The sequence below is a fragment of the Rhopilema esculentum genome, chromosome 11 (assembly GCF_057945365.1).
Source record: "Rhopilema esculentum isolate cy_ngs chromosome 11, ASM5794536v1, whole genome shotgun sequence".
Lineage (NCBI taxonomy): Eukaryota > Metazoa > Cnidaria > Scyphozoa > Rhizostomeae > Rhizostomatidae > Rhopilema > Rhopilema esculentum.
In genome coordinates this window covers 2288409-2548416 of record NC_142825.1, presented here as the reverse complement: position 1 = coordinate 2548416, position 260008 = coordinate 2288409, and the positions used below count along the sequence as shown (strand labels likewise).

The 260008-nt window shown below is 36.1% G+C and overlaps 18 protein-coding genes and 1 long non-coding RNA gene across 25 annotated transcripts; 13 read left to right on the top strand and 6 right to left on the bottom strand.

Annotated features, from left to right (window-relative positions):
• Window positions 1-39152: 39152 nt before the first annotated feature.
• On the bottom strand, window positions 39153-58569 carry LOC135693418 (ras-specific guanine nucleotide-releasing factor RalGPS2-like). 3 transcript variants are annotated; one of them, XM_089111293.1, is made up of 27 exons: window positions 58443-58568; window positions 56186-56273; window positions 55773-55856; window positions 55276-55344; window positions 54411-54461; window positions 53178-53261; window positions 52568-52657; window positions 51787-51879; window positions 51241-51308; window positions 50933-50988; window positions 50502-50581; window positions 49794-49842; window positions 49279-49372; window positions 49003-49091; window positions 48204-48360; window positions 47616-47654; window positions 47332-47373; window positions 47003-47082; window positions 46540-46603; window positions 45672-45736; window positions 44914-44960; window positions 43835-43933; window positions 43347-43452; window positions 42616-42713; window positions 41621-41686; window positions 41063-41077; window positions 39153-40535 (listed from the first exon to the last, which is right to left on the bottom strand). In XM_089111293.1, exons 2-25 carry the CDS (start codon window positions 56192-56194, stop codon window positions 41624-41626), a joined length of 1776 nt encoding a protein of 591 aa, XP_088967419.1. In that variant the 5' UTR covers window positions 56195-56273; window positions 58443-58568; the 3' UTR covers window positions 39153-40535; window positions 41063-41077; window positions 41621-41623. The 3 variants fall into 3 exon arrangements, with proteins under 3 accessions (XP_088967419.1, XP_088967418.1, XP_088967420.1); XM_089111292.1 differs by having other exon boundaries at window positions 39153-41077; XM_089111294.1 differs by lacking the exon at window positions 47332-47373 and having other exon boundaries at window positions 39153-41077; window positions 58443-58569.
• Window positions 58570-61086: 2517 nt separating this feature from the next.
• LOC148958924 (uncharacterized) lies at window positions 61087-62214 on the top strand. Its single transcript, XR_016144230.1, has 3 exons — window positions 61087-61220; window positions 61344-61592; window positions 62028-62214. It is a non-coding gene; the product is annotated as an uncharacterized LOC148958924 (long non-coding RNA).
• Window positions 62215-66143: 3929 nt separating this feature from the next.
• LOC148958923 (protein yippee-like 5) lies at window positions 66144-72418 on the top strand. Its single transcript, XM_089111260.1, has 6 exons — window positions 66144-66357; window positions 66890-66933; window positions 67739-67778; window positions 68113-68181; window positions 69999-70031; window positions 70444-72418. The coding sequence occupies exons 1-6, from the start codon at window positions 66259-66261 to the stop codon at window positions 70510-70512; spliced, it is 354 nt and encodes a 117-aa protein (XP_088967386.1). The 5' UTR covers window positions 66144-66258; the 3' UTR covers window positions 70513-72418.
• Window positions 72419-72730: 312 nt separating this feature from the next.
• On the bottom strand, window positions 72731-74021 carry LOC148958922 (hsp70-binding protein 1-like). Its single transcript, XM_089111259.1, has one exon. The coding sequence runs from the start codon at window positions 73877-73879 to the stop codon at window positions 72926-72928; it is 954 nt and encodes a 317-aa protein (XP_088967385.1). The 5' UTR covers window positions 73880-74021; the 3' UTR covers window positions 72731-72925.
• A 2069-nt stretch (window positions 74022-76090) lies between these two features.
• On the bottom strand, window positions 76091-94605 carry LOC135693298 (uncharacterized). The gene is made up of 33 exons (XM_065211736.2): window positions 93698-94605; window positions 92503-92590; window positions 91762-91836; window positions 91014-91144; window positions 90607-90639; window positions 90347-90421; window positions 89911-89970; window positions 89135-89223; window positions 88860-88971; window positions 88577-88672; window positions 87978-88051; window positions 87639-87693; window positions 87057-87152; window positions 86333-86428; window positions 86096-86191; window positions 84767-84859; window positions 84375-84470; window positions 83919-83966; window positions 83368-83463; window positions 82780-82869; window positions 82166-82237; window positions 80968-81042; window positions 80569-80606; window positions 80216-80288; window positions 80030-80099; window positions 79526-79596; window positions 78970-79023; window positions 78804-78863; window positions 78251-78310; window positions 77908-78005; window positions 77088-77136; window positions 76662-76748; window positions 76091-76302 (listed from the first exon to the last, which is right to left on the bottom strand). The coding sequence occupies exons 1-33, from the start codon at window positions 93971-93973 to the stop codon at window positions 76282-76284; spliced, it is 2703 nt and encodes a 900-aa protein (XP_065067808.2). The 5' UTR covers window positions 93974-94605; the 3' UTR covers window positions 76091-76281.
• A 1274-nt stretch (window positions 94606-95879) lies between these two features.
• On the bottom strand, window positions 95880-98640 carry LOC135693304 (mediator of RNA polymerase II transcription subunit 22). 2 transcript variants are annotated; one of them, XM_065211742.2, is made up of 3 exons: window positions 98459-98640; window positions 96867-96929; window positions 95880-96631 (listed from the first exon to the last, which is right to left on the bottom strand). In XM_065211742.2, the coding sequence occupies exons 1-3, from the start codon at window positions 98579-98581 to the stop codon at window positions 96407-96409; spliced, it is 411 nt and encodes a 136-aa protein (XP_065067814.1). In that variant the 5' UTR covers window positions 98582-98640; the 3' UTR covers window positions 95880-96406. The 2 variants fall into 2 exon arrangements, with proteins under 2 accessions (XP_065067814.1, XP_065067813.1); XM_065211741.2 differs by having other exon boundaries at window positions 96849-96929; window positions 98459-98635.
• Window positions 98641-99107: 467 nt separating this feature from the next.
• LOC135693300 (uncharacterized) lies at window positions 99108-103253 on the top strand. The gene has a single exon (XM_065211738.2). The coding sequence runs from the start codon at window positions 99395-99397 to the stop codon at window positions 100319-100321; it is 927 nt and encodes a 308-aa protein (XP_065067810.2). The 5' UTR covers window positions 99108-99394; the 3' UTR covers window positions 100322-103253.
• Window positions 103254-104410: 1157 nt separating this feature from the next.
• Window positions 104411-126234, top strand: LOC135693297 (uncharacterized). The gene is made up of 19 exons (XM_089111310.1): window positions 104411-106206; window positions 107170-107848; window positions 109055-109342; window positions 110217-110704; window positions 111751-112043; window positions 112475-112878; window positions 113404-113470; window positions 113846-114042; window positions 115019-115157; window positions 116293-116548; window positions 116800-117019; window positions 118072-118297; window positions 118990-119189; window positions 119887-120103; window positions 121187-121263; window positions 122050-122118; window positions 122586-122684; window positions 122994-123198; window positions 123746-126234. The coding sequence occupies exons 2-19, from the start codon at window positions 107264-107266 to the stop codon at window positions 124324-124326; spliced, it is 4611 nt and encodes a 1536-aa protein (XP_088967436.1). The 5' UTR covers window positions 104411-106206; window positions 107170-107263; the 3' UTR covers window positions 124327-126234.
• A 2361-nt stretch (window positions 126235-128595) lies between these two features.
• On the top strand, window positions 128596-131313 carry LOC135693417 (guanine nucleotide-binding protein G(olf) subunit alpha). Its single transcript, XM_065211898.2, has one exon. The coding sequence runs from the start codon at window positions 128863-128865 to the stop codon at window positions 130003-130005; it is 1143 nt and encodes a 380-aa protein (XP_065067970.1). The 5' UTR covers window positions 128596-128862; the 3' UTR covers window positions 130006-131313.
• A 4692-nt stretch (window positions 131314-136005) lies between these two features.
• LOC135693416 (RING-type E3 ubiquitin-protein ligase PPIL2) lies at window positions 136006-138678 on the bottom strand. The gene is made up of 2 exons (XM_065211897.2): window positions 138306-138678; window positions 136006-137308 (listed from the first exon to the last, which is right to left on the bottom strand). Exons 1-2 carry the CDS (start codon window positions 138676-138678, stop codon window positions 136134-136136), a joined length of 1548 nt encoding a protein of 515 aa, XP_065067969.2. The 3' UTR covers window positions 136006-136133.
• A 74-nt stretch (window positions 138679-138752) lies between these two features.
• On the top strand, window positions 138753-156039 carry LOC135693415 (uncharacterized). 2 transcript variants are annotated; one of them, XM_065211896.2, is made up of 18 exons: window positions 138753-138982; window positions 139199-139285; window positions 140526-140622; window positions 141680-141794; window positions 142599-142897; window positions 143389-143640; window positions 144038-144098; window positions 144911-145035; window positions 145643-145795; window positions 147989-148420; window positions 148889-149010; window positions 149838-149967; window positions 150884-151000; window positions 151560-151703; window positions 152381-152467; window positions 152967-153209; window positions 153654-153896; window positions 155842-156039. In XM_065211896.2, the coding sequence occupies exons 1-18, from the start codon at window positions 138753-138755 to the stop codon at window positions 155926-155928; spliced, it is 3024 nt and encodes a 1007-aa protein (XP_065067968.2). In that variant the 3' UTR covers window positions 155929-156039. The 2 variants fall into 2 exon arrangements, with proteins under 2 accessions (XP_065067968.2, XP_065067967.2); XM_065211895.2 differs by having other exon boundaries at window positions 138753-138988.
• A 5168-nt stretch (window positions 156040-161207) lies between these two features.
• LOC135693311 (E3 ubiquitin-protein ligase pellino homolog 2) lies at window positions 161208-173236 on the top strand. The gene is made up of 9 exons (XM_065211752.2): window positions 161208-161491; window positions 165072-165125; window positions 166056-166185; window positions 166680-166970; window positions 167188-167379; window positions 168018-168113; window positions 169264-169371; window positions 170658-170792; window positions 171334-173236. Exons 1-9 carry the CDS (start codon window positions 161397-161399, stop codon window positions 171568-171570), a joined length of 1338 nt encoding a protein of 445 aa, XP_065067824.1. The 5' UTR covers window positions 161208-161396; the 3' UTR covers window positions 171571-173236.
• Window positions 173237-173437: 201 nt separating this feature from the next.
• LOC135693312 (meiosis-specific protein MEI4) lies at window positions 173438-182322 on the bottom strand. Its single transcript, XM_065211753.2, has 10 exons — window positions 182109-182322; window positions 181400-181504; window positions 180650-180758; window positions 180218-180301; window positions 180001-180084; window positions 179591-179671; window positions 178255-178358; window positions 177931-178051; window positions 176017-176133; window positions 173438-173826 (listed from the first exon to the last, which is right to left on the bottom strand). Exons 1-10 carry the CDS (start codon window positions 182253-182255, stop codon window positions 173675-173677), a joined length of 1104 nt encoding a protein of 367 aa, XP_065067825.2. The 5' UTR covers window positions 182256-182322; the 3' UTR covers window positions 173438-173674.
• On the top strand, window positions 182319-199656 carry LOC135693309 (contactin-2). Of its 2 annotated transcripts, XM_065211750.2 has the most exons (19): window positions 182319-182657; window positions 183171-183464; window positions 185054-185359; window positions 186169-186453; window positions 187012-187299; window positions 187764-188009; window positions 188302-188586; window positions 188915-189181; window positions 189574-189846; window positions 191732-192028; window positions 192995-193303; window positions 193568-193855; window positions 194166-194264; window positions 194692-194868; window positions 195790-196041; window positions 196408-196446; window positions 196557-196611; window positions 197160-197411; window positions 198690-199656. In XM_065211750.2, the coding sequence occupies exons 1-19, from the start codon at window positions 182564-182566 to the stop codon at window positions 199108-199110; spliced, it is 4527 nt and encodes a 1508-aa protein (XP_065067822.2). In that variant the 5' UTR covers window positions 182319-182563; the 3' UTR covers window positions 199111-199656. The 2 variants fall into 2 exon arrangements, with proteins under 2 accessions (XP_065067822.2, XP_065067823.2); XM_065211751.2 differs by lacking the exon at window positions 189574-189846.
• A 1223-nt stretch (window positions 199657-200879) lies between these two features.
• Window positions 200880-210104, top strand: LOC135693313 (allograft inflammatory factor 1). The gene is made up of 7 exons (XM_065211755.2): window positions 200880-201062; window positions 203784-203845; window positions 205455-205524; window positions 205977-206018; window positions 206198-206296; window positions 209051-209114; window positions 209786-210104. Exons 1-7 carry the CDS (start codon window positions 201038-201040, stop codon window positions 209868-209870), a joined length of 447 nt encoding a protein of 148 aa, XP_065067827.1. The 5' UTR covers window positions 200880-201037; the 3' UTR covers window positions 209871-210104.
• Window positions 210105-213571: 3467 nt separating this feature from the next.
• On the top strand, window positions 213572-219352 carry LOC135693450 (calcium load-activated calcium channel). The gene is made up of 7 exons (XM_065211947.2): window positions 213572-213741; window positions 214713-214790; window positions 215695-215757; window positions 216382-216428; window positions 216911-216978; window positions 217706-217850; window positions 218134-219352. The coding sequence occupies exons 1-7, from the start codon at window positions 213681-213683 to the stop codon at window positions 218221-218223; spliced, it is 552 nt and encodes a 183-aa protein (XP_065068019.1). The 5' UTR covers window positions 213572-213680; the 3' UTR covers window positions 218224-219352.
• Window positions 219353-221363: 2011 nt separating this feature from the next.
• LOC135693451 (U6 snRNA-associated Sm-like protein LSm2) lies at window positions 221364-228344 on the top strand. Its single transcript, XM_065211948.2, has 5 exons — window positions 221364-221520; window positions 225619-225686; window positions 225881-225911; window positions 227323-227382; window positions 227958-228344. Exons 1-5 carry the CDS (start codon window positions 221518-221520, stop codon window positions 228087-228089), a joined length of 294 nt encoding a protein of 97 aa, XP_065068020.1. The 5' UTR covers window positions 221364-221517; the 3' UTR covers window positions 228090-228344.
• A 3171-nt stretch (window positions 228345-231515) lies between these two features.
• Window positions 231516-245177, top strand: LOC135693448 (uncharacterized). The gene is made up of 10 exons (XM_065211944.2): window positions 231516-231676; window positions 233423-233565; window positions 234138-234209; window positions 234546-234638; window positions 235007-235068; window positions 238681-238786; window positions 239479-239611; window positions 242183-242331; window positions 243351-243536; window positions 244009-245177. The coding sequence occupies exons 2-10, from the start codon at window positions 233431-233433 to the stop codon at window positions 244831-244833; spliced, it is 1761 nt and encodes a 586-aa protein (XP_065068016.1). The 5' UTR covers window positions 231516-231676; window positions 233423-233430; the 3' UTR covers window positions 244834-245177.
• A 170-nt stretch (window positions 245178-245347) lies between these two features.
• Window positions 245348-254921, top strand: LOC135693449 (acetylcholine receptor subunit beta). Of its 2 annotated transcripts, none has more exons than XM_065211946.2 (7): window positions 245348-247009; window positions 247111-247175; window positions 248346-248503; window positions 248900-248944; window positions 249792-249901; window positions 251438-251682; window positions 252660-254921. In XM_065211946.2, exons 2-7 carry the CDS (start codon window positions 247133-247135, stop codon window positions 253175-253177), a joined length of 1119 nt encoding a protein of 372 aa, XP_065068018.2. In that variant the 5' UTR covers window positions 245348-247009; window positions 247111-247132; the 3' UTR covers window positions 253178-254921. The 2 variants fall into 2 exon arrangements, with proteins under 2 accessions (XP_065068018.2, XP_065068017.2); XM_065211945.2 differs by having other exon boundaries at window positions 252624-254921.
• Window positions 254922-260008: the final 5087 nt, after the last annotated feature.

Here is a 260008-nt window from a genome sequence, read left to right as displayed (position 1 = left end):
CATCAAAAGTGAAGAAGAACCATCGAAATTTTATCAGCAGCATCCATAACACAATAGCAGTATAAAAACAGAAGCATTGAGAATAGGGAAGAAGCATCAAAAGTGAAGAAGAAGCATCGAAATTTTATCAGCAGCATCCATAACACAACAGCAGTATAAAAACAGAAGCACTAAGAATAGGGAAGAAGCATCAAAAGTGAAGAAGAAGCATCAATATTTTATCAGCAGTTTCCATAACACAACAGCAGTATAAAAACAGAAGCATTGAGAATAGGGAAGAAGCATCAAAAGTGAAGAAGAAGCATCGAAATTTTATCAGCAGCATCCATAACACAACAGCAGTATAAAAACAGAAGCACTAAGAATAGGGAAGAAGCATCAAAAGTGAAGAAGAAGCATCAATATTTTATCAGCAGTTTCCATAACACAACAGCAGTATAAAAACAGAAGCATTAAGAAAAGGGAAGAAGCATCAAAAGCGAAGAAGAAGCATCGAAATTTATCAGCAGTTTCCATAACACAACAGCGGTATAAAAACAGAACCATTAAGAATAGAGAGGAAGCATGAAAAGTGAAGAAGAAGCATCGAAATTTATCAGCAGCATCCATAACACAACAGCGGTATAAAAGCAGAAGCATTAAGAACAGGGAAGAAGCATCAAAAGCGAGGAAGAAGCATCGAAATTTTATCAGCAGCATCCATAACACAACAGCAGTATAAAAACAGAAGCACTAAGAATAGGGAAGAAGCATCAAAAGTGAAGAAGAAGCATCAAGATTTTATCAGCAGCATCCATAACACAACAGCGGTATAAAAACAGAAGTATTAAGAATAGGGAAGAAGCATCAAAAGCGAAGAAGAAGCATCGAAACTCATCAGCAGTTTCCATAACACAACAGCGGTATAAAAACAGAAGCATTAAGAGTAGGGAAGAAGCATAAAAAGTGAAGAAGAAGCATCGAGATTTTATCAGCAGCATCCATATTACAACAGCGGTATAAAAACAGAAGCATTAAGAATAGGGAAGAAGCATCAAAAGTGAAGAAGAAGCGTCAATATTTTATCAGCAGCATCCATAACACAACAGCAGTATAAAAACAGAAGCATTAAGAACAGGGAAGAAGCATCGAAAGCAAAGAAGAAGCATCGAAATTTTATCAGCAGTTTCCATAACACAACAGCAGTATAAAAACAGAAGCATTGAGAATAGGGAAGAAGCATCAAAAGTGAAGAAGAACCATCGAAATTTTATCAGCAGCATCCATAACACAATAGCAGTATAAAAACAGAAGCACTAAGAATAGGGAAGAAGCATCAAAAGTGAAGAAGAAGCATCGAATTTTATCAGCAGTTTCCATAACACAACAGCAGTATAAAAACAGAAGTATTAAGATTAGGGAAGAAGCATCAAAAGCGAAGAAGAAGCATCAATATTTTATCAGCAGTTTTTATAACCCAACAGCAGTATAAAAACAGAAGCATTAAGAATAGGGAAGAAGCATCAAAAGCAAAGAAGAAGCATCAATATTTTATTAGCAGTTTCCAAAACACAAAAACAGTATGAAAACAGAAGCATTAAGAATAGGGAAGAAGCATCAAAAGCGAAGAAGAAGCATCAATATTTTATCAGCAGTTTGCATAACACAACAGCAGTATAAAAATAGAAGCACTAAAAATAGTGAAGAAGCATCAAAAGCAAAGAAGAAGCATCAATATTTTATCAGCAGTTTCCATAACACAACAGCAGTATAAAAACAGAAGCATTAAGAATAGGGAAGAAGCATCAAAAGTGAAGAATAAGCATCAATATTTTATCAGCAGCATCCATAACACAACAGCAGTATAAAAATAGAAGCACTAAAAATAGGGGAGAAGCATCAAAAGCGAAGAAGAAGCATCAATATTTTATCAGCAGTTTCCATAACACAACAGCAGTATAAAAACAGAAGAATTAAGATTAGGGAAGAAGCATCAAAAGCGAAGAAAAAGCATCAAAATATTATCAGCAGTTTCTATAACACAACAGCAGTATAAAAACAGAAGCATTAAGAATTGGGAAGAAGCATCAAAAGCAAAGAAGAAGCATCAATATTTTATCAGCAGTTTCCATAACACAACAGCAGTATAAAAACAGAAGAATTAAGAATAGGGAAGAGGCATCAAAAGCGAAGAAGAAGTATCAATATTTTATCAGCAGTTTCCATTACACAACAGCAGTATAAAAACAGAAGCATTAAGAACAGGGAAGAAGCATCAAAAGCGAAGAAGAAGCATCAATATTTTATCAGCAGTTTTTATAACCCAACAGCAGTATAAAAACAGAAGCATTAAGAATAGGGAAGAAGCATCAAAAGCAAAGAAGAAGCATCAATATTTTATCAGCAGTTTCCATAACACAACAGCAGTATAAAAACAGAAGCATTAAGAACAGGGAAGAAGCATCAAAAGCGAAGAAGAAGCATCGAAATTTATCAGCAGTTTCCATAACACAACAGCGGTATAAAAACAGAACCATTAAGAATAGAGAGGAAGCATGAAAAGTGAAGAAGAAGCATCGAAATTTATCAGCAGTTTCCATAACACAACAGCGGTATAAAAACAGAAGCATTAAGAATAGGGAAGAGGCATCAAAAGCGAGGAAGAAGCATCGAAATTTTATCAGTAGCATCCATAACACAACAGCAGTATAAAAACAGAAGCACTAAGAATAGGGAAGAAGCATCAAAAGTAAAGAAGAAGCATCAATATTTTATCAGCAGCATCCATAACACAACAGCAGTATAAAAATAGAAGCACTAAAAATAGTGAAGAAGCATCAAAACCAAAGAAGAAGCATCAATATTTTATCAGCAGTTTCCATAACACAACAGCAGTATAAAAACAGAAGCATTAAGAATTGGGAAGAAGCATCAAAAGCAAAGAAGAAGCATCAATATTTTATCAGCAGTTTCCATAACACAACAGCAGTATAAAAACAGAAGAATTAAGAATAGGGAAGAAGCATCAAAAGCGAAGAAGAAGCATCAATATTTTATCAGCAGTTTTTATAACCCAACAGCAGTATAAAAACAGAAGCATTAAGAATAGGGAAGAAGCATCAAAAGCAAAGAAGAAGCATCAATATTTTATCAGCAGTTTCCATAACACAACAGCAGTATAAAAACAGAAGCATTAAGAACAGGGAAGAAGCATCAAAAGCGAAGAAGAAGCATCGAAATTTATCAGCAGTTTCCATAACACAACAGCGGTATAAAAACAGAACCATTAAGAATAGAGAGGAAGCATGAAAAGTGAAGAAGAAGCATCGAAATTTATCAGCAGTTTCCATAACACAACAGCGGTATAAAAACAGAAGCATTAAGAATAGGGAAGAGGCATCAAAAGCGAGGAAGAAGCATCGAAATTTTATCAGTAGCATCCATAACACAACAGCAGTATAAAAACAGAAGCACTAAGAATAGGGAAGAAGCATCAAAAGTAAAGAAGAAGCATCAATATTTTATCAGCAGCATCCATAACACAACAGCAGTATAAAAATAGAAGCACTAAAAATAGTGAAGAAGCATCAAAACCAAAGAAGAAGCATCAATATTTTATCAGCAGTTTCCATAACACAACAGCAGTATAAAAACAGAAGCATTAAGAATAGGGAAGAAGCATCAAAAGTGAAGAAGAACCATCGAAATTTTATCAGCAGCATCCATAACACAATAGCAGTATAAAAACAGAAGCACTAAGAATAGGGAAGAAGCATCAAAAGTGAAGAAGAAGCATCGAAATTTTATCAGCAGCATCCATAACACAACAGCAGTATAAAAACAGAAGCACTAAGAATAGGAAAGAAGCATCAAAAGTGAAGAAGAAGCATCAATATTTTATCAGCAGTTTCCATAACACAACAGCAGTATAAAAACAGAAGCATTAAGAAAAGGGAAGAAGCATCAAAAGCGAAGAAGAAGCATCGAAATTTATCAGCAGTTTCCATAACACAACAGCGGTATAAAAACAGAACCATTAAGAATAGAGAGGAAGCATGAAAAGTGAAGAAGAAGCATCGAAATTTATCAGCAGCATCCATAACACAACAGCGGTATAAAAGCAGAAGCATTAAGAACAGGGAAGAAGCATCAAAAGCGAGGAAGAAGCATCGAAATTTTATCAGCAGCATCCATAACACAACAGCAGTATAAAAACAGAAGCACTAAGAATAGGGAAGAAGCATCAAAAGTGAAGAAGAAGCATCAATATTTTATCAGCAGCATCCATAACACAACAGCAGTATAAAAACAGAAGCATTAAGAACAGGAAAGAAGCATCGAAAGCAAAGAAGAAGCATCGAAATTTTATCAGCAGTTTCCATAACACAACAGCAGTATAAAAACAGAAGCATTAAGAATAGGGAAGAAGCATCAAAAGTGAAGAAGAACCATCGAAATTTTATCAGCAGCATCCATAACACAATAGCAGTATAAAAACAGAAGCACTAAGAATAGGGAAGAAGCATCAAAAGTGAAGAAGAAGCATCGAATTTTATCAGCAGTTTCCATAACACAACAGCAGTATAAAAACAGAAGTATTAAGATTAGGGAAGAAGCATCAAAAGCGAAGAAGAAGCATCAATATTTTATCAGCAGTTTTTATAACCCAACAGCAGTATAAAAACAGAAGAATTAAGATTAGGGAAGAAGCATCAAAAGCGAAGAAAAAGCATCAAAATATTATCAGCAGTTTCTATAACACAACAGCAGTATAAAAACAGAAGCATTAAGAATAGGGAAGAAGCATCAAAAGCAAAGAAGAAGCATCAATATTTTATTAGCAGTTTCCAAAACACAAAAACAGTATGAAAACAGAAGCATTAAGAATAGGGAAGAAGCATCAAAAGCGAAGAAGAAGCATCAATATTTTATCAGCAGTTTGCATAACACAACAGCAGTATAAAAATAGAAGCACTAAAAATAGTGAAGAAGCATCAAAAGCAAAGAAGAAGCATCAATATTTTATCAGCAGTTTCCATAACACAACAGCAGTATAAAAACAGAAGCATTAAGAATAGGGAAGAAGCATCAAAAGTGAAGAAGAAGCATCAATATTTTATCAGCAGCATCCATAACACAACAGCAGTATAAAAATAGAAGCACTAAAAATAGGGGAGAAGCATCAAAAGCGAAGAAGAAGCATCAATATTTTATCAGCAGTTTCCATAACACAACAGCAGTATAAAAACAGAAGAATTAAGATTAGGGAAGAAGCATCAAAAGCGAAGAAAAAGCATCAAAATATTATCAGCAGTTTCTATAACACAACAGCAGTATAAAAACAGAAGCATTAAGAATAGGGAAGAAGCATCAAAAGCAAAGAAGAAGCATCAATATTTTATCAGCAGTTTCCATAACACAACAGCAGTATAAAAACAGAAGAATTAAGAATAGGGAAGAGGCATCAAAAGCGAAGAAGAAGTATCAATATTTTATCAGCAGTTTCCATTACACAACAGCAGTATAAAAACAGAAGCATTAAGAACAGGGAAGAAGCATCAAAAGCGAAGAAGAAGCATCAATATTTTATCAGCAGTTTTTATAACCCAACAGCAGTATAAAAACAGAAGCATTAAGAATAGGGAAGAAGCATCAAAAGCAAAGAAGAAGCATCAATATTTTATCAGCAGTTTCCATAACACAACAGCAGTATAAAAACAGAAGAATTAAGAATAGGGAAGAGGCATCAAAAGCGAAGAAGAAGTATCAATATTTTATCAGCAGTTTCCATTACACAACAGCAGTATAAAAACAGAAGCATTAAGAACAGGGAAGAAGCATCAAAAGTGAAGAAGAAGCATCGAAATTTTATCAGCAGCATCCATAACACAACAGCAGTATAAAAACAGAAGCACTAAGAATGGGGAAGAAGCATCGAGAGTAAAGATTAAGCATCGAGATTTTATCAGCAGCATCCATAACACAACAGCAATATAAAAACAAAAGCACTAAGAATAGGGAAGAAGCATCAAAAGTGAAGAAGAAGCATCAATATTTTATCAGCAGTTTCCATAACACAACAGCAGTATAAAAACAGAAGCTTTAAGAACAGGGAAGAAGCATCAAAAGCGAAGGAGAAGCATCGAAATTTATCAGCAGTTTCCATAACACAACAGCAGTCTAAAAACAGAAGCATTAAGAATAGGGAAGAAGCATCAAAAGTGAAGAAGAAGCATCAATATTTTATCAGCAGCATCCATAACACAACAGCAGTATAAAAACAGAAGCACTAAGAATAGGGAAGAAGCATCAAAAGCGAAGAAGAAGCATCAATATTTTATCAGCAGCATCCACAACACAACAGCAGTATAAAAACAGAACAGCAGTATAAAAACAGAAGCACTAAGAATAGGGAAGAAGCATCAAAAGTGAAGAAGAAGCATCAATATTTTATCAGCAGCATCCATAACACAACAGCAGTATAAAAACAGAAGCACTAAGAATAGGGAAGAAGCATCAAAAGTGAAGAAGAAGCATCGAAATTTTATCAGCAGCATCCCTAACACAACAGCAGTATAAAAACAGAAGCACTAAGAATAGGGAAGAAGCATCAAAAGTGAAGAAGAAGCATCAATATTTTATCAGCAGCATCCATAACACAACAGCGGTATAAAAACAGAAGTATTAAGAATAGGGAAGAAGCATCAAAAGCGAAGAAGAAGCATCGAAACTCATCAGCAGTTTCCATAACACAACAGCGGTATAAAAACAGAAGCATTAAGAGTAGGGAAGAAGCATAAAAAGTGAAGAAGAAGCATCGAGATTTTATCAGCAGCATCCATATTACAACAGCGGTATAAAAACAGAAGCATTAAGAATAGGGAGGAAGCATCAAAAGCAAAGAAGAAGCATCAATATTTTATCAGCAGTTTCCATAACACAACAGCAGTATAAAAACAGAAGAATTAAGAATAGGGAAGAGGCATCAAAAGCGAAGAAGAAGTATCAATATTTTATCAGCAGTTTCCATTACACAACAGCAGTATAAAAACAGAAGCATTAAGAACAGGGAAGAAGCATCAAAAGTGAAGAAGAAGCATCGAAATTTTATCAGCAGCATCCATAACACAACAGCAGTATAAAAACAGAAGCACTAAGAATGGGGAAGAAGCATCGAGAGTAAAGATTAAGCATCGAGATTTTATCAGCAGCATCCATAACACAACAGCAGTATAAAAACAGAACAGCAGTATAAAAACAGAAGCACTAAGAATAGGGAAGAAGCATCAAAAGTGAAGAAGAAGCATCAATATTTTATCAGCAGCATCCATAACACAACAGCAGTATAAAAACAGAAGCACTAAGAATAGGGAAGAAGCATCAAAAGTGAAGAAGAAGCATCGAAATTTTATCAGCAGCATCCATAACACAACAGCAGTATAAAAACAGAAGCACTAAGAATAGGGAAGAAGCATCAAAAGTGAAGAAGAAGCATCAATATTTTATCAGCAGCATCCATAACACAACAGCGGTATAAAAACAGAAGTATTAAGAATAGGGAAGAAGCATCAAAAGCGAAGAAGAAGCATCGAAACTCATCAGCAGTTTCCATAACACAACAGCGGTATAAAAACAGAAGCATTAAGAGTAGGGAAGAAGCATAAAAAGTGAAGAAGAAGCATCGAGATTTTATCAGCAGCATCCATATTACAACAGCGGTATAAAAACAGAAGCATTAAGAATAGGGAGGAAGCATCAAAAGCAAAGAAGAAGCATCAATATTTTATCAGCAGTTTCCATAACACAACAGCAGTATAAAAACAGAAGAATTAAGAATAGGGAAGAGGCATCAAAAGCGAAGAAGAAGTATCAATATTTTATCAGCAGTTTCCATTACACAACAGCAGTATAAAAACAGAAGCATTAAGAACAGGGAAGAAGCATCAAAAGTGAAGAAGAAGCATCGAAATTTTATCAGCAGCATCCATAACACAACAGCAGTATAAAAACAGAAGCACTAAGAATGGGGAAGAAGCATCGAGAGTAAATATTAAGCATCGAGATTTTATCAGCAGCATCCATAACACAACAGCAATATAAAAACAAAAGCACTAAGAATAGGGAAGAAGCATCAAAAGTGAAGAAGAAGCATCAATATTTTATCAGCAGTTTCCATAACACAACAGCAGTATAAAAACAGAAGCTTTAAGAACAGGGAAGAAGCATCAAAAGCGAAGGAGAAGCATCGAAATTTATCAGCAGTTTCCATAACACAACAGCAGTCTAAAAACAGAAGCATTAAGAATAGGGAAGAAGCATCAAAAGTGAAGAAGAAGCATCAATATTTTATCAGCAGCATCCATAACACAACAGCAGTATAAAAACAGAAGCACTAAGAATAGGGAAGAAGCATCAAAAGCGAAAAATAAGCATCAATATTTATCAGCAGCATCCGTAACACAACAGCAGTATAAAAACAGAACAGCAGTATAAAAGCAGAAGCACTAAGAATAGGGAAGAAGCATCAAAAGTGAAGAAGAAGCATCAATATTTTATCAGCAGTTTCCATAACACAACAGCAGTATAAAAACAGAACAGCAGTATAAAAGCAGAAGCACTAAGAATAGGGAAGAAGCATCAAAAGTGAAGAAGAAGCATCAATATTTTATCAGCAGTTTCCATAACACAACAGCAGTATAAAAACAGAAGCTTTAAGAGCAGGGAAGAAGCATCAAAAGCGAAGGAGAAGCATCTAAATTTATCAGCAGTTTCCGTAACACAACAGCGGTATAAAAACAGAAGCATTAAGAACAGGGAAGAAGCATCAAAAGCGAGGAAGAAGCATCGAAATTTTATCAGCAGCATCCATAACACAACAGCAGTATAAAAACAGAAGCACTAAGAATAGGGAAGAAGCATCAAAAGCGAAGAAGAAGCATCAATATTTTATCAGCAGCATCCACAACACAACAGCAGTATAAAAACAGAACAGCAGTATAAAAACAGAAGCACTAAGAATAGGGAAGAAGCATCAAAAGTGAAGAAGAAGCATCAATATTTTATCAGCAGCATCCATAACACAACAGCAGTATAAAAACAGAAGCACTAAGAATAGGGAAGAAGCATCAAAAGTGAAGAAGAAGCATCGAAATTTTATCAGCAGCATCCCTAACACAACAGCAGTATAAAAACAGAAGCACTAAGAATAGGGAAGAAGCATCAAAAGTGAAGAAGAAGCATCAATATTTTATCAGCAGCATCCATAACACAACAGCGGTATAAAAACAGAAGTATTAAGAATAGGGAAGAAGCATCAAAAGCGAAGAAGAAGCATCGAAACTCATCAGCAGTTTCCATAACACAACAGCGGTATAAAAACAGAAGCATTAAGAGTAGGGAAGAAGCATAAAAAGTGAAGAAGAAGCATCGAGATTTTATCAGCAGCATCCATATTACAACAGCGGTATAAAAACAGAAGCATTAAGAATAGGGAGGAAGCATCAAAAGCAAAGAAGAAGCATCAATATTTTATCAGCAGTTTCCATAACACAACAGCAGTATAAAAACAGAAGAATTAAGAATAGGGAAGAGGCATCAAAAGCGAAGAAGAAGTATCAATATTTTATCAGCAGTTTCCATTACACAACAGCAGTATAAAAACAGAAGCATTAAGAACGGGGAAGAAGCATCAAAAGTGAAGAAGAAGCATCGAAATTTTATCAGCAGCATCCATAACACAACAGCAGTATAAAAACAGAAGCACTAAGAATGGGGAAGAAGCATCGAGAGTAAAGATTAAGCATCGAGATTTTATCAGCAGCATCCATAACACAACAGCAATATAAAAACAAAAGCACTAAAAATAGGGAAGAAGCATCAAAAGTGAAGAAGAAGTATCAATAATTTATCAGCAGTTTCCATAACACAACAGCAGTATAAAAACAGAAGCTTTAAGAACAGGGAAGAAGCATCAAAAGCGAAGGAGAAGCATCGAAATTTATCAGCAGTTTCCATAACACAACAGCAGTCTAAAAACAGAAGCATTAAGAATAGGGAAGAAGCATCAAAAGTGAAGAAGAAGCATCAATATTTTATCAGCAGCATCCATAACACAACAGCAGTATAAAAACAGAAGCACTAAGAATAGGGAAGAAGCATCAAAAGCGAAGAAGAAGCATCAATATTTTATCAGCAGCATCCACAACACAACAGCAGTATAAAAACAGAACAGCAGTATAAAAGCAGAAGCACTAAGAATAGGGAAGAAGCATCAAAAGTGAAGAAGAAGCATCAATATTTTATCAGCAGCATCCATAACACAACAGCAGTATAAAAACAGAAGCACTAAGAATAGGGAAGAAGCATCAAAAGTGAAGAAGAAGCATCGAAATTTTATCAGCAGCATCCATAACACAACAGCAGTATAAAAACAGAAGCACTAAGAATAGGGAAGAAGCATCAAAAGTGAAGAAGAAGCATCAATATTTTATCAGCAGCATCCATAACACAACAGCGGTATAAAAACAGAAGTATTAAGAATAGGGAAGAAGCATCAAAAGCGAAGAAGAAGCATCGAAACTCATCAGCAGTTTCCATAACACAACAGCGGTATAAAAACAGAAGCATTAAGAGTAGGGAAGAAGCATAAAAAGTGAAGAAGAAGCATCGAGATTTTATCAGCAGCATCCATATTACAACAGCGGTATAAAAACAGAAGCATTAAGAATAGGGAGGAAGCATCAAAAGCAAAGAAGAAGCATCAATATTTTATCAGCAGTTTCCATAACACAACAGCAGTATAAAAACAGAAGAATTAAGAATAGGGAAGAGGCATCAAAAGCGAAGAAGAAGTATCAATATTTTATCAGCAGTTTCCATTACACAACAGCAGTATAAAAACAGAAGCATTAAGAACAGGGAAGAAGCATCAAAAGTGAAGAAGAAGCATCGAAATTTTATCAGCAGCATCCATAACACAACAGCAGTATAAAAACAGAAGCACTAAGAATGGGGAAGAAGCATCGAGAGTAAATATTAAGCATCGAGATTTTATCAGCAGCATCCATAACACAACAGCAATATAAAAACAAAAGCACTAAGAATAGGGAAGAAGCATCAAAAGTGAAGAAGAAGCATCAATATTTTATCAGCAGTTTCCATAACACAACAGCAGTATAAAAAGAGAAGCTTTAAGAACAGGGAAGAAGCATCAAAAGCGAAGGAGAAGCATCGAAATTTATCAGCAGTTTGCATAACACAACAGCAGTATAAAAACAGAAGAATTAAGAATAGGGAAGAGGCATCAAAAGCGAAGAAGAAGTATCAATATTTTATCAGCAGTTTCCATTACACAACAGCAGTATAAAAACAGAAGCATTAAGAACAGGGAAGAAGCATCAAAAGTGAAGAACAAGCATCGAAATTTTATCAGCAGCATCCATAACACAACAGCAGTATAAAAACAGAAGCACTAAGAATGGGGAAGAAGCATCGAGAGTAAAGATTAAGCATCGAGATTTTATCAGCAGCATCCATAACACAACAGCAATATAAAAACAAAAGCACTAAGAATAGGGAAGAAGCATCAAAAGTGAAGAAGAACCATCAATATTTTATCAGCAGTTTCCATAACACAACAGCGGTATAAAAGCAGAAGCATTAAGAACAGGGAAGAAGCATCAAAAGCGAGGAAGAAGCATCGAAATTTTATCAGCAGCATCCATAACACAACAGCAGTATAAAAACAGAAGCACTAAGAATAGGGAAGAAGCATCAAAAGTGAAGAAGAAGCATCAATATTTTATCAGCAGCATCCATAACACAACAGCAGTATAAAAACAGAAGCATTAAGAACAGGGAAGAAGCATCAAAAGCAAAGAAGAAGCATCGAAATTTTATCAGCAGTTTCCATAACACAACAGCAGTATAAAAACAGAAGCATTAAGAATAGGGAAGAAGCATCAAAAAGGAAGAAGAACCATCGAAATTTTATCAGCAGCATCCATAACACAAAAGCAGTATAAAAACAGAAGCACTAAGAATAGGGAAGAAGCATCAAAAGTGAAGAAGAAGCATCGAAACTTTATCAGCAGCATCCATAACACAACAGCAGTATAAAAACAGAAGCACTAAGAATAGGGAAGAAGCATCAAAAATGAAGAAGAAGCATCAATATTTTATCAGCAGTTTCCATAACACAACAGCAGTATAAAAACAGAAGCATTAAGAACAGGGAAGAAGCATCAAAAGCGAAGCAGAAGCATCGAAATTTATCAGCAGTTTCCATAACACAACAGCGGTATAAAAACAGAACCATTAAGAATAGAGAGGAAGCATGAAAAGTGAAGAAGAAGCATCAATATTTTATCAGCAGCATCCATAACACAACAGCAGTATAAAAACAGAACAGCAGTATAAAAACAGAAGCACTAAGAATAGGGAAGAAGCATCAAAAGTGAAGAAGAAGCATCAATATTTTATCAGCAGCATCCATAACACAACAGCAGTATAAAAACAGAAGCACTAAGAATAGGGAAGAAGCATCAAAAGTGAAGAAGAAGCATCAATATTTTATCAGCAGCATCCATAACACAACAGCAGTATAAAAACAGAAGCACTAAGAATAGGGAAGAAGCATCAAAAGTGAAGAAGAAGCATCAATATTTTATCAGCAGTTTCCATTACACAACAGCAGTATAAAAACAGAAGCATTAAGAACAGGGAAGAAGCATCAAAAGTGAAGAAGAAGCATCGAAATTTTATCAGCAGCATCCATAACACAACAGCAGTATAAAAACAGAAGCACTAAGAATGGGGAAGAAGCATCGAGAGTAAATATTAAGCATCGAGATTTTATCAGCAGCATCCATAACACAACAGCAATATAAAAACAAAAGCACTAAGAATAGGGAAGAAGCATCAAAAGTGAAGAAGAAGCATCAATATTTTATCAGCAGTTTCCATAACACAACAGCAGTATAAAAAGAGAAGCTTTAAGAACAGGGAAGAAGCATCAAAAGCGAAGGAGAAGCATCGAAATTTATCAGCAGTTTGCATAACACAACAGCAGTATAAAAACAGAAGAATTAAGAATAGGGAAGAGGCATCAAAAGCGAAGAAGAAGTATCAATATTTTATCAGCAGTTTCCATTACACAACAGCAGTATAAAAACAGAAGCATTAAGAACAGGGAAGAAGCATCAAAAGTGAAGAAGAAGCATCGAAATTTTATCAGCAGCATCCATAACACAACAGCAGTATAAAAACAGAAGCACTAAGAATGGGGAAGAAGCATCGAGAGTAAAGATTAAGCATCGAGATTTTATCAGCAGCATCCATAACACAACAGCAATATAAAAACAAAAGCACTAAGAATAGGGAAGAAGCATCAAAAGTGAAGAAGAACCATCAATATTTTATCAGCAGTTTCCATAACACAACAGCGGTATAAAAGCAGAAGCATTAAGAACAGGGAAGAAGCATCAAAAGCGAGGAAGAAGCATCGAAATTTTATCAGCAGCATCCATAACACAACAGCAGTATAAAAACAGAAGCACTAAGAATAGGGAAGAAGCATCAAAAGTGAAGAAGAAGCATCAATATTTTATCAGCAGCATCCATGACACAACAGCAGTATAAAAACAGAAGCATTAAGAACAGGGAAGAAGCATCAAAAGCAAAGAAGAAGCATCGAAATTTTATCAGCAGTTTCCATAACACAACAGCAGTATAAAAACAGAAGCATTAAGAATAGGGAAGAAGCATCAAAAAGGAAGAAGAACCATCGAAATTTTATCAGCAGCATCCATAACACAAAAGCAGTATAAAAACAGAAGCACTAAGAATAGGGAAGAAGCATCAAAAGTGAAGAAGAAGCATCGAAACTTTATCAGCAGCATCCATAACACAACAGCAGTATAAAAACAGAAGCACTAAGAATAGGGAAGAAGCATCAAAAATGAAGAAGAAGCATCAATATTTTATCAGCAGTTTCCATAACACAACAGCAGTATAAAAACAGAAGCATTAAGAACAGGGAAGAAGCATCAAAAGCGAAGCAGAAGCATCGAAATTTATCAGCAGTTTCCATAACACAACAGCGGTATAAAAACAGAACCATTAAGAATAGAGAGGAAGCATGAAAAGTGAAGAAGAAGCATCAATATTTTATCAGCAGCATCCATAACACAACAGCAGTATAAAAACAGAACAGCAGTATAAAAACAGAAGCACTAAGAATAGGGAAGAAGCATCAAAAGTGAAGAAGAAGCATCAATATTTTATCAGCAGCATCCATAACACAACAGCAGTATAAAAACAGAAGCACTAAGAATAGGGAAGAAGCATCAAAAGTGAAGAAGAAGCATCAATATTTTATCAGCAGCATCCATAACACAACAGCAGTATAAAAACAGAAGCACTAAGAATAGGGAAGAAGCATCAAAAGTGAAGAAGAAGCATCAATATTTTATCAGCAGTTTCCATAACACAACAGCAGTAGAAAAACAGAAGCTTTAAGAACAGGGAAGAAGCATCAAAAGCGAAGGAGAAGCATCTAAATTTATCAGCAGTTTCCATAACACAACAGCGGTATAAAAACAGAGGAAGAAGCATCGAAATTTTATCAGCAGCATCCATAACACAACAGCAGTATAAAAACAGAAGCACTAAGAATAGGGAAGAAGCATCAAAAGTGAAGAAGCAGCATCAAGATTTTTTCAGCAGTTTCCATAACACAACAGCGGTATAAAAACAGAAGCATTAAGAATAGGGAAGAAGCATCAAAAGTGAAGAAGAACCATCGAAATTTTATCAGCAGTTTCCATAACACAATAGCAGTATAAAAACAGAAGCACTAAGAATAGGGAAGAAGCATCAAAAGTGAAGAAGAAGCATCGAAACTTTATCAGCAGCATCCATAACACAACAGCAGTATAAAAACAGAAGCACTAAGAATAGGGAAGAAGCATCAAAAATGAAGAAGAAGCATCAATATTTTATCAGCAGTTTCCATAACACAACAGCAGTATAAAAACAGAAGCATTAAGAACAGGGAAGAAGCATCAAAAGCGAAGCAGAAGCATCGAAATTTATCAGCAGTTTCCATAACACAACAGCGGTATAAAAACAGAACCATTAAGAATAGAGAGGAAGCATGAAAAGTGAAGAAGAAGCATCAATATTTTATCAGCAGCATCCATAACACAACAGCAGTATAAAAACAGAACAGCAGTATAAAAACAGAAGCACTAAGAATAGGGAAGAAGCATCAAAAGTGAAGAAGAAGCATCAATATTTTATCAGCAGTTTCCATAACACAACAGCAGTATAAAAACAGAAGCTTTAAGAACAGGGAAGAAGCATCAAAAGCGAAGGAGAAGCATCGAAATTTATCAGCAGTTTCCATAACACAACAGCAGTCTAAAAACAGAAGCATTAAGAATAGGGAAGAAGCATCAAAAGTGAAGAAGAAGCATCAATATTTTATCAGCAGTATCCATAACACAACAGCAGTATAAAAACAGAAGCACTAAGAATAGGGAAGAAGCATCAAAAGCGAAGAAGAAGCATCAATATTTTATCAGCAGTTTCCATAACACAACAGCAGTATAAAAACAGAAGCATTAAGAACAGGGAAGAAGCATCAAAAGCGAAGCAGAAGCATCGAAATTTATCAGCAGTTTCCATAACACAACAGCGGTATAAAAACAGAACCATTAAGAATAGAGAGGAAGCATGAAAAGTGAAGAAGAAGCATCAATATTTTATCAGCAGCATCCATAACACAACAGCAGTATAAAAACAGAACAGCAGTATAAAAACAGAAGCACTAAGAATAGGGAAGAAGCATCAAAAGTGAAGAAGAAGCATCAATATTTTATCAGCAGCATCCATAACACAACAGCAGTATAAAAACAGAAGCACTAAGAATAGGGAAGAAGCATCAAAAGTGAAGAAGAAGCATCAATATTTTATCAGCAGCATCCATAACACAACAGCAGTATAAAAACAGAAGCACTAAGAATAGGGAAGAAGCATCAAAAGTGAAGAAGAAGCATCAATATTTTATCAGCAGTTTCCATAACACAACAGCAGTAGAAAAACAGAAGCTTTAAGAACAGGGAAGAAGCATCAAAAGCGAAGGAGAAGCATCTAAATTTATCAGCAGTTTCCATAACACAACAGCGGTATAAAAACAGAGGAAGAAGCATCGAAGTTTTATCAGCAGCATCCATAACACAACAGCAGTATAAAAACAGAAGCACTAAGAATAGGGAAGAAGCATCAAAAGTGAAGAACAAGCATCAAGATTTTTTCAGCAGTTTCCATAACACAACAGCGGTATAAAAACAGAAGCATTAAGAATAGGGAAGAAGCATCAAAAGTGAAGAAGAACCATCGAAATTTTATCAGCAGCATCCATAACACAATAGCAGTATAAAACCAGAAGCACTAAGAATAGGGAAGAAGCATCAAAAGTGAAGAAGAAGCATCGAAACTTTATCAGCAGCATCCATAACACAACAGCAGTATAAAAACAGAAGCACTAAGAATAGGGAAGAAGCATCAAAAATGAAGAAGAAGCATCAATATTTTATCAGCAGTTTCCATAACACAACAGCAGTATAAAAACAGAAGCATTAAGAACAGGGAAGAAGCATCAAAAGCGAAGCAGAAGCATCGAAATTTATCAGCAGTTTCCATAACACAACAGCGGTATAAAAACAGAACCATTAAGAATAGAGAGGAAGCATGAAAAGTGAAGAAGAAGCATCAATATTTTATCAGCAGCATCCATAACACAACAGCAGTATAAAAACAGAACAGCAGTATAAAAACAGAAGCACTAAGAATAGGGAAGAAGCATCAAAAGTGAAGAAGAAGCATCAATATTTTATCAGCAGCATCCATAACACAACAGCAGTATAAAAACAGAAGCACTAAGAATAGGGAAGAAGCATCAAAAGTGAAGAAGAAGCATCAATATTTTATCAGCAGCATCCATAACACAACAGCAGTATAAAAACAGAAGCACTAAGAATAGGGAAGAAGCATCAAAAGTGAAGAAGAAGCATCAATATTTTATCAGCAGTTTCCATAACACAACAGCAGTAGAAAAACAGAAGCTTTAAGAACAGGGAAGAAGCATCAAAAGCGAAGGAGAAGCATCTAAATTTATCAGCAGTTTCCATAACACAACAGCGGTATAAAAACAGAGGAAGAAGCATCGAAATTTTATCAGCAGCATCCATAACACAACAGCAGTATAAAAACAGAAGCACTAAGAATAGGGAAGAAGCATCAAAAGTGAAGAAGAAGCATCAATATTTTATCAGCAGCATCCATATCACAACAGCGGTATAAAAACAGAAGTATTAAGAATAGGGAAGAAGCATCAAAAGCGAAGAAGAAGCATCGAAACTCATAAGCAGTTTCCATAACACAACAGCAGTAGAAAAACAGAAGCTTTAAGAACAGGGAAGAAGCATCAAAAGCGAAGGAGAAGCATCTAAATTTATCAGCAGTTTCCATAACACAACAGCGGTATAAAAACAGAGGAAGAAGCATCGAAATTTTATCAGCAGCATCCATAACACAACAGCAGTATAAAAACAGAAGCACTAAGAATAGGGAAGAAGCATCAAAAGTGAAGAAGAAGCATCAAGATTTTTTCAGCAGTTTCCATAACACAACAGCGGTATAAAAACAGAAGCATTAAGAATAGGGAAGAAGCATCAAAAGTGAAGAAGAACCATCGAAATTTTATCAGCAGCATCCATAACACAATAGCAGTATAAAACCAGAAGCACTAAGAATAGGGAAGAAGCATCAAAAGTGAAGAAGAAGCATCGAAACTTTATCAGCAGCATCCATAACACAACAGCAGTATAAAAACAGAAGCACTAAGAATAGGGAAGAAGCATCAAAAATGAAGAAGAAGCATCAATATTTTATCAGCAGTTTCCATAACACAACAGCAGTATAAAAACAGAAGCATTAAGAACAGGGAAGAAGCATCAAAAGCGAAGCAGAAGCATCGAAATTTATCAGCAGTTTCCATAACACAACAGCGGTATAAAAACAGAACCATTAAGAATAGAGAGGAAGCATGAAAAGTGAAGAAGAAGCATCAATATTTTATCAGCAGCATCCATAACACAACAGCAGTATAAAAACAGAACAGCAGTATAAAAACAGAAGCACTAAGAATAGGGAAGAAGCATCAAAAGTGAAGAAGAAGCATCAATATTTTATCAGCAGCATCCATAACACAACAGCAGTATAAAAACAGAAGCACTAAGAATAGGGAAGAAGCATCAAAAGTGAAGAAGAAGCATCAATATTTTATCAGCAGCATCCATAACACAACAGCAGTATAAAAACAGAAGCACTAAGAATAGGGAAGAAGCATCAAAAGTGAAGAAGAAGCATCAATATTTTATCAGCAGTTTCCATAACACAACAGCAGTAGAAAAACAGAAGCTTTAAGAACAGGGAAGAAGCATCAAAAGCGAAGGAGAAGCATCTAAATTTATCAGCAGTTTCCATAACACAACAGCGGTATAAAAACAGAGGAAGAAGCATCGAAATTTTATCAGCAGCATCCATAACACAACAGCAGTATAAAAACAGAAGCACTAAGAATAGGGAAGAAGCATCAAAAGTGAAGAAGAAGCATCAAGATTTTTTCAGCAGTTTCCATAACACAACAGCGGTATAAAAGCAGAAGCATTAAAAACAGGGAAGAAGCATCAAAAGCGAAGAAGAAGCATCGAAATTTTATCAGCAGCATCCATAACACAACAGCAGTATAAAAACAGAAGCACTAAGAATAGGGAAGAAGCATCAAAAGTGAAGAAGAAGCATCAATATTTTATCAGCAGCATCCATATCACAACAGCGGTATAAAAACAGAAGTATTAAGAATAGGGAAGAAGCATCAAAAGCGAAGAAGAAGCATCGAAACTCATCAGCAGTTTCCATAACACAACAGCGGTAAAAAAACAGAAGCATTAAGAGTAGGGAAGAAGCATAAAAAGTGAAGAAGAAGCATCGAGATTTTATCAGCAGCATCCATAACACAACAGCAGTATAAAAACAGAAGCACTAAGAATAGGGAAGAAGCATCAAAAGCGAAGAATAAGCATCAATATTTTATCAGCAGCATCCATAACACAACAGCAGTATAAAAACAGAACAGCAGTATAAAAGCAGAAGCACTAAGAATAGGGAAGAAGCATCAAAAGTGAAGAAGAAGCATCAATATTTTATCAGCAGCATCCATAACACAACAGCAGTATAAAAACAGAAGCATTAAGAACAGGGAAGAAGCATCAAAAGCAAAGAAGAAGCATCGAAATTTTATCAGCAGTTTCCATAACACAACAGCAGTATAAAAACAGAAGCATTAAGAATAGGGAAGAAGCATCAAAAGCAAAGAAGAAGCATCGAAATTTTATCAGCAGCATCCATAACACAATAGCAGTATAAAAACAGAAGCACTAAGAATAGGGAAGAAGCATCAAAAGTGAAGAAGAAGCATCGAAACTTTATCAGCAGCATCCATAACACAACAGCAGTATAAAAACAGAAGCACTAAGAATAGGGAAGAAGCATCAAAAATGAAGAAGAAGCATCAATATTTTATCAGCAGTTTCCATAACACAACAGCAGTATAAAAACAGAAGCATTAAGAACAGGGAAGAAGCATCAAAAGCGAAGCAGAAGCATCGAAATTTATCAGCAGTTTCCATAACACAACAGCGGCATAAAAACAGAACCATTAAGAATAGAGAGGAAGCATGAAAAGTGAAGAAGAAGCATCAATATTTTATCAGCAGCATCCATAACACAACAGCAGTATAAAAACAGAACAGCAGTATAAAAACAGAAGCACTAAGAATAGGGAAGAAGCATCAAAAGTGAAGAAGAAGCATCAATATTTTATCAGCAGCATCCATAACACAACAGCAGTATAAAAACAGAAGCACTAAGAATAGGGAAGAAGCATCAAAAGTGAAGAAGAAGCATCAATATTTTATCAGCAGCATCCATAACACAACAGCAGTATAAAAACAGAAGCACTAAGAATAGGGAAGAAGCATCAAAAGTGAAGAAGAAGCATCAATATTTTATCAGCAGTTTCCATAACACAACAGCAGTAGAAAAACAGAAGCTTTAAGAACAGGGAAGAAGCATCAAAAGCGAAGGAGAAGCATCTAAATTTATCAGCAGTTTCCATAACACAACAGCGGTATAAAAACAGAGGAAGAAGCATCGAAATTTTATCAGCAGCATCCATAACACAACAGCAGTATAAAAACAGAAGCACTAAGAATAGGGAAGAAGCATCAAAAGTGAAGAAGAAGCATCAAGATTTTTTCAGCAGTTTCCGTAACACAACAGCGGTATAAAAACAGAAACATTAAGAACAGGGAAGAAGCATCAAAAGTGAAGAAGAACCATCGAAATTTTATCAGCAGCATCCATAACACAATAGCAGTATAAAAACAGAAGCACTAAGAATAGGGAAGAAGCATCAAAAGTGAAGAAGAAGCATCGAAACTCATCAGCAGTTTCCATAACACAACAGCGGTATAAAAACAGAAGCACTAAGAATAGGGAAGAAGCATAAAAAGTGAAGAAGAAGCATCGAAATTTTATCAGCAGCATCCATAACACAACAGCAGTATAAAAACAGAAGCACTAAGAATAGGGAAGAAGCATCAAAAATGAAGAAGAAGCATCAATATTTTATCAGCAGTTTCCATAACACAACAGCAGTATAAAAACAGAAGCATTAAGAACAGGGAAGAAGCATCAAAAGCGAAGCAGAAGCATCGAAATTTATCAGCAGTTTCCATAACACAACAGCGGTATAAAAACAGAACCATTAAGAATAGAGAGGAAGCATGAAAAGTGAAGAAGAAGCATCAATATTTTATCAGCAGCATCCATAACACAACAGCAGTATAAAAACAGAACAGCAGTATAAAAACAGAAGCACTAAGAATAGGGAAGAAGCATCAAAAGTGAAGAAGAAGCATCAATATTTTATCAGCAGCATCCATAACACAACAGCAGTATAAAAACAGAAGCACTAAGAATAGGGAAGAAGCATCAAAAGTGAAGAAGAAGCATCAATATTTTATCAGCAGCATCCATAACACAACAGCAGTATAAAAACAGAAGCACTAAGAATAGGGAAGAAGCATCAAAAGTGAAGAAGAAGCATCAATATTTTATCAGCAGTTTCCATAACACAACAGCAGTAGAAAAACAGAAGCTTTAAGAACAGGGAAGAAGCATCAAAAGCGAAGGAGAAGCATCTAAATTTATCAGCAGTTTCCATAACACAACAGCGGTATAAAAACAGAGGAAGAAGCATCGAAATTTTATCAGCAGCATCCATAACACAACAGCAGTATAAAAACAGAAGCATTAAGAATAGGGAAGAAGCATCAAAAGTGAAGAAGAAGCATCAAGATTTTTTCAGCAGTTTCCATAACACAACAGCGGTATAAAAACAGAAGCATTAAAAACAGGGAAGAAGCATCAAAAGCGAAGAAGAAGCATCGAAATTTTATCAGCAGCATCCATAACACAACAGCAGTATAAAAACAGAAGCACTAAGAATAGGGAAGAAGCATCAAAAGTGAAGAAGAAGCATCAATATTTTATCAGCAGCATCCATAAAACAACAGCGGTATAAAAACAGAAGTATTAAGAATAGGGAAGAAGCATCAAAAGCGAAGAAGAAGCATCGAAACTCATCAGCAGTTTCCATAACACAACAGCGGTAAAAAAACAGAAGCATTAAGAGTAGGGAAGAAGCATAAAAAGTGAAGAAGAAGCATCGAGATTTTATCAGCAGCATCCATAACACAACAGCAGTATAAAAACAGAAGCACTAAGAATAGGGAAGAAGCATCAAAAGCGAAGAATAAGCATCAATATTTTATCAGCAGCATCCATAACACAACAGCAGTATAAAAACAGAACAGCAGTATAAAAGCAGAAGCACTAAGAATAGGGAAGAAGCATCAAAAGTGAAGAAGAAGCATCAATATTTTATCAGCAGTTTCCATAACACAACAGCAGTATAAAAACAGAAGCTTTAAGAACAGGGAAGAAGCATCAAAAGCGAAGGAGAAGCATCTAAATTTATCAGCAGTTTCCGTAACACAACAGCGGTATAAAAACAGAAGCATTAAGAACAGGAAAGAAGCATCAAAAGCGAGGAAGAAGCATCGAAATTTTATCAGCAGCATCCATAACACAACAGCAGTATAAAAAAAAAGCACTAAGAATAGGGAAGAAGCATCAAAAGTAAAGAAGAAGCATCAAGATTTTTTCAGCAGTTTCCATAACACAACAGCGGTATAAAAACAGAAGCATTAAAAACAGGGAAGAAGCATCAAAAGTGAAGAAGAAGCATCAATATTTTATCAGCAGCATCCATAACACAACAGCGGTATAAAAACAGAAGTATTAAGAATAGGGAAGAAGCATCAAAAGCGAAGAAGAAGCATCGAAACTCATCAGCAGTTTCCATAACACAACAGCGGTATAAAAACAGAAGCATTAAGAGTAGGGAAGAAGCATAAAAAGTGAAGAAGAAGCATCGAGATATTATCAGCAGCATCCATATTACAACAGCGGTATAAAAACAGAAGCATTAAGAATAGGGAGGAAGCATCAAAAGCAAAGAAGAAGCATCAATATTTTATTAGCAGTTTCCATAACACAACAGCAGTATAAAAACAGAAGAATTAAGAATAGGGAAGAGGCATCAAAAGCGAAGAAGAAGTATCAATATTTTATCAGCAGTTTCCATTACACAACAGCAGTATAAAAACAGAAGCATTAAGAACAGGGAAGAAGCATCAAAAGTGAAGAAGAAGCATCGAAATTTTATCAGCAGCATCCATAACACAACAGCAGTATAAAAACAGAAGCACTAAGAATGGGGAAGAAGCATCGAGAGTAAAGATTAAGCATCGAGATTTTATCAGCAGCATCCATAACACAACAGCAATATAAAAACAAAAGCACTAAGAATAGGGAAGAAGCATCAAAAGTGAAGAAGAAGCATCAATATTTTATCAGCAGTTTCCATAACACAACAGCGGTATAAAAGCAGAAGCATTAAGAACAGGGAAGAAGCATCAAAAGCGAGGAAGAAGCATCGAAATTTTATCAGCAGCATCCATAACACAACAGCAGTATAAAAACAGAAGCACTAAGAATAGGGAAGAAGCATCAAAAGTGAAGAAGAAGCATCAATATTTTATCAGCAGCATCCATAACACAACAGCAGTATAAAAACAGAAGCATTAAGAACAGGGAAGAAGCATCAAAAGCAAAGAAGAAGCATCGAAATTTTATCAGCAGTTTCCATAACACAACAGCAGTATAAAAACAGAAGCATTAAGAATAGGGAAGAAGCATCAAAAGTGAAGAAGAACCATCGAAATTTTATCAGCAGCATCCATAACACAACAGCAGTATAAAAACAGAAGTATTAAGATTAGGGAAGAAGCATCAAAAGCGAAGAAGAAGCATCAATATTTTATCAGCAGTTTTTATAACCCAACAGCAGTATAAAAACAGAAGCATTAAGAATAGGGAAGAAGCACCAAAAGCAAAGAAGAAGCATCAATATTTTATTAGCAGTTTCCAAAACACAAAAACAGTATGAAAACAGAAGCATTAAGAATAGGGAAGAAGCATCAAAAGCGAAGAAGAAGCATCAATATTTTATCAGCAGTTTGCATAACACAACAGCAGTATAAAAATAGAAGCACTAAAAATAGTGAAGAAGCATCAAAAGCAAAGAAGAAGCATCAATATTTTATCAGCAGTTTCCATAACACAACAGCAGTATAAAAACAGTAGCATTAAGAATAGGGAAGAAGCATCAAAAGTGAAGAAGAAGCATCAATATTTTATCAGCAGCATCCATAACACAACAGCAGTATAAAAATAGAAGCACTAAAAATAGGGAAGAAGCATCAAAAGCGAAGAAGAAGCATCGAAATTTTATCAGCAGTTTCCATAAAACAACAGCAGTATAACATCTGAAGCATTAAGAACAGGGAAGAAGCATCAAAAGCGAAGAAGAAGCATCAATAATTTATCAGCAGTTTCCATAACACAACAGCAGTATAAAAACAGAAGCTTTAAGAACAGGGAAGAAGCATCAAAAGCGAAGGAGAAGCATCGAAATTTATCAGCAGTTTCCATAACACAACAGCAGTCTAAAAACAGAAGCATTAAGAATAGGGAAGAAGCATCAAAAGTGAAGAAGAAGCATCAATATTTTATCAGCAGCATCCATAACACAACAGCAGTATAAAAACAGAACAGCAGTATAAAAACAGAAGCACTAAGAATAGGGAAGAAGCATCAAAAGTGAAGAAGAAGCATCAATATTTTATCAGCAGCATCCATAACACAACAGCAGTATAAAAACAGAAGCACTAAGAATAGGGAAGAAGCATCAAAAGTGAAGAAGAAGCATCAATATTTTATCAGCAGCATCCATAACACAACAGCAGTATAAAAACAGAAGCACTAAGAATAGGGAAGAAGCATCAAAAGTGAAGAAGAAGCATCAATATTTTATCAGCAGTTTCCATAACACAACAGCAGTAGAAAAACAGAAGCTTTAAGAACAGGGAAGAAGCATCAAAAGCGAAGGAGAAGCATCTAAATTTATCAGCAGTTTCCATAACACAACAGCGGTATAAAAACAGAAGCATTAAGAACAGGGAAGAAGCATCAAAAGCGAGGAAGAAGCATCGAAATTTTATCAGCAGCATCCATAACACAACAGCAGTATAAAAACAGAAGCATTAAGAATAGGGAAGAAGCATCAAAAGTGAAGAAGAAGCATCAAGATTTTTTCAGCAGTTTCCATAACACAACAGCGGTATAAAAACAGAAGCATTAAAAACAGGGAAGAAGCATCAAAAGCGAAGAAGAAGCATCGAAATTTTATCAGCAGCATCCATAACACAACAGCAGTATAAAAACAGAAGCACTAAGAATAGGGAAGAAGCATCAAAAGTGAAGAAGAAGCATCAATATTTTATCAGCAGCATCCATAACACAACAGCGGTATAAAAACAGAAGTATTAAGAATAGGGAAGAAGCATCAAAAGCGAAGAAGAAGCATCGAAACTCATCAGCAGTTTCCATAACACAACAGCGGTAAAAAAACAGAAGCATTAAGAGTAGGGAAGAAGCATAAAAAGTGAAGAAGAAGCATCGAGATTTTATCAGCAGCATCCATATTACAACAGCGGTATAAAAACAGAAGCATTAAGAATAGGGAAGAAGCATCAAAAGTGAAGAAGAAGCATCAATATTTTATCAGCAGCATCCATAACACAACAGCAGTATAAAAACAGAAGCACTAAGAATAGGGAAGAAGCATCAAAAGTGAAGAAGAAGCATCAATATTTTATCAGCAGCATCCATAACACAACAGCAGTATAAAAACAGAAGCATTAAGAACAGGGAAGAAGCATCAAAAGCGAGGAAGAAGCATCGAAATTTTATCAGCAGCATCCATAACACAACAGCAGTATAAAAACAGAAGCATTAAGAATAGGGAAGAAGCATCAAAAGTGAAGAAGAAGCATCAAGACTTTTTCAGCAGTTTCCATAACACAACAGCGGTATAAAAACAGAAGCATTAAAAACAGGGAAGAAGCATCAAAAGCGAAGAAGAAGCATCGAAATTTTATCAGCAGCATCCATAAAACAACAGCAGTATAAGAACAGAAGCACTAAGAATAGGGAAGAAGCATCAAAAGTGAAGAAGAAGCATCAATATTTTATCAGCAGCATCCATAACACAACAGCGGTATAAAAACAGAAGTATTAAGAATAGGGAAGAAGCATCAAAAGCGAAGAAGAAGCATCGAAACTCATCAGCAGTTTCCATAACACAACAGCGGTAAAAAAACAGAAGCATTAAGAGTAGGGAAGAAGCATAAAAAGTGAAGAAGAAGCATCGAGATTTTATCAGCAGCATCCATAACACAACAGCAGTATAAAAACAGAAGCACTAAGAATAGGGAAGAAGCATCAAAAGCGAAGAATAAGCATCAATATTTTATCAGCAGCATCCATAACACAACAGCAGTATAAAAACAGAACAGCAGTATAAAAGCAGAAGCACTAAGAATAGGGAAGAAGCATCAAAAGTGAAAAAGAAGCATCAATATTTTATCAGCAGTTTCCATAACACAACAGCAGTATAAAAACAGAAGCTTTAAGAACAGGGAAGAAGCATCAAAAGCGAAGGAGAAGCATCTAAATTTATCAGCAGTTTCCGTAACACAACAGCGGTATAAAAACAGAAGCATTAAGAACAGGAAAGAAGCATCAAAAGCGAGGAAGAAGCATCGAAATTTTATCAGCAGCATCCATAACACAACAGCAGTATAAAAACAGAAGCACTAAGAATAGGGAAGAAGCATCAAAAGTAAAGAAGAAGCATCAAGATTTTTTCAGCAGCATCCATAACACAATAGCAGTATAAAAACAGAAGCACTAAGAATAGGGAAGAAGCATCAAAAATGAAGAAGAAGCATCAATATTTTATCAGCAGTTTCCATAACACAACAGCGGTATAAAAGCAGAAGCATTAAGAACAGGGAAGAAGCATCAAAAGCGAGGAAGAAGCATCGAAATTTTATCAGCAGCATCCATAACACAACAGCAGTATAAAAACAGAAGCACTAAGAATAGGGAAGAAGCATCAAAAGTGAAGAAGAAGCATCAATATTTTATCAGCAGCATCCATAACACAACAGCAGTATAAAAACAGAAGCATTAAGAACAGGGAAGAAGCATCAAAAGCAAAGAAGAAGCATCGAAATTTTATCAGCAGTTTCCATAACACAACAGCAGTATAAAAACAGAAGCATTAAGAATAGGGAATAAGCATCAAAAGTGAAGAAGAACCATCGAAATTTTATCAGCAGCATCCATAACACAACAGCAGTATAAAAACAGAAGTATTAAGATTAGGGAAGAAGCATCAAAAGCGAAGAAGAAGCATCAATATTTTATCAGCAGTTTTTATAACCCAACAGCAGTATAAAAACAGAAGCATTAAGAATAGGGAAGAAGCACCAAAAGCAAAGAAGAAGCATCAATATTTTATTAGCAGTTTCCAAAACACAAAAACAGTATGAAAACAGAAGCATTAAGAATAGGGAAGAAGCATCAAAAGCGAAGAAGAAGCATCAATATTTTATCAGCAGTTTGCATAACACAACAGCAGTATAAAAATAGAAGCACTAAAAATAGTGAAGAAGCATCAAAAGCAAAGAAGAAGCATCAATATTTTATCAGCAGTTTCCATAACACAACAGCAGTATAAAAACAGTAGCATTAAGAATAGGGAAGAAGCATCAAAAGTGAAGAAGAAGCATCAATATTTTATCAGCAGCATCCATAACACAACAGCAGTATAAAAATAGAAGCACTAAAAATAGGGAAGAAGCATCAAAAGCGAAGAAGAAGCATCGAAATTTTATCAGCAGTTTCCATAAAACAACAGCAGTATAACATCTGAAGCATTAAGAACAGGGAAGAAGCATCAAAAGCGAAGAAGAAGCATCAATAATTTATCAGCAGTTTCCATAACACAACAGCAGTATAAAAACAGTAGCATTAAGAATAGGGAAGAAGGATCAAAAGTGAAGAAGAAGCATCAATATTTTATCAGCAGCATCCATAACACAACAGCAGTATAAAAATAGAAGCACTAAAAATAGGGAAGAAGCATCAAAAGCGAAGAAGAAGCATCGAAATTTTATCAGCAGTTTCCATAAAACAACAGCAGTATAACATCTGAAGCATTAAGAACAGGGAAGAAGCATCAAAAGCGAAGAAGAAGCATCAATATTTTATCAGCAGTTTCCATAACACAACAGCAGTATAAAAACAGAAGCTTTAAGAACAGGGAAGAAGCATCAAAAGCGAAGGAGAAGCATCGAAATTTATCAGCAGTTTCCATAACACAACAGCAGTCTAAAAACAGAAGCATTAAGAATAGGGAAGAAGCATCAAAAGTGAAGAAGAAGCATCAATATTTTATCAGCAGCATCCATAACACAACAGCAGTATAAAAACAGAAGCACTAAGAATAGGGAAGAAGCATCAAAAGCAAAGAAGAAGCATCAATATTTTATCAGCAGCATCCATAACACAACAGCAGTATAAAAACAGAACAGCAGTATAAAAACAGAAGCACTAAGAATAGGGAAGAAGCATCAAAAGTGAAGAAGAAGCATCAATATTTTATCAGCAGCATCCATAACACAACAGCAGTATAAAAACAGAAGCACTAAGAATAGGGAAGAAGCATCAAAAGTGAAGAAGAAGCATCAATATTTTATCAGCAGCATCCATAACACAACAGCAGTATAAAAACAGAAGCACTAAGAATAGGGAAGAAGCATCAAAAGTGAAGAAGAAGCATCAATATTTTATCAGCAGCATCCATAACACAACAGCAGTATAAAAATAGAAGCACTAAAAATAGGGAAGAAGCATCAAAAGCGAAGAAGAAGCATCGAAATTTTATCAGCAGTTTCCATAAAACAACAGCAGTATAACATCTGAAGCATTAAGAACAGGGAAGAAGCATCAAAAGCGAAGAAGAAGCATCAATAATTTATCAGCAGTTTCCATAACACAACAGCAGTATAAAAACAGTAGCATTAAGAATAGGGAAGAAGGATCAAAAGTGAAGAAGAAGCATCAATATTTTATCAGCAGCATCCATAACACAACAGCAGTATAAAAATAGAAGCACTAAAAATAGGGAAGAAGCATCAAAAGCGAAGAAGAAGCATCGAAATTTTATCAGCAGTTTCCATAAAACAACAGCAGTATAACATCTGAAGCATTAAGAACAGGGAAGAAGCATCAAAAGCGAAGAAGAAGCATCAATATTTTATCAGCAGTTTCCATAACACAACAGCAGTATAAAAACAGAAGCTTTAAGAACAGGGAAGAAGCATCAAAAGCGAAGGAGAAGCATCGAAATTTATCAGCAGTTTCCATAACACAACAGCAGTCTAAAAACAGAAGCATTAAGAATAGGGAAGAAGCATCAAAAGTGAAGAAGAAGCATCAATATTTTATCAGCAGCATCCATAACACAACAGCAGTATAAAAACAGAAGCACTAAGAATAGGGAAGAAGCATCAAAAGCAAAGAAGAAGCATCAATATTTTATCAGCAGCATCCATAACACAACAGCAGTATAAAAACAGAACAGCAGTATAAAAACAGAAGCACTAAGAATAGGGAAGAAGCATCAAAAGTGAAGAAGAAGCATCAATATTTTATCAGCAGCATCCATAACACAACAGCAGTATAAAAACAGAAGCACTAAGAATAGGGAAGAAGCATCAAAAGTGAAGAAGAAGCATCAATATTTTATCAGCAGCATCCATAACACAACAGCAGTATAAAAACAGAAGCACTAAGAATAGGGAAGAAGCATCAAAAGTGAAGAAGAAGCATCAATATTTTATCAGCAGTTTCCATAACACAACAGCAGTAGAAAAACAGAAGCTTTAAGAACAGGGAAGGAGCATCAAAAGCGAAGGAGAAGCATCTAAATTTATCAGCAGTTTCCATAACACAACAGCGGTATAAAAACAGAAGCATTAAGAACAGGGAAGAAGCATCAAAAGCGAGGAAGAAGCATCGACATTTTATCAGCAGCATCCATAACACAACAGCAGTATAAAAACAGAAGCACTAAGAATAGGGAAGAAGCATCAAAAGTGAAGAAGAAGCATCAAGATTTTTTCAGCAGTTTCCATAACACAACAGCGGTATAAAAACAGAAGCATTAAAAACAGGGAAGAAGCATCAAAAGCGAAGAAGAAGCATCGAAATTTTATCAGCAGCATCCATAACACAATAGCAGTATAAAAACAGAAGCACTAAGAATAGGGAAGAAGCATCAAAAGTGAAGAAGAAGCATCAATATTTTATCAGCAGCATCCATAACACAACAGCGGTATAAAAACAGAAGTATTAAGAATAGGGAAGAAGCATCAAAAGCGAAGAAGAAGCATCGAAACTCATCAGCAGTTTCCATAACACAAAAGCGGTAAAAAAACAGAAGCATTAAGAGTAGGGAAGAAGCATAAAAAGTGAAGAAGAAGCATCGAGATTTTATCAGCAGCATCCATATTACAACAGCGGTATAAAAACAGAAGCATTAAGAATAGGGAGGAAGCATCAAAAGCAAAGAAGAAGCATCAATATTTTATCAGCAGTTTCCATAACACAACAGCAGTATAAAAACAGAAGAATTAAGAATAGGGAAGAGGCATCAAAAGCGAAGAAGAAGTATCAATATTTTATCCGCAGTTTCCATTACACAACAGCAGTATAAAAACAGAAGCATTAAGAACAGGGAAGAAGCATCAAAAGTGAAGAAGAAGCATCGAAATTTTATCAGCAGCATCCATAACACAACAGCAGTATAAAAACAGAAGCACTAAGAATGGGGAAGAAGCATCGAGAGTAAAGATTAAGCATCGAGATTTTATCAGCAGCATCCATAACACAACAGCAATATAAAAACAAAAGCACTAAGAATAGGGAAGAAGCATCAAAAGTGAAGAAGAAGCATCAATATTTTATCAGCAGTTTCCATAACACAACAGCAGTCTACAAACAGAAGCATTAAGAATAGGGAAGAAGCATCAAAAGTGAAGAAGAAGCATCAATATTTTATCAGCAGCATCCATAACACAACAGCAGTATAAAAACAGAAGCACTAAGAATAGGGAAGAAGCATCAAAAGCGAAGAATAAGCATCAATATTTTATCAGCAGCATCCATAACACAACAGCAGTATAAAAACAGAACAGCAGTATAAAAGCAGAAGCACTAAGAATAGGGAAGAAGCATCAAAAGTGAAGAAGAAGCATCAATATTTTATCAGCAGTTTCCATAACACAACAGCAGTATAAAAACAGAAGCTTTAAGAACAGGGAAGAAGCATCAAAAGCGAAGGAGAAGCATCTAAATTTATCAGCAGTTTCCGTAACACAACAGCGGTATAAAAACAGAAGCATTAAGAACAGGGAAGAAGCATCAAAAGCGAGGAAGAAGCATCGAAATTTTATCAGCAGCATCCATAACACAACAGCAGTATAAAAACAGAAGCACTAAGAATAGGGAAGAAGCATCAAAAGTGAAGAAGAAGCATCAAGATTTTTTCAGCAGTTTCCATAACACAACAGCGGTATAAAAACAGAAGCATTAAAAACAGGGAAGAAGCATCAAAAGTGAAGAAGAAGCATCAATATTTTATCAGCAGCATCCATAACACAACAGCGGTATAAAAACAGAAGTATTAAGAATAAGGAATAAGCATCAAAAGCGAAGAAGAAGCATCGAAACTCATCAGCAGTTTCCATAACACAACAGCGGTATAAAAACAGAAACATTAAGAGTAGGGAAGAAGCATTAAAAGTGAAGAAGAAGCATCGAGATTTTATCAGCAGCATCCATATTACAACAGCGGTATAAAAACAGAAGCATTAGGAATAGGGAGGAAGCATCAAAAGCAAAGAAGAAGCATCAATATTTTATCAGCAGTTTCCATAACACAACAGCAGTATAAAAACAGAAGAATTAAGAATAGGGAAGAGGCATCAAAAGCGAAGAAGAAGTATCAATATTTTATCAGCAGTTTCCATTACACAACAGCAGTATAAAAACAGAAGCATTAAGAACAGGGAAGAAGCATCAAAAGTGAAGAGGAAGCATCGAAATTTTATCAGCAGCATCCATAACACAACAGCAGTATAAAAACAGAAGCACTAAGAATGGGGAAGAAGCATCGAGAGTGAAGAAGAAGCATCAATATTTTATCAGCAGTTTCCATAACACAACAGCAGTAGAAAAACAGAAGCTTTAAGAACAGGGAAGAAGCATCAAAAGCGAAGGAGAAGCATCTAAATTTATCAGCAGTTTCCATAACACAACAGCGGTATAAAAACAGAAGCATTAAGAACAGGGAAGAAGCATCAAAAGCGAGGAAGAAGCATCGAAATTTTATCAGCAGCATCCATAACACAACAGCAGTATAAAAACAGAAGCACTAAGAATAGGGAAGAAGCATCAAAAGTGAAGAAGAAGCATCAAGATTTTTTCAGCAGTTTCCATAACACAACAGCGGTATAAAACCAGAAGCATTAAAAACAGGGAAGAAGCATCAAAAGCGAAGAAGAAGCATCGAAATTTTATCAGCAGCATCCATAACACAACAGCAGTATAAAAACAGAAGCACTAAGAATAGGGAAGAAGCATCAAAAGTGAAGAAGAAGCATCAATATTTTATCAGCAGTTTCCATAACACAACAGCAGTATAAAAACAGAAGCTTTAAGAACAGGGAAGAAGCATCAAAAGCGAAGGAGAAGCATCTAAATTTATCAGCAGTTTCCGTAACACAACAGCGGTATAAAAACAGAAGCATTAAGAACAGGGAAGAAGCATCAAAAGCGAGGAAGAAGCATCGAAATTTTATCAGCAGCATCCATAACACAACAGCAGTATAAAAACAGAAGCACTAAGAATAGGGAAGAAGCATCAAAAGTGAAGAAGAAGCATCAAGATTTTTTCAGCAGTTTCCATAACACAACAGCGGTATAAAAACAGAAGCATTAAAAACAGGGAAGAAGCATCAAAAGTGAAGAAGAAGCATCAATATTTTATCAGCAGCATCCATAACACAACAGCGGTATAAAAACAGAAGTATTAAGAATAAGGAAGAAGCATCAAAAGCGAAGAAGAAGCATCGAAACTCATCAGCAGTTTCCATAACACAACAGCGGTATAAAAACAGAAGCATTAAGAGTAGGGAAGAAGCATAAAAAGTGAAGAAGAAGCATCGAGATTTTATCAGCAGCATCCATATTACAACAGCGGTATAAAAACAGAAGCATTAAGAATAGGGAGGAAGCATCAAAAGCAAAGAAGAAGCATCAATATTTTATCAGCAGTTTCCATAACACAACAGCAGTATAAAAACAGAAGAATTAAGAATAGGGAAGAGGCATCAAAAGCGAAGAAGAAGTATCAATATTTTATCAGCAGTTTCCATAACACAACAGCAGTATAAAAACAGAAGCTTTAAGAACAAGGAAGAAGCATCAAAAGCGAAGGAGAAGCATCGAAATTTATCAGCAGTTTCCATAACACAACAGCAGTCTAAAAACAGAAGCATTAAGAATAGGGAAGAAGCATCAAAAGTGAAGAAGAAGCATCAATATTTTATCAGCAGCATCCATAACACAACAGCAGTATAAAAACAGAAGCATTAAGAATAGGGAAGAAGCATCAAAAGCAAAGAAGAAGCATCAATATTTTATCAGCAGTTTCCATAACACAACAGCAGTATAAAAACAGAAGAATTAAGAATAGGGAAGAGGCATCAAAAGCGAAGAAGAAGTATCAATATTTTCTCAGCAGTTTCCATTACACAACAGCAGTATCAAAACAGAAGCATTAAGAACAGGGAAGAAGCATCAAAAGTGAAGAAGAAGCATCGAAATTTTATCAGCAGCATCCATAACACAACAGCAGTATAAAAACAGAAGCACTAAGAATGGGGAAGAAGCATCGAGAGTAAAGATTAAGCATCGAGATTTTATCAGCAGCATCCATAACACAACAGCAATATAAAAACAAAAGCACTAAGAATAAGGAAGAAGCATCAAAAGTGAAGAAGAAGCATCAATATTTTATCAGCAGTTTCCATAACACAACAGCAGTATAAAAACAGAAGCTTTAAGAACAGGGAAGAAGCATCAAAAGCGAAGGAGAAGCATCGAAATTTATCAGCAGTTTCCATAACACAACAGCAGTCTAAAAACAGAAGCATTAAGAATAGGGAAGAAGCATCAAAAGTGAAGAAGAAGCATCAATATTTTATCAGCAGCATCCATAACACAACAGCAGTATAAAAACAGAAGCACTAAGAATAGGGAAGAAGCATCAAAAGTGAAGAAGAAGCATCAATATTTTATCAGCAGTTTCCATAACACAACAGCAGTATAAAAACAAAACAGCAGTATAAAAACAGAAGCACTAAGAATAGCGAAGAAGCATCAAAAGTGAAGAAGAAGCATCAATATTTTATCAGCAGTTTCCATAACACAACAGCAGTATAAAAACAGAAGCTTTAAGAACAGGGAAGAAGCATCAAAAGCGAAGGAGAAGCATCTAAATTTATCAGCAGTTTCCATAACACAACAGCGGTATAAAAACAGAAGCATCAAGAACAGGGAAGAAGCATCAAAAGCGAGGAAGAAGCATCGAAATTTTATCAGCAGCATCCATAACACAACAGCAGTATAAAAACAGAATAACTAAGAATAGGGAAGAAGCATCAAAAGTGAAGAAGAAGCATCAAGATTTTTTCAGCAGTTTCCATAACACATCAGCGGTATAAAAACAGAAGCATTAAAAACAGGGAAGAAGCATCAAAAGCGAAGAAGAAGCATCAATATTTTATCAGCAGTTTCCATAACACAGCAGCGGTATAAAAACAGAAGCATTAAGAACAGGGAAGAAGCATCAAAAGCGAAGAAGAAGCATCGAAATTTTATCAGCAGCATCCATAACACAACAGCAGTATAAAAACAGAAGCACCAAGAATAGGGAAGAAGCATCAAAAGTGAAGAAGAAGCATCGAAATTTTATCAGCATTATCCATAACACAACAGCAGTATAAAAACAGAAGCACTAAGAATAGGGAAGAAACATCAAAAGTGAAGAAGAAACATCAATATTTTATCAGCAGCATCCATAACACAACAGCGGTATAAAAACAGAAGTATTGAGAATAGGGAAGAAGCATCAAAAGCGAAGAAGAAGCATCGAAACACATCAGCAGCATCCATAACGCAACAGCAGTATAAAAACAAAAGCACTAAGAATAGGGAAGAAGCATCAAAAGTGAAGAAGAAGCATCAATATTTTATCAGCAGTTTCCATAACACAACAGCAGTATAAAAACAGAAGCTTTAAGAACAGGGAAGAAGCATCAAAAGCGAAGGAGAAGCATCTAAATTTATCAGCAGTTTCCATAACACAACAGCGGTATAAAAACAGAAGCATTAAGAACAGGGAAGAAGCATCAAAAGCGAGGAAGAAGCATCGAAATTTTATCAGCAGCATCCATAACACAACAGCAGTATAAAAACAGAATAACTAAGAATAGGGAAGAAGCATCAAAAGTGAAGAAGAAGCATCAAGATTTTTTCAGCAGTTTCCATAACACATCAGCGGTATAAAAACAGAAGCATTAAAAACAGGGAAGAAGCATCAAAAGCGAAGAAGAAGCATCAATATTTTATCAGCAGTTTCCATAACACAGCAGCGGTATAAAAACAGAAGCATTAAGAACAGGGAAGAAGCATCAAAAGCGAAGAAGAAGCATCGAAATTTTATCAGCAGCATCCATAACACAACAGCAGTATAAAAACAGAAGCACCAAGAATAGGGAAGAAGCATCAAAAGTGAAGAAGAAGCATCGAAATTTTATCAGCATTGTCCATAACACAACAGCAGTATAAAAACAGAAGCACTAAGAATAGGGAAGAAGCATCAAAAGTGAAGAAGAAACATCAATATTTTATCAGCAGCATCCATAACACAACAGCGGTATAAAAACAGAAGTATTAAGAATAGGGAAGAAGCATAAAAAGCGAAGAAGAAGCATCGAAACTCATCAGCAGCATCCATAACGCAACAGCAGTATAAAAACAGAAGCACTAAGAATAGGGAAGAAGCATCAAAAGTGAAGAAGAAGCATCGAAATTTTATCAGCATTATCCATAACACAACAGCAGTATAAAAACAGAAGCACTAAGAATAGGGAAGAAGCATCAAAAGTGAAGAAGAAACATCAATACTTTATCAGCAGCATCCATAACACAACAGCGGTATAAAAACAGAAGTATTAAGAATAGGGAAGAAGCATCAAAAGCGAAGAAGAAGCATCGAAACTCATCAGCAGTTTTCATAACACAACAGCGGTATAAAAACAGAAGCATTAAGAGTAGGGAAGAAGCATAAACAGTGAAGAAGAAGCATCGAGATTTCATCAGCAGCATCCATATTACAACAGCGGGTATAAAAACATAAGCATTAAGAATAGGGAGGAAGCATGAAAAGTGAAGAAGAAGCATCGAGATTTTATCAGCAGCATCCATATTACAACAGCGGGTATAAAAACAGAAGCATTAAGAATAGGGAAGAAACATCAAAAGTGAAGAAGAAACATCAATATTTTATCAGCAGCATCCATAACACAACAGCGGTATAAAAACAGAAGTATTGAGAATAGGGAAGAAGCATCAAAAGCGAAGAAGAAGCATCGAAACACATCAGCAGCATCCATAACGCAACAGCAGTATAAAAACAAAAGCACTAAGAATAGGGAAGAAGCATCAAAAGTGAAGAAGAAGCATCAATATTTTATCAGCAGTTTCCATAACACAACAGCAGTATAAAAACAGAAGCTTTAAGAACAGGGAAGAAGCATCAAAAGCGAAGGAGAAGCATCTAAATTTATCAGCAGTTTCCATAACACAACAGCGGTATAAAAACAGAAGCATTAAGAACAGGGAAGAAGCATCAAAAGCGAGGAAGAAGCATCGAAATTTTATCAGCAGCATCCATAACACAACAGCAGTATAAAAACAGAATAACTAAGAATAGGGAAGAAGCATCAAAAGTGAAGAAGAAGCATCAAGATTTTTTCAGCAGTTTCCATAACACATCAGCGGTATAAAAACAGAAGCATTAAAAACAGGGAAGAAGCATCAAAAGCGAAGAAGAAGCATCAATATTTTATCAGCAGTTTCCATAACACAGCAGCGGTATAAAAACAGAAGCATTAAGAACAGGGAAGAAGCATCAAAAGCGAAGAAGAAGCATCGAAATTTTATCAGCAGCATCCATAACACAACAGCAGTATAAAAACAGAAGCACCAAGAATAGGGAAGAAGCATCAAAAGTGAAGAAGAAGCATCGAAATTTTATCAGCATTGTCCATAACACAACAGCAGTATAAAAACAGAAGCACTAAGAATAGGGAAGAAGCATCAAAAGTGAAGAAGAAACATCAATATTTTATCAGCAGCATCCATAACACAACAGCGGTATAAAAACAGAAGTATTAAGAATAGGGAAGAAGCATAAAAAGCGAAGAAGAAGCATCGAAACTCATCAGCAGCATCCATAACGCAACAGCAGTATAAAAACAGAAGCACTAAGAATAGGGAAGAAGCATCAAAAGTGAAGAAGAAGCATCGAAATTTTATCAGCATTATCCATAACACAACAGCAGTATAAAAACAGAAGCACTAAGAATAGGGAAGAAGCATCAAAAGTGAAGAAGAAACATCAATACTTTATCAGCAGCATCCATAACACAACAGCGGTATAAAAACAGAAGTATTAAGAATAGGGAAGAAGCATCAAAAGCGAAGAAGAAGCATCGAAACTCATCAGCAGTTTTCATAACACAACAGCGGTATAAAAACAGAAGCATTAAGAGTAGGGAAGAAGCATAAACAGTGAAGAAGAAGCATCGAGATTTCATCAGCAGCATCCATATTACAACAGCGGGTATAAAAACATAAGCATTAAGAATAGGGAGGAAGCATGAAAAGTGAAGAAGAAGCATCGAGATTTTATCAGCAGCATCCATATTACAACAGCGGGTATAAAAACAGAAGCATTAAGAATAGGGAAGAAGCATAAAAAGTGAAGAAGAAGCATCGAGATTTTATCAGCAGCATCCATAACACAACAGCTGTATCGAAGAAAACAGAATCATAAAGAATGCAGCAAAAGTATTGAGGTTATGGCAGGAGCATCATGAATACAAAAGCTGGTCAAGAATAGATAAGAAACATCAAGAATATAACTGCAGTATAAAGATTGCAAAAGAAGCATCAAGAAGACAACACCAGCATCTGCAATGCAAAGCAGCATCCAGCTTCATCGGTGGCATCAAGAGTTCAGCAGCAACATGAGAAATATAACAGCATCGTTAGGAATACAGCACCAGCATCAAGTAAACAAAGCAAAATCAAGAAAAAGCGTCACCAATGAAGATTTATCATCAAGAATATAAGAGGAGCATAAAGGACAGGATCAGAAAACAACAGCAGCATCATGGATGTAGACGTAGAATCAAAAATAGTCATGAAGATAACTGCATTATCTGCAATTCAACAGCGGCATCAAAAAACAACAGCAGCATCAAGAATATGATAGAGGCATCAATCATACGACAACAGCATCAAGGAAACAACTGCAGCATAAAGAGAACAGGATAAGCTGCTACGAATACAACAGCAACATTGAGGAAACAACAGAAGAATCAGAAATGCAGTGGCATTATCATAAAAAGCAGGAGCATAAAAAAACGGCAGCAACTAAAATACAACAGCAGCACCAAGAACGTAGCAGAAGCTTAAATAATACCGAGGTAGCATCAAGCAAGCAACAGTAGCATGAACTTGTTTTCTTAGTACTAAAAAATCTAGAGCTAATCAATTCTCTGCTGGATATAAAAACTTGGTAAAATTTGCAAGAACAATTTTAAATGCTATTTTCGGTTACAGAAATGAAACAGTTGTGATTGATGGGAAGAATATTCTTCTTGTGAAGAACTTTGAAGTTCCACAGGAAACAGTTCTCGGACGACTTTTATTTTTAATATTCACTTTTGGCTTCAAATAATAGTTGAATCGATGTTATGGTTCACACATCATTATATGGTCGGCATATGTATGATCAAGCTACAAGAGGACAGCAATATTTTGCGCAATGATTAAAACTTGTTTTTAATTGCCCTGACTCCTCCCTGGAAGTAGGTGTGTTAATGAAAAAGCCATTGGCTAAATTCTCAGACATTGTCTCCTACTTTAGACTTAGAGTATTTCCACCAAAGGGTGTGAATTTTTCAGCTTTTAATCCTATGATCAAGATTTGGAATTGCGGTTTTCTAGCTTCTACCCTGGGAGTGGATAAGTCATTCTTCATATCAGAACAAATGACAGAGATAACACAAAGCTTAGAAATAAAGCAATCGTAGAGTTTTCATTTTATCAATACGAAGATTTTGCTATTAACATATGTTCAATTCGAAAGAGTAAAAGAAACTTATTGACAATGATATATATCTATACATTTATATGTATATACAATACTTTGATAAGTAACAACATTAGTAAAAACAAAGACAGTAGCATTGGCTGCAGGGAAAAAATCAATGCAGTGAGGATCAGGACACTCTTTGAAGAAGATGAAGGTCAGTGGAATTATAATAGAAACATTAAACAGCGGGGGAAGGAAATTTAATATCAGCACAAAATATAGATGGGATAAAAATTAACAACTAAGTAATCAGAGGAGTAGGAACAGACGGAGGAGAGTTAGAGATTCTAAAGCTACTAGAAAATGTAATGTTAACAGAGCTTTTAGGACGACTAGAGAATTGAGAACATAGAACAATCAAAAGTACATTCAATTAAATAGGTTTTTTAGAGGGCTGGTGATGATACAATCAAAATTCACAACAACACTGACACAAAATGATTTTAAACAATGACAACGTAACAAAGTAACCGTTCAGTCTTCTTGATCAAAATCTCACTTTCTGTTTTATTTCAGATAAAAACTAAAACATTAGACGAAGAAAAAAAAACGAAAACTCGGTATTAAGAACTTAAGGTAAAGAAACGGTTTCCCGAATTGAGCTTCTTTACTGAAAATTCCTGGCAAATTCTGTTCCTGGACAAGTTCTGATGGAAACCCGACTGTCTCATGTGAGCGCAAAAGGAGGCTTATTTCTAAAAATGTTAGGAAATAGCATTTTTGTGAAGGGATTTTAGGATGTTCAGGTCTATTAAAGACAAAATGGGGGTTTCTGAACAGGAGACAATCATGATGACAAAACAGCGTTATGTGTCGTCATGGTGTTTGGCAAGAGCATATTAACAAAATCGATAAGTTTACAGAAAAATGACGAGGTGGGAACTGATAAATGAATCATGCAAGTTGCAAAAAGCTGTACTATTTTAAAAGTTCAGTGACAATTATTAAAAGCGTCGAATCTTGTTAAATAGGCCTTCCCTATATATAGGATGTCAATCGTATTGGGAGTGATGACTGTAGTTCCATGTGATATTGAAAGCCGGTTGTACTCAGACTGCTAGAGACAGAACCTGTTTTTAAATCGGTACTAGGTGAGTTCATGTGCTCAGTCCCAGGCCAACCAACACATTGCAGCACGAAAATCAAGACTCAGCATATATAGTGGTACTCTCTACTTTTCAACACGACTCGAAGTCTTACGGCTTAATATCTTTCGCTCATCAACAAAAGTTAAAAAGACTGTCTGAAATAATTGTAAAGAAAATCAACCCATGAACTTTTACGAAATCTGAGGAAAACTGCTTCTAAAATTGAAGGCCTAAAGAAGAATTTGATAAAGATCAGTATAAACCACACTAAGTATAATAAACCAGTACAAAACAACCTTAAATTTTGCCAAGAAACATACTTATTTCAACACTCTTCCAAGTCAAAATAAACACCAGTAAACCGCATGCTTGAAGAACATTGGGGTCAGCACGACTGACAATAAAAAATTTTACTGTCTTTGTAAAGATTATATGATGATGTGACACAATATTTAGAAAATTTCCGCATTGGTGTTTAGTTGCTATGAATCATTTGTCTCTGTTCTTTTTCGCGCATGGAATACTAGCATTTACAATTACAAAACTTCACATATCAAATAATAGTTCATTTAAAATCTTTACTGGAGTTCAAAGCCGTGTTGAATACCGAGAAGGAATCAAGAGGATTTTTGATCTACATGCAAAATAAAACTATTTAAATATGATTTTACTTTGAATTAAATTACAAAGAATATCGGCACAAATATCTCGTGTGGCGAATCATGAAAATGTCCAAACTCACAAAAGATTTGTTTACCTCGTGGAAGCACATCTGTGAAATAAGAGAGTTGCTAGCTAATACCATTAAGACATGCCATTCCATAAACTACAAATCATTTTAAAAAATTTCAGAAACAAACTTCAAATTTTCTTTTCCTGTCAGTAAAATTAAAATAGATCCCTTTCAACATTGAACAATGAAATATACTTGTTACATTTTTGCATCTCGCACTGTAAAATTTATCTTCTTTCAAATGGAATGATTAATGTGTTTTGTAAATAAAAAAACATACTGAAAATTAAAGTTTCTTGTAGTATGATGTCACACTGCGAATGAAAAGTCAGAAATTTCACAGCTGTGATCAATTAACACGTTAAATTGTAGAATAGCTTACAAAACATCTCAGTTTTTCCTTTATAGCTGCATTTCCAAAGGGCCTGTTTTCTTGATGGCAAACATTCTAATATCGTGATAATAGCCGAATTTCTTCTATCTGGATAAAGCAATACTGAATAACCCACAGATTCTTACAAAGCTTTCAAAAAAGATGGATAAATACTTAGGAACTAGAAATAAAACTTTGTGAATACATACAGATCATAAATGAGTATCATCAGAGCACTCATCGTCGGAATCTCCGAATGAAATTAAGTTTTTAGGCTAAAAGGAAAGCATGGAGAAGAATGCTGTTATAATGTTAAGCACAAAAACCGCGTTAATGTTTAATTGAAATAGAAATTAGCTAATCAATAGCTAAAGTTACATGAAGGACTCTCCGACAACATTATTTCCCCCTCATTATTCATTAAAGGTATGTTATTATATGATAAATATAAGGTAACGATAAACTAAGAAAAGTAAAGAATAAGGCTAAACAAAAAATAGTTTTGACTTTGCCTACAAATAAAGGTAAAAGAGATAAAAGGACAATTGAGATAAAAACGTGATGACGTCATAAGAACTTTGAAATATGTCCATACCATCTGGACGAACATCATTGTATAGTCCTATATATGATACAACAGTCGCATCTAAATTACATAACCGATAGTGCCAGAAACACACACCGACTTTACCAATCATATAACTGTAATTTGATCTTGAAATTCAACTCTGATAACCACGTAAAAACTACAGTAATCCTAAAAGAAGACTTCGGTCCTGAAAAGAGTCAGATCTCAGCCAATTTGGGGAACACTTACAATTGAATTTGCATATAAAAAGGTATTCTACAATGCTCGGTCCAATAGTATGGTCCAGATTTATTTATTGTGAAAACGTATTCTTATGTTGTCATCACATTTTAGCACTACATTTTAACGCTATAAGAAAGTAAACATAAAAGCTTAAATATACGTGACGATTCATTGAAGAACATGAGCAGGTGAAGAGAATCTAGATAAATACACTGTTTACTTAATTGGTTTTTATTATAAAATTTAGATGAAAACAATGACCAACTGCCCCGATTGATGTAGATCACAAAAACATTGAAATTGATTTTTCTTGTACTTTTTAAACCCTAAAAAATTAGCATCTGCTGAGGTGAATATTAAATTAACTGTACAAAGTAATAGATAAGCACTCACGTGACTCGGTTTAAGACCTTTCTGAATGGCCTCTGAAATATTTCTACACCACAGTGCAGAATTCGACGCCGACCCAGCGACAAACCTGTATACATTAACTGCAAGAGAGAAAAGTAACTTTTAAAGTGCTCATTATAAAAGAACAGAGGATTTAGTGAGCAAAAGGACACAAAAGCAGATTGCATGTGGGTACACTTGTCATGGGCCAAAATAAGCTGCGGTATTTCCTAATCTCAAAACGGTGATGCGCCATCATATTGGGAAACATGTTCACAAGAGTAAATGAAAACTACCCCTGGAACCCCATTTTACCCCTAAAAAGTTTCCCTAAGCTAAGAATTTTAAGAACGAGTAGAGCAATGTCAAATAACATCATAAACAATAATTTCTAAAAATCCTATAATATATTTTTCGTAATCACAATGATAACATCTGAAAGAACACTTCGGGAGACGTCTAAATACGCAAATTAGCTGAGTCATGGCCAACCATGAGGCTCTTGAAAAGGTTAAGCCTATCTTGGCTCTGTCCATTAGCTTTTGAACCAAGAACATGGAGGTGACAGTGTTCAAAAGGTTTTATTTTAGCCTATCTCAGATAGACCCAACTATCTTTTTAGCATTTAAACAAATTTATACTTTCTTTCAGATGACTTGTTTCAAGTTAGAAAGCGTTTCAAGTATCAAGTTTAAGGCGAAAAAAGGCAGCAAACTGCATTTTTAAGACATTACATCCATTATCATCCACCAATTGGAACACCCCAGGGGTTGAGCTTCCATTGAATGAAACTACACTCCAGCCGTAAAGTGACATCACTTTGTGCGGATCGACTCGGAACTAAAAGAAAAAGATTGATGAATTGCTACTGGATGATGTCATCAAGGACTATTCTATTACACGCGTATGCTCCTGAAACAGCGTTTAGGTATTTAAAATGCAGTGAATCGTCAGAAAAGGAGAGCCTATACCAAAAGATAAGATTTTCGTTAATGAAGCGACTTTTCATTCTGCTAAAGGTATTGAACCATGACAAAATGAGAAGAGAGGTGTACCAAAACACACCGGAAATAGATAACCCAATACAGAGAATGCTTTTTCAAGGTGCTTTCCAGAAAGTCTTCCACGTCTCAGAAAATAGTCAATAAAATCTTGACCCAATTACCGAAAGCAAAAGAAAGAAACAAATCAAAACATTTTGCATAAAACATCCGCTACTCACGTTTTCCCGGTCATGCCCTCCGAAGGTACGGTATTTTGGTAGAAAATATACCAAGCAGGACCCAGTGAGTCCCACCCAATATCGATTCCAACGCGCTACCTGTATGGGGACAATGTTTTGTTATGATAAGCAGGCAGGCATGCCTTTTGGATAATCCTATAACATTTGCTATTAGTTTCAAATAGTGAGCCAAACGAAAATATTCTACCTTGTCGATCAACAGAAAATCCAAACTCAAAAGACGGTAAGTAAACAAAGAATCTGTCACATGAGAAACTTATTTGACTAGATATATAAGACAAGATATCGTTGAGAGGGTCGTTAATTCTCTAATTCCTTTCAGCTTTAACAAGGATTGTGAAGTCCAATACGGTACCACTTGGCAATATATTCACTTTAAATTGTAACTACAGAAACCCACTAAGTGATCCTTTTGAAGAAGCTCGCACCGATGTCACACTGAGACTAGCATTTGAATTTTCAAATAAAAGTCGGATTAGCAAATAATCTAGTCGACTTGGCAAAAAGGCTTTTTACTTAACATGGATAAACTGTTTTCAGTAAGAAGTCTTTTGGTATTTTCTAAAGAAAGGTTTTGCATAAAACTATTGCGATGATTTCTTGCTAATAGTTTATAGTCTGGAAGTGCTAATGAATTTCTAAAGCGTATCTATAGATAGATTTTCCCTGAAATTATTTATCCCGAGGCAAACGGATGGTTTATTTCTAACATGAAATTGAAAATGGAATCCGGAAATACAAGTAAAACAACAATTTAGCAACAATGTTACGAGTAAAACATTTCAGTTGAGCCAAAAAATTGTGCATACTGTTTCTAAAAATTATGCCAAGAAAGTTTTACGTGCTCAGATGAATTTCTTACGCTTTAGGTTAAATTGATAAATTTATTGTCGTGCAAATCTAAATATCTTGTACTTCAATACCAACTTTGAAGGAAAAGACGAACCAGATTTTATTCTCTTTAAGAGATTTTCACTGACAATTCTCACAAAAGAAATTCTGACAAAGAGAGGCTTTAGAAAAACTATTTTAAACCACGACGCAACGGAAATACATACCCGCGGTTTTTGGCCATGTTTCAGATACGTTTTCCGTTTTAGAAATCCTGAAATTAATTAAACGTTACATGCACAACGATATAGTGATGAAATAAAGCTTAAGAATATTAGCTTGGCTGTTCTGGTGCAAAATAACATACAGTCAAGCAAGCATAAAGATTTAGCTTGACATCGAGTTGATAGAGTTTCTTAAATCTTTCTTAAGATTTGCTGTCAAATCATCCCCACACAGTTTCTTGGTAATTGAAACGTTTAAGCAAATTATTTGGCAGCCAAATTGACAATGCCTTTTTGCACCGCCCCTAGAAAACCTCATTTTTTAAAAAAACGCTAGAAATGCCATGTGATTCTTTTTGTTTTCTTACTGATTGGGAACAAGGAATAAACCATACCAAATAAACATTGTGATGTTTTTGGTAATTAAACTGATGAGCATAGCTAAACTGCCTTTGACCCAAAACATTGCTTCCAGTATGGGGTAGAGGGGGAGGGAGGGGAGATAAATCTTACTGATGAAGAGTCAGCAAAGAATCTTTTATTTCAGTTTCTTTCTTTGTCCCCGCTACCTTTGCCTGACTTGTGTTGTACCCTTCATAGACAGGCGTATTTGGATCAGAAAATCACCATTATAGTAGAATATATAAAGAATATAAAATGGGGGTAGATGTGACATTTGTTTAACAGAACCGAAGCATACATAGGGATGGACTTAACATTGTACATTGTATACATAGGGAGAAAAAAAAAAGAAAACTGACCTTGTAGTTTAAAGTAAGTATCTGGTATATGTGGAGTTAATTCGTCACCACTTCCACATTCGAAACTAAAATTGCAAATAATTTGATTAGAATAGAAACCAAGTAAAAAAATTACATTTAACAACTTTAAGCAAACACAAACGTCACTGATATAGATGCAAAATGACTGTTCTTGCTGCACATTTTCTGCATCAAGAGATACAACTTATTACCTTAAATGAAGTCAAGTAAGAAGATCTCCTAGCAGAAGAGAAAGAAGATCGATTTTTAGCGAATTTGAAATTCAATACAACTTTCTAGCAATACAACTAATAATGTAGCCATTCAAACAACCTCCCTCCTTGCTACATTCTGATATTCATTTCCAAACTCCAAAATTTCTTTCTTCCTCTTTCTTTCCTCTTTCATTATACCAATCTGTCGTTCAATCTCTTATTCTTATTAACTTTCAACAACATTCAATTCTTTATATCTTAATCTGTTTCTACTTAACACCTTACCTTTTCATTTTTCTTCAGTTTAAATTCATCATAGAAAAAAATACTACTTTCTGTGCTTTCATAATTATATAAGTAATCTAAGCTTTTCGTCTGACACTTTTCATTCCGTTTCGATCCACAACTGGGTATATATATTTCCTAGCGTAGAGTTTTCCATCTATGTTCTAACGTTTTAAACTTTGAAGAGTGTTAGACGAAATACTTAAGTTTACTCAAATGTTTGCCTTTTTAAAAGCCATTTTCAAGTTTTGTACCACCAAAAGATTGTTTTTATAATCATCCTCTTAGAAAAAGTTAGCAACAAACTCTAGGTATGTAGACTGCATGTAGCCACACAATAAAGATTCGATAAAAGACGTCAAGCACACCTTTGCTTGACAGGGTGGGTCTCGTGTTCTTCATGATCAAGGCCTGAATCGAAACTCATCGTTGCTGAAATAAGATCAGTTAGTTGCATTAATACGTGGAACTCTAGTTATGATATCAAGATTACAAACTCTTTAAAAAATAACAGGATTTTAAACATTATGTTTTAAGTTAAGTCAAAGAACTGCCTAGATAAATTCTAAGTTTTGCTGTTGTTACCTGAAGTATACTATCAAACAGTTCTACAGCTGAGAAAGTGGTCGAATTGAACAAAAATTTGCTGACAACTGTTTTAGGGGGAGGCCTATTCGAAAGGGTGCTAAATCTAATGGTTTTACGATTCTTTCATATTTAATGATACAAATTTAAACGTTTTAAAAATATGATTTTGTGACGTCATCTATTCAACAATATATCATGTGTTGCGGGTGGCGTCACAAAATGCTGCCAAAAATAGAAACTCACAATGTAGTTCACCACTGCTGTCGTCAATAAGACTGTCGTCAAGGAGATGGCGGGAAGTGAAACTCGCCGGTGAAACCGACCTAGAGGAAAACCCAAATAAATCGAGATTTATCATACAAACGGAAGTATAGGAACTAATTAGGTAATTTAACTTAGCATAAAAAAAAACAATGAATTCAATATAGCCTAAAAATTGCGCGGTTTTCAATTGTGCAGTGGGTTTGAAACTTTATTCATTCAGGGGAAACAGAAAAAAAACTAGAAACCATACAACCGGTTATCGAAAATTCTCAAAATAGCTAGCAATGCCAATATAAAAAAGAAATTACCTCGGATGAAGAGGATCTGAAGGAATGCGTACGGGAACGTTCCTGCAAAGTACGTCAGAGGCATCATTTGACGGGGGGATTCAAGGAATATTTGCCTGTACCTCAAATATTTGTTGTCTGTATAATTCTTATACTTCAAGCATGAAGACACTTTATCTAACGACTTAATAATTTCATTGCAATCAGCAATCATACAGATGAAATTAATCAACTTTGTCAGTTTTGCAAGAAAAGCTAAGAGAAAATAAAGTTACAAAGAAGTAGAGTTGTGTTGAGATATCTACCTGTGGTTGAATGCATTGAAGGATGTTGAAAAGAACGCACTGCAAAGAAACATTGTCACGTGATGAAAACCTTCTTTTGATTAAGGGAGAATATGGCATTTTGGATCGAGTCTAATGTGGCAAAAAAGGTGCGTCCAGCCTCAGCCGTACCTGATAAAACACACACCTGGGGCTTGGAATCATTAGTTTCAAGAAGGAGAGAAATTGAACCATAACATTGAGAAATTCCATTTCTTGTTAGGGCTTGGTTCATTGGAAGAAATGAAAAAATAACTCTTGAAAGTGTTTTCTATCTGAAAAAACTTTGGGTGGCAAACAAAACAGTGATAATCCAACTCGTATCATTAACAAGAAAGCAATATGCCATTTATCCGAGACAAAAGACAAATAGGATAAAGCATTTGCAATTCCCCCCCCCCCCCCCATGCCCTCAGGAGCCCCCTTCCACCTTCCACGAATAAACAGAGGCGAAAAAGCAACAAAACAATCAGTAGCCATTGCAGTCAAACAAAATACAGTTAAGGTAGGTTACTGTCAACAAGGAAACGCGTTAAAAAAGATGAAAGAACATAACGAAAGCATGCAAACCTGTTCCCTAAGCTTCGAGTCTTTCTATGGCTTGGTGCGAAATTCCTCCCTAGGGATGCAGTACTCTGCATTGGCACTGGAAGCATCCTGCTTGCCTTCAGTGATACCGATGGTGAAATGCCGGGCTGTGCGCTACCAACATCGCCAGCTAATGATGCTGTAAACAAAAAGAGAGGATACGATGACGCTGCAGTCAGCAAAATAGAGTCATAATTGCATTGTTAAAGCACTCTTTTTTCTCTGTATTCACTATTTGCACCGGCCACTTGCCCTAGCGAATCTCACAGCAATTGGCTTTGCTTACCCCCAAACTATGATGTCCAGTAGTTCGGGATTAGAAAAAGCTTTATTTCGTAAATCGAAGGTTTGAGTTTTGTTGCCACAATCAAAAACAGCAACTTTAAGGGAAGCAAGATTGATAGGTATTGCGAATAATTTTCACTGGGGCAGATAACAAGTTAACTTTGTTTTGCTACAAAGCCTATAAAAAACGACGAAATTCGGCCTCACTGAAATTTGTTATCCATAATGGTGTCTTTTCTTGCCTCCAAACATGGGGCATAAACATTGCCTCGGTTGCATTAACACTTCATCCTGCTGTCTCGTTGTGAATCAGTAACAACGACATTCTGAACGGAAAAGTGATGGGAAAAAGAGGTACAAAGAGAAGGCCTCAGCGGGTGGGTGATATTTGAGAAACCTTTTGCACATTAATAAAAGCACAAGCCAAAATAATTGAAATGTCAACTTTAGGTTAAGATTCAAAATTTTACAATGGCTGTAATGAAGAAAAAAATACCACTATCGGGTGATGCAAACTTGCTCCGGCGTTCACTGCGACGAGTCGGCTCTGGGGTGACTGCGTTGGGTTCTATTTTTAAAGATAATCTACAAATAAAAAAAATGTTAAACAGGGCTGCGAAAATAAAGAGTAACAGATTTGTGTATCTAAAAAGTATGTAGTTGAAGTTTCTAATTGAATATATACATAGATACCTAACTATTCTTAATCTTGGGCAGATTATTTGAAACTTTAAAAAGATTATTACTAGCATAATAATATTATTTCTCTTACTTGTAATTGTCATCTTCCATAAACTTCTGAAGTTCTTCTATGTATTTAACAGACATCAAGTATTTTTGTATATGAGGCTTTTCCGGTAGAAAATCTGAAAAGTGTAGCATTGCATCAGATTTCTGTATGATTTTTATGACATTAATTTTATAGATGATACGAAAGATTTATGCCAAATAATTAGCAACAAAAGCATTCCGAGATGGCATCAAAAGCAGAAACAGCGCAGTTTTACATTGCTTTACGCACTTAGCAAGACTTACATCTAGCTGCATATAGTAAACAATCGAGAGGAAAAACGACGTGCTTGACTGGCCAACGGTTACCTCCTCAGTTAAAACCCACCTAAAAATTTAGCGGTTCAAAAGACATTTTACGCTTTTAGATTGTCAACAACCTCTAAAAAGATTGTTTGATTCTTGGATTCTTAAAGATCCGAGTTGTTATCATAAATGACATATTGAGTTAAAAAGCACATTATATCGTTAAAAACCTATTTGATTCTCGGCACTCACCATAACTAGATTGTTGAAAATCTGCTAAAATTCGTATGATTGCGTTCATCTGCAATGTGAAACAACTTTTAAAATATTCTCGCAGAGACAACGTCATGGGATGATATGCAACATAAATATTTGCTAATTTTGTTCAGTCAGCACCATGAAATACCTCTAAATGTGCAAAATCAGGCAAGTGTATTACGAAATGGCAGAGACATGGTCAAATGTGTATTGGCTCTTTCCCCATCAAACCTGTCTGTTTTTTGGTCTCTGTTCATAACTTTATGAGCAGAGCCAAAATAACAGTGATTCGTTAGCAAACTTCAAATCTTTCATTAGCCATATCTCAACCGATTTTAGACATATTTGGCCAATTTCGCGTTTTTGAAAGTATTTCATGGTGATCTTTTACGCTATATGGTTAAAATTCAAAAATTCGAAAAATAGATTTTTGATGACGTCACACTTTAGAACTCTATAACGAAAATGTATCTGACACTCCTCAGGGCATTAAAAGCCAAATAATGTTTTTACTAATCTGTGACAGTCAACCTTTTAAGAGCCAAATACAGAAAGGGAACCTTATGCTTTGATATCTTACAGATACAAAAAGACTCGAATGAAAAGACGACCTTGCTTCGCCAATTAACTTCGTCAATTAACTTGGCGTTATTCTAACAATATATGATCAAATAATATTGGCATGAAACGAAATAGGTTTACCTTGTTACTTCGTGTTGTGTCTAGGCCACCCGTTGATGGGTGAATAGTGTTTATGTACGTCAGGTCGGTGAGGTACATTCCTGAAACAATAAAATATCAGCCGTGCCTATATAAGATCAAAGGCAATCTAGCCTATAAAAAGCAAAGGCACAAAGGGAATACCATTCCCAGGCTCGATTTACTAACAGGCACATTTAAAGGCTTCCGTCACTTCCATCGCTTAAGAGATTATCGTAAAGACAGTATTGAAAAGTAATCGCAAAAATATTAGAGGCAGACTGAAGAAGATAGTGGTCACTGACAACATTAAACGCTCAATGCGATTATTTTCCAGCTAAGATTAACTAACACTGAATAACTTTCTAATAAAGCGTGCTTTCATCAAAAAAGACCAAAATAAGACATAGCAATAATTGGACAAAAGTACATACCAAGATAAGGAATACATGGTAATCTAGCAGTCTCCAGAAAAGATCGGAGTTTGAACCTGAATATAAAGGGGACAGTCAGCTCCAAAAAAAATTGGGAAAATGAAGAACCAGGGAACGATGTGTGACATATATGCATACATACAAGCATTTAAAACGTGACATCAAAAATCAAAAGCTTGATTGTTCAGAAGAGCAAGAAAATCCTATATCATTAACAGCAGTTTTCAATATGAAAAGGAATCAAAACATCAAAGAATTTTATCAAAGACAAAATAGAAATAATTCATGCAAATAAATTGACACTAAACCTGTTTTCTTCTTCGGAAACTAAGTCGTTCAGCTTGTCGAGTTTGTCTTTATCTTTTCTTGGAACAAGCTTAAAGGAGGCCAAGCCAGAAATGAGAACCCAAACTTCAAATTTAACATAATATAACACAGAATGCAGGTCTGTCGGGCCACGTTTACACTCCAGTCCTTTGGCAACGTTATCTTTTCAATTAGCTTTAGAGAATGTTCCCTGTCGCAAAAGTCCGTACTCAATTAAAAACTTGGCAGAAATGAAAAGTTGCTCACATTACTGAAACGATGTTACGCGACATTCTTCTGCTTGCGTTATCAACATATGCGAGTTCGACCCACGTATATTATCGCAAACATATGCGAGTTCGACCCACGTATACTCATACACATTTTGATCGTTTTGAACAAACGATCAAATTAGTGTCAACCACGGATTTTCAAGTTCAACTTGCAAAAGCAAAAATCTAGTAATGCGTAGAAATGTGCTCAGCATAAAAGAAAAAAGCAGACTGAGCAAAGGATAAGGTAGAACTTATAATGAAAACTTGACTCACATTCCATGTCCGAATGAGGCGGTAAATAGGAGCACTCTGAAGGCCAGAGACAACGGCTTTCAAAGAGTGGAGGTTGCTCAATTCGAGTAGCCTCTGGAAAAAAAGAGATCAAGATGTCACTTAATTGAAACAAGAATATAGCTGAGAAATACTGAAAATCACTCAATGGCCTTAGTAAGAGCATCACCAATAAATTTCATAATCTCTTACGTCATAAAACATAACGTCACATGTAGAAATTCTATGGCATAACTGTGTTACCAAGATAACAACACCGTTTCTAAAAAGAACTCCTTTACTGTAAGTCTTTGGATAAGACCCTGGGCGCTTATTTCTTTGCAAAAAATACTTTCAGCTGGGGGCTTATTTGAGAGAAGGGTTTATTAAAAATAGGAGACATATTTAGCAGCAACCTGGTCAGTATGCTTATAAGTGCAGATATGTTTGGATATACCTATTGCTGTCAAGACATATCTCAGCCAATAGAAGTTTAATCGAGGGTGGAGACTTATTTCACGAAAATTATTGGGGCTTATTTGAGGAGGGGGCGTATTTGAGGTGGGGGGGCATATTCAAAGGCAGGGGCTTATTTGAGAATTTGGGGTATTAAAGTTGATGCTTAGCAACAAACTTGAATCGCAAACAATATGATGAATTCTACAGAGTTCAAAGGTCTTTTCAGCAAACAAAGCATTTCACATGGAAGTAGCTGGAACTGAGAGTTTTCTTTAAATTTTTCCAGTAAATGCAGTCAAAGTAATCTAGTAGACCAATGACTTACTCTTGATACTCTAATAAAATAAGAAATTATTTCAGCTCTTTGTTTTGTTGTATTAGCATTTAGAATTTCCCTTGTCACCCAGAAGCTAACCTACAATAAGAAATTGATCCTTCAATAAAAATGTAAATATGCATACTTTTCTGGGCTTTCAGCTATCTGAAAATTGGCAAAAAGACTAGCACTTGAGAAACAGAAACAGAAATAGAAATAGGAAAAGAAACCAGAAAAAGAAACTGAAAATAGAAAAAGAAACAGAAACCACAAGTAGAAACCAGAAACAGAAACCAGAAAGAGAAACCAGAAAGAGAAACCAACCAACCTTGCACAAAACAACCTTGAAATCAACAAACAGGAACATCCTCACAGCAGAATTAAACATTTCATAAAATTTATTTGATAAAAACTCACACAAATATTTAAAAATTTAAGGTGTTGGATGTTTAAGACTACAGGGCAGTTACGCCAGATATGTGTTCGTTCAGAACCACATAAGTCTACTGCTAAAAAAAGAGAACAGGCTTTAGCTTTTAAAAAATTTTGATAATGCTTCAATTTTAAAATGTTTATGTATGGTTATTGGAAACCTTTTTTTAAATACCAGGATACTTACATGGTTGAATCTTCTTGTAAAGTTGACAACATTTGGAGTTATTTCAAATTTTTTCTTTGTGTTCCAAGAGCAACACGAGAGTTCCTGGTGGATGGAAAAAGAAAAAATTAAGAACCCCAAACGGTTTACCAAAAACATTAGCCAAACAAATATACTTTCAAAACAAAATGATCCATATTTTGAAAACCAAGGAGGGTGTAATGAAGTGACAGTAAAAAACGTTGCAAGCAAAGATCAATCCAAAATTAATACTAGCAGATTATTTTGAAAAAGTTGCCCCACATAAAATCCATGCAAACTGCCAAAATTTGTCGATCCTCTTAATTAAATTGTCAATGTCACCTTTCAAAACCCAGTACCAAAACTGCAACTTGTCCCAAAGGCATTTGTGAGGTTTGAAGCGGACATTTGAGAATAAATTTTGCTTGCATGTAAAACAAATATAACTTTGCATGCAGTTCATGAAGGAATAAAATCCTACATTAACTTTGTTGGCTTCAACCAACACAGCTATCCTATTCCTAGCTTCTAGGTTCTATTGTCCTACCTTGATAAATATTTCTGAAGAGAAATCTTTAAATTAACCTTTTCACGCAATCATAACTTGTAGATTACTCAAATCAAAGCCTGGGATGATAATCCTCTTTTACGGCGGTTTTTCAGAATTTTTTAATGGAAAGAGCAAAACATTTCAAGATTACAAATGGCAATCTAAATTGTGGCAGGGTGTTACAGAATCTTTGATTTAATCTTGTTACAACAAGCATTGAAATACTTTTGAGCTAAGTTGAAAGAGCTTTCTCAATTCAATAGGAATCTAGTTGGAATTCAGGCTCTAGACTTCTGTAAATTAAAGTCAGATTTGTGCATATGGTTACTTTAATCCTTTAAATGGAATTCAAATTTACATTTATTGAGCTTTGTCGCAGGTTTCAATTGGAATTTTCACATTACTTGCCCTTAGACTCACTTTCAATACATTGAAGCAAATTTTTAAGCCAACTAAGGTTCTTAGGATAAGAGCTTTAAGTGGTACAATCTAATAGATTTAGAAACCTTTACAAATTGAGCCAACAGGAAAAGTTAAATTGAATTTTAATTCTTAATGAATTAAACACAGTACAAAATGAACAGTTTGAGTTTGATGCAATCAAAAGTCTTTATGCCTACAAACTTTGGGAAAAACGACAACAAATCAACATTTTATACAAAAAAGGCAGAATAAATGGATACCTCTGCTTCAATTGCTTTAAACAGAGGGGCATCTATGAGTGTCAGTTGGTTCTGAAATTAAGATAACAAAACATATTTCAAATGAAACATTGAAAAATATTGTTGTTCAATTTAACAAAAAACTTTCGAGTGATTCACAGCTCAACTTCTACCATATATGATATCTCAGGGCCATTGAAGAAAATTTCAAAAGTTTCAAAAGTCTTCAATTACATGTTTGATCGCAATAAAGATTTTTAACTGAAAACTATCTTCATCTTTATTGATCTGTTTTTAGAAAGGCTTATATTCAAAAACAAATACGAAAACAAAGCCTTTAATTCTTGACATATTAATTTAACACTTAAGAAATTTAACACTTAACCTTTTGTGTAATTGGCTCTGACAGATAAGATACTTTATTAGAAAATTTCAGAAATACAAGGAAGTCAAAGGTACAAATCATTATTGCTGTCTACAAAACATGCATGATAAGAAAAGATGTTATGGAGTAAGATCAATGGATCATGCCTGGCTTTAGGTTTAATGTTTTGTGCACATTGCCAAGGCCTTGTAAGGAGAGGCACTTGAGCTCGATCAAGCCGCAGCAAATGCCTAGAAAGTTCTAGGAGCTTGAGTGATGGAACACCTATCAGATAGTTCCTATCTGTTCATGCTGTCTAAAAACTAAATATGAAAACCAAATTTTGTTATTGATGATATTTTTGATGATAGTTTTGTCAAGTGTATGAATTTTGCTCCTCGCAAGGCCTGATTGTCAGTTACCAAATGGTATCTAGATGCCGTTGGGACATGAAGAAGATATTAATCTGCCAAAATAAGTTTTCATATCACAGTAAAAAAATTAACAAGCTTCCTGACATACAGCTATTTCTTCAGGGTTAACTTTCAAGACATCAAACACGATAGCATCATAGTCTTTTGTTGGCTGATCCTGAAGGATGAAAACAACAAGGGGCTAATTGAAGGGCTTTAAATATTAATATTCTTATGTTTTTACAGAACAGAGATCCTAAAAAGATTATGAAACTCAGATTCGTTTCTGAATTCACTGTGCAAGCTGCATCTAATTTGCAAAGATAAATTTCTGATAAAACAGAAATTAATCACACACAAAATTAAGGAAACATTTTGTCGGTAAAGAGATTAAGATTTTTTGAAATAGTGTAAAAAAGAACATAGGGATTTGCCTGCAATGCTCCTCCATGTTTCTTTTAAAACAAAAATTCACACAAAATATTTTGCATTGATACTTTGATAAGCACAAAAATCTTGCATTTCATTATTATATCAATAACAGCAAACCAGCTTTTAATGCCAATAAGAGAGAGATGAGAATTAAAACTGCAATTATGAACAGACCTCTCCATCTTGATCAAATTCAGCAGTCACAGCTTTATTAGTAGATACAATTGTGCTGCTGTACAAGGACATGCCACATTCAACCTGAAAAATACGGGAAAACAACTTACCATCTACTAAAAGAAGGCAATAAGAAATGTAGTAATTGACTACTTAATGAAAAAGCATGCATTAGCAAGACAGAGCAGGATCAATTAAAGATGATGAAGCAAAAAATTATCATGATAAGCATACCCTGCATATTAACAGTCTTTGCATATGAAATAGTTGCTACTTTTTTTTAAATCTAGAGACTTTAACTTCATTGAAATTTCAACATGTTAATCAAAAAAGGAATTACAGAATAACTCAGCCAGATGAAGAGAAAAGAACAAATAATTTTGCATTTTAAATCACAAATGACACTAAATTACCTTCTTCATTAGCTGTAGACAAATGTAACATCCTTTAAATGCATTTTATGAGCCAAGCCCAAATTGCATCATTTAAATTGTCTGGAATCTAAAGTACAATAATAAAAATGTAAATTTATCTACAGAATGATTGTTAATCAATTTTTGATCAGCCAAACAAGTCTAATGTTTTTGTAGAAGACATGATAATTTTTCCCTCAATGCTTGCATAATATTTATGAAATCCTATCTGTTAAATATATACTGTGGATTTACTCTGTAGTCATGCTTTAGAATTACTGTGGCATCACTAGATATCATTGTGGACAAAAATATTAAGGCAATAAAAGTTTATATATCCCCATTCAATTCGAAAATAATTTCTCCTCCTCCTCTTTTCAATGTTGAATGCATTTTTTGAAGCACAAATGACAGAACTACAATTTTGTCCAGGACTGTAGTTAAGCCCGGCACCACACACCATTCTAAAAGTGGGTGGGCTGAAAAGGGCGTGGCCAAGAACTTTTGAGGTTACGCCCTTTAGAACGCCGGAAAACACCCCTTTTAGAAAATAATTGCTTCTTTCCACTTATTTTTTATAAACAGTCTATTTCAGAGAAGATAACAATTACTATAAAGAAAGATTTAACAAGATGGGACACCAAGAAAATGAACAAAAATGGGTTCCTAGTCAAGACAAACTGCTACTACTACTTGGGATCCAAAAGCGTAAGCTTTCCAAGGTTGTGTTAGAGTAAACTTTCTGAAAATTTCTAACTTATTATTGCAAAAAAGTGGGGGGGCTATAGCCCATGCTAGCCCAATGGCTGTGTGATAGAACTACAATTTTGTCCAGGACTGTAGTAAGATGTTGGCAAACCATCAGACCATCCACAACTGGTATTGGTGAGGTTGCAACTAGCAATAAAAGCAAACAGAAAAAGTGTGTCAAAACCTTTTGAGGCCACTGCATGTTTCATAAGAAAATTAAAAAAAAATTTCTTTGTAACTTATTGCATATTTTTCATATTGAAATTACAAAAATTAGGTTACTCTATTTGTTGAGTTGTTGTTGACAGTGGTGTATTTTTTCTAACATGGGCTATTTCCCCAAAAATTTACCTTTATCTTTGCTTAAAACAGAAAATAGTAACCCTGCCATGACAATAGCATTCTTTTAATATCAGATCCTCTGAGGAGTGTCTTTCTTCATAGAAACAAAACAATTAGATAGTTATGTTTTAACCACAATTTATTTTCAAAAAGAACATGAAACCACCTTTCTTTGTAGCTACACAGTATGTATAATAAATTCTTCCTTTTCCAGAGTAATTATCCATTGTTTAAATTCACTTACAAGCCATATGAAATAATATGAGAGGCACTCCTCAAAAAGGCAATAACACCATGTGAGAAACTCAAAGTTCAGAATTGAGCAATAAGTAAAGTTTTTGCTTAGGTTGAGAAACAACCCACTGTCTACATTGAGCAAACTAATTTCGAAAGTTTTTTGAATATATAAACTGCTATGTAAGTAAGTCAAAACCAGCCCTAGTATAACGAATTTAAAAGTAGAGTGTAAATTATATCATATTTTTCAAGTGATAAGTACTGCCATTCGAAAATATTTTTCTTTTGCACTATGAATTATTTTAAGAAAAAAGGAATTTCGTTTTAAATCTTCGATATTTTGTAAAGGTTTAAGCCATGAGAAAATTTAATTTTGCATAATTCTTTGCCAAACTTAATTCACGGGTAATATTTACAGAAATAAATTATTCAGGACTTGCAGCTTCTTTTTTAGTCCTGTTAAAGAAATGCGTTAACTTTGGAGTAAATCGCTATTTAAAAACTTATTATGTTGGAAGCGTGAACAAATTACAAATCGACCCTGATTTAGCAAATTCTGCTTTGCAGGGTGCGTGTTTAAGATGAATGCAATATATTAAGAGAACAGTTTAACAGAGAGGCTTTATTGCTAATATGAGCCTAATGGCGATAAATTAATTGTACAGGGGCCAAACATGGCTGAAACTGCCTGAACACGCGCCTTATCGTATGATTTTGATTGAATGAAGGCTAAGGGGCAAACTTTCTCTGTGGAATAATAAAAACAGACAGTCGCCGCTGGCAGCCCTGTTCCTACGGTAATCTGAGCTCATTCTCAGTGAAAAAAATGTACAATAGTGGCGGTGAACGACAATGTATGGTTACAAAACAAAGCTTCGATGCTCATTCAAACTATAGCAATATAACTGAAGAGCTTAAATTAACTTACCATTTAGAGAAAGCAAAGTAAACTACGAGGTTGTCGTTCCACCTCCTCTTTCCACCTGATGAGTAAGCCCTGAACCACTACAACAACGTTCTTCCGCCAGCGGCCTCCTTTGTGCAGAGGGAAGATGACTGTTATAAGCGGGTTGTCTCATTTCTCGAGTCTGTACTAAATGGGGTGGGTAGAAATCTCAAAAATTATAAGACAGGCACCGCAGAGCAGGGAAGCCAGAGACAGGCACCCCACTTTTTGCAAAAAATGCCAAATATTAAATATCAAACTACCATAAAAGCCTCTTTTTATACGGTTTTAGCCCCCCACCTTTTTTAGACCCCCCACTTTTCTCAACGCTCCGCGAAACCTGTAAGAAGTTGGGTGCATGGCAAACAGACGATTAAACTTGGAAATATAGGTGATAGAAACAAGACGTTGATTGCTAAAAATAGCCAAAAAACATATTCATAAGAAAATAAAAACAATTTTGGAATTCAATTGTCATCATTTTTCATTCTTTCTCGGTTTTTCTTTGTTATTGTTGCTCTTTACGCTACGATGAGCTTCGTTGCATACGCCTTGGAGTTTCTAAACATAACAGGGTTTGAAATAATTAACGGGGAATTTGGAATAAGGATTTCATGGACGGACTTTTGCAAATGATTTAGTGGAGGGCGTTTATTCGGGACTCGAGGATGGCAGGATATAAAATTTAGGATGTAAACTAGCCGAATAGGTTAGGCCTGGGGAGGTACATGACTACCTAAAGTTATATGGAGATTCAATAAATAAATGAATGATAACAAATATAGACGAATATTTACCGAATGAACACTTTGACAATTACAACTTTGCTGTTTCATTTTATCTATTTTTCATATGCATGTTTGAAGTTGATTTATCTGTGAGGGTTGCCTTTCGTCAGCATAAGCTGAGTTTAAAGGGCTCCCTCCGATAAAGAATAATTAAAACTTTTTTTATAATATGTTTAACATAATTTACAATATCTAATTCGTTTAAAGTAAGTTAAAAGCTATTCATTGAATTTAAAAACCCTATAAACAATGTTTAACGGTTATGCACAGCTAACTGATCGCAGATTTTACAATTAAAAGAAAGATAATGTCGTCTTAAACCATACAGAAAGAATGCCTCCTTTGGAAGAACACGTCAATGGTCACCTGTCAACAAGACGTTCTAGCAAAGGGGCATTGATATTTAGCCCAAAAGGGACAATTTCTCCCAGAATATCTCGCCTGGTCCTACGTATCTTGCCGTACAGGCATTGAGAAGCCAGCTCAATTGATGACCTGAATCTCCCAAAAGTTACAATTCTCCTAGGCTTCCATCCTAACCCGTCTGAGGTGTGACTGGGATATCGAAGCTGCTATTCGTCGTTATTCTAGCGGTACGGTTTCGATATTTTTCCAATTGCTTGATTTCACTTAAGCCACAACAGCCCCAGACAGCACAATAGTTACCTGTGTACAGAGCTTGCAATGTTTCTTTAGGCAGAAAAATTTGCTTTCAGAAAACCGATTACGATGGAACTAAAAACCCAGCAGTCAAATCTACGTTCATTTATTCTTCTTAATCCAACGAGCACTCAATTTGCTTCGAGCTATTTTTTTGCGTTTTTCAGTTTCAAGTAATCCTTTTGACGTTTGAAATGAAGGCTCGTTGCTTTTTAGACAGCTGCCTTCTTATAGGATAGTTATTTAGCGTTATATTTAGCCGATTCAGATCACATGGACACGCATGATACCAAGTCATGTGAAGAAGGCCAAGTCATGTGCTCTACACCCTTTTTAAATCGAAAGGAAAATGAAAGTGAAAGAAATTGAAAAAAATAAGAGAAGGGTTGTACATAAGAAACAAGGGAAAGACATTTCCAATGAAGATGAAAAAAAACTTATTTTTCAACGTTATTGATACATGAATTTTATGAATTTCGAAACTCTTATTAAACATGCTTTTTCAAGTTTTGTCACAAATGTTTAAAGATTCTTATGTGTCTCGGTCTATGTCAAATCAAAAGCTTACTGTAAATTCGCCCATGTCAAGAAAGACTTTTGTAGTGTAGTACATGTTCCATTACAAACCCTATTTTCGTATCAATATAAAAAGACGATATTTGTGGAATTTCCAAGCATTAGAAAATGGTACTATCAAGGACTTTGAAAGAAAAATTTCTTCAAACTTAAATCCAGTCTTTGCAACTTCCTACATGCATTTCACGGGTATCACGTTTGTTTTTAAGTTTTTGTATTAATGTGACAATATCTACCGTTTAAAATGGAATAAATGTTCAATTTCGATAAACAGTTCAAACAAAAGGTAATTGCAAAGCTTGAGTTGGTGTTACAATGTACGTGCCTCATATTGAATGGGGCGCATGGAAATGACACTTTGCTGCGGAAAACAGTACCCAAGGACTTAAAAGTTGCAACCTAGGAGCTGTGCAATGTAGACCCCAAGAGGGCGCTGTTGGCAAAACAAAAATTGTATTGAAAAATTATGTTGTTATATTCCCAATAGATGGAATATTGGCTGTTGGACCTTTGGCACTTGAAAATTACTGCGTAAAGGTTCCACAATGAATTTTGCGAAAGGGGGTGTTTTTGAAGATTGTTGTTCATTTAAACTGTCAACCTTCGAATCAAAAGCGTGGCCAAAACTCCCGTTGGATTTTCAGTAGCACCTAAATATGACGAACCTTGCACGAAATCAGTTTGTATCTCAGCATTCGAGAGAGAAAGGAACTCTTCAAGAGTCAACAAATATAAAGTAAGCTACTCATTATCTTTTAATAAAACTAATTCGCCTTCCTTGTAGCAAGTTGCATGTTGTATTGCCACAATCACACCTTTTTGATACACAGAATTAACTGAAACTTCTCTTTGCTTGCAGATATGGCTGAAAAATTTGCGATTGCCTTCATCATATTACTTACTGCCTCCATGGCATCAAGTCACATTCTAATTGGAAGAGACCTTAGCCAGAGAAAAATATTTCGAACAAAGACAGGAGGAGAGTTTCTGGTATCCAAGCCTTTATCGTTGCGCCAAAAGAGAATGGTTGCAAGAGAACTTCTTAGAATGGGGCTGGCTGATATGGTCGCAAGAAAATTAAGAGAAACTTCAGAAAATGCTAACCCAGGTATGATAGACGTTTTTTACTATAAATTATTGTAAATAGCAGGGGCAGACTGAGGGGTTTTTGGTCCTTTGGTCCGTCAGCTTCACAGGGCCTAGCGTGGATAACAAAAGACTTTAAAAAAATAGAGCTGGAGCCTGGACCCCTTGCAGCATCCGGGCCAAGTCCGTTGTCCTCAACTGGTCAGTTGCCCTGGAAGAGAACGCCTATTCAATCCATTGATTCTTTGAAAACGTCCACTCACAACAAGGAGCTAGGGCCTAAAATGCTTATTCACACTCCTTCAAAATATCAAAGTCCATATTTTTCAATGCTTAGATATAGCCTTCTTGAATCAATAAACTTGATAGGAATTTGAACCCCTGAAATTGTAATTATCTATCTGGTTTCGTGCATATATTAAGTTTTCTTGCTCATAACATGGTATTTTTATACTAGGCACAAAAAAGAAGAGGAGAATTCGACGAATGCTGCAGTATTAATAAACATTAACCAATGAAAAAAAATTGCAAAAAAAATGTAATTAAATTTGAATGATTCTCAATTCCAATTTTAGTTATTTTTATTAGCTTATATGTCAATGATTTTAGTATGAATTAGTATCAATAAATATGAATGAAAATGATATTTTTTATTTCTACTACTTTTCTGCAAGTTGAATGTGTGGTTGAAAAGAAACTATGATTTGTTATCAACTTTTAGAATTGATTAACTTACGGTATTTAGATGTAAAGAGAAAATTATTTAGAAAAATTTTGCGAGTTGTTGTTTACACAGTTAAGTGGCCTTTGACTCGCTTTTTTCTATGCCTTACTTTTCGAACAATTAAAATCGGAACTATCTTTAGTCACTTCATTTTTTTTCATTTAGCTGAAGATGCAACGAGCTCATCTCTGAATTTTTAATTAATAAGCATAAAAAAGTGTTATAGTCGCATTTTCCCTACGTAATAAAAATTGTATAGGAAATCTACTTGTCTCAAATATGGCTTACATAAAGCCATAATTTCTTAACATGAACAGTTGGTTTCAGATTAGATTTTGTTTACTAGATAAAAATGAAACAAGAACTGTAAAGCTGGTTGAAACATAGAAACACATCTAGGTGAGCTATCCTAGCCAGTTAAACAGCAAGAAATGAAGAAATTTATGAACGAATTAAAATCAAGAATGTTAAATTTAAGCTTTGAACGCATATAATATACAAACTGAGAATCACAATCATTAAAAGTAAAAAGAAATTAATCAAATGATTTACGATTCTCTTTATATAGATTTTCCCTACTTTTAGTTTATTCGTCTTTATTATACTAAACTGAAGTTGACTCTAGCTAGAGTCGAAAAGTTTACTTGTTTATTCAACTAAATTTGTCACTTGAAAATGGCTTTGAAAAAAGCAAACATTTCATAACATATTGGCTAAAAGCTTTTTCGTCTGACACTCTTCAGAGCATAAAACGTCAGAATGAGGGTCCGAAAGAACACGATGAGAAATATATACCCAGTTGTGGATCAAAATAGACCAATCAGAAAAACGCAAGCACAAGAACTGTATAGTTGACCAATCACTGTCGCGTGCCTAAAGAAAAATTATCATTGGAGTCCAAGAGAGAAAACGAACTCCTTCTGTCTACACAATGGCGGCTTTTTCGTTGGTATGTAGCTCGGCTCCAAAACTGCTAGATGGAAAGATGACCGGGCTCTGCCTATTATCCAAAACATGTCGTCATTATAGAGTTTTGCACAATCTGGGTTGTCTAAAAGATGTTGACCGATGGCAGAATCACTTGTTTTAACAGTGTTTCTAGACCTACAAGATCGAGGAGGCTGTTCTCCTTGAGGGGCAGTTTTGTTTCTTATGTTGGAAGGGACATGCTGTTTTATCCTATCCCCTAATCTTTGGGTTATGGTCTTAGGTAGCCAGAATAACACTGGGACGTAAATTCATAAACAACGGAACTTTTTTGGTTGATAGGAAGGCAATTCTTTTGAATTGATCTAAGGGCTCTCCTAGTGCTGTAAAAAATACGGGGGTTGACAACAAAAAACATGTTGTGGTTGCTTGCTTAATCTGACTCTCACGTCGCAAGGGAGTGTTGCCAATCCATGGTAGTTTCAAATAAACTGAGCAATTTTTCGGATCAAACTTTTGAACAGCCGGAAACTTGCGATCCTTTCCTTAGTATAAGACAAAATGACATCTTCTGGATAGCCATTGTCCAGAAAGATCGTTTTAAGTTTTTCTAGTTCAGCGTGAAGTTTAGATTTCAAGCAAATCATGGGTGCCATTTTTCCCTTATTCTGACGATTTTAGCCAATATGTTATAAAAGTTTTGTTTCTTATGTTGGAAGGAACATGCTGTTTTATCCTATCCCCCAATCTTTGGGTTGTGCATCCTGCGTAGCCAGAATCACACTGGCACGTAAATTTATATACAACGGAACTTTTTTGGTTGGTTGGTAGGAACGCAATGCTTTTGAATAGATGGAAGGGCTCTCCTAGTGCTGTAAACAATACCTAGGGCTCTCCTAGTGCTGTAAATTTGTCACTATTGAACCGGGAGATCCTAACTAGCCTTTTTAAATGTAAACTCGTGAATTTTCTTTCCTGGATTGTCAATGTTCTGATTTCACGGATTTTGCCAAATATTGGATTGTCAATGGATGCAATTCAATGGAAGTCGAAAACTACTTGTACAATGTCTTTCTTATCGCCGTACTTTGTCTTTGTCTAAATAGGAATATAGTAAATGTAAGAATATAGACAAAACTAAACGATATATCTACTGACTAGTTACAGGTCTCAAGATCGAAGGGCAATATGAGTTGTCAACTTTTTATGAAAGGGAATTTTTCTTTTTTGTAGTTTTTTAGAAGTTGTGCTATTCACTTCTACTGGTCTACTTGAAAGCGTCTTTTAAACCAAGTGGATATAAATGGAAGGAAAAACTGTAATTGAATGATTGTCTTGTATCTTGGTGGTTTAATGAGCTATTTTCTATAAATTTATGTTCAAAATTATCGAAGATAGTTCCTTTATCGACTTCAAACATAAGCTTGACTGTTCTAAGATTGTTAATCAAAGTTGAGCAGCTGAATTTAGCCCTTTTCCTTAATTTATTCTTCGGGGGGGAGGGGGGGAGACCTTAACATTTTAAAAGGTACGGGGATTTGCCATTATTTAGGGGTACCTTTTTCTGAAAAGTGCGGAATAATCGGTATCAATATTTGAAATATTTGCGGAACTATGGGTACCATTTGAACAAACATGCAGAATTATGGGTACCACTTTGAAAAAAAGGTTGCAAAGTATTAGGAAGAAGATTTAGCATTAACACAATGAATGTACGATAGAAATAAAAGTATGAAATATGTGTAATAATGAGATTTTGGGACAAAGGAAATGCAAAATTTGTTAATCATTGGGGAATTTCATTGGGGAATTTATACGCACCAAATTTCAAACGTCAATTGTCCAAAAGGGAATATTCCATAAGTCTGGAAAGAAGCCATAGGATTTTCAATGCACTTTTTGTTTTGCCAACTGCGCCCTTTTGGAATTTACATTCCACTGCTTCTTAACGGAACGTTTTTATGCCGTTGGGTAATCTTTTTAGCAGCAGGGTGCCATTTCCAAATAATTACCGTGCTGCTTATAAATACAATGAACAGCAGCTTCGGAGTATCTATTATTATTTGGAAATGGCCCTCGGCACCAACACTGCCCCTCCTGCCCTAATCTTGTGCAGGCGTCCCTGTGAAATGGCACCCTGCTGCTAAAATATTAAGTGCGAGAATCGGCCAACTTCTGCTTTGTTTAATGTAGCTAATTTCAATAAATATTTCAGTGCTGTTTATATACCGATAGACTGTCGGTTTACAAAATGAGAAGAAGAAAGAAAGTTATAATGTATAATGTAAAACAATGTATAAACTAACGTAAATCAACTAAAGATACTAGATGAATTGTTTTTAGTGGCAAGGTCAACCATTTCACCAATAGAGACAACATGTCTACAGCCTAAGTGAACAAAACTCAGCTTCCTTTTGTTCCAGGAAGAGACTTCACTAAAACTTTGTTGGTGTTTATCTGCAATTAGTTCTATTTTGTTTTTGCATCATTTTTTGCTAGAACACTCTTCAGCCCACATGCCCCTACAGCGTCTAAGTTTATTCTGGATATTTTGCCCAAAATTTTTGTTTTGGCCGATAAAAATCAGGATCAGTAGCATTGGCAAGATTTAACACTGAAATTCATTTTCGAACGTTCTTTTTCAGGCTAATCACTTAAACAGGCCATTATTCATCTACAAGAATGCTCTTTATAATCTTGAAAGAAGGCCTTGCCATTTTTGTATAACATTGGTAATCACATAAATACTATTTTATATCACTGGGGCGTGGCTGGTGTGGAATTTTGAGCACTTCACCGCCCCTCCCCTAAATATCCGTCAATTTACGTTACTGATAATTGGGGTGAGGTCTACTTTCAGAAGATGGTTTACAAACCCCCGTCTTGAAACGAGCCCAGCCAGTATCGGAGGGAAGGCAACGACAACAACAACAGCTGATATCAAATCAAACCTGACAACAAAAATTTGATGGTGGCATTGCTGAAGGAAAATCCTGCTTTGAGTTGATGAATCAAATCGAATTAAAAACAGAACAACATGGGCCGCGTATTCCTCGAACATCCTGGAGGCACAAGACTGTTCTCGTGTGCTAACTGTGATACCGTTTTGACGAACAGAAGCGAGCTTATTTCTGTGGTAAGTATCCGTGTTTTTACGGCCTTCCGTCTTTTTTTGCCAAATCTACATCATGAAGATTCTAGTATAAACAGACTTGCATCCCTCCCTTGTTTTACTTCGTGTTTCAGAGCATTCGCCCGGGGTTTTTATGCATATATTTGAGATTGATGTGTGATTATTATGGGTTAATAAAACAACACTCTCTGTTAACTATTCGCTAATCTTGTGCAGCTAGAAATTGTCTTGTTAATAAGCAAACACTGGAAAAGATGGTAGTGGCAGGTTAGAGCTTTTGTATAAAGCGGCACTTTCTGTACTTTCTAGGATAAGGGGAAATTTTCTCTAGTGCTCAGCCCATGGCCATAGGCCTCAGGATCTTCGGTGTGAAGTTATTTCCTGACCTGTACAAGTGATTCAGCATATATTCGGCATAGGGTTTACAGAGAATGCAACCAGGGCTGTTATTAGCAGCAGGTGTCCCCTGTTATTTCCTTATATTTTGTCTAACATCGATTCTATTTCATAAATATTGTACAATTTTGTATTCCAGAAATTCACAGGTGCAACAGGAAGAGCTTTTCTATTTCATAAAGTGTAAGTTTGTATCAAAACCTATGCTATTACACGCTAGCTAAATTGTGTTTACTGTCTATGTGTAAAAATACATTCTATTGATTTTATTTTGTTTAAATTTTTACTGGCTTTGAGTGTTTTAGTGCTCAAAAAAGAGAAATCTGCTAGAAAGATCAAATTCTGGATAAAGATGGGGATACTAATGAAAATATGAGCACAGGCCAGACTGCAAAGTTTGGTTATGCGCGGGTAATGCGTTCCCCGCACAATAATTTTTTGCTCAGATCCCGTCCGCACTTTTTTGCAAATTTAGATTAATCTGCACAGTTGCAACAGGGACTTTTGTGTGAATTCCGCGCATAGCCTAATCTCAAGCCTCAAAAATGCTATTTAAAAATGAAATCCTGCAGCTTTTAACCTGTCATTTTGCAACATGATTTGTTCCTGTGCAAGCTTAAACAACAGAAAATAATTCCTGCGCACAAAAAATACTTTGCATTCTGGAGCACAGGCTCTTGCTGTAATTTGGCCATTGTATTGTGCACCAGGTCAGAATAACAGTAATCGGCTAGAAAACTTGAAATCTTTCATTGGCCATATCACATCCAATTTTGAACATATCTAGCTGATTTTGCTCATTGGGAGGTATTGCATGCTGTTCTTTCAGATGACATGTTTTATTAAACAAATTCTAAAAAAAGATGCCATACATTTTGTACATACATTCATTTGGTTGTTACATTTGGTGAGAAATTCAGCTAACAAGTGCTTTGACCCTGAAATTGTTTATCTCTTTAAACAAATATTGTACTTCTTCTTATTACAGAGTTAATCTTAACTTCAGTGAAGTCCAAGACAGAATTATGGTAGATATAAAAAAGTTTCTAGCTTTTTTCTAGCATTTTGTATTTTTCTGTTTTTCTTCAGTGTGTTTTTAATTTTTTCTATACCTTTGGATGTTCAAAAATTAGATTTCACATGACATGTTTGAGAAGGTATTTTTTTATGTACCTAGTATCCCTTTCTTGTTGAAATTTTGGACCAGAAAACATCAGTCTACATAGTTTTTCCTATTGCTGCCCAAATAGAGTAGTGATTTAGACATTAGCTTTGTTTAGGCTTATCTAGCCTTGAATTCCTCATTATATATCAGACTGTCTATTTGAAAAATGTGTGTGCTTATACATTATTTTCTTACAGCTGACTGGGAGACACATGGTTCGGGATGTGTCATGCAAAAACTGTGACACTAAACTTGGCTGGATATATGTATGTCATTAATTTTTTTTATGCTGGTCAGATTAAAAAGCTCTAGTGAATTTTAAGTTCCAAATTGTTTTTAGACAGAGATATATATCTGAGCACTGAGTTATTTCTTAAATCAACAATTATCAAAGTTTATTTTTGAATACTACTTGTTATGAAGTAATTGGTGCTTAGTAGAAAGTTTTCTAGGTTTCGAGCTTACTGTTTGAAATATTTACAACATCATTTCCTTTACTCTTTTGTTGTTTGTAATAGCAGACCTTCCCCGGAAAGGCATGTGATCATACTCGCAAGCGCTAGTACACGCCTCCCCACACTGAGAAGTGCATTCAATCGCATGCCTGTTTTATAATTATTTGATTGTTTTTTAACCAAAGTGCTGGAAACTAATAAAGTGACAAAAAAACTAAAATTGTGTTTAAGCAGTTTTTCCACCATACTGGGTCACCGTAGTCATTTTGAAGAGCTGTTGTGACAACACTTTTATGAAATAAAACACAGACCAAATTACCATAGCATCAAGGCTAGTAGCAGTCTGGTAGATTTCATTCTTACCTCTTTGGCTGCAGAAACCATTATCACATGACAATTTGCATTCATTTTCTAGACCAGTGCTCATAAAAACTAACTTGCGTTTTTACCATAGGCCTGTGTTAGCATGCACATGTTTCAAAATACAATTTTCGAATGGTAAATGAAGTTGAATTTTTACACAAATGGCTTCCAATTTTTACTAGACTTTGAACAAAACACGTTAAATTTGGCATTTTCAGCAAAGGAAAGTAAAGGAGGCGCAAAAGAGCTCCCTACACTCCTGAATGGGGCAAGGGTGACATTATAGGCTATCCTATATCAACCCACAACAATAAGCAATATGTAACAAACATTTGGTGCACATTGTGTGCAAAATATGGTAACCAGATCATCAGGCATCCATTATTCTAAAAGGAGCTGTAGCGTTTTATATGACAGTCTTTTGTATAAAACTCATGCTGGAAAGCTTGCTTTCTGAAAGCTATAGGTTTACGTCAATGATTTCAGTTTCCATTTCCCATTGCCAGCTGGGTTAAATGTAAGCAATGCACCATGCAGTATGGTATATTTGTCACCGAGATGTCCCATTTTCAGGGTATTTTTTCATGTACCACAAATTATTCAATGTTATATCATTTTCATTTGAAATCAGAAAAAGCATGGCCCTTTTTGTGACTAGCGCAAAATGAAAATTATTTGGAAAAGGGCAGGTTGTGAGAAAGGTATGAAATGTTCAAAGGTTACACTTGAAAACAGAACAACACGACTCTGGATTCAAAGAGAGGAAAATCTGCAATATAACTGTTCTGATTCAAGAGTTTGCACTGAAACGTTTCATGCCGTTTTCAAATTGTCTCGTTTTCAAATGGTAATGTTTTCAAAATTGTTTTCAAAGCCCTTTTGACGAAAAACGCTTGAAATTGGGGGCCAAAATATAAACATTTTTAAAGGGTTTCATGAAAGCTGTTGGCATGGTTGGTGGCAAGAGGGATTGCCCAGATATTTTCAACACCAATTTAGACCTAGTAGAGATCCTGAATATCTATTGTTGCGTATGAGAATTGAAGAAATGACTTAAGAATTGGGTTTAAAAAAGCTCCATATACTATGTTATTAAACCTTTGTAGAAAAAACCAATAGCATTCCATCATGCGTCTATAACAGCCTAGGGGTGAGAAATGCCACACTTGTGCTAATTTATTCTCAGGAAGGCCTGTAATAGTGAAATATTTCTTTTCGAGTTGTCTGTTAGTTTTAGAAAACTGCTCACACAAATATTTTTGTAGGAATATGCAACAGAGGAAGAACAAAGATACAAGGTAATGTTTTTGAACGAATCTGTGTTGACTGATATTAATGGCTGTTTCTGCTTGTGGAATTAGGCAATTGGGATTCACAAGTTTATCTAAAAAAATGTCAGTTGGTCAGCAAATCCTGATGATTTGTCTTTCTTCTTCTGTAGATCTTGATTCATTCAAGACCCTCCCTTTATCCTTTAGTCAGGATATTTATCTGAAAATGGATCTACGTTTGCCACTGATTTTAAGTTAATGCTGCTTACATGATGAAGTATGGCTTTTGAAAAATCATCCATGGTCTGAAATGAAAACATAGTTTTCTAATTTTTATCTGATATTGTGGCAGATTTTCACGAGTTTGTATTTTAATGCTTTCACTTATTAAATGTAATATTTTATTCATCAGCTTGTTTAACACAAATTTTATCTGCAGGAAGGCAAAGTCATCCTTGAAAGGGCCTTAGTCACAGAAAGTGATGGAATTGAAGAAATCATTGATTGAGGTCAGCTGTTTCACTTTTTTCACAATCATGGGGCTATTGCAAGCATTATTTGTATGTATTTTAATGTATTGTAGCTGATATGTACCACTGACATTTTATGCCAACCAACCACTATTTATTTCCCTGCTCTGTTAAATGCTGCTCTCTAATTGACACCCTTGTCTGGTCTACTGTCACTAGTTTATGACTTATTTGTTAGACAGTTCAACAATTTAAGAGGGCTTTAAGTAGATAGATCTGTAACTTTACAGAATGATGTATTACTTTGCAAAAAAAGTTCCTCAGGATAATGTTCACATCCAAAATGATAGATAAGGATAAGATCACATCTAAAGTCAAGGTATTGAACATCTTGGCCTTATATTGCCATAAAATAGAGGAGATAGTTTATGATAATTCTTTCTGTTGAACTGTCATAATTGCAAAAAAGTGTGAATATCTACATTTCCAGAGAATTTATCAACACCCCCTTCTTTTGAATTCCCCCTCTATTTAACTTACCTCCAATGAGCAAAAACTAGTTTTTGAGCAAGGATTTTATCAATATTTCTAGAATGATGGATTTATCACATTCTGACTTGTTACCATGGAGATGTTTAATATGTTAAGCAATATGTAAAAAGATTCATTAATTTATTAATTTACTTTCTTTGTAAAGAAGTGTTAGGAAAAATGCCTTTTGGCATGAAAAGTTTTGTATTTCTTTAGAATGTTACTAGAAGACTAATTTTAATTGCTTTGCGAACAAAAGTTATAAAGTGTGTACAAATTACCTGAAATTATAGCTCATAGGGAAGCTGGGTGGTGGAAATACACCTGGGGGTATGTGAAATATAAGTCAGCTCATCTTCACTTTACCCTTTATAATTTATGAAAGATTTGGATGTATTTATTACTTTATTTATGGTAGACATTTGTGAAGTTTGGTCTCAATTTGTTCCTTAAAAAAGGCAGACAAATTTGCTAAATCAAAAGACACAACATCATTTTGATAATGTGAAGAGTTAGGCAGCTTATTAGATTTTAACAAAAATATGTGAGGCTTTGCTATTAAGAACAAGGAGATATTGAAAGTTTGATTCCCACCAAGAAACTCAAAAATGTCCTTTTAAATTGTTCTTCCCTTCTTGAGAAAACAGATACAAATTTATTATTGCAATGCAATGAAGAAATCTATAATTTCAACTAATTTATTTAATTAATGACTTTTGTTCTTATTTGATATTTGTTTTTCTGCATAAAAGCTACAGAGCTGATGACACTGTGCATTCAGTTATTTGTGTGAATATCTGTCAAATAGATTTTCTTCTTTTTGATACTCTACTTGAATTTTTGAGCCACCAAAATGATGACCAATATGGGAATTTTTTTTTGAAGCAGAAATCAAAGAAAATTTAACTTAAAGCAAGTCAATTAAATTAAATAAATAGTTTTTATGAATAATTTGAAGGCGAGGTGATATATTAAACAGTTACAAAACTTGTAGTTTTAGAATCAGATTTTTGTATAAGCTTTAGCCCATAGGTTTCATCAATTTAAAAACAAAATTGTTTATAAAGAAGTAGTTTGACTTGGCCAAACTTTGCGGTCATAGAATAATAAGAATTTCATTGCAGGATTTTAAACATATAGTTGCTAACAAAATGAAACATGTTTGAGCCAGTGTACTCGTCATGTCTTTTGTTAGTTGAAGTAAATGGTGACTAGAAGTGGGGGTTACAATCTCTTTAGAGCACCATATTCTGTCACAATCAGGGGAAATTTTTCACATTTAGGGGAGAAGTTCCTAAAATAAAGCTGCTCTACAAATTTCATTACAGAAAGGGACCATCTCAAAAATATCTGCAGTATTTGAAATTCCAAAAAAATCTTAGGTTTTTACTACCCAGAATTTACCTCCTAAGGGATTATGAAAAGATTGTAACATTAATCATTACAGTAACACAACAAAGCATTTATAAATTTATAGATTTATATAAATTTATATATATTATTTATAAATTTGTATGATTTGAAAAATTTATAAAAACCATACTAGACTAGAAAGAGTTACATGGACTATAATGTTTCTTAGAAAAATTTTTAGAATGAAAGAAATTTTGTGTTTTTAACATTCTTTATAAGAATGGTAACACTGACTGGACCCCCCTCACTCCCACCAAAAATACCTCCGAACCTATGACAGCAACAGAAGAAACTTTGAACAATTTCCTATAGTGAAACTTATATATTTATGTTTATATATCTATAAAAGAAATCTGTAACAAGGTAGGAAACACAATTTCAACATTATTTAGTCCAGATAAATCAATACCCTTTCTTTTACTTATAACAGTAAAAGAGTGTTTTTGTCATCATTACAAACCAACATAACTATACACATCCTTATTAGATCTGGGACAACATTTATTTCTAAGTGCCTGGAAAGCAGATATCAAGTATCTGATTATAATTAGCAATTTCATCTTCATAGTCCTCTGGACTTTCAGAGTTCAGGTTATCTCTTTTTTCCAGAAGTGTTTTTTTAAGTCCATGATTTGGCATTCTACATTGCAAAACTGCCTCCTTGTTCGTTGAAACAACCAATGCTAGAAGATTTATCATATGTGGATGTGCATTGTTTCGTTTTCCTTTGATATTCTGAATCAGTTGCGGGACAATATTTGCTGACACAAGTCTTTGAACAACGGCAGGCTGATCCTTCTCGTCCACAAATGTCAAGTTCATCAACAAAAAAGCAGCTTTGATTCTGACCTTTTCAAAGCCATCAGTCAATGCTGATGCCAATACCTTTATTCCTTCATTTTCAAACAATCTATCAACACATGGCTGACAGTTTTTTACTATACAAGACAGTGCGTATATGCTCTTGACTTTCACCATGTCGACATCTGATGACCGAATGAGGCCTATTAGTTGTTCAATTGCACCGGTATCCATTGCAGCTAGCTGGCAAACTGGCTTATTCTGAGTAGCTTCAGCAAGGATTTCTGCAGCACGCCATTGTAATGAGCTCACAGGGCTTTCAAGATATTGACAAATCACACAAAAACCGCCAAGCAAGTGCAGATCAGTGGCATTATGGTCCAAATCAAGTAGCATTTGGATGTCATCCATTGCTTCTGCCTTCTTCCGTATTTTTGCTTCATCGGTATCATCTGTTTTTCCCTCCTGCAACGTTTCCAAACTTTCTTTCAATTTCTTTAATTCGTGATTCTCAAGAACGTGTTCCATTGCTTCCTTCAGCCACTCCTGTCTTTCTGGGTCCATGCGCTCCTTGTTTGTAGGCCATTCTCGCAGCTCCTGATCACTCAGCTTCAACGACAGACGTAACAACTGCTGTAGATTTCCTGCTTCCATCTCCATCGCACTTTTCTTGAAATATTCAATGCGTCAAAGTCATCAGTAGCTGAGAGAAACTGAACTGAACTTGTTCGGCAATTGGTTTATAACTTCGTTTCTCTCTGGCCTAGAAACATCTGGAAGGTGCCAGACAAGGCATGTTGTTGTAGTTGCCACATAGGGTCGCACAGGGAACACACAGTGCATGTTCATTCAAGTTCTCCCCAACGAATAATAACTATTTTCAGTTCCAATTGTATTTAGTTAATTCACACTAAGATGGGGCGTGAAATTACAGTATACACAAAGTACTTTCTAGCCAGGGGCTATTGGAATGATACATCTCAAAAGACGCTAATGCCCAATTCTGCCCGCTGCCGAGACGATTATTTTTAGATCATATAACCTTAACTATACCCTTTTAAATAAATTTATTGCTACATAGTACTGCTAAACTTTGCCAGGTAATTAAAAGGCCCGAAACATGCCATACTGCCTAAAAGTATCACGCGATTTACTAAGATAACTTAGATATAGAAATGGAAGTGAGATAGTGAAGTGAGTGAGAAGTCGTATATAAATGTAGCTTATTCGTTTTGTTGGAAACGTAGCAACTATTTACATGAATGAACCAAACGTCACACCATGTAATGACATGATAAAAACATTTTGTGACAGAGCTAGCCTATTAAAAATTTCCTAAAAGCTCTATCGATTTAGAGATCCGATATCAGCAGTGGACAAGTCCAAAGAAAACAATTTTCACTTCCAGAATTATTCGATAAAATTGTGCTTTATTGAGGCTTTCTCTTTGTACGCCTCGTGTTTTTTCCCAACTTTGATTTATTAACAAATGTGCTTCTCGTGTTGATTTGGAAATGAATCTCTGTGAATAATAGCCAGCCGTTTAAGTGCAGCATATAGAACAAATTGTATACAAACAGTAGAGGTTTTTCAATTCATTGAAAATGTTTCAATTGTGTTTTAATTTGCGTTCCTGGATTTGAACATTAAAAACGTAACTGGAACTTTCATCATGTCTGATGAGATATAGTACTTCGTGTAACCGATTGAAGCCTCTAGTTATTGCGAACTAACAGTTTGGACGCTTGGAATACTCCCTGCAAAACGAACCCTCGGTTTAATGAGCTCATGCAATTATGAATGAGATATTCTGTCAAACCTTTAGAATTTTAATCAAAGCAAGTACAGGTCAAGTACTGCTGAAACAAGCTATCTTTCTTGCATGAAGTAGAGGCAATATAAAATCATTTCTTTATTGACGACAAGCGTTGATTAAAGGGAAAGTTTAAAACGGGATATCATTTAAAAAGGGCAATTTACGGCGTTCACTCTTTAGCGTTTCATTTTCATTCATTAGATGGACTATATCGTAAATACATGGATCAAATAGAAGTAAGCGAAGGGTTTCTTAAATATCCTGACTGAATTCTACCCTATTGTTGGTCATACATGTTGTAAACAACTGTTCGTAGATTCGTCTAGGCGTTTGCAGTTGAACGTTAAAAAGAAAGGGGTCTTTATTTCACTGATATATGCATTTTGGAAAGGATGTTGAAAAAACCAGGGACACTACACTCACTTTTTTTAAGAAACAAAGTTCGATGTTGAGTACTCCAGTTTCTTAATGTTTTTGAAATTTCAATACTCATTGTTTCTTAAGAGTTTCTTAATTAAGATGTCATGAATGATGTTATGAAATGTTCGTGACCTTTTTTATCACGTCAAGAGATTCGCTTCCGTTCTGATGCTGTATTTAGATGTCGGAAGTATATCTTTATCCCTTGTGTCTTAATTTCTAGGCCAACAGGGCAATCTTGTTCTTGGATTTTACAAAATTTCGTTGTTCTCAGTTTTATCACGATTCGATAGTTTCTTGATTTTTTGCTTCGATTATTAAAGTTTCTTGTTTTTTTCTGACTGTCCAGTACTCGTTTCTTTCAGCCTTTCAGTTTCTTATACAAAAATGAGTGTTTTTGTTTTGGATTAAGTGGTTTGAGAAATTTGGTTGCTGTTGCTTGGTTCTGTTTAAGCTTCTACTTGTTATGGAAAATCAGACATTTTAAAAGCTGTGTCAATTCTAGATCTGTAACACAAAGATTAAATTCCTGTAAAGTTCTTTGCATTTGTTCTAAGAAAACAAATTAATATTTTCTTTGCGGAAGTTTTCAAGAAATTTAGAGGACTGTAATCTGTGATAAGAAAAGAGCAGTCTGACTTGAATAAGCATGTGTATTTATAAATTTAGTAGCAAAAACATTTACAATGGCAATTGACCAAAAATTGCAATAAAGTTCACCATGCGAGTTTCAGCCATGGATTGCTGGTTTGATGATTATTTGGTTTTTTGATGTCAGTTGAACAACAACAACAGCAGCAGTCCGATTCCTTTATCCCAGAATGCCTTATTTCTTCGGAAGTGGCAACTACAAAAATGAATCGTATGTAGATTTAATTACAATTGGAAACTGTTAATTTGCATAAATGTCTTCCGCACTTTAAGAAAAGAGTAGCAATAAACAGACTGAGTAAAAACGGTTTTAAATGATAAAGAACATGCTTTGGCAGGTAAATAACTTCAGGGACAGAGACTTACGAAATTCCATCTGAAATGAAAATACATGCCTAAATAGATCTTGAACTGAAACTTCTTGAGAATGAAGAGGCTGTGGTCGTATAATATTATTTTGAAGATATGATTCAAGGTCGTTACTTTCTTTACACAGCCATTTTGCTTGACTGTTGCATTCCCGACAAAGCTGAATAAAAAATGTGAGAATCCTACCTTCCATTCGGAGCATTCTCGCACTATATGCTCTTCACGGGAAGAAAATTGTAAAAGATGAGCTATGACACCAATCAGCTGTCGAGACTGAAATAATAAAGAAGTCTAGTTTAGATCAAAATAACAGTTTTAAAAAACAAAAAATAATATAGATAAAAACAATTGAAAGACAAATAATAATACTGATAGGATCACAAATTTGAGCACTCACCCAAACAAAAAAGTCTCGTGTTGATATGAAAATGATTAATTTGCAAATATTGCAAAAAATTGTCTAAAATTCGCATTATTTTCGATTATAATCACAAAAAATTATCATGTTTCGAAATTCTAAATATTGGCTGAGTCGTTTTGAATGATGTGCGCTGTCAGGTATTTTCTAGCTTTTGTTGAATGTATTAGACAAATCATAAAAATTCCACTCACCTGGTCATTGGTACTGCACATGTATTTTAAAACGACGTGTTTGAGATATCTCAAAAGTATTAAAGATCAACACACAACAGCGAAACAAGTAAAGCATATAAGGGTATATTAGCTTTTTACGTCTTGAAGATAAAACTACTTGAAAGAAATTGTCACGGGAGCAGCAAATGCACAACGTTTATGTGGGCTTAGTAAAGATTTTCTCTATATATCATTTCTTGATTGAGATAGAATTGTCTGAATCAGGCACCGCGCACCATTCTAAAAGAGGGTGGGCATAAAAGGGCGTGGGCATAAAAAGGCGTGGCCGAGAATTTTTTGAGGTTACGCCCTTTAGAACGCCGGAAAACGCACCTTTTAGAAAATATTTGCTTCTTTCCACTTACTTTTTATAAACAGTCTATTTCAGAGAAGATAACAATTACTATAAAGATTTAACATTGTAAGACACCAAGAAAATAAACAAAAATGGGTTCCTAATCAAGACAAACTGCTACTACTACTTGGGATCCGATAGAGTAAGTTTTCCAAAGTTGTGTTAGAGTAAACTTTCTAAAAATTTCTAACCTATTATTGCAAAAAAGTGGGGGGGGGGGCTATAGCCCCTGCTAGCTCAATGGCTGCGCGGTGCCTGGTCTGACTGGAGCCTGAAATGTGATAACGTTGTCTGATTATGGGGGCTATAGTTCTCCAATTTAGTATGTATCCAGCACCTTTAACGTGAATAGTGGTCAATTGGAATGAATTGCAAACTAAATGCAATGATACAGAAAGTTTGACTGAAGCAATGATGAACAAAGCAATAAACTGACAAGGATACTTGAAGTTGACTTCCAGGGATTCTCCATTTTCACTCTTGTCATTAATAACATGTGATCCATTTGCAATGTTTAAATTGACTTCTTCTGTTTTAATTTTCTGTAAAAATAACACTTTTAAAGTTACTTTTTATACAAACAATAGGAAAGAAAGAATGCTGTTACCTTCAGCCATTTATAATAATCAATATTTTTGGAAAAATACGTTTTTTAAAGTATTTTGATCATATCAACACATCGTGTCAAAATTTACAAAATTTTCTTGAAACGATCTTCATTATCAAACTCTTTTTTCCAAGCTAACTAGATTTCAGTTTGCAAAAATGTATAAGAAATTTTGCTTACCAGTTCTTTCTGGAAAGTCTTTTTGAGGTCCAGGAACTTTTGTTGTTGGGTTGTTAATTTCTGAAATTGGATCATATACGATTAATCCGTTGGTAATCATTACATTGATTTGACGATTAAGAGTGTTGTGACAACAGATTTTCTAAGTTGCAATGAAGGGAATTCTTTGCCAATTCTAGTTCAGGTTTTTGGCAGAGAAGAAGAAAAGATTTTCCCTTTAAAATAAGTGAGACACTTGTATCCTCGTTGTAAGGGCCTCTTCAACAAGACCTCTGGTCTGGTGTCACTGTGAAGTAAATTTGACATAGTACTTCACATCATCTTGCCTACGTGTGTAAATGGAACTGACAGAGTCATGATCGTGGAATTGATTTTTTAGTTAAAAAACTATTTCATAGACAAAGAATCAAGATTAAACCAAAATTGCGGTTTTCAAGAGTTACAATAAGGTGTATGATGATTTTCTTGCAAGAAAGCAATTGATTCATAATGTACGCTTTCGTTTTACCAAGAAAATGCATGCTTCAGTTTGAAAAAAATTATCGACACTTACTTTTTTCGATTCATCTAGCTCAGCTTCTAATGATTTATTTGCAATTCGAAGTTCTTCAATCTGCAGGAAGAATAAAAATATTGAAAATTTCATCGAAAACACACACAAATGCTCTTTCAATTGAAATATTTGAAAAGCAAATTTGGATGAGAAGAAAGAAAATTACCTCACTCGACAGCTCACTCTCGACATGTCCATTTCCTTGTAAATCATTATGGGCCTAAATTTGATAAACAAACTCTTGCTTCACCAATTGCCAAAAAATATATTTATAAACAAAAAGATAAACTTCGAGAGAAAAATGCTCATTATTTCGCTAAGGTTTTATTCTGTCAATACGTAGGTAGCTTTCAACAAAAGGAAACATTTCTACCAGAAACATGAGCAAATACAGCAATAGGACTGTCCTATAATGGGCTTTGTCTAGAGATTGCTTCTTGGCGTTTACAAAAGTTTCTGAGACAGAACTATGTACCATCACTTTTGAGGTGTCTATTATCAGAAGTAATTTGTTAACAAAGGCTTATTTTTAATCTGACAACGAAACAAAGATCTAAAGAAAAGAAGATTTAAGAATTCCAAAAAATATCTGTCCAAAACATGTATGTTCTACAGAGGAGGCCCTCCCAGATTTGAACTGCAACAAATCAAAACAATTTCCAATATTATTAATGTAATATCTTTATACAGATGCTTCGAATTTATAATTCTGAATATTAGACCTGTCTCTCCGCTAGTTCTAGTTCCAGTTCTCGGTTGCGGGCAGTTAGTCTTGCTACAGTCTTCTTCATATCTGCGGATTAAGTTTGATAATTATATTTGATAACATCTTTCATTTAGTTAAAAAGCATATGAAGTCAATTCAACACAATAATTTTATATTCTACTTTGAACCCTTAAGAGGGACCATCTCAGATATTTTCTCTCATATTAAAAAATATTATAGAATTTCTTTCTACTGCTCTGGAAGTTTCAAACTTTAAGTTCGGTTTATCATTTGATGAAATCATGCAACGGATGTAAGCTGGTAGAATATTCACTTGTAATAGTTGCTTTACTAAACATGAAGATTGTCATCAGAACGTAGAAGAAGAGGAATCCGTTTTTGCAAAAGTTGAAATTCTTTGAGGAAAAAAGGAATCAAAATCAATATTCTGACAAAATATTACAATTTTTGATATTGAATGAATGAATAGGAATTTGGAAATGCATTTATTTTACATTACCATGGGAATCATGATGTCCTTTTCTTCTATGGGGACTTGCTAATTTGTTGTTTTCTTCGAAATCTTTTATCTTTTCGGAAAAAGTAACAATTAAAAATCAAATAATGATTGATAAACAAAAATAAAAAAGTCATTTAAAACAAGTGCAAAAAAGTCAGTTTAAATTCATTGATGTTTAAAATTTACCCTTTCTTGGCAAGATGCTAGAATTTTTTCTCGTTCCTTTAACAAATTTCGTAGCTCTGATATTTCACTTTCTCTGCAAAATTGAAAAAATTATAAATCAAACGAATTCGTCTAATAAGGGTTGTTTAAGAAAATGTGGTACAAATACAATAATGATACAACTAAGGAAAAGAGTGAGTTAGTTTCTCAAATCCTACGTCAAAGAATTGCTCTCAAATTGGAAGTGTTGTTAGAATAAGTACAGTATAATACAGTTATTCTAAAGCAATGATTATTACTCAGTGGAATTTATTATGACATGTAAATTTTAGAACATTTACTTGTCTTTGAGCTTTTGTAAAATAACAACTAACCTATCCATCAATGCACGTTCGCTGTCTTCTAGATTCGCCTGTTCAAACAAACAATACTAATTATTCACACTTATTTAATTATATCCTTTTATCTATATTTATCATATAACTATCGATTCAAGTAAGGGAAAGAAAAATATGCCACATGGGCTAAGAAGAAATCTCGTTTTAAAGAATAACAACAGATGATAGAACGAGATAGAAATAAAGCATCGAAACGGAAGCGAATCTCTTGACGTGATAAAAAAGGTCACGAGCATTTCATGATTCATGACATCATAATTAAGAAACTCTTAAGAAACAACGAGTATTGAAATTTCCAGAACATTAAGAAACTGGAGTACTCAACATCGATCTTTGTTTCTTATTAAAAAATGAGTGTAGTGTAAATTCAAATACCCTCGTTTCCTTAAGTTCGTGCTGGTATAAACTGTCCATACTGGAGCTGCGAAAAAACTCGTCCCTGTCTTCGATCTAGAAAGATGCGGAGGAGCTTGATTAAACAAACAATACATGTCTCGCAACCTCAGGTAGACAAATTCTTGGTACAAGATACCCCTTCTTTAACGAGATCCTGGCTTATTCAAGGTCCCATTCTGGGTTCATTGCGTGGAGGGCTGATGGTGATATTCTCTTTCTTTTTTTATGCAAATTTTGTGATTCTTGTGAATTCTTATATTTTTTGTAAAGTATTTATATTATTATTATATGTAGTAGGTGCAGGGTAGCAAAATATTTTCATGCTCCCTGCACCATCGTCTTGTAAGTTATTTGTTTGTAGTCTATTGTAACTTTTGGTCGAATTTATGTTAAAAAATATGTCTCACAAAGTGCCAGAAAGTCAGCCTTCGGATGCAGGGACAAAAGTCGAAATGGCAAAAAAATAGAAATGGGTGTTCGATGGATTGGAAGAAGCAATCAACAATCTAATAACAAATCAACAACAAATCAGCAATCTAACAAATCATATTTTCCAACTTTGATATCATTAGATTTTCCAAGCTACGTCTCCAAAATATCTATGTACAGAAGTGAGAGTTTAACGATGCTATGATCTCATTCACACTACTATGACAACAATATTGCAACACCTGTGAATGCGATTATTGGCGGATAACGGAATGCCTACTTTTGTTGTCTGAATTAACTATTGTTGAATTTGAGAACTTTAGGGATAAAAGGAGATTTTTCCAAGCTTTCGTCAATTGCTTTCGTTTTAAATTTTGTTAACTTTTTCCTGTGGCCTCTTTTATCTAATTCTTTTCTCAAATCTGCAGGCTCTACTCTCGTAATTCCAATTTCTTGCAATTGCAATGTTTGTGCTCATAATTATTTCATTAATCAATAATTTTTGAAGAAATTCCCCTAAAGTCACTATGTTGCTATTATCGCATAAATGACATAATTCGCCGTAGAGTTCTAAATTGTAAAAGTTCAGACATTTTGGGCGCCACTGTGACCGAGATTGTACGATTTTTGAAGGGCTTAGATAACATTCATGAATTTTATACCATTCTTGTTTATATAAATGATACACTCAACATCAATTAGGTATAACAATGCACAAACGCTCAATGTATTTGAAATAAAGAAATACCTTATAATCACCCTCTTTTATATTTGATAACAATGTATCTTTTTGTTTAAGTGCTTCTTCAAGTGTCGATATCTGCAAATAAAAAACGATAAATAAAAGTTAGTCACTTGTGACAAAAATTACTCTGCTAGGGTTGAGCTGCCACAGCAAATATTTTAAGGCAAATATGATAATATAACAAATTTACATCCTCAGATTTTATCAAATTGAACTGAACAACTGATCTGCCTGTTATCTGTAGATCTTGATGCTATCTGAATTGCTGTTCATGTTAATTTCTTTTTACCGATCTGAAATGAAGTGGTCAATGCTTCTTTAAACTGAGCTGTACTTGTTTTTGTGTGCAGAACAGAACGGTTCTACGTTGCAACTGTGAGTTTCAAGTTTAAAGCAAACATAAAGCCATTATCAAGCACTCTGCTTATATGAATGACCAATGAAAACCTGCACTTTTTAAAACTGCTTTGCGAAATTCGAAACTCATTACTAAAACTGCTGCCAAGCGTTGTACAGAATGACTGAAATGCACAAATTTCTAGCAAGAACAAGAATGAAAGTGGTTACAGAAAGACATAGCAGAAATTGTGGGATTCCTAAACATGTTTGTGACAAACCTGTGTTTTCAATTCAGTTGTTTTTCGCAGTGCATCCTCTAAATACACAGATGCATTTTTACATTCACTTTCTTTGAGTAATAGCTCTGCCTAAATATGATCAAAGAAAATAAAATCAATTTTAGTAAATTGCTGAAGCTGAAAATAACAACTATTTTATTAAATTTATGTCTTAAACTTTAAAGAAAACATGTGGTTGAAAGAACTGGTCTCAAATCTGAAGCAGGATATTAAATTATTTTGAATCACCAATCAAATCAACTCGATCTTTCATCTTACGAAGAAAAATTTCAATGTTAAATTGCAATTCAATAGTTTTTCACTTCAAAGAAATGACTTAAATTGAGATGAAAAGAGTTTTTGGTTTAACATTAGTCCTTCAATTGATGAACATGATAAACAAACAAGCAATCAAAAGTACGTCAGGAAAAAACTTTCAATCTCAAGAAAATTATTACGTTTTGCCAAAAAGGTAATAAAATAAACATTTTCCAGTTTGAAATATTAGATAATCTTTTCTAACTTTATTTGTAAAAAGGTGAATCGTATATCTTATTCACTGAGGTTTGTGATAATAGGCTATATTACCTGTATCTGGTCTTTCTCTTCCAAAATATGTTCTATTTTCTTTTGATATTGTCCTATTCTCTTCTCTTGCTCTTCCACTCGTGTTTCCATAGTCTCCTACAACAGATACAATTTACCATAGTCAAATGACTGAAGTTCAAATTCGTGTAAATGTTTAAAAACCATTCATAAGAGACTGCCTTAAGGCACTCAGCGATGTCAAGAAATTGTTTTGCAGCAATCTCCGTTATTGCATATTTTATCTTGATTAAATACAGAGGTGGATGACGTAATGCTATTTTTGTGCTTTATTTTTAGCTTTCATCTTTATTCTTCCTGTAATCTATATTGCTTTATGCACAGCTCATGAGTAAAGAGAACTGCGGGATGTAAATTACTCTGTTCCTGTAAACATAACATGTGACGAAATATGAAAGAGGTTAAGTTTCGGTCTTGTTATATACAAAAATAGCTACACTGCTTGAATTTAGAAAGATAGAGAGCTTTTATAGTACACAAGAATGATAATGTAGGCTTAGATGATGATGATAACGACAAACTTTATTACGTACCGTGTTTATTCTGTTTGAATGTTCGAATCTATATGAAATCTTCCTTATCTGAAATGAAGATAGTGAATGCCAAACTATAGACAAAACAGGACACTTTCTATATAGAATAAGGTGATTCTCTCGCCATTGATTGATAACCTGTTGTTTTGTGTTGCCAAAAATTATATTGAGCATCGAGTCTCTTTTGCCTTTTATGTCAACATAAATAGTTCAGCAAAATGTCAAGATCGTCATCCATACATAAATCTGTACAAAATGAACTTTTTGAACTGTGTGGACCCGTAATTTGCTGATCTAGCCGCCCAATGTACGATTTAAAGGTCGAGGAATATATACACCAATCAAATTGGGGGTGCTTGAGGTTGTAATTCAATTTATCTCTCAGCAAATTTACAACAAGGTGCCAAACTTCGGACTATGAACCCAAAACAACAAGTAATTGTGCAAACCGCAAACCTCTGACTGAAGTTCTCGTATCTTTTCTTCAGATTTTGCTCGTTCATCTTCGGACCGCTTGTAAGCTTCTTTAAGCCGAGATTCTATCAGTTTGTTCTGATCATAAAAAAGAAATAAGCATGAAAATGCTTCGTTTTCAAAGGCATTTATATACTCAATAAAATGGAGCAACAAGCTTCTGAAAAACAAGGAAATATGGACATCAATTATCAGCAGTTTTCAATAATTATTACATCCCAGCATCAAGAAATTTCTTTTAGACTTGTAACAAACCTCCTTTCTATTAAAACAAAATTATTTTCAAAGGAGCTTTTATTTTCAAAATTTGACCACAAAATTTTGCATGAGCTAAATACATTGATTTAAATAGAAATTATAAAAGTTTTGCTAACTTGAGCTTCTAGAAACCCTGCTCTGTCGCTTGAAACCTCAAGTTCGGCTTTTTCTTCCTTCACAGATTTCAATTGGCTCTCAAGTTCTGTTACCTGGCAACGAATAAAAAACATAAGTAAAAAGAAGTATTTTATTTGTATCCAAAAAACATTCTATAAATCAATTAATGGTGAATCGGTAATAACGGAGTGGTAGAAATTATGTTCCCAAGGACGTTAGCTTCAATGAATTCACCGCCCACCCCCCTCTCTCTCCAAGATAAATTGTTCTGCAAATAAATAAAGATTAATATGACATGATTGAACTTTTTTCTTTTCAAAGAAAGGGATAAAAATTATACTTGTGTAAATTCAAATGATCCTTTACATATTGCATTAGGAAAGAAGAAATCTTGAACGAAATCAGAAACCAACAAAATCTTGCGAAACAGATTCCAAACACTGCACAGCCTAAAACTTGTGAGATCATGTTATTCTGTAATTTAAAATTGTCATTGAATCGACATATTTTCATATTTGCAAAAAAATTAATCAAACTTTGCTCGTTACATAAGAGTTGGTAATCGTATTTAGGAAAGTTATGGCCAGCAAGAATAGGACCAATTCCGCTTTTCTTTGCATCGCATTAATATGGCAGCATTTCGCTGCAGCTTGCGGGCCTACAAGCCTTCGATCTGTTCGGCTCATTCCGCTACGTTAATAGCGTACATACTATTTCTATTTTTTCAACTGCTATCGCAAACCAAAGACACAAAAAAGTTATCATTTTTGCTTTATGTGATATCAACAGCTCATTTGTAAATGAATTTTTTCCGCAAACCATATTTCATTTTATTTGTCAGCAATGCAATCGCCAATCGACCAGGAAAAATCTTATATTTCATCACTGAGAAACGTTTAACATACAAAATGGATAACTTAACATATGGAATCAGGACGCGAAAGTAGACAGAATAGGTTGTTTGTTATTCCTTGTGTCTTCTCTCGCGTACTGATTGCTCCTCTAGCGTACTGCTTTATCACATGATTTATGATCCCCTTTGTTTCACCTTTCTGTATTTATAGTTGTTTTTTCGCCAGTAATTATACAATGAAGATGACTCTAGCTAGAGTCGAAACGTTTCGTCTACTTATTGGACTGTCATGATATAACAAGAAGTTGTCGAATGTTACAAGCCTTTGCGTGTCTTTTTCTTGTCGTCGTACTTATTATTAACGTTTTTATCAAGCTGCGGTGTCCAAAGTCTCACTCAACTGACGTATCATACTCAAAAACTAAAAGTGAGGTTTGAAAAGGTAGAAAAAGAAACAGCCGAAAGACGCACGTACCTTTTGTTGCAGCCCCTCGACCTTAGAAGAGTCAGCATAACGTTCTCTCTCTAAGGATGATTCAAGCACCTCCGTTTTTTCTTCCATACTTTTACACTATTCAATGAAAAATTATACGCAATACAGAGCAGACTTTATAAATGCTGTCTTATGAATCTTACTTTTATGTTTGACGAATGCTCTAGCAATTGATCAAATATAATGCATACAACAATAACAAGGGGTAAATAAACTCACCTTGCTTTGAAGGACTGATATTTGTTTATCTGTGTTGTTCTTATGTTCCTGTAATTCCTTTTCTTTCTCTTTTAACTGCTCATCAAGTGTGCTTATCTTAAATAACAAAATATTAGGTTACTAAGAAATGAGCCAGTAAATCAATCATAAGAAATATAGTTCCGAAGCAACAAGAAAGTAATTGAGAAAAAAAAGAAAATTCTAACAATTGTAGCTTTGATTTAGATCTTCAAAATAATAAAACCACGATAAAGCAAAAAGGTGAGGTAGTAGAGCATGAATATGTAAATGTCTTCAGTCTAACGAAGAACATATTTCTAAGTACAGCTCTACAAATATAATGGTTTTTATATCAATAAAACGATTGAAATTCAGAAAATATGTTTTGTGATAAAATTGGACGTGTCACATAACCAAAAAACACCGCTTTTTAAAACCAAGAGACTGATATTCCTCTTTAAAACGGCCTGAAAATGGAACAGCTAGGCAAACAACGCAGATTGTGGACACACAGCAACAACAACGTTAGCAATTGGTAACAAATACTAACATTAGCATTTAAGAGAGGCAGAGCTCTTGAAAAATGACGCGAATTTACACATCATTCAAGTGCAATCAATTGCTCTGTAGGTGCACAATTAAATTCTCACAATTCAATGATATTTTAATAGTATCAATTAACAAGTAAAAGCGATAAAAAATACTTATGCAATTAAGCACATACCAAAGATCCTAGCGTAGCGATCTTTTCATTAGATTGAGACCTTTGCTCGGCAAGTTGATTTCGAGATTCTTGAAGTCGATTTTCCAAAGATTTCCTCTTCATGAAAAAAAGAAATAAAGAAAAGTGAAAACCGATAAGGTTAGTTTTTGACGTCATCTGTTGCTTATAAAGTGGCATATAAAGAAAATATGGCGTTCTGCAAAGCAGATCGGGACAAGATTCCACCACTAGAAGCGTTGCTTATCATTTTAGAGACAATAAAACAGTTAGTTGTCATTAATAGAACAGAAGCTAAGTGGCAGTCGCTTTATGTTTTTATGTGACTAAACAGTATTGCGATGAAATTACACGATAATTTGAATTTAATGGCAAAAGGTTTCTAGTTTTTGCAATGTCACACTCCCTTCACATCGAGCATACTACCATTGTAAATTGGTATGTTGTTTACTGTAATGAGACTTCGGTGGAGAAGCATGCAAAGGTTTCTGCCCAGATCACATATAACTGACAATTTCTATAAGTGTCCAGATTTATCTTGTCTATTTGTGACTGTAGCTTCAAAAGAATATCATTTGAAATCACCTCTTTTTCTAAAGACTTCACTTGATCTGTTGCTGAAAGAGTACTGTCTTCTATTCTGAAACAGTTAGTTTAATGAAAATTAAATACTACATTTATTGTCGCACGTGTAAGTCATGGACAATCTTATAGCATTAGCAGACAGAAAAAAGGATGCAATTCAAACTTAAACTCAGAACTTCATGTTGACTACGCCTTCTTCCATTTATTTCCAAAATATGGAGGATACAAATTAAACAGCTGCTCAAAACATATAACCACATTATCAAAAAATCTTTGTCATGCTCAATTTATCTAGATCATTCTAAAAAGAATCTAGTTATTATCATGCGAAGAACTTACCTATTTTCTAAACCTTGTAATCTGTCTTTTAAGTTAGTTATTTCATTGGTTTTCTTTTCGATATCTTCAGAAGCCTGTAAGAAAGCAAACAGCAGGGGCATGACATGCAAGAGCTTAAAGAAATAATATTTTCTGCATTTTAGTGTTGATTATTGAACTACATCAAAGTCATGTAGCTGGTAGAGGTACGCCACACTGTACTAGATGATATTAGAAAACCGCGAGAAAATATCTTTGTAATTACTTAAATGTTTTGATTGTTTACAATATTTGCACAGTTAGTGGGACAGTTTTAGTGCTTGTTTGAAAACTAGTTTCGTTTGAATATCGTGCTTGTAAAATTAGCCTTTTTAACCACTTTTTCAACTTTATTTTATCTAAGAGGCCTAACTAGAAAACGAACTTATTCTGCTAACATCAGGCTAGATCTTTGGTTATTATGTACACAGAAAGAAGAGCGAAAGAAAGCCTGGTCTTGCAGATTATCCGAAGCCAGACCTCCAAAAATGATTTGTCATGTTCTTTCTTTTGCTTTGTATTGGACTATGGAAGGGTGGCAGTTACTGCATGTTATTGATGCCGAATACAATGTTACTCACACGCGACTTGTAGAGATTGTAAGTTTGTCTTAGAGACGACAATTCCTCATTTGCGCGATTTGCTGATGATTCTACGGACGACAGTCGGCTGCGTTTCTACAAGATAAAAAACACGTTTTCATTGCAATGTAGCTTATTTGACACACATGCATTGGAAGAGCAAATAATCAATCTTGATTTGGCAATAACAAAAAAGAGCGGACACATATTGTATCAACAGTTGCTAGCCAATGAGATACTGCGATGAAGAAAGCACTGTCCGACCACTACAAAAGGAACTCACCTCACTCAGCTCATCCATTGTATCGTCAAGTTGGTTTTTCAATGCGGACTTTTCTTTCTTTAATGTGAGTATCTGCAACTCAAAATCCCTTTCTCGCTTTTCTTGCTTTGTTCTAAAAGCAAAATATCTTAACCACCTTACGAAGTTAACTACTAATGTAAATAAATATCCCATTAGTGTGAATGCAGCAAAGCAGTAAAAGACTTTTAGCTTTAAGCACTCCTAGATTGTACAATACCTTATCCCCTATAAGAATAAAGACATTTGCAACTGACCTCTCTTTGGCAAGATCATCCAGCCGCGTCTGCATCTCCTCAAGGGCGGTTTTTTGCTCCACGTATTCTTTATCTAGATTTTCTAAATGCTAAGAAGAGAGATAATCAAAATATCACATACAATAAAGCCAGATAAATGATGAAACCCTAGAACATGGAAGACGTGCACAAAGAGGTTTAAGAGGGATCATACAAGACACGGTTTAATGACTTGACTCACAAACGTTGATTTTTTAACAGTCTTACAATACAATACAAGTATATGTTTACTTCTCAAAGTTTCTTTGTGTTCATGGTTGAATAACCGTTTGATACTGCAGAATCTCAAAATACAATACTAAAGTAAATGGCAAGAATCATAGTTAGAAGGTAAGCGAATATTGATATCTGTGTGCGAATCTAAAGTGACGTGAAAAGAAGAAAGACCGTTTGATTGGTTCCTTGTTGCTGGCCAATCTGTGGCTGCAACTGATATATAGACAATCTGCTTGCCGCATTTTATATTCAGAGACGTTCCGGACAGAAAGTATATCATGCGTCGGACAAAAAGTATGACACTTAAGTATGTCATGTTTCGGCTTTATACATCTAGGTGCTTAAACCTAGTCATAAACATCAAATACATATGGTACTAGCTATATCTTGGCTTCATCAGTCTTCTTTCAACGTTAACTTTGCGATTAAAACTTAATGCCTGTTTTAATCTTTAACAACTCAGCAAATTTACCAATTCTACAAATATGAATGATTTAGACAACTGTTTGTTTACAACAAACCTTTGATTTTTCCATTAATTCTGATGCTTTTTTCGACATTTCAGTTTGTGCATGTATTAGCTGGAAAGAGATGTGTCCGTGAATCAGTTTATGCTTGTAACGCGATTACCAGACGCCAAATTTAACAAAAGATTAGAAACAAGTTTGATACGCCACAAAAATTACTCTTTAAGATAACTATAAAGACATTGAAAATAGCAGGTTTTTGTAAATATCTAATTAGGCTAAAATCTTTTCACGAGGGACTAAATTCCCAAATAAATTTTTCCCCAACTTTGTAACCTTCTTAACTTTTCTCCGATATTGTCCAAACAAGCACAAATAATAACAGAATGCATTACGGAATAACTTTATCGTTAGCCACTAGTAACAATTGTTCTTGAAAATCTTTCCTGTATTCCATTCCTGCTGTCATTTACTAGCAAAACATACTAACCATTGCCTTCATTTTCCCGATTTCTTCTTGCTGTAATTTTGTCAAATCCTTTACATCTGTATGACGAGTATTTTCCTGTCAACAGAAACTTGACCATCGAATTGACGATTTAATAAAATCAACATAATTAATCTTCGTGCTTCAAAGCAACATATCGTGCAAAAGACGATCTGAATTCCAAATTAGCAAATGCTGAAATTTGATGGTTTAGAAAATAAACAAAACAAAGTTATATAAAAACATGTTTGAAATATACTTACTAAATCCAGTTCTCTTCTTTGTCTTGCAATTTCCTACAAAGATTGGAGAAAAACAGTGTAAGTATAAGTAAAAGAAGCTGTACGAAGGAACTGTTAATGCTAAAAGTATGACAGTGCAAACTGGTGGGTTCAAAATGTCTTAAATCTGTGGATAAGTTTATTTTCTAACTAAATGTTTTTTTCTTACTGAATGCTTGTTTCCTAGTTCTATAAAGTCTGCAAAAATTGTCTCCAAAAACGAGCCTTTTTATAAATCAATAAATGATTAACATAAATTAGTTAAATAATGCATTTAGAAGAATGACACAAAATGACTTCTGTTTCTAGTTAATTTTTCATAACAGAATTTTCACTAATTGAAAAAAAATCTCCTAAGATCAGAATCACATAACAAAAATGTTGTTTACCCCATCTTTTCTTGTAATAAGTCCCTCGAACTGATTCTCCTTGTCTTTCAACCTCTCTCTGAAACCATTCTCTATGTCACTAAGCTTTGCTCGATATTTTTTCTCGGCAGCCTCGACTCTCTCACTAATTTCTATATGGAAGCAAAAGTTTTAAATCAGCAGTGTTGGAATAAATATTCATTACGAGTTTTACTAGAAGCGATCGTTCATTTTTTTTTGGGAAAAATCTATATCTTAACAACTAATTAATTGTTCAATGTTTCAGGGATGGAAGCAAAGTTATTCAGTCTCTGTATAAAACCCTATCATAACGGGACATGTTCAACTTTATGTAGACCTTGGTGCATCGTGTTATATCACCAAAACCACAAGATTGGTTGATTTTGAAAATATTTACCGTATAGACGCATCATAATATAGCACTTTGATGCACTTTTACAAGGGAATGAAAATTCGAATGATGACGTAAAATGCCTTGCTTTGAAACCTTTTGTAATTACCCAACAATTCATACCTGCATTATTGTACTTTTATGTCATGCTTAATGTTTCCGCATTTTTGTGCGAAATAGAAGCGTGCAGTGCGAAGGGAATTTAGTATCGTGTGTGTTGATTGTTTTATTCGAGTTATTCAAATGTAAAAACTAAAGCTGATGAGGTCACAACGGCAATTGATATGTCTACAGCTAGGTTCAGTGGTTCAGTGTTTTCTAACATCTATGTATACAAGTTTTCTCGACAATTCATACCTTTTCGAACATCTTGTAGTGCTTCTTCTAATTTTTCCTTTTGCTTGGCTTGTTCCCTATACGCGGCTGCCATTTCTGCAAAATGAAAACTAAGGACAGTTACTCAAGACAAGAGCCGGCTCTACATTTTGTTAATGAGAGACAGTGAATCTAAACAGTCCTTCTAACACCATCAACTTCCACACAAATGTTGAAAAAGCTTCTGATAACCATCTAATTCCTGGCAGCGAGACGAAAATCTCCAAAGGTTAAAGGTAATTGAAGGAAAATTTATGCCTATTATTCGACATGTCTACAGCCGACATGTCGACATGTCTACAATTCTTTGACAGAATAGGGTTTTTACCAATTCACAGCCACCGCGAGGCAGAGGGGGGTTGGGGGGGGCTTTAGCCCCCCACTTTTTGCAAAAAGTGCCAAATATTAAGTATCAAACTACCAAAAAAGCCTCTTTTATGCGGCTTTAGCCCCCCTTTTTAGACCCCCCACTTTTATAAACGCTCCGCGGTGCCTGCAATTCATGTATGTATTGTTGCTTATTTTCAATCGATCTTAAATCAGTAACTACAAAACATGCAACTTTATTGTTTTTGCTTGAAATAACAAAGAAACCGGCCACGGCATATTGCAATATCGCTAATTGCATCATCGGTTTTTTCATCTTGAACGTTCCATTTTACGTGTTTGATATGATATGTTCTGAAAACCATCTATTCTTAGTTCTACAAAAATAGTTCTTACCTGATATCTTGCTCTCCAGCTTTCTAACCTGAGAATCATTATGTTGAAGAGTCGTGTTTCTTGCATCTTTGCCCGTATTTGACCAAATCTAAAAGCAGGTCCATGAATTTGTTGATAAAAGTGCAACTCTTATTATAGGGTGTATCTCTAATGAAGACATCTTTGTGAAAATTTTTCATCAACTTTGCGTAACTTTTCAAATAAGCTCCGGGGGCACCATAAAGTAATTTTTATAATATAGGCCCCAAACATGGTATAAGCAAGCCTCCATTGGCTGAGGTATTGCCACAACATCAATATGTTTATCCTACTATATCTCAATTTCCAAGCATACGGACTAGCCTCAAGTAAAGGAAGCAAATTTGCTCTAGCAATTTTTGGCTTCTGCTAAATAAGCCCACCACTTTTGAATAAGCCCCTTGAATAATCCCCCAACCCAAAAATATGTTTTGAGAATAAACCCCCGTTGGCTAATTCGAGGACCTACGGTATTAAGCAATACCGAATTCTATGCTTGCTGATCTGTCGTAAGGTGCCCATCGCAGTATTATGAAAGCTTTTTACAAGTTTGTGTGTCCGCCAAGGGTATTCAGTGTTGCAAGTCCCAATTTCATGTTTCATGCCATCGTCAGGCCATGTTTGAAAGCGAATCTGTTAATAACTGAGTTTCTTAACCTTAAATATTGCTTGATTGATAAAACATCCTCACAACCAAATATCAATATGGTTTTCTTCCCTTTTTGCAAGTAAAAGGGGCTAACCTTAGCGTTCCTATTGCATTGATATGGACCTTAGCATTCCTATTGCTTCTTGAAGCTTGCAATTTAAAAAAACATTAAGTTCAACCTGCATTTTCGCATTGCGGTTTTAATGGAACTCTTTTTCGTCAAGTCATCTTTAGATTCAATAGAAAATTTACCTAGAATACTTACTGGAATATTTATAGAACTAGAAAACTTATAGCTACTTCTCCCGTTCTTGACAATGAACCCAGAGCATAACAATGAGCCTAAACATGTGCAACTGTCCTGTGCCCATGTGCATCAATGTTCCAAAATACAAGATCGATGGCTCTGTAGCTAATGCATCTCAGAGTATAAATTCTGATAAAGAATGTATACCATTTGCATTTTGATGATTAATTTGCAATTCATACTGTATTCTATTCACCAACATTTGTTAATTCGTTACGCACCTTATTGGGTAACGATGTCACATCACAGGGCGTTATTGCAGGCGAAGAGAAATCGCTTGTAGGAGAACTGCGCGATATTGTCATGTCTGATTCCATGGATTCTTTCGAGCTGTACAAACTGGCTGTAGACACTCGCCTCTTCTCCCATTTATTCTCGCGATAAAGTTTCCCATGATGCTGGCCAAAGCCAGAGCTTTTCGGTACCACAACTTTCGGGCTCGACACCACGTTTGGAGGTTCGCCCTCCTCTATTCGCTGTTTCAGTTTCTTAAACATTTTAACTTAATTTCTGGATGGTAAACCAGGTTTCTATAGATGTAATAATAGCATTGCCGAGAATCGTAAATATTAAATTTGAGGTAATATGGTTAATCAAAAACAACGGTCGTGATCTAAGCAGGTTAACGCTGGTCGCTCAGTGATTAAATTACATGGAGTATTAAGCACCAGAAATGCCTCGTTGGAATCAGAGGGGATGGCTACAGGTACTTATCGAGCATTTCAATACACTATAATATGCTTTTACCGTGATAATAGCAATTACGAGTGTCTTATTGCACCTGTCTTGTAACGGGTCTCTGAATCAAAGCGCAGAAAGACACGTGTTAAAGAAACAAAGCTGAGGTTATAACAGGCGTCTTTCTTAAAAATTCAAAGTAATACAGAGAAAAAAAACAAAGCACAATAAAGCACGTTTTGTCCGACATTCTTGAGACTATAAAAATCTGGCAATGACTAAAAGGTAAAGCGGAAAATTATATAAACATGCAGAATGTGAGAGGCAGGACGATACGTTTGGCTAGATCCTTGTTTCTGACCAATCAGCGACCGCCTGCCCTTCACGCAGTGAAAGAGTTCAAGACGGGCTGTTTCCGTCTATACAAATAGATACATTTGAAGATGCACGAATTTGCTGCATCCTTCCGCTCACTTTCTGACGTTTATGCTCTGAAATGCGTCGGAAAAAAGTGCTTCAGTATGCTATGATTCCGCTATTTCGTGTCGTCTTCAAGTCTCTGTCTATAAATGTTGTTATCTTTTGGTTTATTGTGGATAGAATCGAAATGCGTAAATAAACTCTGCGGCTTTCTGCAAAATGGTAGTGCCAAACTTTATCTGTTACGGTACTCTTCTGGGAAATGAGAAAAGATAAGAAGTAAGAAACAGGAATCAGAATAGAAGAAAGACATGAAAATTCAAACCCCTTCTTGCTGATTTGCCACAAAACTTTAGACAAAAATGAAAGGAGCAAGTCTTCTATTCTTCTATAAGGTAAAGGGCAACAGATTCATGGGTATCTGCTCCATGCCCCTGGTTTTAACACAATGCAGGCATAGCAATCACAGTGCAGGTGTGGTCACATCACATCAAGAGGAAAGACCAGCGTCGCCAGATCGAAAAAAACTGGAGTGGGCAAAAAAATGTTCTCGGTCACGCCCTTCAGACCCTTGGAAAATCTTCTTTTTTAGTAATTTTTCTCTATTTTAACGGTGACGTTTTCGCAAGTGCAAATATTGAAATTGATCTGATCAGACCAACAAGAATTCAATCCATAAAACATGTTACTAGCCTTTTTTACTTTCATGTTTTCCAGACCATTGCGATATTGTTCAGGAAACAAATAATGCTGTAAATTGCTCAAAACAATATTTCATCTCATCATTGAAAAAAAAAATCAACGTTTATGCAATAAACAGTCACGAAAATAGGCACGGCAAGTACCTCAATAGCATCAAAAGAGCCTTCATTAAAAATCAGTCGTAAAAGTGCCATATTCTGCAAAATTCAATGCCAATATCGATAATCTGTGATTTAAGACACCTAAATGCGGCCTCGTGAATGTTTTTTTTTCAATTAACATGCGTCATATAAAATAACCTTCCTCGAACATTTTTGATGAAATTTAGCAAGTCGCAGAAGGGTTTCAAAGCTTTGAGACTGGCCAATACCAAATTGGCATTTATGATGTTCTAAAAATAAACTTGAAATGTTGCTAATGTTTTGAAGTTATGTTTGATTGGTTGGGAACTTTAATCTGACGTCTGATGGATACAAAAAATGGTTTGAATTTCGAAGGTCATATTGTTTACAAATTTGTTGCCATTACTCATTTCTACATAAGTGTGCAATACTTTTTGAACATAAGTGTAGTAGCAAATAAAGTCAAATAAAACTACATCAATACACAGATGAAATTCGTGGTTTTCCAAAAATTACAATAAGAAAATGCTTACTGTAAACAAATATGTGAAAGAAACCGAGCATAACTAGAATATACAAAAATCCCTTTGTCACAATATAAGGAACAACAAAATTTTAGAATGATAAAGCAAATATATGAAAAATTAATACAGCAAAAGAAGAATATTAGAAATGAGGCAACGAAGGCAGACAATTTAAGAAATTGAAAATAATTGGTGGGTTGCTGACTTCAGAGAGTCCCAGGCTAGTGTGTCGCCTATATAATCCATTGTCTAGGAGCCTATACAGAATTTGTGATTGCATTCAAAAGAGGAAACTCTCTCTAAAGCTTCATAAGAAATTCAAGTATATTGTCCTCTTCATCTCCATTTCTTTTTATATCTTGTTGAGGAGCTGCAACTGCAGTGAATAATCCTTGTCACTCAACATAAACAATGAAAGAATGACAGCAAAGGACTTTTCTCTTGTCTTTCTTTGATTCTAGGGTTGTAGATACTAGGAAGACATTTATTTGCATCTGTTATCCATTAGTGCATATTCTTTCTCCATTTCAGCAAGGCCAGTTGAAAATGATTCCTTTATTTCACATAGCTTTGTTTCTGTTTCACCTTCAAGTGTTTTCAATCTTTGGGAAACCTTGCTTATGCTTGAATTGACAGGCAAGAAATCATTCAGAATCAAAAACTCTTTCATATCTGAGACCAGCTTGAGAAGAGATTCGCCAGCACGAACCTACAACAAATTAGAAGCACTGTAAATAAAAATTGAATATCTATACTACTCAACAGTTCTTTATCAAAGATTCTATAACAAACAGCTTCTTTGGAATTCATATTGTTGAATTTAGTATCATCAAGGATCTTGGGTTACAAGAGGTTACATAGAACCTTGCGAATGGCAAAACAATTCTTGGCATTCAATTAATAAAATAGAATATCATAAAACTTACAATATTTGATGCTCTTACTTCTATTTCATACTGAGTTTGAACAGCTTCAGTCAGCCTTGCAATTTGGGTTTCCTCTTCAATCTATAAAATACAACACATGATTCTATACATGTGCAGTGTCTTACATCGAACGCGTCAAAGCAGGACAAAAAAGTTATGTTGATCCAAATAAGAGTTCAGAACATCTCCTTTATGAGTCAAGCTGGATTATTCATACTTTGTCATGTTAGATATAACTCAAGTTTTCTGGTAGACAGATCGGATTACCAAGAAAAAAGGCATGCTACACAGAAAATAAAAAATAATGAAATCATATGCAGATGCTTGATATCAAAACGACAAATTTGCTTTGTAAGGTTGCATGCCTAAAATTACCTAGAACGGTTTCACAAAGAGAGAATCAGATTCAGTTTATGTAAAACAAGAGTAGAATCCATGTAAGGCTCACATCAGAGATTGATCAGAAAAAAACAGCAGAACAACAAAGAAAAACAATGGAAAATTGTTAGTCCATGCCAGATACCTAAAGTGTAACCTAAATGGAATCCACTCTGAACATATCTGGACATATGATATCATTTAGAACAGTTTATCTGCGAGGCACAGGTACTCAAACATTGCGTGTCCCTTTCCCTGTCTGTTGTGCTCTTTCAAAAAGAAGTGTTAGTTAAGCTTCATTTGAAGCTGCGATTGATAGCTTACAAATTTGCCTGCTGGTAGGCGGCTGCCAGTCAAGACCTAGCCACACCTCTAATCTAAAGATCTGGAGCAAGGAAAGGGGCATTGAAAAGAGATGGCGGCAGGGGTATAATGTAAATAGGTGCAAATTGCATCACAAAATGGGGGATATGGTGTGTAGGTTGACCCTGTATGCATAAGTAAAACCACAAAGGTATTGTGATGAGTAAGAAGGGCTAAACTCCAGCAAAAATTATTCCATGATCCCACTTTTGATTCCTTTTCTCTCAAAAATACCACTTCTATTCAAGGGCAACTTCTATTCAAAAGTCACTTCTATCTTAGGCTGGTATCTATCAATATTCTCTCCTTGCAAAATGCAACTTTACCTTCCAGTGTGCCAATACCAATCCATGCAAACCCCACACCAGTTATTAGCGAGTAAATCATGAAATTTAACCAGTCTACCACTTAATGCTAATGTCAATGTGTTGTATGATACAATACATAATAGAAATTATACAAATTGTCCTTTTAGGCAACAATGACTGTTGATATGTCATATGCTGGTCAAATACAGGCTGCAAATCCATCCATCTCAAAGCCGACCCATTATTTTTTCTTCATTTTACACCAGTAGAAAAAAGGAAATTATGAAGTACACGCCTGATATCTTTGGCGTATATCACATGGATTCCACCCTGGCTTACATTTCAAAACAGCATTTTTTGAGAGTATACAGTGGGTAGGCAATTTTTATAGGCAACTCCCTTCCTTCACAATTTAGTACTTGTAAGTTGCTCAATCACAGATGATCAAGAAAATAAAATGTACTGATATACTTCACATACTTGTAATATAAGGACAATAATAAAATAATAAGCCTATTATCTCACAGATTTACCAGCCAATTGAACTTAGTGCCAACATACCTTTGCAGACTTGACTATTTCATTGAAATTCTCTAAAATTGATCTTACATCATCTTTTAGCCTTCGGTTGTACGATTTAAGCAAGGCTTCTCTGTTTGAAGCGCCCTTCTGTGGCTGGCTCATGTTTAATTTCTTCTTGGCAGATGGCGTTCTAGGAAGTTTGATGTTGTTGTTGCCTGTTTTCGGAACGAGGCGAGCCCCCAATGCATCCAGTTCAAGAGTTCAAGGGTTGAGGGCAAAATTCAATACCGTAAATCCTCGAATTCCCCCCCCCCCCTCGAAAAAGCCCCTCTCGAATAAGCCCCCAGCTACTATAAATTCTCGAATTGGACCCCTCCATTTGATGATTTTTGCCATCTGAGGTTGCCTTTGGCGTTTTATTGAATTTCCACAACAAATTCATACTTTTGGTAGTAATTAATTAAATGCTTATAAATAAATTCCTACTAAAATAAACGAGATATTTTAATAATGTCTTCTTAATGTCTACAATAATTTTATAAGCCCCCTCGTGCAAGCCCCACCCCTCGAATAAGCCCCCATCCAAAAATATCAAAAATAAAAAAGCCCCCAGGGTTTACGGTATGTTATTCTATGCATAGGGGTAGTAGACACGTCACTATGGGTGATACCGGCTTGGTAACGGCTGATAACGGGGAAACAATGATAATAACAGTGTGTGTAGGGCTCTTCTTGGAAGTGTTCTAACCAATCACTTGTCAGCTCTTTGTCACGTGACTTGATCATGTTTGCTACCAGGATTTTCATTTGTTTTTATATTTTTGCTGAAGCCTCATCATAGAGTGATTGCTTGTCTCTTGACATCCATTCTCGCTAAATCCATATGTAAATAGCACATCTTTCGCCCACTATTCTTTGTTCACAGACAATGGCTCATCAGCTAGAATTGGCAGAGGAAAGTAATGGTCGTACTGGATGTATTTCTTAAAGATGGGTGATTCAAAGTCAGCCAACAATCGTGACACCTCTGGGAAAGTTGGAGGTAAAATGCCTAAAGGTCACAGTAAGGGAAAAGTTACAATGAGGGATTTCGAAAGAGGCAAGCAGATCAAGGACCTGACTGAAAACCGGCTAAAATCTGACTTGAATGATTTAGACAGCCAAGAAATGAGCAGCATGTTGTCAATAAGACGTGATCAAAGAATGCTGAAGGAAAAATTGTTCAATGTGCAGAAAAGTTCTGGCCATTACAAAAGGGACAAGAGGTCAAATACCTTCGGGGATCTCACACAAACAAAGGGTACAAAGCACTCAAACAAAATGTTTGATAAATCAGCAGACTCGAGTTATGTTTCAACTGGGGGTGATTTGATGCGATTACCCTCTCTGGGTGTAAAACAGGCTGCAAACGACATAGTTTCAAAAGACAACTCAACTTTTAGCACGAATATCCAGATAGGTACTCTTGATGATTCAAAACTTGAAGCCCCCAAAAGTCTCCCAAAAGCCATTTTAGAATCAAGGAAAAGCCAACCGATGGATTCTTTGAACTTGCCCGTAACGAGAAAACGCTCAAAATCAGAGCAAAACCTGAATGCTGCTTGGTATTCAAATTTGGATGAAGTACGATCAGTTATTAACCAGAGACTATCAACATCAATGAATAACTTGGATGGCAAGAAAGGAGATGAGGAGAAGGACCTTGAACCATTCATGTTTGCTGTGCCTGATGGGTTGCCAAGGACAATGTACATGTTACCAAGTTTAGATGAGAGATTTCATCAAGCCACCAAAGCCAGGTATATCAGAAAACCCGGTACAAAGCTCGATCCAATCGAGAGAGAGCTTAATTTGAATGAGATCTTCAACAAAAATGGTGATGGAAATTCGGATAGGTCTTAAAAATTTTGTCTTCTTTTTTGCATAAATTATCAATTTTTGTATTGCAAAGTTGCCACATAAATCACCTCAAAAAGCTATTTTATAGTGTTACAGGACTGACATAACCTTATTGCACCTTGAAAAGTTGTAATATGAATCACTAGATTCCCCCCAATTTTAAAAAGGTATGTGTTCTACACACCAAAGATGAATGCTGATAATGTTTACGCACTCAATATCCATGGATTCAAAACTTTAAAGGCATATAAAAATAAATGAATACTTACAAAAGAAATGTGAAAACCACCTGTTAACTTCTCCATACATGTTTGGTGTATAGAATAGATTTTATGCAACTTATAATGTAGACAGCAATATTTAAAAATAACCTAGTTAAAAAGCCAAAAGAATGAATCACAGAAAGAAAGATTTTTCAATATTTTCTCAACTAAATTAAGCTTGTGAGGTCATTGAGTTGCTTCAGAAATAATTATTGTTTGTGAGGTTAAATGGTTGGTGCCATCAATTCAAGCTCTTATTTTGTTAGTGTTTTTTATGTATATATTATGGCAAAATTAATTTGGTTATGTTGACAGTTTTTTATTTGATGGCAAAAATCCTATAAGGGTATATTTTTGACATGATGTTGTCCTATACACAAAGATTGCTGAAAGCTCTAAGTTATAGACAAAGGAGGATGTTCCTATTTGAGAACTAAATGATATCATTTGTAGTTTTTGAAAGTTATTGTTGCCTAAGACTCATTCATTTCCATTATCAAATTCTTAGTGTCAAGAATTTGTGTTGCAAACTTTTAAAAGATGATCAAAGAATGCCATAGGTTTGTGCTTTGATGAATCAGTGACTTCGTTTCTTGTAAAAATATTTATAAACAATAGAATAATGAATAATAAAGACCAACAAATATCATATTCTTAAGTTGCTAATTGTTTAAACAGAAGGCAATATTTTTATAATTCAAACATCAGCATGTATATTTTTCTATATGTAAAATTTTTACAGGTGTTCTTGGTGCATTTTATGGTCCATTTAAAGGATGCCATTTTAGTCTAGGCCAGTTGTTGGTCCTGTTGTTTACTTCCGAATCTGGCTATATAATTTGGTATTTTATTTGAGAAATCTTTTGAAGTAATGATGTATTTATTGATTTCTTTTAGTAATTATTTAATTTTGGGCTGCATTTTAAACAAACAAAGATTTGTTCCTACTGCCACTCATTATGTTTTTCTGTTCTCGATGGGCTGCATTTTCTAACCATTTTTAGAATACAAGAAACATTACTACCCAAGGTATGAAATGTTTGCAATTAGTGTTTTTTGTTTACCAAAGATATTTGTAATTTATCGTTTGAAGATATATTTCTGTATCGTATAAGGCTTAGAAAATCAAATGTTGATGTTAATATGAATTCTTATTTTTATCATACAGATCAGTTTTTATCATCTTTGCAGATTCCTCAAGTTCTTTCTTATCAATCAAGAGTTAATAATTTGAAAATAAGTTATGCGTAGTCCCCTTTGAGTAATTGTCAGTGTATTAAACTTTGAATGGTCCTAACCTACTTGAAGATCTATAGTGACTTGAAAGCTCAAATTTCTTGTGTTAACTCAAAAGCCTTGCTTAACAAAGACTCCCGTCTATTTCATACATACTGTAAATTATCTTTTTAGCCCTGGGGGGGCTTATTGTTTTTCAGCACTTTAAGGGGGCTTACAAGAGAGGGGGGCTAAATTGAGGGAGGGGGCTTAATAAACATTTTGTAATAAAAAGCCATTTATAGTTGTAAACTAAATTTTTGTTTTTTGCTAAATAAAAAAAGTCAATTATTAATTCTAAAATGCCTTCTTGTGCCATATTGCCTTCTGAAATCAAGTATTCAAAAAGGTCGACTTCACCCCTCAGAGTACCAACAGCCTGTAATTTTGGGAAAAGGCTCACATATGGCCTGTGCTTAATGCAAATTACATCTTTGTCTACGGATCTGTTATGACTGGAAATGACATAAATTTTGACATGTGTAAATTTTGATTTGATGCAAAGTATTTAACGACCAATGAATAAAATGAAAATCTCTGTTTTTATCAAGTTTACTTATTTCGGCATCAGTGAAAATATTGATGATCTAAATTGAGAGGGGGAGCTAATTAATTTTTTTCTTCTGAAAAGAGGAGCTAATTAGAGAGGGTGATTAATTGAGAGGCGGCTTAAAAGAAAATTTACGGTTCATATGATGAATTTGAATTTATTTGAATTATTTTGTTTGACAGGTGGCTGCCTGTTCAGAACTGATAAATCACTAACAACATAGTTTTTTATTTTGTGGACATATTCTAAAATGTCTCTTAACCAAAATTAATCTTTCAACAACCACTTTTTAAATTGTACATTTTAATTTAAATAATTAATTTAAATAATCATTGCACAATTTAAATAAGTCAAGAAAGTAGATTTTGATAGTATTCCCCGCATCTTGGCCAAAAATTGAATGCAGATTTTACTTTCTAGACCATTTCGTTCCTTTGGCACATTGAAATGAAACGAAATGCAAAAAGAAGCAAGAAAAAAACCTATTTTCATAAGAAATTTTCCACAAGAAACCCTAGACTCATATTTTCAAAAACGGCAGTTTGGTACATATCTTTGCTTGGTCAAACCCAAAATTGTGCTCCAGCGTCCCTAAACGTTGTATATTCATGAATCAAGGCCATCGTTTATCTCTGTGATAAACTTACAGGCACTGATTTCATATAAGAAACTGAATGAAAACGTTTGCTGTTTTTTAAAAGATTTTCTAGCAATCTGTTGTTCGTTACATGGTGTAAGATTATTACAGTACCCATCGGCGCACGGGTGCAGGACCTTTGAACTTGCTAACCTTACCCCTCTCGACGCACCTTCTCTAACGATTAGAAAAAATACTAGTTCTAGCAGAATTTAAACAACTTCTTTAAGATGTCAATCACAAACGTACGCGGCCTTATACGTCATCAAGTAAACTTTTAGATACACTCCCCTAACAAAAGTATTGCACCACCTTGTTCAAAATGGCGGCACTTTTTGTCAATATTTTGACAATACAAAACATTTGAATGCATGAATTGGGTGGAATAGGCATATTTTATATCAAATTTCGGCGGGAAAAGTTTGCAAATTTTGCTGACGCCATAGAAAACCTAGTTAGAAATGTAAATTTTACGGAAAAACATTATTGTTTGAAAAAATGTAGACCACGCCTAAGGGAGAAAATTTGTCAAATGAGAGGCGAGTCCCTATATAATTTTTACAGGGAAGTGGTCTTTAGTTTTTGAAAAATTGTTGACCATGTTAGATGCAGCCACACAACAGCTTCAATAAATCAAAAAAGGTTTCTCGAGAGTGCTTCAATAGTAATAAACCGAGAAGTGGGTGAACAAAAAAAATTTACGTTAGAGGGGTGGCAATTTTGTCTGTTTTATTTCACCATGTTAACACCAAGATACAGTAAAAGACATGAAGCTCGACGCTGAGCAATGTTTTGCAGCTCAAAATTCTTACACAAATATAAAATAGAAATTCACCTGTGTAAAAGGAAACCATTTTTACAACGATTTATTTCCGATCAAGAAGATTTCAAGCTTTTCCGTGGCGTTGTTCAAGTCCAGATTTGTACATCGTTGAAAATGTTTGGCTTCGTATCAAAAACATTACGAACCATGATTTAAAAGGTTCTTAAAGAACGAAAGAATCGTTAATTAAAAGAATTCTTCAGGTTTGGAATGAAATTCCATAATAATACGTTGCCCAATTATATGCAAACAATTCAAGGAGGCATAAAGCGGTTTCAAAGTTCATAGCTCTTATTTTGAAAATGTTATTTTGAAAAAAGTTTTCTAAAAAGATTGAAGTTTTAATTGGTGGTTGTTTCACTTCCGACACACTCCCATTCGCCACTTATACACAATCAATTCGCACAACAATAGCTTTCGATAATTGTTGCGTCATTTTCCCTCCTTCGAGGTGGTGCAACAAGATCCATCTCTTTCAATTACAGCTTCACAAAAGGAAAATGAGCCAGATTCATGATTCAGATTCAAAATATACTAGATTGCGTGCGGTACAATATGATGCTATAATGACGATCAATGTAAGTAAATTGTACCAGGAAAATTCTTTTAAAATGAATGGCGACGTTTCCAGCATAGCCCGTTATCAAGTCAAGTGAAAATACTTTTCTTCAGAGAATTTTATAATAGAAGAAGAACTGAAAAGAAAAAGTAGCAAAATATGTGTTTTAAAAACTGGTTTAAAGTATCATCTTGACTTACGAAAATGCTACCGCAGACCGCTAACGAACACCTAATATTTTAAGGCATTTTATGAAAAGAATTACTGGTCATTGACAATGGAGGATATTTTATTTTAGGTTCAGCATCGCACAGTTCCCAGCACACACCTAAACTTGTAGCCACGGCAACAAGACATTCGAAAGAGTGACCTCGGATTCATGTTTTTGTCTCGATTTGGCGAGAAGCATTAAACTTCGGATGTAACTTGGATGTAACTTCGGATGCTAATTAATTGTGCCTATATTGCAAACGCGTGCTTCAGAGTAATAATGTCTGGCAACATTCATTTGTGTGGAATTAGTGGGAAGCGAGGCTTTGGGTCGTAAAGAAGTACTTTGCGTTTTAATTTATCTTTTGGACAATGTACTCTCCATTTTGCTGTGTTTGATAAAACCATGAATCACTGGGCTTCAATATATGTGCTCATTAAGTCGTTATAAATGTACGTGTAACGACATTCACACCATATGGTATCATTAAAATCTCTGCACCAATTACTTTTACCATGCAATTTAACAAGCTTTGTTTATGTTATTTGGCAATAAGCTCTCTACCGCAAAGCAGAAGTAACACACGGCAGCCTCCTAAAATGGTGTTCGCCCAGACTCTTACGCGTTTGCTCAAGTCCTGCTTGCGTCATCGCAACAAGGCGGGGGTTTCCTTTACGTGCAACTGGAATATTTATTGGAACCCCAAAAGTCTTCCGCTTCCTCTTTGAATGAGGACCAAAGGCATTATATTTCCTTGCAAGGCTGCTGAATGCATCTTTTTCGTGATAAATAGCGTGATCTCTGGCGCCCGGCGACTAAAGCAATCGTGGCGCCCGTTTTCACGTAAGCTTAGATAAAAATTTGCCATGTCTATCAAAACACTCCGTACTTCAGCCTTACCGACTTGTTAGGCTGAAAACATAGATGGAGCCCCTTTGTCCTAGCCCCCTGTTACCTTCATCTCTTGCGTTCTGATGCAAACGCCGTTAAACATCACAAAGTTGCTTTTTCTAAGGCGATTCGTGAATTTTTCCAAAACAAAGTTCCCGGTATTGGCAAGGTCTTTGGCGGCTCGTTTCTCCTCTGGGTACAGTGTTGTGATGCGGAATACGTCAGCAGAAATAACAGGACAGGCATTTGCATAAATTATGCACATTTTCACTAAAGTTCTGCAAAAATTTGCTAAGAAATTTCAGTGATCTATATCAGAGAAGGTTGATAAACTTCATGAAAAAAGACTACATAAACTTCACAAACTTAATGTTGTAAGAAGTTTCTATTTGAATTTCATTTGCTTTCTGATATTTAAAATATGTAGTATAGAGTAGCAGCTCAGGAAACCGCCTACAGATCGCAACGTTCAAATAAATTTGCAAAGAACAGAACACAAAGAAGATTGGATTGGCAATTACAATATTATGCGAACTTTGCGAAACAAATTACGTGATTACGACCCAAGCGTATTTAAACGAACGCAATTAAGTCACATATATCGGTGCTTATATTTTTGAGAGTTGGTAGAGTCACGTTCTCAAGAGGCAGAAAGCGTATGAAACATAACAACCACTCGGTAAGCATTTTTATTCTATTCCTTTCGACCATGCTAATGGAATCTGTTATTTATGCTTTGTTAAATCCCCAACCTGAGAATTTCGTCATTGTTTCGCAGACAAGGCGCTCGCAAGCAGTAAATCTACGCAAAGCAGAACTTAGAATTAAAAACCATTAGGCCAACTTTATTTCATTTGGCTTCTTGCATTTAAGAACTTTTTGGGATTAGCTTTTTTTTTTTATTTATCAACAATTTTGTGTCTTTGCGAGAAAAATTGAATGAAGGTATTTTTATCTAAGATATTCTTGCTCTTTTCTGCCTCAAGTACATGGAGTATACCCCTTGGAACAAAATCCTTTCACCCTTGAAGGACCATCTGCACATTTAAAATAAAAACCAAGTAGAGTCTGATTCTTGATAAACCTGGGTCTATCTTGCACGGATGTTCTCAATTTCAAAATTGTAACATTTTACCTGTATTTAATGTTCAAGAAATTAATTTTTGGTACATTTACACGGTACCGTAATCAAATTTTAAAGTTTTCCAACGTAAATCTACACGAACTAAATCTTTATAAAAATGTAAGGTTAGCTATTAAGAAAATTGCGTGGTGGCAGTACTGTGAATGCAGCGCTTCTGAATGGGATTTAGGCCTACTTACTAAAGCACTATCGGATACAATTATATCGGACACAAGTTTTAGCGAGACGCGAGATTGCAACAGGCTTATTTCGGCCTGAGATTGAGCTGTGAGAGGAAGTCAATAGTTGATTTGAATATTGATCATCGAGAAAGCTTAAATGCTAACATTAAGGTAATAACTTTTCGCAATGTTCGTTTGTTGTTTAGAGCTACACGGATCCTACCAGAGGGGGGGGGGGGTGCATATGAAACAAACGTTTGCTTAACCAAACAAAGTTTTTGTTAAGTTTTGAACATTAAGTAGGAATGCATCAAATGATTATTTTTCTCTTTCATAGACAACATCTCTCAGCTACAAAGTGTTTTTTATTGTGCTTCGATCAATCAAGAGGCCCGTCCTAGCAATGAGCAAAGTATACGACGTACTGCATTATGGCTAACGAAAACATGTTTGTTTTGAATGGAAGACTAAACGCTGGATTTGATGATGCAGAGAGCTTTAGCACGGCCACGTCAAACAGTAACAGTATAGAGAAAGAAACCCAATTATGCAGTGAATTTTTCCAAGAAACCTTGCCCTTGCCACCTAAGAAATTGAATAACGGAATAGGACACGAGGCCACAAAATTTATGCCACCTAACGTAGAAGAGCAATTATTCACCGTTGAACAGGAGCAACGCAATCACGACGACCAGAAATACAAGCGTAAAAAGACCCTTTGCTTGTCAGCTTTGAAATGTGTCCTATCTCTTCTGATTTCTGTAAGCCTGTTTGTGTGTGTTGTCGCCAGCAAGATCTCACTCGTCCACATAGGGCAGAAGTTGAATTACACGGCAATGTACCGCAACGCTTCGCGTACTGTGTCAAGTGGAAAGAAGAGCTTTGTTCGGGAAACAAGTTTTGTTATGTTGGTATTGCTTCTAGTTTTTCCTTCTGTTTATACATTGATTCGGGCAATTTGCAATAGTGGAATGAAAAGAAGCCACCCTTGGCCGACAAAAAGAGCTGTCATTTGGGTAAGGACCATTTTAGATCTTTGTTTTCCTGTCAATCCTGTTTAGGACTTGTTTAAAGAAATTTCCTACTTTCTCGTAACATTTATCTGAAAAGGTTCAGGTGTGGCTGGTGTGGCACTTGCAAAATTCATTGTTTTTTTGTAAAAATTTTGAAATTCTTGATTATACGAAAAAAATTATTGACTCCTAGATTTTGATAGCTACCACTACTAGATGTTGATAACAAAGAGCTTGGTTTTTAATATCATTATTTAATATCATTGCTAACAATGGGCCTTTGCGTGCATGGTTACGGTCCAAACATGGCACTAAACTTCTACGGATTAACCAAAATTGATTTCAGACTGTCTGAAAATGCATTATGGGATGTTGCGTAGCGCAATGGCTCATTGTTAGCAACGAGTCTTTAAAGACAGACAACGTTTTATTGTCCGTTCATCCGTCACACCCGTCACATCCCTGTCTGTCACGCTTGTCCATCCGCCACATCTTTCAGTCACATCATCTGTCCGTCCGTCCTAATGATACATTTGTACTTCTGAACTTAAAAGCTCCAAATGATCAAAAAAATAGTTGCTCAAAGATAATATTCCTTATCGATTATTCATTGTTGAAAATATTGTAAATTAATCCCAAGTTACTGAGATTGTCGTAAAATAAGTTCTCTATCCAGTACAGCAGTCACTACAGATGTTTGTATATCTCTAAAGCAATGTGTTTACTTTGAGAAATAATAATGAATTTATAGTACCAAGGGTAAGAACAACCATTTATGGAACCGAAACTCTCAAATATAGAGGGCAGCGTATTTGGCACTCTCTACCTCGGCACATAAGGAATGCTCAATCTGTTAATGAGTTTAAGAAAGAAATTAAAAGCTAGAATGGCACCGACTGTACATGCAAAATATGTAGGACGTTCGTGCCACAGCTTGGTTTTTTTTAATTCTATCGTTTTAAATAGCTCAGATTTTTATAGTACTACCCTATAAATTCTGTTTTTAATGGATTATTATGTACTTAAAATTTTATGTATTTAATCTCGTATGTATTTATTCGATGTAGTAGTTTTAACAGCTGGCATGGATTAGTTCATTTCACTGTAAATAGCTATGTAGCGCCAACTTTAAATAAATTGATTATTATATTATTATTATTATCATAAGCTACACATTCCCTGATATTGAGCACTGTTATCGTTTCACAGGGGCTGATTGGCTCGTTCATTGAAGTTGCAGGACTCAGTCTGTACGTGGTAGGCACATTAAGTGTCATATCTGAGGCGGATGTCGTTATAGTACTTATGAATGCTCTCTTCATCGTCCCCGTCTTCTGGCAAATGGCAAAAGCCTGTCTTGAAGGGTTTGCCAATTCTGAGGACCCGATATCACAACGGCTGTTGAAGAAAGCACGTAAAAAGAATATTACAAACATGTTCTTGTCTTTCTTTGCGATAATATTGCAACTTGGTGGCCTGGTTGGAATAGTTTTCATGGTAAGTTTCAAAGATGCAAACCTGCTTTTTTTTTCTCTCCGTAAGGGACCTTCAATCAAGCTTATACAAGTTTGTAGGAAATCTTTCTTTCTTTGCTAGCTTTGCATCTAGAATTGTCTTTTCTATATAAGCTTTGCATTTAGAATTTATTGGAAAATTGTAGAAAGAGGCTTCTAACTAATTCAAACCAACTATCCTTAATATACGATTTACAATCAACATAGAAATTACATTGAAATAGAAAGACAATGTACCAACCAAGTAGGAATGAAAACTTGTAAACTATAACTTGCTTTTCGAAAACAATATAAAAATAAAGATTGAAGACATGAGCCTTGCAGAACTTCCACTTCATGGAAATCTATTAAAAGCAGTGTTAAATGGCAATTGTAAACCAGGCATCGCGCACCATTCTAAAAGGGTGTGGCCGAGAATTTTTTGAGGTTACGCCCTTTAGAACGCTGGAAAACGCCCCTTTAAGAAAACACTTGCTTCTTTCCACTTATTTTTATAAACAGTCAATTTCAGAGAATTATTATTAAGTATAACAATTACTATAAAGATAGATTTAACAAGATAAGACACCAAGAAAATGAACAAAAATGGGTTCCTAGTCAAGACAAACTGCTACTACTACTTGGGATCCGAAAGAGTAAGCTTTTCAAAGTTGTGTTAGAGTAAACTTTTCAAAAATTTCTAACCTATTATTGCAAAAAAGTGGGGGGGGGGCTATAGCGCCTGCTAGCCCAATGGCTGCGCGGTGCCTGCTGTAAACTGTAATCGGCGAGCAAATTTACCATATTTCACTGCATGAAAGTTCCTTAAAAAGCATTAAGATATGATATGCTAAATTTAATTCCGTTTCTCTTTGTAGACATCCAATAGCGAGATTCTAGACATCAAATTTATTCTTGTACCAACATCAATACTTCTGATATCTTTTGGTTGGTGTCCAAAAGTGAAAAAGTTACAAATTGACCATGATCTGGCACTGCATGTGGATGAAGAGAAGTACCCTGAAGACGCCATTAACGGAAATGGAACACTAGAAACGAGTCTCTCCGAACATTCAATGCCATCGACTGCCGGATCATCCGAAAACATCGCTGGCACGCGGAAACGAAAGAAAGTTTGGAAAAACGACACTCAAAAAGTAATTGTAGAGTCAAACACTGCTCGGGGAAAATCCACAATTATAATTTCACTGTTCAAGATAATACTAGTTCCTTTGTGTTGTGCAGCGGTAGCTCATTTTATGAAGGTTGCAAACCTAAGACATATCGACTCCGGAATATACGCATTTTTTGAAGACAAGACGCTCGCATGGATGTTCTTTGTACAGCTTCTGACAGGCTTGATCGGGTATGTACTCTGATATTGAATACAATAGATGATAAAACAACGCATACTTTGCTGTTGCAGTTACACGAAGTTCTATTTTATTAACTGACAAACCCCTCTTCCCCTCAATAACGTACACTTGTTAATAACGGCCACATCTCAATGACGGACACCCTCTAACAAAGGACACCTCCGAATGCCGAGCGTATCTAAACATCATTGAATAGAATTGTTCCATTTCTTGCAGTCAACCTCGTTATCGGTTATTGGGTGGTATCGGCTATGCATACATAAGTTCTTCAGTTTTCCAAATGTTGCAACTTATCAGCAGAAGGTTTATCTTTAAGCCAGTAGAGAAGATACAGATAAAGGCATTATACACTCTTTTACAGTATAAAGTATTACACTCCTTTCTTTTTATAAGAACAATCTTATAAGAACACGAGCCTCAAAATTGATCAAAAGTTAAGAACAAATTAAGAACAAGCTGAGGCTGGTCTACTGTAGAATGCAATTTTGAAAAAGTTTTGTTAAAAAACGAGGATTTTTAGGCATGTGTGGGTCCTTTTTCGGTGCATATTCAAATTTGCTGGCTAATACGAGACATTAAAGGTTGTATCACTCACCTTATTGACAAATAAGATCTGAACACCCCCTCCCCCTCCCTAGAGCGAAAAAGCTAGCAATCACACTGCTTACACACTGTTAATTTAAGAATATATCAAGAACAATCAAGCCTCAGATATTCTCAAAAATTTAAGAATAGTCAGCCTGAACTTAAAATTATAGTTCATATAAAAAAGAGTGTATACATTGAATCACTATCAAAGACATTGTGTTCTTTTATCACTGAAGAAATTATTACTCTTTTACATTAGAAAATACTATGCACTTTCACTGTGGAAGAAATTATTCATTCTATCACAGTCTATTACATAGTAGAAAACAAAAGAGAATATAACAACACCCCGTTACAAACGAATTTTCCCAAAGAAACTTTGAGATCTGTTTATTCAGTTTTCACAACTAGAAAAACAGGTTTAACCCAACTGGCTTTGTTTTTATAGGTATCATCTTGCTTGGCTTGCTTGCACTATGACCATGCAAAGGCTGTGCTTTGCCCTGCCACTCACTCTTGCGACCCCAACAGCGGTTATTCTCATTGTCACTAACAGATGCGACAACAACTACATATCCTTTCTGAAGTGCTCCGAGAATAGTCCAATATGGCTGTACATTGCATTGATAAGCGTGGCCCTTTGGCTAGGCCAGTTCTTTGCTACAACTTACTATGCTTGGAAAAACCAAGACTTCATTATGGCAAATGAGGCAGTGTTATTTTGGATGCCTTCGTACGAAGGTATGAAGGTGGTGCTTAAGTCTTGCTTACCCTTCTGGTGTAGGCGGAAAATTACAAAACCTTTTCAAACTATTATCAGTGACCCGACATGGCGCTATTGCAAGCTGCCTTACAACTCTTCTGATTATTAAAATACCAGCCTTAGCTTTATGGGATCTTCAAAACAGCTTCAAGGGATCTTCAATGCAGCATAAAACTTGGGGGAACGTAATGTCTTATAGCTTTCAAATATGCCTAGGGTTTCAATAAAACAAAGAAATGACTTGCAAAACAATTTGTATTTAGAATATTATAAGGTGAAAGCTTCGTTGTTCCATACATAGTGTAACTAAATACGTTTTACAAGATAAGTATTTTAGAATAACAAAGGTAAGCATAGCTTTTCTCAAAACGCCTTCAAAGTAATTTAAATATGTTTCTTTCATTTGTAGGTGTCATGCTTGAACAAAATCTGCTCCTTAATAGAAAAAATGAAGCAACAAATGAATACTACGTCAACTATCGTAGTTTGGTAAAGGACAGTCGAATTTACATTTGCACCACAATGTACCACGAAGAAGCGTACGAAATGGAACAGCTATTGAACTCCCTCGGAGGTATAGACTGCGCTCGTAAGGAGGCTGGTCGCAGATTCGAGGCTCATATCTTCTTTGACGACGGTGTGCGAGACAAAACTTTAAAGAGATACGCATTACAGCTAGTGTCCCTGTTGGAAAAAACCCTGGATATCAAGCCATCATTTGCCAACAAGATAGAGACGCCGTACGGAATGGAACTGAAATGGAAGCTGCCCGGTGGGATGGACTTCCATATTCACCTAAAGGACAATTACAAGGTGTGCAGCGAATTTCATAACACGATACCCATTAAAAGTAATATGTACACTTCTAAAAATAACTTTGCATTGAAGGCACTTCAGAATAAGTGCGTCCATTTGCTTCAAAAATTCATTCTTCTTTGAAACCCTTTAGATTCAATACGAGCCTCAGACAATACTTGAACTTTTCAAACATATTTCGTGGAATAAGAGTTACGCACTCTGCTATACTTCTAAATATGAAAGAGCAAAAGTAGACCAGGGTAAATAAGTACGACAGCACTGAAAACTGTTTGAATTAGAGTAGAGTTGACATTGACATATAATTCCGCTTATTCTTTTTTCAAAGCAAATCTATTGCAAACATTCAAGCATCTTTCTATTGTTATTTCCAAATTTCCAAAATTTCTTTAAAACAAGCGCTTGAATCTCATTGCCCTATATCTTTACTTGGAAAATTTTGAAAGTTTTATAAAACTAAGTTATGCTACTCTCGTCTGCATCGGCCGTTGCTTTCAGAATAACAAAATATTTTCTGGCCAGGTAAAGAACAAGAAGAGGTGGAGTCAAGTAATGTACATGTCGTATGTGCTGGATTATCGAGAGCGTGGTAAGTGGTTATTTTGAGACAACGGGTATTCAAAATTGGGGGAAAAGTTTAAATCTTGCATGTGCTTGTTTCGGAAAATGTCCATGCAAAATTTGCTAACTAGTTTTTCCAATAGCTCGATCAATCTGTTAGACTAAATGTTCTTAATATGTTACAATTGTGCAAATATTTTCTCCGCCATAGGTTCTTCAAACATTGCACCTAGCTACGGTCCGGTCCAACTTTAAAATCCTTTAAAGTTTCAGTTGTCATGATAAATGTTCTTGTAGCCGAGGTGCACCCCCTATCATTGTCAACTTGCATAAGCTCATCTTAATAGATTCTGGTTACATCAATTCGAAACATATGCCTATGACTTCATGATGGTCTTTTTAGAAAACTGCGACCATGCTTACATCCTGACGACAGACGCCGATGTGAAATTCAGGCCTGATGACGTCATGGCATTGATGGATCTGATGAGTCGTGACCCCTCTGTAGGAGCAGTGTGTGGTAGAACACATCCCATGGGTTCAGGGCCTATTGTTTGGTACCAGATTTTTGATTACGCGATCGGCCATTGGCTCCTGAAAGTACGTGAGAGTTTTCTATAGAGTATTTAAAGATCCAGTTTTTTACATGGATCATTGTCGCTTTCATATTCGAAGAAAACATAGTTTAGGAAGTTTGTTGAGATAAACATAGTTTAGGAAGCCTACTAATAAGATTGACTTTTATCTGTGACAGCTACAGTAAACTTCCCCAAAACTGGTTTGCCTAATTGATTGGAATCCACCACTCGTAGCACGCTTTTCAGTTTGCTGAGATTAATCCTTTGAAAAGACAACAAAACTCGATGCTATGACATCCATGCAACGTCGTAGCTACGCCCAGTCATGAAACCAATTATATCCTTGTAAGGCTCTCTAAAATTCTGTTCCGCCATGCAGTTTTAGGAAGGTTAACGACAAGAGTATTAAACTAATGGACCGGAGTAAGGTCATTGGAAACAGAGTGAATTTCTGTGCCCCACCCAGACAAATCCACATCAACATAATTTTTGGAAAATTTTTGTCTTATTTATTGGCTTAAAGAAGGATGAATATTTCCTTGACACCGCACAAAATATATACATGTAAGAAATATTCAGTGAATTTCTTAATGTTGCTTCATTTTATGGCCCAGATCAAGGATAAAGAATAGGTTCAAATAACATCAAAAAGACTGGAACTTATTTTAGAAAATCTTGGAGTTTTGGTGGTTTCATTAGGAAGACATTCGGTTACAGATAGAAACTGCATTGTTCCAAAATATGTATCTGCGTGTTAAAAAGATAATTTTGAATTTGCTTACAGTTTCTGGTCCCATTTGCTTGTCCGTTAGAGTAGCTTACACTAACATACTTCATTCCGTTTCCACAGTCGTTGTCTCTTTAACAACGCAGTGGCGAAGATTCTTCTTTCTTTGTGAAGACCAACCGTACTTACACACGTGTCTCATTTTCATGCTAACCATTCTTAACCATTGCCTTTTCTTGTGTTACTAACATACCCTGTTACTTGTACCTAGGTGGCAGAACACGTGCTTGGATCAGTACTGTGTTCTCCTGGCTGCTTTAGCATCTACCGTGCACGTGCGGTAAAGGATGTGCTGCCAACGTATGCAAGCCACGTTGAATGTGCACTTGACTTTCTCACAAAGGATATGGGTATGGCCAAAACTTTTATGTAATGTAAACAAGATTCTTGTTAACACATAAAGTTTATCGAGAGTATGTCGCATTGAAAAGTCTTGATGAGAACTTATTTGCAGGGGAGACCAGCTGGTTATGTGTGAGACCGCCCCGTCTTGAATCCATAGAGCATGCGTAGTAATGATTAACCCCTTTGCGCATGCTCTTTGACTACAAGACGAAGGATCCTCTCTCGCATTATAAGACTTCCTCTTACTTGTATCACAAACAACTTTTGTACCCTGCCTATAATCTAATTTAAGACACAATTTTAATTTCTACTATTCTTTCACTCAAACATAGTCCCACTACACTTCACAAACACTACTTAATAGCTAGCTTATCTAGCCATATTTTCTTAAGCTCATCTCATGATAACGAAGAAAATACTCTACAGAATCCTAGCATGCTGCCAGTCAAGTCAATCTCTCTTAAAGGCAACGGACAGATACTGACAAGTGTCTGAGCCACCTGTCAATAAAATATTGACCAATCAAGAAGCCTGTGAGTAGCATCATGTGAGCCGTGCCATTCGCCACAAAATGAACCAACTAGTCCTCGATGCGATCAAATTTCTAACTGCTCTTGATGCGCATCTCTGCATACCAAGTGTTCTTGTATCCGTTTGTTGCCTTCAATGATTCGTCTTTGATAAATATAGCAACTCTTGATAAATACTGGTAAAGGTATCCTTCAGAAAAAAGTGGTTTTTGTTACTTTGTCAACTGAAACATTGGGCAATTTTTCCGTGCATCGGATTTTGATTCCCAATCCGGAATTCTTGCTTTGGCTCATTTTGTACAGCCTAAAACAATTTGAACAGAAAGCCCGTCAGTATTCCCTGTTCCGGGTCGGCATCGCTTCCGGTAGCATCGCTTTAAACTTTTGTAAAGCAGAACACTTAAAAATAGAAGAATCCCGGTACCTTAAACTTAAAGTTATTATTCACAATGAGCTGATCCAAGATGATAAGAAATGAGATCATATGAGCCCGCTGTCGTGTAAACCGGAAAGAAATACATTTGGCATCGGTTCGCTGGTACTGGTCCGGCTTCATGTCGGTGTTGGTACATGGCAGCATAACACTGACATTGTATTTTGTTTGAAATAGGCGAAGACCGCTGGTTATGTACGCTGATGATAGAACACGGGTGGAAGCTGGAGTACTGCGCAGCGGCTGAGAACAGCACATACTGTCCGGATACATTTGATGAGTTTTTCAAGCAAAGAAGACGATGGACTCCCTCCACCCTTGCGAACCAAATTGTTCTGATCCAGAAAGCTGGAACAATTCGCAAAAGCAATGATGTTATAACTTTGGCGTACATCTTCTACCAGTTGCTGTTAATGATTTCGACAATTGTGGGGTAAGGAACTATGATCTTTGAATTCGGACACAAAGCAAAGAATAAAAAGCCTTTTGTTCCGGCTTTTGATCTTCCCTTGTATTTGGTCAATAAAGTTTACTGTAAATCTTTGCAGTCGCATCAGGCATCAACTGCAAACAACACTGGCTCAATGACCAGTCCTTGCAGGACTCACCCCTTTCAACTGGTAATAATAATCCATAATTCAATGGAGAATACCTTTCACTTAAATGCTGTTTTTCTTTGTGCAGGCCAGCAAATGTGATCCTGGTTATATCATCAGGCTTGAATTACGCTTTTCCAACGACAGTGAATTTGATAGCGATGTTTGCATTTGTTGTAACCACTGTAGCAGCCTTCATCGTGGTCTGCATTTACACATCCCAAGATTTTCAGCTCAAGGTAGCCAAGCTGCTCACACTAGCATTTGCAATCATCATGACAATCACTACAGTTGGGCTGATGGCACAGGTAAGATGCCAATCCTTGAGTTATGTTATTTGTTTGATGCAAGCTCTAGCCGTCTGCGTTTCGGAAAGGGCACATTTGACTTTTGTATCAATCACCCTAGCTTTTGTAATATTCTAATGCATATGCATTTCTTTCTTTCATGTTTACAGTAACTTTTGAATGATTCTTTGTTTTGAACACAAAGGACCATTTTAAAGTCAGTCTGAAAGGTCGTCAGTGGCATGCTCCGACAGGACATGAATGGGGAATTAAAGCGTCCCTTCCCTCCACTAGCTTACAGGTCCAGCCTGACCCGACTGGTACCACCTGGCAGGGTTTCTTAGCTCAGGGCTACGAGCGATGGCCAACGGCTAACTCGGCGGGAGACCGGCAAGGAGGGCGGATGAGCTACGACTCCAGGGGTCAACGGCTTCGGGCGGAAGAACTCCGGGAAAGAGGGATGGTTTCCCTTTGAAAACACTGTAGAGTAGAGGTGGTTCTGGGGGCCCATCTCTACTATTAGCCCCTTAGTTTTATCTATGACCATGACAACAAACCAAAACTCAGATTTTGGGATAGTTGGAGGGTCATGGTAGCCAACCTTCTGATAGAAGATGGTACCTGATGATGATGAAAGGTCGTCAGGACACTATTGTATCATATCACCATGTCTTGTTGACCTCGTATTGAAATACCAACAGAAAGGAAGGACATCATCATCTGCTTATTTATTGCTTTGGTCAATAGTATCTAATATGGTATGAATAAATAACATACAAAGTAGGGAATCGTGAACGGCTCCTTTCTGTAACGAATACACCTAAAAGCCGGTCGTCAATTTTGAAAGCAATTCTGAAGGGGTTCTTTCCAGGCAATGCTTCTAGGCTGGTAACATGTTTCAAACGTGGTGTAATCTGAACAGCGGACAAATAGCTTGGTCCGAACCAATCAACTTTCAGAACAGCTGCATTCATGTCAGCATTTTATCAGCAGTTTTGACCCTTGTGCATGCAACTGAAAGCTATATAGACCCACTTGTCCAATGAATTAACTATCTTTTTGCAATACAACAGGTCGCAGATGACATCGCCAAGCAGTTTCGCAATACCGGTAGTTTTCACTTGTCTCCTTCCACCATTTACCTCCTATTCATGTGCTGCCTGTTCTCAGCAACTGCTCTCCTCCATGGTGTCGAAGGCTCAAATCTCATACACGGCCTATGGTATCTGCTTTGCCTGCCATCAGGCTACCTGTTTCTTACAATCTACTCCATTGCAAATTTGACGGACAGATCCTGGGGTAAGCAACTTTCAACATTAGTAATGTAATCCCTATATCTTTCTGTAATTTTTTATTTGATTCATTTAATCCTAAAGAATATTATAGAACCCAATTAATAATAAACAAAATCAGTTTGATCTGTTACCAATTGTAGTCTGTTCTCGTTAGGTTATATCTGAGCCATTTTGAAAAAAATTAACTGTTATACCATTCATGAGACAGGGTACCATGTACGGTAAAATTAAGTTCCTGGTGAAAAGTGTATTTTTTATTTCATATGTGAAAGCGCAGCGGTTTTTTGGGATTGCACTCACCATTATTGTTGTTAATGAAAACATTGGTAGACAGTATTCAAATGGACTTAAATACTTGGTGTAAAAATACTCACCGTCAGAGTCTAACCCATCTTCAATGGAATTAAGAATAAATAAGTTTTCTTGTTATGATGGTTTTATCGCTGATTTAAGTGAGCCTGGAGATGCGGAATAAACAAATTCTATTTTCATTCGTTTTCTATCTCAGATTTTCAGGTATTCGATATAAAAGCAAAAATATCTCAACTTGGCTGATAGCATCCAGTTCACTGTTGTTTTAAAATCAAAATGAATTAAAATAGATTAATCCTAAATTAGTACGCAGGTGCCATGCCCTTATTTAAATCATCAAAACAGTGCTAAAGATATGATAAATGTTTGATCAAACAATCACAGGGACAAGAGAAGCTAAGTCTGCTAGCTCAGCTGCAAGTGCCGACCCCTGGTATCATATTGTATGGCGACACATGAAAGATTTGTGCAGTTATTGCTGTCGCAACCGACTTTATCAAGACTCCGATCAATCAAGGATTGTTCTGACAGCAAGCGACCTCATGTCTGAAGCAGGCGAATCCATATCTGATGAAAGCACCCGTGTATGTTTTGTACTAGCGTCTGTTCTTTTCTTTATTTTTTTTATTTCTAGACCATTCCACGTAATATCTTCTGAGTTCGTCTCGTTGATACAATCTTTCAAGAAACCACAGTTAATTATAGTTAACTGCTCAAAGAAATTTAGTCATTTTCTATTTTCAACTGTGAAGTAAAAAAGAAGAATCAGAGATTGTGGTTTATATTTACAACCAAGCAAAGTCTCGCCCTCTTTGTTGTTTTCTGGAAGGTTAAACTACTGTTTAATAAAACTTGCCAACATGTTTGAAAATTTGCCAACGAAGCATGCTAAGGTGGAAAAACTCCCCATATTTGAAACGAAAGTTTTTATAACAAGGTGTCTCTTGACTCTCAGTTCTTCCCAAAATAGAAAAAAACATGACAGTTTTGCAGGCCGTCCGTGAAAACAAAGTAATTTAACGTCAATTATTTAATCATGCATACTTTCTTCTTTTGATATAAGAGGGTTTCAAGAACTGGAGAGTACTTGCCGGGAGGAAAGACAAACAGTCCTTGTATTTGCTATTGTCTGCATAGATGATTTTGCAATGGCAACCATTAAGCAACTGGAAGTGTTTTTGCAACTAAGTGTAGAATGTAGTAATCATAAAAACTATATGGATTATTACCTACAACACTCAAACATAGTTTTTAAATCATTTATTTTGCCTTAAAATCAAGGAGGTTTCCTCAGCCGACCAGAACTTATCAGAATGCGAAGATCAATTTCAGAAGGAAGACGAAAAGCCCCCTCGACCCCCAAAGCCACCGAGAATTCCTTCGAGGACGTCAAGAGGACAACGTGACAGGCTGCTATCTTTGAAAGGAAGTCCCCAGAGAGTGACATTTGCCCCTGGGATCAGATTCAAGTCATTAAAAAGGAGGGGCCTGCACAGTTGTGAGTTTTGCTTTTGGCAGAAAAACTTCATAGTTGTGATATTCTGCTGCGCCAAGTCAGGGCTCTTCACATCAGTTTTCTGTCAAAATTCATTTCGTTTTCTCTTGCACGATGCAGCTTCTAGGCAAAGCAATTTATTTATTTGTTCAGCGTGTACATCACAAATTCACTGAATAGAGCCATGTGCACATATTATCAGACACGCCCATTGCTAGATAGCTATCAATTCACATACTGTGATTTGTTTCCAGATAAAGATATAGCTGGATAGAAGCAAAGATAACGCTCTAGAAAAGATCAATATCTTGCTCAATTAGATGTTCAATATTCTAAGCAGATTTAGGGATTCTCTGAAAACCACCAATTGCATTTAACAAAAACAAACTGTTAAGGGGCCTGAATCACAGGTCGCGCCAGAGCTGCTCCAAACTGCGCAAAAATGAGAGCTGGGCGAAAGCAAAGAGGAAAGAGGGAAGACTCGGATTTCTGATTTGTTTCACTATAACACAAGAAAATAGTTTGCTGTTAATGAAATCAAAAGGGATTTCCTTTTCCCGATTTCCTTTTCCCGATTTCCTTTTCCCAATTTCCTTTCTTTCACCTCCGCTTCCCCAGCTTTCATGTTTTCTAGTTAAGAGTTTTTTATTCACTTGATATTCCGTGCATTTTGCAGTTTCTGCTTTATAATATTAGCCAAAGGTGCCAAAAATCCACTGCTGGATCGCTTCGAGAGGCGTTCCTCCATCGAAAGTTTGTATTCCTTTTACAAAATCCCTTTTGTTTTCTGAAAAAGTCCTCACAACAAATCCTCTAGGTATGTATGTACGAATGCAGAGGCTGGTAGCTAGGTATTCCTCAGAGGGGGTCGTTAGTTTCTCTAAAAGTGCCTATGTACATGTAGGCAACATCACTATTCTATCGATACATAGATTAGAGGGAGGTTAGGGGCAAAGGCGGGTGTGATCGATCTGCTCTTATGTCTTCCCTTTGGTCATGGGACATGAGGTATGTTTGTGTAATGATTGTTCATTAATTACCTGCTTGCACTTATTCTATGTTTGATCTTTATTCTGTTAAACATAGCCATGAATGGAGAAGAAGATGGCGAGGTTTCTGTGTCAACCATTCCAATCGACGAATTTCTTCACCGACAGTATAAGGTATTTTTATCCATCTTCGTATTCAACCTGTTTGTGACGTCATAAAAACTGTTGCAAACATTACATTTCACACAGGAATCACTTCTAATGCTCCCAGTCTAGGTTAACAGTACAAATACTGAGAGTGTTCATATGTACGAACAAAATTATTCTCATAAAGCAACTGTTAATATTTGCTGTTTATAAATTACCTGTCAGTATGTACTTCTGAGCTCACGCCCCGAAAACTATGGCTTCAATTTGCTGCCAGCATTGTCCCATCGATTTCGACTTTTTCTTAGAAAACATTATAGATAGCTTTGTTCCCCATATTATGATTTTGAAACGTACACTCATTTTTTTTATAAGAAACAAAGGTCGATGTTGAGTACTCCAGTTTCTTAAAATTTGTTCAGAAAATTTGAATACTCATTGTTTCTTAAGAGTTTTTTATTTAAGATGTCATAAATGATGTTGTGAAATGTTCATGACCTTTTTTATCACATCAAGAGATTCGCTTCCGTTCTGATGCTGTATTTAGATGTGGGAAGTATATTTTCATCCCTCGTGTTTTTAGTTCTAGGCCAACAGAGAAATAATGTTCTTGGATTTTACGAAATTTTTCTGTTCTCAGTTTTATCACGATTTAATATTTTTTTTTATTTTTTTTGCTTCGAGTGCTGAAGTTTCTTAATTTTTTCTGACTGTCCAGTACTCGTTTCTTATAGCCAGTTTCTTATAAAGAAATTGAGTGTATATTAACACTTCAATTGAGATGAATTTTTCTAAATTTGATACTTTTTATAGGAGTATCTGGAGAATTTTACGGACCATGGATATGACGATAGCACGTTCCTCGTTGGCATGAAAGAACAAGTAAGATTCGTGTTTTATTTCAACGCTACTGAACATTTGATTATTTTTAGGATCAGCTTGCCATTAGTATAATCAACCATTCGTTGTTTCTGTAGGTTACAATAAGTTACTACAGGTTACTGTAACTTGATTTGTTTCCAGGATTTTCTTGACATTGGTTTAATACAGGGTTGTTTCTCTAGGTGACAAAAAGTAACTACATGCTGATATAAGTGGTTTTGTTCCCAAGAGTTTCTTGACATCAGTATTCTCAATTGAAGTAACTATAGGTTACAACAAGTCAATACAGAATACTTTAACTAGTTTAATTTCCAAAATTGCCGTATTATCAGTATACTCAATGCAGTTTCTGAAGGTTACAACAAGTAACCACAGAACACTTCAACTTGTTTTGTTTCCACAGTATTCATGACATCAGGATACTAAACCGTGGTCACTAAAGGTTACTTTACTTGTTTTATTTCCAGGATCTTCTTGATATTGGTATAATCAACAGAGGTCATCGTAAAAAATTGCTTCATGAAATTGAAAAGCTTCCACCAGAAGAAATGGACCAGGAGGTTCCGGTAAGTTTTAAGTTGCACATGAACCTATGCAATACAGTTTTTTAAGGAAACAATGATGCATATTTTCTATAATCAAGAGCTTTTCGGCGTAAGAAGGGCAACAAAATTAAATGAAAAATTGACCGGCGTCGGACTCTCAGCCTGCGATGAAAAGGCTGAGATTCAATAGCTTCTTTATTCATTGTTGTTAAAGAAATTGGTGTTGCTAGAAGCCAAGAAAAGAGCCTTCTTGCATTTTTCGACACTTTTTTATGCCATAAAGCACTAACGTAGGAATGTCCAATTCAGAAATGCGTTTTGATTTGACAGGACAATGTGCGAGATTGGCTGATGAAGCTAGGCCTAGAAGACTACTGGGATCAGTTTAGCGAGAACTCCTATACCGAGCCGAATTCACTGGCTGATCTCAAATTCATGGATCGCCCGACTATAATGCAAACATTCAGGATCACAAAAGAAGGCCATCTTAACAAGCTGTCGAAAGCAATAAGTTATTTGGCTTATCCTAATGCTGGTATGTTGAATATTTCATTAGCCTTATCAGGGGCAACAACGTATGAAATTATCCAGTTATATACTGGATCAGACTGGCATATGTTTAAGAGCGCCCAAATTCCGCCTCCAAGTGGTAAATACATTTAAGACCAAAGTAGCTATGGGGAATTTTCTTTGACCACAGGCAAATAAGCAATTTGTCCTTCGTTTTGAGATATCTGTTACTGAGCAGGCCCGGGGGGGCTGGGGGGCTGGGGGGCTGGAGCCCCCCAAATAATTGTCAAACTGTAGTATGTTTTCTTTATAACAGTGTACTAAATAAGAAGGAAAACAATGGGCAGCCCCCCCCCCCCCAATATGAATTTCGTTCCGACGGCACTGCTGGGAAGAACCGGTTGTTTGGAAGTGTCCCTTATGAGCGGTGTCTGTTCTTGGTGCGAGGTCTCTACCAATATAATATTTTCTTTTATTGAAGTCAAAGAGCAAATGTTCTGCCACGCCACGCCATGCCATGCCATATCTTTCTGTTGAAAAAACCACATAGCAATTTTTTAACTTTTTTCTAGCCCAAAGGAAGGTTCGAAAAGCCCGTATTGAGCTTGACAAAGCATCTATGGTCACCCAGGACGCGAAAGAGAACAGGTTTTGGGAAAAATTGCGGACAATATGTCTCTTGCCTGAACAAGCTGCGTTCAGCCAAAGTGATGAACTGAAGGACAAATTGACAGAGCTGCGAAATACGGGGTTGATGATGCTCGTTGTAATCAACATTCTATGGCTGACTATCATGCTTACAATCATCGCACAAGGCGCAAAGCTTCATGTTCTCAACACGAATTTCCTTGGTTTGATGTTTTTGTCACTGTACACAATCGTTCTGCTGGTCCAGTTTTTCGCTCTATTGTGGCATCGCATCGGTACCTGGATTCATTTGATGTCCCGCACACCGTTTAAGCCCGGTTCAAACATCAACATGAGCTGGTCTTTCCATGACGAAGATCTTCCTCCGGAACCAAGCGATGAAAATTTGTTAATTGCGCATCAGAGAATAAACAGTCGTATAGAAAAACAACCGCGTAAAAGAGTCAACTCAACTCCGGACACAACAAGAAGATTCCGGACAATTTTTCCTCCGGATGAAATCTAACTGTTTAATTTCATTCTTTATTATCTTTGATTTTCTTTTATTCTCTGAATAACAAAATATTGAAATTGATATGGATTATTAAGCTGCGTTGTTTTGGGAAAGGATTATTTGAAAATATAGAATGTTTTTTATAGATTTGGCCACATTTTATGGCCACAAAAAAGTGGGATCGCATTACGCCCAGTGTGTCCCTTTGATATATCTCAGCACATCATTTCTATAGAGATATGGACATCAGAACATCAAATTTTGAATGAGAGCAGATTTATTGTCAACATTTATGATTGAAAAATATGCTCGATGTATATTTAAATTTAAAGCATTTGAAGATTTGGGTTTGAACCATGATGCATTCGAATTTTATTATTTTACTCTGTGTTCCGTTTAATTTGTTGTCTTCTGAATTCTTCAAAAACCAGCAGACATTGCGGTGAGGTTTTCCGCAAGAGCAAGCTTTCGCAACGATCTGGGCACTAATCTCTACCCAAAGCTCCTTGAGGAATTATTTAAAGATTTGTTGGAAATTTCCCCGAAGCATCATTTGGCTACTCGTTCTATTTTAACCGTACATCCTTTATGACGTAACACAAATAGAGAAGATAATAAATTGATAAAAGTCTAATCGCCCGCCTTTAGACTGGCAGCTATTGTCTCCTTTTGCTACCTTTGAGAGTCCTATGCAAGAAGAAGCCAAGCTTTAAGTCGAATGCCTCGTTCTTGTGAATCAGTAATTTGGGGGGGGGGGGTGGAGGCTTTACCCTTTAAAGCTTCATATTTTTAGGAAAAGCTTGGAAAACACGCAAGTTTGTCGGAATTTTTTAAGCAAATTTGTCGTTAGACCCCTACAACTCGCCACTAGTAAGTGATGAAAATTTCGTAAAAAAAGTTTTATTTTTCTGTCTGTGGAACGAAAACAGACATTTTTTATAAGAAATCAATTTATGGGCAACCAAGTAGAATCAAGTTGAAAAAATACCGCTTTGAAACCAATTGAACCTTGTTTATTGTGTTATTTGGTAACTATTGTTATGGTAAACTAATATCTAAGCAATTATTTGATAAGGAAGGATATTTATTGCTAAGATGGTAAAGCATGACAAGACAGTCTCTTCTCTTATGTCTCGACATGTCAAAGGAATCATCTCAAAAATTCGAGGGGCACCACGGATGGACAAACAAAGAGTTTCTATTGATGGACAAACAAAGATTTCTTTGTAGTCTTTTGCGTTGCATTCTACTGTTAATTGTAGTTCTGCTTTGTTCATAGAAAATGGATTCTTGCTGGAATGAAAAACTAGAAAATAAACCTTAAGGCTAGAATTTAATAAAAAATAATGACGTATTGTGTTAAGATACCCCGAAAAAACTTTCAATGCCAAAGATCGCTAAGACACTTTTAGTACAATGCTAGGATACGAGTTGCTTATAAACAGCTCGTGTATAAAAACATTCCACCAAGGGCATCGCGGTAGGGGGGAAGAATCGTTGGGGAACATGTGCTCTCTGAAATCTTGATATAAGAGCAATTTTATGTTTCTAGATAAATTAAGAATCATGCCTGTTCATTTTTCAAAAGTTTTATAGAAAAGTAGAAGAATTATGGATTTCAGTTCGGCTTTTTCCATTGCACTAAAATGTTGTCGAATAATCAAACAATGCTTATATAGATATTGATTTTTCAAAATCTTGAAAATTCTTGCCAAAATGGACACATCTTTTGTGGGAATTGTAGTTACATATACCCCCTTTCCAAGATACGAATATTTCACGAGCCTCGTTTCGGTATCAGAACTTCGTCGTTCTAAGGTCCTTATCTACCCAGGGTAGTCCTCATCTCGAAAGCCTATTCCACAGTTCTTCCAGTGCCCCATATTTCACAACAAATACTCAGGGGTAAGCCCCGTGCCCACTCCATACTCGCATGCAGTGGGCGCAATTACAAATGAAAAGATACCCTAGAAAGGAGATGTCAATAAAAAAATGTAAATATTTGGCATCAAAGCACTTTGAATTTCCGTGTACACGTCACTGGTAATACGTCAATGCACTTCTTTTGTGGTCGCTTTGTTGCTTGTCCGGGCAGAGGTTATCTCCGGGCCTTTTTCCAGCCTTAATGGATTTAAGATTCTAGGCTCGGATTGGCCACACGGAAAGTTTTCAAGTGAAGTTGAAAAACAGACAGTTTTATTTTTATCGTCATTAGCATGGATTATTTCAATAAGGGCCAAAGTAATTCTGCTTTGATAGTTTGCCAAATTGTCTAAACAAGCCCAATTTCCTGTGTTACTCTTTAATAACCCTCCTGAAGCCAAAACAAGATAATGGTTTTTAGACATGTCTGTCTTCAGTAACGTAAATGTCTGAGATAAAAAAACGCGTTTGAGAAATAAAAAACATTTAAAGGAAATTTAGCAAAATTGTTTTTTGCTGTAAAATCGAATCTGTTGCACAGTTGTTTACAATATCCTTGAGGCCATATTTCGACACCCCTTGGAAAAAAATTCGTTCTAAAAACGAGGGATTTTTAACATCTAGGGGTGCTTCGTTAGCAAATTTTTAGAATTGTCAGCAAGTAATGGAAGGTTCACCAACTTTGTCAGAAAATTGGATAGGAGCACCCCCTACCTCCCCCCCCCCCCCCCCAACTGAGCATAATAGCTAGCGACGGCCCAGAGGTTAGGTGGAGGCTCTGATTTCAAAACTGATTTTTCTACAACTAGAATAATATAATGTTTTTCTTATATCACCAAAAAAGAGTTTTCCGCGGTAGTCTAGCCGATGAAGTGTGCTCAATTATGTTAAGATAAGGGTAAATTTTCAAAAAATAAACTGCTATTTCCCTTATTTCGTCAGGGACAGGTCATGTTCTTAGGTTGTTCTTGCTTTTGGCAACGAGAGCCTCAGCGCTCTTATAGCCACGGGCAATAATTTTTTCTGGTCTTTATCATATGAATTGTCCTATATCTAGGCAACATTTTATTTATTAAAGCTTAATCATTTCTTTGATACACCTTATAAAGTGTTCTTTCTTCTTCCGCGACAATTCAAAAGCAACTTCAAATTGTATTGATGCTACAGTAGTGCTCAACCAGAAGTGTAACCAAAACCCGTTATCAGGATTGAACAGGTCCCGCAAAATAAACTAAAGATAATTTATCAGCTTTTATCTTTGGTATTCAGAAATTAGGTTTTCAAATACAAAAATAAAGCCATAGGGTTTTGTCAGTCTCTTAATGTACATAGGTTTCAGAAAAGTTTATGTCCCTTCCCCTTATAATCAGAGAACCTTTCTTCCCTGCAAGCACTTCGTAGATATTTAGAAAAAGTTTCGTATTTGGATTTGATGAGAAATTTTAAAGTAAATATAATCAATTTCGTAATCTTTATTTCTGTCTGCATTTTTGTGTGGTTCTTGGTCAATTTTCGTTATGAAGCAAGTCTAGAGTTTGATTTTTCAGCGCTGCCTAAATTTTCTGCCACTTCAAGATTTAGAAATTTTTACAAAAACTTTCATTTTGAGAATTTTATTGCACATCAACGAGTTTTCTTTTGAAAGAGTGTGGATATGATTTTTTGGCAGGTAAGAAAGCTTATGTAGTGTTTAGTTAACAATGGCGTGATGGTATTCCTAAAGCCGGTTGTGTCCAGCAATGTTAAACAATATCGATAACAATAAGGTTTTATAACAAAACATATCATCTTCATTATCTTGATTCGTGCTCTACTTCTTCGAGAGATTGTAGCATCCGGGGTTCAACAGTATCTCTGTACAATTACCCAGTCAATGCTCTGGCACTAGCGTTGTCAAAGATATTCTGGGAACACCCCTTGATGCCTCCCCCCCCCCACCGCTACAAGTTTACCGCCTTGGGTATGCTCATCGACATAATGAACGGGGCACAGGGGATACTTCATGTACTTTTTAGAAACGGGGGCCAGACATGGGCTCCGATGCATGTTGAAAAGTGGGTGGGCCAAGGGAAAATTTCACAATCATAACAAAAGAGTTTGAAAAAAGCTCTGTTGTTTTGCATTAAAGTTGAGGGGACCATGTCCCCCCCGGGCCCCCATTTGTCGGAGGCTCTGACAGAGTTGCCAGAGTTGCTTACACTACACGTGCCCCCATTTTGGAATTTCTTCCTACGTCTATGGCTACGCTACTTTATTGTGGGTGCCCCCAGCCCCTTTACACACTTGCTGTATTATCTAATGGGGACTGGGCGATTATAGGAAGCTCCGATCTTGTGGTCTGGTCTTTAGCGATGGTATGGTAACTTATAATTGTCAATACATCGTTCTAAATATAGAAACGATTGATGGCAATCCAGTTGACGGCGACATTTAGGACGAATGGAGAAGGAAACGTGTTTATATTTGGCGATTTGAATCAGCTAAGGCAGTCAACTAAGAATCCATTGCATGAATGTCTCCTCCAGCTGATTTTCGTCGGACTTGCTAGTCATGTTATAATGAATGGACATGCTATTTTGGTGTCTCAAGCCTATCCACCTAGGCCGGTGAAGTAGATTCGTCGCAATGAGCTGTTGCCCTTTTTTAGGAGAGGACAAAGCCCAGAGGCATAGCAAAGAAATCGATAACTACCTGGAAAATGAAAGTGCAAAGTATAAGGCCGTACACCGTTTGTTGTTGCTTGGAGCGGGTGAAAGTGGAAAAAGTACCTTGGTTAAACAGATGAAGATATTGCACCAAAATGGCTTCAGTGATGACGAACGTTTGACGATTGTGCATGAGATTAAACGAAATGTCCGCGAAGCTGTCATTACAGTTTTAAAGGCAATGGATGATATCGAGCCGCCTGTAGAACTTGCTTGCAAGGAAAACTATTTACATGCAGAATGGGTGCTGCACTTTGCTTCTTCAAACGACTTTACATACCCAAGCGAATTTTATGATCATGTCAAGGTCCTTTGGTCAGACAAAGGCTTCCGAGAGTGTTTTCACAGGTCGAATGAATATCAACTTATAGACAGTGCACAGTATTTTTTTGAAAGAGTCGATGACATTAGAAGGGCAGAGTATTTACCAACCGATCAAGATATACTACGTTGTCGCGTGTTGACTACAGAAATAACGGAAACCCAGTTTACTATCGGTAAGCCAGGAAAAATGGTGACCTTCCACATGTTTGATGTTGGTGGGCAAAGAGACCAGCGAAGGAAGTGGATACAGTGTTTTAATGATGTCACTGCAATCATTTTTGTCGTTTCATGCAGCAGCTATGATATTGCCCTGAGAGAAGATCTCACCCAAAACAGATTGCAGGAAAGCATTGAGCTTTTTAATAAAATATGGAACAATAGGTTTCTTAAATATGTCGCAATAATACTATTTCTAAACAAACAGGATTTACTGAGTGACAAAATAATGGCTGGAAAATCGAAGCTAGAAGATTACTACCCTGAGTATGCTCGTTATGCAACACCTGAAAAGGCTGTAAGAGACAGCCCAGAAGAAGTATTGCGTGCAAAATATTTCATAAGAGACATATTTCTCAGTATTGCCAGTGAGAACAAAAATACTGTGCATAAAGACCATGACTGTTATCCTCATTTCACATGTGCAGTGGATACCAAAAATATCGAACGTATCTTTGATAGCTGTAGGTTTATTATTCAACGGGAACATCTTCGTAAAATTGGGGTGCTACCTTCTTTCTAATGCAAAAGAAGAAAGATGAAAGGATAGTTTTATTTTTGTGAAATAATTAGAAGGGTTGGAGGTAGTATACTTATTTGTAATTGTCTTATAAAGGGAAATTTTAGTAGGTGTTGAAAACAAAACTACCTTGTTAATGACTTCTGTTTTGTATATCAATTAGGGAGTGCTCGTTCTTTGGGTCAATTGTTTGTACCAGCATGATTTGTGAAACCATGGTTGGCACAATATGTTGATCACCCATAAGCGGGAAAAATTGGCTGGCTAGCAACTGAATGCCAGAAATACTTACATTACAGTGTTTACTAGATGTCTAGAAATTGAAAAGGTTCATTGAAAAGAATCAATGAGAACAAAATTTTATATTAAAGATAAATAATTGTTTTGGAACATAAAGTTTCATGAAACATATTTGCTTTCTGCAGAATATATACTGCTTTACTTGATGCTAGATCACAAGAAGCCAAAGCCAGAAAAATTGATGCCAATATTTAATATTTTTGTTACTTAAGTGTAGAATTTGAAAACAGAATGTTATATATGATGAATAAAGACATTTTCATTGACTGGCTTAAATCAAAACAAAGTTTCACAGGTTATAAATAGCATTACCCAATTATGTGAAATTCTAACTTATTTTTCTGTTAGAAACCTGAAATTAAATAATTAGCATCATATAGATTAGTTATTTGGGAACAACACCATTGAAAAGCTAAGGCAAAGTGTGGCTTAGACGATGGTTTGTTTTCTTGATTTGTGAATCTGACTTGTAATGAGCGCTTTATGCATTAAAGTCAGTGAATTTGTGAAGTTTGATCAAATATTGTGCGAAACTACTCTTGACTCTTAGATGATATAAGTTCAAATTGAGGTTTATTGGAGTAAAAATGTTATCATATTTTCTAAAACCTTGTGAAGGAGTTAGTCACTTTAAGATAGTAAAGTCTCTTAAGAAGGGAACACAACACCTTTTCAGTTTGTCTTTTTGCTGCAGTTGATTGTTTACCAGTATACCAAGAAGCTAATTTGACAAAAGCATTTTTAAAAAAGGGCATCTTGTAAAATCAATTTTAGTAATACGTTCAGATAGGTGGTATGTACTTGAGTTTTTACCAGACAAATTTATGATGATCAAGACCTGATCTTGGCTTCCTTCCATTAAGTAAGGATGGTTTTTCGTTTAAAAATCAATGTTATGATTACCAAAATTATTTATGAAGTTAGAATTTTTAGCATTTGAAGTTGCGAAAAGTACCTATTGATTTAGAAAAGATAATGTTGTATGTTACAATTGATTATGTTTAGTTGATACATCCACATCTATTTTTGTCTCAGATTTTTATTGCATTTCTAATAATTTTTGTTGCTAATGGGATCAGGCGACAAATTTTGAGAATTTCGTTCTTTTATCAGATATAAAGCTCCACTAGGTGACCTAGACAAGAGAACTGTAGACTCGAGACTGTAGACAAAGGAACCAATTTTGTTTCTTCTATAAATAGTGACAGTGAGCAAACTTGTAATGATTTAATAATTTAATAGCAAAAAAGGTTTTTTTCATTTGAATATCTTATGAACTTGAGCATTTATCAAGATTCATTTGCATACAGGTATTGTAGTACTCTAAGGAATGGGCATGAGTTTCTTGGCTCTAGAAGAAATTGGACTTTTCCCAGCGATGCTGCCTTTCATCTTAACCTCCTTAATCTTAACAATACAGAATTGTCTTGTTTGCATAAACTTTTTCATTTTTCATCCATTTAAAATTGCTTATCTGACTGCCAGCAACTGACACATTAGTAATTTATGGGTACCACCATCACAAGTAGTCAATTGTTTACCTGTGCAACTGTGTCTCGTTTTGGAGGGCATCCCCATTCCAAGATCAAATGTTTGAGCCAGGGTCAGAGTATGTCCTTATTTCGTTAAACAGTATGACGCTTTATATTTGCTTTAAATGCAACCCCTTCCACTGGCATGGCTAATTTCATCTTTTGACAACTACTTTCAAAATTTTTTCAAATAATGCAGATCTCAAATGATTAGGAATTTCAAGTCATATCTTTTGATACACGAGTAAGGTAATTCAGGGGCTTTCCAGGAATCCTTTTGCAGACCACGCCCTTGAGAATCTGAAGAACGCCCTTTTTTGTAGGTATGTTTGTTGCAAGCTATGTCATTTCTACGCGCCAATTCTTCTGTTTCCAATCACGCACAATAGCAGTCATGGGCTGGCTTTTTCTTCCATTTTCTTTATCTCGCTTCGCGTGTTATTATTTGCATCGAATCAGACTTTAGTTTCTAAACCATTATCCTAGGAGCCAAATCTGCAAAATCCTTGACAATCATATCGCAATCAAGTTTTTTAGAAAAACCAAATTTTACACAGGGGCTACGAAGACCGGCGTAGGTGGAGTCAGTTTTCCCCAATAATTTCCAAAATGTACTTAAATCCACAAAAAATAATTGTCTTGGTATTCATTTTTAGCATGATAAGCCCATGTTATGAATAGCATGATAACATGGCAGGTCCTGCCCAGGGGTGTCACTTCATACGTTTTGTTTGGGGGGGGGGGAGTGGCTGCAAATTTGCCCTGCAGAAAAACTTTGCCCTGGCAAAAGTTGGAAATTCTGGGAACTGGCCCTCAGTTCCCGTAACACTAAAATACTTCTTAAGGTAAGTTGTTCCCGCTTAGGTCCTTGCTCAGTTTGTCCACAAGTTCACCGACGTGTTTGCCTAACCTTGGGGAGTGAGGAAACCCTCCATCTTGGATTCAAAGAGCATGCGCTCATTTTTACAACACGCTTTCGATATACACAGTAGCATTTCACAAGATGAAGGTATCAAAGTTTCCCTTAATGCCATCAAAAATCATTGTGGGGAAACTACCCTGCTGCATGTAAAATTCAACAGACGGTAATATTTCATTCTAAAACAGAATAATATTGCCTTTACACTCTCTTTTTATAAGAACAATTTTATAAGAACACGAGCTTCAAGACTGGTCAAAAGTTGAGAACAAATTAAAACAAGCTGAGGCGGAGCTACTGCAAAATGTAACTTTGAACATTGTTTCATCTAGAAAACGATGAGTTTTTTTGCCATCTTTGGATGCTTCTTCGGTGAATATTCAAGGATAGCGGCAAATGAAGGTTTTCTCACGCACTCTGTTGGCAAATAAGGCCTGGGCACATCCCCAGTGCGAAAAGCTAGCAATCCCACTGCTTATACCTTATAAATTTAAGAACAAATTAAGAGCAATTCAGCCTTAGATTTTGGAAAAAGTTAAGAACAACAAGCCTAAACGTCATACTGACTTTTGTAAAGAAGAATGTAATAGTAAATTTTATCAACCTCCCTTAAGGCACCGCAATGGAAAAACCCTTTACCCCAAATTATGCCAACAAATTCATGACAACAACAGGACAACATATCTTGAGCAATTTCCTGATGGGACGTAGTCGAATATTTTGGGAAAGATTTATCGATGACATAATCTTCATCTGGCAAACACAAGCTTGAAAACCTACAGGAACTTATACAATACACCCTATATCATCCACAAAAAATAGATTTAAAAACCGTATATAGTCGACGCCCATCTCAAAGTCACGCTTCTGGTTACAGTCAAAACAATTTAAGACCCAAATATGCAAAACTATTCCATCAAACTTTCACCCAAATAGCCCTGTTTACAATGTCTTGGTTTTCTGGCAAGCGGTACTTGTCTTTTAAGTATGGTTTTTTAACAAGACACAAATATCAACCAAGGGTGCAACCATAGAAATGGGTGTAACACTTAAGGTGAAAGGAAATCAGAATCATTTTAGAAATCTATTCCATCCAGCCCATGATCACGCTGGCAACTTCTACTTCGCGTCACTTGTAGTCTGTATCATTTTACTTTTGGAGTAGACAAATTACAAGCATAACCTACTTTCTTGTTACAGTTACATAATAAAATAAAAAAACAGATCCGTTGGTAGAAAACATTTGCCCTGCAGGAATCAGTTTTGCCCTGCGTAAAAGTCCTACTTTCGTGGTTGGGGGATGAACCACCCCCCATACATACCCCCTCAAGTGACGCCCCTGGACTCCTACCGGAGAATTCTTAATAACAAATTCATTAGTCTGGAACTTCTGAAAGAGGTACCCTAAAATTGGCACAGCTCTGTAAAACCGAGTACTGAAGAAACTTTCTCCATCGCATTCTGAAAATTGTCTGCTGTCAATATCGTTATAGGATCGTTATGTTTGATATCCTCAACTTCTTGGCTGTTTTCTGACACCTCATCAACACGGAGTTCAGCAGGAATCTCATTTTTTATAGAAAGTTGTTGTTATGTCACAATGTTCAGAAAACCATCGGCATTTCCTACAAATTTTCAATGAGTTTAGTGTTGGAATCTTGTATCTAATTCAATTTCAATAGTTTGATTTATCACATATGCAAAAAGAAAACAGAAACATGTATCTCAAGAATCACAAATGAAAGTATATCATGTGTAGTCATGAATGAGACTTCTGAAAGTTATCTACCGACAGCCCTATTTGAGTTGCTTAACTTGAAAAGCTGCGTGGAAGTTAAGCCCTCGAGATATTAGCCTGCCCCTTGCGAACTTTTGCATTTCTAGTAACCCTTATCTGTCAAGATGAAAACGTTCAAAGGCTTTGAATCTTAACCCGTTTCCTCATACATGCCCCAAAAACCAGCAGTTTTGGACATCTTTCTCCTGCAGTTATTAAAACCATAATGTCGGCACTTGGGAGGCTTGTCTCTAGCACCACCCCTTTTTTCCACAGATACCATGTGGCAAATCTCTAGCTCCATATCAGAAGCATTATAATTTTGGAAGGGCACACATTAAACAAAGAGCAACCTAAAAATTCAACATTTTTGTTGTTCTTGGGACCATTCATGCTGATTATTTTTCCATCCTCATAGAATGCCGATGCCATCTTAGTTGACCATAACTCGGGTATTAGCGTTAAATGAAAACGACTAAGCTCCTGTTCTTTAGTTTAGGACGATCTTCGTTTAAAGCAATAAGACCACACAGAACAGAGCATTTCCCCGGTGCAAGTGGTGGCATTAACAAAGTGTGGAATAAGCACTTTCTCTATAAAAGGGATAAGTTTGATATTCTACCTCTGACATGAAGATATTGATGCAACGGTTTTGCTAGGTTGTATATACATGACATCTTCACATCTTCAAACATTTTCAAAGTAACTCAATTATTTACATTTCTAATCCTGAGGCTCTTTTTGCAAATTCCAAAGCTGGTGTCTACTCTACTGAGGCTGTAGCTATGAGAACATTGCCCCTTCCTTTGAAATGAAAACACTGGCCTAAAAACGAGAAGCCTTTTGCAATCTAGAGGTACTTCGTCGGCAGACTTGAACTAGAACAACTTCACCATTTTGCTGGGAAATGTGACCTAGACACAACTTTGAGTAAAATAGCTAGCGACAGCCCTTTTTTCCATAGTTATGCCACCTTTGGGTTCTTATAGAAATGAAAAAAACCGCAAGCCAGAAATAGGTTTTAACAAAATGTACTTAGTCTTGACAACTTCCGTCAAAAGATTGTCGCTTGAAATAACCTGTTCCTTAACAGGTAGCAAAAAGACGCTTTGAATTAATGTGAGACTGCGCATTTTCTTGGACTTCTAGGACGGCGGTTAGGCGAAAGAATTACGAAAACAACCGGCCAAGGATGATACAGAATAAATAAGAATATTCGTTAATATGGCTGCATGCTGATAGTTCAAAGAGAAAAAGATTCTACCGGTAATTCGCAAGAAAGGGAGGATAATTTTGTTTAAGAATTTCGAAGCGGGGACAACTGGCTCAAGTTGCAACCCCTTTAATTCACAACTGGCCCTACATGGGGGCTAAGAGATTAACTGATTTGAATCAAAGATGGCTTTTGAGTTTATATCAACGTTTTTAAAGACACGATGATGCAGAAACAGAAACACACCAGAAACAAGAAAAAATACAGGAAAGTCGTTGTTTAACAAAAAATTAACAAATCACGAATTGAATTCAGGTTCTTGGCTAGGGAGTGCCCAATTCCTCAAAAACAGTCTTTTCCCCTTTGGATGAAAACAACTTAGATTATTTGTTACCAGGCATCAAAATTTCCAAATCCTGTCCCAGTCTTCGACTTTTTGTTCTTATTTGGTTGGTCTGAAACCCCAGTTTCTGTTTGCGACCTCTTCAACGTTGACGGCGCGATGTATTTTCCTATTCCTTGCTTGTGTACTTTTAGTTTTACTTCTGGCTCGGTTCTTGCTAACTTTTTAGACTGTTTGTTTTCTTCCTTTTCCGTTGCCACGCGCTCATCTTCTTTATCCAATTCTTCAAAAGGGTCAATAAAAACAGAGGCTTTAACGATGGTGATTAGCTTGACAGGCTCGTCCTTTGGGTTCGTCTCCACCTCTTCCAAAGCACGCATAGTATCCATGCCACCGACAACGCGTCCGAAGACAGAATGCTTGTTATCCAAATGCCGACACGAGCGAAATGTGATAAAAAACTGCGACTTGTTGGTGTCTTTGCCAGAGTTTGCCATGCTTAAGATACCTCTGCCTTGGTGAACCAGGTTACTTTTGAACTCATCTTTAAAGGGCTTACCCCACATCGAATCCCCTCCTTTACCTGTCCCTGTCGGATCTCCCCCTTGAATCATAAAATTCTTTATCAGGCGGTGAAATGTCGTGTTGTTGTAATATCCTCTTTTGCACAATACGATGAAATTTTCACAAGTTTTGGGCACTTGATCGCTATGGAGTTCGATATTTAGGTCTCCAAAATTCGTTTCAATGCGCACATATGCTTTTGTATTGATCTTTGAATAGCGCACAACATCCTTGTCAATAGTGGCTGCTTCCTGCTTCGTTTGGGGAACAACCGATGTCGACGTGAATGAGCCGGCCATGGCACCAGTTGAGTAATGAGCCTGCCTATCATCAGACACAACTTCCTTCTCACCAGCACTTGTGCTTGCTTTCGTTTCTTTAAACGATGTTGCAAGCTCAGACAAAGTGCTTTCCATCTCTGCATTCACTTTCTTAATTGTGTACATGGGACTTCCTTTTGCTGCCTTATCTTCCTTGCTTAAGACTTTCAACTGGTTCTGTACATGGTGAAATGATGATATGTTGAACTTATCGAGGGAAGTTGGGTCTTGTATAGTGATGATGTCCTTTTTGGTAAATGGTTCATCAGTGAGAAGGTCTTTGAAGTTCCCAGCCTTCAGATTAAGCCTCTGCACCGCCTCATAGCTGAATACATTACCTTCAAAGGAAACGAAAAATAACAATACAAACCAGACACATCAATGTGTGTTAGGCCTACAAGGAACAAAACAGAAGCATTACAAATTTGGCTAGTGACAACAGCACTGATTGGGCAACCTCAACAGTCATGGGCTCACATTTCTGATTGACCTACTATGATCCACTATATATGTTTCCTAGGCTAGGCTTGTTCTGACATTTTATACTCTAAAGAGTGTTAGACAAACAGCTTAAGCATGTTTCTAAACGTTTCCTCTTTTCACAGCCATTGTCAAATTCTGTACCACCAACAGATTATTTTGAATTTACAATTTTGCTCACATTCTTAATAAGACAAGAAGATTTTGACAGGAGCAAATGCCCTTATTGGGAGAAATCTAGCAAATGGCAGTCCTCGGTTTTTAAACCTTACCAAGAAGCTGCACTGCATCTTTGTTGCATTTATATTTAAAATTGAAAAATGGGATAGGAAAACGTAATGCTAAATTGCTAAGGACACAACTACATATGTTACTTTATATTAACTGTCTTTTCCAGCTATTTACCAGAATGGAAGAGTCTTGCTGGTAAGATCATGGAATCTTTCACATCCAGTTTTTTTTAAAAAAAAGACTCCTCTAGCTCATCAACTCTACATACAAATCTGTTTATAATCCAATTAGTGTTGCCATCCTCTGTGTTGCCGATTAGTGTTGCCAATTAGTGCTTACAATCCAATTAGTGTTGCCATCAAACATGAGTCATTAACACTGCGTGTCATTTACACAAGGCTTAAGGCTAACCAGTGTGGAATCCATATAGCTTACGCCAGAGATATCTTGCGTAGACTAGCAGTTTTCGATTGTCTTTCTATTGTTTATTGGTGTATATCTGCTGTGAGATTCATATTGATTCCAACCTGGATGACAATAGGCTATCAGTTTGTTCCTTGATTGATTGATTCATACAAGAAAAATAACCCTTGAATGCTACATTATCAACTCACCCCTTCTTACCTGTTTGTTTGATCGCCACAATGTGACTATTTTCTGTGAAAATCTTGAATGTCACTGGACAATGGATTTTGCCATCATTATTCTTCGAGAAGTTCAGTTTGATCAGATCTTTAGCATTTAAAGCTTCTCCATTCACTGGATTTATTCCATATTTCTTTAAATATGGCACTATGCTCAACAATTCGAAAACAACTCCATCTTTGGTGCATAGTGGATGATCGGCCGGTTGAAATGTCAGACTACAACAATTAAACGGAAGCCTCCGGAACTTCGAGCGGGCAGTGCCTTCGTCCGACTTTTTGCCTCCCCATTCTTCTCTCCATTCTTTGTTAGTAATATAAAGTTTATCTTTCTGATGCTGTTTCTTTCCCATTTTATAGCAACCTTTCTGTAGCTTAGAATTCTCAGCTATCCGCCATTGAATGCGACCAAAATGAGTGAGTGCGCATGCGAATAAAAACATCTACAGGGAACCGAGGTGGAGAGCAAGATGGCCGGTTAGAAAACAAACAATGGCGCCAAGGGCCTAGAGAAGTAAGAACTGGAAAAATGACCTCCTTCCATTCTAGTGACGAAGATGAGAGTGATGAATTAATGCAAGGCTGTTATGAACTGAAAAGAAGGTTGGAAGCAACGGAAAAGTCTTTTAGAAATCTTGGAAGTCACGCAGAGGACAGGTCTGGGTTCGTAATTTTATTCAAAATATTGCGTAGGATAAAGAAAACAAAAAGGCTAATAAGTGTGTAACCAAAAAATATTTGGCACGTCATTAAAGAAATAATGTCTAGGCATTATTGCACTAGATAAACAAAGTTTTTTTCTAACTTTTTGCTTTTCCATTTTGTCTTTGAAGATTGTTGTTTACTTTTCATACTTTGATGTTTTCGGTTTAGAGATCTCCTGGTAGAAAATGAAGCCCTTAACGCCCAAATTGAAAACATGGATGAAGAACTTAGGAGAGAAAGAAAACTCAGGAAAAGGTAATGATTATCCCGTGAACCTATATTTTTGAATATCTAGTATAACACATGTTTAAAAATATTGTTACTGCTTGTGAAATAATACAAGGCTTACTTCACACTAGTTAAGATTTTATATATATTATTGTATTAGACAACCGTATTAGACAAAAGGACCTTGAGGCCTTACTTAAAGACAACTCATGCAATCAACATTGTAGGATCTGTAACTTTGTTTGAAAATTTCAGCTTAACATTTTACTTTTTATAGATTACGTTTTTTAATAAATTGTATGTAAATAGTGTCCCCAATTAGCAGAAATGCTAAATCAACTTGACACTAAAATAAAGTTATTATTATTATTATTATTATTATTAATATTATTATTATTATTATTGTTATTATCATTATTTCATTATACATTTTATTGATTGCAATTCGCTATGTTAAAAGAAGGCAAAGATACAAAAGCAACATAAGGTATTTTATCATGGAACATTACCATGTAATATTTAACCAGAAGAGGTTCAGGGAAAAGAAAAAGGCAGTAAATGGCTAGACCTGTATCAAATTATATTAGTATGAAAGTGAATTGATTTAGCTAGACAGTAATTTTTGTTCACATGCAACTGGAAGACACATGCCCTTTGAAGTATCCGAAAACATCATTTAGTACACCAAGGAACCACTTTTGTCTCAGACAAAGCACTTTATGCTAAGGCCATATGGGGAAAATTATGGCATACTGATAGTATACAGTAGTAACAATCAAAATCATGCAGTTTTATTTCTTGACTAGAGATACACAGCAGTAACAATGCATTAGTTATTAAAGGCAGAGTCGCAATATTCAATGATTTATCAAAACAAAAAAATTCTATTTTATGAGTTTTCATTTTGTAAAAAGGTGGTCTTTTATTTGCTAGTTGCTTGCTAGTTATACTAATGATTCTCTAATTTTGAGGACCCTTCAAATTTAACAAACAATAACAAATGAACAGTAGGAGACACCGTTTTCAAAGCAGTTAGAGAATCTGTTTTTATTGTAGCAATAAAGCCAATAAGAAACCACCCTTCTCTGTTATGTTAATCTTCCTAGCATTCAAGTATTTGGCATTTCTGTCGACAAAGATTCAACCAATATTTTCTTAAGGAAAGAAATATACTTGCTAAACTTCTTATTGCTTGGTTCATTGTCATATATAACCTGTTTGGATCTCGCTTAATTTCATGATTTCTTTAATTTGTTTATGTTTTCAGTATTGAAGAGAAGCTACAGTCAAGTTTGAGTGCTGGAGAAGAAATGAGAGAGAGAATTGTAGATCTGAAAAACCAAATAAATGAGAGAAAGGAAACTGTAAGTAAAAGCAATGATTTTGTTGAAAGAAAATTAACTTTCCATTTTAACTAACTTTCATTTTGGCTAGTTTTACATCAAGGTCAAGTGCACTTAATTATTTAGAAAACAGCACTCATTAACTCAGATCTAGATTGGGACAAAGGGTACCTTTGCACCTTTCAGTCTTTAAGGTTCATTTTCCCTTGTAACAGTCAGCACCAGGTCAACACCCAACTAATGACTAAGTCATATTTAGATTTGAATCTGAATTTTTCTTCTCTCTTCTGTCAAATATTTCAAAAATCTGAGCCCCTAATCCCTCTGATACTTCCCATTTGCCCCCTCTTTGAACTCTCTGAAACTTGTTAACTGATTTTTTCCATGTTATCTGTCAGCTAAATAATTGATCAGGTTTAATAGTTTTGTTTGCATCAAACACTCTGAACGGTATTGTTCATTAAGGGTTGTGGTCAAAACGTTGCTCTGTTTTGCATTCATCAGAAAATATCCAAGGCCTACCACTGAATTCATCGTATGATAGAAATAACTTCAAATATCTGTATAGACATCCATGATACATTTTATTATGTAATGCTTTTGTAACTTTTTAGGATTTGTAATCTTCAGTTATTATCATTATTATGTTAAGCTAGGTTTTTTTATTATGTTGCGTGTTAATGTCACATGTTTGTTTATCGCACTGTTGTTTTAGTAACTTCCTTTCCTGGAAAATCACTGTAATTGTGTCATGTGATGTTTCACAGTGTTTCTTTGTTTGTGTTTCAATATCATGTAATCAAAGTTAGAATAATTTAGTCGAACTGTTTTGACGATACTGATAACATCAACAAAGGAGTATATTTTGTGCGTTATTTATTTGGGGTCTAGGCCCTTTGGACTAGTCCATCACTCCACTAATAAGCTTTGGTTATTAATTGGTTCTTCATCCTCATGACAAAAACCCTTATCATTACACTTCTGCAAAACTCTGACATTAAAAGAACTTGGAAGCAAAATTGTTGTAGGTTGAAGCCTATAATCTATAATTCAATTACACTGCCATCCATTTTTGCAGGACAGGATAGCTGCAGCTGAAGTGGAGATGAAACTTGCTTTAAAGGATGCTGAAATCCACAAGTTACAGACCACATTAACGTCAAGAGCAGTAGCTGAAATGAGAATTCTTGAAAGTGAGTATTTGCGTAACTAGATTGTTATTTCAATATCAATAGTCAGGGGATGTAGCTAACTGGCTGTGTCTGGGTTCCAGTAAAACCCATAGCCAGTTTTTGTGCACAAAGTGGGTGTCTAGGCCCAATTTTCTTGGATGAAGTGGTAGAGCCACTCTAAATTTTCCATTCAAACTAATTTTACCTCTTGGAAAATCAGTCTTGTCTACATGCAGGCCACCCTTTATCTGTCAACAAGTTTGTGATTATGATGACGAAACATCCCTTGTTGACAAAAGACTCCTCATTCTAAAATTAGAATTAATGAAGAAGGAGGCTGTCATAACTCCCATGTCCTTTCCATAGCTTCAGACCAGCGTTTGAGAACAATTTAGAAGAAGGACCTTCAGCTCTGCCCCAGCAATTATGGAGAACATGGAGGGGAGCAAGAGTTATGGCTCTTCCTAAATTGCCAGGGCTGAAAATGCTTAATGCATGTCAAAATTTAACAGTTCAAAAAAGCACAAAATGAGAAGTTCTGGAATTAACTGGCACTCCGGGGAATGATGCATTCGGCTTCTGTGTGCAGCTTCAGCTTTCAAATCGAATAATGCCTAGGTGTGTTTGCTGAGTCAAAGATAATGCATTATGAATAATTATTCAAAATGGTCAACCAATAATTGCATCATTGCATGTGAATTTGATATCAAAAGATGCTTCGTTTTTAGTTAAGATTATAGCTTGACAAGAATGATATTGTAGAGCTACCTTGATCGACTAGATATGTTTAGAGTTTAACAAACCCTTTCGAATTTTTTGGATTAGGTTCAACTGATAGCAAGGAACTGGCAATAACGGGCCTTCGATCTGAGTTCACCGCTTTTGTTGAACGAAGCAAGGTCGGTGATAAGAAACATCAAGAACTGGAAAGAGTGATAACAGATCTTGAAGATGAAAATGCCCGATATTCGGATGAAATCATGATCTTGGAAGAACGGCTGGCAGACAAAATGTCGTACATTTCATTAATGGAAGGACGGTTATCGCAAAAAAATGCAAAAATGTCATTCATGCAAGAGGAGATAAAGCGAGTTAACGGAGCATTTTCCAGCAACGAAAAACAGGTGCATTTTAGTTCTTTTCCTTAACCTTTTCCCTCTTCAGCAATGTCAAGCATCAGTATTGACATTGTCTTTGCACTGTTTCTGGGAGGCGGCAGTAATATTCTTGTTCAAATCCAGTCCTAGCAAAACATAATGATCTTTATATCTTATAAAAGCTTCGTTTGTTTTATTTTAAACATTTTTGCAATCTTTTATCTTACTATAATCAAAGTTTTTTGGAATAACTGTTTGCATTCTTTGAGTACAAGAAAAGTTGCCCTCTAGCCGGCGCCTATGTGTCGAGAATAGGTCCTTACAGTTAAACCTTTACTTGTTTCATTTGAGTACATACGAATTTTTCGAGACTATTTTAGTTTTTGAAAAGCCACTTTAAAATTCAACAATGAATCACCAGTCAAACCGCTTTAATTCGATTTTACCCCCCCCCCCCTAGCCCCTTCCCCTTTTCCACGATGCCTGTTGTTATCTAGTGTTTCTGTCACCATCTTTAGTTGCAGGAAAAGGACACATCTACGAAAAAGCTGGAGAAAGAGTTAGCTTTATATAAAGATAAATTATTAGACTGCACGAAACAAATCGAAAATTTTGAAATGATTCTGACCGAGAAGATGCAGCAGTTATCTTCGTTGCAAAATGCTTTGAAGATGAAAGAATCGGAAATTGGCCAAGCAGGACAGTTGCTAGAAAGGACAAAGGCACTGAATTCAGAAAATTATGGCGAATTTCAACTGCAGATTGAATCAGTAAGTCTTTGTTATTTTACATTTTGTGTTAATTTAACACCTACATACTGAGAAACTAACTGTGCTGCTAAGGAAGTCGTGCTTCGTTCCTTCTGAATTGCTTTTAGCTGCGTAATTAACTTCCTAAAATACTGCGCTTCTTTCAAAATACCATTCTACTGTAACTCCTTGAATTTTCGAGCCCATCTTAGATTTCACAAATTTTACGAAAAGTTTTACTTCATTTTCTAAGACTGTCTCTCATTTACAGGTTTTCTAGACATTTACCTTACCCTATTGTTTCCCTATGTGCTGAAATTTTTTTCAACGATTTAAAATCAAAATCTACGAAGCATCATTTGATTACTTTTCTACTGAAAGACGGACTGTATCTTCAAGCTTTCTCGATCGGTTTTAGCTTCAAGAACAAATTGACGTAAAGTCTTTGGATAATACAAATTTGGAAGCGAATTTGTCAGGTATGACTGTGAGAGAGTTATTTCTGAATGCAGATAAATGATTTTTTGAGGAACGTTTATGATTGTAGTAAAAAAATGTCCTGTAGGATTAAATCTTGTCCTGTTTTACGATTCTTTTACGAAGTAAATCCCTCAAAGAAGAGCAAACATTTTTTTGAGTATTACTTTACTTGGAAATAAGTATTTCAAAGACGTATATGTGTATTGCATGATAAGAGATTCGTACTCTGTTTTTTTGTCTCCCGGATGGTAAATGATGCCTGGCAATAGTGGTTTCTCGTGACAATATATAGTCCAGGTGGCAACAACTGGACAACACCATGTGATTTACCAAGATAAATTGGTTCTTAAAGACAAGGTTCTTAATCAAAGAAAGACAATCTGTAGGCTGCAAAGTTTTTGGGTTATTCATTGCGGTTATTTGTTTTATGATCGGAAGAAAAGAATTTTTTCTAGAAAAGCCTTTTATGCTTGATATTAAATTAATATTTTAGATGTATGCGAGAACTGGATAAATGTTGATCAAAATGTTTTTCGTCTAGCTATTGTCGAGGTTTTATCCAGCATAACATCTTTGAACTTTTTGATAGCATAAACCAATTTGCATCTGCAAATGGATAATTCATTTGCCGTGTTACATCTCTTAAAATTCTCAATAGTTTTGTTGACAGTTTGTGTTCAAGCCTCCTCGATAGACTCCTCGATAAACCATATTGTAGTTTTCTATCTATTAGATCTTGGGCATTGCCGCTGCAATAGGCCTATTAGATATACTTTTAACGAATGTCTGTTTTAACGAATATCTTTCACAGCTTTGCGTCAAGAACTCGAGATGAAGACTTCACTATGTCTTGACCTTCAAGCCAAACTTGATCAAACTATTTCCCAGCTTGAAGAAAGGACAATGATCATTCGCGGCTATGAACAGAAATTAAAGGTCTGACTTTTTGTTAGATCTTACCTTGAATATCTATGCAACAGCCACAGTTTGTGGCAAGGTGTCTAAGCTCAATGGGTATTTGCTTGGGCAACTGTCCACGAAATGTGACGTTACATAAATCTGAATTTTAATATGAGTTTTAGAGATTTTTGTTATAAATACTGTGGTAGAACTGATAGAGCGTGCAACAAAGGACTTTTCGGCCACATTTTTACTGCTTCCTTGTTTTAGCAATAGTGAGATATTGGAAAATTCTTTGCAATAACGTTTTTGATTGGTACCGTGACCCTACCACTGAATTGTTATTCAAACACACGTAAAGGGACGAAATTGAGATAGAAGATACTTGCAAAATGTGTGTGAAATTCAGAATTCATCAGACTTTATCACAGGCAACTTTGAACCGTCGTGCTCTATAAACCAACTTAATTGCATAATTCTTCCAAAAGCTATAGAAACTAATGAGCTATTCATTTTTTTTATTGCTTGCTAGTGTTTCCTTTTCCCCAACGTCATTTTCTTATCAACATAGAAGACTTATAACGAGTCCATTCAACAATCACTTCAATGTTTCACCTTCATTTCAATTCCTGTTTGCTTTCAGAAATTGGCCAGTGATTTAAAGAGCGAGACAGACAAGGTAGAAAATCTTCAAAAAGCATTATCAGATTGCAAAGACGAAGTTGCTTTGATTATAAACCAAACTCAAAGTACTAAAGAAGACTATCACACGGAATACAATAAGCAGAACTCACAGGTGATATAAATATCATTGCTTATGTAACCCTTTGGTTATTATAGGGTAATGTTTTACCCCATATGTAGGTTCGAAGACATATATAGATGCTAGTTCAACTTCAAGAACTTATGATGAACACTCTGTGATTACAAGGTTAAAACTGACACATAATTGATTTCTAAACAAACTTATATAAAAGAGGTGTAAAGGATTAATCTGAAATTAACGATACAAAGCATTTTCCTACTCATTAGTGATTAATAACAAAGATAAAAGAGGTTTTGTTGTAGCAACATAATAACGTGGGCTGGCAACGGTGAATTCCATGTACTACGCTTAGAACTTGATAATCTGACTTTTCCTGTCTTTTGCAAAGTCAGTATTTTACCGTGAATATTCTTTTCACGATTCTTCAATATATGTCTGTACCTAACTTGGTTTTCTATTTGGCACTTTAAGCTAACGAATGTTGGTGCAAAAATATCTCAGAAGTATCCTAGCAGATGTTAATCACAATAACAATACCGTAATGCCTCGATCAAGCGCCCCCCTCAAATAAGAGCCCCCCCCTCGAATAAGAGCCCCCCTCGAATAAGCGCCCCCTAGAGGTGAAGTTATTGAATAAGCGCCCCCTTGAATACACGCCCACTCCTCGAATAAGCGCCCATCCTTCAACCTTCAGAAACGGGCGCTTATTAGAATTTTCAACAAAAATATAATTAATTTGAAGGCATTTCAACCAAAAAGATTACTGAACAACACAATTTTCACCGAAATCTACTTTTTAAATAGGCGTCCCCCTCGATTAAGCGCCTTCCTCGATTGAGCACCCACCCTGGAGCCTCAAAAATTAAATAAGCGCCCGGGCGCTTATTCGGGGCGTTCCTGTAGTCCAACAGACCAATTATAGCTACCGTTGAACGAGCTAAAAATTGTTAAATTGAGGTTATTTTAAAGTTTGAAATACATGGTCTGCTCATGACGCGACAAGGCTAGGTCGAAGATGTGCCAATGTACAGAGCCTGCTGTGTTCATATCTTATTCTGTATTTCACGTTTGCTCAAGACTCTTATTATCAGGGTTTGGAAAAGATCATTGACAACTTTCCCTGTTTCCGCTTTGAATATCACTTTGAAACAAGGACATTTGCAGCCCGACAATTAAAGTATCTTTTCCATTGTAGACAAATTTCCCCACCAGCGTTTAATTCCAAGCAAATGTTTTGTCTTGAATTAATTTGTTCTAAAATAGCCCATTATCAATGTTTCCAAACAATCTTTTAACTCTTCAAAAACAATTAAAATGGTTGTATTTTTTATTTTAAAAATGTACTTTTAATAAATAAAATCTGGTGCTCCTTTTGTACCTAGCTTCGTATGAGAAATCAAACCCTCGGAGAAATATTGGTTTTTTTTAACCAAAAATATGGATGCAGGCCATCGTGAAAGATACAAAACCTCCTCAAACTGTTGGTACCTTGTACCAGAATTAAGCAATCTCTTTCTCGCTCTCCAGGCATTGCTGTTATAATGCAATTTTACGAGCTTTATGGCTAGCCTGATAGTTAACTTTGCGACCAGAGTTGCTCGTTTGACGAAAAAGCGCTTGGTTTCAGGGCATTTAAAGAAATATTCGCAGAGATTGCATGTCTAAAAAATTTGATTATTTACTAAAATTAAGTGATGTTGTTTTAAAAGCGATTCCGTGTTTGTCATAAATTAAGGATTTCTCAATGCTTTCGTAATTTCGATGTAACAAGGACTATTTTCGCCGAAAAATACGGCAAATTATTGATGAAAGCATTTTTGCCGAAAAATACGTAAAATGCTAACACGCTTTCATCGATAATTTTAGTTAATTTTTTTTGCCTATTTACACGGCAAGCCCAAAATTGAACAAGTTATTCTTTACATCTGTTTACTTAGTTATTCAACCAAACCAGTTAACCGCATCGAAACTGGGACTCTTATGAGAATCTTACACTTCTAGTATAAGTCATTTGCGGAAACCAGCTTTCAGGGTATTTTTGTATGTTTTTCATCACAACCTGAACTCTAAAGCTCAAATTTTGCTACAATTGTTAGGCATCCCTTTAAAGAAGATGTTTTTGTTTTAACATATGTGATATGTTTAAGTAGTGTGCTAATACGCGGTCTCGTAATTCTTTTCATATCGAATCTTGCATCCTTAGCTTCCTCTGTTCCTTTTTAGATTTCACAGCTAGAAAAAGAACTAGCTTTTAAAACACAGGAACTGCAAGCGAAAGAAGGCGAGCTTAGTAAGGCATTAGGACGTGTAGATGAAGGACGAAATAAGATTCAAAAGCTAGAAGAATTTATTTCCAAACTCAAAGAAGAAAACGTCCAGAAAGACGAAGACAATCGCAAGGAAATGAATCTACACAAAGAAGAGAAGCAAGATTTCACACAGTTATTGCAAAAGCTACAAAGTTCTGTTGCAAATCTTTCTTCTGAATTAGAAACGAAAAGTAAAGAGAACGAAGAGCTAAAACTTAAACTGCAGGACAGTCAAAGGAAAACTGATCTTGAAAGCCATAAACTTGAGGAGCTTGAAAACCTTTTGCAGAAACTGAATTCTGAGATCCAGTCAAGAGATTCTGTCGTCGATACGTTGCAGAGTGAGGTTTGTTCTCTTCAGAATAAATTTCACGACTTTCTAAAAGTTGTCTTGTGTAAGACTGGCGCACAAAAAAATGGCCATGTTGTCGAAGTTCTGTTTGGATGTAAGGTGAAATGTCTGCTAGCCGCATCTCGGTGAATCAATTTTGATATGGAATTGGCCTGTTCCCTTGTGTTGTTAGTGAAACGATTTTTATGTTTTTTTAAAATTGGCGGCAGATCTTGATCAGTCATACACAAGAGAAATTCAAAATTACCCTTTTTGTACAATTTGCAGATTTGCATTTTGGTCTTTCTATCTAAACTAGCTAAGGAACTAGTTAAATAAGATTTCGTCTCAGCCTGCTATATACGGAGATTGTTGCTCGGATGATAATTTTATACGATTTGTTTAGTCAATTGCATTTATTTGTACGACCCAGCAACATTGGTTCTATGTTGTTACTTCATTGCTTGCAACTGTTTTTTTTAGGTTTCGTCCGTACATGGTGAGCTGAAGCAGGCGTTAGGTGATTTGTCGCAGCTGCAGGAAGTTTTGAGTAAAAACGAGAAAGAAATCAGAAGCAAGGAAGAGCAGATAACAGTAATGGATAGGTAGATATTCCTTAAAGAATAGAATTCAGCGGACACCGTCGCTAATTGGAAAATAAGGGAGGGAGCAAGGGCGAAATAACAGCTGAATTCTGGTCTTCGCAAAGCATGCGCGTTTGTATCAGTTTTGTACATCAACTGTCTACACGGTAGTAGATGGACACCCTTCTTAGTTTGGAGAGGTAACCACAGCAAGAAAATCAATTGGTCCTCTCCTCTCGTGACATGGCTACCACAGCAAGGAAATTGATTGGTCCTCTCCCCTCGTGACATGCTTACCTTTAGCATTACAGCTTGCAATTTACTCTACAGAAATTTGCATATACTACAAAAACTCTCTTAACAACTACAAGCTGGCCTATTTGATACTTGATGGTCAGGAAGTAAGCTTGTAAGAGAGTGGTGGGCTTGTTTAAAGAAGCAGCATAAAAAAAGGTTTCTGTGCTTGGTTCTTGGTCCGTAAGTTTGAAGCATCTTAAAGATAGAAAGGAGGAAAATAAAAATTTCGTACCTTCTGCCTCTTTCTTGTAAGGGCTCGGGGTGAGAAAAAAGTTTGTGTTTATTAACAATAGTAATAATAAGTGACCCTTGGAGCTACCCGTATATCTCTTTTAAACTTTAATGTCAACTAGATGAAATACTTGCTTATGGGACTATAGCTAACCATTTCGAAATATGAATTTAAAACTCCAGCAAATTGCTCACAGTTCTCTTACTTTAAAGTCAAATGAATGCACATGTGCAGTTGCCCACATAAGCCCTTTTTACCTTCCAATCGGTTGCATTCATTATAGTATTCATCTTTGATATTCGATCTGGTCTTTCTCTAGGAAGCTGAATCAAAGTCAAGAAGAAAACCAACAGAAGGATGGCCTTTTGAAAGAACAGTCGGCCAAACTGTCTCGCTTGGACAAAAGCATTAAAGAACAGAAACTGGAACTCAAGCAAAAAGCTGTGGAGGTGAGAATTATTTTAAAATCTCTGGCAAAAATACTTTGAGTGTTGTTATTAGATCCAAATAAGCCTTTTATGCTGCGAAGCTTCGAATTATCATGGAAAAGAAGCAACACAATGGTTGCTGATTGTTCAAAAGAAAGTAGTCGACCATAGCGCCATTCTTTTATGTCTCTTTAGATCCATTTTTGCGATGTCTTCCAAACGTCTGGAACTACCAACAACATTTTAAACGTCACATTAGTCGTTCCCCCTGACCCTTTTCAAGCACTGTCAGACGATTCTCATTAGATATGCACTAATTGCACTTTTACTGTAACTTTTGAAACTAGGATTGCTATGGTGCAATTCCAACATTGCTTTGGGGAAAGGGGGGCAACAGAGCTATTTCTTATGCCTGCAAAGAATATAGCTCGAGTTTTGGCTGAATATGCGTAGATGTTCCAGGTACTTTTGGCAGCCATCGTAGATGGCTATGAAAGAGATTGTAAGCGGCTTTTAAAAAGCAAACATTTTCAAACATACTTAAGCTTTTTGTCTGATAAACGAGTGTAAAACGTCAGAACATAGATCGTCAGAACACAGACATAAGAATGTCCTAGCTTAGAGTTTTTCGATCTTTGTTCTATCTTTTTATACTCTGAACAGTGTTAGAGGAAAAGCTTAAGAATGTTTCAAAATATTTGCATATTTCTAAGCCATTTTCAATTTTTATTCCACAAAAAACTGTTTCAAAAAGAATGTATTATGAAATAGTAAGTTTGCATTAAAATGAATAGAGCATTATATTTCATTTCAATTTTTCTCAAGAAGCTGTTGTTTACCAAGAATATTCATTATTTTATTACAGAAATCAATTCTGATTTTAACTTTCATACCATTTTGCAGTGCACACTATTTCTTTTTTCTGTCGTTGATCAAGGTAACTCAGCTTGACATGAGCATGAAAGAACAACACAGCCAGCTACAACACCGCCTGAACTTGACAGAACAGCAACTGCAGGAAAGCCATCAGGAGCTTAGTGAAAAACTGTCAGAGGTATGACGTAATCAGTGATATTTTGTTCATGGCTATGGCTTGCTTGTCAGGCTCACATCTAGAATATCTTACAATGTTGCTGAATCATGATGTCATGTTTATGAATTCTTGAATTTGGACCATAAGATCTAAAGTAACACCACCTAGTACCAGAAATGTGCAAAGTCTTATGAATCTGTTACAGGTTTGCAGAAATGCGGGCACTGAAAAAAGTCTTGTGTACAAATGAGTTTCTGTTGCTTTGCTTTGGCTAGTACATTTTAGAGCCAAGGTTGATTTTTTTTTTAAACTTTTGTCAAAATTTAGTAACTCTTTTCTCTTCAAATTGCCTTTTAAATACTGTACAATATCTTTAAAATGATAGAAACTTTTGAGACACATTTATATGAAAGTCAACGATGTTTTATATCGAGAATCTAAATTTTAATAATCACAAATTCCATGTTGTTTTTGGTTTTTAGAAAAATGTCGATAGCTTCAAAGAAAAGCTTATATTCAGTCTAAATATATGATGCCAAATCTTCTTAACAAGCCTTTTTTGTCATTTTAATCATTATAGACGGCAGAATTGAAAGCTAAAGCCGAACTAATGGAGGAAAAGTTCAGTTCAGCAACTGAAGAGATATCTAACTTACAGAAAATTATTCAAAGACAGACTGAGAAACTGAAAGAACAAACTCGGAAGGAAGCAGACTTCGTTCAAGTTTGTAGAATTTTCATGATTTACTGTTGCAACACATTTTCGTGAAAAGAGCACAACCAAAACTTCGTTTAGTCGCGCACTCAACTGCGCATTAACCGCGCGATCATCTGATCATTTAACTTCTCGTCTAATCGTGCATTGAACCACCCATTTCACCGCTTAATTAACCGCTCATCTTACCGTTCTGCTTCTTTTGAAGCACTCCGCGGTCTTTCATCAAGAATATATTTTGTAAGGTAAAAGTAATGTTCGTTCTTTTCGCGAACTCTTAGACATAAAGTACCAGAATCTCATTTTATCATCATTTCACAGCCGAGTATTGCAATTCTTCAAAATACAACCCTAGATGAACCCTAGATATACCAAGCACTATTTTAAGCTGACGCTGTAACCTCTCTCTCTCTCTCTCTCTCTCTCTCTCTCTCTCCCCCTCTCTCTCTCTCTCTCTCTCTCTCTCTCTTTCTCTCTCTCTCTCTCTCTCTCTCTCTATCTCTCTCTCTCTATGAGGCTTACATATACAAAATTAAAACAGTACATTTAGTTAATACAATAGAGTTGATACAATTGAGTTAATATAATGAGGAGGCTAAAGGTGATTGCCAATTACAGTAATAATTGTTAAAAGTATATAAATATATATATGAAGACATTTTTATCGTTATAAACATATATTACAGAGAGTGTCAGAATTGGAATCAAATGTTAATGGCTTGAGAAATTCGGCCAAGGAGCTTAATTTTGTCAGGGAGGAAAATCAGCTGATGGTAAGTTTTCATTCTATGATTAATTAATTCTGATCTATATTCAATGAATCTTCAAGTGACCTGCTAACTGTTACAGATTACGATTGTTCCGAAAAAAATTTCCACACTAAAGATTGTAATTGATCAATTTTTATTATACTTTTTAATTTTTGTCTACCATTGCCACTAATCATTTTGATGAGGCTCCTAAACGCCATCTTAGAAGAGAGAGGTTCCTGAAAAATGCGACTACAAGAGTTTGATTGCAATCTGATTTCATGTTTATCATGCTCAATTTATAGCCAATATGTTTTTGGCTTTGATGGTTGAGATTAGCAAATGCCATAGCCAAATATAAGAATTATCAAGTCCCAAGAGAGATCAACTATGAAAGTGACAAATTCTCCCTGTCCCGCATTTGTGACATGTTGCCTTTGTAGTAATCCCCCACTATTGTAGGCTTTTACTTGTTTATATAGACTAGTTAAGGTGCTCAACCGTAATTCTACTTTGAAAACAGGCCCAGGAGATTGCTGAGCTGCAGAGGGAATTAGCAAAGAGACAACACAGTGAAGATGATTTGATTCGCGAGCTCGACGAATGTCATTACCTCTTGCAATCCAAGGAAGCTGATTGCACAAGGCTAGCAAAAGATCTAGGTGCTAGCCAAGTTAGAGAGGCTGAACTGCAAGTAAAATGGACGCAGGAGTTGCAACGTGTGAAGAACCAGTTTGAGTTTAAGATATCAAGGCAAGAGAAGGAGGTAATCAGATTTGTTCGCTCTGATATAAATTACATTGGTAACGAAATAAACCCACAATACCCAGATCCATATTGAATAGAAGAAGTTCCTGAATTGATCCTGGAGGTACATTAATTGGTGTTTTATTCCAGATCGGAATGTCAATTTGTAGATTTTAATCAATAATACTGTACTTGGATAGCCCTTCCGGCATCGGTGAAAGAAAAATTTAAGTTTGTGTGAGAACGTAACCGTTTTTTAAGTATACAATAAATAACGGAAATCAACTGAAGTATTGTGAAACAAAACAAATTCATATTTGATTAATTTAAATACAAAAGGTATGAATGCAGTTACTGAAAAAAGGACTAGACATGCTGTTAGTACCGGAAAAGACTTCGCATTGTCGGTGTCAATTTTCTCAAAATTCGTCGCCTTTGATGTTTTATTGTGATTTCTATTTAGGGCGAGAAGGAATCGCAGGATTATTCTAGAAAATTAGCCGAGCAAGGAAAACAAGTTGTTTCTTTACAAGCGAAGATGCAGCGCACCAGCAATGAGAACAGTTTATTGAAGAATGACGTCACGCGAATGAAGCAACGGTTGTCGGAACAAGAGGGAGAGATAAAGTCCCTGAATCGCAAGCTTGTGGAACAGCAGAGATATTCACATGAAACAGAGGAAAATATGTTAATCAAAGATGCAGAGGTTTGCAGTTTAAGATCAGATATTTTTAAAGGAAATTATTTGCATGCATCAAATAAAGTTCCTAGAACAACAACCCCCTTTTAGCTTCAATTTTAGTGAGAAGATGCTTATTAAAGGTCGAGACATTCATTGAATCATAATTGTGTCACGATTTGCCCCAAACTTGGAAATGAAATAAAATGCCATCCTAATATAGTAACATTCCCATCAAACCATTCGCAATTAAATGGTGTTTAAATCTGTAGATAGTCAATTTTCCGTAAAGTAGCTTATAAAGGGAAAGTCTGAAGGAGCGGATAGGATTTTAACAGGATTAATAAAACATCCTGCTGCTGTTAAAGCTCTTCCACGGGGCTTGAACTTCAACTCTTCATTATCCGTCGGAGCATTGCAAGGTGTTTGGAAGTTAGCAAATGTCACCTAGACTCTCCAACCTGACTCAAAACAAGACGTGGTCATTTATGGACCGATTTATTGTCTTTGCAAAGCTGTCTTTGCAAGTGCACGGTCAACTCTACCTTCTAATTGCCTCCAATAACATACAAACAACAAATCAGAATTTCAAAAGTCCTTCTCTACTTTAACAATGCTTGTTTGTAATGCTTAGTTTAGGTAGAACGGTATAGACAAAAAGATGGTCGTAATGCTTAGTTTAGGTAGAACGGTGTAGACAAAAAGATGGTCGTAATGCTTAGTTTAGGTAGAACGGTGTAGACAAAAAGATGGTCGTAATGCTTAGTTTAGGTAGAACGATGTAGACAAAAAGATGGTCGTAATGCTTAGTTTAGGTAGAACGGTGTAAACAAAAAGATGGTCGTAATGCTTAGTTTAGGTAGAACGGTATAGACAAGAAGATGGTCTAATATTTCTAGATCTGAGGAAAGCATTTGACACTGTTGATAACACAGAAATTATAGGCATGCGGGACGAGGGGCATCTCTTTGGACTTTTTATCCACCTAAGCAACAGAAAACAGTTCGCCTAAAAACATTGCTAAGTGCAAGGTTCACAAGGTCACCTGAGGTGTACCTCAAAGATCCTTACTAGGCTCTCTCCTATTTACAGTATATCGTAATGATTTTGAAAAAAAATCGAATTCTCAAAGTCTGCAATGTTTGCAGATGATACACTTGTCACTCTACCATCCGATAACATAAACGAAATTTCAAAATGCACAGTATTGATTATACAACATCAAAAATAACCATGACTATGAACTAAATAAACCTCAGCCCAAAGAAAACTGAATACATGATCAATGGATATTTTAGGAGGGTTAAAGAAATTTGAGGAAGGTCATACAATGCTACTAAATGGCTTGGAATTATAGGAATTGAAAATACCTATAATACCCTTGTGGAATGTCATGTGCGAAATTCTGGCGTCATTTGAGTAAATTGTATCTAAACGTAGAGCAGTGTCTCTCCAATGTCTGCAGAACAGACCCTACGCAAGATAAGAAAGAGTATTCATTTACTTGGAAAGGATTTCAGTGAACATCAAAGCTGAAGGCGATAAAAAATGGATTTGCTGTCGAAATAATGCGTCTTGATTTTGCTGATCAAGCGCTTTTTGACTGGAGGTCATCCCCTTTATCCTTGATCAAGTACCATCCGCCTAATATTGACAAGCATACTTTTCAGAAAATTCAGATCTTGTATGCCCTGTGACGTCAAAGGGGAGCTTATGAACTGTGTATAGATGTGGGAATGTTTTGAAACCTGCTTCACGATTAATATAAATTTTAAATATAAATTGTTATTTTTTACATTCATATTAGCAATAGGGATAATGTTGATTGTTCAAATTAGCGGAGAGCTTTTGAAAAGTTGATTGAATGATGTCAGTGGGTTCTTTCTCTTATGCGTTTAATAATTAAGTCAGAACAATTCAATTAATAAAAGACATGAATTTTTAATGCATTCATCATTGTTATCTTTCCCAGATTGCTCGACTTGAAGCAAGAGTTTCTGGCTACCATCGCTCATCGATTACAAACTACAACAGTAAATTAAACAGCAGTTTCAGCTAAGATATTTCTTGTTAGCCTAAGCCATCCGTTTACATACAGTAAATTCTATAATACACTATATTTGTTGTATAAAGGTCAATGCAATTCGATTCACGTGCGCGTATTATCTTAGTTCGTCGCATTTTCCTTCGACTTCACGTCTTTCTCTCAACAAAACTTAACGTCTTTTTCTCTCAACAAGGCTTTGCGCCTTTCTCTCGACAATTATTTCACTTTGGACCCTCATGTCGTTCCACCTACCCAAATTGTCTTTCAATAGACCAATTCAACTTATGGTCTCATTCTAAAAAATACTTCAGACCTTTTTTTGCTGACGTTTTAACTTTAGATTCTGATTAAGGACCGGGTTTCTAGTCATTCTCGTGATATTGACGTATGGCTTTAGTGCTTAGCTATTTTGGGAGAAAAGTTTCAACGGATTTCAGTTGTCGAGCCTTTTATAAGTTTTTGAACTTTATATCTTCAAAAAAATATGCAAAATAATCCCAAAAATTTGAAAATTGTATCCGGACTTGTATCCGGACGAAAAATTGTATCTGAACGAAAATGACCTTACTCGGAATTAATCAATGTTGAAGGTTTTTTACTTTTATCTTGTATTATTTCATATTCAGACGTCATAAAAGCCATTTATTAGTATTTTCAAGGGCAATGATTTTTTACAAAGGTAGTTAATGAAAAAGGTATGGACCTCCACGAGGGTATTGGCCCCTGTGAAGGCGTGGGCTTCTGCGATGGTATGGGCCCCTGTGAGGGTGTGGGCTTCTGCGATGGTATGGGCCCCTGTGAGGGTATGGACCTCCACGAGGGTATGGGCCCCTGTGAGGGTGTGGACTTCTGGCCCCTGTGAGGGTGTGGGTTTCTGCGATGGTATGGGCCCCTGTGAGGGTGTGGGCCCCTGTGAGGGTATGGGCCCCTGTGAGGGTTTGGGCTTCTGCGATGGTATGGGCCTCTGCTAGAGCAAGATAAAACACAGAACGGTCGTTCTCCGTTTTAACTTGGTAAGAGCTTACCGTTCGATATGTCGCTTTGTAAATAGATCGTACTGAATTTTATAGATTATTTAATGCTATTTTTACAATAGCGAAAACACACGAATTAAGACTAACATAAAGCAATTTCAAGGATTGCGTAAGACAGATTACTTTCTGCAAAATATAACTTGTATACTTCTTTTAGGGGAACCAAATTTTAATCAAATTCTTGAATTGTGTAGTATTTTGGGCTGCCTTTATTGATTCTTGGAGTGAATCTTATTTTCCATTGTTATGAACAGTTGAACGATTGCTGCCTTTGGTGAAATCTCATCTATCGATATTCTCTATTTACATTTTTCAAAATTGAAGGTATTTATTCCAAGCAGAAGGGTCTACTTCCAGAGAGATTCCTTTCCCAGGGGCATCCCTGTTTGTTACGGGGCTGCACCACTGGTTTGAGCTTCCTATTGTCTTGAAACACCAAAGTTTGAAGCCCGTTCAATTTTAAAAGGAAGAGGGCCCCAAACAATAGCGGGAAGCGATTCCTCAAAAACAATACTTGAACGATATGAATTCGTGAAAGCTGCAATGCTGTGTGTATGAATCCTGAAAAAGAACAAGGCCAGAGCAGCTGAAAACGTTGCTAGGACTGACACTTAAGGCCGTCTCCTATCATGGGCTGTTCTGGGGCCCTCTTCTCGGATGACGACACTCGGGTCACATTAGAAGCTCGATCCAGTCTTTTATAGATCAGTGGGCTGCACGTTCAATGTAGCATGTGCTCGCTTTCCTCCATGTGCAAAAAATAAAGACATTGGCAGGATTCTTTTATCTTGTGTACAATGGAGTTTGTTAATTATGCATAATGGCACATAGCTTTCCATTTATAATCATCTAATTTGTTATTTATGCTACATATTACACGTTTTAGGACCTGTTTGTACGAGCTTTGTTGTTTTAGCTCATGGGAAGGCAGATGGGATGGAATCGCCGCATTTTTACAAGTAAATTTAAATCACACCACTTTACTCCACCTAGTACACGTCATTTTTTCATCTTGGAATGTGAACGCGTGCGCATAAAAAAGACCCGCAAATTCAGCGTTCGCATTGCAGTGGCAAATTACATCGCAATAGGCAGGGGCTTGTTTAACATAAAAACTATGGGGCGATTGCCCCTCTAACACCAGTGACTTTCCATTGTTCAATGACATAGGGTATAGTCTTCTACTGTGGATAAGCAAAGACTTCCTAGCCCACCCTCATCTTATTACCCTTCAAAAAGACTATACCAATACGTCGAATGATTATAAATGATTATAAGACCATAGGGTGGCTCTTCATCTGGTCGTTAAATACTACACGATGTAAAATTAGAGATTAAAATAGTTTAAATACAAGAAATGTAAATTGGAATTAAAAGTTAGGTTCTTCTCTTTATGAATCAAACTAAAAGTCTCTTTTTTGCTCCAGTAAGAAAATATTCTTTAGGTTTTGATTAGAATTCGGTTTTCGTTTCTGAATTTCTTATCGCATTTGGCATCTTGTTAAAAATTTCAGCTGCACTGTTCCTCGAAATTTTTGACTTTGTTGTAGTTGCAATTTGTGGTGCAGAGTTTGATCTCAGATGTTTACTGTTTTCTTTTAATGATATGTCAATATATGCTGGTTTGTTATGATCTGTTATATAATTAAAAGCCAGCTTCACAAGGTGCCATTCTCGTCTCTCTTTCATAGGTAACCAGCCTAATGATATGATATCCTTTTCTTTAACGTAACGGCCTAGAACAAAACTTGCAGCTGCATTCTCCACCTTTTGTAGTCGTTCTTGTAGTCTTAATGAAAGAGGATGAAATACGACATCGGCATAATCCATTTTGGATAATATTAGCAACTCATCAACTTGCTTTAACAAGCTACTTGCAGGATGCGATAAGGATCACACTAGCCCTAGATTAATCGTTTCCCACTATAATCGCAAGATGAATGTCGTCTCTCACCGCATGGGCCATAACGTGAGATAATTTGCGAATAATTTGAGGGTCTCACATTAGAGGAAGTGATGATAATTAAAGGCCAGGGAGTCTATAGCGAAGCCCCAACAAGGGAAAAAGGAAGGGGAAGAGAGGGAGGAAACATCAAGCTTGTTAGTTTGAGTCTTCAATAGAAACAGGTTTTAAGATTCTAGAAAGCAGGAATGACAGCGCATTCCTAATTTTGCAAGATCTAAGGAGGAGGGATAAGTTCTGGGACAGAGTTCGTAAATTTGGCGAAGAGACTTGGAAAGGATGAGCATTGGAAGAGTGTCTGGTATTGCCTAAATTTCTCAGGGGACCAGGGATCACATCTCTGGTCTCCTGAGAGCAATGTCAGTGGTAAGATCTCTAAAAATTAGCGAGATCAGCGACACATACACAGAGATTTAGGAGCACCATCCCAAAGATGGAAGCAGTAAACCAAGAAAGGATGGATTTGAGACTTGTGAATGCACAAATTCAACTTACAGAGAAATACACGAATTCAACTTATAGCCTCATTTTGGAAAACTCTTCAAACAATTTTGAACAAAATTTTGACCCCAGGTTCGGATTTAGAGCAAGAATTTTAGTCTACTTTAAAGTTTTCATTATGTCATTGTCCTCGATATTGATTTTATGACGACATAAAGATGAAAATTTTATAAGCGATTTGGCCGTGATTAGCAACTAAGGGGGTAAAGTTTCACCCGGAGATTTTGCTGTGGGAGATTTAACTAACTAAACAAACTTCATTTCTCCGTTAAATCTAAAATACAAGCACAAACAATATGAAATTGTGAAAATGAAGTTGAAATGTCCAAATCAGCGCCATCCATAGAAACAAGGAGGAAAGTAAGGGTTGCGTTTGCGTGAAATGACAGCCTGTATAACGAGATTGTCTTTATTCCGCTTCTCAATTATTGGCGAAAAGAAAGTGGAGAGAGGTTCTAGGCTTGCAGTTGCAGTACCGTCGGGACGAAATTCATATTAGGGGGGGGGGGGGGGCTGCCATTGTTTTTCTTCTCATTCATTACACTGTCATAAAGGAAGCATACTACAGCTTGACAATTATTGGGGGGCTCCAGCCCCCCTCCCCCTCGGTACCGACCGGGCCTGAGTTGTATAAATATTGTTAGCAGATTCTTTCTTGTGAAGTCAACACGGTTTGCTAATTCTGGTCCCGTTATAATTTCGCTCTAGTGGCATTGCGAATGATTTTCAATTTCATTTCATTCAACAACATTAACCGCAATACAATATAGTTGCGAAAGAGTAAAGCGCTTTGGTAAATCATAAGTAGCTATTGATACTCTTGTTAAGCATTGAAATTGTTTAAAAACATTTAGAATCCATTATCGGAAACTGAAGTACAGAAATCATATAAATAATGAATTCAATAATGAATGGAGCGAGAAAAAAGAGGGAAGACAACGTAACCATGAAGAGCCAAATAGTGGTTCGAGCACTCTTTTCCAGAAAAACACAATTCATGAAAATGTTCAAGTGCTTTTCTTCTCCATCTTAAGTGCAACTCTAGATTTTGTTTTGCTCAGGAGCGAGAGTGCTACATAGAGAATTGTTCGTACCTGAGTACCTGTGGAACTTGATTGTCAAAATTTCAAGCCCCAGACCAGGGAACTTCCTGGGAGGGGGGGCGGGGGTGGCTAAAGCCAGAAACTGTAACATTCTATATTTCTCCAATTTGGGGGGAGGCTTAACCCAATTCTTGCCTCGGTCTTCCAAAATTTTCCACCCTAAATTTCAGAAAACTGAAAAATACTGAAGATGAGCTTTCGTTGCCCTTATGAAAACTAAAAGTGGACAAAAAGCTCTGGGACCAACTCAAAGCTGACGTTTACAGACACTCTCCCTTGCCACCTTCCAATAAAGATGCAAAAACAATTTTTAAGCTTTTTCTATAAATTTGTTGTGTTTTGAATTGTAATTTACGTCTGCCACGAACCCATGCCCCCCCCCCCCTAAACAAAGAGCCTCCGACGAAAGTGGGCGAGGGCCATAGCCCCACTTTTTTGCAAAACAATAGAGCTTTTCTCAAGATCTTTTATATTTCTCCCCACTTTTTAATCTGTGTTGGAGCCTATGGAGCAGTATATGGAAGGTTAAAAATGGAATGAACTTGGAGCGCCTAACGCTGGTCTAAGGCACAACATGAATCCGGGAGAGGTTCCTTTACAAATCCAACCCTTTCCGCCCGGTTCATTTCCTGTCCGGTCTGACGTCTGCGTTGTCATGCAGCAGCAGCAACCAAGTGCGAGAAATAATAAGCAACAAACGGAGGAGCCTGTGATAAAAAAATTGTTTTAAGTGCTCCGTGTTTATCCAAGAAAGAATGGGTGCGGAAATGTAGCCAGAGACCATTTCAATCGTGTCAAGGGCGAAGTAAAACATCTTCTGTTAACTTAACGCCTTCATAATAACGAAAGTAAAGCGGTGAGGTGCGATTCGTGTGCCCAATGCCAGCTACATTGTGCGCTTGTTTCTGTTGCACTACGAAGCCTCGTAAAAAGAATCAACCGGAAAAAGACAGCAATTTGGACAAATTTCCAAGGTAACACTAGAAATCGTGGCCTGTTATGTCTGAAAATGTTATGTTTTGTTAAGAACCTTTTCTGATTGTTTCAATGAAGTCTAATGCTAACGGAATATTGATTATGAAGAGGTTTTTTGACAGGCAGGCCACCGAATTACAGTATTTCCTGGCAGGGCTCACGACCTTGTTCGAACGAAACGATGATCTGCCAACATTTCATTTATTAACTTTGCGGATCACGCTGGCTAATGACGAAAAACTTTTTCAATTTGATTGTGATCGTTGTTCATGTGTTCGTCTGCTTCTGAATCGATCTAGATTCGTAACTTTTTTATTATCACGTCACGAGAGCACAGAACCCTTTCGAAGGTGAACGAGGGCTAGCAGACTTTTCAACATCAGTTTGAAAAACAACAGATAACTTTGGGAATTTAGGCACAAACTTTATGTTTACAAGTAAATCTCACAGTGTGCTTTGTGCGCATTTTCATTGTTTGTGGTTAGGATCATTTTATTTGAATAAAGACATCATTAAACGGAGATAGGAACAATATTTACCTTAAAACACAGGTTCTAACGTTTGATCACAAAAACTGGATCACTGCTTTATAAACCTGAAAATACAGAATTCAGGTCTAGAATTGCACTGCCCTGCGCCAGTAAAATTTTCCCCAAAATTTAGCAAGTTTATCTCATATATTTTTCTTTTTCAATATACTACCAGCATAAAAACATAATGCCACTCCTGTGTCAACAGTGCATAGCTTCATGGTATGATGCTGCCCAAAAAGAGCTTGCCAAGCTGATATCGAAAATCTTGCAAATTTATTTATACAGAGAAAGATTCAACTCTCTTCAGTATACATTTTGACACACAACTGCATTCTAAGCCTTTGGCCAAGAAAGAAAAGGTTGATATTTTGCCAACCCACAAGTTTTCTAACTTTGAAACCACAATGTTTCTGCCATTTTCTGGAATTTTTTCCTGATGCTTGTGGGATCATGATGCGTTATTCTATCTTCTAATCTCTTACTAGTGCATATAAGCACAAATCATAAATATCACCACAAAAATTTAGAAAATATTTGCTTAACCAAGCCTTAACATGAAGTTAGTCTTGATTTTCCCCGGATCCGTTAGACTATTTTTAATTTTCACCAGTGCAAAGATAATGCTAGAACTGGAATAAAATTTGGATGAAATTTACAAAGCTGATTAGAACTTACAGGAATTTAGAAATTATTTTTAATGAGTATGGCCTTAAAAATTGGCTTTCCTTTAGTTTAAGTTCCCGAAATTGGCAAAAGAAATAATTTTGCTATTGTCAAATAAATTGGTTTTAAGAGTGAAAAAGGAATTATCAAGACCATAGAATGTCATGGCATGGGCAAACTAATAGATTTAAGAATGAACTTAAGAATAAGAACATTGACAAACTTAAGAATTTCCTGTAAAAATGGAATATATGTACAAACCTCATGACCTTTGGTTTATACCCTGAAGTAGTTCATAATTGAACCAAAAAAGGTTTAAGTGCTTCTAATGGAAGTATAGATATAGTCTGTGGGTTGTGGTCTGTGGATTATTGATGCTGTGGTGTTGAGTTCAGCCTGGGTGTATTCAAATATATTGAAGTGTGCATACAGAGCATACGCTAAAACTATAGAAAAGAGGTTTCATGACAGTGTACTTTAATATATAGAAGCAGGTTGGTTTTTTCCAGAATATCAGTTGAGAACCACGCCTTTTCTTTTTAAGAAAAGAGCAAAAGTGTATTTTCTTTAACAATAAATGTCAAATGGATCAAGGGTGGTTGCCATTTTAATCATGAAGTTAGAAAAGGCTCTAGGGGTTGAGGGGGAGAGGTTCCAGGGACAGAGATGCATGTATTTTCAAAGCATTTTTCGCTAGCAATCTTGGTGCAAGTAAAATTATGACAACTTTTAAGAAAAAACATCTTCAGCCAAAAAGTTGCTTGCTTTGTCAATATCCTTTTGCTTCATGTAGGACATAGATTGATTTTTAGTTCCAAAGGTACATTGTTGGTTCATGTTTTTGTGTTTTCAACTCATTAGAATTACCATACTATTTAAGACGAGAGGAAGTGCCAGCACCAGGGCATCATACTGGCCTTGTAGGAGGAGAAAGGGGTCAGAAAATGAAAAGTTAGGGTGTCTTTGCATAAGGGTGGCTTTCAAGCTCCCATTGGATGATATGATTTGACTCAGTGGAAATACTCCATGGAAACTTTATTGGTAGTTGAATTAATAAAAAAGATATCAGAAACATCATATGCTATATTTATTAACCTTTTGCTCCTATTGACCTGGTTCAATACTTTTTCATTGCTTCTACATGAACTGCATGGTAAGAAAATTAATGGAAGCATTTTGATATAGACTTAGGGCCTTTTGGTGTACTAGCCAGAAGCAGCTGCCCCTCCAACCTCTGTGACATTTCTTTGTTTAAGCAATAGTTTGAGGCCCTTTTTATATGAACAAAGCATTAACACCTAACTGTGGATAGAATAAGTTACTATTAATCTATGAATAAGCCTCCTGGATGCTTTATTAGACTCGGATTAATGGTGATGCTTCTTTTTATACTCTGAAAAGATCTTTCTGACATTGCCTTGTCATAGTTTCTATTGTGAATTCATATTACAAAGATACTGATACTGTTGGATATTGTTAAAGTGCAAAGCAAAAGCATGTGATAAATTGTACATTGCATGTGTAATGAGTTATATTGTTATTCAAAGTTATTGAACTATCAACCAGCGTTAAACCTGGTCACTAGATCTCTGTATTTCCTGACCAAGGAATGATTTTGTGTGATCACGTTGAGAGGAAAGACCAGGGAACTGCCCAATGACCATAGCTTTCCAGTGTTCTAAAACCTCTTTTCAAAACTAGATTGCCAAAAATAAATGTACAGCAAGAATACATGTTTGGTGTAAAGGCAAAATTCTGAACTTGCGAAGGAAAATACCATTTGAGAAGGAAGGAAAGAATTATGCATTAACATCGTAGGTGAAAGAAAATTTATAAAGGTATTAAGAATTTTATACCATTAAAATGGTCTTCCTCATTTTCTACTCTTGGGGGAGGGGCTATGTTGGGTTTGCAACTCTGCAGTGTCAACCCTATTTATGTGTGCAGCCTATTGATTTGGCAATTGATTTTCTGTGAATTGCAACTTCAGCATGAAGTGTGTTTTGTGTCTTTCCATGTAAGTTGTGAAAGGTTTACGGCTTTAAGGAAACAACTTGGAAATAATTTAATCAAAACATAGAATCAATAGGTGTTGAATGAGGTTTGAACCATTGCAACAGTGAAAGAGAGTGAGAGCGATAAGAACTTGTCACAAGTTTCTTCTAGCAATGTTTCCCCTATGAGCAAGAAAGTTGGCTTTTGTGTCACAGCACATTTTGCCATCCTATTCTGTTGTGGGTTTTGGCCGATTTTTTGGATGGTTTTGAGGCTTTTGCACCTCCCTATATTAGGCCCCTCTCTTTGTATGACTGCATTTAATAATATTAAAACATGCAAATAAACGAATATGCTGTTTTAAACTTGAAGTCATATTAATTTCCAGAGAGGATGAGTATGCTGCACCTTCAATACCTTACGGCACCCTGTATGTCTATGGGTAGGTGTTACATTTATTTCTTTATATATTAAGCTGTAGCAAGAACTAAAAACACTGTGAAGCATGTTACTTTGAGTAAGGCTAGCACACTTGACTTGTCTTGTTGTAGCATTTAAATGACTGTCTCAACTAAAGCAATTCGCTGTTCCTTTTCTCCTTGTTCTCGCTTAGGGAACCATGTGAACTACAATCAATGGTTAATATATTGGGAATTTTGCAGATTTCTTTGGATACCTCACCTTACTTGTACTTGCTATCATAAAGGCATATTTTGCTCTTGACAAAGACATAAATGAATTACCATTTCGCTGTCAATATATTGAAAGAATAATTCAAGGATAATTTTTCAAGGATCTTTTGATCATTCATTCAGAAGCCAAAATAAGATTTAGTATGTATTGAAGGGAGTCTAATACTTTAAAGGGCGTGTGTCTTGAACATGATTGGCTGATGCAGTGCAATTATATCTTTTGTTTAGTACAAAGCATGGAATCGAGGGTGAATTTTTGCGGCAGTAAAAATTGATTAAAAAAATGAAAAGTCACGAAACAATTGAATTCCACGCCAAGCGCTTTTGTTTTATTAGCCAACTGCTAATGCGACATATGCCGTTTAAATGCGATGGACCAATTCGAGCCAATTTGAAGTATTGTGCAGCTAAAGAGTAACGAACAATATAATTAGGGCGAATTATTATGCTTTGCTTATTCAGAAGTTTTAAGGGGTAGAAATACAACAAATTCATGTTTTGGCAGCAGCAGAGGTTGACGAAAGATGATAATCAGTTCCAAATCTGGTTATTCCAATCTTTCCTTATTCTTGTTGCAAATTGGCCCAATAATGGCGGGTTTCCACAATGAGGTTTCAATTTTAGATGATTTAGCTAGTAATCTTTCTAAATTGGAGAATCTTTTGTCGACCATTTTACAGATATAACGGACAACTTCCTTTACAAAACCGAGGACGATACAAGACATATTTTAAGTTGGAACAAAGATCGATGGCAAACGGTGTTTCTGTCGCCAGCGAATGCCCTTTGAACTCTGATGAAGCAAAAGCGGTTAGTAGTTAACTATTGATTCTCGTGTCACATCTCAGTACAACATTTCATTAGCGTTTTGTAGGTTATAACTACATATACAATAGCGCAGTGTCAGGGCTTCTCTCTTTCTAGAGGCTGACGTGTGTAGGCTGGGATGGGAGGGGGCTTATGGAACATTTCTTCTAACTATTTTTTTGAAACGTTTTGCGTATGCTCACATTTATTTCGTAATATTTCTGAGTATCCCTGTTGAATCCTTCTTATACTCCTACTTAACAGATTTTTTTTGTTATTGTCAGGATTGTCAGAAGCATGCGTATATAGGAGGGGGCTTCAGCCCCCAGTCATTTCTGAAAAATTTCTTTCACTGTGTCTTGTTTGAGTAAATAGTGAACCCTATCACTCATTAAAAGCATGTCAAATTGCTAAGAGCTGAGCCTAAGAATTGCTTATTCTTAGTCTCAATTCTCTGTGTTATGTTTTGTGTTAAGTCTTTTTCAATTTCCTCGTAGTTACCGGACACAGCCTACCGCTGTACTTTTAACGGACCTGCTACAAAAAATGTAGCAATTCACGAAATAGACAAAAACACTGACATGTTTCAAATCGGAAGGTCTGCGGAAAACCAAATCGATTTTATTGTCATGGACACTGTGTCCGGTGAAGAGAATATATCGGACAAGTTTGCATCTAGAAGCACGATATCGCGATTTGCATGTCGGGTAAATGTGGAGAGAAATCCTCCGCATTCGGTGAAGGTTTTGGCCGCTGCTTTTGATGGAAAGAACCACATATCTCTTGGGGTAAGACTGCTTTGTCAGCTGTTATGGTCAATTTTACCGTTGTACGGAAAGCTTATTTAAAATGCAAAATGAACTTTTTAAGATTAGCTTTAAATATCACAAAAGATCACCTTGTCTATCAAAGTGACTTTTGTAGCGAATAAAGCTGATTCTGCGTTAATGATGTGTTAATGCTGCGTCAGTTGTGAATTCTTCTAAGATTTTTCACATTTTCCAGGAGAACCTTCCGCAATGGAAACGGGAAGATGGTAGCAGTGACGGCTTGACAACGAACGGGGTCCTTTTGATGCACCAGAAGGGAGACTGGAGCAAACAGATGAAGCCTGGGATATGGCGGGAGGTGTCTGTGGCGGGAGATGTCTACTCACTGAGGCAAACACGGTCTGCTAAAGAAAAAGGACAGCGGATAGTGAGTTGCTATTTCTTTAAATGAGCACAGTATAAACATTATTCTAAAAGTGACCCCGGTCGCCTAAGCAATCTGGACTGCTCCGCTCTGTCTTTGAATTTTTACCGTTAATGATTTTTGTTAGAGATTGTAGTCTAGTGGTTCACCAGCATCTGCTAATTTTAGGTTTTTATTCTCAGTTGTTCGTCATTTAGTTGTATACTGTGGTTGCTGCCGGATATAGCGCCCTATTCATTCTACCCTGGGACTCGAAGGAAATACAAGATATACTTTTCTCGACCTGCGTGAATGCTGCGTCAGTTTGGTTTTAATGTTTGCTTTTTTCGAAGCCACCTTTCGCGACCTCTTTGGCTCTTATTCTCTATATCATAAAATGGTAATAATATACTTTTATCCCTACTAACTCCAAGCACTCTTTTCAACACGAACACGTTTTTACCGGACATTTCATCATTGTCCTAAGAATCTCGTAAAGACGGTATTGACCTTTGTATCATCAACTTGATGACTTCAAAATGAGAATCTCCTTACTAGATGACCTGAAATGTCCTGAAATGATATTTATAAATTGTTAATGGTAAAAACCAGGATTGTAGACGGATTTCTTTATTTCTAAATATGTTTGTATTTTCTCGTAGACAACAGATAATAACACGTTAAAAGACGGGACAATGGTTGATCTTTGTGGCGTCGTCCTTCTGTTCAGGACTGTTGAAGGCCTTGAGAAGGCACCGGTAAATGATGTTTTAAGCTTCACTTGACTCTGCATAATTTAAGATTCTTACGAGTATAGTGTCCTTCTGAGCAATGTCTTTTCCGGCACGTTCTGAATTCGGAAACCCGATGATCGGAACAGGTTTGTTTTTCTTCTGCTTCTACTTCTTTTTCTTATCCTTTTTCTTCTTGTTTTTCTTCTTTACCTTCTTCTTCTTTTTCTCCCACTTCTCTTACATTTTCTTCTACTTCTTTTTCTTCTTTGTCTTTTTCTTATTCTTTGTTCTCACTCTATTCTTTGTTTTCTGTCACCCATCTTGTCTAATATCTTCACTTATCCTCCTTTTCAACGATAAAATTCCAGGAATCCTGTTCTCCATCCTTATCTGTGTTCTTCCAAAAACAGCACGTGCCAATAGCTTACTGCATATTTCAGCCAATGAGAGTTAAAGTGATCAATGATTATCATCAAGACAAAGTGCTTTACGTTGATGTTGGAATAAAGAGAAATTATCACATTCAATATGATGCTAGCATTGATTTTCCCTAGTCTTGTTAGAATGGCCAAAAAGCTCAATTTATTATGTCCAGGGATGGATGAGCATCATGTCTTTATATGAAAAGATTTCTGCAAAGATTTGGCAACATAGCGTTGCTCGAGGGGCAAATCACCCCCAAGAAAATCCCGTACACCTTTTGTGAAAATCCTATTGTTTTATCTGAAAATCCCCATAAATCCTTTTGTTTTAGGGAAAATCTCGTACGCTATTTGCAATAGTGAATTGCCCCTCGGCGTTGCTAGTTATGTAACGGTTTTGATCACACAGTTGAATATATATCCTTATTTATCGCCAGTAGCTACCAAATGATAATAAATCTAGCTGTAGTAGTACCATTACAATTATCGATTATTCAAGAATTCTTGAAAAAGCTTTTCAATACAAACAACCTAACTTGTGGTGTTATTAATTAGACCTGTAGACTGTACATAAGTTTTCTGTTTAGGGAAATCGTCGCCAAAGTTTGTTTTCCTTCTTCATTTGCACCAAAGTTTTCGCTTACAGCTGTGCTATTTTCTCCTAATCTTGTTAAACATCTTTTAGCAGTTATCAACAGACCACTGTTTTGACTTGAGTCGATGAATGCCCGTTGATTTCTCTTGCATTGCAGACTGTCGAGGAGTTAATCAAGAAGCGCGACGATATAAATGCCAAGAGACCGCAATGTCCAGTGGGTCTCATGACCATTAGGTTCCCATCCAATCAAGTCAACCAAAAGGTACTATAAAGTATCAAAATTGTTATTTGCTTGTTTATCTTGTTGTATTGGACATTCAATGTTAGCAACATCAGGCCCTTGAATTTACGTTATTTCCCAGCATGCAATTACGTGCAATCCAATTTCACACATCCTCTTTACATAAAAATATTTTTGTAAGAAATCGATTCTCAAAGCGGGTTAATAATCAAAGACGCGTGACAGATTTAAAAAAGGCTTAAGCTTGAAATAGACATGTGTTTGCTTATTATCTTTTGTCTTGCTCCCCTGAGTCAAACAACGCTGTATATTAACTCCCTAGTCAATAACTAACAATCGAATGTGTGATGTTTTCAGGGCTTGATAAACTCCGTCCAAGAGAAGGCAAGGCGATTAGAGTATTCTATTGTACTTGACAGTTTCATGTGAGCGGTCTTACTAGAACGAATTAAAAAACTGAGCTTTTTTAAACGACTTGGCTTTATATCTGTCGTGTGTTATTTTGAACAAGTTCAGAACGAGCTGAGACTGGGGTGCTGTAAAATGTAATTTCGAACAAAGTTTATTTACATGAGCATCCCAGTTATTGGCACGACCTGTCGAATTCCCCCGCAACAAAGAAAATGAAATTCTTTTCAGGTGGCAAAGTGGTGAAAACGAAACTATTAGAACTGATGAAACGCAAAATTGTGCATTTCCGATTTTTCTAAACTGTTTAACTTACGTCCCGGCAATTCAAGAACAACTTAAGAACAATCCAGTCTCGCATTACTGATAATATTAGGAACCGCCTATCTGAAACTCAATTTGCTGATTGTTAAAGAAATGGGTATAATAAGCCTCTGAAAACCAAGACCGCGAAATCGCTTGTTGTGAAATTGAAAACATTGGAACTTGTCCATCAATGTGACATGAAGCAATGAAGTTGTGTATGTCAAAGAATCTCTGTTTCAGCTTTTCGTCGAAGTTAACTAGAGAAGGCGCTTCCGCCGCCATCTTTGAGTCCAGTTGCAGTGTATCTTTTCACTGAGCTGTGTTGTATCTATTTTTGTTACATAATGGCTCTGGTATATAGCTAACTTGCATCATCAAACATTGCTCGTCGTGTGATTGCCGCTTTGATGCTTGGAAAATTAATGAATTTCCTGAACCAAGTGTTTTGTACCAAAATCCATCCATTTACCAAAAAAAGCCTAAATCATTATTTTCATTTCCTTTGTATAAACGTTAATTCTCTTGGATTCCAGTACATTTTATAGGTTTATATGTCGCTAGATTTTGCATCGTGTCTCTTATTTTCTTGAAAGCAAATCGACATGCATGCGATTCCACATGTCTACATCAGCTGTGGTCACGTGCATGGCTACCATTCCTGGGGGAAAACACATGCACCAAGCGAGAGACTAGAGGAAAGTGAAAGAACTTGTCCCATTTGCCGAGAGGTATTTCTTTGGTATTTCGATAAATTTACCGGATACCCGATAAATCTACCTGGTACAGCTAGCATGGTAGAACCTGTGATTTTCTGAAATTGGCTGAATTGGTTCTTATTTAATAAAATTGTTTCAAAAAAGCAGGCTAAATAGGCTCTTGAATTGGTTCTTAAATTATGTCAAAACAACAATCAAAGTAAATAAGTATAATTTATATTTGTAATTTCTTCCAAATATTGCATGTCATGTCTGAGTTGAACTTGGATCAGCTAGCTATGGTGAGTCAACTACAGTACGGCTGGTTGATGTTAAAGGTTTCAAGATATAACATTAAGACGTAATAGGTGTGTCTGGGTACCCATTGTGGTGGAGAATAGCTTGGTTGTTTCCGTTAGCATTGCGATAGAACAATTGAAAAGAATGGGCCTCAACATAGATCCTTGTGGTACTACGAACTGTCAAATGTTTGCTTAATCTCTTTGAGTTGAGTAAGCGGTGTCATACAACTCCACCGAATAATGAAAATTTTGATATTTCACTTTCCATTCAGGCCGGACAGTTCATTCCTTTAAAGTTTGGTATGGAGCCTGCATTCTATGTTGATAACGGACCCCTCACCCATGCATTTTGCCCTTGCGGACACGTGACATCGGAAGCAACTGCACGTTATTGGTCACAGGTCCCATTACCATATGGAAAAGACGAGTTTAGGTCTGCCTGCCCGTTTTGTGCGAAACCTTTGGAAGGCGAAGACGGGTATGTCAAGTTGATAATCCAAACAGAGTAGAGATGGCGAAACCTGTGTAACCCCTTGCACTGTTTAAAACAGATGTAATGATCCTGTCGTTACACGAGCCTGCTTTAGAAATTGTAGGAACATAATTGCATACAAGGTTTATTATTCTTAGAAAGATAGCAGAACATAGTTTGGAGTTTTGGTACATCGAACTGGCAGTTGTCGATGACTGGTGTCGTTGACTGGTGCGAATCGGTTAGTTTGTCTGATAGCCATCCTACTAATTGAGTTGATATGTAGCAATAACAGCATTTGAAGAGTTCTAAGCCAACCTTTTGTTGTAATGGCAGCCAGTTAATGTTCCAAACACGAAAATTTAAACTATTCGCTTGAAGGAACAGTGCTGTGGCTGTTTGTGTGTTGACTTTTTATCTCCTCCTCCGGCGTGTTTTGCTCTGTCTATAGCATGTCACTCCATCTGTTTGATAAAATTGAACCAATGCTGCTAAAACCGACAGTCCGTTGTATTTTATGGCTTTTCGCAGCAAACATGCGCAGGTATCTTCTTTCATTTTTTCCTATGGTTGGCACTTCGTTATACCGCCATGTATGGACTTATTTGCCTTAGTATTTATGCATTCAGGTAGTGATTATTAATACTTTAAGTCAGTTTCATGCGTACCCGGTAGAGAATACTAGTATGTTGCTTGCTAATCAACAATGTCCTTGTGACTACAAGGAATTTGTTCCACGCAGAACTCAACGATATGGCTGTAAATAGACCCATATTATCACCTTGATGTCATGGAGCTTGAAATCTCCGATTCGTTTTTCTCGCTTATCGGTTTAATCATCTGAGGTGGAATGATAAACAAACGCTACTGTAGGCAGTTTTCAATCACTTACCACCCCACATACCCCTCCCCTTCCCCTCCTACCCAAACGAATACAACTACAATGCCTGCCAAAAGTACTTGGAACACCCAGCAATTTACGCTGCATTTGATATCTTTCATTCCTTTCATGAAAAAGAATTGCTACTTCCGCCCCCTTCCCCCTAAAACAATGTTGATGATTTAGAGAAATATCATAAAAGTAGCGCAAAAGAAAGTGCTTCCTAAAATCCTAACCCGTTTGATAGTAAACCAACATTGTTCTGTAGAGGAGAGGGGGATGATTGATTTCGACCTTGGAAATTGATGTCAGTGTTCCAAGACTTTTGGCAGGCATTGTAGCTAGTGCTAAATTTTATAAGATTCCTTACAGTGTTGGCTACGTTGAACCGTCCTTAAAACCGTTTTATAAATCTTCCTTCTCAAAGCATGTCTGCTGTGCTTGCTAGTCAATGATCTAAGGCTTTTGCTTTGGGCAGCATCCGTGGCCCAGTAGTGCTTTTATAGCGTTTGTAGTGTGTAGAAGCTCTCAAGTCTTGTAGAATGTCTTGCTAATATTTTTTAGATAACGCCAAAATTCCGACCATCGTTGTTATAAAACGACACTGCTTTTTGAAGCATAAATGGATATTTATCAATAAGTGCACCATAAAAAGATATCGAACTTCTGCTCGCTAAATGTAATTTAATGCGTATGCCCCTGGCAATTTGTTTCTTTCATCATATCATGTATCATTTAAACTTATTTGAAACAGTTTTAAGAATCCAAATTGGATAGTAGTTGGTGATTATTTTGATAATATCTCTTATCTGTTTCCTTGCTATTGTAAGATTTTCCATGCTTCTTGTGCCTCAAGCTTATCTTTCGCAGTCCAATGCAATAATGCCTAGTAAATTTTAACCAGCCTGTTTTGAAACTTGCCAAAAGCAACTGCGGCACTGCGAAGTCATTCCGACCATTGAGACAAGTAGAAGTGTGGCTGCGTATCTCAGCAAATAACAAGCAAAATTGGTGAACCTTATAGAGGAAGTCCTTTCACAAGAGATTTCTTGTAAATACACAAATCTCATAATTGCTTTTATCCAATTTTTTAATCGTCTTTTTGCGGGCAGACTTTTTGAAACAGATTTCAAAGGTACGTGTATGAAAAGGAGTTAAAGGTTTCTTGATCTTTGAATCTCTCGACGAGACTTCGTTGCAAGTAAGATATTGTCTTGTGCTTGGCGAGATAGATCGCTTTTGACGCAAGTTATGACTTTTGTCATAATGGCAAAAGGGCATTCTTGTATTCATCTTCGCTTTTTTGAATGTCCAGAATAGCCACCAGTTTCCAGATGTAGTGGACAAGCAAAGGGAATGCCGCATACATGTCATGTATGTTGTCATTCAAGAAGTGCGTCAGTTCTCTCTTTACTGGAAAAAATAATATTTATGAATATTTTATAGAATAATCATTTTAAAATACTATGTGGAATAAATTATAATTCAAGTTTCCAATTATGCTGCTGTTCATGGACCTAAAAGCTCTATCCTAATTGAAGATCTTCTGAGTGGCTCAGTAAGCGTGCACATTGATCTCCATACTCGGTATCGTGCACAATATAACATACCGCTAAACAGTAAGTTGGTTTTGATATCAAAATTCCTAACATTTAGGGATAGCGCCTACTCATTTCTGTCAGAGACTGTTTCCGTATAAAATATCAGCCTTGCTCAGTTCAGCACGGGTTTTAGATTTTATTCAAAAAAACTATAATGGCGACATGTTTCGGATTATCGGTAAAGCCCGACCGTCGTTCCACCTAGTAGTTTTGGAATCTATTTACATAAGCACGAAAAAACCGCTACTGTGTAGACAAAATGAGTTCGTTTTCACCTTAGCACTCCATTGGTAACATTCTCAATAGGCAAGCGGCACTGATTGGTCAACCTATACAGTCATGTGCTCGTGTTTCTGATTGGCCTATTTCGATCCACAACTGGGTATATATTTTTCCTAGCGTAGAGTTTTCGGTCTATGTTCTGACGTTTTAAACTCTGAAGAGTGTCAGACGAAAAGCTTTAGTTTACGAAATGTTTGCTTTTTTCAAAGCCATTTTCAAGATTTCATTCCCTCTGCCTGCTTGGCCTGTGACGGGCAACCCTTTTAACTTAAGGGCAAGTTTTACAACGTTTCGTGCCATGAAGGAGCGTTTCTGGCCATGAAGGGCTGGTCAAGATTTGAAAGCATTTTTCAATGAAAAAGTATCACAGCACATCAACACAGAACTGCAACTCCCCTGGATAAACAGGTAATCTCGTGGGGGTAAGCTGTTTTCCTTCCCATCTCCGATCTCCCGATTTGAACCAAATTTATTCGAGTTTTCTTCTAAATTGAATTAGAATTTCTAGCGAACATAATTTTCCCCATACGTGCTGTAGTTAAGGTCTAACCCTTACTAGCAATTGAGCTATTTTGAGAAATTAATCCTGAAAATAAACTTCTGTATTAAACAAGGTCAGTGCTTTGCTGCATTTTAATGGGTCTTCCTAGCAAGCTTGCCAAAATAAAAATGAAGCCAATAGAGGAAGTGCGCATCTACATGTGACTGTTTGTGGAAAATTTATAGCTGATAAACTTCATTGGCGAGAAAGCTCCCAAATACAAATGCTTGTAGATTTCTTGATCCTATTCGTTTATGAATGAATTTTGCTACTAGATCTATTTTATGTAGATCGAAAACATTTGCTGCAAGCTATTACTTTCATAAGACATTCTTCGAATTTTCAATTCTGGTGGCCTAGGTATCACAAATAATTTGCTGCGGGGCCCGTAGGTTGCCCACTTCTGTGCTATGCTTTTATATCACAATTCTCAACACAAATGAAGATCAAGTCACCCTGATAATTAATTATCCAAAATACAATAGTAGATGTCCCATATTTCACCACTTTCACTTCCAAACACTCGAGCTGAAGATTTTTGTTGTCTAGTTGAGAACCTCATCTAGCCCGTGTTCAAAATGAAACATAAGTTTAGATACTACTCTGAGTTCAGCCCGGGTTGAGACTTTATCATTTATCAAAGAAGGACTTACACTGATGATCGAGGTGAAACACAGCTCGTGGTAAGCTCGACATGGGTTGAAAGCATTTATTTCTTCTAATTGCGTAACCGCCTCATATTTTGAAGTGACATTTTGAACCATGATGATGGACCGGTCAGAAAGTGTCTACCAGAAAGGGGAGGAGAAGATAGTTGGATGTATGAAATAAATATTAATGGTATTTAGAGTAGTATGAAACAAAATTGCACATTGTGAGGGATAGTTTTTCATAGCTAAAGTTTCAAACAACATCTTATGAATAGATTTAGCAGAAAAATGGTTTAAGACTCAAGAAACTAATTATGCAAAGAACATTGTAGGAGTAGGAAAGACAATATTTTTGAGATGTATGAAATTTTTCAATCTGATAGGAGAGATGAAAAAACCCTCATCTTTTGAAGGGGTATGACTTTTGTCTCAGCTTTGATTTTCCTCTGCCCCCTGCAGTAGACGCTTGCTGATCGGTCCCTTTAAACCTCTCACAGCAGATTAACCCCAGCAAACAAACAAATTTTACCTGCAAGCAGAGCTGCATTTTTCTTCGTTGTCATGAGAATCCTCTCCATCATCCAGAATACAAAGTACAAACTCTCGAATTTGTAGTAGCAGAACACTGATCCAGTTTTTTCGTGGTCTTGAAGAGAAGAGAGAACGGTTCATCAGGATATCAGATAGACCCTTCGCAGTAGACCAGAGGGATAATGAGGATCGGGTAACCTGGAGGAAATGTTTTTTGGGAAATTTTTATCTGGTGAGTAAGTACGTGCTGGCCAAGAAAAATTCGCCAAACTTACGATTCCTTCCACCTTTAACAAGAATGGAAATTTTTTACCGGATTTATGGTGATTGTTCACAGAAAGATTTGTTAGCTAGTCTGGATGTTCCGTATTCACTCCTTCTGAAATGTTTCGTTTATGAAGCAAACAAAGCTTGTGATAGTAAAGTACTGATATAAGCATGATTTATTTGATATTGTTTTGGTCTCAGTTTATAGACGACATCAGGACTAAAGGTTGGTTTTTATTTGGCTAATCCTTTCAAATCTCACAGCAAAAAAATCAATTCACATTCAGTAGTTTCTCCCCTCCGCAGAGGCTATTGGGGAGGAAGATTAGGAAGGAAAAAGGTTAGGATAAAAGGAACTGCGGAAGAAAGGAAAAAGTGGAGAAGCTGCGAGGGAGAAGGAGGAAGAGAATAGCGTATCTTTTAAATAGAATCTAATAATAGTTTTTGCCGAATAACACACATAGCAAGCAATTTTTCTGTTTGCAATGTTAGAGTTAACTATCCGATCGTCATGAGTTCCGTTTGCCTCCGCCATCACACCTGCCCAACACAACAACAACATTTCCACATTATTTGGCAGAGGCTATTTTTCCTTTCTTCTTCTCCTCCGCCCCCTCCAATTCTCCGCAGCTTCACCATTTTTCCCTCCCCAATAGCCTCTGTGGAGGAGAGTATTCAGTAGTCTACAGTCCTACTCCCTGCCGTCATGATTACTTTCTCTTTGCAAAGTGACCATAGTTTTTGATTTGCGACCAAGAACATCGCAAGTACTTACACAGAAAACAAGCATATTCTAGTTTGACAGCATCAGACACTAACAGCCGTTCAAAATAACTCTGATGTTTGCTCGTTTCGAATGTGTCTGTTTCAATTCACGCAAAAAAATTCCCCCAGAGAAAATCGTCAAAAAAATCAATTAGAAACATTTATTTGGTATGACCATAAAACTGACTGAAAAATGCAGCCGTCGCAGGCAGATGAAAAATAGAGTGACAAAAATATGACGTCACGAAAATCTATTTTTGGAAATTAAAAAACATGATGAATATCCCTAAGCTTCCAGAATCAGCTAAATCTGTAACTTAGCTACTGAGATACTTTGTGAGATATTTTCACTGTTGTTTTTGCCTGGCTCGTAAGTTCAGAACAAAGGCTTAACCATACTGATTGGATTAAGAAGGAGCTTGTTCTCATTTGGCCAAATACTTGGTATTCGGTAAAAGCAGTGGCGGATTTAAGGGGGGCAACTAGGGGCAGTTGCCCCTCTTTCGACGAGTCAAAGCAAGTAAGGAGCCCCTTTTTTGGAAATTGTGCGCCCCTTTTGAAGAATGAAAATCAGGTGAAAAAGTTTCTGAGACCAATAGGTTAATTTGCTTCAAGGATTACTTCAAAGTTATGTTTTTTATTCCGAAAATGGATCTGAAATTGTTGTATACAGAGTTCTCTCGTCGTCAATTTTTGAAATTTTTTCAGCGCCATCACTACCAACTGCCCCTCCTTCAAGTTTGCTCTGGATCCGCCCCTAGGTAAAATATCTAACTTATTTGCTCATTAGAGGTATTTTCTGGCGTTTTTCAAGTCTTGCTGTCAAAATTCAAAGATCTTAAAATAGGCTTTTTGACGTCATCACTTCGTCACTACTCACCAATGTACCCAAACCATTCGGCTTTTAAGATTACCATAAGCTTTGCCAAGATACCATTTCTCGTAGCACTATTCACAGCTAGTGACACGACTGTTTCACTTAATTTTTCCTGCCATTGACCCTGAAATGAAAAATAGTTGTATGCTTGTTCTGGCCGTAAACAATTACACGATTGCTTGATTTCATTCAGAGATTTACCCAAAGTTCCGAAGATGATAGATTCTGCATTGATTGTAGTTTAAAAGCACAAAGTAACTTTACACGTTGAAAGAGTCAATATTCAAGCATTACGAGTTGAGTCTCAATGATTTTTGAAACACATACCGTACAGTTGCTTGTTGCAATCTGGTTTATCAATTCTTCTCCAAGCTGAATTACGCTCGCAGTTATTTCTTCATTGTTTGTTAGCACTGGCTCGTTGAGGATTCCTTTGGAGAGTTCATGAAAGAGGCAGAAATCTAGTAAAAGTAGAGTTCTAAAGAGTTCTAAAGCGTGACGTCATCAAAAACCTATTTTTAGAATTTTTGAATTTTCACCACATAATATGAAAGATCACCATGAAATACCTTCAAATATGCAAAATTGGCCAAATATGTCTGAAATCGGTTGAGATATGGCCAATGAAAGATTTGAAGTTTGCTAACGAATCACTGTTACTTTGGCTCTGTACATAAAGTAATGAACAGAGACCAAAATACAGAGAGGTTTGATGGGGAAAGAGCCGATACACATACGACCATGTCTCTGCCAATTCGTGACACAATTGACTGATTTGGCAAATTTAGAGGTATTTCATGATGTTCTTTCAGGCTATGGGATCCAAATTCAAAAATTCTAAAATAAGATTTTTGTGACGTCATCACTTTAGAACTCTATTTAATTTCAATCTTTTTATACCATTTTATTCATATCTAGGGAAGTATTGTTGTGAAATAAACAATAGAGCTGTCACTGAAAGATCCTTAAAGCTTAATGGGTTACTTTTTACCACTAACAATGGGGTTCAGCCTACTTTAAGAAACTCCGGACTTTACACCCCTTTTATGTCAACCAAAGGGCAAATCACTTTCAGAAAAGTGAACGATCTTTTGCAGAATTTCAAATTATTTCAAATATTTCTGAGATTTTGCAGTTTTTTTTGAATTTTTCAAAGATTTTATTTTGAAATTTCTTTCTGATTGCAAAGATTATTTAAAGATTATGGAGATTTTACTTTTCGTATATTTTTCAAATCTTCCAAACAGTACTATCTACATCATTGTTTCAATAAGTCGACAACAACCTCAAAAACTCCTGTTGCTTTGTTCAAGAGTACATTTGCTTCTTAGAACAGGGTAAAAATTCACGATGGCAGTTAATGCTATGAGGATGCAAGCATAGATACCAAGATGTCGGCTAGGGTGGGCAAACTCGAGCAAAAACCATACCTGAGGGGGTGGGGGGGGGCAGGCTTTAAAACCAGAAAACAGATATATAACAAACAGGTATATTTGGACTAAATCAAGCTCATGGAATTATAATTATGCCAACTTTTCACAATATCATTTGGAAAAACTGTAAAAAGAGGGAGCAAGTAGTTGTCAAAATTTTGATTTAGGGGGGGGGGCACAGTCCTTCTTCTTAAAATGAGAAAATCCGGTAATTTCTCGTGACATTTTACCTTTTAGCATTGAAGATAACTTGTATATCTGTGATGGCAGAAATTCATTGCCCCTCATCTCCTTGGAACTTGCTTCTAAAGCTAGCATGGAATAAAGAGCCTGTATCACAAAATATACTAGAATGCATGCAGTACAATATAATGTTATAATAACTTTGTATCAGAAAACGGCAGACAAGTGAAACAATTAAAAATACCGTCCAGTTTCCACGGGTTACTTTTGGATGCAGATTTTTATGTATGCAAATTCAAGCCAAGTCATTGGGTAAATTTCACTTTACTTGGCGGCAATTATCATATTAGTACATGAACGGAAATATGTTTAAAAATGTTGCTTAAATCAAACGTATAACCAGAAATTCACATTCAATTTGACACCGACATCCTCTTTCATTCAGTAAAGTTGCTACCTCTTAATGTTGACGTAATTGATGTGACAAGAACCTGTCCATGATTACCATTCCAAGATTGCAGCTTGTATGTCAAAGCAAGCACTGCAATTTAAGAATAGGAGAACACAAGATTGAAATGTTAGATTAAAGGAAGTGACAGAAAGCAGTAAAGTAGTAAAGTCTAAAGTTAGAAATGAGAAAAGTAAAAGGAAACAATTTCGGTTGTTTTTCATACCGTTTTCCATGAACATTAAGTTGCTTGATATTTGATCTTGACCCAAGTAGTGGGTATTCTCTGCTTGAGTTTCTTTTTGCGTTGCTTTGAAAAAAGGAAGATGAAGAACATTTTCTCAATTAAAACATAAACCTAGGGCAAGGTGTGAAAATAGAGCTCGCAAAATGCCTCAAAACTGTCTCAAAAGTGTCAGTTGAAGTTGCTATGGTTATTACGTTATTTTCCAGTGCCAATTAAAACCCTTTGCCAAATATTTTGAATCAATAGTTACCTGAAACAATTCAAATCTGTTTAGGTTTTTGTAAGATTTTAAGATGTTTTAAGCATAAACTACATTACAGCAAATTTTAATGATTTTAGAACAATTTTTTACAAGTCAATTGTAGGTCAAGAAGATGACAGAAAAGACAAGAATTTTTATGCTAAACCTACCGAGCAGAAACTCTGTTTTGTTGCTACTTTCAATCGTTGCCTTATATCTAAGATCTAGTATGACATAATCCTGTTTTAAACTAAACAATTCTTCTTCAAGTTGCTCAACCTATGGCAGCAAAGACATGGAATATAAATACTTTAGCTAAAGTAGATTTTTGTAAAAAAATGTGGCTGGGATCTGAAGAAGAAAAAGAGGCTGGGATCTGGAAATTAAAGCAGCCATGGGTATTTTTTAATTATAAGTTAAAACTGGCCAGGTCCTCTTTTGCATCAAAAATACGAATGAAATCCATCGAAACGTCGCTTGATATAGAAATTATCAAATAGAGAAAAATAGCTTAAGTTTACTTTATCCTCGACGCCGATACTTTGTGTTATACAAATAATCGGACTTTAAACCGCATTTACAAGGTTGTTTGACATCTCTGCAACTAAACAGGGGAGGGGCTACAGAAGACGGAAGCCGATCTTATTTGCGGGCTTTGTAAGCTATTTCTATAGCCTCAAAAGTTTTAGTTCAGTTTCAAGCTTCCTGGCTGCTCTGTTTACAAAATAGCAAGTATCGTAGCTATAAACATCCTAGAAGCTTGACTGATAAAATGTGCCAGCTAAGAATTTTCATAAGAGAGTGGTGACTTTAGTTTGCAATTTACCGTCACTAATTGGCACTAAATGTTTTCAATAAAAGATAGTTAACTTATGTATAAAGACATAAAGATATAATATTAGTAAAAAAATAAGTGTCACCCTTTTTGTTCTTTCATACATCTTTTTTCTAAACTTGTTTGCCAGATATTGTGCAAATGACTTGGCGTCCATTCCGACGGGTGTATTCCTTGCAATTGTCACTGCCTGATACAAATTGTCAAATGTTATATTTACAATTGATTAAGAGAAACGCGAAAAAAATCTTAGGAGATTCACAGCTTGCTATCTTAAAATTGTCAATGATAATTTACAATAAAACAAACACGAACGGAAAAGTTCATATCCAGTTGTTCAATATTACATAGCAAAGTATAATTTTTGCGAGCTAAGAGATTAACCAATATTTTGGAATATTGTATTGCAACCAAACTTTAGAAAACTAAGCGCAGCCATCTTATTCTATCTTGCTTTGACTTAACCAGGACACTGTTTGAAACAAGCACCCCAGTGTACCTTCGGAAGTTAGGTAGTAAAAGCCAAAGCAAGGTATTCGATCGGTTAAAAAGTTGCAAGCGATAAAATCTGGTATTTGGCATCGTGGCTTTTTCTTCGCACAATCATCAGCGACGAAAAATTAATTCCTATGCACAAAAATGCTTTGCGCCCTCTGAGCCTGGTACCTTGTCTGACAGAGTGGGAAACAACAGAAAAATCTTGCTTCGTGCTCTTCTCGAAGAATCCCAGAAGAATCAAGAATCTAAATCTGAGTTTTATTTCGAAAACCTACGTAGTGGTATAATCAACTCACTACTGCTAATCTTGCAGTTAAATCCGCAGCATCTTCTCTCATAGATTTTGTTTTCTTGAAGTCACTGCAATTCATATTTATCATTTTGTTTGCCTTGGTTTCCATTTGCGTCGTTTCTTGATTTTCCCGCGTCTTTTTGAAATTCATTTCCAGGCTCCTTTATTACCTAGCAACTAGCCGCGCATGTCAAATACAATGTTTGTAAACGAAGCTTGTAGCGTTCACTTCCCTTTTCCATGTCCCAGTAATGTAAACAGGAGTCCTTTGAAGTTGCTTTTTGGCATGTTTTTACTCAATTCGACGAGTTACAGGAAAATTTAATCAGCTACAGTGGATAATTCCGAACGACCCAGATGACTGGCCTAAATCTCTTATCGTTTTTAGAGAAGGATTACAGAATTCAGGCACACCAAGAAATTAAATTCTATTTAGGCCCTTAAAATATAATTTGCTTGATGGCGATGTCTACTGCGACTACTGAAGTAGTTTCTGCTACAGCAAAGCTTTTAATCGTGTTATTGTTCTTTCAAGAATGTTCATGTCGATTAGGTAAGTGTATTTGAATTCCCTATGAACATCATCAGATTTTTGGTTTTAGAATAGCTGGTGGTTAGAAAATCAACAAAGTTACAATAAGAAATCAAACAAAAATGAATGCTATTAAAGCGAAAAACTATTGCTAAACCATTAGCTCACTCACATTCAGATTTAGTTTAAAGCAGAAGGGATTTATTTTGGAAGCACTGTTTTATGACTATCATCATTATGATCAATAAAAGTGCTCAAAAATAATTAAATCTCTTTGAATGTCGCCGTTCAACGGTAGCATTAACATACAAATAAAACTCCCCTCCTTGCCCATTATCACCCATTTTTCTTTTATGTGTTTTTCCTTTTGCAAATACAGAAATTAACTCCCCCTGCTCATTCACATAAGATATTTTATCATAACAGCATAGGCTTTTTTCTTCCCACATAGACGCCTGAACACTTGATGATAAGATTAGAAATGATCAATCTTGAAATGCTATGTAACTACCATTAATTTTATCATTTTTCAAGAATTCTTAACCCAACCTGAATCAGCTGTTGTCGGGCCAAACCTTCCCTTGCAAATCTCTTGCACTGTCAGCACAAATCTATCTGGGGTACTTCATATCCTTTGGAAGAGAAATGACACATGGATCACAGACTACACCAGTAAACACTACAGACAGTTAACTAATGGATCATTATTTTTTGAAAGATTTCTTTATGGGGATCAAGGTTCATATCAGTGTTCAGCACTGGTTGTTTCTTCTGATCACACCCATCTTGGTCAAATATACAGCAGAGTTGCGTCCATTAAGATGGCCTGTAAGTGTTTTGCTATCTTCTGTGTATTTTTTAGCACTCTTTTTAAAAACTCTTAATCTACTACTTAATTAAATTTTTGTTCGGTTTTTGATAGATCTACACAGTTGCCTGTAATTGCATTAAACATGACATTCCGAGCTCTGTTCATTTGTAAGTAGGTCCACAGCAGCTATATGTTGCCAATTAGTTAGCCTGCATATCCGACATAATAATGTATGTATCTATGCATGCATCCTCATGGCATCAACTGCCTTTGTTAATTTTTACCCTGTTCTAAGAAGCAAGGGTACTCTTGACCAAAGCAACTTGAGATTTTGAGGTCATTGTTGACTTATTGATATAACAATGTAAATGGCATCATTTTGGAAGATTTGAAAAAAAATTTAAAAACAAAATCTCCAAAATCTTCAAATAATCTTTGCAATCAGAACTAATTTTCAAATTGCCTAAAAAATCTTTGAAAAATTCAAAAAAGTTTTCAAAATCTCAGAAATAGTTTGAAATAATTTGAAAATCTGCAAAATGTTGCTCACTTTTCTCAAGTGATTTGCCCCTTGGATGCCGTAAAAGGATTGTAAAGTTTGTAGTTTCTTGAAGTGGTTTGATTTTGAACTCTGCTCTACACAAAAATGGTGTATTGCACTACCTATCAAACATTTGCTAATTCAGGTTAGTAAGCTTCCAATCTGAAGATATGGATGATGCTATTACAAATAAAAGAACTCGCAATCAAACAATAACTTAGGGATTAAAATGAGCAATAAAGTAACCATTTCAACTATACAGCAGAGTAACGCGTCCGTTTCTCACATTCTTCAATAATTTTTTACTTTGCCGCTACATTTCTGAAATTGACCAGCGGACACTAAAACAGACAACGGAAAAACATAATAGGAATATTGGCATGCTATTTAGGAAACGTTTTTGTTGCTTGATGAGCGATTCAAAAAAACACATTTCTAATTTGTCGGACTTTTTTCTCTCTGAAACCGAAAGATTTGTCTTAGGTAATGGTCTTGAGTTTTGTATCCCACCATAACAAATAAACAGAGCAGAACTTTTTGCTGAATTCGAAAGAACATATATATTATATATTATATATATTATGTATTATAGAACATATATACAACTGGGTATATATATTTCCTAGCGTAGAGTTTTTGGTCTATGTTCTGACGTTTTGAACTCTGAAGAGTGTCAGACAAAAAGCTTTAGTTTACTAAATGTTTGCTTTTTTCAAAGCCATTTTCAAGTTTTGTACCACCAAAAGATTGTTTGCTTTTGTACCACCAAACTATATGGACAGTTTCAACTAGGCTCTAGCTAACTAAATCTTCTGCATTTTGCAATGCCTTATTAAAAAACCTGCGTGACCTTGCCAATCTAAGATGTATGAAATTTGTCCCTCCTCCATGGCTGTACTCTATTCACTTCATTTGTATTTGTTGACTAAAGTGTACAGAGGTCCTCTCTAACTTTTTAAAAAATTTGCCATAATGATGAGTGAGGAATATTTAGATACAAAAATTGAATCCAATTTGATAGCTTTGAATATTTTGTTTTGCATGATTTTGGCACTTATTTTGTAGATATTCAAAATGCATTTACACTTGACCCAGAGAGCAGATCTGTCCTGCTTGGAAACAATGTCCAGCTACAGTGCATTTCTCCAAAAAGTGAGCCAGTTGCCAAAATTTATTGGGAAAAAGATGGAAAAAGAGTCACAGGGTTGCTCAATGCAACTTTAGTACTGGCGGCACAGAGCATTTTGTCAGCAACAATTCAGATTCAAAATTTGAGCTATAGCAGCACTGGAAGATATCGATGTGTTGCATATAATATTTTGCTCATGAATAGGATTGTCAATAGCAATTATGCTGATGTCACTATAGCAGGTATGACTATAGCAAGTATTTTAAAAGATCTATAGTAGATAACCCAAGAAGTATTGTGCAACAGAACGATACCCCATAAGTCAAGACTGAAGTGTTGCATGGCAATATTCCGACAAACAGTAAATTTTTGTAGATATCTTCAATGTTTGCAAAACCTTTCTAAAATTATGTCCAATTTATTGGAAAATTATGTCTTATATCAAATTAGAAATTTACTGGCCAATTAAATTTAACATGATTTAGAAGAACAAGAACCGTTTCTGCATCAATTTCCTTTGGTTTCTGTTGAGTTTTTAACACAGAAGGTCTCCTTTGAAAATGCAACCTATATTTCTTGATAACAGGAATGAAAAAGAAAACAGATAGAATGCTGTTTAGTTTGTATTGCAAACCCTTCACACATGCAAAGTATTCAAAATCAGGGAAACACCGCATCCAGCCTATTTCATATCACAAAGATTCGATGCACCTGCATTTAATTTTGCAGGTTTAGATTTATCACATCTAGCTTTTCCAAACGCGTTCAGTAATGTCATGATTGCATCTTGGTTATACCATTGCCATGCTCTGCATACTGGTTTTGATTTCAAGTGTTTCTTATGTTAAATGCTGCTGTTATCTCAAGTAATTGACAATCTTTTTGCAACCATTTGACCTATGCAATAAATGTGTATAATAACAGACTAGCAGTCAATCAGAGGCGCGTTTGCTCCTCTGCAAAGACACTTGCAGAAACTTTGAAGTACTGTGCCCCTTGTGTCCCCTTTATCAGGATTGTAATCAGTTTCCAAATTGATGTGTAATTTCAGCTGCACAAGAGCAACCATATTTCGAGAAGAGGCCAGCCTCAGCCATAGTTACCAGATTTCAACCATTCACCTGGGAATGCCGTATTCGTGGGGTTCCACAGCCAGCTATTTATTGGTACCATAATGGAAAACTTGTAAACAATGAAACCAATAGGTTCATGTTAACAACTGGGCCACTGCAATTTGTTTCAATGCAAAGATCATATAATGGATCATACATTTGCGAAGGAAAGAATGCATTAGGAGGCATTCGCTTGAGTCCACCTGTTGCTCTTATTGTTGCCTGTAAGTGTTGCCTAAAATTGTCATCTGGTAGATAACTTGCTGCTATTGAGTGAAACAGATTAAAACCAGATAACTTATATCTTTTTGTCCCATATTTTTGCTGTTTAGGAAAACCTCTTTGTATCTTTTTATCCCATATTTTTGCTGTAAACATTATAAATTACAAAGAGAGATTGTCTGTATAATGAGGGATTACGTGTTCAAATAACCTATCTTAAAGTCTTGATCACTTATCATGATATTCAGGGGCATAGCTAGCAAAGGAGTGTAGGGGGGTGTAACACCCCCGTCACCCCAACCCTTCATGAATTCATCGGTAAATCTTCAGTTTGTCTACAAAATTCTTAGTTTGTCGGTAAAATCATCTATCAGTAGATGAAATAGCACCTAAATTCTTCTCCATCCATGTCTTCGTCAGTAAACTTTTCTATTGGTGACCGTCCAACCCCCTAGTCTGGAATGTCAAGCGACGCTATTGATCATATTTGCATTGCCATTTAATGATGCAAAACTCTTAACAAAACCGATCCAATCTTTGATTTTCTTTTGTGCCCGCAGTTATAGATTTCGAGTTCAGTGTTAATCCTGTGTCAAAGAATGTTACATACGGCGATGAACTTGTCCTGTCGTGCTCACCTCCAAATAGATACCCTACCCCAGTGAGTATTTTGTGGTACAAGGATTTTGTTAAATTGACACCAAACACAAATATTACTGTTTCATCTGATGGAACATTGAGGATTTCAAGAATAACCAAGGCATATGAAGGAATGTACTTTTGTCAAGCCTATCACCCCAGCACCAGTCAGTCAAGATCTTCTAAAAGAGCCACTGTTATTGTTAGAGGTTTGTGTCCATTTTGTATGATTCATTTGAAAAAATAGACATCATTTTTTCAATATTTTATAGTTTCAGAAAATATTGCTTTGACATTTTTAGGTACGTAAATGCCAGGCGTGTAGGGGTGTCACAGCTTAAATCTTTGAAATGCCACGAATTAATTGTAAAATTTAATCGAACAATCTAAATTATGATTCCTAAGCTTATTTGCATTAGTGTATAACATTACAAAGCACTAATGCAAATAGGTCTTTCAATTAAGAATTGAATTGACAGTACCGTAGAGTTTTAATCACTCTTAGTAAAGGCTTAGTACAATCTTATTAAAAATCTACAAATGGCTTATTGTGAGACAGATATGTTGTACCCTTCAGCCTAACAAACATACAATTTACGTGCTTGTACGTCTTAATATGTCTGTTGCTTTCTTTGCTACTATTTCATCCTGAGAAATAATTTTTTCTCTGAAGTATTACCAAGCATTGGAACCATGCTAAGCAATGCCTCTGCAGTGGTTGGTGAGTCGTTATCCAGAACCTGCCAAGCCTCAGGGTATCCAACACCAACGGTAAAGTGGATCAGATATGGTCATGTTTTATCCAATGACGGCAATCTGCATTTAGCAAGAATCAATCTGACTTACTCAGGTTTCTACACATGTATTGCCACAAACGTTGCTGGAAGTGCCTCAAAGAGATTTTATCTGCATGTATCTAGTAAGCAAAGATTCATTTTTCCCTCAAAATTGTTTGAATGATTATACTCAAGGATTTGACTCATCTTGTCCATATCTACCAGCGGGACTCATCTGTTTAGCAAAAGCAGGTTCTTATTCTTGTATGGTTTTAAGTACATTTTGAAAATTTTTCGTACAAAGACAGGGCAAGGCAAGTTCCTCTGACACCTTCCCGCGTATCCGCCGTCCTTGCATTCACCTATCGCACGAATTAACCCAATTTAAAACGTCAAGAAATCTTCTAAAATTATATTTCCTTCTTTCTTTTAAAGCATCTCCAGCCGTTCTCATAGCCCCTTCTAATGCGACCAAGATCGTCGGAGAATCCGTGCAATTCCGCTGCGACTTTTATGGCACTCCAAAGCCCGTTGTTTCATGGTTCTTCTCTCGAACTCAATCTTCCTCTCGTGAGACGGTTGCATACGATTCTCGTGTATTCAAAACTTCAGATGGTATTCGCATATCACCGGTGAGAAAAACAGACGAAGGGAAATACATTTGCCGTGGAAATAGCACCGGAGGGTCTTTGGAAGTGTTTGCATTTCTACGAGTTTATGGTGAGTACCAGCTTTCTATTCGTTGGCAATAAAAGGCATGCACTAATGTCGCTAGAACTGATTTGAAACTGTCTGCGACATTGTTCAAACAGATCTACTTCCATACGAGGTAGAATATCCTGCAAAAATATCCTAGCTATAGTCAAGTAAAAACTTTTGTATGTTGACGATCATAAAAAAAATGCAACCGAAAGAATTTCAACTACCAAACCCTTTGCTGCTTTTCTTGAATAATTCGCTTGCTGCACCACTTTAAATATAAAAAAAATTGCTAAGTGCTCTAAACTTGACATTTTTTCTCATTTATCATGCCTCTTCTCAACCATAGTGCCTCCATCCTTTGTTGCTCTTCCAAGCAACATGACAACTGTAGTTTCTTCACAAGTGATCTTTCGATACACGGCTACCGGAGATCCGGTTCCGGCTATCTCTTGGCATTTTTCCGGTAGCCGCCTAGTACCCGGACCTAAATACGAAATATCCGGAACGACGTTTACCGTGAAAGGTGTCAGCCTGGGTGATTCTGGATGGTACACATGTAAATTAACCAATATGGCTGGTCAAAGGAACGCGTCTGCTTTTCTGGATGTTCAAAGTAAGGAGTTTTTTAGAGTTTTCTCTAATCGCCCTATTCGAAACTATTTTTCTGGCAAAACAATTGCTGTCCCGATTTTGAAATCTTGATTGCTTTATTTCTAGGGTGTACATAAAATAGAATACTTTGCTTGAAAAGCAATTTAAAATGAATTCTTTTTCGCTTCTTGGTGCCTATGCCTTCATTTTGTTTCTGCGCAATCTACATTTTATCACCGGAATTTTTTCCACAACACCAATGGCAAACAAGGACTCTAAGGGTCAGGGAACATTTGTCCACAGTTGTTATTATTTGTTCTACAGTTCTGTAACTTTTGTTTCTATATTTGTTTCCTTCTATAAGTCTGAGCAGTGTCTTTTCATGTATCAACATTTCAATGGTTCATCTCACAGTTGCTCCCAGAATAACCGGATTTTCTGTACCAAAAACCGTTGCTGTTGGCAAAAGTTTTTCGCTGCATTGTAACGGTACAGGCAACCCTAAGCCAACGATCAGGTGGGTTAAAAACCATACCATTGACCTGCAAGTTGACGGTGTAAAAGCTTTCGGAAGCATGGAGAATATGGAAATCATCAGTGCTAGAGAAGCAGATAGTGGCATTTACGAATGTATTTTGACTAACTCATTAGGAACATCAACAAGCAACGGGACACTTATTGTACAAGGTATGGAGTCTTCTGTGTATCTCTTAAATTAAAAGGCCATACCAAGAGACGCTTTGTGTTCTTTGGCCTAGTATAGTATCTGCTCACAATTCTCTGTAATTTGAGTAAATTAAGCTAAAAACCAAAATGAATCATAAAATAATGGTTTTGTTAATGTCTTAAAAACAATCATTAAAATAAGTATTTAAATTGCTTAATTTAACATCGTATAGGCTATGTTGTTAACAACTTCTGTTTTAAATTTTGGCTGTGTTAAAAACTCATCAAATCTTTTGCCTTCTAGTATCAAAGTGTTGTCACGAAGCTGTCCTGGAAGGTTGTTTACAAATCAAATTGTAAAATCCATTAACTTTTAAATTGCAATATTGCTAATTTCATCGAGACTTAAAAATAACAGTTTTATATGCTAAAATAATTTCACCTTATTTGAACTTATATTACTTGATAAAAATATTTGTATTTATAATTGTAAATATTAAATTTATCAATTGTAAAATAAGATTATGCTTAAATAAACATGGAATAAAAAAGGAAGTAATTTCACTTAAAAGTAGCTTAAATTAGCTTAATAATAGTTCGAATTTTTAAAACTAAAAATTTTTAACAAGTTTATTTACCATACAAACAAGATGATATATCTGTCAGTTCATTTGTATCTTTCCCTTCATTAGCCGAGAGTATGCACATCTCGAGCATTTGAACTTCTTTAAAGGCAATCTGTCTCGTTGTGGATTGGTTAACGAGAACAATAGCTGGAACAATAGCCTAAACACAATTCCAGCGCTCCTCCACATTTTTTACAATGCGATAAATTAAAGGGGGACTGGAAACAATAAATAATCCCTTTGTTCTTATAATCAATCAACGTCGTGACAGATAGCCTTTAAACTTCGAAATTTGTTTTCCCGATACTCAGACATTCGATAGCCCTCGAAAGTTGTAATGAATAAAGCATATATGATAAGAATTGACGTGATTACTGAAGATGTGATTTATTAACCTGATTTTCTTCCTTAGTTGTTATTGAAATCAATTTAAAGTTAATTGAAAAACTTTCATAAAACTGCTTAGCAATTATTGTGACTCTAATGTAGCGTTCTGTAAAAAACCCAAGGTAACAGCTAGTTCTTTGATTATAGAAATATTTTGTTCATAAACATTTTATATAATAAAAATAAATGCTTTCAAAAACACCTTTCAGTAATATGTATTGTAATATCATGTATGTTTTAAATTTCAGTAAATTGATAGCTAAATGTATAAATTCTGATGTATAAAGTCACACAAATTACTTAAAATTAATGTTTATTCCTTTATTGATATTCAAAGCTAATAATGGAATAGTATTTATTCTTAGTTGCTCTTTTTTCCCTTGAAGCATCGATTGTAAAGTTATATTTTTGTTTTCCTTTGGAAGCAGTAGCGCTGCTACCCTGGGTACCAGACTCACTATGTATGAAATAAATAGAGATCTATTTTATTTCATATATAGTGAGTCTGGTACCCAGGGTATAGCGCTGCGCACTTGCCCATGAAAACATTGTCTTGCTTTAAGAATGCTTCTACCTTGTTTGTGTGTAATAAATTTGCCCGGAAATATGTTTTATCACGACCATTTTACTTTCGAACGATTATCGTTGCATATTGCAGGCCTATTTATGCTCGATTTAGAGACGCTCTTCTGAAATTTTTTGGAGATTCAGAAGCTTAAAGATATGAATTGATTATTCTGTTTTCAAAATCTCACCTCTTGAAAACTTCCCGTTCTAATGATCGTATTTCATTGCGAACAAATATTTCCACGAAATTATTTCATGTTGCTGTATTTTGCCTTGGTAATGTTCCCTTGTTGTTGGAGCTCTTTATTCTGTTTGCTTTTTCTTAGTGCTTCCGTACCCACCAAAACAGCTGAGAGCTTTTTCAACCCATGCCAATTCTATCACCATATTTTGGCAGCAAGGATTTGATGGCTACTCGTCGACCCTTGGGTACGTTCTGGAGGTCTCTCTCAAAGACTCAGGCTCATGGCGCGTATATGCCAAAAATATATCAGCAAGGACTGGAAACTACACTGTCATAGGCCTGCAGCCTTACACGGTTTACAGTGCTCGAATGAAAGCATTTACTGTTATTGGTATGAGTGCATACAGCGTCTCCATTGACATACGGACTCTTGAAGGAGGTATACCACTTTTTATCTCAAATTTTATCATTAGAATCAAATTCAGTCCTGTCCTGTCCTGTCCTGTCCTGTCCTGTCCTGTCCTGTCCTGTCCTGTCCTGTCCTGTCCTGTCCTGTCCTGTCCTGTCCTGTCCTGTCCTGTCCTGTCCTGTCCTGTCCTGTCCTGTCCTGTCCTGTCCTGTCCTGTCCTGTCCTGTCCTGTCCTGTCCTGTCCTGTCCTGTCCTGTCCTGTCCTGCCCTGCCCTGTCCTGTCCTGTCCTGTCCTGTCCTGTCCTGTCCTGTCCTGTCCTGTCCTGTCCTGTCCTGTCCTGTCCTGTCCTGTCCTGTCCTGTCCTGTCCTGTCCTGTCCTGTCCTGTCCTGTCCTGTCCTGAAATGTTAAGTTTCGTTAGTATGCTATTTCGCTCTGTTCTACTCTTTTAATCTGTTCTACACAGTTCTAATAATTGCATAATATTTGATTGTAATGTACACTGAAATGTACATTGAAATTTTGCCACTATCTTGTAAAAGGTTTATGTTCTTGAGTATATTGTAGTTAAGATTGATGAAATAGCAACATCATGCATGTGCTTGTTGAAATTTATCGTTTCTTGGTTGGTCTGGATTGTTTATTCGACATCATATGTCCATTTTTCAGTCTGTTCACAATTTGAACAGCTAGTTTCTAAAATGTTGTTTAAAGATACTGTCAGTTGGTTTTGTAAACATTATATGGTTTTGTAAACATTATATTCACCAACTTCTGTAACATACTGCAGATAGCCTTGGGTAAACAATAAATTCGATTGGGTGATTAAAGCCTGCCTAATAGAGCTGGACGTAGATCTTTAGTCCAGATTCGATTATAAACTTGTAAAAAGAGATTGCAATGGAAGGCCTAGGGCATGACCCAAATCTTACTTGCCCGCGAAAATTTTTCAACTTAAGTAATGTAAACATCTCATTGATGGTTTTTTCCTTCTCAGACCCTTCAGTGCCACGCAGTGTGAGAGTGCAAGTTCTCAATTCCACTGCGGCAAGAGCTCATTGGGAAAAGCCTTCTCAGACCAACGGTAATATCACCGTATATGAGCTACAGTACAGCCTTGTGGCTAGTTCCATCACAAGGGTGATTGCGGTGACAGCTGATGGTAGTTCTTCTTACCAGCTAGTTTTGCAATCTCTGCAACCATTCTCAGATTACCATCTGAAAATAAGAGCCGCCACTGGCAATGCAGGCAGTCGCAAATGGGGAAACTATTCCACCATTTTGGCGTTCAGAACTAGCGAAGCAGGTATGAGGCTGCTAACGATTTTTTAATGTTTTGGCAAGCAAGCTCATAGATTAATACAAAAACTAGAATGCATGTCGTTATTGAAAGCGTTCTTTTTAGGGTTTTATATTTTGCCAATTTTTAGCGACAGGAGACTGTTGAGAAGATATTTATCGAGAACCTTTTAAACCTTAACTTTAAATTTTGTCTCCGTATTCCAAACGTCCCTGATTTTAAACCATTTGATAAAGTTTGCTAATGGCAGCATCAATTTTGCCCCAACAGCTCCATCTGCAGCACCAATGCTTGGAAATATCACGGCAATTTCTTCTACGTCTATTTCTGTGACCTTTTTTCCTCTACAAAGCACCATGCTAAACGGGATCCTTCAAGCACATGACATAAGAATCTCTTCTACACAAGATAAAGAGCACAAATTTCTTACCAACAACACTCATCTTATTGTGACGTCATTGCGCAAATTCACTCGGTACACAGTTACTATCAGAGCTTGCACAAGAGCTGGATGTGGTCCACCGAGCCGGCCGCGTTCCATTTCTACACTCGAAGATCGTAAGTTCTACTAGTATTCACAAGTTTATCGCCATTAACGAACAGGCTCTTAAGTATGTACTGTAAATCCTTTAGTTATCCCCCGGGGCCTATCAATTTAGCAGATTTGTAGATGGGAGCTTATTTTAAAGGGCCTTTTGCGATGTGCCGGGTTGTAAGAAATAACTGAAGGACAAAAAGAAACTAGCTTATTTTGAAAGCTTGTAGACTTTTTCATGTGATTTTAATTCCATGCGAATATTTCATGTTTCATGTTTGTTTTCATATCTCATGTTCATTTCATTTCTCAAGAGTTTCTTTCTCATTTCAGTGCCAGGGCAGGTTAGCAATGCATCTGTCACCGTCTTGTCACCAACGTCTATCCGCATCAGCTGGTCGCAACCATTGGATCAAAATGGAAATATTACTGGTGAGTTCCATCAAGGTTGTCACCATTCCATTTGGACAATATTTTTTTACTTTTGAAAGGCCGTATTGACAATCGTGACAAGACTGATCTGGTCTAAAAATTGGTCTTACTACAGTTAAATGTATTGCATTAAATATCAAAGCATCAATGGCTTCCAAGAAATCAGAAAAGCTCCTCCAACAAACTATACGAATGCATATAAAACTTTGATATCAATTTTCATAGAACTTCTTTCAAGCAGTGCTTCATTTTTCTTGCTTCCGTTGATTGTGCAACGCAATTTATATCCTCTCAACGAAAGTCTTTTTCTTTTCAGTGTTGTTATACAGAAATCTTCTGGTTTTTTCTGCAAATGCTATCATTTATATATCTCTGCTGCATTGCTCGCCCTAAACTTGCAATAACAGTTTGTTTACACACAATCTAGGCTACATCGTTGCTGTAAAAGCTGGATCTCTGGGTACGTTCCAAAACATTTCACTTGATGCAAATCAACTCATACATGAAAAGACAGGCCTAACCAATTCGACGTATTTTGTAACGATTGCTGCTAAAACAAAAGTTGGAACAGGACCGTGGTTGCCCTTTATGCAAGTCAAGCTTAGTAAGTTTATGTTTACGAATTTGTGGGTTTGATATCATCCTAAAAGCACCGAAGCTATTGATAGATTTTTCTGTGGTTTGCCGGATGCGATTTTTTGAGTTTGAAAATTTTCGGCACTTTCTGGGCTAAGCAGGAGATAATGCCAAAAACCTGCCTTAAATATATAGGAAAAGATACTTAAGGGGTTTTAAATCTTTTATAGAATTTAGGGAATACTATCAATTTTTTGAGTTCTAACAGGTTTATAGACTTAAACAAGATTTTGAGGGATTTTTATAGAGCTTCCTCGAGAAAGTTCGAGATTTTGTAGAAATTTGCTCCTTGGTTGAAACTAAAGAAAATGTACACTTGGTGTTTCCCAACAGTAGATGTGGGCACACAGTAATCTAGTTGGTACAAACGTATCCATTGTTAGTTTCATCCCCCCCCCTGGCAAAATCTACTCTCTTTTTCCCAATTCTCCATTTTCCTTCCTTTGTCCCTTTTTTCTTTTGCTTCTCATTTTACTTTCTCTTTTCCTTCTCACTTTTTTCTCTCTTTTCCTACAATTTATTTGCTATCATCCAATATAAAGGGGGGCTATTCTCTTATTGATCCCCCTTCCAACATTAAGGTGGTTTGTGTAAAAAGACACATCTCTCAAGATATATATGTAAAAAGGTAAATTAATCACTTATTTATTAATTTTGTTAGCGCAATTACAACCAATTACCTACAAGATTCAAACTAAGATTGTAAACTCCGTCCATCTTAACTGTTTGGCAATTTCATAGTTTTCCTTTTCATGTACGAAAATGTCTGCGTACATTATGTGCGGAGGCTCCCTACTTGTTCAAGAACAACGCAATTATAAAGAAATTGGTTAATTTACTTCGTATTTTGATATAATTTTACCGTTGAATTTGCATCCTATCACAACAGACAAGTACGCAACAACAACAACAACAGGCAGTCCTGCATCGTCAGCTCCATCCACAGAAAGCACATCGCCCAGTACGACATTGACAGCTACCACCAAGTCTACTGTTGGACCAGGTACAGTCAAAAAATCAGTGGACTGGCTGGATAAGAACAACCTTCCAATTCTAATTGGTGTTTCAGTGACAATCTTTATATTGCTCATTATCGTTATCGTGTTGTTTTCATTGCACTGTGCTCGCAGATTAACGGCAGGTAAATCTTCCACCTTCATTGACTTACAGAGTTCACCTTCAGGGACCAAGGAGTATCTTTGAGATGGGTGGAGCTAGGGGCTAAACACGCAAAGGGCCAAAAGCAAGATTTTTATCAATTTTTTAAGTTGAGTTTTAAAAAGCATTTGAGAGCTAAAGCGAATATTTTGTAAAAGGTTGTTATTTTTTACCGTTGATTAAATCTGAGTACGAGATGAGGATAAAATTTTCATTAAGTGTATCGAAAGTTTTTTCATTGTTCTTCTATTATATAACAAAACTATTATATAGCACAGTTTGATAGAAAAATTATTTTGCGTAAGGCTGCATAAATTTTGTTATCTTGGAGTTAATTTTTCCCCCACAGGGACAATAAAGAGGGAACGCTGGCTTAGTACAAGAACTCGTGAGTTTGACCTCTTCTCGTCTTTTTTCCTTTCAAGAATTTTTTACCCCTTTAATGTATTTTTAGTTCCCTGTTTAGTGATACTTACGTTTGACATTGTCATTTTGCAGAAAGCGGTGCTGAAAACCCGGGATATCTTGAGAATGGTGGACTGGAACTCAAAAAGTAAGACATATTTACACTTCAAATTAGTTTTAGTATCGATTTTGTAAGTTCAGCTCAAAAATTGTGGGTGTCCTTAGGGCAAAAGTTTAATTTAAGATTGACTTTTTGAAGGGTTCTTATTGACTTTTTGAAGGGTTCTTTAACATATTGCTTCTTTAACATATCGAGCCAATTTAAGCATGCTTAGAGAGAACGCTGTAACCTATTTGCTTGGATAAGCCTGCACCTTCTTTGTCCTGGTGAAAAGATTTGACCTGGTCGGGAACTCTCTTTGACTCTCATCCAGATAAAGATTTCTCTTTATTTTAAGTCCCGGAGTTCTTTACGTCTCTTTATTCAATCATTGTGGATTTCTCTTCTTCTCACCCAGGGTAGAAGAAATTTATCCTGGGACAGAATTTCGTCCCGGGTCGAGATATAATTGTGAAAACGAATGATGTAGAAACTAGAAACAAAAAACTTGCTAGTAGCCGTGTTAACACAAACCTTATTGATTTTAGTCATCTAAAGGATTATTGTTCCGGCTTTTAATACACATATTCTTTTAGAAACCCTGCTGAATCAGCCGATCAGAAAGCTGATCAATCCAACACAACAGAGGAATTCGTCGATTCGAAGATTGTCGATGATGATTTTATTTTCGAGCACGAATCCGAGTCGCAGCCAGAAGACAATAACCCGGCGAATGGTTACGCATATGACGACACAATGCGAATCAAGGACAAGGATGATGAATCGCCTTTGATAAAACTGCGTAACAACGAGCTTGATTTCAGTGATGACGCAAGCGAATATGATCAGTAAGTTTCGTATAAATTTCTGCAGTTTAAGCCTGTTTTTGGCTTTGCAGTGCAGTGAACATCTACGTATTCGAAGTTCCAAAGAAATTGCGAAGACGGAATAGAGATGGGGGATTTTCTTCTCATCGGCCGTTTGTATAAGAATTTTCAACCCGTGCTGAGTTTAACACGGGCTATTCTGTAAAAAAGGGCCTTTTTTTATCCGAGCACTTATCAATCTCTACAAGGACATTGTCAAAAAAAATATAAGAAAAAATTTAAGTAGGAAGGAAAAGAAAATTAGATACAGTTTTACAATCTTACGATTTCATGACTTTTGAAGGTCGGCGAGCCGAAGGTTTGGCAATTTTTGCAAAATTCGCAAAGAACCAGATTTATTTTTTAACTGTGTACAATTCCAATGTTGTTTGGTACATATTATTTTGTAATCAATTTAATTTATATATTTGCTTTCTTTTTTCTGATATCTTAAATAATCAACATAGATATCGTAGGCAATAGTTGTCCAAGTATTTCTAGCATCTCTAAGATCTAGGATTTTTAAAGGATGTGTATGGCTCTAACTTCGTTTGGTGTGATTAACATTGCCACGTGATACTTGCAACAAACTCAATGCTCTTTCTGAATTCACAGCCTTCACCTACTCTCGAAGCAAGCAGCCTTAGCAAGTTTTTTGCCATGATACCATTGTGAAATTCCATTCCGGACAGCTCAAATATTTATAATATTTATAAACGTTATAAACGTTAAAGTTTCAGTATATTTATCGTTTTCAAACCGGCGTGTTAAAAACATAATAAATAGACAAAACAAAATTACAATATAGTGGTAACAGTACTTAATAATAATTTTTTAGTCAAATAAAGAAAACAACGAAAACTTGCCATTGCAATGAGACCAAAGATAACACAAGCCATTGCTCAGCGCGTAGATTTTGCGTTTTGGTAGCCGTTTAGGGAGGGTGTCACTTCAGTTACCCTACTCAAGCAGTTCCAAAGGCTTCCCCCTCGATACGACAACAACTTTGGCCTGTGCTTGTTTTTAGAAGTGACAATTTCAAATCGTTATCAGTTGAGCATAATACACTGTTGTTGCTTACAGAATATCTTGTGAATAGATTCACACAAACTAATTGCTTTCTTGATCTTCTTTCTTCGTTTTTAAAAGGGTTTTTAAAGCATTGTCTTTTATTTCTACACTGGAACTCATTGTCCCTCATGTAGGAGGCTATAGGATATTTGTCAAAGTTTCTTTAAGTAACATTACACTGAATTTCAGGCCATACTCGCATATAGACGAGCTTGGAGCGCCCATCAAAGATTTATTCTCGTTCGTTGACGAAGAGGACAACAAAGCTTTAGATTTTTCCAGTAATGAGGAACACAGCGATAAAAACTCGAAAGACAACAGTCGCAAAACAAGCGATAGTAACCAGGAGAATATGCCCGAGTCAGAAGGAGGTAAAACTCCAGAAGTTCCTCATGACCGGACGACTGCAAGTCCGGACTTTACTTGGGATAACTACGACACATCAAAGGAAGCCGCGCACAACGATGATAGTGTCCGTTATGATACTCCTGCAGACGCTGTTATTCTGGATGCTGGTCATAACATTCCGGAGTACGCCACCGTGCAAAAAAACAGAGACAAGAAGCAGTCTGATGAATTTTTGCTCATTGGCAACGAAGAGAGGATATAGGTTTACCCGATGCCTTACGACGATGCCTTACGACGATGCCTTACGACGATGCCTTACGACGATGCCTTACGACGATGCCTCTTGTGGTTTGCTACAGTCTGACCTGACGACCATGTAATACTTGCAAGTTCGGCAAGGCATACAAAAGCATCAACTTGTGTTATATTTCATTGAAAGGGTATAGAACCTCCAAGCTGGTAATACCAGAATTCGAAGCACTCCATTTGTTCGGGGGATTAGTATCAATCGGGAAATTGGTTTTCAAATACCACACCTTGTATAATATTGCTAGTTTTTATTTATTTCTTTTCTGTTTATTAGGTAAATATGAATAGACAGTTTCTTAGCTCATTTGTCTATGTGAATGAAACAAAGAAAGTTTGTTTGTGATTTTAGAGAGGTAAGTTATATCCAGATGTTTTATTGATTTATTCGGCAACTGACACAGAATGAATATAGCGTATGATTAGGTATTTGGTTATAGTGTGTTTTGTAAAATTTTCATTTTTTATATCTTAATTTGATTGATGATCATTTTATTAACAACATGCAATTTTTTCTCGTTTTTCTTGGATAGACCAAAATTACTCCATCAATTCTCTGACTTCAACCACATTTACTACGTTTTACTAAACGTGTTCATGAAGTATTGAAAGATTTAGCTGAATTTCTCGGTATAAAAGAATTGATAAGTACAATTTGTTTTCATTCCGTTTTGTGTTTTTTTATTACATACTATCAAAATAAAATTATGGCATTGGAAGAATAGCTGTCGTTTAGTATTTCCAAACTGAAAGTGTCCTTTATGTTAATTCATATGTTTTGCTACTAGTCTGTGGTGTTGCAATACGGGGGAAGTTGGAGAAAGGGTCTCCCTTCCAAGGGGCCCCAGGCCTCCTACAGGCTTAATCCAGCCCTGATTTGAATTGCAGATATCTTGCTCTCGTGTAATGTATGTTCGATGGCTATCTATTCCATAAGGCGTTCTCATACATTCTGTAAAAATGGAAGAGAATGAACTTCTCAAGTATAACGTATCTTTGAGTTAAACTTTTATCTGCTAATTAAATTTGTACAAGGCCGTCGTAACTTCGAGAAAGATAGAAAGTACGGAGAGAAAATGCGAGAACAAAATTCACATTTAGGTGTGATGTCGCACTGCATTACACCGTTGTTATTTTTGTTTACATCAAATACTGACTTAGAACTAAAGATACTAAAAGCTTGTGTATTGTATTCCTATATTCCAAGTATGCTTGAAGAAAGAGGCAGACAGGGAGCAAGAGAAGCTTGACAAGCAAATTCGAGCAAATTCAGCGATTTCGGCTCCCTTAAAAATTCCGCATTTCAAATGGCAACAACATCGAATGCCTTTTTTATACTCTTATATTTTTTATTTTCTTTTTTGTTTCATATTATATTCCACACATTGACGAATTACAAAGGACGATACTGCAAGGCGTAAGGACTTTTCACAGTGGCATTTCTTCCGAAACACATTTTTTTATTGTTAACTTTTAAAAGAGTTCCTTTTCATTCAATGTTTCCTAATTTGTTTCAAATAATTAAGTAAAGCGTCAAATTTGTCAGTTAATTGCGGAAATATTGCTACAGTGTTGGCGTTCGTTGAAAACTTTACTAACTTCCCATTCCCCCTTGTTTGTGTTTCAGGCACCTTATTTGAAATGGGTCGGGAACAGGGGCTACTGCCCTAAAAAACAAATATTACTCCCCCTGCGCCGAGGGCGGATCTAACATCAAGAGGCGACGCCTCACGGAACTGCGTTCTCAGCTTTCAAACAGGGCATCCGGTCCGGTCGTTGCAGCGTGTCCTATTCAAACTGTAAATAAGTAGCAAAATATCACCGATTCATTGCCACCAAACAGACTGTTTGTACCTGCAAAGACAGACAAACTATCAAGCAAGATGAGCGGCTCCAAGGATTATCAAGGTAAATAATTGCACCGATTTTAAGTCTTATTTAATCTGTTTGCTTAGGCCCGGAAAGTCCTTCCAGGGCTCCTGGGTGTCGCCTCCCCTTCCGTGAAAATATTGTCATGTCACTTTCGAAGTAATGCTTTTATAAAACAATATCGAAAGCGATGTAAGAATATAATGTGAATTTGTTTAGGGGTCATGTACATGAGATTTCTGCTTTGTTTGCTTCATGTTTTTAACTTGATAAGTGTCGCCCTTTGATCTGCGCTTTTGTTGAAAACGAACTGAAAGCAAATGTCTTTTATCAATCCAAATAGTTCTCATTCTTGGACGTTGGCGGGTCAAATGCTCATACATTTGGTTTACCTCAATTTCTAAAGCGAAATTCGTGATTCTTTTTCTCTCATACTAGCAGTGTGTGGCAAGGTATACATTGTACATATCAAATTTATCTTGTGTACAGTCACGAACCATGAACAATTTCTCAGTTTATCTAGTCTTCCTCTTATAATTTCAAACTAAATATTTAACTTCAACCTGCAGAACTTTGAAAATCTAAATGAATGTTTGCTAAGGGATTATTATGATACAAATGACTCTCAAATATTTATCATTTTATCAAAGCTTTTTATTAATCTAGAGGAGCTGTGATAAAAACGATTGCTCTCTTCGCATGTCGGTGAAAATAGGTCTCCGTAAAAAAGCTTCTCTATGAAAAGATTGCAGGTCCTTTTCTTGCATGCTTGACAATTAGAGTCGAGAGATTATACAATATTTTTTGGCTGGTGGTACCAGGGCTTATGCAGGGGCACCCCAAAAACATTTAATTAGTCAAAAGTTTCAGAAATTTTTTCTCCTTTGCCAAAATTTGTAATCAAATTACATCTAAAAGCCTCTTTTAAGAGTAGCCTGCGCACAGACCTGACTGGTTGCCCCAGAGTTAAATTTAGTTTAATGGAAATTTGTGTTTCTATTGGGGCCTGAAAACACCAAAAGCAAGCTTCTACAGTGAGCAAGCTCATTCTCAGGGTGAGTCCAGAAAAAAATCACCCAATACAGGTATGCAATTTTCATGGTTCCCTTCCTGCCCATGGCCCTAGGATTGTCACCCTAGCTACCCCCAACCCCCAGTGCTGCTGGGCAGTGGCGGACACCTCGAAGGATGAGGGGGAGGGCGACCGCCCCTCTAATACTTTAGAGGACAATTGTCTTGTGTTTCAATTTTGTTTCAATGGGTAATCAAGTTATCTTAGCGACCATCATTTTTACATTTTTCAATTTTTAGGTGAAAGCAAATATGTGACATTTTTGCCTCCCCCTCGTGTAATATGCAAAGCAAACTTGAAAATATTTTAGCTACAAAAATTATGACAAGAAATTGGTTTGTATCACTCAGAAACTCTAGACTTGACAATCTTTGGGGGGATAGAACCAGGGGTGGACACTTGGTCAAATATTGGGGGGAAGCCTACTGTTTTAATAAGATAATGTAACATTTCCCATTGTTCTAGAACATAAGACCATTGTCGCCTAAAGTATTGGGGGCGGTGGCCCATGTCTGCCACTGGATAGAACCACCCAAAAATTGTACATTAAAGTTATTTTTGGCTGTGGCTTTGCACCAAAATCATATAGATATATCTTTAAAGTAAATGAATGTAGATTAGAGTGTAGTTTAGTGGGAGTTTCCCTAGTTCAAGCAGCCATTACCCCTCACCATCTATCAATCACCACTAAATCATTGAATGATAATAGAGTAAAGTACCAGGAAGTCGGAAAAAGGGAATCTTTTTATCCTGGAAAAGGAGAAGAGAAAACATAAATGTCTGGTAACCTTACCTTTCTCTTTTGATAAGGGATTTCTATTTGGGATCTTTGGGATATTTGGGATCTACACAGTTTGATGTGAATTAGAATCTAAACTTTGGTGATTAAAAGAGAGGCGCTGCCTAAAGATACCAAAACTCATCACAGGGCCGGAGATGAAGGGAGGGTTCAATGCCCCCCACACCCTTTAACCAAGAATTTTACTGTATGAATTTACTTCCTTGCTCTAGCATTGCATGTCCCTAAAAGCAGCTTCAGTTGGACCACAAAATCTTTAGTTTTTCAGTTAAGTTGTCTATCAATAGTTGGGGTCTAAATTTTTTTTTCATGTGTGTCTTCGACAGTAGGTTTATTTTTACTACTCTGAAAAGTCATGCTATGCCACTGGTGAAATTCTTTGCATTATGATCTTTACCGATAATAGGCTTCACATGTTCAAATGGTTAAGGCAAGTCACTTTAGTTTTAATACTGTTTTGGCCCCAATAGCCAAGTTGTTCACAAATTGTTACAAGTCAAACCGCACCTATATCTGAGATATAAACAAGTAAATATATTCTCCTCCTAGACTCGAATATTAGCAACCAATAGCCATATTAGCTTCAAATCTGCGTAATGGTAGGCCTTTGTTTAGAGACAACCTGCAAGCCATTTTGCATGTCTCTCAGGCATTTAAACACATACCAAAGAATACTTGCCTGGAAAAGGTTCTAATAATGAGTTTAGAATGCAACTGTAATAGCTCCCTTTTTTGTTAGTTGAATAGGGCAAATTGGCCCCTCCTAGGAATTTCCTCTGTGCTGGTAAGAACTTTGCATCATAAGTCCCACCTCCAGCCACATATATGTGCTCAGAAAATTTTATTGCGTAGAAACAATTCTAATGTCAAAATCATTTTGTAACTTTAGGCGGAAAGGCCTTTGGACAACTTCGTCAAACTCAAGAAAATGATCTGGATGCCATCAACCTGGTAAAAAGATTGGAATGTTTTTGTAGACTTAGGTTTTTTTAACAAAAGCAAATGTATTTGACTTATCCTTATTTAATGAAATATATTTGCGACTTACTTAATTCACTTATTTCCAACGAGACAGGTACTCACAAGCTTTTATTCATGGGGATGTGCCCCAGTGTAGGGCTTATTGACATAGGGCTGTCATAAGGTTCTCTTGTTGATTTCTGGAAATTCCAAAGAGGGTTACATATAGACCATAGCAATTTCCGTGGTAGGGTTTAAAATGAAAGAAAATGGCTTGAAATAGGTCGATCTACTTGCCATTATTTCCCAACCTTTTCAAACATTTTCCGTGTTTCATGTCTCTCCCCCATTACCCTAGCAAAATTATAGTTAAGTTGCCCCCTGGCTATTTTTACGGAATTCCAAAAATAAAACTTGTAAACAACACTTTTTGTTATCGATGCAATCCGGAATTCTGTTTTCAAAAGTCTTGACAAATATAAGAGTGGATGCAAATTTGTGTGGTTAATGCTTACAAATATTAATTCATTCTGGATTCCCTGCTCCACAGTGTAAAATTCGTTCAGCAATTTGCCACCACAATTTGAACCTCTGCAGATTTGATGGGTTGCTCCTGCTAGTGCTAACCTCGTACCCAGGCAGATTTTTATTTTTTTGCTGTCAAAGTCACGCCCCGAAAAAACCTTAAAGGATATGACAAAATTTAGAAATAAAAGCAAGAAAGTTGAGAAGTTTCAATGTGAATTTTTGCCAGTTTAATGTTTGGTTTCAAGTTTTCCGAAGACATTCGATGTAAAATTAGGCCCAGTTGTCTTGGGGAATATATGGGAAATCGATTGTTTGTAGCCCTGATGTCTAATGCTAATATAAATTTTTAAGATAATAAATGTGACGATCAGAAGGAAAATTAAAGCATCTAGGGGCACGGATTGAAAAGCAGTGATTGCAAGGTACTATATTGCAAAGTAAACGAAGAGGTGTGTTGACAGGTACGAAAAAAGTAACATTGTCTATAATGAGAGTTTTTCCACACAGAACAAGGCCTAACCACAAAAGTTCGCATCACATTAGTAATAAGACAGACATTTCTATTTATCAAACTAAAAAAGCCCACTGCTCGTAAAATATCTTCATTCATGTTTTATGTATAACTTCGAGTCTTATGTTAATCGGTTGGCATTTTGAACTGCCCTCATTTTCGATTAATACTAACCTCATTAGGGCAGGGGTATAAATTAGTGCGATGAAAGCTATTAACACAGATGCCGAGCTAATAAAAATTTGGAAGAATTTTCAATTTTTTCACCCAGTAAATGAACTAGCCAGATCTCGAGTAAACGCGAAGTGTCATTGAGCGAATTTTCCTTAATCAGAATTGGGATTTTCTTGACAATGAATAGGTTTATAACAAATGTGTCCGACATTTTGATAAATTGGTACGCCCCTTGATTTAGACTATCAATCAAAACAGTTGAAAGTGAAAATTTACCTTTTTGCTTTCACATTTGATCTTGAACTTGACCGTTACGTTATTGATAATCTATCTTTCCTAAGCAATGCAGTTTTGTAGATGGTTTTAATTCTTTTCCACCAATTGTAGCTGTACATGGACGATGCAGACAATCTTGAAGAATACCCGGACCTTGCAGAGAAGTTGGACGCCTACAAAAGTACACGAGAAAATATTTATTTTTCTCACTCCCCAATATTTTTTTGTTTTGCCGTCTCGTTATCTGCTGTTAGCTGGTGAATTTAAAAAAATAGCATGGGGAATCATCCAAAAGATGTTACACGTTGTGGGCCGCATTTTATGTTGCTGATGTATGTTTTTTTGTCTTAAGAGTAAAATATTTCGCTATAAAACGTTTAAATTATTAGATAAAGCATTTCCAATTCTCGGACTCCCTTTCCGACCAATTACTGGTCAACGGGACGCACATTATCATTTACTGCAGAGAAAAAGAAAATATCAGAGCAGTCCAAAAACAAATCTAAATCGAATTTAGAATTTTCAAAGTGTAAGCCAAAAATATTTTTTGAGAGAAAGCGCACGGTGGGCCGGATGTATGTTTTTTTGTCTTGGCAAATGTATCAATTTGTCTTATTTTCAATTGCTTCTTAGAACAATTTATGGAATTTGATGAAGATAATTCAGGAGATATCGGTAAGAAATTCCTCACTCTTTGTCTTGTTCAGCTTGTTCACCTTCCTTCAGGCTCATTCCTTTATCATCTAGATCTCAAAAAATAATCGTTAAGTTTAGCACCCTTAAACCTTAACATGACCACCGATTGTTCACATTGAACCCAATTAATTTTTTAAGTAAAACTATTACTTTTATAGATATAATGGAGTTGAAAAGAATGATGGAAAAACTCGGTCAAGCCAAAACTCACCTTGAATTGAAGAAAATGATTTCTGAAGTGGATACGCGGAATTCAGGTGCGTTGTTGTCAAATGTTGACCCGATGTGTCTGACAGAACTAATTCATTGAGGAACATAAATGTTTATTAAAGAATCCTACGATCCCCAATTTTTTACAGTTTCTCAAACAATGCTCTGAAAATTGTAAGAGCTTTAGGAATAAAGAATTTTGTATCTTTTCTGCATGGGAAATACAATTCAAGGAAATTATGTTATTAACTGTGGCATTAAGGGAATCGGTGCGTTGGGGATGGGGGTATCCCAGAAACCCTTGAGAATGAGCACACCCTATTACCTTACATTGAAGCCCATAGGGAAGGGGTTCTTAATTGTTTTGAGTGCCGGGCCAGAAAAACATGTGGATTTTCTCCAGGGGCCGCTGAGTTTGTTTTCGACTTTCACATAGCTTGTGTCAAAAAGTTGCACAAAATGAAGTTCGGATCTCATACTTACCAGGCTATTTTAGAGATAAGATTGACAGGCCTATTATTTCTTGTTAGATTCTATATTCATAAAATCTATATAGTTCGATTATTTTCATGAAATAAGTTTTGGAATGGTGGATGGGAAGAGAGAAAAAGGGAGAGTGATGTTGATATTTTGGAACATTATGCTGCCTTGATGTTAGAGGGATTGGCTCAATGTGCAATTCCCGACGGATTTACACGCCCAAGGACAGGGAAAACTTTCTGGGGGAAGGGGACTAAAAGCTTTAAACTGTAACACAATGTATAAAGCCAAAAAAATGATTGTACAAAAGTTTGCAACATGCGTTTCTTTTACCAGGCTGAATCAGAAGACAGTTGTGCTATTTTTAGGTTACGACGCTAATATTCGCTAGGTCGACTTAGTGCACTTGAAGTCGGATCCAGGGACGGCGAAACGTATTTTAAAGTGGGGTCAAAATTTAATGACTGTGTTTGTATTAAAAAAGGCCGCCACCATGGTTGACGGCAAGAAAAATTTTGGATTATAATAATCTAGGGATGGCCAGAAACTGCATCTAAAATAGAATTTGACGGGAGAAAAGCTAACGGTTCCATAGCTTTATCTATTCTAATGTTGACATGAAACGAAAGGGTCTTCCAAAGTTTTGCAATTAGCTTAGCATAACAGAAAATAATCAACTTTTTTACAAATGAATGGAACCAAAATAAGATGGAGAAAAAAAATCACAGTTTGGCAATGAAGCATTAGCCAGTGCCCTAGTCCACACACGCTGTCTCATACACATACGCTAATAAGCATGAACTTCATGAACTAAAGATTAATTCTGGCCTTGGGATCTCAGAAAGTGGAGAAAGGGGTGAGGTCATGGTCAATTTATCAACGACCTGTTGAATTTAATGAAAGTGAAAGTGAGTATAATATATATAAACAATCAAAACACTTTTACAGTTAATCAATTGCAATATCATTGTCCGATTGTGCATTAAACTTCGGAGGAAAAGCGAGAGATTTTGTATGTGGTCGAAGAGACAACAAGGGGGAAATGGTTTAGAGGTCCCATAGGTTCTTAAAGGACCAGACAAATATCTCTAGCATCAGAATGTATTGGCAAACATATTGTCAAAAGAGAAAAGATCATTTAATATTTGTTCCAGGTTACTAAACAAAAACCATTAGCAAATAAGGGTAGGATGGTCCTCAGAATGTTTTACCATTGTCAATCATAAGACTGAAGGTGGTGTTCTCTCATCATTTGAACCATTTAGTTTTGGGCTGTCGGTGCGCCAATCGCAAAGACGGCCATAAATGAAACGCCAACCGTTTTTGAGGGGGTTGAGAAGAAGAACAATGGCCTTCTTCCGCCGACTAGCAGCACCTTGTTCATGCAAAAAGTCGCAAGCCATACGGCCATTAACTAATGCACGAAAAAAAAGTAGAAAGTCAACATGCATGTAAATAAAAACCCCTGAAAATTTCTAGACAAGGGTTGGGTGGGCAGGGTCGCATAGGAAAAACCTTTCCTCTCCAAAGTCCAACTTCAAGTTATCGTGCAACGCGTGAGAATGAAACTGTGCTAAGACGAAGTTTATATACCCAAAGCCAATGCACACTTGCACGCTGGTTGCTTTAGCCGTATAAAAACACAATGTAAAGCTTACTCGAGCATCGCTACAATAAACACAAACTCCACAATTGTGCAATCTGTGCCCAAAAACAAAAGCCCAAGGGGCACCTAAAAGGCGTACCCTGTCACATATTAAACGTGATTAAATTTCATTTAATCAAGCTTTAATCTTTTACAAAGTATCCTTTATTCTAAAGTATCCTTATCTCGAGATTAGAATTAAATAGATACTCAGTGTTAGCCCTTGGGCCTTTATACAGGGTGGGCCTATATGTGGTGTAATAGGGTACATATTTACTGTCTGTCTCGAGTTTTGCCCCAAGGCCTGTGACAAATAAAACTGTTCGTAGTATTTGTACTATGTTATTCAAATGAATCTTTGTTCAGCCTCAGCTTCTCATTAATAAATAAATTACTGGGATATGCAAAGTGGGTTAATGTGTTACCTGTCTAATATTAACAATGAAACGTGTCTCCTATTTCACTTGAGGATTTTTCGTCGCCATAAAGATTAGACATGCCCAGTCCCTTATTAGGAAGAGCCAATCAGGCTGTGAGTTTCCGCCCTATGTGAGCATGAAGTAACATGCATGTTTGTCAAACTAGCTAATTTGCATGGGGCAGACTGTCTTTAGGCTCAGAGATAATTTCCAGGCCTATCTATTTTCTATATCTCATTGCATCCATCTTCTTTCAGGTACAATTGACTACAAGGATTTCTTAACCATGATGCTGGGGAAAAAGAGTTCCGTTCTGAAATTGTATGTTTCCTTAATCAAAGAATATGAAACTATTATCACCTCATTATTTAATGCATCAAATAGTTTTCAACTATCACATGAAATAGATGCTCGCTTTTCCGAAGTAGATGATGAAGGGAATAGGATGTAGGGGGCGAGAGAAAATTTTCAGTGATTTATGTTCAGCGATGTTTGATTGAATTTTGCAGTAGGTTTTTCCAGATTAGAGGTATAGATTTTGTTCTAATATTGTGAAACAAATACCCAGTGTATGATACCCGTCAAAGGTACACATTCATCGGTGCGTGTAGGGCCACTGAGAAGGGGCAAGGGGCAAGGGACTAGGGCCCGGTACCTGCAAAGGGTCTGTATAATGAAGCAATTTCCTGCGTCACTTTGCACCGAGGACAACATTTTTGTGTAAAATAACGAAAATATTGATTTTTAATATGGGATCAATTTGCTTTAAATCCATTATATTGTAGAGTATGCTTCGTTGCAAAACCTATTTTGAGGGGCCTTCTATAACGTCTTTGTAACATCAAATTAATAAGGGTCAGCGAAGAAATCCTCAGAATATTGGGTCTGCACGCAGGCTACCCTAGGACCCTTTACGTCTCTCTTTCCGCCTTGATACATGTGTCAGTAGCCGGTCTGAAGATAAATCATTAATGACTGATTATTTGTTACAGGATTTTGATGTTTGAAGAAAAGAAGAAAGGAAAGGAGCGGCCCAAAGGCCCAGCACCCAAACGAGATTTATCATCACTACCTTGACGCAGCCAAACCTCTTTTCCATGAGCATCAGATTTTTACGTCCATTGCTTACATTTCAAAATATTCTGAAAAAGGTTTAAATAAAATCAGCAGACATTTAATAAACAATATATATTTATACAAAATTCTTGCTTATTTCATAAAAATGGGGTTTTTTGATTTAATAACACATTTTTCTACACGATTATGTTAGTATTGTAAACGATTTTTTGTTAATTATATGCATGTTCTGGCTTTGATGAGTATTTCTGAAAATCCCGAACTTTCTTGCTGGATGCAGAGCTCTTATAAGTTTCAAAGTGAATACAGCCTTCGCTTTATTTGCGCCGTACAATTGTCATCTTTTTCGTGGTATCTCTTGTTAAGACTTTTATGCATTTTGTAGGTAACTTACAGGTAAGCACGCGTGCCTTTAAAGTAAGACGAGGCATCATGCAAAGTATAACATTTGTCGGATCATGCTACCTGTAAAATTTAGGTTAAAGTAAAGATGTTCTTATAAAATACAAAATAATGTAAGTCGAAGGACACATGTGGTGGCCTGTCTGACATTTTCTGTATCGTCAATTTCATAAAAAAATCCGAAGAAGTAACTAAAACTTTCGTATGTCTTTGTCGTCTTGCATACATACATAAAGCCAGGTTTCCATATAGCCGTAAGGCTGCCTGCGACTGCTTTCTGTCATCTTCCATCCCTACGGTATCGCCGGCAGATAATTCTTTATGGAAACGCTTTCTAACGATACCGCAGGCAGCTGTTTGAAGTGCCGTAAGACTGCCGGGAGAGCCGGGAGAAAGTTGAACGAGTACAACTTTTCCCGGCTCTTACGGCAGCCTACCGGTACCGCCGGCAGACAAATTACAAATGGAAACGCCTTGCCTGCGGCTGCCTGCGGCATTCTTTTGTTCAAACGGATCATGTGATGTGCAAGAACCAATTGAAACAGGGCTTTGTTGTTGAATTTTGCCCGCCAGTTTTTCCAGCTCAAACTTTACCTAGTTACCGGCATAGTTACCGATACCGCAGGCAATTGAAAACAGAACGTTTCCATTTGCCGGCGCTACTGTAAGGGTGGAAGATGAAAGATGGCAGAAAGCAGTCGCAGGCAGCCTTACGGCTATATGGAAACCAGGCTTAAGGGTGGAAGATGGAAGATGGCAGAAAGCAGTCGCAGGCAGCCTTACGGCTACATGGAAACCAGGCTTAAGGGTGGAAGATGGAAGATGGCAGAAAGCAGTCGCAGGCAGCCTTACGGCTACATGGAAACCAGGCTTAATCACCCTTGTTTGGTTTGTTCAACTTGTACTCAGCCAATCGCCATTAGAATTGACTTCATTCATAACATAGTCATAAAGTGAATTTGATACTTCAAGTGACGAGTAGAAAATTTTGGAAATTCTGTTCTTTTGTCAGAAGTTAAACGTATATTTTCAGTTAAATTTAAGTTGATTTAAGTTAATCTAACAGAACAGAAAGTTGATACACCAATCCAATTTACACCCTCTTTTGAAAGTATTTTAAACTTCTTTGTAAGGTATTTTTAACCCCAGGTTTGAACTAAGGACCACAATTTGCTTTCGAATTTGCCAATATTACGTTTTATTATGCCAGTGTTGCTGATAACATAAGGTTTGTGGCTATGGCTGTGTTGAGTCTTTTAACAGACCATTTTTAGGCTATATGGCCATATTGAGTCTATGAGCGCTATGCCACAATTTTCACAAAAGGATTTTTCCGGTTAATTCCCATCCATGTTTTCAAATTGATGTCATCATAGTCTCTGCAGTTCAACACAAAAATACGTCAAAAACGTATTTGGACTGAAAGCGTGGTGGTAAATCCTGAAACAGGTTTCAAGTCGGAGATTAAAATTTGGGGTAATTTTGAAAACGAGACGGATTCATTGTTGATTTCCAGTGCTTTCACCTCGAAGCCAATTTTCTCTCAAAACGAAATTTGAGCTTTTGGAAGGAAAACAAAGGAAGTGAAAATTAGAAGGAAGTTTTTAAGAAATTGAAGAAAAATTTATACGAGCGTTGTGTCACTGTAGCATGCTGCAGCCAGGCTAGCATTTATGGAAGATAGTCAGAAGAAAATTTCTGATTTTAGGGAAGGTAATTTTAAAATCAAAATGGAGAAAAATGAGGAAATCCCGTTTTTAGAAAGTAGAAGGAAGCACTGCTGATTTTGCAGAATGCAATGGAGACAGAGGTCAAATTTTCAAAGTTTATTATTTTGTAAATTGAATAAACTATTCAAGCTAGGATTTGCTAAATCCATACTTTGAATTAGCGATGGATTTTACCAACGCTTTAAAAAAATTAATCCATTGCAGCTAAAATGCTACGCTCTTAATCGTTAGAAAAGTTTTTTATTCAAAGAGGAAAATGCTGGATGTCCTTACCACCAGATTGAAAAAAATGGATTATATACTGGAAAACATGTTCCACACCCCTGTGTAATCTATGTTTATGTTACATTTTATGTTATTCTGCCAATTTCTAATTCATTTTTATTTTATTCCATTTCTTATTGAAAGTAGGATACTTGAGTCTGTTCAAGCGGTGGGTTTTATTCTGAATACGTTATTGAAAACGTCATCGGGATAAATGACTCGATAACTCCTTTGAGGATAGTCTCCTTCAGAATACTCATATTCCTAATTTAATATTACAGAGTCACATTAATTTTCTAGTTATTTCCATTTTCGTAACATTTATATTGCAAGTGCTTCTTATTTTGCTAAAACAGTTTTGGGTTTGTGTTTTAGCAGTTTTAAAAAATTCAACCCCACTGTGTCCCTCTGAGTGAATGAGTTATTACCCTAAACAATATACCGAATCGCATGAAAATGGCATGCTAAACCCATATACAGAGAGTTCACTACTTTGAGTAATCAGACATGCACTGTGTTATACAACTAGTTTTGTCTGTCGTGCATAGTGTTTGTGGTTCGTTATTGTTAATGAGAATGTCTTCCGATGTTTGCGTCAGTCATTTTGTTTGTCATCGTGCCATCTCTCTTTTAGTTGTTATTAGTCCATTTGCCGTTAATTTGTGTCATTAGGGTTTTGTGTGCGTCACTCATGTTGTTAAAAGCGTATGTTCTTTGAGAGAAAGTCCAATCTAGTCGAAGTTTTCGTTGAATAAAGTCGTCATTTTGTAGTTGTTGGTTGCTGCTGATTATACGATCGCTATTGAAGAATCTTGGTTTTTTAAAAACGTAATTGCGAACTGGAGTCTGATTTATGAGCTTTACCTGTCCTGTAAAACTTAGTAGTTTTACAACTGAATACCGTAAATCCTCGAATTAGCCCCTTGGGCGCTTGTTTATTTTTCATATTTTAAGATGGGGGTTATTCGAGGGGGCTTATACGAGAGGGGCTTATAAAACTTTAATAGACATCAAGAAGACATTACTAAAAGACCTCGTATATTTTAGTATGAATTTTTTTAATAAACATTTGATTATTTATTATCAAAAGTATGAGCTTTTGCGGTAATTCGATAAAACACCAAAGCAACCTCAGGTGGCAGCAATCAACAAATCGAGGGGGCTAATTCGAAGGTTTACGGTGGCAGTAGGGGCTTATTCAAGGAGGGGACATTTTCGGGGGAGGAGGGCTTTTTGAGGAGGGGGGGGGGGCAATTCGAGGATTTACGGTAAGCCTGTAAGAGACGCTGCGAAGGAGAGTCTTCACTTACTCCGCATTGTCACGTTGAAAGAATTTAGGCCAAATCATACATCTTCTTGACTGGCAGTAACAAAAGACCTGTTTCGATATCTTGTGACGATTGCATGCAGCAAAATGATAGAAGATACAGTGCTTATAATTTTCATTGCTGTAGTTACTGCGCTTTTCAGCGAAGGTAAGCTGATCATGACCAGTTAATATTTCCTTATATCCTAACGAATACTGCTAGTATGGTATCAAGTAAGAGCTTAACTAGTATTTGTTACGAGAAATTGAAAGATATCATTGCTAAAAACAGTTAATCATAATAGATGGAACGTGGTATGGAGTGATGAAGTAATCTGCATTATCATTAGGAGGTGAAAGTTTCTATTCTTAAAGTTAAGATATTTTATGTTGGGTACGTTCTCATTCACAGAATTGTTATATTCATCAATTTTTCCATAGTCTTGGTATTGCTTATGAGGATTTTATCAAAGTGCTAATGTCTGTTCGTGGACAAAAATATCCATTTAAACAAATTGTCTCGCAACTTGTTTCCAGGATGAAAAACTTGCATATGCTGGCAGCTTGCTGGACTTCTTGTGTTTCACATCAGACCTTGTGACCCAAAATATCAAATAAGTCATGTATATTATACTATAGTGATGTATATATGGACATTGTTGCTCGCAGCGGAAATGATTCTGCTCACAGGTTGCAGCTGATAATGAGATATGAGAGGTGTCAGCAAAATCATACATGTTTTCCAACTGGGACTTGTTTGACTTGTTGGAAATTTAGGCAACACGGACAAGTGGCTAGAGTGACAGTGCTGCAAGTTGTGGATTCAAATTTAGGTTTCTCCCATAATATGGTAATTCTATAAAGTTAAGCAATTCCTCTGTTTCTATTAGAGGAAGGGCAACAAATGATTGGGCTTTGCTTAAAAATTTGTTTAATGCAGCTGGATAGGTAAGTCCTCAAAACACAACACCCGTGAAACGAGGAGTCACTTTTTAATTTTATGAGTGACATGTAGATCCGTCAGATTTTCGTAACTATGCCCTGACAATGTGGGTAGATTGTGGGTAGGATACACCTTAGTATTTTGTGCTTTGATATTAACAACTTAATAGTTTCAAATGATCATCCCATTTTTTGCAGGACTAACATACTTGCTGATTTATAGGACTGAAAAATACAAAAAGCTAACTGCAGAAGTAGAAAAAAATAGCAAGAAATGTAAGTTGTAGTTTAAAATTATATATCTATGCAAAAATTGCTTGAAAAGTACAGAGTGGCTGTTAACATGGTCAACAAATTAGCAAGATTACAATTGTTCTGTGCAGCATGTGTTGCAGAATGCTGATAGCAAAAGTTTATGTTTTTCTCAAAAGATTTGATAGATTGAGCACATTTGGACATTGAAAAACATGTAATTCAAATGTCTATTTGTCCAATACAGAACAGAGACTAAGCTAAATCTACTTCTGGGCTTAGTATAAATGGTATGATTATAGTGACATGTATTATATTGTAGTTATGTTGATGCAGTACTGAGTTTGAAAGCAGGTCAGCAAATCAAATATAATAGTGTTTTATTGATCTGAGAGGAATAGTGGCTGATGGGACATAATAGAAAGGAATAGAAGGCAGTTCCCCATTTCAAAACAATTATAGACTGCTAACAGATTGAGCTACCTTGATATCGAACAACAGGATGGTTGTCCATGTAAGTTCAAAGTGGCAGAGGGTCCTCTGCAGTTGCAGACAGAGAGGTTGCTTGAGACAATGGGTATGATTATACTCTGTGGTTCTAAAGACAATGGGCATAATTATGACAAATTAAGACCCAAAGAGGTCATGCAAACTAGTTATTCAGTTCTTGGTTATTTGATTGTTGAAAAGTTAAGAAGCACCAAAACATCAGTTAGAGCTCACTTTAGTTTAGGTTTCAATTTTAAACCAAGAAATTATTTGAGGAGCAACAGACTGCAAGCAAAAGGAGCAACAGACTGCAAGCAAACAAACAAACAAACAAACAAACAAACAAACAAACAAACAAACAAACAAACAATTTAACACAAACAAACAAGTTCCACCCTGTTTGCCATTAAAGTGTCAATTAAGAATATTATACTTTTAGTGGAAAAGAAGAAAGAGTCTGTTGCTGATATATCAAAACAAAGTGGGCAGAAGAAGAAGATAGGTAAGTACAAACAATCAATTGAACTTTGTTGTCCCATTACACGTTTGCTGATTATCTCATTGGTATAGATGCCTAGCTAAAAAGGCCATGTTGTTACTGAAAGCATAACGACTTAACTTTGACTTTTGTAGCTTCAAATATTTTAGCATCAAAATTTATCTTAAATATCTTATTTAAAAACTGAGGGTAAACTAACATTAGGAATCAATAGATTGAGGAATTGTGGTCAGGCCCAGACATATCTAGTTGAATTGTATCATTTTAGCATGCAATTGTAAGCATCCAACATCTTTTCCAGCTTTTTCATTTGAGTATGGATGACTTAAAATTGAGAGCATGATAGCACATCCAAACTGAGTTGTTTGAATCTTTGCACTTGATGGACTTATGATTTATGGTCATCAACATAACTGCAAATACAAATTCAGTTTTTCTTATTGAATTCTAACATTATTAAGCCTATAAATACATCATCTGACACTGAAATTATCATTGGTTTTTCAAGTTTTGAACTTATCTTCTTCTCTCGTTGAAAGGATATCTATTATCTTTTCCTTCACAGTTTAAACAAACAAAAGTATATATTTTTACACTTATTTATTTTAATGCTGTTTTTCTTTGCAGAAAGAGTTGAAGAAAAATTAAAGAGTCATAACAGGGATTTGTCAATGGTATGTTTTGCAATTGTTATGTTATCTGTATATAAAATATTGTTTTGTCCTTAGAAAAGCTTTGTCAATAGAAGCATAATCAATCCATGATTATACTTAATGATCAGAAAGGTTGAATTTTAAAAATTACGATATTTGGCAACCTGAGGACCTTCTTCTATTCAAATTACCAAAATCAGTGTAGGAATTTATAAAAGGCCTGATATATTGGAGAATTCAGAAGCATCAATAAGTCAAAAATCACTCTTTGATTGAAAGGACAAAAATTATGAGATGCTTCCAATACCCTTGTAAATGACATTAATTACCATTTTGTGTTATCCATTATATATTGACTTGAAAAATATTGAACCAAGGAAAGTGGCTGTGTTTTAAATGTGAGGGTCAGCTTCATTTCGAATTGGAACGCTAACTGATTCTTAGTGGTGAGGTCGAGTGAGTCAATAAAAACCAGTAAGGAGATTTTGCTCTTGACATTTTAGGTGAAGATGAAATCAATGTTTGCAATTGGCTTTACATTTACAGCCCTTATGGGAATGTTCAATTCCATGTAAGTATTTTGTGCAAATGCAATAGGAAAAGCTGTGTTGAGATATTTTTAAATAATATTTGCAAGATAGGTTTTAAAAGATTAAGATAGTTTACCTAACACTGACTATTTTAAGCACTCTTCTGGGTGTCATATCTTGTCATCCTAAAGCTTATTTAAAAAAATTATTCTTTAGAGCCTCAAGGAATGGAAGTAATCATTTTAAATGCTATTCTCTGATGTGGCCATAAATTAAACTCTAGACCTTGTCATAGAAAAACACCTTGTCAAGTGCTTCTATATCATTGAGCCAATTACATTATTTTTAAATTTGATGAAAATTTGATAAATGCTTTGCAATTCTTAATTATTCTTTAGAGCCTCAAGGAATGGAAGTAATCATTTTAAATTCTATTCTCTGATGTGGCCATAAATTAAACTCTAGACCTTGTCATAGAAAAACACCTTGTCAAGAGCTTTTATATCATTGAGCCAATTACATTTTAAATTTGATAAAAATTTGATAAATGCTTTGCAATTCTTAATTTTTTGCACCCAAAGTTGCTTTTAGACTAATAACAGTAAGTGGAATTCTTACCCCACTAGAAACTCAATAATCAGATCAGGCAAATTTTGATAGTAGCATTTTTTGTGATTATTGTATCTTAGCAAATTATTATCTTTGTGATTATATCAATATTTGGTTGCAGATTTGTTGTCTAATAAATTGTTTCTTGATTTTTCCTAGATTTGATGGGAGGATTGTAGCAAAACTACCCTTTGTACCAATCCCTCTAATGCAAGGTCTATCACACAGAAATATCAGAGGCGAAGACTACACTGATTGTTCATTCATTTTCTTTTATATATTGTGCACAATGTCAATCAGACAGGTAAGGCTTTTGCATTTTTTTCTTAAACACTTTGGAAAGAATCTAGATTTGCTTTAGGGCATAAAATTCCTGCAGCAAATTATTGTGATGGTTGTAGAATTTTTGCATTGGATTAAACCTTATAAAATACAGTTCACAATGCCCTTTTATTTCTTGGACCTAATTCTGTTTTGTTCACTCCATCTCTGTATCAGTAATTAAACATTTCTTTTTAAAAGCATATTGATTTGAAATTAATATTATATATCACAAATTATTTTTATTTCAACTTTTTATGTTATAGAATATCCAGAAAGTTCTTGGTTTTGCACCATCTCGTGCTGTCAGCAAAGTTGGAGGGGGACTCTTCACGCCGCCCCAGGCTTCAAAATGATTATGTTAACATTTTAAATGTTTTTTTGCTATGCAAAGTGAACCCATCAAAACAAATTTAAATATTTTTTTTGTTTTTGTTGGAATCTTTCATTTGTTCTTCAACCAATTTGACTTCTCTCCTTTTCATCCAACTGTTCATGCTATCCTTGTCTTCAAATGAAAATGTTAGTATTTGAAATCAAATTTGGGCTATTAAGTCAGGGGAATTAAGTTAGTTCAGTCACACTTTGGCTGTGATATATTCAGTAAATGGCCTGAATTTAGCTAAAGAATTGCTGCAGCTTATTTAAATTGGGCTAAAATTTCAGAAGTAACAGTGATTTGATGAGGGAGGGCCTGTGTGTATATCTGCCCTAATTCTGGATAGATTTGACTGTTCTTATTATGTAGGACTTTTAATAATGTTATTTTAAATTAAATAACAGAATCAAAAAGTAGATTTTCTAGAATGTAATGTGATGTTTAGTAATTCTTTAAGTTCCTTTAAACTGCTAAGGTTAATAAGAGATTGAGCAACAAAAGAGGTAATTGAAACTTCTCTTCTTGTTGGTCATTCCATTTGAGTTGAAGATGACCCCACACTCTATGTATTCTCAGTTAAACAATAAAGAGAACAAACAAATTTGGTCTGATAAGTATTCAACAACTTTTTGTTTTCATTTTTTGATAACATAAATATTTCTGTGAAGGGTAAATTTTGTGAAGGGTAAACGAAATGCATAATCATTAATTGAACTATAAATTTAAAAAAATCTACTCAAAACATTGTATTAAAACAACTGAATTAATAAATATCTCAAAATGAAAAACGTGAACTTGTCTACTATTTACAAATATTTACATTTTTACAGTAGCTCTTATGTAAATTCTATTGCATAAACATATTAACTAAATAAATAACAACACAGTGTATTTATCAGGATGTTTGTTATCTCTTGCATTAGGTCTAATGGAACCGAACATTAAACCCTATTAAGAGGCATTTGTGAATTATCCATGCTGAAAATTTGTGGTTTTCAAATTCCCCTTTTTCCTGTTCAGGCTATATATCTTTAGGGTGGATGCTCTGAAGTAATGTTTGATCCTTGTGTTTGTATTGACTACTATCAGAATCGTTTGAGAGTGCACATGACCTGTTTTCTTTCAAACCCCATTTCCTTTGTACAAGACAATATGTTTTGTGGACCCATCCACTCCTTTTCTCGGGAGTATATACCTTTCGGACACCCTATTAGGTTGTGCGGGTCTCTGATTCTACTAAAATCTAAACAAGCTGTCTATATCATAATGTTTCCACAAACAGTTTGTTCATGACTGGCCAAGAGACTGGTTGGTTCATTAAATATTTAAAGTATGTACAAAATAATTATAATATCCAAGTTCTTGCCACTAAAAAAATAGTTTTGCCTTGGATCAGATTTATTAGTTTGGAATTTTTCAAAAACCTTGCAGCTACATGTTTAAAGGCAATCTGTCTCTTTGTGGATTGGTTAATGAGAACAATAGCTGGAACAATAGCCTAAACACAATTCCAGGGCTCTGCCATATTTTTTACAATGCGATAAATTAAAGAGGGACTGGAAACAATAAAATCTCTTTGTTCTTATAATCAATCAACGTCGTGACAGATTGCCTTTAAGAAACACATGGCAAATCATTGGTTTTTCGTTTTAAAATACTGAAATACATTTTCTAAAGTACTTAGAAATGTGAACAATTTTTTTGCAGTACAGAATTTGAAAATGGCTTTGAAAAAAGCAAACATTTTACGACATACTAAAAGCTTTTTCGTCTGACACTCCTCAGAGCATAAAACATCAGAATAGGTTCCGAAAAAAGATGATGGAAAAATATATACCCAGTTGTGGATTGAAATAGGCCAATCAGAAAAACTCAAGCACAAGACCGGTATAGTTGACCAATCAGTGCCGCGAGCCTAAGGAAAAATTACCAAATATTTTTCCATCGTGTTTTTTCGGAACCTATTCTGACGTTTTATGCTCTGAGGAGTGTCAGACGAAAAAGCTTTTAGTATGTCGTAAAATGTTTGCTTTTTTCAAAGTACTTAGAAATCCTGCCTTTTATGAGTTCTGGCACCAAGGTATGAATGCAGCTAATTCTCTTGTCTGTTGCAATAAAAGTTAGCCCATTTTGATTTAAAAACAACAAAACTTTCTTTTTATGCCAATTCTTTAACTTTTCACATCATTTGCTTTTTAAAATTTTTGAAATGTGTAATTGATTTCTGAAATGGCATCCAAACATTTTGGGCAGTTTTCCTGCAAACACTCTTAATTAAAAGGTAGCATTTACAATGAATTTTCGCCTTGTGAAAAGCTGTTAAGCATTGCAGCCTTTTCTTTAGTTGTTTTGTGCAATACTTTTGGGAGGAGAGTTATATAAAGGATAAACTATGAATCTTTATATTCATTCTAAATTAGAATACAAACAGCAGACTTCGCATGTACCTGTACCACCTCGTCAGCTGTTGACGAATCTTTTGTTTTAAATTCATCTGGTGATCGATGTGTACCTTCGATTTTTTCTAAATCTTCCCAAGCATGTCTAACGTTCACTGAAGTTGAGGGTACTGCGTTTTCAAACCCCCCAACATCAATTTTGTTTGTTATGATTTGCCTGGTTTCTCTTGATGTTCGCTTCTCCTTCTTGGAATTTTCTTTGAATATAACTTCGAACGTGTCTTCGTACCTTTTTTCTATGAAGCTTCTTTCTGCCTTTTCAATCGAAGGGTGAATTTTCAATCTGAACATCCTTCAACCGCCATCGCTGTCATGACTGCAAAACGTCCTGTTTCAGGCCCGAAGCAATTTCTAAAGCTGCATTATTGGTCAGACGTCCAAGAAACTATGTAAGACTGACAATTATCGATGTTTGAACTCGTCTACAACCATTTTGTGTACAAATTAGCACATTAGACTCACCATGCTGGCGTCCATGTTTCTTTCTTGGAAACAACACAAAATAAATCAACTAATTCGAGCCCAGGGCCCTCCGTTGCTTTGCAGTAAAACAACAATTTTTCGCTTTTAGAACTTTGAATAATGTCCTATCCGACCATAAATTGTGTGAAATTAAAAAAAAATAGAAAAACTGCAAGTGTTATTTTGCATTAAGTTCTTTTTAATTAGATCTCGAGTTTTTTTGTTCCAGTTCTGGTATTGCCCGATGATCCAAGAGGCCTAGGCCCCATCATAATCCAATTCAACTGCCTAGTGGACTCTTTGATTCTGAGACCCGCGAAGCCAGAGGAGTGAAAAATCAGTAAAGGAAGATGGTAAACAAAATCTTAGTATTCCTTTCGAATCATTGTTCTCCAAGGATATGAGCTATCAGTATGATAATGAAAGTAATGACAGTAGATATGTGTGATTTTAGCTGTCTATTTCAGGGACTAGGCCAGACAGCATGCTTTGTCATGTTTATGTTTCCTAAATGTGTGAAGTCTATTGTTCTGCCTCATTAGTTTTATATCGTCTATGTGATACTTGCCAGAAAAGTATGAGTAACTGGTCTGTAACTAGACTAACAATGAAAAAATAATCTCGCTTTGGAAATTGACATTTATCAAATTTGTCAGCAAAGTAGTTAGAAAGGTTCCCAGACAATTTTAATGAGCCCCCAATGCCAATAGTGAAAAAAGCCTTCCAAACCAGCAGAGAATGAAAGCAATATCCATAACACACATGCCGATCAGAGAGGCTTCTTTAAATGCACAACTAGATGTACACCAGTCTGAATTTCATGGCAGTTTTCGAAGAGATCTCTGGGAGTGCACAAGTTATTAGCCAGGAGTGCAAGAGTGCATCTGTGATAAGTGTGCACATTTGAGTGTGCATCAAATTTCTCAGTGATTCTAGAGTGTGTACATATTTTTCCGTTTTTACTAGTTTACTAGTTTTGCTTGATAAAATATGTGTATGTTCGTGTGACAACGAACTCGGAAATAGCAAGCCTTCAAGTACATGAACATCAAAATGACAGTTTTCGAATGAATGCTAGTTTGTACTAATGTTGTAACAAAATCACACTATGTGATTTAATTTTGATTCTGTTCAAATCTTGTTAGTCAGAATGTTGTTGATTTGTGACTTTCGAAAATATCGTTTTATTTCTGTCAAAGAATCACTCAATTTAGAATTACACCTTTTTTCAATCTCAGTTGCAGACAAATTTAGGAAATCATTTTGCCATATTTAAAAATAACTTTTTATTTTGAGCCATATCAAAAAACACGCCAAACCACGCCTGTTCTTTGGATGTGCAAGAGTGCACCCGTTATTTTACAAAAATTTCTTGGGAGTGCAGCTGCCATGGAATCTATACTGTGGTGCACAGAGCCTTTGATTAAATGTTTAGATGCTGTCTTTGTAAGAAACACCAGATGTGTTTAGTTCAACTCAATGTGATTAGTGTAACTTTGCAGCTCTTACTGAGCGAGGCTTCAATCTCTTCAGAATTCTGGTAGTCTCAGCATAGTTGCCAAGTCTCCCCCATTCTCTTGGAGACTCTAGTATTTCAAGCTTGTCTCCAGCCGAGCTCTGCAACAGCAAAATCTAGAAAAATCTCTGGCATTCTATGATTTTCTAACATTCAAAATGCACTTTTACAATAAATTGCGACTTGCAGTTTTAATCTCCCTTCCTCCCCTGCTGCTTTTTGGTATAGTGTTGCCATGGAAATATTTGAAAGTTTGGGAACAACAGATTAAGCTCCTCCATAGCTAAACAGCACTGCTACGCAGTTCTCAAATCTCCAGCATTTTATTTCCTAAACTTGGCAACCATGTCTCAGGTCCTGGCAACCTGATTTTACAGAAGTTAAAGATACTTCGACTGGTTCTTTTAAAGGTGCAGAAATATGATGAGCAGACCACTAGTGTCAGCTTAAATTCCTTTAAGCTTAAAAATTGTGATTGTTTTCTGCATATTTTTTAAATAGCTTTGAAAAAAGCAAACATTTAGTAAACTAAAGCTTTTCGTCTGACACTCTTCAGAGTTTAAAACGTCAGAACATAGATCGAAAACTCTACGCTAAGAAATATATATACCCAGTTGTGGATCGAAATAGGCCAATCAGAAACACGAGCACATGACTGTAAAGGTTGACCAATCAGTGCCGCTTGCCTATTAGAATGTTACCAATGGAGTCCTAAGGTGAAAACGAACTCCTTTTGTCTACACAGTAGCGGTTTTTTCGTGCTTATGTAGATAGATTCTAAAACTGCTAGGTGGAACGACGATCGGGCTTTACCAATAATCCGAAACATGTCGCCATTATAGTTTTTTGCCCAATCTGGGTTTTTACAAAAGATAGGAAATTTCTCGGCTGACGTAAAATTTGGTCCTCAAAAGTGCCCGGTTCATCTAAAACTACCCTGGATCGGTAACAGCTCCCCACGTTTTGAAAGCCAAATAAAACAGGCCATAACAAATTGTTTCTTCGCGGTTAACCCACGTGTTGTTTACAGTACAAAAAAGGCCCTTCCGTCCATTCAAAAGGACTGCGTTCCTGCCACAAAAAAAGTTCTGTTGTTTATGAATTCACGTGCCAGTGTGATTCTGGCTACGTAGGACGCACCACCCAAAGATTGGAGGATAGGATAAAACAACACGTTCCATCTTATATTAGAAACAAAACACATCCCCAAAGAGAACAGCCACCTCGGTCTTGCAAATCCAAAATTACTAATAAAACCTGCGATTCTGCTATCGGGCAGCATTTGCTAGAAAACCCAGATTGTGCAAAAAACTATAATGGCGACATGTTTCGGATTATTGGTAAAGCCCGATCGTCGTTCCACCTAGCAGTTTTAGAATCTATCTACATAAGCACGAAAAAACCACTACTGTGTAGACAAAAGGAGTTCGTTTTCACCTTAGGACTCCATTGGTAACATTCTAATAGGCAAGCGGCACTGATTGGTCAACCTTTACAGTCATGTGCTCGTGTTTCTGATTGGCCTATTTCGATCCACAACTGGGTATATATATTTCTTAGCGTAGAGTTTTCGATCTATGTTCTGACGTTTTAAACTCTGAAGAGTGTCAGACGAAAAGCTTTAGTTTACTAAATGTTTGCTTTTTTCAAAGCTATTTACAAGTTTTGTACCACCAAAAGATTGTTTGCATATTTTTTACTTGTTTGTCCAAAGAGTTCATAGTTAATTTTAATTCAATAGTTTAGATATTTATGCAAAGTTAAGGTTATGGTCATATGTTAAGCCAAAGTAAAGATCTGGACATCAGATGAATACAAACTGTTACAATTATCTTTATTGCACTCCCAGAACAATTGCATTTCCATATGCTAAATATGCTTCACTTGGAAATGTTAAATATGTCAGAAAGGTTGTATACATATATATAGTATGTTATTGTCGAATGAATGCGGAAAACTTTTTTGTTTTACTGCATAGATGATGTTCTCAAAGCTAATGAAGTTCAAACACCAAGTGCTTGAAGCATTTATAAAAGAATTTTTGCTGATTTTGTATTAAAGCGCTATTTTCCAATGAAATGTAGTTAATCCAGCTTACTTATATACCCTGTCTTTTGATATACCTGTTTTTTATTGTCTTTGTCACTTGTGCTACAAAGATGACTGGAAATTAATGAAACATTTATCACCACAATGTACTGTTTTGCGCAAGCAATGAATAGCCTGTGTGTGGTTGGATTCGTGCTAGTGCTGACACGGCCATGATCTTAATAAAGAACTTGCTGTGTATTGAGTTGATATATAATTCTCTGAAGTACAAAAGTGCACTTTAACTGTTTCCTTTAGGAACAGTATAAATGGATCAACATTCAATTTTTGATTTATTTGACAAGAGTCCTTGGTTGATATAAGAAGATGTGGTCAGCTACATTGAATGGTAAACAATGGAAGAATGGAAATGAATGTTAGGATGTGACTGGCTCTTGAGCCCATCCACCCCCACCCCCCCCCCCCCCCTGCCAATTACATTCATGCTAACCCTACTGTTATTCAATTCTGAAGTTGATTCATGGTACCAATTAGGCCTTCTTCGTGGCAGCAGATGCTCTGTCCCTTCACTCTAGGAAAAACAAACAGTAGATTCATGCTACTCTAACTTTCTTTTTTGGTATTCTGTTGTTTGTGTGTCAAGGAATAAATTGAAATTTATAAGGGGCAAATTTTTTGGATTTGCTGTTGATATTTTAATTGACAGTTACAACTCACATGTTGACCCCACTTAAAGCCACAAGCAGTTGCTTGTAGAAATTAATGAATAAATCCAAAATCTTCTCAAACTATGAAATATTGTTCCTCTATTGCCTACAAATAAATAACGATAAATGATTTTTTTAATATGATGCAATTATTAATGCAATTTTCATTTATTTTTCAGTTGTTCTATTCGTTTTTCAAATCTATAATTGGAAAAGAAGTCATAGTGGAGCTGAAAAATGATCTGAGGTATTTTCCAGCTTTATTAAGCTTTTTTCTTTTTCAGAAATTATTATAATTACAGTAGTTTCTGGACTGATGTTCTTACATGTAGCATATCTCAAAAGAAATATGATTAAAATCTCTAGAAATAAATATCAAAGTTGGTTGTTTATGTTTGAGAAAAAGAAATCAGTTTAATGTCTTGTTATGTTGTTTTGCAGTATTTGTGGCACTATGGATTCTGTTGACCAGGTTAGCTTAATATTGGAAACAATTTTATTTGTTTTAGAAGTCTCCTATCTCCATGAACCAGTAACTTTCTCTGATAAAAAATCAAGAAAACATCATTTATGATGTTGTAAAGTATAATTCATGCAAATTTTTGGCATCACAGGAATTTTAAAAGCCATTTCTCTAGTTTGATAATTCAAAGTACACTCCTCTCGCGAAAGTATCCGGACACTTCAAAGATCGATTGTGCTTTCAGACAAATTTAGGCTGGCGATAACAACTTTTTTTAACTTAGTGATAATAATTTTTTGAGAAACTCTTCCAAAATAAATCAAGACATTGAAATGTTGCAAGACGTTTGCGCTTTCTATTTGTTATCATTTTTTGTTGAAATGAGAAACTTTTGCGCTACAAGCCTACAAGTCAGGTGACTTGGATTCAGTTAAAATAGGCCAATAGAACATGGTAATTTTTAAAAACTGGTTCTTTAGACATGCATGACATTTGGTTTCATAAACGTTCTTGCAAAGCAAACATATCATTCAGTGCAGGGCTATATAGTCACACTATTTCTTTACCGCTGCAAGTCTTGCTGAAATCGATCGGTACGAGGGTGCATTTACAATTCTTTATCATTTTCCTTGCAATATTTACCGGCAGCTTTTGTAAGTTCAATTGTTTGTGAACGTTTAATGCAATTTTGCGTAACGATGCAAACCAGTTTTGACTAGGGGGGACGTTCGGCCATTGATATCGCGAGAGCCCTTGCTTTTTTGACCGTGACAATTTTTTTATGCTTCTTGTTTTTAAAATCTTTTGTATATGTCCAAAGCGGCAGTATACTAGCAAATTAATGATGGCTGTTTTTCCATCATTGTGATAAAACAATATTTCTAGACACTGCTCCGAAGTTGATACTTTTGTTTCGGTTGCTACCATCTTGAGGAAAAACCCTCACAGAATTTGCTTGCATATCGAGAAAAAAGAAAAAATTCGAGGAAATTGATAAACACGTTTTCATGAAAACTGCTTTTGAAATTTGTAAAGAACTTTCTCTAACAAGAGATTCGAAATTTTACGGATACTTTCGTGAGGGGAGTGTATATCTTCATGCATACCCAGTAGACATTTCCTGCAGCTTGCTATCCAAATCTAAATTTCCAGCGCATTACCAGCCTCTATATGTTTTCTTATTGAACTAAATGTTTTTAAACTATTTACTTTTTGTCACTGAGACATAATCTGCTTATTCTTTATCAGTAAGTAATTTGATATTTGGTGCGAAAAAAGGACTTTCGTCGTTACCAACATTCAAAATATTACCTCAATGAAGCTAAAGCAAAATACTGTAGCATTAATTATTTGATTCTTGAATTAATGTCTATCTCCCTGTTTTGAATCAGTTTTCTTTATCAATCATTTTTCGTTTTAGTACTTGAACATTAAACTAACAGATATCAGTGTAACTGATCCAGAAAGGTATCCACACATGGTAAAGTTGCTTCATACATATTCAATCTGATTGCTTTCACTTTTTATGGATATTTGTTGACACATGTCCTTCAATTACTTTTAAGCAAAAAAAATTGCTGTGAAGTTGTGATCGAATTCTTGCATTCAATTCATATACTTTGGGGTCTCTGCATTCTCGATAACTTGATTTGCCATAGCCATTAAATATTGGAAACAACTATTATTTAAGGGAAGGTGCCAATTAGTATCATCGTTATTCACAATTTTGAATTACTCGCTACAGTTTTGCTTCAGCAAAAGGAAAGTGATGTAGGCCATGTATTAGCATGATCTTTAATATAGTTTTTATTATTTCTTTAGCAGATCATTGAATTCATTAACGAGGATTATGGAGTCCTATGGGCTAATTAATGCTAAATTGGGTTGTGTAGTCAAATTGAAGAACTTTAATGTTTGAACCCTATGCCAGCAATCATAGTATAACATTCAATAACATGTACAATTTGTTGTCATTATTTTATTTTAACAAGCTGACCAATATGCAATGAATTGTTTCTATTCTGATTTTGTAAAGGAGTATCTTTCTGACCGTAGTTATCTGTGAAGAACTGTTTCATTCGAGGGTCAGTCGTACGGTATGTGCAATTACCTTCAGATGAAGTAGATGTGACTCTTCTGCAAGATGCTGCCAGAAAAGAAGCCATGCAGGGAAAGCAAAAAGAATAAGGTCTCTCCTTTGATTGACAAGCAATTTTCGAAAGGTTGGAACACTCTTGCTACACTGGGCAAGATTGGCACCTGGAATCTCTATGAAAAGCAGAAGGACATATAAGTAATACATATGCACATCTCATTGGTCAATTGTGTATCTTTGTGTTTAACATCGAGGGTATTTTATTAGTATCTTGTTTAAGATACATCTCTAATGTAATAGGTAACAAATGTGAAGATTATCTATTATTTGTTATCTCTGCAGTGGGATTTAGCATTCTGTTTTCGATAATTTCTTATAATGGGAAAGGAAGACAGATGCTAGCTATGCTTAAGAACGTTTTATTTAAAAACATGCTTGACACTGTCTATTGAATGAGCACTGATGTTATTGCATCAGGCCTGGTTCAGACGGCCTATTTTTCATGTGCAGTATCAAACGGGCTATTTGATTCAAATGACATAGAAAATATGACAGTTGATTCAAACGCCGTATTAAATGCAATTTTGTTTGGTTGCTATTGTTTTAATCTCAGAATCGTGATGATTGGGCTTTTTTGAGTGAGAACCGCAACCAAGTGGGCGAAAATGAACAAATTGAAATTAGTACTGCTAAGAAATTTAATGACCGGAATTGAACAAGACGAAAAAATGTAGCTATACTACAGGAGAGTGTTGGTTTTAGCTTGCCTCATTAAGGAGAGGATTTGTTTTCAGGCCATGTCTATCTATTCCTGTTTCTTATAATGTGTAATCATAAGATCTAAGGTCGCCTGCATAACAAGGCCATGTCCCAGGGTTCAATGGAACGAAGGCTGGTTCTTCAGCAACTGCATCCAGAGCATGCTGGAGCTTCGAAAACCCACCATTCTTGAATCACACATCGATGGCGGGAATTTCGCCTTCGCATTCAACAGACAATAGAAGCTTTGTTCCAATCCCTCTCGAAAACAATAGACTGAAATATTGTAACAACTTGCAAAGTTTATGCATTTAGTTCAGCACAAGGGAATACGGTGTCTGAATTAGAACCGTACTTGTGTCGAATAATGCGGCCGCCCGTGTCGAACTAAATATTTGCGTCGAATAAAATGAAAAGTGGTGTACGAAATTGATTCAGACACCGTATTTATCATGTACTTAAATGAGTCTATTTAATACGGCACATGAATAATACGCTGTCTGAACTAGTCCTCAAAGTACTGACATGTATGTCTTACACTGTTTTTTGCCAGTTCATTATCATTATAAATAGATCAAATAAAAGTATTTTGAAATTGTGATCAATCTGAGGTCCACCCAAAGCATTACAGCATGAAAATGAGAATTCAAAAATTTCTTAAAGTCTGGGTCATTGTGAAGATGGGTAAATTAGACTAGAGAAAGAGAAGTATATTGTCTCTGCTCTCGCAGATTTATCTAAAGCCTTCAAGATAAAATTTATTTGTCTAGAAAGTGCATGCCTTTGGATTATAAAGCAAATCATTCATACATATCCAAGATATTCTTTTCAATCATGAAAGGGTCGAAATTGGAGGACGATTTTTCTCCTGGGCAAACCTGTGATAAGGTTTTCACCACAAGGTCTTTTGTAACTGTCTAACGATCAGAATCATCAAGTTTACTTCGCATAAATACAAACTGCATGGGGCAATCCTTTTGACGTTAACCTTCTACCTCTTTCTAATATCTAGCAGACATATGTATTTTCAAAACACATTTGGCATGATATATTGCAGGCCTTAAAAGGCGATATCTTAAAACTCAAGAAAGATTTTGCAATATGGTGTAAGGTTTGAAAGATCTTCTTTTTATATAAGAGAGGTATAAAATCTTTTTGCGAAACTAAATGCTTGCGGAGTAGAAAAAGCTCTCTCTTGCTTTTTCAAGATTACCTCACCTAGGGAAAGCAAAATGTCAAAGTTAAAGGACACATCAGCACCTGGGGAAGGGTTGGAAAAAAGAATCACAAGGCTCAATACTTAGCCCTCTGCTCTTTCTCTTTGATATTTTCATAAATGATATTTTTACTGCCTTGATAATGGATTACTCTTAAATTTTGCTGATAACAACATACTTTCTACCACTGCAGCTAACGCTGATACAACAGACAAAAGACAAACACCACTAAATGTCTGTAATGGTTTTGAATGAAACGACTGCAAATCCCTCAAAGTTTCAAGCTATTGCCATTCGAAATAGGGCTAAACATTTGAAATTAATAGCGAGTTTACGGTAATAGCAGATAGCCATGTAACTTGGCATTGAGAATGAACAAAATCTCAAGTTTGACACTCATATCGATAAAATCTGTAAAAAGCAGCCAAGCAGTTTAATTCCCTAAAGACAATAGCAAGCCAAATTGGAGACAAAGAGAACAAGATAATTATGTTATGATACGTCATTTCACCTATTGCCCATTATCAAGGATGTTATGTTGCAACGGAAGTCACGATAACCTAGAGAAAGCAAATGAAAGAACACGACAAACGTATTCTGACTATCCATCCTCCCGTAAAGATCTAATTGCCCACTGGAAAAAACCCACCATCCATATTCATTCAATTAGAATCTTAGCACTTGAAGTATATACAACTCTTAACCTGTTTTAATATCAACTTGCAATACGTAAGGTTAGAACTAAAAACTATTTAATCAGAACACTCTTTTTCCAGGATCGAAAGTCTGGAGCTCCTAAATAAAGACAAAACAGCCTACATTTCAAAAGAATTCAAAGATCTGACTAAAACTTGGTTCAATAACGATAGATTCACGCGCTTTTTGCAATCCTCAAATTGTTTCATGTTGGTCTGAATCAAGGGTGCTGCCCCAAAAAGTTAGGAAGAGGGGCAGTGCTGTTGTGAACTTCCAGACTTTACACCAAAGACCTCTTTTAATAAGTATTGATAGATTCTAATATAGCATTTTTAACTAACATTATAGGTTTATAACTAATTATTTGAATTTTGTACTAGGTTTTTACTATTTTTCATTTCTTTATTGGATAAAGTTATATTATTTGTACTTTTAATTTGTGAACCAAACTGGAAACAAGTTTTAAAACTTAATTTGTAATTCACGTTAAAGATTATTATACAAACATACATACATACATGCATACACCCAATACAATTATGACGAAGAAATAGCATTACCGAGACAATATGGGTATTGCTTAAGAACTTTACCCCTCCCTCTCCCTGCCTAAAACCCCCTAAGTTATACCACTGTCACTTTCTATTTGCCAATGAGATGTTATCTTTCTTAAGAAAAACTTTCTCTTTTAGGATAAGACCTTTCTCTATTTTGAAAGGAGGGCGATTGAACGTTTACTTCCACCTCAAAGAAATAAAAATGGAACAGAGAACCCCCTACTGTGGTACAATAATAAAATGCGGGAATCCAATTTAATCGGTTCTGGGTAAGGAAAATTACCTTGACATTGAATTGCATTGCATCAGCAAATTCCATACCACCATCTTGCATTTGGGATTGTTGAAACCCAGCGTATCTTATTTCGCCATGGTTTCGAAAAAGCAAGATGAAGAAGTGCTTTGGTGATTCGCTAGATTTGTAGAGTACTTGGTGTATTACTTTGGCACGTAAGTTTGTTCGTGATTTCATCAATTATTTTCCATAGGCATAGCGGGCGTGGAAGCGCTGTTGTTTACACACACCCGTAAACTTGCAAACCCTTGCCCTGGCCTTCAGTATTGTATTTTCCTGTTGACAAAACTTCATTTATCTGTTGTTTAAGCCAGTCAACATAGCTTAAAGTATCAGGAATAACAGTAGATTACTGCGGATCGGATGCCTTAAATCATTGTTGAAAATTCAACATAAATTCTTGAACGACGCTCACTGAAAGCATCACGGCAAACCACATTGGAAATCTGTTACGACCCCAGGGATATTCATCTTCTGTGCTGTTTATGCCTGGCGGAGCCTCGGTAAGCCCTGTTCAAATTAATCCTGCAAAGATTTAACAGTGGCTACCATTTGTTTACTTTCTGTCAACATACCGAAAGCATTTTCTCCGCAACCAGTAAACTACTCATAACTTCCCATTCCGCTATGCAAAGAAAACCGTGAAATGAATTCAGAGATTTTTTCGGCGATCCCGAAAGCCAATCATTCCTATTTTCAGTTGAGAATATTTTTTCTAAACATTGCAATTTTATGATAATTAATTGTACTGCAAATATTGTTGATACACAGGTTTAGCCGTTCAAATTTTCAGCAGATTTTAAGTTATAAAAATTTTTTTTGCAGATCTCAATTTCCAGGACTATTATTTATTCTCTGGATTTGTTTTACTTTCAATAACATTAAATTTCAAAGGAGCTATTTTCCCTAAAATCTCTTCTGGAAACCAAACTGTTTCCATACTTCCAATTTTTTGTTACAATCTTGGGCATGCATGTGGCATTTCATTCAAGAAATAAATTTCTTTTTGGTCATTAAAAATTTCCCCACCCTCTGTTTATTTTAACCTTTCCATTTATTAGTTTTAGAAAATATTTACACCATATTAATTATTAGCCTCCTGTTTACCATGGACACAAGAGCATATATGTCATCTTTGGTGCACAATGTAGGTTCTCCACACTGAGCATATTTTAGGAAGGTGTTGAACCTTCTAGATGGGGCTGGAAGCTTGTCAAGTGCTTAACTTACCTTATTTTAAATAGTGACCAAGACAACTTTTTACTAACCAGATAGTGATTTAGTAGCAACCAAAAAATTTTGCTGACAAAGTAGCCATTATACTTACCACCTATTAACAGTCCCAGCACCTTTCCACACTGCCCTTTTAAAGCTACCCCCTTCCACACCACACCCTGCAACACTTCACCCTTCCACATGGCACCATCCCACACGACACCCTCTCACACAGCACCCCCCCTCTCCAACACTGCATTCTCCAACACAGCACCCCCAATACTTCACCCTCCCACACAGCACCCCCCTCCCCACACTTCACCTCCTAACACTGAATTCTCCAACACTGCATTCTCCAACACTGCATTCTCTAACACTCCACCCTCTTACACTGCCCCCTTCTGACACCGCCCCCTCTGACACTGCCCCCTCTGACACTGCACCCTCCAACACTGCACCCTTCCACACTGCAGTCCCTGCACCCTCCCATAGCCTTTTTCATTGCTGTTGAATAAACCCATTTGATGCTGTTTTCCTCAAATGAGTTACATGTTCAATGTTTAATAATTCTATGAAAGATTTTGTGCTTCTTAGTTTTGCTCTCTTTTCATTGTGTGGCAAACCAATGGTCTAGAATCAGCCCTCTTCAAAAACTACTCACTATAGGACTACCATTTCATTTCTAGACCTTAAGATGTATCTCATGAAGGGGTTCAAGCACAGCTCAAGAAGTGGTCAAGATTATGAGTCAGTAGAAGATCAGCGGGATTTACGCATTCCAGTTCAAAATGAAGATGCATTCAAGCATGGCATTGTGTACAAAACCAAGGTTTGCCTCTCTTACCTAGACAGTAGACATCTTCTAAGATACTGTCAAAAATCATAACTTTGATAGCACTTTTACCAGTGACATTTATAGAACATTTTCCAGTTCAATTTTATAGAATTTTGTCATTTTCTGACATAGTATGTTGTATTGGGAGTGTAGGACGATGAATTTCTTATCATAGTGAGATCAAGACATTGTAGTTAGTAAAATCCTAAATAGGGAAATTTCGGATGTAGGACAGCTTATTTCATATCCAGTGTGGTAAAGTAAAGTATACTGGGTGGTAATTACTGATATTTCTAAGGATCAGTCTCCAGTAGCACCAAAATGAAGAATTGTTATACTGAGTCGATTTGCCAAAAGTTGCAAAGGGTTTTTGAAGCGTTCACTTGTGATCTTTACTGTCTAAATTGTTCAAAATAAATTGAAGTTCCATTGTTTCATGAATTGGCTTTTTCAGCATCTTAGTACTGTTTGGAAGTATATTATTCCAAAAGAGCATTCCTGGGTAGTGAAAGTACCATGCAATTAGCAACACTACATTTTCGTCTGATGTTTATTGTCTCTTTCAGTACATTGGTACCCAAGAAATTACAAGACCTTCCAGTAGGGCAGAAATAGTCTCTGCCATGCGAAGAATAAGGGTAACATGCCATTTTAATTTGTACGATGTAAATTATTTACTTTGTTTAATTGCTTCCATTAAGAGGAGGGTAGCTACTTTTGTTCAAACTTAGAGTTTTACACATTGTCATACGTAAATGTCTTTTTCGTTACATAACAGTGGTTGGTATCCAATTGATTTTGAGGTCCTTGTAGTAAGGTAAACATAAATTGTCAGTTTGCTGATAACAAAAATATTGTGCTTCTGAAAATTTCCTGACAGGAATGAAAAATGTTTTGTTTTCAATAACATTTGATCGGTTTTATTGTTCTTTAGAAGTTTCGTTGAAAGAAACATTTCATTTAATTTCTTTCAGTATGAATATAAGTACAGGAATATCAAGAAAAGGAAGGTGAACATGGACATTTCAGTTGAAGGAATAAGAGTCAATATTTGGAAAAAGAAAAGGGTATGATTCAGCATTGTTCCTGACTCCCCACTTTGTTCATTGTCTCAGGCTTATATCATTTGCTATATTACCCAAACTATAGCTTAATAATGTGTGAGAAGGAAGAACCGCAGGATAAGCTGTCCGCCGGATTCTGTGAATCTTGCAATGAGTGTTGTTATGAAAGATATACAGGAACAAAGCAATACAACAACGAGAATCCAATGTCACCAAATAAAATTTTCAAAATAAATTAAATTTAAAGAATATACTAATATTTCGCCCCGGCATACAGGGCTTCTCTTTGTTCCTGTATATCTTTTATAGCTTTATACCATTTTATTTATGAATTATGCATTGAAATGTAAAACTCTGTGGTTTTTGTTTAGATTTTGGATGAAGGAAAGTTTGATTCAAGCCAACTATTTGTGATGTGTTATCCAATTAACAGGTGTGTATGGTTTCTGAGTTTATTATTTGTGCTTGGATTTTATTTAACATGAATGTGTACAGCTGTGTATGTATAACATTTCTGAAGTGGTTTAATGTACACATTGATTTGTGGTGTTAACAAACTTGAGTTTCCGTTGAAGAAAATTGATCAAAAATCTATCTTAGTTGTCTAAGAAAATCCTGATAATTTTAAATGTTTATTTAAACTTACAGTTTTTCCCCTGAATTGCCTTTCTCTTTGTATAAGCCCTTCTCAATTCGACCTCTACTCTCCCACTTTGGAAAGAATCTTTGTTGATAGGCCCCCATCCTACATTAATCTTCCATCTTTACATGCCAATTTGTGCATTTAGCATGTCCGTATGGTGCCTTACTCAAGTTATCTGGCACAAATGAAAATTTAATAATTTTGGTACATGATATATCATTTTTTCTTAAAAAAGTCAAAAATTAAAATTGGAATTAATGAAGTATTTTCAAACATTTTTTCAACATTGACTAGGAGAATGTATTCAAAATGAACCTGAAGAGAGTGAAAAACTTTGAAAACCAGATGTTATTGTGATGACTTTCAGATTATTTTTTTGCTTATGCCCTTGTTTATTCCCTGCTCAAATAAAATCCCTTTCCAAAACTCCAAAAATTAAAAAGCACCACTGGAGGCTTATTTGGGATTTGAAGGAGTTGCCTTACTTTCTATGTTTTATTAAGATTTCTATGTTTTTACTTTTTATGTCTTTTTAGCAAGGGTTCTTTTGCTCTAGAATTGCAGAACTTCTACAAATCCCATCCTTTAAAGGATTTCACAAATTCTTAAGTAGTTCTGAAGATTTCGAATCAATTGATTAGTTTTTTGGCCAACCTTGTAACATAATGCCTGACCATAACACTCTGTGTAGCATATGTGTTCAACCACAATTCATTCGATCTTAATCATCACCCTCAGGCTATTTGCAGCTGTGATAAAATAATTTTGTCTTTGGATTAATGAGAGCCCAGCTCTTTTGTCATGCTTAATTATTACCCTGAATCCTTGTTTTAGGCCTCTAGGGGCTTGATAATTTAAGTACTTTTTAAAGGGGGCTTTTCAAGGGGGCTTATAATAGGGGGGCTTATAAAATCATCATCAAGTTGCCATACAAGTAGCTCATTTCGTAGCTTTTCAATTTTCAAGTTAATTTTATTTGCAATTTTACTTATAACTATTTCTAAAATATATCATACCAAATTATAATCAAAGTACAACAAGATATTTGGTCCAAATTACTGATTGTCTTTGGTGGTCATTTCGTCAATGTCTAATTTGTTTTGGCTTTTTTCATTTGCTGTTGAATGTGCTATTAGTCATTGACTAGAATGGTGTATCTTGCTGTTGTATCTATCTATTTTAAGCGCCCATGGGGCCCTATTGAAACAAAAAATTGTCATGTTTGGTTGGAAGCTTCTTAGAAATTTTACTTCTGGGGTTGGTGGCTTATTTAAGGGAGTGCTTATATGGAAGGCAGCAATGTAATGATTTACTGTACAATCATTTTGCAGAAGGCTTGTTCACACATTGACCATGCCTAACATGATACTCTCTTCTGCAATAGACAATTGTTTTTATTTTTTGGCAAACTTTGCTAAATTATCATCTAAACAGGCATTCAAATTGATATAATGAATAACAGCAGTGAATAAAGATGACGCAAATTGACAATCTTGTGAAGCATTGGCTGCATAACAATGTCCCTTGCTAAGCATTAAAGGCTAATAATGGGCCTTTGCGAGCGTGGCGAGGATCCAAACAATGCCAGTAAACTTCTACGGATTAACCAAAATTAATTTCAGACTGTCTGAAAATGCATTATTGGATGCTTGCGTAGCGCAATGGCTCATTGTTAGCAATGAGTCTTTAAGAAACTAGGCTCTAAGTTCGTTGCAGTTCCTGCTGATTGTTCTTTAGGGTTGGCTTAGCAAGGCTAATGATGCTCCAGGGCTCGATGATTGGAACTTTTGTAATAAGCTAGAAATTCGTAAGGTTTCTGATTTTGCTGTTAGCATTGTTCCTATCATAAAGCTCCCTGGTAGACTCCTACTGCTTTTGAAGATAGAACAATAGAGATAAGCTTTGTTAGGATTAGAATTTGCAGTTAAAACAGGGCCTAAGGGTATAAGCTTACTTTTTAATCTTGCTTTGTTGTTGATTTAAGTGGCCTAAAAATATACTTCTGTCTTGTTTGATCAACCAAATATCATAATATTATCATTTCACAATAAATTTCTCGTTGCAATAGCATTTCATCAAGTTAAATTGATATTTCGTTATTGTCAGATTTATCTCAGTGCTCAGGTTTTGTTTGCTGGTATGTCAATACATTTATGGTTGGACTGGGGAGGGTCCCTTCTTGTTTTAATTAAACATTACCTGAAACTAAAACATACCACAGCCAGGCCAGTCGGAACCGAGGGGCTGGAGCCCCCCCCCCCAATAATTGGCAAACTGTAGTATGTTTCCTTTATAACAGTGTACTGAATGAGAAGGAAAACAATGGGCAGCCCCCCCCCCCAATATGAATTTCGTTCCGACAGCACTGCCACAGCTATTGTTTCGTTCGCAATTCAATAGGCTCTCCAAAGTGTAAAAGATAGTTTACTTTTTCCTTTATTATCCTTTATTTGTTATAACAGCCATTTTCCAATTGAACTGTGGTTGTGGTGGAACTGTGTTATGATAATATATCTCATAATTGCAAAGACTGGTCAGATAACGAGACATTGAATGTTTCCAGCGCATTGAATTTTGGATCCTGGTTATTGATTATTTTTTATTCATATTGTCATTCTCCAAAAATGTATACAGATTTTGTTTGTTTTGTGTTCATAATGCTTACACATTGGTCCTGTCTTTGTTTCTTTTTTATGTACGAAGAATGAGTACCTATAGCAGTGGTGGGGGACCCTGTTAGTAAGTAAGTAAGTAAGTAACTAACCAACGAAGTGACGCGGTTTCCATAACAGAATGCTACGCGAAGAATCCATTCAAAATATGTTTTATTTTGAATGAATAATAAGCCACCCTCTCAAATAATCCCCCTCCCCCTCTCAAAAAAAACTTTCCCTCTAGAACTGAACAAATAAATAAGCCCCCACGGGGCTTAATAGAGCTTTTGCTGTAAATTAAAGCGAATCAACGAGAGTAAAGTCTCGCCGAGACCCTATATGCTGATATTTTTTCCTTATAAACATCTTCATAGAAAAGCCCTATGCTTCTTGTAACCAGAATCTTTACTGAGTTCGTATTACGTACCAGAAATCTTCTTCGTACGTAGCCATTGGGCCCCATGTTTATTATACTTTGCTATTGTGACATTGAATTCAAGTTCAGCGCTACCTCCCCCCTTTTGCAGAAAGCTACGTCTGTCTACCACTTTCATTATTTTAAACTAACTTAGTCTCCGGTTTAGGAAGCCCTGGTATGTGCTTCAACTTTTAAAACATTTCAATAACAGTGAAGAAGGAGCAACCAGATGAATCATTTTAGGCCCACACCTTTGCTGTATCCTGTTCCCACTTTGGATTTTATGTTAAAATATGAAGTGGGATGACGTTATCCTCTTTTCCTTCGTAGAGTTTTCTATGTATCCCACGACTCCCAAGATTTGCTTATATTCAGTTACATTGCAAGAGGAGAGGATGGTATCTTTAGATGCAGTGTCTTCAAAGCATTCAAAAAGGTTTAATTTGATTTTCTCCATCATTTCTCTTTTCACATCAACTTGGCTGTTAAATTGCCGAGATTCTTTTTGCTTTTTTGTTTGCTACTTTGCCACTATTTTGATATATTCTTTATCACTCTTCTTTTAAATCGAGCTGGGTACATTGATTTTTGTATGTCTTTACTAATTTTTGTCCCTTGAATATTGTTTTTGTTCTTGCTCCTGTTCTTTTCTCTTTTTTATCATGTTCTAAACTTGGTCAAGTCACTGCAAATCAGTAATTGTTTTATTCGGTACACTCCTTTTTATTTAGAAAAACAAATTTAAAAATTGTGTTCTCTAGTTTCTTAATGCCAACACCAATTCTCGCTCTTATTATTTCCCAGCAAATTTTAATTTTAACATTTGGGGCCATGTAAATTAATTTTATGCTGGGGAATCGTTTGTATGTAACTTACTAGTTTCAAGTACTTAATTTTATTGGAAAGTTGGTTGTGAAGAATCTATACGTTTCTAGAATTATACGTCAAAGTTTTACACCAACGCTCTTGAATTATTGACGGGAAAACATGAAATTTTGGGGTTCTGCATTGATCTCTAATTTTTTCTATCTGGTAACCAATTCTCGTGGCAAGTTGTTTGTCGGGTATGCATGCTGTAAAATTTCAAGTTCAACGATCAAGCATTTTACATATAAACTTTTTATTCAGTCTCAGGCCATGAATATTGTACGGACGATAGGCCAGGCATTCGAAGTGTGTCATAAGATCAATGTTGAAAAGACGAATGAAGACCAGGAACTCGAGAACAGAGATGCTACTAATATTGCCACATCTGAAGAAGGTTGGTCTCTACAGTATTTTTTATAAAGCATCGTCTTTATATACCTAACGGTCCACGTTATCAAGGGATATTGTGTTATTAGTATGCAGGATATCGTGTTGGAGTACCAAAACTATTGCCAAGTGCTTAACTTTATGGGAATGGCAGCTCAGTCTAAGGTATCATTTGCACAAATTGCGGATCTATCACAACATTCAAGGAAATTTTATCTCGTCCCGTTTCTCGTGATTATGGTCTATTTTCTTTTCATGGCGTGCTTCCCTGTCTAAACAGCCTCTTTAGGATAACTTCGCCATAACTTAATGGACAGTAAATTAAAGAACGTTGTATGAATGAAATAATTGATGGGTTTCAATTTCATCTGTAACATAACCTATATGAGCTTCATATTCTCGGTGAAAGGATAACATCACACCGCGCTCTTTAAGCTTCTGTGTCGCCAGGATCGAGGGGCAATTCACTCTTGGAAATAGCGTACGAGATTTTCCCTAAAACAAAAGGATTTCTAGGGATTTTCAGATAAAACAATAGGATTTTCACAAAAGGTGTATGAGATTTTCTTGGAGTGATTTGCCCCTCGGCCAGGATTACAAAAGGGACTTTGAATTGAGCATATGTTTCTTATTTTAGTTAAATGTGCATACGGTAGACTCCGATTATTGTCACACTAAAAGTGTTGCTTAAAAAGCTGTGATTGTAAGCGGCGTGTTGAGTGAACAGAGCCAAACTGAACAGTTTTTGATAAGGTTTTTGTAATCAGCAATGCGAATTTAAGAGGAGGGACTATAAGCGGATCCCACTGTAATAAGATTCTGTAGTCAGACAGTAATATCCATCGCTTTAGATAATATTATAGCTATCAATTGTGACTGCAACACGGGTCAAATTGTAAAATTTGTTCGTGTTTATTAGATTACTCCCACTTTATTGAACTGGGAGCCACGTGATTAGGCATTTGAACCTATAGCTGCATCTCATGCGCATTAGCAGGTTAGCCTTTTGACGACATGGTGGCACCGAGGTAGAACAGGGGGGCTTAGGACCCGTGGCGTAGCTTGACCCTCCAGATTAGGGGGGGGAGGTCATGAGTAGGAAAAAATCCTGCACGCTGTTTTGAAAGAGTGTTACACCCCTCCAGCTAGAGCATTATTTTTTAATCCCATAGAATGTTTTTTCCAACACGCTGCTCCTTACAAATATCTTGCATAGCGGAGCAGTTTTTAAAATCGTGAAGCCTGATTTACACGAGACAAAATTTTTCGTGCGAATTTTCGCTGCGAATGCGCCAAAAATATACGCAGAAGTAGAAATAGAAAATTCGCTGCAAATTCGCCGCGAACAATTCGCTTCGAAAAAAGCAGAAACCAGTCCTACTTTGTCGCTACGAGTTGTGAAATAAACCAATCAGAACGCCATTTGTAGGCGTCTGTTTTCGTTCCTGATGGCCTGCGTCTTTCCGCTCTTCTTTTTCTAAAACTCTCTCACCTATAGGCCATATACAACGTCAATAAATAGGTTGGTAGTTAATCATTTCTCTTCCTCGTACACACTCCATTCAAGTGGATTCATATCAGTTTATTATTCAAACATTTGAATTTCAAATTGACGAAAACTGGCTTGAAAGTTTTATCGTTCTACAAATATGTCAGAAATAAACAATCGGCAAGAATTTCTTCAAAACTCTGAATTGTTCGCTGCTTAGTTGCCTGCTCAACAGTTTTAAGCAGATGCACTAACAGGATCTCGCATGCTTGTGCGAGCTTCGATTGCGACCTTTGAAAGTATTTGAAAAAGTTATCCTGATGATGTAAATGTGAACGTAAAACTCTTTTACCGGAAGATGAAATTTCCCCTTCTGGAGACGTTCTGAATAAAAATTTGTAATTCAAGGTTGCTTTTTGCTGTTTTCCATGCTTTTAATGAAATTGACTTTGAAATTTTACGCTTTCTGATATCATCACTTTTCGGACAGTCGTTATATCATTTAGCAATATTTGCAGCGAATTCGCATAAAAATTTCTGCCAGTGTAAATTGAACTTTGAATTCGAGAGAAAAATTCGAATCTAAAAATTCGTGGCGAAAAATTCGCTTCGCTCGAAAATTATAAGAGAACTATGGGGTGATAATGGGCTATCAATCGAATTCTTTCGCGCGAATCGAGTTTTTGCCAATGTGAGCATGCGTGTTGTAATATTCTCAGATTTTGCAGCGAAAAAATTCGATTCGCAGAAAGTAGATCACGGTCCTACTCTATCGCTTCGAAAATTTATTCAATTCGCGCGAAAGAATTCGCCTAGTGGAAGTCAGCCTTCAAACAGCTAGAAACTGTTCTTTATCGTATACTAAGAGAATTTCGTACAGCTATTATAGAGATAGGGCCTCTCTAGCCAAAGCTTGGAATTATTTTTTATTAGCTAATTTAACGTAAAAGGAAATGTTTGTTCCCTGTAGAGGCCCTGTAACGGCTTCCCTCACGTCAGATATCAGGAGAGCTTTAAAAAACCACTTAACCTTGGATATTGTATTCAAAGGCCTAAATCATATCATTGACCATTGATTTTGATGCGCAGGGCAAGAGACGAATATCGATGACGTTGGTGAAACAGACATTGATGACGTAGCAGCGGTAGTTGAGCAAGGAAAAGCCGGTCAATTGGACAACAGCGGTACCTTTGTAACTGACATCGACAAAGCTGGCGAGGGCATTCGTCCTACTTTGGTACGTTTATTTTACACACTCTGAATCTATAGATTTTCTTCCTTGTGTATTTGTGCAGTGTTGAATTCCTAACTGATGACGTCATAAAAAATGTACTTTTAGATTTTTGAATTCAAGCCATGTAACCTGAAAGAGTTCCATAAAAGCCTCTGAATATGCGAAGTCAGTTAAACATGTTTCAAATTGGCTGAGATATATGCGTAGGCTATTTCCGTATCATATTAACTACTTCTATCTGGTATCCAGGCATTTCATTAGAAGCCGGTGTCATATGCGTTTCGGTAACCTTATGCATTTCGGTCCAGGTTCTCAAATGCATGACAATTTTGGTTATGCAAAAACGTACCCAAGTACTTAAACAATAGGGTACCAAAACGAATGGTGGAATTTAAAAGTCCGGGTACACAAATGTTCTGCCTCATTTTCTTCAGAAAGTAGAGAGCAATCGAACTTTTTTAACAATGGTGTTGCTTAATAAGAAGGGGTACTAATAAGAAACGGTGCTGTCTATGCAAAAAAGCACAACATTAATGGCGACACCAAAGTTTGCTTGATTGACAAGTGTGAAACTTTGTACTCGAAAAGCATTGTGTTTAATTTGTTTACGATGAAATCACATGATATGAAACACATTTCGTTTCACAATGTTACACTTTTGCATAGGGTACCAAAACGCATATTACACCGGGGGTAATTGTGCTTGTGGGGAATCTTCTTTCTCGCCCTAAGCTTTTATCAAGGGGTGTTAGCGACTTTGAGGACAAAGCGACTTTGAGGGCAAAAACCATCGTCTGCATTGTTTTCTCAGCAATTTTTCAACTCCTGTTTAACCATATATTAAGGCATTTGGGAAAAAGCCACTCTTAGATTAATTACAAATTTATTGAGGGTTATTTCTTGATCGTCGCCCAATTATAGCTCTTCAGGAAAATTTTCGTTTTGTAGAATTTTTCTGAAGCATGTGTCATGATTCAAAATCGAATCCTTCTTTTAAAAGACTTTTGTTTTTCTAATCTCAGGCGAAACCTAAAGAATTGGTTAATGGTGAAATCGGGTTTCCTAAAGATGGCACCTATTTGCAGTGGCAACAGTTCTACGTACAGCAGTTGCGCCTTCACCAATACGAGTCAGAAGCAGCCAAGGCAGAAGTCGAAATGCTTAAACAGCAGCTACGAATCGAGAGCGAGACACGGCGCAACGCCCAGGTATACACATCGAATTTTTCTTTTGATATTCATCATTTTCATCAATCATTGTCATCATGACCAATCATAGAAATTTAGATTCAAGGGTCTGTGGCTCGAGCCCCTGGCATGCTCGCTGTACGCTCAGGCTTAGGAATTTATAAATCACAATCATAAATCATCGTAAATCATTGTTAATCGTTAATCGTTAATCGTCATCATAAATCAACAGCAGTAACGTCAACGAGGTGGCAAAGCTTTTCAGTGTCCTAAAACTACCTTCGGAAGCTAGGTTGCAAAACACACACAAAATTATCAACCATTATCACCAATCGTCAATCATCGTGGCCGATCAATAATCAGTCATCATTACCATTGTCATAGTCAGTCGTCATAAATCACAATCATAAATCATCGTAAATCATCAACAGTCACTTCAACGAGGTGTTTTCTATCCAATCCCATTCTAATACAAATCTTTGATCTTTATTAGGCCCGTGTCGAACAGTTGTTATCGCAAAATCGGGAATTAGTAAAGACCTTGCAGAAATTGATGCTTCAGGCTCAAAAAACGTCAGCTAAAGATGTTTTCGATCCAATTGATGAAACATGGATGGTGGCTCCCATTTCGGACCCTTTTTTCCCAGGCACGATGCCAAATGCTACCACACCAAATAAGGTCACCAATGAATGTATTGCTGGAGTATATGGTAACAAACACCACCAGTCGATGGACTTTGATTCACCCGGAATCGTCAGGACCCCGGTTTCAAAACCTGTTGGCAGTGCCCAGCAGCAGAGTCCGGAGAGAGCACCAGCTAGGGAAGGACAGCCTGTGGGTTCAACGGCGAAAGACATTTGTGGAAGCTTCAGTGACTTACGGAAAGACGAAACCTCACGGAAAGGCGAGGCGTCACAGAATGGCGAGGCGTCACAGAAAGGCGAGGCGTCACAGAAAGACGAGGCGTCACAGGAAGACGAGGCTGACAACGATTTGGCATCTGCTTTGTTGAAAAGTGCCGGAGAAAGAATTGGTGGTATTAGCAGTAGTTTTACTGATTTGTCCAAAGTTGGGGTCAAAGATGAGCGGGTCGATATGAACCACAATGCGGATCGAATAACCAAGTTTGAAAAGAATGAGCAAGGGGCCTCTCCGGAAGAGAATGGGCCAGTGGAGGCCGGAAATTCGGCAGCGGTCGGAAACATCAGCAGAGAAATGATGGAAACATTTTCGCTTGAACTTACTGAACTTGAAGGCGGGTTGTCTAAGGACACAGAACGAGTTAAATTGACTCAAAGCAGCATGACAGATCTCTGACTGGCTCAGGGCATTTTCGTCTTCATTTTGTGTATAGATCGAATTTATAAGCAACATTTTGTACGCATTTTTATGTCATGGGTAGTTGTTATTTTTATAAGATTTAAGTTTGTCGTTTGGTCCTTATCTGTATAAGACTTAGGTATAATTGATTAGCTGATTAACATGTTTTTTTGTTTTTAATTGCTCATATTAATGTAAAGGATAAATTATGTTCCTTAGGATCACGTTAACATTTCCCAGCTTCTATTTCCTTTGCACTTTTGGCAAAGTCACAGCTTTCAGAAACTTGACAGTTTTTTGATATACCGTAAATCCTCGAATTGCCCCCCCCCCCTCGAACAACCCCTCCCCTCGAATAAGCCCCCACCCTAGAACTACAAATTGTCAATAAGCCCCCCCCTCCGAATAAGCCCCCACTTCTATCGTAAATTCTCGAGTTGGACCCTTCCATTTGATAATTTTTGCCATCTGAGATTGCCTATGGCGTTTTATTGAATTACCACAACAATTCATACTTTTGGTAGTAATTAATAAAATGCTCATAAAGAAATTCCTGCTTAAATAAACGAGGTCTTTTGATAATGTCTTCTTAATATCTACAATAATTTTATAAGCCCCCCTCATATGAGCCCCCCCTCGAATAAGCCCCCATCCGAAAATATCAAAAATAAATAAGCCCCCAGGGGGCTAATTCGAGGATTTACGGTATCAAGTTAACACATTTTCTCATTTTTACGTGAATATTTCGTGATCTATGACATCGTACTATCCTTCGGTGTGTTTGAATTATCCATTAGGTTAGGCTGTATTATGCATCCCAGATGCTCTTCCTATGCATCCCAGAATGCGATGCTCTTCTGCATCCCAGAATGCGATGCTCGTCTTAGGTATCCCAGAATGCGTTTCGCATACAGGCAACCTTGTCATTGCCAATCTAAGTAATGAAATCGGCAATCTTTGCATGGATGTTCTATGAATTTATTAACCAAACTTAGGCTGATTCTATCGCATTCTAATGTATTGTATAACAGTATTATTTTAGGATTTTAGTAGCTGTGTATCAACAAGTTATTTAGTATAGCCGTTAAATATTTAACGCAAACATTAAAACCTGAATCATATATTCAGCCAATGGTTAACTTAAAGCTCTAGTCCATTGTTTCTTTTTAGAGAATTTTTATAAAATCCTTACCCACATTTTCTCTAGAGAATATTTTGTCTTTTGTGAGACTGTGCTTTGGGAGCAAACATTACCGCCTGGAAAATGTACCGTACTGCCTTGGGAATGCACCGCAGAACCTTGGGAATACACCGTAGCGCGTTGGGAACGCAGGCTGTCGATAAAGAAACACGCAATGCGTTTTTCATTCGTGTTGCGTATGTGTTTTATGGCAACCTGAGCACTGATTTGATTTTGAAAGAATCATCACACTTAGCAAAATCTCACTGGCTTGAGAGAAAATCAAAGAATTTGTCCTCTTATCTGAAAACTACTTCGTTTTATCTCTTTATTTTTTGCGCAAAGTTATGCATATTTTGTCGTCGTTTATACTCCTATTAAATGGCACTATTAGCCTAGTTAATAATTCGATGGCATTCTGGCAACGAATTTTGCCTGTTTGCAGAATAATCTCATAGATTTATCCCAGTGCTCGCCATTTTCTGATGTCGTTGCTTCGAAGTTATGCAACCATAAGGCTCGTAATTACTTACACGTGTTAAATCAAAGCACACATTTATGGCAAATTAAACGACGAAAGAACAATCTTTTAATTAACAAAGAATCGCCATTTCATATTTTGTTTTCACTTTTCGTAAGATCTGTTGACAAGAAAAGAACGGTTTTAAGATAAGTGAAGTCAGTTCTGTCGTCAGCCGGCTGCGAACATAATTGGATTAAACGGGGGTTCGTTTAAAGCCTCAGACCGCTTCCGTTTCCCAGTTCTTTATCAGCTGCAGACGGATTGGTTCACTTTTGATGAACTCTTGTAGAAATCAGTTATACTGTCAACAGCATCATCAACATTACAAAAAGATCTTCGCGCCCATTTTTCTGAAGGGTTGTTCTTGAGGTTTCGGTTTCTTGTTGCCTGTTTTTCATAAAGAGATCATCAACGTACAACTCGAAATTTCCACCCCCAAGCTGACCTTGAACTATTCATTCATCACGACAGTAAGTATTCCTTAACTTCCATTTTAAAAACAAATTCCTTGAAGTATCATTTTAATAAATATGCTAAGTTTGTTATTTATTACGTTCAACTCTTCTTGCAGATTTTCGCGCAGAAAATAGAGAATGGATCTTTTAAGAGCATTTTTTTCCATAAATGCGATTTTCTGTAAGTATTATTACCTTTCTTCTTCCACAAACTTTTTTCAATAAACATTTTCTACTTTTTAGAATTAATACACTTTCTTGACTTATTTTATTCGCCCAGGTGTTACATATCACCTAATTATTTAATGCAAGTTGTCTTTATTCAATTCAAGCATTCTTGTAACGTTGTTTTTACTAGTTATGTAACCTTTAGAATTGCGTGACGCACTTAAAGCCGGACAGAAACGCCTGCGTTCGCTTTTCATTGCATAGTGTTATGTAATTGTGTAATTTAGGCACTTTGCTGTGTATTCAAGAATACTTATTTGAATCTCGTATTTGTAGTTCCTTGAAAAAGTTAAATTGACAAAAGTGGCAAGTTTTTCAAGAGACTTTCGGCAGAGTTTTATTTTGAAAATCGACACCCTTGACAACAATTTTTTCTGACGTATGCTAATACATGCTTTGGGTGGGACTTGTTAGCAACAAAAATTCCTTGCTTTCTCTCTTCCCACTTTGGCACGTTGTTTAGAAATGGTACTTATTGCATCCTGAGACATGCAGCCATATACTAGGTTGTATTAGTATCTTAGAAGTTGATACACGGGACAGCATAAGGACCATGGGACAGCATAAGGACCATGGGACAGCATAAGGACTATGGGACAGCATAAGGACTATGGGACAGCATAAGGACAATGGGACAGCATAAGGACCATGGGACAGCATAAGGACCATGGGACAGCAAAACGTAACAGGAAGACACAAGGCACTTCATCTGTTGGAGAGAATACAAACACTAGTTATTGCAAATATCCTCTGCAAGCCTCGCTAATCGACTAATATATGAGAAGAATAGTTTCAGACCCAACCCTTGAACTTTGCAGGAATTACTACGTTTTTATCATCGATAATACGTTGTAACTTGAGATATTCCCTTCCCACCATTTATGCACCAGTTCCTTTCCACCTTCCTGACAAGTTTATACTATGCTCAGTCATCATTTATGATTGGCCTTTTTCGATCCACAACTGGGTATATATTTTTCATCGTGTTCTTTCGGACCCTGATTCTGCCGTTTTATGCTCAGAGGAGTGTCAGACGAAAACGCTTTTAGTATGTTGTAAAATGTCTGCTTTTTTCAAAGCCATTTTCAAATTCTGTACCGCAAAATAATTGTTCATCCTTTAGCTGGTGTTCTCAGCTGGAATGGGTCATCTTTGTTACCAGAAAACCATCTGCGGAGGAAACTATTTGAAGGTTATGATCCAAATGTTTTCCCAGCGCCTCGTGATAACAGCAAATTTCAAGTCAGACTCCAAGCAATCGTTAAATCGCTGGACAGTGTAGTAAGTTTAATCACTTGATCAATATTAAACACAACTGCGATTATGTCATAAATGACCGTTCGGCTGGAGCTTCTAGCGGCTGGAGAATATCTAAACTTCAGTTTTCAATTGCTTTTGATGCGGTGGGACATACAATCAAAAGTTAATGAAACTCTTATAATAGTCATACTTTGACAATCAAATACTATAACAACCTGCTGTTTTGATTTTCGATTTGCGTTTATTCAAAACGTTCTTTTCATTTTACATTTTCGTTTTCTTTTACCTCTTTTCCATTCTCTTTAGTTATTGTGATGTTTAATTGTCAATTGACTGTTGGTTAAAGCTGTCTTTCAGTTAAACGCTTCATTAGATGGCATTGTTAACCTCAAACGCAAATTCTTTTCTCTTTCATAGGACATACGCTCAACAACAGCAACAATATCAGTCGTGTTCAATGTTGTAAGTGTCTTCATGTTTTATCACCAATATGTTGCTTTATGCTAGGCCTAACAGGCACCCGTTCGTGACTTTCTTCTTGCATCTTCCATTTTGGTGGGATGATCAGGTGTTTCTAAGCAACTCCAACCTTTGTTTGAACTAGGTCGCCTATGAGATACCGTGGAATTTTATCTGCGATTGTTGCTATCAATACTTTGGACTTCATATTGTATTAATTAATACTATGCAAAGATTCAAAAATGAATTTTTAGGATCGCCATCAAACCTTTGAGTGGAGGGCTTTGATAGACGGAATGCCAAACAAAAGCTTTGAAATGTTAGTGCTGTGTCTATAATAAGGGAAGTTTGGAACCATTTCAGTACTTATAAACATAAAAATGTCTCTTATATTATATAAAATACAAATGTCTCTTTTATTGTTTTATAAACTTCAGCTATTTCCTCTATTATGGATGTGCCATATCATGAAATTGAATGAGAAAAAAGATTCACGAAAGGATTCTTAGAAAAAAATACTTGAAAACATTTCTTTTGACATCGAAAAATTTCATTGTAAGAGTAACTCAGTATCTGTTTACCATAAGGATCCGCTGATGACTGAAATACGACCAAAACATAATAACCTGAAAATTTGATAATCTGGGCGGGGGGGAGGGGGGGGGGTTATAACAAGGTCTGGCTTGATGGAAAAGTTTTTAAAAATCAATACGTGGGAGGGGGGAGGTTTATTGTGGACACCAGAGTATGCGGCTCTAGTTAATTATTGATTATTATATGAAAAAGCAAATTAGTTAATTGGATCTTTTTGACGCAAGACTGTTGTAAAACTTTGTCTTGTTTTGGACAGGCATGGAAAAATCACCAACTAAAGTGGAAGGGTTCTGAATTTGATTCGGTCCCATTCATATTTAGCAAAATATCAGATGTATGGACCCCGATGATTACCCAAGTAGAATCGTAAGTTCGAGACTTTAACTTTTTTAATTATTTGAAATCGGGCTCTTTAGCGAAAGTAAAATATTTATTTCTGGTCGCTTTTTTGAGCTGCCGTCGTTTTTTAAAATTTTTGAATATTGATAACGCTTAACCTGAAAGAACATTATCGAATGCCCCTAAATCTGCAGAATCAGTTAAATGTGTTACAAATTGGCTGAGACATACGTGCCACACGAGGACTGGCACTTTCCCTATCAAATCACCATAATTTGATCTTGGCCCTTATATCCCGACCAGAACAACTGCATTCCGTTGGCGAAACTCGGTTCTTTTAATTGCTGTTTTTCTGCCAATTTGCTACTGATTTTAACTGATGTTGCAGGTTATGTGGTAAAAAGTGAAAAATTCTGCAAATAGATTTGTTGATGACGTCACAATTTGATACTCTATTGCAGAGCTGAAACTAAAGATCGGTCGAAAAATCTCTTCGCCCGCTGTACTGAAATCTTAGCCCTTTAAACGCAATAGTCTGTTTTCTCTAAACCTTCCGATATTTTCGTTTTCATATAGATTTTCTAATAACCAGGGCGCTCTAAAACATCTGACGTTGCTCTTTTTAGCTATTGCACATATATATATATATATAAACAATGTAGTTTTACTACACGGTATATAAACCGTGTAGAGATAAACCATGTAGTTTTACTTTCTTCAATCTATGATATATATATATATATATATTCAATCGCTCCTAACTCTAGAAACAATTCAACAGAAACAATTCTGAAGAGGCTTATAGCCATAAATATATTATGATTATATATATATATATAATCATAAGGCAAATGCTGACAGGAGGAAAATTCTTTCCAGAAAGGCGCTACCCAATTGTATCGAACCACTCTTGGTCGGAATCGAACTCCAATTTGCTGCTTCAAAAACCCCCGCTCATTCCACTGAGCCAGACGGTCCAATATTTTGATATATATATTATATATATTATATTATATTATATATTATATTATATTATATTATATTATATTATATTATATTATATTATATTATATTATATTATATTATATTATATTATATTATATTATATTATATTATATTATATTATATTATATTATATTATATTATATTATATTATATTATATTATATTATATTATATTATATTATATTATATTATATTATATTATATTATATTATATTATATTATATTATATTATATTATATTATATTATATTATATTATATTATATTATATTATATTATATTATATTATATTATATTATATTATATTATATTATATTATATTATATTATATTATATTATATTATATTATATTATATTATATTATATTATATTATATTATATTTTATTATATTATATTATATTATATTATATTATATTATATTATATTATATTATATTATATTATATTATATTATATTATATTATATTATATTATATTATATTATATTATATTATATTATATTATATTATATTATATTATATTATATTATATTATATTATATATATATTTATTTTACTTCAGTGGAAAGATTTTATCAACGGGAAAAGAGGGCCTGCTGAAAGTTTCAAAAGATGGCCGATGTACTTTCCCTATGATAAACCAAGTCGTTGGAAAATGCAATACAGATATAAAAAGCTACCCACACGACGTCCACAAATGTGTTTTTACATTTTATACTTACAACTTGTATACATCAATTGCTGACCTGGAGTTGATAATGGAGGGTGATGGAGATGAAACAATCAACGGAGCTTGGTCTTTCACTAGTGAGTAGCTTCAAGGCAAATTAAGTTCGAACTTTCAGCTATTGATGATTTGTCTCAATAATCCTTTCTCTGACCCCGAGGTTGACTACGGGGAGAGGGGAGAGAGGGGAGAGGGGAGAGGGGGGAGAAGGGAGAGGGGGTCATTTTTATTTGTGGTCTATAGAATAAATACATAGATGATATAGATTTATAGAAACAATCGTTCATTATGAACAGAAATAATGAATTTTGGGGCTAATTATTGGGGTTAAATTTTGGAATTTACTATTGAACTCACAAATTATAATATTGAGTAGTTATCCAATACAAGGGATGGTTTGATCAGAGAAAAGACATTCCCCAATCAACATCATTATCTCTAGCTTTTGCTAAGATATTTGCTTTCTTTGTCTGTCTGCCAGAAATTTTGTCTACAATTAGCTTTATATGAAATTTGCTTTAAAAATAGGCATTATAAATTTCTTCCTTCACGCTTTTGTACGTCAGTACTTGGAGCAACCAGAAATTTCGTGATGTCCCCATCACCGTGATCTGCTGCTTTACTGTAAACTTCAGGCCTAAACAAATAAAACTCTTCATAAATCTCACGAATTCTTTACAAGCAACGTCTAAAGTCTCTTATATTTAATTGTATATTCTATCATGAATTGAAAACTTTTCCCAATATTGCGATAAACATGGATCCTCAAAATGTTAAAATCAATGTCATTAACATTAAAGAATCTTGCGCAACCGGCATGCTTAGCGGTCTCGAGAAAATGATTGTGTTTTGTATTTTCATGCAGTACGATATTAGGCCGGTTTTGAAAATATAATCGCAAGGCATGCCGGTTGTGAAAGAGCCTTTAAGATAAAGTAGGTGCATGGAAAGATTAACATGAGGCAAAATGTGGTTGATATATGCTTTTTGTGACGTAGTCTTCTAATATTCCCTATTCCAGAAACGGCAAAAGTGATCGATTTCCACACTTTTGCAGCTATGGCTATCGAGGTCAACATCACACGGAAACCAAGCTACGCGAGGCGCAAAATCTTGCTGCCATTGTGTCTACTGGCATTTGTTCCAGTTGTAAATCATTTGCTCCCAGTTGAGACGGGGGAGAGAATTGGTTTTTCAATGACAGGTCTTCTCACCATGATGCTTACGATACAATATGCGATGGACCAACTGCCAGAGGTGGACGAAGAGCCTTTGACAGTTTATGTTGGCAGGCTAAGCCTCTTTTTCATGATGGTGTCCCTCATGATGACAACAATTATTCTTAATGTATACCATAAAAAGGGGCGTCCAATGCCACGGCCATTGCAAAGGATTTTGAGAGTTGTTTGTCGATACGTGCTCATCAGCTACCCATCTAAAAATGCCGTTACTGACATTGGGTCTGATAATGAGAACTCTGATGATTGGCTTATTTTGTCACGTGCTCTCGATCGGATTTGCCTGCCAATATTTATCACAGTGATGATTCTAGCTGTTTTTCCTATGGTGTTATAGCCACAATCAAAGACTAAACTATGTCTAAAATTGCAATTTGACGATTAGTATGTACGCGCAGCAATTCCTTGAGTCTTTGTAAATAAGAGTTATCAGCCCTGTACCTAATGAAAAAGGCATTAAAGAGGCATTAACGACGCCGTGTAGTGATATTGTAATTAAATTATCTTTGGTATAGTTACGTATATTTACTACCTTTCTCGTATATTCTGTATTGTTCCTTTTTGTGCCTCTTGCATATTTCTCTGATATCTAGACATCTAGATAACCATAGACTAGCATCAAATTAAAGTTTGCGAAAAATTCAATTAATTGTGCATCTATGTATTCCTATTGTTTGATGTTCCTTTTACCTTATCATTTGTCATACCCGTATTTAAATTATTCGTTCGGGTGTTTTTCAGTGTCGTTTTACTAATTGGTCTACCGCAAGCGTTCCTGCTAGGTCCCTTTCTTCCACTTTTTTGTATAAGCCTTTGTTTCGGAATCTCTGCTTAGAAAATAACACCAGAGACAATAGGTTGTCGTTTTCGGGCTCGATGAAGGTTTCACAAGGAAGAACAAATGCTCAAGTAACATGACCTTGGGATGCACCAAAATTTTGTAGGAATCAGACGATTCATTTCTTTATTTTATGGACCATCCAAAATAGTTAATTTTGCATTTATTTCATTTCACTTCATCAATATTTAGACTTCAGAAACATTTAGACTCCATCCAATGTCTTTTGAGAGCATTTCATACACTGCCCCTTGTCTTGAATCAAATGCTAATTACTTGGGACAGTATGGGGCTATACAAGCTCAAAACAAATGTCATCAACCTGTAGCACTGGTCTCTTGCTCCTTGGGGGTCACTTGAACTTTTTCAAATACAGGGGAGGTTCATCCGATAATTAGTGGTAAGAATTTTCCTTGTGATCTGTTACTTTTGGGTACCTGATTTAACAATATACCTTCGTGATACTTATGGCTTCAACTAACGCAAAATAATGTCGAAAACAGAAACAAAAGAAAAGGTGTTAATATAGGATAGAGTGTTCAAACTGACTATTATAGGATAGAGTGTTCAAACTGAGTATTACAGGATACAGTCTAAAATTATTATAAATAGCTATCTCTAATGTGCTCAACAAAAAGATTTTGTATTTTGATATTTTCAGTTCATATCAACAATTTTTAGTTGATGTTTTTGGGCCTAATAAATTTGTTTTTGATACTTCTGGGTGCATTTTGATAACTGCAGGTGGTCTTCCCTGTATACAAAAAACTGAATGACTCCCCTGGGCTCTTGTTTAACAAGATTACTGTAAAAGAGACTTGATAAAAGAGCCTATAAACACCAATGTGTAAGTGATCTTCCTTTGGTGAAGTGGTTCTGCTCGCGCAAGCGGCAGATTATGGAATCTTGCCGTGGGGATCTGACACGGTTAGAAAGTTATAAGGCAACGGTAAATTAAAGAGTCATTTAGACGACTTTCAGTTATGCGCGTCCTGTCTTCTAAAGTTCAAATGCGCAAGGCTTGTGAAAACAGGCGCTTCCCTAATTCATATTTTCATAATGTACTTTTGGTGAAGGCCACGATAACAGGAACGCTCAACGGAATCCGATAAAATCCTTGCGGTGAAAAATCGATGCAATGTAGTGAATTAGTAACACCGCAACGCGACGTGAATGAACAACAACAAACGCATGTAAATCAGTTATGGCTAAAGACTAATGTATGTTTGCATTTCGAGGGAAATGTGGCTGATATTTAAAATAATTTTGATTGAATTTGATATTTCCACTTACGCCTATTATCGATTAATTCCAAGATACTTTATATAATCTGTTTCAAGCACAAGCTCAGTATTTATTAAAATAAAGTAATTCTGGTCAGGACATATCTGCCTTGATTCGACTAATATCAAATTCGGTTTGTTAGTATTCCATGTCAATTTATTAGCAGTGAGTCAGTCTGAAAATTTTGGCAAGTCGATGTTTATACGGTATTTTGTTCTACTGAGTCAGGAAAAACATCATGCCCCCACGGCCACTGGCCGGAGAAGTTATCGAGACAAAAAGGAATCGAATAAGGAGTTCGAAAATTTTGAAGGATGAGGAACTTGAAGAAATTGAATTGCATTTTGGCTTCCAAAATATATTCAGACACAGAAAATGAAAAAAATAAACTAATATTCTTAAACCTCCTAAGATTTAGGCATTAACACTTCATAGTTTATTCAGTTCAGTTCAGTTTTCATTTTAAAATTCCACAACATACAAAAATCCATTAAACAAACTAACATGAAAGTAAAATTATAACAAGTTAAAAATACAACAAAATAGTTAATATAAATAATTACCATAAACTAGAAATTTGTATGGAGAGGAATTTCTTGAGGAGGAGCTCTCTCAATAGGTAAACTAATCGAGGAGAGAGCACCCCCTGTACTAAAATCCTATTAACTTTTGAAAATCTTCAAAGAATGTTTGGAGGTTGATATAACCAAAAAGCAAGTTATGAAAGAATTTGTTCTAAGTGATGAGACCAGTCCAAAGGCATACCAAGGCCCCCACCAAATGCACACCAGAGCATGAAATGCCCAAGAGAACCCGAAAGGCAGCGCAAGAGTTCAACACCCAGCCACACCTCAAGACAAGCCAATCAGAGACACCAAAAGGCCAGATTGGTACTCCAATACAGCCTTAGATGCCCCCAACCAGCCCATCCCAAAGCACAGCCAAGCACCAAAACCCCACAGCCACCCCCAGATCCCCCAATGCCCCCACACCCCAATATGCACCAGATAGAAAAGCCCCCGGCAGCCCCCAGGAAGACCCCACCACACAGAATCATGCTAACATTTGGTGTCACAAGAAGATTTTAGCAAAGAAAATATTGTAATCAAAGACTTAGGACTGATATTTGGTAGAGAACAAAAACAATTTTAATCGATGACGGAAACTGATCACTGAAGGGGATTGTTTGATGTTAAATGGAATGTTATTCCAAGACTTTGCACCAGCATATCTGACAGATCTTAAGCCATATTGCAAGGTGTTTGGCTGTGTCATAAAAATGCCACCCTCACAAGCCTGCCTTGTATCATATTTATGAACATCTGATAATATTGTAAAAAAATTGTGAAAGTAAGGTGGAGAAAATTTGTTAACAGACTCATAGACAAAGGTAAGCAATTTCAAATCAAGCAAATCATATAATTTAAGAATTTTCAAGTCAGAGAAAATTGGAGAAGATGGAGATGTAAAATTCTGAAAAGCAATAGCTCTAACAGCTTTTATTTATTTGATTCTGTTAGTAATTGATTTGAGTGGCCATGCCTCCCACTTTCTTGGTAAGCAATAATATTTCCAAAGAGGCCTTGTTTTGAAGCACTAAAATCAAGTTCGACTTCTAGAGCTTGGCCCCTCCACCTTGAAGTTCGTGGCGTGGGTCCTGTCTACGATGTTCACCTTCCTTCCCCAATGCGACTGGGTTTTCTAATTCATATTGGAAAACCAAGCCCCAATGGGATAGATGGATACTGCGGATTTGCACCGGATTTCTCATGGCATCCTTGATGTGTCTGCACTCTGCAACTACAACTCCACTTATTTTGACTGTGCGTAGCAGGTCTGTGCTACTTTTGTCTTCACAACCAACACCAAACTGACCGTTTTGCGTCATTAGGTTCTCTCTAATGTGAACTGGAAAAGAAACATCGCCCTTTGAGCTTGTTCGCACAAGGAATAAGCATGCCGCTTCATCAACGCATTCACTTGATGGTTCTTCTTCACCGTGGATATCTCTGCAGTGTCTTTTAATGCTTTTTTCGTGCATGGGTTTATTACAAATTGGACAGTTTTTTATAACTGGATGTTTCATAGTGTTTTACCTGGTTTGGCGCGGTTGGAATCCCTTCTACATTAATTGTTTGTTCCAGTGCCTTGCAATGACTTTGCATCATCATCGCTGGGCTTATATTTTCCAATCTTTTTCGCAATCTTCTCCCTGTCAATTCGCCTCCTCTTGACAGCCTCATTCTTTGTACTATTCTCTGGTGTTTCACCCTTAAAATTGGCATCTTCTGCACCATCTCCTGTTGCGGACTTTATCTCATGCTGCTCAATATGGGTTGCAAATCTGCTTTGGTTGCATACAGTCCTGAGGCAAATGGGACAATGGTAATGCGATCTGTTTTTAACAACATAGTCCCCATGATCAAATTTGCGATTCCTGTGCTTATTGAAAGTGTCTTGCTCTGTGTGCTGGTTTTTTAAGTATTTTCTGCAGTAAATGCAGCGCTGTCCTTCAAAATGAGTTTCCGTTGTGTCACCCTTAGGATAATATGATCTTCATGTTATATGGCACTAATACATTGATTGGTTGATTTCGTCATTTATCAGCGCATTGTTTTATCAGAACCAAATGGAACTGTTCCCAAAACTAGTATGGATAGACCTTGCGTTAACACGAATTATTGGAGCCGTTCCACTCAGAGCTGTTATACATATTCTTTTGACTCCGCTACAGAAGCAATTTCATTCGTTTGACTCCGCTAGCGCTCTAGTGCAGTTCAATTTTTTTCGTCTAAACAGGGTTCAAATCATGCTAAAAAGGGTGGCTGCAGCGAAAAAACAACTACAAAAACCCTTTAAATAATTTTGAAACTACAAAAACCCTAAAAACCCTTTAAATAATTTTTGGATCACACCTTTTGCTTCGCATTTTAAATGCAGCACTGCTATAGGCTTTGAAAGTCTTTAATAAGTATGCGAAAATAATTACCCTGCTGTCCCAAGTTCTCCATCCATTTATATAAATATTTTTCTTTCTTCTTAATCTTGCTAACCTGATTTAAATTGACTGTTGCGATTCTTTCGTTCTATGAGAATTAAGTAATAAAAATAAGACATTGTGAGAGAATTTTGTTTTCATCAAAATCGGTGACGACCTAGTATTTTAAATGCCACATTCTCGCTTGAATTCTTTTCGATTCTATTCTGGACAACACACAATTCTTTATATGGAAATGTTCCTCAGCATTGAATATTTCGCACTTTAAATATTGTAAATGGTAACCCGGAGCGTGTAGTGACATCTTTACATGGAAATCGTTAATGGTAGCATCACTTTATGCTTGAGGTTCCCCTATATGTAACGTTCCTATATATAAAGTCCCTTTATGTAACGACCCTATATGTGACGTCCATTTATGTAACGTCCCTTTATGTAGCGTCCCTTAATGTAAGGTTCCCATATGTGACGTCCCTTAATGTAACGTCCCTAAATGTAAAGTCCCTTTATGTAATGACCCTAAATGTGACGTCCCTTAATGTAACGTCACTTCATGTAACGTCCCTATATATAACGTCCCTATATGTAACGTCCTTTATGTGACGTCCCTTTATGTAGCGTCCCTATATGTAACGTCCTGATATGTAACGTCTCTTTACGTAACGTCCCTATATGTAATGTCCCTATTTGTAACGTCCCTATATGTAACGTCCCTATATGTAACGTCCCTTAATGTAACGTCCTGATATGTAACGTCCCTATTTGTAACGTCCCTATTTGTAACGTCCCTATATGTAACGTCCCTATTTGTAACGTCCCTATTTGTGACGTCCCTATATGTAACGTCCCTATTTGTAACGTCCCTGTTTGTAACGTCCCTATATGTGACGTCCATTTATGTAACGTCCCTATATGTGACGTCCATTTATGTAACGTCCCTTAATGTAACGTCTCTTTATGTAAAGTCCCTTTATGTAACATCGTTATAAGTAACGTCCCTACATGTAACGTCCCTTAATGTAACGTCCCTATATGTAACGCCCCTTTATGTAAAGTCCCTTTATGTAGCATCGTTATAAGACTTTTATATAAAACGTCCTCAAACCTAGTATCCCAAAATGCGCAGCCTTTTATGAGACACTCAATAGTAGAAGTGCTGGGTAGCTTGGAAATTTTAAATACTGGCTGATAATGTTAAGAAATCATAATTATTAGAATGCGTGATAAGTCAACTCTTTGAATAAGATCAAATCTTGCACTGATCTCAAACATATCTCTGTGGCTCTATAAAGGGGAGGGGGGGGGGGGTGACATTATTATTTCATATTTCATGATGATATCTTGCAATTATTTAATATTTCAAAATTACCGAAACAAAGTATTTCGAAATTTTTCGCAAAGTTGGACCGAGTCTTCAAAACCAACCTTTGCAGCTAAAAATATTGAAAATGTATAAAGAATTTGTTCAGAAAAAAGCCAAAGGGCCCCGCACTTGGGTATAAATGGGGAATTGATTCTCTTTGGAACTTTGATGATCATTTGGTACTTTTGTCGGGAATCTAAGGACACCGGATGAAATATTTATCTTTGTTTTGTTCATGGAAACAACTTACCAAATTCGAGACACACATGCAGTGGCTTCGCGTCACCATTCTCGCTGGGGGGGGGGGGGGTTGTGTAAGAGATGCAAAACCATGTTTTACCGACAGAAATTCTTTTGTTATAAATTTAATTCTACCGACGAGTTCTCTGAAAGTTGGGGGTGTACACCCTCCACACCCCTCCCCCCGCATGCTACGCCCCTGCATATATTTACCAAAACTAATAGTCAAAGTCTCTTGTGTGGAAGGTACAACCAGAAGGGGCCCACAGACATGTGGATGGTACAACCAGAAGGGGCCCACAGACATGTGGATGGTACAACCAGAAGGGGCCCACAGACATGTGGATGGTACAACTAGAAGAGGCCCACAGACATGTGGATGGTACAACCAGAAGGGGCCCACAGACATGTGGATGATACAACCAGAAGGGGCCCACAGACATGT

Excerpts from the sequence above, each read along its gene's own strand:
- LOC135693418 (XM_089111292.1), bottom strand. Across the intron at positions 50,582-50,932 it reads ACCATGTATTCCTTATCTTG|GAATGTACCTCACCGACCTG; the intron begins GTATGTACTTTT and ends TTATTGTTTCAG. Across the intron at positions 46,604-47,002 it reads CAGCAGTGGTGAACTACATT|CAACGATGAGTTTCGATTCA; the intron begins GTGAGTTTCTAT and ends ATCTTATTTCAG.
- LOC148958923 (XM_089111260.1), top strand. The coding sequence starts at position 66,259 with ATGGGCCGCGTATTCCTCGAACATCCTGGAGGCACAAGACTGTTCTCG. Across the intron at positions 66,358-66,889 it reads GAAGCGAGCTTATTTCTGTG|AAATTCACAGGTGCAACAGG; the intron begins GTAAGTATCCGT and ends TTTGTATTCCAG. Across the intron at positions 66,934-67,738 it reads GCTTTTCTATTTCATAAAGT|AGTTAATCTTAACTTCAGTG; the intron begins GTAAGTTTGTAT and ends TTCTTATTACAG.
- LOC148958922 (XM_089111259.1), bottom strand. The coding sequence starts at position 73,879 with ATGGAGATGGAAGCAGGAAATCTACAGCAGTTGTTACGTCTGTCGTTG.
- LOC135693298 (XM_065211736.2), bottom strand. The coding sequence starts at position 93,973 with ATGTTTAAGAAACTGAAACAGCGAATAGAGGAGGGCGAACCTCCAAAC. Across the intron at positions 82,238-82,779 it reads CAACTGAATTGAAAACACAG|ATATCGACACTTGAAGAAGC; the intron begins GTTTGTCACAAA and ends TTTTATTTGCAG. Across the intron at positions 78,006-78,250 it reads AGACTTTCCAGAAAGAACTG|AAAATTAAAACAGAAGAAGT; the intron begins GTAAGCAAAATT and ends TTATTTTTACAG.
- LOC135693304 (XM_065211741.2), bottom strand. The coding sequence starts at position 98,581 with ATGAGCCAGCCACAGAAGGGCGCTTCAAACAGAGAAGCCTTGCTTAAA. Across the intron at positions 96,930-98,458 it reads AAATAGTCAAGTCTGCAAAG|ATTGAAGAGGAAACCCAAAT; the intron begins GTATGTTGGCAC and ends TGTATTTTATAG. Across the intron at positions 96,632-96,848 it reads AAGTAAGAGCATCAAATATT|GTTCGTGCTGGCGAATCTCT; the intron begins GTAAGTTTTATG and ends AATTTGTTGTAG.
- LOC135693300 (XM_065211738.2), top strand. The coding sequence starts at position 99,395 with ATGTATTTCTTAAAGATGGGTGATTCAAAGTCAGCCAACAATCGTGAC.
- LOC135693297 (XM_089111310.1), top strand. The coding sequence starts at position 107,264 with ATGGCTAACGAAAACATGTTTGTTTTGAATGGAAGACTAAACGCTGGA. Across the intron at positions 109,343-110,216 it reads TGGTTGGAATAGTTTTCATG|ACATCCAATAGCGAGATTCT; the intron begins GTAAGTTTCAAA and ends TTCTCTTTGTAG. Across the intron at positions 122,119-122,585 it reads TCGTTGGCATGAAAGAACAA|GATCTTCTTGATATTGGTAT; the intron begins GTAAGATTCGTG and ends TTTTATTTCCAG.
- LOC135693417 (XM_065211898.2), top strand. The coding sequence starts at position 128,863 with ATGAGCTGTTGCCCTTTTTTAGGAGAGGACAAAGCCCAGAGGCATAGC.
- LOC135693416 (XM_065211897.2), bottom strand. The coding sequence starts at position 138,678 with ATGGGAAAGAAACAGCATCAGAAAGATAAACTTTATATTACTAACAAA. Across the intron at positions 137,309-138,305 it reads TGTGGCGATCAAACAAACAG|GTAATGTATTCAGCTATGAG; the intron begins GTAAGAAGGGGT and ends TTTCCTTTGAAG.
- LOC135693415 (XM_065211895.2), top strand. The coding sequence starts at position 138,753 with ATGCGAATAAAAACATCTACAGGGAACCGAGGTGGAGAGCAAGATGGC. Across the intron at positions 141,795-142,598 it reads TGAAATGAGAATTCTTGAAA|GTTCAACTGATAGCAAGGAA; the intron begins GTGAGTATTTGC and ends TTTTTGGATTAG. Across the intron at positions 144,099-144,910 it reads TTTGGAAGCGAATTTGTCAG|CTTTGCGTCAAGAACTCGAG; the intron begins GTATGACTGTGA and ends TATCTTTCACAG.
- LOC135693311 (XM_065211752.2), top strand. The coding sequence starts at position 161,397 with ATGCCAGCTACATTGTGCGCTTGTTTCTGTTGCACTACGAAGCCTCGT. Across the intron at positions 161,492-165,071 it reads AATTTGGACAAATTTCCAAG|AGAGGATGAGTATGCTGCAC; the intron begins GTAACACTAGAA and ends ATTAATTTCCAG. Across the intron at positions 167,380-168,017 it reads AAGAAAAAGGACAGCGGATA|ACAACAGATAATAACACGTT; the intron begins GTGAGTTGCTAT and ends ATTTTCTCGTAG.
- LOC135693312 (XM_065211753.2), bottom strand. The coding sequence starts at position 182,255 with ATGAATTTCAAAAAGACGCGGGAAAATCAAGAAACGACGCAAATGGAA. Across the intron at positions 179,672-180,000 it reads AATTACGTCAACATTAAGAG|CTTTAGAAGCAAGTTCCAAG; the intron begins GTAGCAACTTTA and ends ATTCCATGCTAG. Across the intron at positions 178,052-178,254 it reads TTGCAACAAGCAACTGTACG|GGTCAATGGCAGGAAAAATT; the intron begins GTATGTGTTTCA and ends TTTTCATTTCAG.
- LOC135693309 (XM_065211750.2), top strand. The coding sequence starts at position 182,564 with ATGGCGATGTCTACTGCGACTACTGAAGTAGTTTCTGCTACAGCAAAG. Across the intron at positions 192,029-192,994 it reads CATACGGACTCTTGAAGGAG|ACCCTTCAGTGCCACGCAGT; the intron begins GTATACCACTTT and ends TTTCCTTCTCAG. Across the intron at positions 193,304-193,567 it reads GTTCAGAACTAGCGAAGCAG|CTCCATCTGCAGCACCAATG; the intron begins GTATGAGGCTGC and ends TTGCCCCAACAG.
- LOC135693313 (XM_065211755.2), top strand. The coding sequence starts at position 201,038 with ATGAGCGGCTCCAAGGATTATCAAG. Across the intron at positions 203,846-205,454 it reads ATCTGGATGCCATCAACCTG|CTGTACATGGACGATGCAGA; the intron begins GTAAAAAGATTG and ends CACCAATTGTAG. Across the intron at positions 206,019-206,197 it reads AGATAATTCAGGAGATATCG|ATATAATGGAGTTGAAAAGA; the intron begins GTAAGAAATTCC and ends TTACTTTTATAG.
- LOC135693450 (XM_065211947.2), top strand. The coding sequence starts at position 213,681 with ATGATAGAAGATACAGTGCTTATAATTTTCATTGCTGTAGTTACTGCG. Across the intron at positions 214,791-215,694 it reads AGAAAAAAATAGCAAGAAAT|TGGAAAAGAAGAAAGAGTCT; the intron begins GTAAGTTGTAGT and ends TTATACTTTTAG. Across the intron at positions 217,851-218,133 it reads GCACAATGTCAATCAGACAG|AATATCCAGAAAGTTCTTGG; the intron begins GTAAGGCTTTTG and ends TTTATGTTATAG.
- LOC135693451 (XM_065211948.2), top strand. Across the intron at positions 225,912-227,322 it reads CTATGGATTCTGTTGACCAG|TACTTGAACATTAAACTAAC; the intron begins GTTAGCTTAATA and ends TTTTCGTTTTAG. Across the intron at positions 227,383-227,957 it reads CAGAAAGGTATCCACACATG|TTATCTGTGAAGAACTGTTT; the intron begins GTAAAGTTGCTT and ends TTCTGACCGTAG.
- LOC135693448 (XM_065211944.2), top strand. The coding sequence starts at position 233,431 with ATGTATCTCATGAAGGGGTTCAAGCACAGCTCAAGAAGTGGTCAAGAT. Across the intron at positions 234,210-234,545 it reads CTGCCATGCGAAGAATAAGG|TATGAATATAAGTACAGGAA; the intron begins GTAACATGCCAT and ends AATTTCTTTCAG. Across the intron at positions 234,639-235,006 it reads ATATTTGGAAAAAGAAAAGG|ATTTTGGATGAAGGAAAGTT; the intron begins GTATGATTCAGC and ends GTTTTTGTTTAG.
- LOC135693449 (XM_065211945.2), top strand. The coding sequence starts at position 247,133 with ATGGATCTTTTAAGAGCATTTTTTTCCATAAATGCGATTTTCT. Across the intron at positions 248,504-248,899 it reads TTAAATCGCTGGACAGTGTA|GACATACGCTCAACAACAGC; the intron begins GTAAGTTTAATC and ends TCTCTTTCATAG. Across the intron at positions 251,683-252,623 it reads CGGAGCTTGGTCTTTCACTA|AAACGGCAAAAGTGATCGAT; the intron begins GTGAGTAGCTTC and ends TCCCTATTCCAG.